This window comes from Lathamus discolor, chromosome 12, assembly GCF_037157495.1.
Source record: "Lathamus discolor isolate bLatDis1 chromosome 12, bLatDis1.hap1, whole genome shotgun sequence".
NCBI lineage: Eukaryota > Metazoa > Chordata > Aves > Psittaciformes > Psittacidae > Lathamus > Lathamus discolor.
In genome coordinates, this window is record NC_088895.1 from 4,777,995 (window position 1) to 5,011,869 (window position 233,875).

The 233,875-nt window shown below is 42.2% G+C and overlaps 3 protein-coding genes and 2 long non-coding RNA genes across 10 annotated transcripts; 4 read left to right on the plus strand and 1 right to left on the minus strand.

The window, feature by feature from the left end:
- The first annotated feature begins 5,253 nt into the window (after window positions 1-5,253).
- On the plus strand, window positions 5,254-104,944 carry BCR (BCR activator of RhoGEF and GTPase). Its single transcript, XM_065692591.1, has 23 exons — window positions 5,254-7,212; window positions 52,813-52,997; window positions 62,875-62,979; window positions 63,490-63,675; window positions 67,226-67,333; window positions 69,081-69,141; window positions 70,044-70,096; window positions 70,448-70,588; window positions 78,806-78,927; window positions 80,130-80,298; window positions 81,640-81,759; window positions 81,935-82,010; window positions 82,602-82,706; window positions 83,490-83,564; window positions 84,606-84,703; window positions 85,378-85,509; window positions 92,452-92,511; window positions 92,652-92,761; window positions 93,573-93,712; window positions 95,208-95,342; window positions 95,894-95,999; window positions 96,877-97,039; window positions 97,744-104,944. Exons 1-23 carry the CDS (start codon window positions 5,700-5,702, stop codon window positions 97,831-97,833), a joined length of 4,053 nt encoding a protein of 1,350 aa, XP_065548663.1. The 5' UTR covers window positions 5,254-5,699; the 3' UTR covers window positions 97,834-104,944.
- LOC136020932 (uncharacterized) lies at window positions 99,951-109,330 on the minus strand. Of its 2 annotated transcripts, none has more exons than XR_010615579.1 (4): window positions 109,253-109,330; window positions 105,782-106,053; window positions 105,614-105,673; window positions 99,951-100,294 (listed from the first exon to the last, which is right to left on the minus strand). It is a non-coding gene; the product is annotated as an uncharacterized LOC136020932 (long non-coding RNA). The 2 variants fall into 2 exon arrangements; XR_010615578.1 differs by lacking the exon at window positions 109,253-109,330 and adding an exon at window positions 108,235-108,520.
- On the plus strand, window positions 108,909-173,877 carry SPECC1L (sperm antigen with calponin homology and coiled-coil domains 1 like). Of its 3 annotated transcripts, XM_065692594.1 has the most exons (17): window positions 108,925-108,985; window positions 123,560-123,749; window positions 125,850-125,948; window positions 129,714-129,873; window positions 130,848-132,481; window positions 134,329-134,536; window positions 141,196-141,269; window positions 141,782-141,957; window positions 143,712-143,875; window positions 145,543-145,634; window positions 150,808-150,898; window positions 152,787-152,870; window positions 154,792-154,948; window positions 158,399-158,501; window positions 168,076-168,192; window positions 169,044-169,103; window positions 171,252-173,877. In XM_065692594.1, the coding sequence occupies exons 2-17, from the start codon at window positions 123,597-123,599 to the stop codon at window positions 171,339-171,341; spliced, it is 3,462 nt and encodes a 1,153-aa protein (XP_065548666.1). In that variant the 5' UTR covers window positions 108,925-108,985; window positions 123,560-123,596; the 3' UTR covers window positions 171,342-173,877. The 3 variants fall into 3 exon arrangements, with proteins under 3 accessions (XP_065548665.1, XP_065548666.1, XP_065548664.1); XM_065692593.1 differs by lacking the exon at window positions 125,850-125,948 and having other exon boundaries at window positions 108,909-108,985; XM_065692592.1 differs by lacking the exons at window positions 108,925-108,985; window positions 125,850-125,948 and adding an exon at window positions 122,830-122,936.
- Window positions 173,878-186,100: 12,223 nt separating this feature from the next.
- ADORA2A (adenosine A2a receptor) lies at window positions 186,101-216,035 on the plus strand. Of its 3 annotated transcripts, none has more exons than XM_065692644.1 (3): window positions 186,101-186,200; window positions 201,728-202,620; window positions 209,974-216,035. In XM_065692644.1, exons 2-3 carry the CDS (start codon window positions 202,271-202,273, stop codon window positions 210,932-210,934), a joined length of 1,311 nt encoding a protein of 436 aa, XP_065548716.1. In that variant the 5' UTR covers window positions 186,101-186,200; window positions 201,728-202,270; the 3' UTR covers window positions 210,935-216,035. The 3 variants fall into 3 exon arrangements, with proteins under 3 accessions (XP_065548716.1, XP_065548715.1, XP_065548717.1); XM_065692643.1 differs by lacking the exon at window positions 186,101-186,200 and adding an exon at window positions 186,457-186,549; XM_065692645.1 differs by lacking the exon at window positions 186,101-186,200 and adding an exon at window positions 191,729-191,915.
- Window positions 216,036-217,530: 1,495 nt separating this feature from the next.
- Window positions 217,531-220,587, plus strand: LOC136020793 (uncharacterized). Its single transcript, XR_010615484.1, has 3 exons — window positions 217,531-217,686; window positions 218,600-218,759; window positions 220,533-220,587. It is a non-coding gene; the product is annotated as an uncharacterized LOC136020793 (long non-coding RNA).
- The last annotated feature ends 13,288 nt before the right edge of the window (window positions 220,588-233,875 follow it).

Below are 233,875 nucleotides of genomic sequence, written 5' to 3' on the forward strand. Positions count from 1 at the left end.
AATCTTGTGCAATTAGTATTTAGGATTTACAGACATTGTTTAATGAAGAAATATGAGCTCTGGGTACCACTGAATTTCATTGAAGTAAAGCAGCTTTATAATGCTCTTCTGATCTTTGGGACACAATGACTGATGCCAAAAGATATTTTTGCTTTAAAAGTCATCCCTGCTGACAGATGACATTGCCAGAAATATAAATGACAAATAATGTTGTCAGTATTTGTGAAATTGTATTAGTATGATTGATTATGATAACTAGGTTTAAGATTCAGAAGTACAAAAGAAGTGAAAGGGAGATAGATACACTCTTCTCTTAATTTCCCTCTTATTTTTCCAGTAGCTCGCTGAATTTGAATATTCAGTTCTGGGTGTCTACTCAGTGATATTTTTGTAATATAGATAAGATACTGTAAATCTTTACCTTGCACTAAACCAGACACATTTATGGTCCTTAAGTTACTGTCAGCACTCATTTGAAAGAATTAGCAAAGAAATCAAAGTGAGACAACAGAAGGACTCTTTCTCTAGAAGCAGCTTATAACTCCATACCTCTAAGATTCAAATCTAGTATTGTATGCTCTGCTGGCATAAAAAAAAATGGAAAGAAGAAAACCTATGGACAGTTACATTTTCTTAAGACATTCATTCAGTCATTACAGAAATAACAGTATCTGGGAAACTGATGATGACAGGACCTTTCAGATTTGAGCTGCTGAGAAAAGACATTTGTTAATAAATCTATGCATCAAACAGAAAATATTGTAGATTCTCTGCTAGTTTCCCCCTCCCCCAGTTGTTTGATGAGAAATAGGAAGAAGTAGGGAACAGGAGACTTAAACATCCTTTTTATTACTTTTGTTTTCTTATGATGTAAGTTAGAGCAACTTTATGGAATATCACAGAATTGTGAGGCTTGGAAGGGGCCTCTGGAGATGAATAGAGATCTAGGAACTCTGTGTCTCTTTTTATTCACTTTGGCAATTGTGCCAGTTCTGCTGGCAAAGGCAGAAATGTAGCATTTGGTGGAGAAAACGAGTATGTGTATGTATGGAGCTATTTATCCAAATGTGTAATGTTTTGACCTTATGATGATCTATGTATTTGTTCATCTCCCAAACCTGTTTGACAAGGATTATGGATATACACTCCACGAGTGGGCAGCATAGGCATTGTCTTTATGTTGACTGAGTTTGAATGAGAGTAGAAGAGCTGGCTCACTGTACTGCAGCAAATCTTGTCCAGGCTAGGTGCTAGGTTTCTGTGCAGATGTGTTAGTGTTTACAGCTATAAAATGACTCAGTATCAAGTATAAGAAATTATAGGGATTCCATTTTTAGTTCCCCCCAAAATCTCTCTCCTCTTGTTTTGTTGCTGAGCTCAATACAATTGTATTGCTTGGAAAATCAGCTGGCACATTTTTTTCTAGTGATCCATTACAGGGCTTGGTGTCATTACTGGTTTGGGCCTTCTGGAGCTCCAAAAACTTCACATACAAATGCATTACTCTGTCAGTTATTAACCATCACTTGACAATAGTCTGACTCCATTTATTCTATGATGCATGCTTTGAGACTTTTTGGTTGTGGTTTTTTGGTTTGGCGTTTTTGTTGTTGTTGGTTGGTTGGTTGGTTTTGGTCTGTATTTGTAGCCTCACTGAGAATTCCCCTGCAAAGAACTCAGTATTAATAGTTGATCATCTAAAATGAAATCTTGGATCATGTTGTGAATGATGAATTGCTTAAGAAAGTACAAAGGAAACTAACTTCAGAAAAATAAACATAATCTGTCAAGTTCTTAGATGTTTCTATCTGGTCTGTGTTTTATCTATGCATGTTAATCCATTCTGTCAGCAATTTAATTGGCTTTGAAGATGCCTTAATATTGTGGGAAACAGTGCTGGAACAACTGTATTAACTCTAAACACGAGAGTAGGCTAAACTATGATTTTTGTACTAGTTGAAGACCTCACGGTGGTTGTGGCACAGTTGTAGTGCCAGCTTCCTTTTGTGGAAGTTGCAGCTGAGGAATTGGAGAAGTGAAATTTGGAGTCAGTCTGAAGCAATGTCAAAGAGCAATTGTAGTAATGAGTTTCCCAAAAGAAGTACTAATGTGCTGTTTCTTGAGCAGTAAGTAGAAGCTAATGTGTTACTGAGTTCCTGTTGAAGTATGCAGATATCTGAGCAAAACAACTGGTAATGGATCAAAAGCCATTTAAGAAAGTCACCTGATGGGCAAAATTAATTTCTTACTGCAGAAGCCTTTCCTTTTTAATGATGTTGTTTCTGCCTTTTAAGTGATTATTCAACCCTTAGCATATTAATATTTTTATTCTTACAGGTCATTTGATTCACGTCTTTCTGAATCCTATTGGTTTCCAGTTCAGGCTCATCCTGTTGTGGAATGACTGGAATCCATTCTTCATTAATAAATCTGTCCCCCTGGGTCTTTTTGGGTTTTCATCAATTAGAGGTTGGTCTATGGAGTACAATATAATGCACTGGTGAATGAATGCTATGAACTCCTCCATGTATTGCATCCTCTGAGTATATGAGTTAGAATGAAGTCTGTGGCAAGTTGAAGTTATAGCAGAATCTGCATTTGGTAGTAGAGGTGGTTGCTCAGTTTCTCATATTTTTGGCCACCAGTTTGTTTTGGCAGCAAGAGATTGCCAGTCTCTGAATTCTGAGAAGGAGAGTTCCAATTTTTCTAGGTTTATAGAATGTTATAGGTCAGATTGGACTTCCCAAGACTTACTGGCCTTATCAAACTCTACCACTTTGTGCTACAAAATGTGGTTTCTCAATTTCAGCCACAGATTAATCAGAAATTATGTTTTGTTTTTCTTTAAAAAGGCTCATCTTATGTTCTACCTTTTGGTTTTGTTTATTTTGTTTATTTTAGTTTATTACTTACAAAATCTCTGCTTCTCTTGTGTGGGAACATGCTGAAGAAAGAGTTTGTAAGTGACAGCTCGAGATTTTCAGACTCAGCCGATTGGCTCCTCTTTCCCACAAGAGGGAGCTCGATAGTCACTGGAGTACTACTTGCAATTCGACAGAGAAGGACTTTGCAATCTCTTGAAGGCCGGCAGAGGGTATGTGCTGGGCACTCTTCCTGTAGCTTAGGCTCCTCATCACAGGATTCTCAGTGTCAAATCACAGATATGTGTTTACTACCATAGTCTTAATGAAATTTTGTCTCCTATTAAAATAATACTGTGTTGAACGCATAAAGCGTTCAACAAAAATTCAGAGATCCCTTTGATTCCCTCTGGAATTTCTGATGTTGTAGTATCTCAACAGATAAAGAGGGTACAGCTGTTTAATAGTATAATTCACTAAGAGTTGTGTACACACAAATCCCTCGTCTGGCCTATCAGAATTCTTTTTCCCTCCAGAAAGGGCACAAATCTCAGAATAGTGACCCGAAATTGAAAAAAAAACCTCTATAGACATGAAAAACCACAACCGTGAGACTTCAGTAAAAGTGAGGTATGAAATCAGAACATAGCCCTGTGATATATTTGTCCTTTAGTACAGTACAATCTTAAACTTTATATTGCTGGGAATACTTTACATGTCAAAATTTGGTTGTTCAAACTGGCACTAAGGCAAACAAATAGTAGACAATATCCATGGTGAAAAGCCAATTTTACTTCTGTGAAAAACTGAATTTTCTTGAAAGATTTATAGAGGTATTTACTAAACATTTTATTATGAATTGGATTATAACCTGTTTTCCTTATAGGTCAGCCAACGCCTCTTATGTGTTAAAAGCTGAGGAATCAAGTGCAGGAAAAGAGATTAAAACCAGAAAACAAAACCCAAGAGGGATGAACCCAAGACTGAATATATGATGAGCCATTTGTGATATGTCTGAAAAAACCCAGAACTATTTTGTTTGGCATATAAAAAAGCATGAAGAGAAAAACTGATTGATGGGTTCTGAAATATTACATGTCTCAAAGGTAAGACAACTGCTCATGTGGGCTTCTGCTTTTCATTCTTACGGGATTTTATTTGTTCTTTCTGGGGCTATGTCCCACCTTCCTTTTTAGTAGCACATTCCAGAAAAGATGTACTCCACTATAGATATGAAAGAAGCAAGTTTATGGGGGATATGAGGTGTATATAGCGCACTGTCTACTATCATCCAAACAGGGAGATGGAACTTCAGGTGTGATTGTTACCACTTTTTCAGAGGTTGAATTAGTACCTGGAAAGGATGAAGGGGTGTACTGTCATTTCAGGAGTGATACTCAGCAGGCAGACTTGTTTAAATCACCTGCCACCCTTCAGCCAGAGCTGAGGGGTAGGACTCACCTCATTTGTGGGACAAATGATTTGGGCTAGGATAATATACTGGGCAAAAGTGAGAAAATGCCTGGAAAAAAGGCACAAACCAGCCTGTATTGTTGATATGGTGATTTTGGAGTACCAGTTGCCCATCTCAGACATCCAGCTGTCATTTATTGGCAAGGAAGAAAGGACTGAGAGAATGACAAGCCTGCTACTAAACAGGACTTGCATTTGTAGGGAAAACGTGACCTTTGAAGGTGAGCTGCATCAATGCCTGGGGGAGAGTGTTGCTGTGAACACAAGGCAGAGTAGAGACGTGCTGGTGTTGCACATAATATATGGATGTATGGACAAGAATGGATACTCCCCTGTGCACACATCCCTGTGTGCACGGTGTGTTCTTGCCCAGACTTAGGTATAGCTATGTGGGGATGCTCGAGCCCGCGGCCGCAAGCACAGGGACAACATGTACAGCTGTCTGCCTTTGTCTCCGCGGCGTCCGTGGGGAAGGGCGCAGGGCCGGGCCCCGCAATTCAGCGGGGTCCCGGGGGCACGGCCTCCTGCTGCCGGCCCGGGCTGCCCCTTTAAGAGGCCCCAGCGCCGTGTCAGCCGCTGCGCCGGGCTCTTTCCTCTCCTCCCCTTCCGCAGCGCTGCGATTCGGGGCGCCGCCGCCAGAGCCGGGCCGCGCAATGGGCAGCCGCGGGCAGCCGCTGTCGTGCCGCCAGCTGCCGAGCCGAGAGGGTTCTCGCGGGGCCGCGGGGCGCCCGGGCACCGAGGGGTAGCGGCGGAGTTCGCCGCGGGACGCGCCGCCGCCTCGGCGCTCTGCGCTGGGGGTTCCGGAGAGCGTGTGCGCCCCGAGCACAGCACAATAGCCGGGAGGAGGAGACAGGGAAAGGGGCAGGGGGAAAGGAGGAGAGAAAGAGAAAGCACAACACGGGGGCTGGCGAGGGGAGGACGGAGCAGAGGACTCCCCAGCGTGGCTGCGCTGAGCACCGTGCCCGGACGGCAGCGGCAGGAGGTGGGTGGGTGGCTGGGGGGAGATATTTACCTTCCTTCCCCCGCCCTGAGCCTGCTCCTTTGTCCACCCACGTTGAAGTGCTTCTGGGATCGCCGGGGTGGGAGCATTGTTGTACGTTAGCAAAGGATCAGGCATGCTGGGGAGAGAGTAGCGAGTGTACGGAGGGGCACGGGCCGGCAAAAGCTGCGAGGAGACGGGGCGAGAGACTGCTGTGAAGATTGCTGTTTGCCTCCCGGTTTCCTTGCATGGACCGTGAAAGAGACGCGTTGAGTTGACGCTGCCGGAGCTGTTTCTGCCTCTACATGTGAGATCCGGTTGGTTTGTTCTCCCTAGCTATCGCTCTAGCCTCCTTCCCGTATTCTCCACATACTCCTGTATGCAAAATGGTGGACCCTGTGGGGTTTGTGGAGGCTTGGAAAGCACAGTTTGCAGACTCTGAGCCTCCTAAAATGGAGCTGAAATCTGTGGGAGACATTGAACAGGAGCTGGAGATGTGCAAAGCATCTATCCGGAGACTGGAGATGGAGGTCAACAAGGAGAGGTTCCGCATGATTTACCTGCAGACTCTTTTGGCAAAGGAGAAAAAAAGCTATGATAGACAGAGATGGGGTTTTAAACGTGTTTCTCAGTTGCCTGAAGGGGGTGCAGAGCAGCAGATCCAAGACCTGCATCACCAGTCTGCTGACCAAGATGAATATGAAAAAAGCAAGTCACACCACGGGGAGGAAAAGTTCAAACCGAGGATACCCTCTCTGCGGAAGCTGTCTACCCAGAGTGATGGGTCAGACCTGTCGCCTTTGGACAGCCCCCATCATGTAGAGGGAGAGCAGGACAGGTGTAAGTACTATGGTGAAGAGAAACTGAAGAGAGTTGTAGAAGATATGGAGAATCGCTGTGATACAGATGGCTCTCCTTCAAAACACAGATCGGCTTCTACTCGCAGGCTAGTGGGATCTGCTGAGAAGGAGGCATCATTTGAACCTGTCTCTAAGGAGAGAGGGAACAGCACCAGTGTGGCAGCCCTAAGGTCCAATTTTGAGAGGATTAAAAAGGTCAATTCGCATTCTTCTGGAGATAACAAGGATGTTGTTGAAAAGCCCTTTTATGTAAACATGGAGTATCATCATGAGAAGGGTCTAGTAAAGGTCAACGATAAAGATGTCTCTGATAAAATAAGCTCCCTTGGTAGCCAAGCCATGCAAATGGAACGCAAAAAGTCTTTGCACTCCCTCCCTTCTAACATGGTACCCAGCTTCACCGAGTTCCAGAGGCCTGCTTATAGGGGAAGGTCCTCGGAGAGCAGCTTTGGTTATGATGGAGAATATGAGGATGCCGAACTGAACTCCAGGTTTCTCAAAGATAACTTGATTAATGCCAATGGCAGCAACCGCTCACCTTGGCAGCCCATGGACTTTCAGCCCTATCAAAGTATCTATGTTGGTGGAATGATGGCAGAAGGAGAAGGAAAAGGACCTATTCTGCGAAATCAGGGCACAACTGATCAGGAAAAACATCTCACGTGGCCCAGGAGATCTTATTCCCCCCGGAGTTTTGAAGATATTGGAGGAGGATATACTCCAGATTGTAGCTCTAATGAGAACCTCACCTCCAGTGAGGAAGACTTCTCCTCAGGGCAGTCCAGCCATGTCTCCCCAAGCCCCACCACTTATCGCATGTATCGGGACAAAAGCCGTTCCCCCTCGCAGAACTCTCAGCAGTCCTTTGACAGTAGCAGTCCCCCGACCCCCCAGTCTCAGAAACGGCACAGGCAGCAGCAGGTCATTGTGTCTGAGGCTACTATTGTGGGCGTACGAAAAACAGGACAGATCTGGCCAAGTGATGGAGATTTGCCTTCTGGGAGATGTCACCAGGACAGCTGCTTCCACGGGGATACAGGTGGGTACCAGCTTTTTGTTTAGTCTTATAAATGATTTGAAATGGAGTGGAAAACAGCGTGGTGGAGGTGAACAGGAGAGGTTTTTTGAGTGACCCTTGGTGAATTGCTCTAAGGGGCAACTGTTTAATGTGAGAAGTTTGTGTTGTGGTTGTCCTATTCTGGGAAGGTCCTGCAGAAGTACCCATCAGACTGCAGGAATGCAGATTGGATTCCCAGAAGGGCTGATTCAGGCTTCTTTGAGAGTATCAGTGGAATCCCATGTTAATCAGTTCTTTAAAGTTTCAGTGTGAACACTGAGGTAAAAAGGGCTCAGGACTGTTCAGCATCCACTACCGGATTGTTCCCTTCCTCGTATCCTTGCACTGAGTAGTTAAACTACCTCAGAGGTGACAGTGTGCCAACATGATACAACCTGAGGGTTTTGCTGGAGCTTTACCAATTATGCTTTTGTTCCCACAATCTTGTTTTTTCCTGTCTGTATTAATTGGAATGCTCATTTCTCCCTCTGTCTCATGTCATCCTTCAATTAGAGCTGATTGGAGGTAATGATTGTGCAACCCTGTTCTTGAAGCTTTCTGCTGTCACTAAGTGAAGGAAGAACTTGGAATAGCAAGAAGCCCTGGGGGAGAGCTGTAAATTTAATTTCAGCAGCGTCAAAATCTTTGTTTGGAGAAGAATGGGCAGTGTTTGAACCCATGAGCTGTGCAGGTGTGTCTGGAGAATCACAGTGGTTTATAGTTGTTGGAAGAGGCAAACAGTGAACTCTGTTGATTCAGATACATTCAGTAAATCTGTGTGGTCATCTAAATTTATTTAGCAAGGCACATAATGTAAATAGGATCTTGTGCTAGCACCAAGTATCCAATGCAGTAGAAAACGTTGTGTCTCCAATGCAATGAAAACCAATCAAATCCAGGAATGGAAAAAAAAAAAAGCGTGATTGTTTTGATAACTCACTTCTAGAAGTCTGTCTCGTAAGTTTTCTTTGTCCCTTTGAATCCGTCATTTTAATAGGGGGTTAACATGTGATTTGTCAATGTGACTGAATTCCTGAACAATAGGTGAATTGGGAGGTCTACTAGAGATGTCACTTTCTCAGGTTGTGTGAATTTAGTCTATTAGGTCTCAGAAGAGGAACTTGCTGGAAGGAGATGCCTGGTTTTACTTTCCCTGTTTGTTGTTTGTCTGTGGTTTTTTTTTTTTCCCAGCAATACTTTTGAGAGCAATGATGGAGAACTCTTCCCTGCCCCCCCTGCATCCTTACATCCCATTGTATGATTGGAAGGCTGTATAGTTACAGTGGATGTTCACTGTACATGAAACCTCAGCACCCTGTCCTCACAATGACTTCTTCCTAATCAGATTGTATATACGTAGTTGTTTTCTGTCTGGGACTGCTGCATTCCTGTTTGGTTCTGTGCATATATCTTGTGTCTTATGGGTAGTACTTGCGATGCAGAGGAGAGGCTGGATCTTGTGCTGGTTTAAACTGAGCTGCAGCCATCTGTCTCTTCTCTTGTTTACAGATGCTCTTTAGATGACTGGGAAGCCTCCTGGCAGCTGCAGTTTTTGCAGAAGGAAACAAAGGGGCAAAAATAACAAAGGTTGATAAAGCTTTGAGGATAAATTCAGCCTTCAGAAAGGCAATAGGTAATTTTTATTTTAAATAATATAGGTGGGATGCAGCTATAAAAAAAAAAAAAAAAAGCTGCTGAAAAGTCAGAACAGTTAGAATTCCTGGTTGCATTGGAAAGCTTTGTGTCTTGTTCCTAAGGATGACCACACAATTGCAGGCAGGGACAGAATGTAATTGATCCACCTTCTGCTTTCCTCAGCATAGTGGGTAAGATGGCAAGCTTAGCAGGAACTTTCACCAGATGGCTAATCATTACTGTCTTGCACATTAGCTGGTGGCAACTTTTTGCTTAACTAAAAAGACTTATGCTTTCAGGACTGTGTTTCTGATTAATTCCTACTGAGCATCATATGACATGAGTTTTATTTCTTTCCTGATTAGGAAGAAAATTTGATTTGAAACTATTTGGTAGAATCTCTTTTTCATAAAACAAGCAAAAGGCACAAGAGTTCACTATGTGATTAGCTCCTGGCTACCATTCCCAGCTAGCATGGTCTGATGTGGGCTGTTCTCCATCACCATGTGCTATGAAAGCAGTTCCCGGATCCAGACAGCTTTTCCTGCACCTGTGGTTCAGTTACTGGTCTTGCCAGGCTTCCCTCAAGTTTTGCTTGAACAAAGAGTGCAGGTTTGAATCACAGCAGGTTCTGGCCAGCCTTAATGTTAATTAGCTGCAAGTGGTGCTTGTTCAGTAGTATTGATCTTCTTTGTGCATTCAGATTTTTATATGCTGCTGGCTTTGCTTTTCATGACTCTGGCCACAGTAACACTGAGTGTGGTGTGGATGGGTGTAATATGAATTTGTCTGGATCTGCCATCCCAATGCAGCTTGAACTTGGCCAGTGGACACATGCTGTTTAGTCCAAATTCTTTCCTGAGTATAGGCAAGTGATAATTTCCTGCTTTCATATTACCAAAAAGGATTAGAGGAGGTCACTTAATACAACTGAATGGGATCAGGCCAAAAATGTGAAACTAGGTTCTTGGAGATGCGTTATCAAAAACCTTACATCAGAGTGAGGTAGCAGGCGTTCAGTTTCTTCCAAGGAGCAGAATGAGAGCTTCAGGGCTGAGATCTGGTGATAACCGTACTTTCTATTAAATGCACTTAATGGAGCCCAGTTAAAGATACCTGTTAGGATTAATTATGTATCACTAATTTCCTGTAGTGGGAATAATAATTAATAAAGATCATGTCTGACCTCTGCATGAAGCTTGAATATTTTTCCCATGGCTGTGGAGGAAGAGCAAGATTTTTTTAGATTTCTGTCAACACTGTCAACACTCTGTTCAACACTGGTTGCAGAGACAGACACTAGAGAAGCCACCTCTTGTGCATTTCTGCTTGTAATCAAGAGGAGAGATGCAGGGTGCTGTTATGCAGTGATGAGGCCTCACAATGGCCTCAGTTGGATCAGTTTTTAAACTGGTAACAGTTTGTTGGTTGATTTGCTGCTTGGAGTTGTGCATGGCCTTGTAGCTTGCTTCATAAAATCAGGGCATGCTCCCTTACACCTTTGTGTGAAATGAGTGTATCTATCTGCTAACAGCATGGAAACTCTATCAGGAGTCCACCTAGATCATGTTTACCTGCAAAGCTGCTTCCTTAAAGGTGCCCCAGTAGTCACTTCTGTTTGTTTGGGAGGACTTGATAGTGCTCTCCAGAGTTCTTTCAGGCTCTCCCTCTAGAAAACTATCAAAACCACTGTGCTTAAAGTAAGGTCAGCTTGGGATATGTGTCATTTAATTCCATAAGTTGTACTTATTTTAGCCTCTACCAAGTGTGGGAGTGCTCCCTTTTTGAAAAGCATGATGTGTTCTCTGTGTTATTGGTGAGTTTGATGTAGACAGAGGAAGGAGTACTGGAATTTATCTCTGCATGTGAACTGCAAAACTCAAAATTGTTGTTACCTCAGCTGACCAGAATGCCATTTTAAAGTGCAGACTTACTTAGAGCTATAGATTCTTCAGTTTCTGTATGGCTTAAATGCTTGACCAGATAGGCAAACAGCTGAATTTCCTGCCTTTAAGATAATCCTTGACATAAATGAATTTAAAGCCCAAGAAATCGTGCAGTACATCATCATGTAAGGACATTGTTCTGTCCCAGTTTCTGCAAGGGTCTGTTCCTGAGTTACTTGCATGCTCTGAGATCTTGGACAAGTTTCTTCATTCTGTACTTCTTTAACCCACTGTTGTATTCTGTGGATTTTACAATTTTTTACAATTTTTTGAAAAGTGCTTTGCAATGTTTCACTGGTACAAAGATAACTCATGAGGCACTATGCTAATGCTATTGCTGCTGTTTAGAAATACAGCTTTCCTTTGAGCAACTGAGGCAGATTTCAGTTCACTGTGTACTGAATCTTCCTTCTGAGGATCTGAAATGTAGGGATTTTCCTCATGTGCAGCTCACTTCTTGATTTAAGGACTGCTGGCCCCAGGTCCTGCCTTACAGGTTTGTGAATTACACTGGGGCAAGAATTTTCTCTGATGTTTGTTCATTTTGCTATTACTTCTTAAATATGTCTTAATCCTTTGCTGTGACGATCAGTGGATTTCCTGGGAGCACTGATGACAAGATGCTGTTTAAGTGCCACCCCCCTTGCTTTCCAGAGATTTAGCGTCTTTGAGATTATCAAGCTGTTTGTGCTGCCACTCACCTCTTAGTCTGGGGGGGTTAAGAGCTCACCCTCTTTCTCTGCCAGATTTCTCTTTACTTCCACCTGGGTTTAGTTGAATCTAATGGAGCTTCTGCTCTGTGGCCTCAGTGACTACAGTGTACTCTGCAGACCTGTTTGTTTTGTTCCTTCTTCTAAAAACAGTTGCTGACTTCTACCTCAGGCCCACCATAAGTAATGATATGCAGAGGGATTTTGTTTTTGCTTTTCTTAGATTCACCCTAGGTTATGGAGTTTCTGCACCCCAACATTCAGGTGCTTCTGCAATCACAAATCACCTGCCTTTGAAAAGAGAGGGTAAATCAACTTGTACTAGTTGTCTGATGCTGGCAAGTCCTGGAGAGTGCTGATGTCCCTGATCTGTGTAAAGCTCATTTTCATGGTCCACAATAGAGATCAAAGTGGGACTGGCTTTCCTATGTAATAAGTAGATAGAGAGCTGTGAATTCTGCAAGTAATGGTCTAGGTAGAAAGCTGCTTGTCATCCCTACAAGATTACCAACAGTTTAAAGAGGTCTGTCTGGCACTAGACATGAGCCCACTCTGTGCAGCTCCATTGCTGTGTGAGGGCCTACCAGGCAGGAAGTGATCTGTGGCTGGGCAGGTGAAATGTAATGCCAGTGCACACTTAAAGTTTGGGAGTCTTGTAGGAACTCAGGACTAAGACAAAACTGCAACAGAGCCATATAGATATCCATACAGCATTCATATGGTGATGATCACAGACTAGAATGCTGTTTTGTATGCCAAAACAATTTGACCTAGGTGATTTCAGCATGCTGATTTCACAGAGCCGGGGCTAGAACACATAAGCATTGCAGTGATTGCCACACCAAAATGATAATGCCTTTTGTTTGAGAAGGAAATGTGTAGGCAAGTGGAACTACAGTATTAAATCTGTGGTTCAGTGAGCTGCTCTTACAGTCCTTGCTGACTCTGTTCAAAGTACTGAAAAAGCACTGGTTTATGGCCAAAGCAGTTGAACTGACAGATGTGTATGAACTATGCATCCATTCTGCTTCATGGTTGTCAGCATCTGTCCAAATGGTTTCAGAGGAAAACCACAGAGAGGTTGCTGTTTTCACAACATTTTGGTCCTGTCCTGAGAAGTGGCAGGGGGAGTTGGGAGCATCCGTTGACTTGCTGCCTGACCCTGTGCACTGCCTCCTTGAGAGTGGTGGCTTCTTTCTAGGTGGCTGAACAAAATATAAGAGAAATAAGGAGTAGAAAAACCTTGGTAGTAGAAAAAGTCCTGGTACTTTTTGCATGGGCTTCCTCTCTGGATTAGAAAACTTTTCAGCTGTTTTTCTCTTGCAGAAGCAGAGGTGAGCGAAGGAGCAAAGAGCTGGGGATGGGGATGAGCATGGTAGAATTGATTAGGCTTTGGAACTAATGAAGGGACTGGGCTGGTGAATGAAACTAGTTGCTGTGTGAAGGAAGAGGCAAACATGGGGAGAAGATGGATGTGTCTTTAGATTGGTATAAGCACTAACCGTGGTTTAAAAACCTTCACGTATGGGTTAGGAAATGTTCATTTGAATTAGGCAGCACACTATAGGTAATGACATTGACTTAAAACAATTGTCTGGGGAGGGAAGGGTGATTTATAATTCAAATTTGTCTTTGCATCCTACCTGAAAGGCAGGCTAGCAAAGGAGATAGAAGCCTTTGAAGGTTTGGACCCCAGTGACAGCCTGGAGACAGGTCTCTATCTTCTGGTTCTAGTACATTTAGCAGTTTGCTTTCTAATGCTCTCCCTCTCTCCCCAACCTGTTACGGCTAAACAGTTAATTGTGGAGAGCAAGAGGAACCTGTATTTCAGTTTCAAGGAATTTTGGAGGTCAGTCCATAAAGGTTAATGAGGTGAGACTTGCAAGCTGTTTGAGGAGAATTGCTCTTTTTCAATTACCATAGGGAAGCATATTGCTGTTCATGAAAATCAGACTGGTGATTGGAGGCACAGATTATCTGGAGCTTGCTTTCCCCCAGAGAAACCAAAACTAGCAGGGTTTTTTGACTGTCTCCTCTTTGATTTGTTCTGTCTCCTCTTTGATTTGTTCTGCCCAGTCACATAAGCATGGAAAGAATAAGCATCCAATCCTGCTCTTTCCCTGCTGAAATGTCATTGACTTTTGTAATCTCTTGCTAGTGCACATATGAAAAGAAATGGTGTTCAGGTACAGGCTGAATGGCAACTTTGCTGTGCAGAGAGAGGGGTAGGCTACAAGTGACAACAGAAATGCTGGCATGGGTTAGTTTGGGTGAACTGCATGTGAGTGGAGTGCTTTCAAACCAACAATTTGAATGTCTTCAGTTACACAGCAGGGTTTGGCCAACTCACTGACAAGAAAATGGGCCGCTTTCCTGATCATATCTTTAAATTACACATGATGTGAAAGTAACCATAAACTGTAAGTAAATCCTTGCATGTTGGTCTGTCTTACTGCTGAGGCAGTTGTAAATCGTAACTTCTCTAAGCTTGTTTTGAGTTGTACTGTATGGGCTTTTGTCGTGGTTTAAACGAAAGTCAGCCATAAATCACGCAGTCGCTCTCTCCCTCCCTCCCCCCGCCTTCTTGCCCTCCCCCTACTCTCGGAGGGGCAGAGAGGAGAATTGAAAAGAATGCAACTCACACGGGTTGAGATAAGAACAGTTTAGTAACTAAGATATAACACAAACCACTGCTGCTACCACCAATAATAATAATGATAAAGGAAATAACAAAGGAAGAGAATACAACACCTCACCAGCAGCTGACAGATAACTCGCCCCACTCCACCCAACCGAGCACTGACCCATACCTCGTCCAACCCTGCAGTCGCTAGCCCTTCCGAGTAACTCTCCATTACATCCTGGGCATGACTTGCTGTGGTATGGAATACCTCTTTGGTCAGTTTGGGTCAGGTGTCCTGTCTCTGCTTCCTCCTGGCTTTCCCTCCTCCCAGGCAGACCATGAGGCTCAGAAAGTCCTTAGTCAGACTAAAACATTTGTGTTATCAGCTCTGTTCCCGGGCCAAAAAGTCAAAACACGGCACTGCACCAGCTACTAAGAAGGAGAAAAATGATTGCTACTGCTGAACCCAGGACAGCTTTGTACAGTAAAACTCTCCAGTGTAGGACTAGTGTGGTGTATTTCTGTCACAAAATCTGATTGTGGTTTGCAAATTTCCTGTTACTAACATAACAAAAGTATGTTTCCCTTTTGTCTTCTTCTCAACTGCCCAAGTGGTGCATCTCAGACCCTTTCTTAACCAGGTTATGGCTCATGCAGTAATTGGATTATTGCAAATGTAATTGGAATCTCTCTTTCAGAGAAAGCTCTGCCCAAACGTGGCAGCTGGAGCTGAGGTGGTTGATCATGAATACATGAGGAGTATGTGTGTGTGACTCCACAATGATTGCCCTGTAGGAAAAGTGAATTAGTAAAGTTCAGTCTGCTGGTTTATACTGTTGAATTGTTCCTTTTGGCTTGGTAGGTCTTTTCCTAGTTGTTATCTTCTGTTATTTTGTTATTTGCAGTCATTTACTAATCCTTGTCACTTTTAAGGGGTTTTTATCTGTTTTGCGGAGGGAAGAATTCTCTTCTAGGGAGAATAAATCCACCACAATCTTCCTTCTTTTAAAAATAATATATAGCCCCCCTTTCCCCCATCCTCTTTTGAAGCTTTTATACAGATTAGGTCTCATTCTGAAGTATCCCAAAGCCCCAAATTGTCTGCAGGTTGGTCTGTGAAATCTAGGGAGCCAGATTTTGCAGTAGTTACTTAACAGTAAGCAACTTGTGTGTTTGGACTTTGCAGCTACTCTGTTGTTTGTGATCTGTGCTTGATGTGTGAAGTGCACTGAGCCTTGGCTCACTATGTCTGTTTACTTCTTCTTAAAAACTTTAGAATATGTTATGCTTAACACCGAAATGCAGCTACTTCTCTGAAGGGATGTGTGCCAGCTATTATGTTATCAGAAATTATATACTCCCTTGACTGCAAAAGGAGTTCCAGTTTTGAACCCACAATCTGGGTGAGGCTGGAGCAGGCTGTAGTTGTTGGGGTAGTTTAAAAAATGAGAAAAGCCAATTCACACACAAGGCCACAAAAATCGCCATCAAAGCCCTCAGTTACCTACAGTCACATCTGTGTGTTCTTTTAAAATGGGCCAGCAGCTTCCTAGAATAATCTGTTCTGAAGAAAAATACGTCATTCCCTGGAGCATCCAGTGTGTCTGAGCTGCTAAAAAGTAAATGTGATTGGTCTGTTGTCACTAGGGAGGTGTAACATACAAACAGAGAGAACTGTATCTGCTGCAGTCTGCAATTACATAGCGCGGTATGATGTTGCCTAGGAAGATGGTAATGGCTTGTCAGCCTGGCTGGGCTCAGGGTTTCCCAAAAGAGATTAGATTATGGTGCTTAGTATGAGCCAAGGCACAGAGAAGCATGGCTCTGACTGTGAGCATCCAGCTGCTTCAGTTCATAGCAATCTTTATTTTTGCTTCTTGCAAACCTTTTTCTGCTCTTGAAATTTTTGTATAGTGGTCTGCACTGACATTGCCATGTGATGGTTCAGAAAATAACAGGCTGAGAAAGTGAGCTGATTACTGTTGGAAGACTTCTGTATGTTGCCCCCATCCTTGCCCTTCACCTCTTCTGCAAGTTGCCTCCTTTGTTTGAATCCTTCTAGTTTCAGTGTTTGAGTGTAGGAGCTCTCTTCCCTGGGTGTCTTGTGTACTTTTGCTTTGCATTCTCCTGAGGTGGTTATTGGACCTCTCCATCTGGTAAGGATGAAATCACTGTCATCATTGAGAAAACATAGTAATGCCTCAATCTGGCAATGTTCTATCGTTGTCTTTGAGGAAATCCTGGTATTGGGATTAATGTATTTGTCTTCACTAATTGTATGAATTACTTACTTGAATTTGTGGTTTAGCCAGCAGAGACCGTGCTGTAGTAAACTTATTGTAGTTCTCCTGTCTAAACCTAATTGTGTTGAATACCAAGCCCAGTGCTTACCTGTGATTAAAGGTGCCTTGTATAGGTGCATCAGTGACTGCAGTGAAGAGCAGCACATCTCAAAGTCTGTTTTTTTGCTTTACTTTTCTTGTTTTTCTTCGATAAAAAGCTGATGAGTGAAATCTGAATTGCAAGGAGGAAAAAAGCGTGACAAGGTATAGTGTTGATGAAAATACGTTCTTCAGCCTTGGGATATGCCTCACTTCTGTAGTCTAATACTGATCACCCATAGCTCCTGATATGGAGTAGAGGGGTATCAGGAGGAGAATGTTATAGCCAAGTGCAGACTATTGTCTCAAAGGCACTCTTGGCTTTCTAACATGCTGGGACAGGTATCTCTGCTCACATACACATGGTCCTTGGAGACCTTCAAGAGCTGCTTCTAACTATGACAGAAAACTGGTATATGTTAGCAATACCTTGGGGCTGACAGGTGACACCCGAATAATTGTTGGGCTTCTGTTCTCTACTTTCTTTCCTGAGGAAATTACCCATAGGAATGAAAGATGCTGTGAATCGTGTAACTGGTTTGGATGCTCCATGATCTTCTGTTGTCTTTTCTAGGAGACCTGTGATTCTAATGAGACCAAAAGCCAGATGTTGCACAGCAGAACTGCATGATGAGAATGTATCTGATCAGATAGAGGGCTCTGGTGTGAAAGAAAGCGGACTGTGTGTAGTCCTCCAGTATTTTCAGAAGTGCTCACCTCAACAGTGAGACTGGGAACCACTTGCTATCTTATACTTAAGGAACAGTTAATTTTTTCCCAGGACAACGGCCTTTGGCAGACCTGACTGATGGTCCCCATGCTTTTTTTGATTATAGGTATAAAGAAAATTCCTTGGTTTTCCTTTGGTATTTCATGTGGAGTACTGAGCTTCAGGCCTTCTTGCCTTCTGGAATTGTGTGCTGAATGACAATAATAAGAGGCTGATTGCCGTTTTGAGATTGTTTACATGGTCTGATGCTCTTCTCATTCAGATGAGGGCTGGGTTCTGCTTCATGTGCATGCAGGAGCTCTCGTATCTTATGAATTTATATCAGGGTATATTGAAGAAAATTATTTCCCACTTTCCTGTATACCTAGGTGATGTTTGAACACACAACCCAGAGAATGCAGACCTGTCACTGCAGCCATTTAGTCTTTGGAGAGGCACTTCCTCAATTTGGTGGGCTGAATTTTGTGAAGGTTGTCCTAAGCAGAGCTGAGCAGTTATACAAACCCATAAGCCTTTCCCTTTGCAGTTGTTGAGATAGCACACTGCTTTGTATAGAAATTATTTACCCACCCTTGCCATTACCAGAATGTTCCTGTATTGTTAAACCACTCAGTGCTCTCATCAGGAGTCTGGAATAACAAGGAGGGAGGGAATGAGAAATCTTAATGAATTCTGATTTTTTTTTCCTTTTTTTTTTTTTTTGGATTTTTTTTTGTGTTTCCTTTCCCTTGGATTATTATTTTCGTTTTATTTGACAGATGGGCACACCAATGGCTACTCTTGAGAGATATACAATTACCTCAGGACAGACTTGATCAGGACTTGCTGATGCCAGGAGATTTCTAGTGACTGCTGCTGTAACTGAAGCTCCACAGCACTAGCTGTATCTTTTTATGAACATACATGTTTACATGTTATGTAGGAACCAGAGTTTCCCAACATAGCTTGATTTTTGAAGTGTGGGCTTGATCTCTGACTTCAAAGGAGCTGATGGGGTTTTTGCAGGCCTAGGTTATAAATGTTTTAAAACTTCCATGCATGCAGTTCATGCTGCCCAGTTTCAGCGGCAATACTGCAGATGTGGTTGAGAGCTGTCCTTGAGTTATGCTGGGCAGGCAGTTCAAAACCAATTCTGTTTTAATGTTTCTCTTACCTTTTGGAGAACTGTGTTAGCTGCCCATATGCACCTGTCATCTGTCATGGATGGGTGCTATGGAAACAGCAATGCAGTTGGGAAAGCATTTTTGCTTTATTTAATAATTCTTTGTCACCACTCTGTCATCTTAAGAGGCAGAAAGGCAAGATAAGTGATAAAATGGTGTCTGCAGCAAAGCATCAGATACCCTTTTGTTTTTTTTTTCAGTTTGTCTAATCCTCTGAGGTAGGGTGCTGTCAAAGTGAATTTTGTTTGGGTAGAGTTTTATAGTATGCATGGAGGGAAAAATATGTCTGTTACGTTTTTAGAGTATCTGAGGCAACAGAAGAAGATGCCTTCCGTTCAGCTGGGCCATCATCTGCAACAAGCTGAAGTTCTGTTACACCACCATGGGATCTTAGCTGCTGGAATGGGACTGACCTGTTATGTTTGTATTCAGCAAACATGCCCTAGCGCTGACCTTGACTACCCCAAAGTTATTCAGGCTTGAGCACTGACCTATACATAATTTGTTGTGGTCTCACCGTCTGTGCAAACTAAAATACATACTAATGTGCTCTAAGCTCTGCTTTGTTTTGTGCTCCATATTTAAATGTAATAGAATTTATGCTTCAGGTGAAGGGTTACTCAACATAGTGCCTGTCCTCCATTTCAGTGCTCATATGAAGTCTCAGTATCTGCACTTAAAGCAAGGAAGGAGACTTGATTCTGTGTTATGTAAATGTATTCCCAATATATGTGTGCACAAGAAGAGGGAGAATTTTTGAACTTAAATCTTTCCTTCTCTATGTGGGTGTTTTAGGCTGGTTTCAGTTTATGTGCAAACGTGCACTGAGGAAAAGCTACAAGCACCCACAGAAACTTCCACCTAAACTTTTTAACAAGCCTTGTCATTAGATCAACAGCTGCTTAAGGAAGCATTCTGCTGCTGAAGCTGGTTTTCCCATTAATGAGTCCTTGCCATGTAGGGCTGATCCACATTGCAAATAGACTTGTTTAATAATATTTGATAAGTGATTGTTTTGTGGTGTGTTTTCTTTCTCTGTAAGGAGACCAGTCACTTGCAAGTTCTCTTTTCAAACATGTGTAAAGAATGAAAAGTGACCTTTAAAGGAAGACCAGCCTTGAGTTTGTATCAAGCTTTTATCTAGCAATTTGCATGAATAAATTCCCAAGTGTTTTAACGGGGGAGTATGCAGCTCAGCTTTTGGAGATGCTGAAGCTCAGGCTTCTAACTGAATGTTGGTGAGCCCTAGTATCCTGGAATCCAATTTGGTGTGTTTTTCCTGGACCACACTTCTTTTACCTAGAAAATTGATTAACATCCTCTATATGTACATGTAGAAACTCAGTTTCCCCTCTAAATAATGAAGTTTAAATTCTGGGTTACATTTGCCTACCTATGGCTGTGATTGCTTCTGCTTATGTGTTGATTTCTCTTTTTTCCTCTTTTATTTGTTTAAAAGTTGAGGCAAGGGTTGCTTTGTCTTACCACATGGGTTGGGATGTGTCTGCCAGTACTTTCATATTATGCCCCTTGAGGCTAGGTCTTGATTTAAGTTCTATTTGGCAATAATGCTTCATGCTATGGCATGCTGCCTTCTCAGTTGTGCCAGCAGCTGTTCGTTTGGAGGTTCATGCCGAGAACTGGATCAGGGAATTTATCTGTGGTGTTTGGTTGGGTGGTTTGGTTTGGGTTTGGGTGTTTTGTTTTGTTTTTGGTTTTCCCTAGTCAGGTGCTTTGTTTCTGCTTTTGTAGGGGGGACAGCATTAAGGGCTTGTTGACATTTGAAATAGTCTTTTTTTGTAGAATAAATCTAAGTGAAATGCTAGGGCTGGAAATAGGGAAAGATATTTGCATCTACTCAGGGAGACAGAGCAGATGACATCCTAGTCTGTGTGACTGACTCCACTTACAGTAGCCTATGTAAGTACTTCATGTTTTCAGTGATTACATCAGCAAATACATTGACTGTTTATGGCCAGGAGTAAATCAAAAAGATACACTTAGCCCTTTTTACTAAGGCTCAGAAAAGCCTCTAGCTTCTGCCAAAAGATTGTTTAGGTCATAAATCATCTGGAAGGAGGACTGTATAGATGTCAGGTCAGCACAGCTTTTAAAGGAGAGCAGATGACCTTAAGTAACTTGCATTCAGTTTCTAGCAGTATATGTGTACACGTTCATGGGCTAAGATTTCTATTTTTTTTTTAATGATGTAGTTACTATAATGAAACAACCACAATATTACATCTCACAACTGTATAGCATGTGCATATTTTCCCTTGATGGGTCTCTTTGGGGAAGGGGAGTTTTGGAGTTTTTTCCCAGGCCTTTTTATACTTGTTGGCTTTGAAATAGCAAATGTCATTATCCTGACCTAATAGTGCAAGTAAGACTTTGTCAAGTAGTGTGATTTGCTTAAAAAGCTTGGTCTAGAACAAAGCTTCGTCAAGGACAAGGGTCATCAGGAGAAAATAGAGGTGGCTTGCAGCAGTGAAGCATCTTTACACTTTACTCATTTCAATTTTATTTAGGATGTTTACTTGACTCCCAGATAAGACTTCTATTTTTGCCTGTGAGTGCTGGCTCTGCACAGATCTGTGAGCTGTTCTGACTTCACCCTGCTGAATTCCTGCCTGTATAGCAGTCAGGTGCTGGATTTCTGGCCTCCAGCTTCTTTTGCTCTTTCTGTTCCTGTTCAGTCCACAAACATGGAAAAAAGTGCCCCACCCTGCTGACTCATTGTGCCCAGAGCACTCCCTATATTCCTGAAATGGGATTAGTATCTGAGGCAGTTGGAACAACTCAACAGAAATGGGTCTGGTTCTCTTCTGCTGAACCTTTTAAAAGAGATGTTTTCTTCTCTTAGGCCTGTGAATCTTGTCTATGTGCTCTACAGGTTTCAGCTCCAAGGTGGTTTCCTTATCCCATACTCATTTAAAGGTCTCTTGCAACAAATACAACTGGTGTAGAAATCGGCTGATGTGTAGAATAATCCTTTCAACCAGTTTATTCTGATACCTTATTGGGTGTTTAAGTGGATTTAACTGCATCATTTAATACGTCCTTGAAGATGGTTCCAAATGAAACCTGCTGCTATCAGAATCTGTCATCTCTCTGTATGCATACCAACTGTGTCTGGGAGATGTCAGGCAGTACCCTAAGCAGTGGGGAGGGGTTGCTATTTGTAGGGGAAAATTAGGAGTAGCAAACCACTTAGGCTGTTTACTGTCATGCTGCCTACAGCTTTGTCTTTCAGATAACGCTTGGAATGTCTAGTTGCTCTGCAAGGACTTAAAAGAAGCTATTTCCCTGTTACCAGGGCAAACCGTGTTTTCTTCTCCACCTTACACAGTGTGCAACTGGCTAGTGGCTCAGCCCAGGGGCAGTTGTGCTACTCTGTGTCCCTTTAGCTTCTTTTCCTCTGGGATCAAAAGAGTCTGTGAAGGCAAGTGTCAATTATTAGTTCTTGATTTAAAAAATACACAAAGTGACACACTTTTTCTCTTGAGTGAAGTAAACAGCAGTCGTCTGCCTCCTGTCAGCGTACTGTGCAGCCTTGTCTTAATGTCTTGGATTCTGAGCTCTTGCAAAGAAGTGCATCCTGTGAAGGGCCATATTTGGCAGTGAAATAGTCAGCAAAATGCCTGGAAAAGAACATTACAACCTTGAGCACAGCCCTTTGGAATGTAGCAGGTTCCTGATAAGGCAAAAATTGGGTGGGTAAATGTTTTTCAGGGAAGCAGGCCTGTAGAGAAATAGTGCTAAAGATGTTGGGAGTCCTGTCTTTGAAAAAATCTGGGTTCTGTTTCAAGTATATTGAAATACACTTTTAATGACATTAAAGTATATGTGGAACTTGTGAGTAGGGTCAGTTATTTACTTTTAAGAGGGTAACTTGTCATTCTAACACTACAAACTGCTGTTTCAGAGGTTGGCTTATAAAATGCAGATAGGGATCCTATACCTGTGTAGGGAGTGGGGAGGAGAAAACATAATCTCTAAGACTTTCTGCACAAGAGAGGAAGGATACGAACTGTTAAAACTGGATTTTTCTTTCCAGGTCTTCTCTTGCACTATTGTAGTGCTATGGGCTTATCTGCTCTTGCGATGTGCAGGTGTGTCAGAAAAATGGATAACTCTCAATAGCCTGTTCATCCAGAGAAACTGAGGCTCTGTTAATTCCAAATGAAGTGTCCAAGATCATGTACAGATGATAGGTATGGGTCTCAACCCTGAACTTTTGTTCTTGGCTCTAGAATTTAACCACTAAAGTTGTCTTAACTAAGTACACCTCATCTCTGAAGTTAGGTAGTAACATCAATGCTAAATACATTTTATCCTGACTTGTCTCTCTCTGTGGTGGTTAGATAAGTGTGGTTTAACTTTTGTTTTCACCAGTTCTGCTTGGGCCCTGCAGTGTATAGGGCCTAAAGGGAAAAGCTATTTAAATCCATGTAACAGTCTTGTCTTTCCATTATTACTACTTTTTTTGTTGGCTTATTCCACAGTTACTTGAATGATAACCATACTGGTGACCACAGCTCTTTCACATAACCAAACAAACATCTATTTCTTAATTACTAATACATGTAAATGAACTGAAGCTGTGAAGTGGTTTTTGTCTCATTACCAGTCTCCTTACTAGGAAGCTCTCTCCGAACGTTCCTATGGCACCTAGCATAATAAAATCCAGGGGTTTCGCTTCTGTTCATGTGCTGCAACACTTCCTTTACCCATTGTTGTTGTTAACTGAATGCTACTTTGCAATACAGAAATTATGTGGCAGGAGAATATTTCAGGGAAGTCCAGTCTATTCTCCCCCTGAATTTGCTTAAGAAATCAACCCAACCTCTAGCCTGCAACAATAAAGGAGATGGGAATTAACAAAATTCCAATTTTCCTGTGCTGCAGGACTGACTTCTGGACTAACTGGCTTTTCTTATTTACATTTCTCTAAAGGCAGATCTTTATGTTGGGTTTTTCTTTGAGGGTGCTTGGTTTGTGTTTTTGGTGTGGTGTTTGTTTTTTAACTGCTTGTAAAGGTGCCTTTACAGTAAAGGTCATTTGTGTTTCAGATTGACTTTTACTAGCCAGTAAGTTCCTGCCAGAACAGTACTCCTCCTCATTAACATTCTCTTGCAAAATAAGTGAGAGAAGCTGGTGTACTTACTCAGCAAAGGAATGCAACTGTATTGGGACTGTGGTATACCAGAAGCTTAGAAGTTTTCAGTATCTTCCTTGCAGCAGCTTTGGCCAGGTTGTCACTGCCTGGTGCTCATTTATACTCTTTGTACCCGATTGTTTGGTTTCTTTGGTATTTTTTGTTTTTCCTTTTCTATATTTTATTTCCAAAGCTCCTTTACTGGGTGCTCTGCTTGTTCTACCTCTTAAGAAGAGCTTAAAAATCTGAAGTTGCTAATGCTCTGAATCAGCAGCTCCTTAAAATGGTCTTTGTGGTGAGTCTGTTTACACTGCTATCAAGAAATAAAGTGGTACTGTTCAAAGGAAAAAGAAATACCAGCCCTCAGGGAATGCATCATCTGAGTGAACACTACCTACACAGCTCTCTTGACTTGCTTCTGAATAACCCTGCAATATTAAGCCCTGAGTGTGCCTCCTGTTACTCATCCTAGACTTCTAATCAGCAGAGAACATGCACAGGCATCAGTGTGATGGACTTCCACAGTGGCACAGTTTGCTAGAGAGGCCTAAACTCCTATTTTGAGCAAGTGTTGGTAGGATTCCTGCCCTTCCTAGTGCAATGGGAGAACTTGATTTCTGTATTGGGAAATTGCTTTTGTCTTCAGGGTTGGTTATTCTCCCTTTTGCCCAGCTGTGCAGTCTGAGCCATCAGATACTGAGCCTAGGATCTTGTGATCCTCTGCTATGATTTTTAGTTGCTTTTTAGTTAATCACCAAGATATATTCACTTTGCAGTACAATAAAATTAAGCCCCATGCCTGGGAGCAGAAATATCTTCCTTAGAAGATGTTTCCTCAGTCAGCCATTCTCAGATGCTGGCTTCCCTCTTCCTTGACAGAGGTTTTGATTGTGGTGGTGTTCTCCTTTCCTAGAGTGCCTTTTACCATTCCAGTCTCTCCTGGTCTTCTGTCTGTAACATGCCATCCATGGTTCAGTTTCATATGTGATTAGGTTCCTCTTTGGTGTTGATCTATCTGTCCAGAGCTTAATTAAACCCTAATTGCTTTCTGATAGCTGAATAACGAATCCTTTCTGTGTATGATCTGCTGCTGCACAAACCCACACTTGCTTATTAGACTAGCTTATTCGAGCCGTACCCTCAGCTGTCTTCAAAAACCAAATGCATTTTGAAGTCTCTGTGTCTCAACATTTGCTTTGTTACCTTTCCTTCCATCCCCTAGCCATCATATGCTGTTGGTACAATACATTGTCACCTTTGGGGCAGTCCTGCAATGTGACTGGGAGGGAGGAGGGTGATAAGGTTGCGGCTGTCGCAGCAGTCTTGGGAAGGCTGTGCCTTATGTGAATAGGAGCCTGGGAACTGTTGGAGGGGGTAATGGGTTTGGCAGGGATGCTTCTAGCTCCACCTTTGCTAAAATGGTTCTTGTTTATCCTCCATAGACTGCACATGTGTTTTAGAGTCTCGGGTGTCCTTTTTATCTGACACTTTCCTGCACTGAGGTGGTGGGGACGCAATGTCTTCAAACCAGCAGCCTAACAAGATAAGAGTATGTGGGGTTATTGCTCTACTTTCATCTCTGGAAACTGCTGTAGCATCATTTCTGGCTACAAGATATAGGCAGGGGCTTTCCAGAACAAGTTGTTCATGATCCAAAATGGACCAGCCAGAGGGAGGGTAAATAGCTGTCACAAGCCAGGATGAATAGATTGCCTGTCTGATATGTCCTGAAATGTCTGACCTGTCAAAGCTGTCAGGATCTGGGAATATGCTGGAAGATAAGCCATATTTACATACCATCTTGGAGGGTGTGTGAGAAGTGAGGTTGAGGGGGAGGAGAGGTGACATTTAATCCTTTGCTTGCTGAACCATAAAGGTTTGCTTTGTGTTGCTTTGCTCCCCTGTGCTTCCCTCCTACTTTAATGGCTGTGATGAATGACAAATGGGGGCAGAGCAGTGAAAACAGGAAACATAATCCCTTAAAAATAAGTGGTGGGAAAGGGAGGGAAGAAACTGTAAATAAAGGAACTCCTGCTTTCATGGGCCAGCTCACAGAGCAGCTAGTGCTGTGTCAGGCAGAATGAGCTGCTATTCTCTGAGGTCACTGAGCATCATCTTGAAGTCCTGATAGGGAGGGGATGGCCTAATAGTAGGGGAGCAGTGGTCTGCCCTGTGTTGGTTTTGTTGTTTTAGTTTTGCTTCTTTTTGAAAAGAAGGTTTAGAATCGCTTGACTACAGTGTGAATTTTGGAGATGTCATTTATGTTCACATATCGTTTATAGGCTGCAGAGACCCTCAGTTCTCTCTGGCTGTGAGAAGTGAGTGTTTCTTCTGTATTGTCAGTCAGTCCTTTGAAAGCAGAAGAGGTGGAGGGGAGATGATTGCATTAGCTATGTCGGCAGTGGGACAGAGCCATTTAGAGCAGTTAGGGGCTGCTCAGGAGGTGCTGTTTTGCCTCAGCCTCCTCTCACTTTGCTACCTCTGGACCCTGGTCACTGATTGCTACTGTGTAAAATGGGATGGGACATTGAAGGATTTGCTGCACACCAGCAAAGTTAGTTTGTAGGGGGGTGGAGAGGAAGAATTGTGATGGATACAGCAAAAGCCTATCTGTCTGTGGAGCATTTTAGGAGGCATCACATTGCTGGTTGGCAAGGTTGAAGGCTCAGGGGTACTGCAGAACTCAATAAAGGGTGCCAGATAGAGACACATACTACCAGTTTGGGTGGTTTATCTAGTAATTCCTTTCATGCTGTAGTTCTCGGTGGATGTTGGATGGAGTGTCTTTAGTGGGAAGCTGTTGAGGTTGAATGACAGTGAAAAGCCAGGGAGGGGAATCTTAAGACTCCTCTTATGCCATCTGTGAATAGGTGCTTAGATGAGTATCTGTTGGATCAGTGAAGTCTACTTGCCTAGAACTGGTTAACAAGGGTCTTCTAAAGCATGCTCCAGTCCAGACTTCCTCAGCTCCTGGTCATCTTGCCGAGGACAGTCTTCTAACAGCATAAAGTCCTGTTGCACTGTAGTACAGACTGAAGTGAATGGGATTCCTTTAGTATGGCATGGTACAGTGGAAGAAAGTGGGGCCATTGAGGGGGAATATTTTGTCTCTTTGCACTTCTGTCATCTTCTCATGGAAGATGAAGATGATGATTTCCTTTGTGAATTGGTTTGAACTTTACTTAATGCAAAGGGAAACCAAATCCATGCCTAAACTGCCTGTGGGTGTGTCTGAACTCCACCCCATGGCAGAGCTCTTCATTAGGAACTGCAACGAGTACTACAGAGCTCTGGCTGGGTTCATTTCTTTCAGTTAACTTTGGTTCAGATGCCTTTCCTGAAGCATGATGGGCATGTTCGGTTGTTTGAGTATTTTGTTGGGTTTGCTTCTTTAGTTTTTGGGTTTTTTTTCAAAGCTGTAGGGGTAAGAGAGCTTCAGCAACTGTATGATATCTCCTCTGTAACAACTAGAAGGAGAAATTAAGTTACAGGGATCAGTACTTGGAGCCTTTTGTTCCGAAGTGGAGCCTGTGTTAATGGAAGAAGAGGTCTCATACCTGTGCACATGAATTGCTGGGTAAAATTTGGTAGCCAGTAGTTGCATGGAATATGGCAGTGACTGGGATGCTGCAGAGTCTGAGCCCGGTAAAGCGATATAAGAAGGGTAGGTGAAAAAATGGATGACTTCGCTACTTATTTCCTGCGTTCTTATGACTTGTGTTGGTAGAGTATTGATCTATAGCAGTGTTTATATAACTGTAAATAAATTAGTGTTAGGCGAATTTACCTGTGTGTATTTTTAGTGAGTTTCAGCCACTACTGGTATGTTTGTAAAGCTTGTAGGAGTTTGATAAATACCATTTGGTATTATAAAAAAAAATACAAGCTCTTGCGTTCTGGCCTCTCTGCTTCCAGTCTTGAGTTCCTCAGAGTACTGCTGCTTATGTATTTGTCCTGTCTAACCCCTGTTAATTCAAGAGTTTAGTGCTCAAACTTCTGCTGCCTGTTTTGCCTCTTAAGTTTGCCAGGTACCTGCAGAAAACAGCTGCCAGACCAGCTGCCAGCATTGGAAACCAGAAGGTGCTGTCAGAGATGAGCGGGTGTTAATCACCTGAGCTGTGCTGTGGAGTGGAACTCCATGCTTGCCTTGAATATTGCGGCATGGGCCTGAGTGTGATGTGTCTGCATTTGAGTTTCACTGCTTACATGAGTTTGAGAGGAATGGTGATTGCTCAGCTAGAGGAACACTGAGAACCAGAGGAAGGTGCAGAAAGCTTTTCCTTTTACTCAAATAGTAACTGTTATCTGAGCATGTTACATTGATTCTTCCATTATCCCTCCCAAGGTTACTGTGTTAGTTTTGCTTATACTTTTCTCTTAGTTTCAAGGGCTGAACTTGGAGGACTACTGAGCTGTAGCTTTTCCTGTTGTTTAGATTGACTTGCTGCTGCCTGCACCATCCTAACTTCCAGCTGGGGTCTGCTGAGAGCTTTGACCTGTTCAGCTGCTGCTCCCCTTCTGTGGCTTTTTAAGTTGGCACTGGGTGAGATCCACCTGTTGCCTGTGGTATGGAGCCTGTTGCATGACCCGCTGTGGTATCTCTTGATGATGGGGCAGGACAACAGTATGCCAGTGATCACATAGTGCTTCATGGCATTTCTGCTTTGTCCCACTCATGAGGCTGGCTGATGGAAGGTGTGGGTTACTGTGCCTGTCTGAGATGCTTTGTCACTCCTCTCCTTATCCCGGGCACAATTGTACTGTGCCTCACTTCTCTATTTTTTTCTTTCCCCACATTCTCCAGCCTTAAGCGGACTCGGAATCCCCTCAACATTCAAAATTAGCCCTCAGAATCAATAACTGCAAGCTGAAAGGAAGGTGAGGATGTCAATACACGGGCATCTGTGTGCTTGTTCCGTTACCCCCCCCATTTTCTTGAGTCCTTTTTTCCAGGCTTGCTGATGCCCTCCACTGGGAGCGTTAGAGGAGAACTCCCTCCTCCCAGCCCCCACACCTCTCCCCTGCAGCTGCCAAATGAGTGAGGCACAAAAGATGTCTGTCTTCTTGCTTGGAGGGCACAGCTGATGGCCCAGCAGTGCCTTAGAAACTTATGCTCTGCTACAGGTGCTGGGAAGGGGGGCAGTTGGGTCCGGGAGATCAGCAAACACTCTGGTGCTGTTTTCTTGGGAGCTGTGGGGAATCTCTAGATTTTTATCTGCTACAGCGAGGACCAACAGGAAGGGTTCTTTCCACCACAGACACACTACAAACCCTTTGGATGTTTGGCCCTTTTCTGTCCATTGTAGCAGAATGGGTTTTCCTCTGCCAGCTACATAGATCTGTTCGTGAAAGAACTGCAGATTGATTTTAGAGTAAAAGTGCATTTGTTGAGGTTGTTGTGTGTGTCTGAAACAAGAGTTATTTCCTTTTTAAAGGGAGGATTTGGGGGGCTGGTTTGTTTTTGGAAAGTTCTGTGCATTGTCTTGGTGATATTTTGTCATTTGTAAATACCCAGAGGCATTAGTGAAGGTAGTTGTGAGCTTTCCGTAAGAAACTTACCCTAGAAATACAAGTATTTTAATTTACACATTCTGAACAACACTGCCAATGTTCTACAGAAGGGTATTTTTCTTTTTAGATAGAAAGTGTTTGGATGCTGCAAGTTCAGCTCTGATTAACAGCCACTTGGATCAGTTTGAAATTAGTTGTGAAGTGTACACAGACTTCGTTCCTCGATATTTGTTTAGATAGGGAAGGCTGGGGGTGGTGGGAAGTAGAGAGGAGTGTGGAGGACACAATATTATTTTTGATTGTGATAGGGATGTGAAGAAGCCCTTTGTGTAAAGGCTGGGGCAAAGGAGCAATCATCTTTGATAACAGAAAGACTTTGTCTGTAGTCCTTGTGTTTAGTGACTGCAGAGTGTGCTGTGCTATCCCCAGTTACAAAGGAGTGAGCTAAGAATACCATAAGATATGATGGAGAACATCTTGCTTGTGTTTTAAGAAGAAAATGGTCACCTTATTACACAAATACAGTTTGGATTTATAAAGCTTGAGAAAATTACACCTTGGACAGACTCTCATTGAAAGCTCAGCGGATGAAACCAAACTGAATTTTTCTTTATTGTGTTTGGTTTTGCTGATAAGCTTCATGCATCATCTGCAAAGAAATTTCTGACGGCCAGGAGCAGAATGATGCCTGGCTGTCCTCTTGTGCACAGACAGCTCTGTAACTTGCACATCTGAAGCCAGTGCCACGCACGACGACACTTAATATCTGTTACTACATTTTATGGTTTTCATTTAGCTTTGTTTTGTTCTACCTGGCAAAACATGAGGTGTTCTTGCATTGGCTTGTTCCTTTCCCTCGGTTTAGTGGTAACCACACCCAGAGTTCAAGTCCCAGCACACTTTACATTCCGGAGTCTTTAGCTGCTGAAATACTGGCCAAAAGGTACCAATAAATCTGGAGAGTATTTAAGTTTTGGAGAGGTTGGCTTTTCTACCTGAGAGTTTAAAGTATCTGGGAATGTGCTGTAACCTTGGCAATTGAAATGTGTCACGTATACCTGTGAAATCATGGAGGAAAAAAAAAGAGGTTCTTCAAAGCCCTGCCTGGTATATTTGAAGCATTGTCTGGGTAAAACTCTGATTTAGAAAGTCCTTGTAGTACGAGCTCTGAAATCCTGTTCATGTTTCATGTATTGATTTGTGCATGTGAAGATAAAAATAAACACATTTTTTGCTCAAAAGAAGTTGGTCTGAAGAGTATGACACCATTTATTTAAGTCTGATTTGAGAATGCTTTAAAGCTGTATTGTTACAACTGAATCAGTATGATCCCTTATGATGGTGGTTACTTAGGGATACCTGTGGGAGCCGTGTCCTCTTTTAGCTGCAAAGATGGGTTTGTAAATGAAAATTAATGGAATAGCTTGATAGAATATCTGCGTCTTTCAGCTTACTTTTGTGACCATTCTTGGCCGGTCCAATCTTGCAGCTTAATCAAGGTCAGGCTTCATAGCGAAGCTGGAAACTGGTATGAGACAAGGGTGATTTATTAAATTAATTGACTTTAGGAAGGCCTCAGTAACAGGATTTGTTTCTGAGCAAGAGGCCAGACTCCTTGTGCTGGCACAGCAGAGTAGTGTTCCCACAGCACTATACTACCGGATCAGCAAGCTGTGACCTCTCCTGCCAGGAGCTGCTCCTTCCTGCTTTCCAGTGTCTGCTCCTCTCTGGGAATGTAAGTCTGCTGTGGTCAGAGCTAAGACTGTAGAAACACCTACGTAATTTCTCAATTCTGCATGTCAGAAAAGCAGCATGTAAAGCATATAATGTTGTTGCTTTTTTCCTGTGGTGATTTGTAACCTGTGAATATGCATGGGCCCATCATCAGGCAGGTTCTTCATTTGAACTGGCATCCATCCGTTTTGGTCTCCATTGCCTCTGGGGTAGTGATTTTCAAAACTATCTCTGTTGCCCTCGCACTCTTTAGATCTCTACTTAGAGAGACACATGGCTTGTCCATTGCCTCTTCAGCTTGATGCCCTTGCTGTCACTCTAAGGTGATGTAGAGGTAAAGAGGTTTTTTATCACTGCAGCAATCTTCAGGCAGCTGATTCTTCTGGTGGTGGAAAAACTACTTCATACTCTCCAGGAGGCTAATGCCTTCAGAATTTGTTGAATAACTGTGTTATGACTGCAGCCATAATGAGCTGTAATTGCAGACAAATGCATGTACAAGTTGGTGGCTGACACCGTTTTTGTGCATGCATAATGTCCTTATCTGTGTTCTTTTGGGTATCTGCTGCACTCTGGTTTTACTTGCTCTACTGCAGCAATGTTGAGAGTCCTCTTCTCTAGAAAATCAGGTTTTATAATGTTCTAAAAGCAAGACAGATACAGTCCTTCAGGTATGCTATAAAAGATGTAGTTCTGATGTTAGTTTGCTGTGCACATGTCATCAAAACTTTAAAATATCTTACAGAGTGTGTTAATTCCTTTGTTTTATTGTATTACCATGGGCAGAATAAGTTGTGGGTCAGTGGTAAGGCCTTTTCTCCTTGCATTTGTGCAGTGCATGAAGTGTGTATTCTTTCTAAATTCTGTTTCAGGAAAAGATACACAATTGATCCACTCACATGCTGATGTTTTGGCGTTTGTTGTTGTGCATATGCATATGATGTAAATTTGTTTAGTCAGCATAAGAGCTCTGACCCTATAAGCCTTTGGAACTACGTAAGTTTTTCCTGTTTGCAAAGTGTGCAAGGCTTGTGTGGAGTGGTTTGGTCCCCTGGAACATCACATCTTCCTGTGCCACAACTTCCCATGAAATCACTGTCTTGAAGGTGAAAGTTACCCTTACTCAGGGCAGTCTGTGCAAAGACCTAATGTATGCCTCCTCTTCCAGGCAGCGTAAGGAGGAAAGGGCTCCTGCAGAGCTTCGTGCAGGCCCTAATTTCCCTAAATATTTAATTGCATGGTGTAAATTACTCATTGATGTGTGTGTGGTGTGGTCTTCCTTATCTGTGTATGCTGCACAGAGTGTACTGCTTGTACAGCCCCTGAGTATACTGTGTAACTTGTCAAATCTAAGCCAGTTTTCAATGACTTGCCCCAGGGTTACTCCTTTTCCTCACCGAAGGGTACTTTCCTGCTTATTTTAATTATGACTGTTTCTTCATTCTACTTTAAATAAAATACTATATCTTTTTTTTCTAAATTGACAGGCACTCTTGTAGCACACTGTTGGGGGCATTGATTAAACAAAATATTTGGATTTGCTTATCTAAGTGCCTTATTTTACAGGAACATTAGAAAGAAGCAAACTAGGTCTGTAGGATCTGCAGATCCTAGCTATGCCTGCTTGTGCATACTGAGGGCATCTTGCTTTATGCCTTTGTGTTTCTGTAGGAGTTATTTTGTTGTGTTTTAATTGGATTATTTTGCAGGTTACTTTCTTGTCTTTTCAGGAGCACATGCTTCAAAACACTGGAGTTTTTGACTTTTTAGTGTTTCTTAAAGTGTTTTCAGTGTATCTTCTAACCATATGTTCTGGTGTATAATCCCACGTTCTTAAATGATCTTCAAGAATCTTTTTTTTTTTTTTTTTCAGGTAGTTATAATCTTTTTGTATTTCTTTGGCCTGGCCCACAAATATCTCAGACTTTTCACAGAGGCCAATTTTTGCAGTTTCTGAGGGAGAGACCAGACCAGTAGATTTTTAAGCCTACAGTAAATATTTCAGTGAATTATGTGTAGGAATCATTTCAGGAGTTCAGGTTAGGAATGTCTCTGAAATGTAAACTATCTGCTGAAGATCAGTGCTGACAAGCATCCACATAGGATTTGAATTAGCAAGAGAAACCAGCTTGAAAGTGGTAGCACTGAGAAAATCCACATAAAGTACTCAGCAGCATTTAGATGAACAGAGCACATTCTTCCAGTGCAGAAACATTGTCTCGGCTGTTTGAGTGAGAATTTCCAAATGTACAGAATTGCTTTCTTGTATCTCATTTCTGAGACCTTATTTCATCACAGGTCTAAAGCTGGAACTCCAGTTTTAAATTGACAATTACCATGCTGTTGGCTGCCTTTAGGAATGTGGCAACAATTTAAAAGCATTGGTGACTGAAGCACAGGAGCATAAAAGAGACGCACAGCTGCTGAAATGGGTTTAGGAGTTCAGTTATTGTGTATTTCTCAAAATGCTGTCTGTCTTTTATTCCAGGGGGCAGGTTTTTCTCTAGCAAGATCTGCAGGTGATGTGGGTACAAGATAAAAAAGAGCACATTTTGAAAGTGCGTCTCTTCCATTATATCTTAGAAGGCAAGAAATCAAGACTTGACAGTGCCATGCAGTTTGGAGTACAGTGTCTCTGCCAGTGGGCAGCAACATATGCAGCTGAGGTGCACCAAATAACTTTTCATACACCCTTCTTAAATTATACCGTTGTATTTTGGGACAAAATAAGAGGTGGGACTTTAGAATGTCCTGGCTTTTGTTGAGCACTAGAACTACAGTATTTTTTTAAGTCATCCGCCTCTTCTTTTTTGCTCAGTCCCCTCTGACACTTTTGAGTGTTGCTACCTGCAAAGGATAAGATGGCAAAGCTTCCTCATCTGTTAGACAGTAGCCTTCAAATTCCTTTGTGTTAAAGGGAATTAATATGGCTAAAGGCTGGCTTAAAAAGCTTTTCCAGTACATGTTGTTCTCTGAAGAATGGTTCTGCAGAGCAGCTATTTGCCCTCAGTTTTGCTAGGGAGGAGAACTCCTTTCCTGCGGAATTGTAAGATTTGGTTACTTCCTGAGCCTAAAATAACGTGCCCTGGTGCTTAAGCCTTGTTAGCAGCTGAGACTGGCTGAAGAAGCGTTTGCTTCTTCTACTCCTTAACCTGTCAAGTTTTCAGATTATCCTTGCTTGTGTTCTACTGGTAGAGACCAGGTGGAAAATAATAAAGCCCCTGTGCTTATCTGTGGTCAGCACTGGCTGGAAGGGAGGGCTTATCTCTTCTCCCCATGCATCCTAGAGGAAGCCAGGCTAAAGCAGTGAATCCCATTTTTTAACAACAGGAAACCCCAGAATTTGACTGAAAGGGAATGATTGACTGGGGAGAAAACCAACCAACCAATAACCTCCCCCCCCCCCCAAAAAAAAAAAAGTACCAAATAATTGGGATTGGTGTCAAGAGGCTGAAGCTGTATTTGTGATGTGCGGAGGTATGGCAGTGACCCAGCTGCCTTCCCGCTGCAAATACAGGGCTCCTGGAGCTGTGGAAACTACTCAGGCTTAACCAGCAGTCTGGTTCTGTGTGCTGGAGGTCAAAGAACATCATCCTACAGATGGATTTTCATTTATTTATTGAACTTTCATTCTGTAGAAGTGTGTGTAGCAGGTTTTGGCTCAGCGAGACTCCAGATTGTCTTTATACAGCCTGTGTGTGTGAGCGTAGGGGTAGTGGTGGGATATATACAGGAGCTGGATTAATCTTTGTCTTTGTTAAGCTTCCTCATGTTGCAGTACCTTGACAGTGGATGTGACATATTCCAGAGCATAATTTTAGGAGAAATTAAGAGGATGTGTAAGGAGGGATGTGCTCATACAGTGACCTTCCTACCTGTAAAGCTCCCAAAATAATGTGTTCAAGAAGATGCCAAGTCAGTTACTGTATAACCTTGTTCTAAGCCTGGCTGCACTGGCATCCCCAGACTTGCACTGAAGGGGGTGTATATGGTTAAAAACTATAGTCACTGGAAATTTGGAACTGATGCAGGCTTTTTCTCTATGCCCTTGCAGAAGCTTTGATTAAAGGATTGGTAGTAGGAAAGGTAAGAGAGGAATAAACTGTGGCATTTGGAAGAGCTTGATTGCAGAATAGCACATTGTGGCTTGGTGATGTTGGGGGTCTATGTAAGACTTTGAGGGTCTTGGATTCATGTTCTCATTTGAGTGTCTGCTGTGATGCCTGGTGGTGTTTTGCTTGTTTCTATAGTAACTTAAAGGTGTCTAATTTTCCTTGTCTCAGAAACCTGTTCCTGAATGAAGCTTTGGAATTTTCCCTCTTTGCAATTGAATGATTTGGTCCTTAGCCATGTAGACGATCCTGATTCACTTACCAAACCCTCCCTGCTCTGAGAATTGATTTGCTGTGTATGTGCTTTCGGGTGAGTGGCTCACCTAAGAAAGGCTGAGTTGATGTTTTCTGTAATAACTGACTTTTGCCCAGAGAAGTAAAAATATTTTGTTTTTCCAACTTTTACTTTAAAGTTCCAAGGGCAAGCAGATATTATCTTGGTTCAAAAATGGAGGAAGTCAAGACACTGCTGGCTGCTAATCTGGTTCTTCATAGAATCTAACTGTTTGCTGGCAGTACCTGGTACAAAATACCGTGATCTGCTTAGCTGTTGTCTGTCTGTCACATATCCTAATAGTAATGAACAAAATAGTAAATTTAGCACATCTGTACATTTTAGAAAGATAAAAAGTATTGGAAAAAAAACTTTGATTTTTTTGACAGACGCATTTCTAAAATACTGGGGCTCATTCCTATTACATTAAAGGAATTGCTGTCCCAGATGGTTAAACACAAAGGGATTAGTTATACAGCGGGATTCTGACTTATATTCTCTTAGTAACCATGATGCTGTGCTGTCAAGCTTTGCAGAGCTTTCCCAGGGATCGCTTTGAATCACTGTCATTTCTTTAAGTCAGACTTTGTACATATGCAAGATGCAGAGAAGGACAAGTTCACTAGGCCACATCTCATGAACTGCCCGAGTGATGCTGAAATTTGCGATAGGTGTTGCCAATTGCCAGAGCAGTCTGATTGCATTCAGAGAGCTGTGATGTTGCAAGCAATTGAATTTAAATTACTGGAGTGCTCCTGATTTCCAGCAGTCTTGGAGGTGTGGAAAGTGCTTTCTGCCTTGGATTTCCTTCATGCCAAGACTTTCTTTTGCCAGCTGTCATTCTCTGAGAAGCCACCTTCTGTTTGCCATCCTGTCTCTCTGGATTGAATTCTCTCTTTGTCACCAGTTCTACTCTTCCTCCTCAGTTTAAATTCTTGTTCCTACACTTGCAGACAGAAGCATACCTAAATTAAGCTTTAGTTCTCCTAATCTGCAGTTCTAGCTCACTCGGTGCAAAGCTATTTCCCTGTTGATTTTATCCTTTGTGGTGGAATTTTGATATAATTCTTATGTTACCAGGATCATGCATTTACTACTACCAGAAGTATTAACTCACATGCACGTATAATCTATTACACAGCTGACATTAAATGTGTTCCCCATGTAAGGAGGAAAAAGCTTTCAATTCTTCTAATGTAGTAAAAAATGTCTGGAGCTAAGAATTCCTAAGCCTTTGGATGGAATACTGAAGGAGGATTCAGAAATTATTGGGATTACTTGCTTGTGCAGAAAAAAAAGTTGTTTGATGGGTTTCTGTTTAAAGCAGCTGCTTTTTAATGACTTCTGTTTCAAGCTTTTTCTTCAATCTTCCATTTCTTCTGGACAGCACTGTAGAATGTCCATGCTCTATTTCGTGTAAGTAATGACATCCCAAGAAATGCCACTTCTTTTTCCATGTGCAAGCTCTTTTCATCCCTGAGAGCCTTGCTCTGTAGGATCACTCTCATGGGCTCTGCTATTTAAAGAATGGAAGAGGTTTTGGCATTGGATGCCATTGTGTATAATACCTCCCATGTCTGGCATGAGAACAAAGGGAAAAAACTATCATTGGGAGCAGGGAAATAGGTTTGACTAGACATGTCGTTGTGTTGTAAGTAAGTAAATACATAAAATAAGTATCTGTAGTAGTGGATTATGCTGGTTTTCAGTTACAAATGGTGAAACTAAATGGGAGCCTGTTAACATTTAAAGCAACTAAGCATGAGGGACTCGTCCAGGGTGGTTCTCTCCTTCCCTTATATCTAATTCAATAACCATGGGCAGTGAGGAGGGAGAGATATAAAATACCCAACAACTAGATTGGGAGTAACTCCTGACGTAAAGGCTTCTATTCATGGTTTCTTCCCCAACTTCTCCCTTCCCTTAAATATACATATTTTATACACAGCATTTGAGCCTATCAGTTGAGCTGGTCTTGGTAGGTTTAAAATGGGAATGTGGTGTTTTGAGGCTAGGCACTAAACCACAAAACTAGCTGAGCTGATTGCATGGTGCCTAAAGCTTCCTGGCACATGATGCAGCCTTGGCCTCCCGTTGTTTGCAGGCCTCCAGATGTGGAGGGCTGTGTACCCGACCCACGCTGTTGCATTCTTAGTATCTCTGTAATGCATGGACAGCATTCCGTAGGCAAAGTGGATTATTAATAGAATTTGAAGGAGGTGAAAATCTTACTGGATGTGTCCTCTTCAAAGTTTCTCATGAAACTCTGTAGGGCAGCCTGCTGTGTTGTAGGCCTGGCATCCTGGCATCTGTGCAGCCATAGGCCGTTTTACAGAGGTGCTTGAGACAGTGGAATAGGAATATTCACATACTAGAACTTTTCCAGCCTTGGCTTAGCAGACCTTGTGGGCTAAGCAAGAAGCGTCTGAGGTTCTTAGAGGATACCAGGCAAGAAGGTTTTACATTCTGGTCAGAGGGAAGCAATGGGGACTGGTTAGCCTGTCCTATCTAGAGGGCAGATTAGCGAGAAAATACTACTACTGGGAGAGAGGGACATCTTAATTCTGGCCTGTTTATATGCCTGAAAGGTGAGTCTGGGTTTGAATATGAAATTGTATATCCAGAGGGAAGCTCATTTTGCAATGTGCTCCTTCCAAGTTTTTGCTGAGAAGCGGGTTTTAAACACCTGCCTTTTGAACTCACAAGCTTTCTTAATGTGTGCTACTGCACGTCTCTCCACATTCCCCACTATAAGGCACAGCATGATTGCCTCCTCCCAAGTGGCAGTGGGATCTGCTGGTTGGTTACATGCACCTGGTGAAAATGGCACTGATCGATAATGTCCTCGTGAGACCAGTTCATGGGATGCCAAGGTATGTGATGATCTCTTGTAAATGCTGGCTCCACTTGTGCCATTTGCCTGGCCCCTACTGGAGGGGAGGGGAGCCTAAGCTCTGTGTTTAAGGGGTGCTCTAGGGTTAAGCTCTGTTTGGTGCACTACTAGTTAATACTGTCATTTGAGAGGACATGCTGTTGCAGTAACTACTTTTCCTTGGTTCTCAGAGGGCGTTCATCCACAGCAGTGGGCTGTTATGCCTCTTTACCTAGAGATGGTGTCATCCCCCAACACCTTCTGCTGGGAGAAGTGCCAGCCTTCTCTAAAGAGCCCCCTCTGACAGTGGCTGATAACCAGTAATCCCTTTGGAAAAGTCTGTGCACTGTGAGACTGTTGTGCTGCAGATCCCGCTGTTACTAAATTTTGCAGTTCACCTTTGGCTTTTTTTCAGATCCCGTGGGGAACTTGGTTTCCAAGAAGCAGCTACAGAAAAGGAATAGTGGCTGCTCTTTGCTAGGGACCTATCAGTCAGTGCTTATCCTTCCCTGTGGAAGGGAGGCAGCCATGGAAGGAGACTCATGTTAGGCTCAAATCCTTATAATCAAGACACCACAGCAGCAGGAGGACTTTGTGGTTCCCTATTAAAATAGTCCCTTGTGTGAGCACTACAGGTCCTGAGACTGTCACTGCCTTTGCTTCTGTGAGCCTTTGTGCCTCTTTGAGCTGATGTGCATGGTATCAAGTTAACTTCAGGTTCAGTTCAAGATTAAACCTCCAAACTTTAGAAGAGGGACCTGGCAGTTGTAAGGTCCTGTGGTGACTCGTGGAGAATAGGGATGGTGATTAATACTGAGCAACTAAGTCCTGTGGTTAACATCCAGTTTATGTGATGTCTAGGCCGCCATACACCTACCTTTTGACAAGGGTGAGATGTGCTTCCTCCCCCTCCTTGTTGTTGCCCTATTTGTCAACATCAGACACTAATTGTAATCAGAAGAGAAATTGTTGCAGTAGAGTTGGACAAAATATGGATCCTCATCTTCCTGTTGAAGAGGGACATAATGATCAAAGGCAAGAGATCTCATCCTCTTGACATAGAATTGAGGACTGAGTAATCTTTGAGTTGAGTGGTGTTTGGTGGGCACAAGGATATGCTGGCTTCACCTAGGAAGTTCTCACCTTGCTAAGAACTGAACCTAGCCTTCAGGTTCATGTAAGCTTTGTTAAGCTTCATTAATGAATTTGTTAAGATTCATTAATACATGGGGATCATCAGTGCAGGTGCTTATGGAGCTTCATGTTTTATCTTTGCTGTTACAATCAGGAGTAATTTGCAAAAGGAGTGAATTGTCTTTGTTTTGTTTCTCTTCTGTCATGCCCATCTGTTAAAATCAAACCCATAAACAAAGATGAGGCTATTCCATCATTTTTCATCTCTATTAGGCTGCTGTTAAAAGACAGCTTGCCCTTTATAAAATGGTCCTTTGATAGTGACATCCAGCTCATTTTTATTTTAGGACAGAATGGACATGTTTCCCTTCCTGTAGCTCCTTCTGTGCGTGGCCACTTGTGGTCCACAGGCCCTGTGTTACCAATGTGAAACTAACAGCTTCAACAGTTGTGATTAGTTAGAGGAAGAAAATGCCTGAGGGCATTTGTCATCTCTGTGTGAACTGTGTTTCTTCCATTACTACTTGATGTCATTCTCTGTGGCATCTTTAACACCTGCTATTTTTATAGTTTATGCTTTCTTGAACGAAAGCTTCTTGGCCAAGGATCTAGGCTAAAATTTGTTTTAGTAGCTTGGGTCTAAGTCTGATTTTCATTAATTACTCAGATATATGAGGCACTAGTGTGGTCCCTAAAATTCTCCATGTCCTGTATCAGTTGATTAATCCCTTTCTCATTCACCTTCCCAAGATACCTTCCTCCTTCTCTATTTTCAGTGGGTTTTGGTTTAGGAAGAGAAATGAGTATTTGGGACAGAAAAGGTGCCTCCTGAAAGTGGTGGTTGTTTTGTAGTAGTGATGTTCTGAACAGGATTTCCATTGCCACATACAGCCTTTGTAATAAAATGTGCCCACAGTGCTAGGTGGGTGTGGTTTAGGAACTATATAAAATCTATACTGTGGCACTTTGAAGAACTAAAACAAATCCCACGTTAAAGTGTTCTTCTTTTTTTCTGGTCTGTCTTCTGGGCAAACCCTACTCTTGGGGCAGGAACCAACTTTGTACACTGTGCGAGTAGATACCCACACAGATACCTAGTCCCATATAGCAAATTACAAGTAGTATTTATGTCTTTCTACTGTAGTAGTATTGACAGGAGTATTGTTTTGTCTTAGTAATTCTTCAGTTATCTCAAACCTATCAAAGTGTGCAGGTCTGTCAGACAGTGTAGTTGTTGTTTAAAAATGCTGCTGCAAGTTCAAGTGAAGCATTAATCCAGGAAACGTAGTGGCATGCAGAGATCCTGGAGAAAACAGTTACTGTGCTGGTGAACAGTATCTGCTCTGTGCAGCTTGCAGTCTGAAACGTCACAACTTCTATTTCAGGGCTGTGTCAAATTGCTTTAGGGCAGGACCAAGCATCAACACAACACGTCTTCCAAGTTTCTGTAGAAGTCCTAGTAAAGAGTATCTAAATATAGTGCTGATGTACAAGCGTTCCTTTATTTTTCCCTCTTGTGTTTTACTTGCTTCTGGTTGTACATTTATTCCATTTAAATAGGGTTAGGTTTTTCTCTGAAGTTTTCACTCAAAATATTTGACTACCTGCAAACGTGATGTGAAAGAAGAGATTAAAACAAACACATACATTCTCTATAAAAGGAATGAAGGTATGAAACAGCTAAGCTTTAGAGCAGCCAGCAGGCCACAGCTGTGCCGCATGGAGGAGTGCAGCCATCCTACTGGGTGTGTGCTCTGTTACTGGCACAAGCATTAGCTGTACATAGAATTTACTCAGTTTAGAATAAGTATCTGTGCCTGGTTCTTTTTTTTTCCTTTCTTTTTTTTTTTTTGGGGGGGGGGGTGGAGGGGGGTGTGGTTTTTCTTACAAAATGGTCTGGTCAAGTCAAAAACCATGGCCTGGATCCTCTCTCTCTGATAGGGGGTGGGGAGAGCATAACTGTGAGGATTCCTTCTGTTTGATCCTCTTCCAGTAAGCAGTTTACTCCACGTAAGAGATTTCTCTGCTTCTGGATATGCCTCTGGACTGTATAAAGTTGACATCATTCCTAAATCAGTTGTTTCAGGGGTAGGTGGTGCTAGCCACCTACCTATTGCATTGGCTAGCTTCCAGTGCAATACAAATTGATGTGTTAACCTTACTTGAATGAGGCCAAAGAATCATTTAGGTCTGTGTCCTTCCTAAGGTGTCTGGTCAAGATGCTGAGACCATATGAGTATTTGAAATGCATTTGGGCACAAAGTTCTATTATCTCTTGTCCCACATGAAGGGCTTTTGGAAGTTCTGTGTCTGTGTCTTGAAGATTTCTGGATTTTGTCTCAAAGAATCTTTTAAAATCTTATCCTTTTGTAGAAGCCTCTCAGGAGGAGTCTGGTGTGGATTCTTTGGGTTTGGCCTGTGTTTTGGCACAGCCGAATTCTGTTCCCAGATACTTGGGACAACTGCTCAACCTTCTGCTGCTATGGGTTGTGTGTGTGTATGTATATATGTATGTGTGCGTGTATGTACACACACTTGATGCATATATTTTGTGTATCTTGACACTTTGTGTCCAGAGCTTTTCCTTAGCAAGCTTCCTTCACTACTAGGGAAAGAGGGTGTTGTGCAGGACAGTGGGGTGTGGGTGCACCCTCCCTTGAGATTCTGTTGATTTTGTGACTTGCCTGGGAATGAGTCCTCATCATTCACAGGGAATGATGTCCTGAGCTGCATCATCTGCAGTACAGCAATAGTGCAAAGGCTTCCCTAAGGCTTTCAGCAGTTACTGCTGTTTTTACAGGTAAGTCCTTGTCCTGCTTTGCCCTCTTCTCCTGTACCAGATGATGTGAGTTACAGCTTCTGAGTGCCCTTAAAGTGTGTGTGGCAGTTCCAGCTGTCTGCACAGGCTCTGATCCTGCCCGGGTCTGTGTGCCTCTGCATATCTGCAGCTCCCCTTGAAGTCTTAGGGAGCACAAGAGCTCAGTTCTTGGCCTTAGTGCAAAGTTATTCAATGCAACTACTTTGTGACTTCCTGGGTACAAGTACTCTAATAATTTGCTTTGAGAGGTACTGCCTGAGCAGGAGCTCCGCTTTGTAGACAAAAAAGAGGAAAGAATCTGGGGGATACCATCATCTAAATAGGTTGTTTCATCTTAGTTGGGACTGTTGTGGTCCTGTTTTCGTTTGGATTAAATTAATTGGTGGTTTAGTGCTTCCCCTTGGCATGGCTTCAAAATCACTTGTTGGCTCATTCATGCTGTGGGATGGCAGGGCTTAACAAAATGGTGTTACACATCTGTGTTACCAAAATAAGATCCCTCTTATTGCATATTTTGATAAAATCTGAATGGCAATAAATCAGTCAATGATGCTGAAGTGTAAAATAGCAGTGTTGGTGTCTGATGGAGTACACCACGTGATCTGAGTCACAGGTCTTTCATCTGCTCTTCATATTCTCTGAGAACTCTGACCAGCACCACTGTGCTGCTTGTTTGTGAATCATGTTTTTCTAAGGTTATTCTTCACAATCACAACAATTGGAGGACTTCCACTTCTAGAAGCAGATTGTATAAAGAAGCACACAGTTTGGGAAGAAAGGTAGTGTCAGGTGAGAACTTACTAGCCCAGAACAAGCCTTGACCCCAGCTACCTTTGTCTTATCTAGTAGTTTCACGGGAAAAGAGATGGGGAGTAGACGGTGTTTATTAATGCTGGAAGGGAGCTGTGTGCTACCTTCAGCATCTTCAATTAAAAGTTCCTGTAACTACCTTGCCATGTTTATGAATGACAAAACTGTTGTTTTTTTCTTCTCCAGCCAGCTGACAGGAAGACACTGAGCTTGGGCAGCAGCTGTGCTTAGAAAAGGTTGTTATTGGTGTAGGCAGAGCCATCTGCATAGCAAGGGAATTAGCTTGGGTTGCTTGTTCTAGGCCAATATGGTAAATCAATAGCTTATGGTTTTGGTTGTTTGTTTTTTTTTACAGTATAGCAAGGAAGATGGTGGCTGGCTTTGTTGGCTTCTTGGTGTTCGAGTGCTCTAGCGAGAAACCAAAACAATATGGGGATAAAAGCCAGAGCAGCTCATCCTGGAAGGTCTAGAAACAGCACAGTGTTCTTATCAGACACATGCGCTGTTTTTTTTCTGAACAGACTTTGTTACCCCCCCTGCCTAGGGCTGGTCCTCCCTTCCCTTCCAACAAAACTGTCAGTTCAGTTCAACTCTTGTTTTAACAGGCGCTTTCCTCTTTGCATGGCAGGACTTTAGGTCTGCTCTAGTTAAATACAGGAAATGGTATCTATACATCATGGGTTTCGCTGTTAACAGATCGTGCTGTGACAATTGATTCATTTAGTTTCTATAAATTTCTAATTTCTTCTACTTCTCTGGAGATTCCTGTTGCCAGATGTTGTTTGAAATGGCTGCAAAACTGAGACAACTGTGGAGAACAAAATAGTAAATAGTATGCTGACTATGACTGGAGTTTTTATCCATTCACCTGACAAATGATAAACCCACACTAGGTATGAGAGAAACAGCCTAACAATGTAGTTAGTACATGCAGTTTCCTTTTAGGCTTTGTTTCTAGGGTTTGTTTTAGAAAGGAAATGAAAGCCATAGTTTGAGCACAACAGTAGTACTGACCTGAACGTTTGTTCCATGCCACCTCTGTGCTGTTATGCTGATACACTGTGTGGAGATGACAGGTAGAATGGAATAAGGAACTGCTTTGGATTATAAAATAACACCTTTTCCAGTTTTTCCTTTAGCTTAGCCAGCTCCTGGTTTGCTCTGCTGCCTGGAAACATGTCTGTTAAGGGACAGTGGGAGACATATGGATAGGAACCTAGGAAGTGAGTGGAGACTGCTTGGATCCCAAAACTTTAGCTCTCATATTGCATCCCCTGCTTTTGTTGGGAAATTGTCTAACTTCTGGGTTCTTCTCCTTATAGCTATGTGTCATTCATTGATGTTTACTTGATTGTTTTTTGTTTGGTTTTGGTTTCTAACCTTATTTTTCATGGAAACATTTTTTTCTCTTTCATTCAGCTTGCACCTCTGATCTAGTCAGTGCTAAAGCTCCTGGTGCCTCTGGTGCATAACCACATGGACTTATGAATGTATCTGCTTGTCCGTGTGCTTTTATACTGAAAGAAGTCTTTAATTAGTAACCAGGTCTAAAATTTGCTTTCTGCCTGTTAGACTTGCAGTGAATGAGAACTGCTTAACTTGGTACACAACCCTGAGAAAGGAATGGAAAGGAAAACTGAAAAGGTGTTCCAGTTTGCTCTGGGAATTATTTTGCCAAGAACATCCAGTGGCCTGACTGCCAGCACGAACTGAACATAGAAACCTTTGCAGCCTGCCTGGGAAAACAGAACAGGGGAGAAATCTAACAACACAGATCCTGAATGAAAACAGATTCACTTCCTGTTCTCTCCAAGGCAGGGGTCTAGGAGGTATTAATCTGTGTTATGGGGGCATTACATTGTGCCATATGACTTAGTGGTAAATATTTAGGAGAATGAATAAAAAGAAGAAAAAAGGCAACAGGAGTTTCACTGTTTTGGCCCTGCCCTGTCCTGTGAGTTAAGTATTCTCACGTTCTTCCTTGAATGGATAGTACCTGTATAATTCAGGCCTAACCAGAATTGCTCTGTCTTTACCTGTTGACAGCATATTTGCATCCAGTCATGCTGGGAACATACCTCATGTATGTGTGTGTTTACTCACTGATGTTTAGGGCTCTAAGTGATGGTGATTAAACCTTTTAAGTGCCTTGGAGGGCATGTAGCAGCCAGTACAGCCCAGGTCTTGTCAGCCGCCAGAGAGAAATGTGCAAGTCTTGCCTTCTGCAGTAAGTACGGGTAACTTTCTTTCCCAGCATGAGTTACATACAGCATGCTTGCAGTATATTCTGAAATTTATAAATTGCTGTGGAGACACCCTGTATTTGAAAGGCCACATCTTCTAAATATGTAACCTTTTTTATTCTTCATCACAACTGTTATCATCAGTCAAACTCTTCTGTCTAGTTTATGGTGTGCAGTGGTTGTACTTCCCTCCCAGTATTTCAGCTTGAAACTGATCCAAGTGTCAGATGTTTTAGGGAAGTGGGAATTTACACCTCTGCTACTCTTCCCTTGCTGACCTCTGTGGCATGCACTGTGTCAAAGCCTGTCTGAATGTAATGTGTGGGTGACAGCTTGGTTTACACTCCTTAGCATCTAGCACTCCATGTTTGCTAAGCCAGAGTTGTCTGAAGCAAAGATCAGCAGTGGGGAAATTGGGCTCGCTGGCAGAAGGAAAAGCTTAGAAATTTGCATGCTACAGTGCAGTCTTGTCTGCTAGAAGATGGATTCTCCTGGATGCTTCCTGACTTTTTCTCTCATGATGACAACTCTGTCAATAGTCTTAGTGAGCAGCTCTGCCTGTTCTGTGTGAGGATGCCTCAGGCTTCCCAGAGATGGAGAATGGTCTGTCTCAGTAGTTCCAGCTTTTACATCATGGCTGGATCATGGACCCTCACTCTGCATGGATATTAGATCTGTATGTATGTTAAACTGTCCCCAGGAAATGCCAGTCAAAGCAAAATGCAATAGCATGTCTTGGTAACAGACTGCTACAAACAGATCAGACCTGTCCTCTAGTCTCTGCATGGACTCTTCATGGAATATATGGGCAGATTAAAGAGCTCTGATTTTCTTTTTTAGATGTTTAATAATGTGGGTTTGACACACCTCAAAGATTAAAAGTGAACTGCAGTCCATTTGTCTCCTAAAGACTGAAGTGTGCTGTCTGCTACAAGGATAAAGCTCAACTGTGGTAGAGACAGAAGTTTCTTGGAGGTCCCTTAGGGGAGGGAGGGTGGAGAGGAACCCCCTGTTGTCTCGCTGCTTCCATATGCAAGGTACATTGCTTTCTCCTTCTGCCATCTCAAAAATAAGATGCAGTTCTCAGTCTCTGCATGCATGCAGATATGTACACTGACATGGGCACACACAAACACACCTTTACCCTTAAAAGAAAATGAAACATTGGGTAAAATTACTATGTGCCAGATACTTGTTTCTGCTACTTAACATGCTGCAGAAGGAGACCACCTGTTAAAATGGGAGAGGGGAGGATGCAAACCTGAAATAAATATGGGAAATCTGCTGAAGTTCTGGATTCACAGAAATCCTTTTTTCGTTGCTGTATAAGCTGTAGTTGTCATCCTAAATACACAGTTGGACACTCGAAACCTTCCTTCCTGGGGTACTGTTCCCCTTTTGTCCTGTTCCCTAATGAGTGCTTCATTGCAAGTTGTCAGTCTGCAGCACACTTCCAGAGCCCATTTCATGCCTGCCTGCAGAAGGGAAACAGCATCTTGGCTGCAATGCATGAAACTGCTGGTTTAACTCTGCCTTGGTTTTGTGTGCTGATGGATGCTGTCTGTGGGTGGTCTGTGTTTATATATTTCACTGCAGTTCTGCTTCTGTAACCCATGCTCCTAAAGGCCTTCTTCAGCAGTGGTGAGCAACATCATCATCTGTGGACATTTTTCTTCTATGCCAAATGATGGGGGGCCTCGTAAGAGTCTCAGCACTGATAGCTGGATTCTCTTCATGTGCTTAATGGAGAAATACCACTTGAGAACATAGGCAGGCTTAGAGCTATCTTTTGTTCCCTTTTGCCTTTCTGCTTTCATGCTCATCTAATACTAAAGAATGAATTTGTGAAGCAATGGGATTTGTTGCTGCTAAATGAATTGGGTTTGTATATGAGTGAAGACTTCAGGTTTCACTGTGCATCTTTACATGTAGATGTACTGTCTTTACATGTAGATGTACTGTCTTTACATAGAGAAGAGATGCAGAGCATGAAGGAGATGGTTTGCAATCTGTTTAGCGTTGTAGCAGAGCTTTTTCTTCATCAGTCTGAGAAGAATAAAGCCATAGGGGTATGGCATGATCTTTATTCTGGGACAGGCTCCTGATACAAGTAGACAGCATAATTATTGTTTGTGGATCTCAGTTCTGTGCAAAAGTGTAGAAGGCTTTGGTGATGATGATTCAGAAGGTATCAAGGAAGTAAACAAGATGCATAGTTTCCTGTAGTTTAACTCTCCTGTGTTTTTAGAAAGTGCTGCTGTATCCCCTAGGCAACTGCATTCACAGCCCATCCACACCGAAGTACTTCTACCTGTGCTGGGCCTGAATCCCTGGTTCCTGTTCAAGTAGCCTGGCCAGCACTAAGAAATAAATGACATGATGCTGTATTGTTTATCACTAAGCAGATAGCAGGTATGTAAAAGATGGAGCTAAGGCTGGTAAGGCATATTAGTAACTTAAAGGTTACTATAAGGATGGTGGAAAAAAAAAAAGGGAAGTGGGGATAAGTCTTGCATTTTGTTAGCTTATGCCCAAACCAATTGTGTAAATCTCAGGATTTGACTCAGCTTCAGCCTAAAGGAAACTCAAGCAGTGTTTTGCTAATATGATGTCTTCAGCACATCATATTCATTTACATCCACCCTTGAACTACTGCACATGTATCCTTTCCGTTTGGATTTCTGTGCCATGAACTAGATCAGAGAGCTGATCCAGCTTAGAAGGGAAGATATTTTTCTTTGAGCTGGCTGAGTTCTTTATCTGGACCGTAGACATCTGTGGGGTTGCAGAATAAAGGGGTAAGAGGGGAAAAGGCCATGCAGTGGTTTATGGCTTGGTGGGGGAAACCTTAAACCTTATTTCTGCCAAGACAATGCATTGTCAAACTATGGCCTCACACATTCCCTGGCATAGAAACACACAGTCTGAGGATGCAGACTGCCTTTGCTCTCTTCTGTTCTGCAGCTGCAGGAATGTTTTTGGAGTGAGTATAGACATTACAAACTTGTGCTAGCCTTGGTACCATTTACAATAAAACCACAGTGATGTGGGGCTTTGGCATGAGGTGCAACTCCCTTCCCCCTCTAGGATTGTAGATATTTACTTAGGCAGGCAGGTCTGAGCTGCTGCAGCTTCACTGCTCCTTTAGCAGGATTAGCTGAGCACAGTTAGCTTGGAAGCTTCTCTGTGTGCTGCTGTTAAGCCTCTCCAGCAGCTATGGATGTTGTGATGCTGTGAAAGTATGACACATGCATTGAACCATTGTGTGGCGCTGGATTAGACACAGCAAATCTTTCTTTTTACTTAGGAGTTAATTTCTTTTTCCCTTCCTGCTTTCAAGTTAGACGTATGACTGGATTTCATATTCCCAAATAATGAACATGGCACGCAGCAGGAAGGGTGTAGGCAAAAGGACCAGGAGCAGTGTTGGTGTGCTGTCTCCAAGTGCCGGTGAATTTGTGATGAACTGTAAATTTGTTAGATTCTTCCTTACACCCAGCCAGGTGAAATTTGAGGCAGTGAAGGAGAGAAGCAATTTAGAAGAGGGGACAAACAGGAAAATAAAGGAATACTAAGTTTGAGAAAACAGAAAGAAGATGAAAAGGGGATAGACATGAGAAAGGAGGTGAGAGGATGGAAGCAGTAACTGAGGAAGGGGATGATGGAACAGACTCATAAAAGCTGGAGCAAAGCAAGGCCAGGGAGGGTCAGAACCAAGAGTGGAAGTAAATGAGGGTTTTAGCAGAATATGTGAATTGCTGATGAACCTTTGTAGTAGCCCAGGTAGTTCATTGCACCTGAAGATTGTGCTGGTGCAGGAGAGGGGTACTGTGAGAGAATGTCAGAGGGCCAGTGGTAGAAACAGCTACTCACAGGTGCTGAGAGGGCTCATTTCTATAAGTCCCAGCTGCTGCTCTTCTCTATGGCTTGGGCTCTCCTACAGGTTGCCCAAAGACGAGGAGAAAGGGGGCCTGCTGGTGAGGAGAGAGAGGTATAACATGTTTAGTAGTGTCCTCAGTACCCCTCACTGGGGCTCTCTCAATACAGCTTATGTGAGCACATCATCCTGGCATGCCTACCTTTTGTCCTTAGTTGTCCTTGGTCAGCAGTTGTCATTCCTGTATTTCATCTTTCTCTAATTTTGATTGCTCTGTTACTGGTGATCTGCTGGCTGGCTCTAAAAGGAGTGTAAGAACCCATTGAATGCTCACCCTGCCTGAGACTCTGGCTAAGAAACCTACAGCTTTTGCTTGGGCCAGGCTGCTGTCTCCATTGCCATCTAGAATAGCAGCACCTGGAGCAGCTGGAAGTGCCTGAGCAGGTGAGCTCCTGGCTGTAATCTCTGCTTTGCTCTTTTTGCTCACAGGTAGAGCCTGATCAGCCTGTGCAGCATTGTGAGGGTTTAGGATATCTGAATAACCTAGTTTCCCTAGCAACAGTGGTCTTTCTAATCACAGAGATAAAAGTCTACCTCTGTTATTAGTGTTAAGACTTGCACAGTGTATCTGGCTACAGTAATACTTAGTTTCTGTTGGGGAAAAAAATGGTAGAATAAATGCAGGTCCTTCTGCCTTGGAGATAATTAAAATCTCCATAGGTAGATTTCAGTGCTGCATGCAGCAGTAATAGAAAGAATAGGGATTATAACGACTTCTAAGCTTTTTAATGTGTGAAGGATCCTTGGAGGATACAGAAATAAAGTTTTAAATTCTGTGTGGAGCTTTCTATGCACAGATCTCATGGGCAGGCTGTGACACTGATGGATTCATTACTTGTTGAGATGTGTTATTTTCCTTTTTATGGATAGGGAGACAGTGATTCAAAGGTAGACTGAATCTTGTTGCAGAGCTAGGAATAGATCTCCTCTTCTGAGCCTAAGTCCTCCACCTGCTCTTGCCTTCAGTTTCTCTGATAAACAGATAAAGGTTTCCCTGTGCAGTAGGAGACAGAACATGTTATGGAAGGTAGAAGTGTGAAGCCTGCTTTTTAGCAGGAGAAAGTGAGGAAAGTGAAAACACTGTGATTCACTGCAAGCCTTTCTGCTAATATATTTTAATCTACATTCACTCCCCCATTAACAGAAGTGGAGAAAATTACAAATTTTGAAAGCAAGCATTGGGAGTGAAAATAAATATTCCTGCCTTAATTTCTGCTCAGCAACATGGTCCTGTTACAGCATGTGTGCAGGAGGAGCTGGTTTGGATAAAAGTAGTTTGAAGACACTTTTGAAGGGAAACAAAACCTCTTGCTTGACCAAAGCATGAAGCCTACATAAGCACCCAGTATTGATGTTCCTCCTTGGATAATGCCAGCATTAAACTGTAAGCAATACCTTGCAGGCTTCTTGGTTTAGAAAGTTGCACCAGGCACAGCTGAATGGAAAACAGGTATCTGCACTCCTCCACCAAAGTTACATGGTCTTAGGGTTTTGTGGTGTGGGGTTCTTTTTATTGTGTGTTTTAATATGGCATAAATAGTGCAGAGATGCAATGAGACACCTAGCCTCCTTCCTCTTTATTATCTGGTTTCTGGATTCATGTAACAGACCCTTAACTGTCTGGCCAAACTAGAGACCATCCATCTTGTGTGTGAGGAGGGTACCTGTACTTGTTCTTTTCAGTGTTTCCTTCCCTGTTTGGTGGGGGCCATTTTGTCTTCTCTTCTGCGTTCTTTTACCCAAGGAGCTTTTGAAAATTCCAGCCTGAGATGTTTGGCGTGCAGGTGTAGACATTGTGCAACTTTGGGATATCTTAAAGCTCTTTTGTTTGTGACTGAGCATCCTTATTTCAGCAACTCCCTTTCAAGCCCCCGTTTACCAAATTAACTTAATAAGGTGTCTTCTGAATGGTTGGGGAGCTCTGGAAACCTCTAACATCTAGACAAAAGTGTCTTGCAGAACACTTCTCCCCTCTCCTCCCCATTCCTGTGGTCTTGCTCAATCTTATGAGCATTTTGAGGAACTCTTGAGAGCTTCTTGAGCACAAGGTAATACCACGAGTGGGTGGGTGACATAAAACTCATTGAGCTTGTTAAAATAATATTGCCATAGTCCTTCAGCAGCCTCAAGGCCTCATATATAGCTGTTCTTAGGCTGGGTGGTATTTGGTATGAATCAAGACAGAGGCTCACTTCTACAGTGGGTTTATTGTTGAATTTTCAGTATGTTTGCGTAAATTCCCTAGACCAGCTCTCCCTCCTGAATAAGCCACATGGATCAAGTTTTATTCTGTTCCACACAGAGTTCACATCCTTTACTGGAATGAGTCATGCTTTAACTGAGTTTAGTGTGAGGGAGGAAAGTGGGCTTTAAAATGTTACTCCTCCACCCTGCCTTAGTGATGTATAACACGATTATTAGTATGCTTGGCAGGGGCTGCTTAGTATGTTCACAGAACCTGGATATTTGTGAAAACAAGTAAAAATTAGTTCTACTTGTGTTTGAGTGTGAATTTAATGCATTATTTTAAACTTGTAAGACAAAAAAACCCCTTTTTTTTGTTTGTTTTTTTTTTATGTGTGACTTTGTTTTCCAGAAGGCTCCTTGCTACTGTAAAAGTGGACCTTGCTTATCTCCCTGTGGTTATTTTTTAGTCTGGGGAGAAGAGTGGTGTTTTGTGACCTGTAAGTGAAAGAAGAGGAACAACCCTACCATTTAAGTGCAGCGATGCATGGCTGTTCCTGTTACACATGGGACATGTGGGCATTGACAGGTGAAGGTGCTTCCCAGGCCCATGTAACTGATACGTAAGGTTGTCTCCAGCTTCTCTCAGGCAAGATGTGTGTGAGGCAGTGCCACTGTGCAGAAAGCAAGTTTTGGTCTTCTTGTGTACATTTCTTTGTGTAAAGAGGTAAAAGACCTTTTAACCTATGGTACAAGGATCTGCTCAGTGTGTCTTGAGCATAGAATTTGCAGAAACAGTCCCTGTATGCGACTACTAGAAATACCAGAACCAATTTTACAACTCATCTTTCCAGCAGAAGTTCATTGATAATCTCATACAGTAATGGTTAATTTGATTATTCATACCACATATTCATGATTGGTTTTGGTTGAGTGGTTTGTTTCTGTTATTTGGGGGGTGGTGATGTAGGAGGGAGCAGGGTGGTGGTTTGTTCATTTGTGTGAGGAGTTAGTCCTCAAATGGAGGAGCAGACAGCCAGTACAAGAGAGGGCCTCTTAGGATTTTATTTTTGACAGTAGGCTGGTCCACTTATCATGTAAGTCCTTTCTTTCCTGGTCCTCTTGTTCCTGAGAGGTCTGGAAAGATGTTTCTCCCCATAGCTGTGTATTATCTAGGATTGCTAAACTGGCAGGGGCATCATCTGTTCTTGTTCAGCATTAAAAACCAGGGTCTGTTACTCTTAACGCACTACATTCCTAACCCCGGACTGCGTAACGTTGTTGGAGCCTGCAAAAGGATTAATTTTTATGCTGATGCTTTTGAGGGAAAAACTTCAGGGAAAGAGCTGTAATTAAATGAACACTGATTTTAGATACTGGAAAGGACTTTACCTTTTAGGACTTAGAATGAGTGAAGTGAATGTTTGGTGCCAACTTGAGTGTAATTAAATTTACACCTCCACTTGATGTATATTTAGCTATCACTGACTCTGGGTTTGCTGATAAGTAATCATAATAGGTGGGAGGCAGGCAGTGCCTTGGTTGACCAGCCTATCTCCTGCCCAGCTTGACTCTGACCAGACAGATTTTTCTCCTGTGTTTTCCAGATGCTTCATTCAGTGGCACACCACCTAGCTATGCCTATGATGCAGACCGTGCTGAAGAACAGAGGCGACATCATGATATGATGCCCTATATTGATGACTCGCCATCATCCTCACCCCATCTCAGTTCCAAGAGTCGGGGCAGCCGAGACACCCTATCTTCAGGGTCTCTGGAATCTACAAAATCAGTGAGTTCTTTTCTGCCTTTTTTGAGTCAGCAAAGTCTTACAGGTTTGCAAGGGCTAGAGTGCTTTAACAGGGAGCAAAGACAGGGACTATCAGCACTGTAGGACAGATTACCTGGCATAATATAGCAGTGCCTGATTGATATTGTAGATTTAAAGCTAAACGAGGTATCTAGCTGATGCTGAGCCTGAACTTCAAAGATGAGTGTTGTGTGTATGCTTTTTAAGCCTCAGTTTTTCACCCTTTGTGAATTTTAGTGGAGAGAATTGGTGATTAACTGCTGTTGAGAGGGTCTCTAAATACCAAATATTTTGGAAAGCAGACTCTGAAATAAAGCATCCTACATTATGATGTTCATACATCTGTGCATGTGGGTTGTCATTGCCTTTCACAAGGAAAATAAGAGTTGTTTTCAGGTAGATTAAAGGCTTTGGTAAACCATCTAGAGTATAAGATCTGTTTCCCTCACCCTATGAAAATGGAGTAAGTGGAATTAAAACTGCCAGTTCTGGAGTATGGTTACTTTGGGTAGCAGCTGGCCACTTAAAATAAATTTGACTAATCACTAAATAGCTATCTATATAGTCTATGGTGGATAAAAAGTTCAGAAGGGACCACCTAGCCTCACCTGTGGTTTGATGTGGGCCTTCAGTATGTCCTGCCTTAGTTTTCCTTCAGGTTCAGTATCATGGAACTTAAAGAAAATTTCTGGTTTTGTTTTTACAATAGCCTTGGTAGACGCAGCTGCTTGCCTTGGTAAATAACTCTTGACTCTGCTGTTTTCAGTCAGAAACATCTTAAAAGTTTCAGCTTAAGTTAACTTGTTTGACTTTCAACCTTTGTTTCTCTTTATCCTTTTTCTGTTGTAGAGAACTCAATCCTAAGATGCTGTTTCCCTGAATATCTTTGTCATCTGCAAACTTTTGGTTTCCCCAAGTCATTCATAAAAAAGCTTAATAGCACAGGGACAACTGTCACTTCCTTCCTAACTGTATTTCTAAGAAAGCATAGCCGAACAACCTTGAATTCCCACATTGTAAATGACACTTTTAAATCTGTCAAGTGGCTTAGCTTATGTGTTTCCTTTATATTGTTCTATCCTATTAATCAAGGTGTCATGGGAGAAGATGATGGATATTTTACAGATATCGGTGTATATGTAGATCTACACCATCAGCTTTATCAGACAGGGTTTTTTTTTTTTCTCTTGCGTCAGAATGATTTCAGGAGTTGTGACAAGTTCCACAAACCATTGCTACTTGGAATTAATTATATACATCCTTCTATTACTCTTTATTGGTTAGTGCCAGATCATACGCTTCCTTACTTTTTGTAGGTTGTATGTTAGAATAAGAAGCCTACTTGAGGCAGTGTTCTTGTTCTTTTTTTTCTCATTTATAAAAATGCATTGTCAAGTTATCTTAAAGCATTAGCATGTACATATGTTACTATTTGCTTAATTTTATTTGAACATAAAGTATGGAATCTAGTTAGATTCTCATGCTTTAATCTATTAGTTCCGAGATACTATTTTTATCTCTCAAGATGAGAACTCTTATGATATGTAAGAGGCTTTTGAATGAAGAAATGGTCATTAGGAAATTCAGAAGCTCTAAGAACATTTTAATATTGGCTTGAGATTTCGAAGTTATGTTTCACGGGATGAAGGAAAAATGCTATGTGACTACATATGGCTGAGGGTTATCTGCAAAGAACCACTTGTCATAGTGCCTGTGACTGGAGGCCTGGAAGAGACACTGCCTAATATTTAATCTTGTTCTTTATTTGTTTGACTATTTTCTCATAAGCATTTAACAGTAATTAATTTCAAAGTTATGTTAATGATGTTGGAAGCCTGCCTTTTTAAAGATAGATTTTTAACATAAATGGCAGATGTTGCAGATGTTTTATGGCTTCCAGAAGAAAGGGGTGTCCTGATAGAGATTAGACTTCCAATCATGAACCTCAGCTGCTTCAGTTGATCCTGCTGTAATTAGTCCACAAATGACAATGCCACTAATGAAGGATGGTCCGTGACAAGGAGGAAGAGACTAATTTATAGATGGTTGCAGTATTTCCCAAACAAATTAAACTTTCTGTCGTCGTGAGCTGTTCGGTAGCTTGTACCGAAGGTATGTTTTTAGCTCTGATGGAAAAGACATCAGTAACAAAATTAAGTGTCAAACACTGTGCTGAGCCAAGCACATAAAAGCTTTTGGACCAGAAATACCATGTCTTTTCTATTTTCCTTTTCATTACACTCAATTAGGAAAAAACACTTTTTTGTTTATCTGTGTTTGCTTTTATAGTTGTCTCCTTGCCTTTTTCTTCTTTCTTAGGTGCCTGCAATTACTTCTGAAAATTTTCAATTATCTTTATGACCAGAGTCTAGAAATAAGGGGTTTACTGTATGTAACAACATAACACATGCAGTATATACACTGCTTTGTCACAATACTAAGATTGTGAAGCTATTCAGAAGTTAGGAAATGCCTATGGTTATCCAGCCTTGCCTTGTACCTGTAGCCTTGCCTTGAAGCTTTATGATGATTTTCAATTACACAATCAAGTCCTTCCCCCCCCCCCCCCATGGTTCTCCTGCTCTGTTCAGTGTATATAGTGAATGATACTCACCATATTCAATATTTTAACTCTAGAGTTATGTGTATACCTTACTTACAGGACACTGTGCAAACTGTACTCAATGACTACAAAAATACTCATTTCCTTTTGGCATGACCATTAACTCCAAATACAGTTGGAATGCTACACAGGTCTTAATTATCCTTGCAATGTTCCTGTGAGATAAGAGGATGGTATGTTCACTAACCACAGGTAATCAAGGCAGACAGATTATAGGAAAAGCATCTGCTAATTTTGGGTGCTTAATGTGCAATGCATAATGTTCTGCAAGACCAGGCTCTGACTTTTAATGCATTTTTCTTCACATTTAAAGTAAAATCCCTTTAATTTCACTTCCAACCAAGAGTTAACAACAGTGGAGTCAGGCACTGAGAAAATGAAAGACATTGCAAACAATGGTATTTTTTTTCCCCTTATTGTAATTCTAAGTAATTCTCTTAATGTCGCATAGGCATAGCAGCATTCTGGCTTGATCCTCATATGCCTTATCCATATTGAGGGCATTTTGCTTTGACTTATTTTGTGGGCTTACTCTGGGCTTTGTGCTTTTCTGCCAAGTGTTTGAGTATGTCCTTTCATCTCCTTATAGCAGCTTTTGGTTGGGTAATACATTAGGGTTGCACATGGTCTTCCCAGCCATGATAGAGAAAGCGTGATGTGGCAAAAGCAGTGTCTCTGTCTAAAAGAGAATGAAGGGGCACCTCTGGACTACCTGTGGAGGGGCTTCATGTTTTTCCCTCAGTGTGCAGAGTGACCAACTCTCCCAGCACGTCATGTTTTGCGCTTCAGGGAGCGAGGGCTGCAGTTGACTTCGAGAAGGTTTGTGGTGTTCTACACCTTGTCATCTGGGATCTGTTTTCTGATTCACCACCACCACCTGAATCATATAATCACATTTAAAATACACTGGCTAGTTTGTCTCCAGACTGTACCACATCAGCCACCTCTTATGTATTCATGTTCCATCTGCTATGTGTCCATTGCACAAACAATCCAAGAACAGTAACAAGAGGCACACCAGCAGTAGTTTTGTTTGTGATCCAGAGAGCACATCATCAACACGGGTGTTTGTAGAGTGGATCTCAGCATCCCTTGACTCGTCATTTTTTGTGGTAAGGAGGCCTTAACAAATGTTTCTGTTGAGCAAGCCATGTGGTACCCCTTCTTCTGGCTGTTCCAGAATGTCATGCTGAGCTGCTGGTGCATGTCCTGGCATAAATCCAGTGCTTTTGCCAGACTTTGACTGTTGCTTTGAAGCAAGCATATAGGGGAGAGAGGAAAAAGGAGAAATAGGTTCCACTGATGTTTGTTTGTTTAACTTCAGAAGTTATTTAATTTTCTGAACCTTGCTTTCTGTAACAATTGAACTGTTGTGATTGAACTTGCAAATAATTCTGGAAACCTGCCTTGACAAATGTCAGCCCAGGTGTTTGCCAAATAAGACAGTTATGGCTTCAGAAGGTTTCAGACAGTGTTTATAATAGGTACTAATAATTCAGTCCCAGAAAGAGAAAGAATGTGAATATGTCTATCTTCCCCATAAAAGAGTGGAGGAGATACCTGGGTAGAGTTTGATAAGGACAGAGGGTGAGCTTGCTACAGTATTCTTGGGGCACAGGGAAGCTGGGAAGGTAGTTGACTGACACCCTTCACTAGAGAAGAGTTATTACTGAGAGTTTGCAAGGGCATAGCTTGCAGCTTGGAGGCTAAAGAGAGGGTGGGAAGCTGCAGTCATCATGATTGTATTGCTGCTACTCATGAGGGGAGAGGTTACAGCTGTGGAAAGAGTAAAAGTAAGAAAGGCCTTTCAAGATCTTGACAGCAAAGCCAGGCTTGTGGGACTCTGGAGGTGGGCACAGGGTGGAGAGGCAAAGCTGGTTCCATCCTGTCCCCCAGAAACAAGAGGAGGAACTTTTCTGCAGTTGAGAAGATGAACTTTTTGCCAAAATAGGTCAATTCTTATTTATAATTCTTATTTATTTATTTAATAGGTCAATTCTATTTATTTAATAGGTCAATTCTATCATGCCCAGGAAGGCAGGAGTGCTAAAGCTGAGCAACTAAATCCTACTTTCTGTTCTGTCTGGAGGGGAAATTGGCTGGTACTTGGAGATTTCCATGTAGAATTTCTCTTCCCTTTTCTGCTATGCAGGCCCTGGTTAGCACAGCACTGGCCCGTGTTGCTGACCCTCAAACTAGATTTTTTTTCTTCTCAGTCTGCTAGCCATGTGGAAAGAGGGGTATGGCAGAGCAGGTTGTAGACTTTTCTTCTAGCTTGGTCCCAGGGGGGCCCAGAAAAGTTGACCTCTGAAGCTACGTCACTGAATAGGATTACTGGTCTGCTTGGTAGTTCTGTTGCTAGCTTGTCCTTCTCTCTCCAGCATTTCCAAATCTTTCTTCTTTCTTCCTCTCAGTATTAGGTTTTGTTTGGTTTGCTCTACTGTCACTTTTCCCTCACCTCCCCCAACAGATGCAACTTTTCCTTTTTATTCTCCAACTCTTTGCTCCTTAAGGGCTCTGCCTGGATGCACAGCCCTTCCTGAGGAGAACTGGCACACCAGGACTGAGGTTATAAATAATGTTGGCTTCTTTCCCTGCTCCTTCCCCTCCCTGCATGGAGCATGATTGTCTTGATTACAGAATTCACCCTGTTTAATATCACCAAGACAATGAGACACCTCCAGCTTGTTTAGCAGAAGCTTTCAAAGATATTTACACTTAAAAAATGGAAATGAATGTGTTTTCTCTTTTGTAGTCAATCAGCTTCTCTATGAGATTCTGAGCTGTCCTTATGGGAAACTTCTCCTTTGAACGTATTCACTGCACAGCATATGAACACACTGTACCACAAGAAGGTCTGAGAGTTAAAGTGCCTTTTATACGCCCACTTTGAATCCCTGATTCTCTTTACAGAGCTGTGCTGGCAGCAAGCACTGCAAACCTGATGTATTGTGGTTTCTAGATTCTTAATCTGCGTTCTTCCAACGTTTGCAGGAAAACACCACTGTTAATTTAAACAGCAACCAGAAAGCCAGAGTTCTCTAAACAGTGTCAGGAGGGGCTGAATCAGTCTAATCCTTGGAGCTAGTGAATCTCAGGCTTGCAGTAATTGAATACAACGTGCAATGCCAACCTGTTTAGTAAACTAAAGTACTTAGGCTGACAAGCTGTAAACACATTGAGAACAGCCATGGCTTGGGGCCAGTGTATCCATGTGCTCTCATATCTTCAGTGCTTCTAACCACTCTGACTGGCCTTGCTTCAGGTCGCAAGATTGCACTTATGGCTGTGACTCAATCTTTTGGGTTTTGAGTCTTTGGAATAGTAAGAAGAACCACCCAGCTGTGAAGAAAACACCAGAGTCTTATTGGCATGATATACCCATGAAACTTTATATTGCTTTCCACCTTCCCTTTTGTTTATTTTTTAATGTAGTTCATGAGGATCAGGAGCAAAGCACTGGTTGTTCAGACCTGGCTGGGAGTTGGGTCCTCACAGCTCCTATGGCAGGCAGACAGGAATGCTCTGGCTGCTGCCCTGTGATAGCCTTGTAAGACAGTTTTGGTCTGAAACATGTGTGTCGAGGTAAGCAAAAGATGGAAGGGCAATAGAGAAAGGCTAGAAATGAATGCTGGCATCAAAGAGGCAGGGACAGAGTGAGAACATGAAATACTGGTCAGACTTGTACAAGTGAAAAACAGGCTAACCAGGCTGGGTGGGAAGCATGGGGTGGACTGCTGACCACCAGGCACTCCCTGCTGAGTGGTTAGAGTTTGCCAATGCAGGCGTCTCCCACATCCTGCTGGGACCATCCCATCTGTGCTTTGGTTAATAGGTGTATTTTTCTCTAGCCAATCCCAGCTCCTCCCCTTGCTACAAGCAGCTCAAAGATTTTTTGACTGCTTCCTTCTTGCCAGGGTAGGGGAAAGGAGTTCTTGGCCTTGACAGGTCTCCCTGAACTGGTGGGAGCTTGATGCTTGTGCCCAGGATGTTGCCCCTTTGAACTGCCCTTCTGCCTGGAGTGCAGAAGCAGAGAAGTCATTGAGGCAGTTGTGGTCACAGTGTTGCTCTTTGGTTCCCTTTTTGTCAGATATGGGCAAAGCAGAAGATGCCCTTGGCAGTGGGTGCACCACATCTTGGCATGCTGTCTCAGAAAGTCAGTCTCTTTTTATCGCTGCCTGTTAATTGCTGTGTCTTGTTTTCGGTGAGCAGGTGAGCCTGTTCCCAGTTCTGTAAGTGAGGAATGTTGTAATACCAACTCATAAATTTACTCCTCTTCTTCCTGATGTTGGCACCAGCTCCCAGTGAATTTCTCAGGCCTGGAGTACATTTCATAACAAGTGTGACTTAAAAAGCACCCTGAGGCTGAAGAAGCACAGGGGCTGTTCTCCAGGTGTTCATGTAGCAGCAAGAGCTGCTGCTCAGTGCAACCCCAGATGATGTTCTCAGAAAAGGCCCCCCTCAGCAGGAAGCTCTTGTCAGGGCAGGGGCTCTCGGGAGGAAATACGGAGTGGCAGCATAATGCAGACACAGCAGCACCATGGTGTCCTATTGATCCCTGGCACAGCAGGAGCAGCAGGAGATCGTTTTTTTCATATATGAGGAATCTGTATGTAAATTTGAGGTATTGCATTGGAAACCTTGTCATGTGCTATGTGATTGTTGGATAAACTCCCCTGAGGGTTTCTCCAGCAACTGCTGTACTGTAGCTTAAAGCAGCCAGGCCCTGCCCTGTCTGGCTGCATCTGAGGCTGGTTTTTCAAGGACCAAGCTTGGAAAATGCTTCTATTAAAAAGGGTTTGGACAATACTGTGGACTTTGCAAAGTAACTTCGTGATAATGGCCAGGAAGGAAGGCCTCTAGTGTGTCCTGGGAGATGTTTGTCTCTCTGAAAGAACATCTCTTTTAAAGAGAGGAAATTAACATTCAGGCAGAAAATGCTGTCCCTGTCAGCTGACAGTGCCCAGCAAGAACTGGCTTGTAAATTAGAGCTTTCATTTGTGAAGAGGAAAACGGCTCTCAATGCCATAAGGAAAACAGTTGTTCCACTGTTGTAATGGGGAAGTTTAGATTATTTAAATAACCTGTGATTGTGTGCTGCTCTTTACAGATGTTCCAAACATATTCAGCTGGCTTTTAATTCTTCACCTCCTCCAAGAGAACCTGCTAAAGAGAATTACAGTGCTTTGTCAATATTGACCAGTTACCTCATCCTCAGCAGCGAGGACTTTGGACTCCTGTTAGTTTTTCTCAATGCTTCTTTGTGTGGCAGAGTTTTTCTTTTGTAAATGTTGTAAGAAACCTTTGGAAACCACAGAGGTATTGTGTTTTTCTTGCAGCGAAGCTGCTACATCCCTGCCTCTTTGGATGAAGGCAACCTTTGTTAAGCATCATGGGGCTGTCTGTCTGGATTATGTGTGTGTAGCCTGCCTTGCAAAATGGTCCATGAGGCAGCCGTCCAGGCACTGCTGGTACAGAAATCATAAGGAATGGTCACAACATTGTTGCACATTTCTCTTTGAGCTGTTAACAGGCAGTCACCCCAGTGCTCTGTGGATGCACAGAATCTGTTTCAGCATTCATTTTACCATGTAGTTTGTCACTGGTGTTTTCCTGAAATCTGAACATGACTGTTGAATTACAAATTCCTGGCTTCTTTGAGATGCCCTTTCAAGGTTTTAAAAGGCACTGTGGTTCTTCCTGAATGTCACTGAAGGGGTAGGAAAGAAAGACAAGTTCTTCTTTCCATCTAGTACCTGATGTGCATGTAAATTTTACTCATTTCCTTAGAACAGCTTCTGTCTGCCACTTTTATTTAAGAGATGATGGTGGGATTTGACACCTCACAAATGTTTTATAAAATCTTTTAGCCTAGAAAATAGCTTGTGAAATTTAATGAAAGTGTTCAAAAATCAGGGTGGTTATTGATGAGACTGAGTCCAGAAATATCTGAGGCTGTTTCTGGCTTCATGTGGTGCGTAGGCTCAAAGTCACACTTGGAATGTGCTACTTACTGTAAGCTTACCTATGTCCAGGATATTTTCTCTCCATAATGAACATCATATATGTACATCTGCAGGGTTCAAAGCATAGGACCTAAAGTAAACGGAGGGTTTTTTTGTCAGCTGTAGGGCTTAATGTTCTGTCAATAGAGTGGAGCATACTGCTATGTTTCCTGATCCTCTTGCTGCTGAAATCAATAGCTGAAGATTCCTCTGGGTATTAAGACGGGTAGGAAGGATGGAGCTCCAAACAACCTACCCAAAGCCCTTGAGAAGTATCCACCCTTTCAGATCCAACTACTGACTCTATTCTTAGAGACATTTAACAGCATAAAAAGGTTGCAAGAATTGGAAAAAGCTATTTCTGTGAATGACAGAAATAAAAAGAACTGGAAATAAGACTTTCTAAAAGGGAGGTGTTTCTCATGATTTATAACATCCATTGTTCAGCCACTGGGGTTTTGAGAGGTTTTTTTGTTTTTTTTTCAGAGCTTATTGAAATACTCCATTTCACTTTACCAGGTTAAACATTTTCCAGGTAACAGTTTTGGTTAAGATCTCCTTCATGGAATCCCAATAAGAAAATCAGCATGTGCCTTCCAAGCAGTGCTGATTATTCCATCCTCTGACTAAAAATAGACATTGTGCAAGCTGGCACTGAAAAATAATTTGGTGAATAGTAGAGAGTGGGAGAAAGCACAGCTATCTTAACAGCAGTGTCAGGCTGGAGCTGCTCTATATTCATGCGCATCTGTGGAGGTGCAGGAAATGATCCTGTCTGCAGAGATAAACATGGCTTGGGATTAAGATCATAGAGAACTCTTGTGGGAGGAAGGAGTGAAATGCACATAATCCAAGGGTCCCTGCAATTTGTTTAGGAGGATAAATGCTGAATTTTGAAGTTCTGTGGTTTGAACTTAGTGAAGAGGTCTCGGCACCTAGTTGAGGCACTGAAGTTATAGGACTAAAGCCAACACCTGTAAATCATCTAAGTGACATCAGTTGCTAGGAAATACAAAACTCTTTGGTTTTGTTTCCAGGTTTCTAGAAACAGGACACTGAGCTCAGGTAGGTCTTTTGCTTGGTTGGGGGTTTTAGTCTGGAAGTAAAAAGCCAAACCCAGTATGCTGTGGTCAGCTGAATGATGCCTTTAACTGTATCCTCATTCTTGGCTTTTTCCCCCTCTGCTCCACCTTTTTTTTTTTTTTTTTTTGTCTCTTTAACATCTTTGTAGAGTGAGCCAGACCTGGAGAAAGGCCTGGAGATGAGAAAATGGGTCCTATCAGGAATCCTAGCCAGTGAGGAAACCTACTTGAGCCACCTGGAGGCTCTGCTGCTGGTAAGTGCTGGTGGCAGATACCATTTCAAACACTGGTACTTGAATTTTCATAGCTGCTTCCATCTAGAGTTTCCCAGAACTTCACATATCATAGGTTACAAATTGCTGGGTGCAAAGGGAAGCTGTTACTCCTCCGATAGTGAGAGAGAGGCTTAAAGAAAGGACTGGATATGGCACAACCAGGCAGTTATTAGTGTAGTAGTATCCAGGAATCCTATCTTTAAGTATCCTGTGCTAATTATTAGATACATTTCTGTACAGTTGGATGTAGAGATGAAGGAAATTGATTGCAAAGGGATTTTAATCGCACCATTAATATCCTGGGGAAAACAAGGTGTGACTGATCCCCACGAGAGGACTTGTTAATGTCGCACTTTCAGGAGTTGTGTGAATGCAAATATCACTTATTAATAGGATGAAAATCAACTCTCTGGAGGGATGTGTTGTACTGTGGCAAGGGTGAATGTGTTTGGTTTGCATGATAATGACTTCCTTCTTTCCTCATTTCAGCCTATGAAGCCTTTGAAAGCAGCTGCCACCACCTCTCAGCCTGTGCTGACTAGTCAGCAGATTGAGACAATATTCTTTAAAGTGCCTGAGCTCTATGAGATCCACAAAGAATTCTATGATGGGCTCTTTCCCCGAGTGCAGCAGTGGAGTCACCAGCAGCGTGTAGGGGACCTCTTCCAGAAGCTGGTGAGTCAGCTGCCATCACCAAAGGTCCTGGTACCTCATTCATCTCACAGGTGCTGGTATGGTTCCCTTTGACTGTGCATAGACTGAAGGGATGAAAGCTCGTACTTCAGTGAAGGGCCTGCAGCAGAAGTAGCTGTTTCATTGCCTGTAATTAAAGACTCCAGCAAGCTTTGCTACTAATACAAATACAGTATCAGAGAAATGTTGAATCTCCAGGGTATCTGCAGTGTTTTCAAACCATTTGCTTTAGAGGAAGATGGGAGAATGGCAGTGTTTAAAAGCACACATTTTAACACCAACAGCCAAGTGTTTCTCATTCTTGCTGAAGTCCTTCACATGTACTTCCTTTCTGTGGTGCATTGCTCTGTCGTCTGCTGATTTTCTCTAGTTTCTGGTCATCACCTTTGGTTCGCTTTCCTGGCCTCTTTTCCCCTTGCTACTGTGCTGATCCAGTCAACCTGCTGCTGAGAATCCTCCAGGCAACCTCAACAGAATTCTCTTAGTGCAGAACAGTACAAAGGCATATACAGCATACTCCTGAGGCTGAATAAAAAATACCGAGTTTCTGAGCCAGATGACAAATTGTTTGCATTCTAGGAGATTCCTTTGGCCCCTTTAGCCTCTCCCCTAGCATGTGCAGAGAGCAAAGGATTAAAGAAGCTGTTTTTTTCCTTTTTAGAAAAGAATCTCTGCATTCCTGAGGTGCCTCTGATTCTCAGGGTAGGAGTGACATTCCAGTGAGGGGTTTATTGGATAGGGAGGGTGCTTTACCAGGGTCACTCAGTTGTTAGCAGCTGTGGAGCCCAGCACCAGCCCCATCTCCTATGGAGCAGGGGGAGGTGGGCCTGGAAGATGAGGTTTTCCATGCATGCCAGCAGCTCAAGATCAAAATATTGGAATCTGCTTTTCACTGCCAGCATGTTTTAGCCAGAAGGGGTCAAGTTGGTATCCTGGTGAGTAGTTCATGGTATGCAATTTGAGCAACTGGTTTAAGAAGACCAAACCACCTGCTGCTGGTTTGAGAGAGCAAAGATACAGAAGGCTGCTGAAAGTGAAAGCCTCACAGACTGCATTGGAAGTGTAGTGCAGGAATGGAGATAGCACTGACTGAGGAAGACCTCAATATATTTTTTCCCACTGCTGGCTGTTGAGCAAGCTTTGAGTTGCCATACAGCTACTTAAGCCTTTGTTGAAGACCCTTTCTTGCTGACGATCGTCACAGGTGCAGGAGTTAAGCCTTTCTGGCACTCTATTATGTTCCCCTGATTTTTCTGCATTTGTGACAGAATCATTGATTTTGTTGGATTAGTATTGGAAACAAAGGACCAAGTAGACCTAGTGCAGGAAGATTTGAGCTAGCTTAGCGGTTTCAGTTTCTGGTGCTTTAGTAGAGTATCAGTGGGAATTGTGAACTATTTGCTGGATGAAATGAAGCTAATAATTCTTGGCAGGCAATGGGTAGCAGCTAGATGAGATAGCAGGATCATCAGGCATTACAAGACATCTATACTGGATGTACATCAAATCTTTTGGAGCAGATTGTTTACTTGTAGTCATGTCATGCAATCTCATGATAAATCCTGGAATCCTTGTTATTATTCTGAAGTCCCTGGGGCCATTCATTTCCTTTAATATCATGCAAAACAAAGCTCCGAAAATTGAAGTTCTAGACAGTGCATGCGTGGAGTTTTAGAATTTCATGTGGTCTGGAGCAAAGTGCGATCCATTTGCAAGATCAGTGACTGTTATTCCACCTTTTCCCTGTTGAAACTAAAGAAAGATGCTAGGCATGTGGGTGTGAAATACACTTCACATTTTGGGGGAATATTTTGTACACATTCTTAACCTAGAACGGAAACACTTTAGAACTGTTTTTAGAAAAGAAGAAATATTTAACTACCATTATCACTGGTAGTCTTCAAAAACTGAAAAACTTTCAATCAAAGGCTGGTTATTTCTATAAAGCTGGTTTCCTTGTCAGTGTGTTCTTTTTAACTGAAAAAGAAAAAAATTAAACCAGCATGAACACGGAGCGTGAGCATTATTGCTTTGATTGGAAGCTCAGTTTATAATGAAAAAGGTGATGGCATGTTTAGAGGAGGAAGACAAAAACTTAGAATGATTGTTTCAGGTGTAGCAAAAAATGGAAGAGCCACACAGGAATTGGAGAAGCTTTACAGATCTGCTGTGTTAGCTGGCATCATCCAGACCTGAATGTCATAAGCCCTGCAAATGATCAGTAATTCTGACAGCAGCTTCTTCACTGAATTGTGCCCCATTGGCTCCACAGTCCTGGGGCTGAGGTTATCCCTGTTATAAATGAAGCCTGGTTTCCTTCAGCCATAGCTGTGTTATTTTGTATGAGGGTTGAGACTGGTTCCTAATCTTTCAGTAAAATGTGTCCCAGGAAACAGCTCGTTGTTTCTCAGCCTCCCTTGTGCAGGGAATTTCTTCTCAGAGTGGCTTTTTCTCTTCCAATGTCTCTTGCACAAAACTCCACAGAGAATAGGAAACACAATCGTTATAAGGGAGCAGGAGAGGAAAAGAGCACTGTCTGTGGAGAGTTAACTGCTCTGCCTGTTGCATTTCTTGGGCAGAAGTGTAAGGGAAGTTCCAGAAATAATAAGGTACGTGCAAGTTCTTCTGGTAACAAACTTCTCTGTAATGGAGCCTTTCAAGGCACTCCACCTGTTGGCTCACTAGTGACCATGCACTTGCAAGCATGTTCAAGCTGCTGAGGTGTTCAGAAGCAGAGCCTGTGGAGCTTTGCAACACAAAACCATCTCTGCAGTCCAGACAAGCTTGGAAGTTACCCAGGGATTTCCCAAGCTGGATCTTATGTTCTCTGGCATGAATATGGGTGTGATTCCTAAGTCTCAAGTGGAATCAGTACTAAGACTCGGTGATAATAGTGGCTTATTACTGCACTCTGAGGCCTGCTCCATCTTCCTCTGGACCAATTGCCCTTCTGCTGGAAAAACTGCCATATTCTGTCACATAGTGCTGCTGTCACTGCCTTCCAGCTTGTGCTCTGGATCTCCCTTCTATTTTCAGCACTCCATTGTCTTTATAAAGGTCTCCACTAGTGCAGATATGGGTTAATATCTGGGTTTGATTTAGTATCTCCATCATGCAAAAGCCAACAAGTAGCTTACTGGGGTCACATTTGTGCTGTTGGGCTGAATCATTCCTGTCTGATTCATATTTTATGGCAAATAGCCAGCAGTTCCAGTTACATCAAGGAGCTAAGATATTAATAAATACTAATCTGGCAGTTCAGAAAGGAAAAATTGAAGGCGATAATAAGGATGTCTCATTCTCACAGGCTTCTACATCCTTCACAAATGAACTTGTTCAGCATAGACTGAACCAAGTGCATGGGATCACCTGTACAAAGCTTACGGATCAGAGATGTCTTTTTGGGCCTGCTTAGCATACTGTGTAATTCTTTGGCATGACGGGACATAACCTGATCACTGGATACTGAGGCTGGCCGTCCCAAACTCTCTTCTTCCACAGCATTCATTTGATTTTGTTTTGCTTCCTGCAGGCCAGCCAGCTGGGAGTGTACCGGGCCTTTGTGGATAACTATGAAGTTGCTATGGAGACAGCAGAGAAATGCTGCCAAGCCAATGCTCAGTTTGCTGAAATCTCTGAGGTAATGTCACGGTGTTCAGACACACGAGCTGTCTGGATCTGACTAATACCCTGCGATGTCACTCCTGTCTGTCCTCCAAGAATCTTTGCAGCCCTGACTTCTGGAGGAGGAGTTGTGAGCTCCTCTTAGACTCAGTGCTTCAGCTCATGTTCTTACAGCCATTTATACTTCGGGGCTGCAGAGGTCGTCACATAAACAGCTTTTATGTGCTGTCCCCACCCAGGGGATTTAGTAAAAACCAGCATTGCTTTGAACTTGTCAGCTCTGTGCCACCGGCGTGCACTTCTAGAAGGGCAGGCTGTATTTGAGTTGCTAAGGTATTTCTCTTGCTAATAATGGTGCTGACTGGTGTAAAAAGCCATCCTTACTGGCTTGTATTATGGCTGTCAGTGGAATTGTAGGCTTCACTGGCATGGAGAGGAGATGGAAACTGTGTAAAAACAAAAACAAAACAAACAAAAAAAACCCCGAAACAAATAAGGCAGGCATGTAATTTGTAATCTATAGTATTATTCATTGGTCTGCTTCAGTTTCCTCCCTTTAAGATGAGTACCTTGTGCCAAAGCATTTTGAATACTTTTTCAGGCTCCCCAGGCCACCAGCTTTGCCTGCAAGGCATGGTCTCATTGATCCTTGTATTGAGGAGATTGTATCTTGAAGAACTCAGGTGCCAAGAAAAACTTGAACTTACATGTGTGTCTTTACAAACAAGCAGATAAATAATCAGAGCTTAATAATACTGGGGTGTTTATTGCTCTGAAAAACTCCTGAGTACATTCAATGCTGCATGTCCCTTTGGATTTTTATAACAAAGAGGTAAAATGTGTTCCCTCTGTGAAATGAGGCTTGCTTTTTGGGAGTTGCTGTACTACTCATCAGACTGCAGAAGTCTTCTTTCCTTTCCTGAGGATTTCCATCAGGTTCTGGTCCTTTGCCTGACTGACTGATTAGTAAAGTAGCTTCCCCTATGCTTACTTTTCTATCAGTACTAAAATGCATTTGAAAGACATACCCATTTAGTAATATGTATAAATAGTATTGTGGTAGTTCCTAGAAGACAAAATAGAGATTAAGGCCCTAGGGTCCTGGGCTCTTTGCAAATGCCTTGTTTTTGCTGTTTTCTGAATGATAACTCTGAAACTCTGCTAGTATCTACTGTATTTGGAATGATGGTGTTAATACTTCTGCATTTGTGTCTTGGTGAGGATTTCAGAGCTCAGCACATTAGTGGATGTAGCTTCATAGTCCATGTGCAAAGTGAAGTCACAGGCATTGTTCTTTTCTGCTGTGAAAGAGCTGACTTGTCCAAGGTCACCCAGCTCTGGGTACTGGTATAAGAAAGTATAACCTGGGAGTATGGAATCCTAGTCCAGTACTTTATTTATTGGTGGTGTACGCATGCTGTGACAGTGGCTGCATCTTTATGCATATGTCTTTTTCCTGCAGGTGATGTAAAAGCTCCACTAGCCTTATCACTAGTGGTGGTTCCCTGCTTAGCTGCATCTCTGTTGGCGTGCACTCTTAAGATAATTGTTTAATGTTTGAGATATGTGGATGCCTGTGACATGGCAATGGTGGCTTTACCAAGAAGAAAAGCACATTTTTCCTTCACTGACTTGCACTGTGATAGGGCTGTACTCCATTCACTCTTAGGCCCTTCCTTAGAGGAGCAGATAGTGACTTACATTCCTGTGTGATATTTCAAGGTGATTGACCATCTGCTGCATGGGTTTTCTTTTTCTTTTAGAATCTAAAGGCTAGAAGCACGAAGGAATCTAAAGATCAGACGACGAAAAATTCCTTGGAAAGTGAGTGATCCATGCAGAGGAAACTGGTTTGTCAGGACTGTTGGAGGCTGTTGCCAAACCTCCACTCTCCCTTTTTCTTTTCAAATGCTGAAAAGTTATGGAGTCTCTGCCTGGGACATCAGTTCCCTTTTGCTAAGTAGCAGAGCTTGTGCACAGTAAGCTGCATGTATGCATGGGAAAGCCCCTGTCCTGTTTAAAACCTCATCAGTCCCTTTGGGCAAAACCAGGCCAAGCAAAGGACTGCTGTGATTTTAAGAGAACACCTACTACCCAGTGATAGCAAAAACACAATCCTAGCAGTTATTGTTATATGGGCTTTGCCCTGTGGTAGCATCCAGAGAGCTTGGTCGAGATCATGTTTTGTGGTGCTTGGCTCTGTGCATAGTAGAAGATGACCCATGTTATAACAAGCTTCCATACTCACTAATATAAAAGCCAATCCCCTTCCTGTTTTGGCCTGCTGTCAGGATTTGGAAGCACTCAACATGTCATGCAGAACTCTAGAAGGAGGGATGCACTGCCGATCTTTCAGGGACCTCCTTGGCAACTTTGAGTGCAAGAACCAATTCCGATCTGTGGGACCAGGCAGACTGCCAGAGAATTATCCAAAGTGTCCCATGCTGTGTGCAGTTGTTTTGTACCACTTTGTGTGTTCCTCAGCCACTGCCTAGCAGGGCATGCTCACAAGTGGCCATGTGTTTGCTGTGGAGCATGTTTGTTTTGTCTGTGCGTTCATGTGAGTGTTATTGGCTGTGCAGCATATTAACCTTAGAGAAGGGAATTTTCCAGTAGCTCACTGGTTAATAAACCTGTGCCTTTACAATCAGTGGCAATGGACAAGTTCCTCTGTAGGGGTTATATTTAAGTACCTCTTTCTTATGTTTCTGCTTTTTTGTTCACAGCTCTATTATACAAGCCAGTCGATCGAGTGACTCGCAGTACACTTGTTCTGCATGTAAGTATCTGAAAGATGGTTTTCAAACTTTAGGCCCCTTTCTTATTTTCTTTGCCCTTTAAATTTTCTGTGGAGATAAAGGATTGCAAAAATAAACCTGTCGTGCTGCATAAGAGCCTTTTACATTTACATTAAGGGGAGGGAGTTCATTGGTATGACCCTGCTACTTCTGCAGTGGTGTTACCAAAAAGTGAAGAGTATTATTCTCTTCCTTTAGAAATGAAGCCTTGCTTTAATCCATAAGAAGAAGCTGGAGCATCTTGTCCAACACTTCTAGTTAGGGGCCTTCAGAACCTTCTGCTTTCCAGTGCTGCTCATAGCTCTGTTCTTTATTTGTGTTCCTGGTGTCAGGATTTGCTCAAGCACACTCCAGTGAGCCACCCTGATCATCCACTCCTGCAGGATGCTTTGCGGATTTCACAGAACTTCCTCTCCAGCATCAATGAGGAGATCACTCCTCGCCGGCAGTCAATGACTGTAAAGAAGGGGGAGGTGAGTCTTCTTGCTTTCATCAGTTTCTAAGAGCTGGTCCTTTTCTGTAGAGCAGACTAGGAAGTTACCCTATTAATTTGTTTGTTGCTGAGATACAGTTTATGCAGTGTCCCTGTTCCCTAAAGAATGTGGTACAGCTGCCCTTTGTTTTGTGCTCAGAAAACACTTTGGAGACCCAGAGGAGAAGTGTGATGAGTTTTGTCCTTAGCATTGTTATAATCATTTGTCTTACATAATTTCTTTGCTGGGTATTGCTGTGCATTAAATGGACTTGTATTTTACCTGCAAACTGAAACAAACAGGAAGCCTGGGACGAGAAAAAGGTGAGGAAACATCACCTAGAAGCTGTAGTACTAGGAATTCAGTGCCCTTTGTCCTGCAAGTCTTGTTTGTTGTCTCGTTTTGTCAACTGAAGAAGTCTGCAGCTGAGAAAAGGAGGGGCTGAGCAGTTGGAGGCTGAGGTAGAAGCTCAGACATCAGTCACCAGGGCCTCAGTGACAGTAGATGGCCTCATTTAAGTGCATGTTGATTGGGTCATAGAAGATACAGCAGACTAAAATGCCCCCTTGCAGGGGGAGGGAGCATTTAGTGTTCTCCGGTTGTCTGTCAGCATCTCAGTGAAGGAAGCAGGCTTGGAAATATGTCATGCAGAATCCTAATGAGTTGCCAGAGCCCAGGCAGAGGGGCAAGCTCAGGAGGATGATCCTGATGATCTCTTTTAGGAGTGATGTATTTGTCAGGTCTTAACTGGAAGGGGAGGCTTGTCAGGATTGGGCTTAGCAGGCCTGTTCACACTCTCACTGGTCCTGCTGTGACTCCATGTATGATGTGAGGAGGGAAAGAAGGGGCAAGATCCAAGGAGAGGGCTGTGGGTATGCTAGAGGAGACTGGAAAACCGTGTGCTCTCCCTTACTGCACACATCTTGCATTGAGCACAGGGAAGAAAAGGACTTGCTTTTGATGCTTCCCATAGTTTGCTTTTCACTCTGAGAATCTGATGGTGGATCCTTTCTGTAGTCATTTAGCACTAATATCCCACTTTTTTCAGAGCAGTAATACCCCAGTTGACACCACTGTTTCGAGAGAGTAGGTACCTTCACTCTCTGCATGGTAACCCAGAGACACGAGTCTGCTCCCAGCTACTCTGTGTGCATTAGTGATGGCTGCTCCTTCCTACAAGCTACTCAGCTTGGGGTCATAGCTGGGTTTTGTTTATGGCTGTAAATCTTTCCTTTTCTACTTATCCTTTCCTCCTACTCATCTTGCTGGTGCTTCCCCGAGGGTGACAGGACAGTGTGCAGTTTGCATCTCCTAATTGACTGCTCTCAATGCATAATGCATTTTTATTTTAATGAATCACCAGCTTGCTTTGATGGCTTTTTTCATTATTTGTCTTCCTCCCATTGAAATTTCCTTGGTGGAAAGGGAGGAGGGAAAACAGCCTTTTCCCCTCATGTATTGCTTAGGTGCTGATCTCAGTTATCTTTTTTCCCCAGTCCTCGCCTTTTGTGTAGAATATTTTTCTCCTTCGAGTGCATCATGGGGAGGAGTCAAATCTCCTTTGCTAGCCTCTTGCTCCAGCTCTTTTTTTCAGGATTGCTTTGAACTGGGGAAAGCAGCCAGTTGTTAATCTCCCTAGTGACAGGCTGCTGAGGAGAGGAGTGCAGGTCAGGAGAGAGTACAGGCTCATCAGCACAGAATTCCTCCCTTTAGCAGAAGTAATTCCCTGCTCTGGAAGCGTTGACTGAGTCTGACCTGCCTGCTGTCTTCCTGCATGATGTCAGGTGTCCTTCCAGCACAACACTGCCTTGGCTCTGCTTGGCTCAGGAGGCTTTTATCTAATTCTAGACTTAGGCATATAAAGTTTTCTGGTTTAATTTTCTGGGCTAAATGAGTATTTCAGGGTGTTCAAGGAGATGGGAACAAAAGGAATAAAACCAGAGGGACAGAAAGGGCCATAACAGGGAAGGCAATATTGGTGGGTTAAGCCTACAAACACATAGTTTGGTCCTTGCTGCCTGCCAGACTGACTGTAGCTTATCTTGTCTGCTTTGTGGTTTGCTGAGAGAAGCCAGGAGAGCACCTGACCCAGCCTGGCAATACAGGGGAGCCGGGAGGACTTTTGGGTCTGTTTCCCATTCAGCCTGATCTGCTGCATTCTCTTGCTCCCTCCTTTTCTTCCCATCTTCCTACTTTAGAGGTTTTACTCTTTTTTTGATGGATTATCTGCAGGTACTACTTTGTCAACCCTCTAAATAACCAAACAAATGTGTGGATGGAAAGGAGGTCTGAGTAGTACTGTGCATTCTGACTCAGAATGCAAGTGGTGGAGAATCTTCCACCCCTTAGGACCATGGAGCAGGCATCTTATTTGCTCACTGCTGCACCACTGTCCTCCTGACTTAAATGGGGAATCTGTTTAAAGTTCTCCCGGCGATGGTCCCTTGGGGCAACAGGAAAACAAACGCTTTGATGTGAAGGATGTGTCCCTATTATGTACCAGAAAGAAAGGAGCAGTAATAACCTTTCTGCATTAACAAAGCAGCTATATTGACTGCATGGGGGTTTTTCAACTAAGCCTGGATGCAGGTGACTGTCGAGCATGTGTTGTCTTCCCCTGCCAGAAGTAAAGGCTTGTGTTTCCAGCTAATTCAGCCCATTCTTGTAAAGCAGGAATTAATGAAACTGCAAAAAAATTGCAGAGTTCATTTGGGTGATAGTGCTCCACAATGCCATGGAGGACTGGAGCTGCCTAAGAAGAAGCCTTTTAGAGTTTTGGGTCACTCTGCTGGCTGAGTGGCTTAGTGTCCCATCAGTTTAGACACAAAAGGGCTGACAGGCAATTCCCTCTGGGATCAAGCCCCCTATATTACAAGTTGGATCAGCTTATGCAACTGTGCACCTTTTCCATTGCCCTGTAGAGAAGAGGCTGCTTTGCAAGCTGCTTTACTGTTTCTCAATGTGGTTTTAAGCTGCAGTCAAGAGACTGGGTATCACTGCTTTAGGCTCCTGTTTAAATTAATAGAGATCAAGTGTGCTAGGGAAGTGAAAGGACAAAGGACATTTGCAAGGGAGCAAAATTGCAAGCTAAAGCCTTTGAAAAGCTGGGTGCTAAGCTTAGACACAGGCAGCCAGGCACAGCTTGAGACTTAGTGCCTACTGCTTCTGGAGGCCTTGGGCAGATGTTGGCAATAGAGCACTCAAAAATAATCTTGGATGCTTCATACCCTGTCTTACAACTGGAGTCAGAGAGCTCCCAGTGAAAGGAGCTTTGGAAATTAAAAAAGAAAGGCTATAAAAATGCTCAAAGAGCAGCCAGTGCTGTCCTTAGGCAGAGCATCCCTTTATCCTGCAGCTCTGGTCCTGCAACACACGCGCACGCACACGAGGAATCGTTTTCTTCCTACGCTCTGCAGAAAGCCAAACCACCTCTTCCTCACTGACATATGCCAATACCCATCTCCCGCTTTTACCCTCCTCCTCCTGCATCACACATGTTCCACTCCTTCCCAGGCTCTCTCACCCACGCATGCTGCAGGCCTCTGCTGTCACCACATCGGATGAGCTCTTTCCTCAGCATACAAGGGAGGAGATGGCCTTTCGTACAGTTGTAGTGCTGGATGAGTGGTTTTTTAAGTTCCGCTCTTTGTAATGTGTCTCAGACAAGCTGGTCACACTTCCTGGAGTTAAACATGTGACAGCAGCAGGAGTTAGCATATGCAAGCAGCACAAAAACATGTAGGATGAATAGATGATGAGCATACAGGTAAGTCGTGAGGTTGGTAGCAGCGGAGGGGGAGATGCTCACTGACAGATGTAAAAGGAGGAGGAAAGCCAAAAGGAGAATGTAGTCCAAAAAGGCTATCCACACACTGAAAGATATACAGGGAGAGCTGCTTTGTCCAGAGCACAGCTTGAGAGATTAAAGATGATCCTAATTCATTCCATTATACAAATAGGATACAAATACAATAGGGTACAAAATAGGAAGCTTTCGCCAAGCCTCCTGGAACATCTCTGGAGCCAAGCTGAGCTCTGGTGCTGGACCTCTGACAGTCTTGGGGCTGTCTGTGGAGGAGAGGGGGTCACTCTGCCACAGTACTGACACTCTGATCCTAAGCTAGTGGGATGTTTATTTCGTGTTTCTGTAGTTTCTATGTCATTTCAGAGTAACTTTGAAAACAAGGTAGAGAGATGGTTTTCCACATATAGGTTATTGTATGTCACATGTGGCAGGATCAACCAGTTGGAAGACCTCATGTTTCAGGAGACCTGGTTTAACAGGAGGCTGCCAAAAGAATAGCTATTGCTGGCCCTGGGTGTGAGTAGCTGACCGAAGTGGGCTTTGGTTACCAAGCTGCTAGAGAAGGCCTGTGGAGCTGAGGTGGGATGAGCATCTGCCTGGCATGAGTCCTGTTTGAGGGGGCTGCTGGCTCCCCAGTGGGGTATGATGGGCTGAGTCATGTCGGGAGGTCCGGGAAGGTGTGCTTCCTCACTGTGGGGTTTGGCAGGGATCTGGTAAGCCAGTTGGCAGATCCTTTTATTGTTCCCTCTGACGTGCTGAGCCCTCCCAGCAAGATGAATCATGTGCAGAAGAGGATGTGACCCTTTGCTGGGAGCACTCCTCCACTGCTCCACTGATGGTGAGCAGCCTGGGGCATGCCTGTTGTGCCCAGCCCTACCCAAAGTCCTGTTTTCCAAGAGAATGTGGTAGTTAGATCTAACATCAAGCATCCACAAACACATCCACAGATGTTTTCTCCTGTCCTCTCCTCCACAGATACTTGGTCGCTTTTGTGGCAGTTTACCCCTGCCGGTTGCTGAAGGCAGACATTCTCAACTAGCTCGTGGTCATAGTCATAGCTTACTTCAGTTCCAGTCAAGTTTAGGAAATCCAGTCTTGTCATCTTCCCCCCCAGCTCTCTTTCTGGGAGATCAGACTGCCAAAGTTTACTGCCTCATGGTAACACTGTCTCATGTCAGTCAGGGTATTTTGCACCCAGAAGTGCTACCAAAATAAATACAGTGCAAATGAGTACCTCACTCCCAGATGTGAACTATGAAGGGTGTTGAATCATATTGCTGTTTTGGCATTGTATGGCTGAAATTTCTTCTTGGGCTTTGGGGAGATGTGGGACAGAGAGCATGGCTATTTGAGGGAGATCTGCTTGGGTGGTTACAGCCAAGAGTTGATTGTGCAGTGGCCATTTAGGTGAGACTTTGGAAGGCAGAAGGACGAGTGGCCTGGTTGGACCAGGCAGAACATGTGGGGAGGTCTATAGACTTGCTGCAGGGAGCACTGATGGGCTCTTTTTCTAACTTTGTGGAGGCCTGACATAAAGGTTTCCAGTCTCTAGTGTCTCTGCATGGGCCTTGCCTTCACTTGAGGACATGCTTGTCTTCAAAACGCTCTGGTCTGGAAGATGGTACCGGAACACTGCCAAAACCAGGGGGCTAATCTAGGGCTGAGCAGTAGTCCTTCACAGTCCTCCAACAGATGACATGGGCTTGTGCCCTCCATTGCCTGCGAAGAAGCACATGTTGTTGGCCTGTCTCTGCCACGAGCAGAGATGTGGTGCTCACTCTGTGCTCTGACTAGCTTGGGGTATTTTTCTGCTGGGAACACTCATCAGGGTGCTGGGGTGACATCTTGGCTGATCTCACACACTGCCAGTGCCTTGCAGATGGGGGACAGAAGGGCAGGTTAGGACACTGCCATGTCCCTGCCAAGTGGGGAAGGGACTGTGCCATATCCTGCTGGGTAGCAGAGATGAGTGAGCTGTGAGAACATCTTTACACCTATGAACAATGAGCAGAGGTTGAGCTGGCAACAAGCAGCTATTCTTATTACCCTAGAGGAGCTGAGCTGATTTGCAGCTTAATTAATATGCATCAGATCTAGAAATCTGAGATCAGGGTTTTGACTTCCTCAGAAAATATCTTTCCCTGCTTCATTGTTGTTCCAAAATGAAATTCTTTGCAGCTGTGGAGAGTGTTTTTGCTACTGACAATGTACTTTCTCCTCCTTGTTATTTATTCCTCTTCCAAGCTCCCTTTCTGGTTTCCTACCTGGGGTTAGTTTGCCATGCAGGAGGCAGAGGCATGCACAAGTGCGCATCAGCAACGGAGACATGAATGCAGGCAGCATCCTCTCCAAAACCACTGAGGAGCAGCCAGGAGGATCACACCCACCTAAAAATAAACATTAACATATGTACAGGCCTTTCTGAGCCTGAATCACTGCTGGATACCAGATCTCCACAGATTCCTGCCCGGAGATGGTGCAACAGTCTGCTAGGGAGCAGCCTTACTTTCTGGCATTATGGGAAAGGTGCAGCTTTTTGCTGCTGCTCACAGATTTTCAGGACCTTTGTGTAGTGGAAGGCAGCACCAAGATGAGCTGCTGACACTACTGTGTGTGTGTTGTTAACAGCTAGCTGTGGTACTAGTGCAGCTGCAGACAGGAAAATGCAGGCTCTTAGTCCATGTCAGGAAGTTTTGAGCGCTGTAGGACAGAGTGTGGAAACAAGAATTATGTCTGCAAGGGCATTTCTCTGCCTTGTATTCCTTGCCATGATGCCTGCTGGGCTTGGGACTGATGTGGTTTGTTTTCCTTTGGGAGAGCCAAGATGGGAAGGATGGCAGGCGGAAGGAGAGTCAGCGTGGGGGTTTGCACTCCCACACCCACTGCAGTAAATGTGTGCAGGGCTTGTTGAGTCACGCAGCAAACAGAACCCATGGGGCATAACCTGAGAAACAGAGGCATCAGCGCTGCTTTGGAAGTCCTTACCTTGCTCAGGTTAACTGCTTTCCTGTTGCTGCTGCTGCTGCACAGCTGAGCACAGCTGCCTCTTGGGCATGGATGGGGTTTGTGTATGTGGTTCCCAGTGTGGGGATCTCTCAGATACTGCAGGTCAGGAGTGAGTTGTGCTGACGCATCCAGAGCATGGGTCTGGAGAAGGCTGACAGTGAGAGACAGCAGGGGAGGTGTTGGTTAACATTGGGTAGTGTTGGCACATCTCTCCCATCCCCAGCCATGGTGCTGTATGAGCATATAGGGTATGTGTAACATGTTGCTCCTTGGTTTTCAGGGGAGCATCCCTTTAGCTGGAATAGCAAGGAAACAGTACAGGTCAGAAAAAAATACTTCAGCATACCTTAGCATGTGTGGATGAGTTGGTGGTTCCTGCTTGTACTGGCTGTGAAGCAAGGCAGCACTGCAGCTATACATACTGGTGGGAATAAAATTGGCCCAAAGTTGTATACCTCATACTTCTGTTTGAAAATCAGTGGGAGATACCTATTCCAGATGTGTACTCAGAGTCCTATTGATCCTGCCATCAGAGCAGAAGGTCTGAGCATAGAGCAGGGCTTGGAACTCCTGGCTTGGGCACTGGTAACAGCACACAGCCATCTGTCTTGGTGCTAGTGCTCCGGTCTTTTTGTCTTTTGTGTACAGAGTTCCCATAAGGGAATTAGGAAAATGATGCTTCTGCCTGCAGCTCCTTGGAACTAGAAACAGGAATAAAGGCATCAGGGTTGTGCAGCTTCATTACATCTTCTAGGTTTGGGGAATCTTCATATGATATCTAAAAGAGATTTATATAGGCAGAGTGGGGACACATCCAGATGGTCCTGTTTAAACACAGGCTGATAAGGGACTTCCTAGAAGTTTACTAGACACACATTTTGTTTTGGAATTATCCCTTAACAGCACTTGCAATAAAGAAGCAGCAATGGCATTTAGCTGTTAATGCTAACAGACTACTGTTGTGAATGGGGGGTGGAGGTGTTTGCTCCTTTTTCTCCCTGGTGGGGTGGCTTGAGCTGAGAACAGTGATGTTTGCTGCTCTCTGCTGGTTTGCGAGGGTATGATATTCTGTCAGCGGTTCTGGCCCTTGAGTGTGCAGAAACTGGGCAGTGGCTCATAGTAAATCACACTTGGGCTCAGGAACAGGTGATGAAGAGAAGCCTGAAGTCTGACCCCGAAGCAAATAGTAAGGGGATGCGTGGCCATCTTGTCCCCTGGGAGGGAGGGCAGCAGCAGGGAGAAGGGCTTACAGCAAGAAACATTTAATAGCCCTTTTTCTTTCTGAATTAGACCAAGGTAGTGAATTTGCCACTGATAGGAGTCATGTCTATGGAATGTGTTGCCCCAGTGCCAGATCTGTGGCTCACATTGCACGAACTAAACCATTGTTTCTGTTTTTTCACCAGCACCGGCAGCTGCTGAAGGACAGTTTCATGGTGGAGCTGGTTGAGGGGGCTCGCAAGCTACGTCATGTCTTCCTTTTTACTGATCTGTTCCTGTGTGCCAAGCTCAAGAAGCAGATTGGAGGGTGAGGTTTTCCTTCTGGACTATGTGCTTTGTGCCTCAGCTTCAGCAGAATCCTGGGATTAGCTGGCAATTTCAGTTGAAATTGAATACCCCAGAAGTGGGTGACCATAGTCCATAAGATGTAGCTAGCCATGATCAGCAAGGTAATACTGTCTATTATGAGACCTTGGCCAAGTCCTGATCCCTCAGGGAAGGTTCATTCCTCCTGCCACTGCCCTGAGCCTTCCTAGGAAAATAGGATGTACTGTAACTGCTGTCATTCTAGACAGATGCTATTTGTTTTTCTACTTCCCCTTTCCTTTAACAGGTGAAATTCCTCACATTCTTTTGTTACTGAGGTTATTGATTTTGCCCTTGCAGGTACAGCCAGTTAACGGTTTGTCAGAAAAATTGAGAGTACAATAAACAGGCCATGTGCCAACCCCAGGGTGCAGCTCTGCAGTCTTGTTGACATTCTTCACAAAAGCGGGGGGAGGAACCTTTATCAACATACCTGCCTCAAACAGGGCTTGTCTTCATTTGGTAAATCTTCTACTTGAAGAGACCCCTCTTGTCTTCTTGCCCTCCTCAAACAGAAAGTTGTCACTACCCTTTCTGAAGTACACACTTGTGAGGAGTGAACCATCAAAAGAGTGGGACATTCCCAAGAGTGGATGTTCCTCACAGTTGAAGTGGAGAGGGAGTGAATCATGTTAAACGTGAAAAAAGTGAATGGATTATCCTAGTGAAATTACTGGAGAATGGCAGCTAAAAGCTGTAGTTGCTCTTTTCTGGTTGGATTCCACAGAGGTTTATACATATTTGCTCATCTGGCCCTCTTAGCTCAGGCAGGAGAGAGCTGGGTTTAGAAGATAGGTAGCAGCCAGGTGAGAGGCATGGCATGGCTTCTGACCATTGCCTCTGCAGAGGTTTGAAAGGGGAGAGCGTGCAAGACTGAAAGGGTTTGCAGAAGATCACTGTAGTTTCTTAGGAGGAAAAGAAACAGACAACAAAACAAGATGCCTTGTTACATGCTGTACTGGCTATTGTCTGGTTTTGGCTTTCTTGCTGGAAAGCAGCCCTTTGCCAGACTTTTCCCACATGGGGGTCACAGTGAAGTTGTGCCCAGTTCTGTATCTTATGCAGTATAGCAGGGAAGGACTTGTGGGAAGGGGAGAGGGTGTTGCCAAACACTGTAAAAGGTTTGTATCTTCTGTCTTTCAGAAAAAGCCAACAATATGACTGCAAATGGTACATCCCCCTCACTGACCTTAGTTTCCAAATGGTGGACGAATCTGAGGCAGTGCCCAATATCCCCCTGGTACCTGATGAGGAGCTGGATGCCATGAAGATCAAGATATCCCAGATCAAGAATGACATCCAGCGTGAAAAGGTAAAAGGGGTTAAAGCTTTTTGTACAGACTCGGTGTCTCTGTGAGATGAGGTGCTGATAGAAGCAGAATTCCCAGAGCTGCACAGCATTTTTAGCAGTCACCCTAAATCAGACTGTTCAGCAGAGGCTTGTGGTGCAGCTTTGTTACCAGTGATATTCAGATATCCTGCAGCCCATCGTTGCTTGTTCTAGTGCGTTGCTTGAATGATGGTCTCCTGCGAGGAGGCAGAAACAAAAAGAACCTGTACTTGTAGTCAGTGGCTCCTCTGCTTGAGCTACCTGTGGTTGCTGTTGCTTAGCATCCATGTGGGGAGCAGGGTTCTTATGCTGTGGACTGGTAGTGTGTCATGCTGGTTTCTGGCTGTTGAAGTATGCTGCAACTGATTTTGGTCAGAAGCCATGTACTTCTGAATTTTGGAGGCTCAGTTACATATGTGAAGCTTTTTCTGACTTCACCAGTATCAAAACACCAGCAAATATACGGAGAACACCAATTATACTGATGGACAGTCTGACACAGATATGGTGTTTCTGGCCCAGGTTTCTCCTTGCTTGCAAGACATGTTTTCTCAGAGATGTTCGACTCAGCCTTCCTGGAACCTGAAAGAATAGTAAGATTTTGAACACTGAAAGCCTGCTGGTGTGTAGAACAGGATATCAGTAATATTGCTTGTACCATGAGAAGACTATCCCCTGTGCTTCCAAATAACATGCTTCTGCCTTTATTCCCTGGCTGGCTTTCAGAGAGGGCTTCCTGGAAAAAGTAAGATGTTAGCAGGAACACTGTGTGGCAGCCTGTTACTCACAAGGTGCAGGAGTCTTGAGATAAATGCTTCGGTGCATCAGTGCCAAACAATACACTTGGTTGGGTTTGAGTCTGGTTTCTATCCAAGAAAAATCTTGGGTTTAGCTGACCTCTGAAATGGATCAGTGGGTGGTGAGTGGGAGAGTTCTGGGCAGCTTATAGAGAAGTTTCTTATAGTATCCTTGAATAAGGATACTTGTGGAGGACCTGGCAGTGCTATGGCTGCCCACTGGCATGCTGCTGTTGCAGCCTCTGGAACAGAAAGAACAGCTGAGACAGTGGCCATGCACCTCTGCACCTTCATCTGGGGCAGCTGGAACTGGGGCACAGAGCCAAGTCTGAATGTAGAGATACTGCAGGTAACACTTTCCTGAGCAGCTGAGGGCCCTGTGGATCCTCCTGACAGCATTTCTCCTGCCCATTTGGTTACTCACAGAGGAAAGGGATTGTGCATCTTTAAATATCTGTCAGTATAAATAGGGGCAGATGTTGGAGAATGACGTGTCCTCTGTCTCCCTCTCTCCCCCATCCTCCAGAGGGCTAATAAAGGCAGCAAGGTTATTGAGAGGTTGAAAAAGAAGCTGTCAGAGCAGGAATCTCTCCTATTGCTGATGTCTCCCAACATGGCCTTCCGGGTACACAATCGCAATGGCAAGGTGAGTGGCTCTTCTAGTCTCCCTCAGTGTACAAGTCAGAGGTCATGGGCTGTGTATGTTTGTATACACTGTTGTACAAGGTCTTTATGCCCTGTTGTCTGGCCTGAAAGTAGGTCTGGTCTCAGTGGTCACTCAGACTAATGCATACCCCCTCTTCTTCTGTTTTCCTGGGTAGAGTTACACATTCCTCATTTCATCCGACTATGAAAGGGCAGAGTGGAGGGAGAACATCCGGGAACAGCAGAAGAAATGTGAGTGTCCTTCAGCTGGATATTGGTACAAATACTGTGATTTTAGTAGGGGGCAGCAGGCCAGAGGGTAGAGTGTGGGGCAGGGCTCCCTGCAGAAAGACAGATGTGTTCAAATCCACAGCACAACATGGATGTCTTCTGTCTCTGCACATCTGAGCCTGTCTGAAGGACTTTTGCTTGCAGAAACATGTAGGGAATGTGTAGGGAGAGCACTTGGTAAGTGTTGGAGAGATTCTCCCTATTGCCCTAGAGATTAGAGCTCTCTGCAATTCCAGGTAGAGGGATCAGCTGCACACTTTTATCTGGCTCTAGTCCAAAGAAACATTTTTGCCATGGGTGTGTTTTGGCTTTGCAAGCAAATAAGAGCACTACTGGTTCCTGTGAACCACTCTGAGACTTTTTACTCTAAAGAGACACTAAATATGCCCTCAATAGAGCTGGGCTGCAGCAGCAGTGCGGTCCTAAGCACCACAGTCCTGATGCTGAGCATTGCCCAGGGAGCAGCTGTCCCGTGTATGCCCAGATTGAGGAAGCATGCATCCAGCCTCTGCTTCAAACCTTAATTTCTCCCTCTTTGACTCTCCTTGACAGGCTTTAAAAGCTTCTCACTCACATCAGTGGAACTCCAGATGCTGACAAACTCCTGTGTGAAGCTTCAGACAGTCCACAACATTCCCCTTACTATCAATAAGGAAGGTGAGACCTTTGGTTTATTCTTTCACATGGTTCAGCTGCACTGAAAACTTGCCTCTGCCTGCCTTCATGCATTTCCACTAGCACTGCTCTTACTGTTTCTTCTTGCCAAAGGCTTCAACCTGGTGATGAGTTACAAACTGAGAGCATGTGTACCCAACTTGTGTAGCTTAGTTGAAGTAGATGATAGCGTACGAATAGAGAGCAGCAGGAACAAGGTCAGTCTGGCATCTCAATGCTACTTGCTGCAATAGTAAAAATACAAGCTCCAAATTATATGGCTATGCCTAAATTAGTAAAATGTTCCTGGACATCTTCCAATCTGTTGACTACTGAATGGTCTCTACGTACATCCATCGTGCCAGGGATTGGAGTGCCTGTTGGAGTCCTAGCCTTGGAATCCTATGGAAGAACAGTAGTTGGCCAAAATTGTGTCAGAGACCATCCTAAATTACTATTTAATCTGCTAGCATAGACTTAGTCTCTATATTTTACTGCTTTTCCTCTATATTTTACTACTTCTCCTTTGAATTTCTTCCATGTTATCTTGCTGACCAGAGAAATATCATTGTAAAAGCCTCATTGCCAGAAGGCATTACAGATGGAAGCAGCACTGAACCTGGATGAGTCTCCTCTTGCTGAAATGGCTGGATTACATGCTCCTGCCAGCCTTTGTAGGGACATCTTACCCTCTGCTCTTTAACCTGTGTAACATCAATCTCATTACTCTCTTTCACTCTTAGCTCCTCCATGAATGTAACAAAATTCCTTGGCTCTTTTGTACAGATGATGAATCCCCAGGTCTCTATGGATTCCTGAATGTTATTGTCCACTCTGCCACAGGATTCAAGCAAAGTTCAAGTGAGTTGCAGTTCTGTAATACACAGAGGTAGGGGTTAGATAATTCAGGTGCTGGGACAGCTGGGTGTGGACTGGTTTAGCATTGGGGTGATGGTGAGGAGGAGAGGTGATTTGGGGAACTGCAAGTGAAATGGGGGCTCTTGTGTGAATTTGAGGGAATTCAGGTTTTTAATGCTACTATTAGCTCTCAGAAAGATCAGTGTCGTGGTTTAAGCTCAACCCAGGACAGATCAGGATCAAAGATCAAGCACACAGTATTGATTTTTAGGCCTGGTCTATTGGTATTTTTTTAAGCAGTGTTTGCTAATTATGCAGCACTTGTAGAAATAAACCTGCTTCTGAGGCACTGATTAAGATAATCTAGACAAAGCTGGAAAGCTCACCTAGCCATGTGGCTGGGGATCCTGTGCTTATCTAAGGTGCCTGTGCAGTCTCAGGAGGGAAGGAGTGAACTGAATGTACATCCTTTCTGTCAGCCTTTCTCCTGCTGAGGCACTGACTTCCCAGAGGCCACTGACATCACTTTATCGTGTAATTCACAAATAAGGGCAGTGTCTACAGCTCATTACTAGCTCTTCAAAAACACCAGATACTACAAAATGAACCAATTTGTGAAGAGAATGAGTTTTTGATGCCTGGCCCCTAACCAGCTCTCTGAGGGGATATTATGCTGATGCTGTTCTCGGTGAAATTGGTTCTAATGTATTGATGGGGTCTAGTGTCTACCTGGGGAAGTTTCATTTCTCTTTGGTATATACCTTCTGCTCATTGTGGATTGATCTGGGAAATACTGGATAATAGCATACACCTGATTCTTGATAGCGGTGAAAGACTTGTCTGTTGTGGGGGTCATTTATGCAGCTGTGCTGGTACTTTAGCTTGATAAAGGCAACTCTGCTGGTCCAGATGATGAGGTTTGTGCTGGATGGTGTTACCAATGTTAATATAAAGAAGATGCAGATGAAAACACACCCTGAAAGTGATGAACACAAGTTAGGAGATTCTAGACATTTTTTACAAGTTTCTGTCTCTCCTCCTCAGATTTGTACTGCACGTTAGAGGTGGATTCTTTTGGGTATTTCGTGAACAAGGCTAAAACTAGAGTTTACAGGGACACTACAGAGCCCAACTGGAATGAGGTGGGTTGGATTTTTCCTAATGTGACTTGCTCCATGTGCTGAACATCAGCATATGATGGTCAGAAAACCAACAAATGGAAGAACTTGCTGCATGCTCCATACTTGTGCTGCATTTGCTGCCTGTCAGAAAACACTCTTATGCCAGGTTCATTTGGCTGTCAGGGCTTGCAGATTTTATCTTGGATTAGCTAGAGTTAAACAAACATTTCAGTACAAATGAGTCTTGTTCAGCATTTCATCATCTAAACAGAGGCATGTCTGGTTATTTTTTGAAAGACACAAGTGAAAAATACATTGAAGAAGGAGGTGGTTTTATTTATTTGTTGTGAGGGGGAAGAATTAGCTATAGACATTTTGCCTGTTTACAGCCAACTCAAACCTGCTGGGGAGCTAATTTAAATATAGGAAAGGTGGGTGAGTTTTGTTTCTTTGGATGACTCTTTGCTGAAACTCAGTGAAACCTGACTAGGGATTCAAACATCTTAGTCTCTGATTTGACCACTTGTATATACAAAATACAATTTCACTTTATTTGTAGACCAGCTCCTTTAAGGGGTGGCTTTGGTCAGTCTGTTAAGTGCTCCCTCCTGATGAGTTTTCAGAGACTATATTGATTATTCAGAGACTGGTGTCCTGCTGTGATGCATTCATTGCTCTTTCCTGGTGCCCTGCAGGAGTTTGAGATTGAGCTGGAGGGCTCACAGACTCTGCGGATTCTGTGCTATGAAAAGTGCTACAACAAAACCAAGCTTACTAAAGAGGATGGAGAGAGCACAGATCGCATAATGGGCAAAGGACAGATCCAGGTAAGACTGTGCTTAATTCGCTCTTGCTACCTTTACTGCAAAACATAACAGGACTTCTGAATCCCGGAGCACCAGGGATGCTGCTTTTCTGCCTTCTGATTGTATCAGCACTGGAGGTTTCCCTCCAGATAGGGAGGTATTCAGTGTGATTCACAGGCAGAAAGTCAGCAGCTTTTTCCCTCTTGCCTTGTCCCCTCTGCCTACATCAGTACCCTTAAGGAATAGATGCTTTTTCGTGAGAATTTACATTTTGACCTCTGATTTGCCTGTTAACTTCCAAATTCCCAGCACAGTACATAGGAACTGCACTGTCACTGATCCCTGGGCAACGCTGGGGATGCTCCATTTGTGACAAAAGAGGAGGCAATGAATGTGCTATCCCATTTGTAAGTCAAGCAGAAGAAATACTACCTTCTCTACGTGCTGGAAGGTGATTGATGTGTTAGCAAGGCCTTGAAGGACAGGCTTATTGTCCCGGTACCTGCCATGTCCAGAGTAAAGTGTCCATGACAGCAGGCTGCATCTGAGATTTCCGTTGCTGATAATCAGCATGGGACACTTTGTCTATGTGGTGAATTTGTAATACAGGAAGGGAGGTGATGAGATGATTGCAGATGAATGCTGCTCTCGGGGAGCTGCTGTATGATGAAGCTTTAAAGCTCTAGGCAGGAGAAATCAGGCCATCAGTGGAGGATGACATGATGAATATGTTCCCCATCTCCTGCCAGTTGGTTGCACTGTCTGTCCACAGCTTCAGGAGGGTGTTTAAATGCCTGCTCTGAGAGCACATTCTTTGTGCTGGACTGGCTGTTGTACAGAACAGGGACTCTGCACGGATAGCTGTTTCTTTCTGGCACGCTGACAAATGCCATCATGCTCCCCCATTTACGTTTCGCTGATCATCACTCAATGGATGACAGCTTTCTCCTGTGTTTGAGTGATGGTCATGTAGGCCCAGGCTGTTTGTGGGATTTCAGAACTGCTCTGATTGAGGGCAGCCTGCAGGATCAGATCTCACCTCTCCTCTGGAAGGGTTCATTGTCTAAATGAGTTTCTTTAGGCTTGTTCCTTTCCTTCCCTCCTCACAGCCCTGAGGCTGCCCTGCTGTTACAGGGAAGGCTTTTGTCACCGCATACATGGTAGATGTTTAAAAGAAAACCTGCATATAAATCAAGAAATGGTGGTACAGGGTGGCTCCTGTGTATGTCTCAGGCTAACCAGAAATCTGTATGTCCCTTCTGCTAACAAAAGCTTATTTTTCCATGGAGCTGAAGAAAGCTGCAAAAGAGCAGGTTTTCAGCCTTGAAATGCCCTGGAGATTTGTGTGCTGATAATGGAAACCCTGAAATCACTGAACAGCTAAAGTCTTTATTTTACATAGAATTATTAAAATCAATAAAAATATTTTAAACTTTAAACTTTTTCCTCTTTTCATAAGAGTGGGTATTTTTATGCACAGCACTTGTACCTTCTCTTAAAACACTTTATAAATAAAAATACTCTTTGGAGACACTTGACCATTAATTGCATCTTGATTCTTTTAGGGAAACCTAAACAGTAAGGAGGGGAAAAAAGAAGGGTTTTATGAATGTGCAAAAGCTGCATTCAGTTGTATCACAAAAGGCAAATGCAAAAGGTCCCTTATTTTCAGTAAATCCCCCTTGCAGTTTATAAATAAATGTGGTAAACTGCCAAAACATCCTCTTAATTCTCAGTGATTCTTTCCCACCACACAACTTTTTAACACTATGGAGTAACAGCAAAGAGAGGTCCTACGAGAATCTGTGAGATTTTGGGTTGATAAGAATTAGTAAAGGTTTTTATTTTGCTTTAGTTTTATTTTTAAAACAAATATCACGTCTCTATTAAGAAATTATCTTAATAGAAAACCAAAATCAAGCTACCACCTGTAGCTGAAGGTGAGGGGTATTGATGCTGTCAGCGTCCCTTCCAGTCCTTCTGTTTATAGTAATTTTCTGTCAGGGTTTTCCCAGGTGCTTTTGCATCAGATTTAGTTTACTTGAGCATTGCTGTTGTGTCTCGGGCTTTCTGGCTTGTTTTTGCTGCAGTGCCATTATTCAGCCACAACCTGTCTTGTGGAAAGGCTCAGTCTCCTAAGCTGGATGAGGGCTTTTTTCCTAACTTTCCTTTAGTTAAAAACTCTGGGAATGTCAAGAGTTGTGTCTGCATCCTCCTGCTGATACAAACAGGGAAATTTCTGTGCTGGCTAAATTGCAGTGTATTGTTAAGCCGGGTATTATTGTAAATCTGCAACTTCCCACTACTGGGATTTCTGACTCACCAGATTCTCTGGGCTGCAGTGATGAAGACAATGCATCAGGGGCACCGGGGCTGTTTTGGCTGTGGAGTGTTTATTAAATCTCTCCGTTAGATTATGGTGCTGGAGGAAGGAAGACTGGAAATTGGTCCATGTGATCAGAAGCTTCCAGGAATGGGCAACAATTTTAATAGCTTCCATTACTCATATTTTCTTTTCCTATGGAACATTTTATTTACCTCTTTTTATGGCCACATGCGAGAGCTTCATTGCTTGCCAAGCTGCAAGTTTTATCCCTGACAAATAAACCCACAGTGTTTTAATATGGGAGAACGTCCTGGAAATGCGGCAATACAGTCCTCATCAGACCTGGGAGTGGCAGGTGGGATGTGCAGTGTTTAACCAGCCAGCATGCGTAGCTGAGGGTTTCTGTTATATCTCAGGTGTAAGAAATACCAGGAGAAGGTGCCCTTCCTGGGTATGCTCTGAAACTGAAATTACTGGGGGCCTGGGGGAGAAAAGAATGGACATTATCTTATAGGAGGGAACATGAGACTTTGTAAGCATCAGCTGCTCTCATTTTGAACTTGTTTTTTTCCTTCTGTTGTTACCTTGCCATCCACCTTGGGCACTCGGGAGACCAGCCCTTTTGCTCTTTGAATTTTGCCCTTATGTGGCACATCTGCAAGTTTTGAGTGTTGCAGCCTTTTGTTTGGTCCTGAGACTCTGCGTCTAAGTGGCACATATGTCAGCAAAAATGGCCTCTGCCTTGGGAACAAATGACATGAGTAAACTGGTATTTCCTCTGTGATCCAGCTCTTCCAGTTGATACCTCCTAAAAATGCTGTTTCCTTTGCTTTCCTTTTTCTGCATGATCAGCTCAGGGAAACCATTTCCTTCTCCCTCACAGCAGTGCTGGAAAACCAGAGAGGATATGACCTTAGATCAGTCATTCTGTGGTAGCAGCACAACACCGTTCCTCTGTTGCCATGCAAAACAATCACTCTCTCCCTAATTATTGGGGATGTCTCATAGCCGTGCACATGGCTGTTGTCAGATACCTAGGTGGATTTCCATGTAAAACAGATTGTCAGAGGCTGTACCTCCCAAGTGTCAACTCGGAAGACCTTTTACACACTTGAGTTCATTTAAACAGTTTGCTCATGCAGAACAGTATCCCAGCAATGAAAACAGTGAAAATGAAGAAAGCAATAGGTCATGTCTAAAGGGTGATGGTGGGAAAGATTAACATGTTAGTGGGGAGCTTTGAGAAGAATGGGGTTATGGCTGGACTGGGAGTTTCCAGCAGCATTGAGACTCTGACAACTTGTATGGCACATCAGTTACAATTAAAAATTGATGGAGTGTACAGTTGCCAGGGAGATTTAATAAAGGGAGGAAGTAACGTGAATACATACCATAAAATGCTACTAACCTTAAGATTGCCTCAATGATTGCTCCCAGGCATTTCATTTCCACTGATGCTTCTTTGTCTTTTCCTCTTTCTGTATGTTTCGTTTTCTGGGGAAAACAAAACTAAATCATTGACCTCTGGGGTGGTTTCCTTAAGGCAGAGTACAGACACCCTGGTACTAGTGCTTGGCCTGCATTTATCATGGACCAGCATCCACAGTTCACCTTTTTCCATGTCCTCAGCACCCTGTGTTCTGCACACTCAGCCTCTGCTGACTGCTGTACACTGTTTGTCTGTCTTGATTCAGTCCTAAGCTGCCATAAGGGACAGAGACTTGCACTGGGAGGTCCCTGTGGTGCTGCGCTGCTTTGTTCTATTGTGGTTTGTGCAGGATAGAGAGAGGTGTTTGCTTAGTGCATTAGTGAATGTGGGGCTGTAGCTTGCCACTGCAAATGGCAGGGAGCGGGCCACAGGGGGACTGAAGGTGCTTAGGGGTAAAGACAAACTGGTTGGTTTGTATTTTCCCTGTGCAGTGTGAGCTGTGCAAACAAGCCCCTGAGATACAGTCATTGAGGGTTTTAGCAGGTCTGTCCTGTTTGCACAGGTCACGGAAACCATACCATTTTTTACAGTTTTAGTTTTAGAGGTAGGACAGGTCCTTTTGTCACTCAAACCAAACAGATGTTTGAAGGGAACGTTCAGAGGTGCAGTATATCTCCTGTCACATTAATGGAAAGCAGCCATTTCACAGTGCTCCCTGCCTGAGCTGGCAAAGCTGGCACTGCGCTTGCTTTTGGCACACTGGCTGTAGAACACATTCTTCTGCTTAGTGTTCCTCCTTCCAGATCACTGATCTCCAAATCAGGCCATAAGACAGCATGACCTCATTCATCACAGGCTCTCTCTGTGCTGGGAGCATCACACTCACTGTCTTTGTCTTCAGTCTGCTTTGTAACCTGCCTGCTCCCTGAGTTGCTCTTGCTGCCCTTGGAAGGTTGGTCATTGGTAGGGTCCAGGACTGAAACCTTGCTCGAAGTGTGAAGGACGTTCCTAGTTTCCTGTTGACTTTGTTATTTCCTGCTGCAGCTTTCTCAGACTGTTAGACCTGCTCTTCCTGTCTCTCTGTTGCTGAGAGCTTGTTTAAACTTTGCTCTTTTATTAGCATCCATCGTTCTGGTTTGCTATTTAAAAAGCACCAGGCGAGGCGGGGGGATTTCTTAATTGTTGTAGTTACTGCCAATGATTCATGCAGGTTGCCTCAGGTCAGCCAGGACCACTCCTGATGCTTGTTCTCCCTGGATGCCTCCTTTCAATACAAGCAGGAGTCAAAGAGCAGGTGGGGAGTGCAGGGTCCTGTTGGCCCTGCAGCAGGCTTCAGAAATAAGGGAGCAAGAGGCAGGAGCAAGTACACTCACAGTCCATGCTCAGTTCCAGTAGTTACCCAGCAAGGAGGAGTCTCTGTGAGCTTTGGGCTCCAGGACACTTTTTACTGTTCCTTTGCAGCCGTCCGCTCTCTCTTGAGAGAGAGCAGGACTTTTTTGGGCTCATACTTTTTAACACTTTACTTGCTTTTGTTCTGTAGGAGTTCCCTGGTCATCACTGGGATATGACCAGTAATACTTGTTAGCTTCAATAACCTGTAACTGGAGCCTGCTGGGCTCTTCCTTTAGTAGTCTTGGCACTTACCAAAACCTCTTTCCCTTTCATTCTTGAGCAGTCTCTCCCTCCTATAAATAATACAGTCTCAGTGTCTCCATTCTAAAAACATATGGAAAATTGCTTCTGAGCTGGAGGACTGGCTTGTGACTGTGTCTATCAGCAGGGCTGTTTTGGCAGCTTAGCGAGATGACTATTTAGGCAGCTGGAGATCAAGCTGTCAGGAATATTGAGCGTGGCTGCTCTTCAGAGGAAACCAGACACTTCAGAAACGGTTTCCTCTTGATTCTGGGAAAGAATGCAGTTGTTGAAAGGAACCAAACTTCCAGCACGGAAAGTCAGGGAAGAACAGCCCTGATTCTGGCTGGCTCAAGGGGCCCTTGGCCAGCAGCGCCAGTGGGGCGGATCTATTCTGCACGATTTATAAGCAACCCCTCTTGGCAAGCAGTCTGCTATTTGGGTTTGCCGAAGCACTGAAGCTAAGTGCTGCAGCCTATTGGCCTCCTGGACCTTTGTGCAGTCCCAAGATGTGGGAGATCCTGGTTACTGACTATTCCTTACAAGGAGTCTTCAGGAATTTCTGCCAGAGCTGCACCTACAGGAGCCGGTCCAACTCGACAGGGAAGCACGTGTGTGCTGGCAGCATCCCGCTGTGGGCTCACGTCCGTAACAAAGTGCTCAGGGACAAGGTTGGCCTGACTTGCTTGTCTGTTGCTTCTTGGGGGGTCTCCAGTGGGAGTAAGCAGGGGGAAACCTTTCTCTCTGCTGGTTGTGTGTTTTGGTGTGTGGGGAAGGGGGAACTTGAGTCTGTAGCTGACAGCAGCATTGGGCTGGTTTGTTGATGAGCTGAAAGAGCATGATTGCATCTAAGATCTCCCCAGATATACTGCAGTTGCCATTGTGTCAACGTCTACCTCTGTCTGTCAGAGAGCTCTGCTTCTGCATGGGGCGCTGCAAGGAAGGAGCTGGGCTGCAGAAGTGACTCTAGTTTCTGAGTGTATTTTGTTTGCTGATGACAGTAAACTCAGAACATGGAGTCTACTGCAGTTGTCTCCTCCTGGTCTTACTGTGTTTTAGTGTTTAATAGCCAAGTGTTAAAAACCATCCCAGGAGGCACCAAAGACTGCTTGCTTTGGCTGGTTCTGATCGCTGAGAGGAGTCCCCATGCACACAGCTCTCTTACCTCTTCTCCCAGTCTAGCTTGAGCTGAGTGCCACTCTTCACACGTTCAGATGTGTCTGGGCTCTCCCAGGCAGTATTGGTGTTGTTGGGGGGTGTCTGAGTACTGGTCAGCTGCTCCCCAGCCTCGCTGTCCACTCAGAAGAGATCAGGCAAAGCTGAAAATGGGAGATCAGGGCTTTGCCTCAGGACTCATTTTTGTTTCACGAATTCTTGTAATAGCAGGGCCAGGTGTACCTCCTGCCTCCATGCTCAGGAATGAATAGGAATGGGTAGCTGAAGGAGGACTACTTTCCATGATTTCTGGTCCCATTTTCTCCATTTCTCCTCTGTCACATCCTGACACAGCCCTTCCAGGCTCACTGATTTCCCTGAAGTCTGACTCTAGCTCATGCATCACTTCCATGTTTTTCAGCTGGACCCACAGGTGTTGCAGGACAAAGACTGGCAACGCACGGTCATCTCCATGAATGGAGTAAGTATGCAAGCAGAAGTTAGCACTGCTTCTGTAACTCTCGTGCTTTAATTCCTTGCTCTTCATTGCAGCATATTAAAAAGAAAATAAAACGTTTGAGAAGTAGCAGCTGTTCTCTTTCTCGTTTCTCTTCTGTCCAGGTTGAAGTGAAGCTGTCAGTGAAGTTCACCAGTCGGGAGTTTAGCCTGAAGAGGATGCCATCCCGGAAGCAGACTGGGGTTTTTGGGGTCAAGATAGCTATTGTCACCAAGTGAGCTGATGGGTTGTGTTTCTCCCTATAAGTTACCAGGCATCCACTTGGCCAGGGGCTTGCACTGAGGGGTTGGTCAGCCCAGCCTGCTCCACAGGCCAGGAGCATAGAAGGCTGTGGCTGCGAAAAGGAGATGCTCTGCATCCTCTGAGGTTCATTTTTTGCAAGGGAAAAACTAGTGTGAGCCCAGGCTTTGAAACCCAGTGTGTTTACTTACAGCATATCACTTTCCTGAGTTCCAGATGTACCCCTTGCCCCTTTACTTTGTAGTTAACCAACTTGGTCACAGATTTCCAGAGCCACCAAACAGTGGTGTTTCCGTAACCAGAAATGTTGAAGTTCTTTGGATCCTGTTGTATTATTTTAACCCCTGATCCTTTGTCATGAACCGTTTGCCAAAAGAAACCTTTTTGTTCTGTTACCCAGTTTGGGAAGTGTGGTATTTCCTCCCTATGGAATTGCATTGATTTGAAAGCACCAGTGTTGCTATGTATCCAAGGACTGCTTGGGAATCCTGTAATTACCTGAGCAGAGTCACAAGCTTTTGGGGCTCTGGGACTTGGCCAGAAGCTCAAGCACTCAGGGAAGCTGTAGAACAGCCAAAGCCAGGCTGAGACAGTCAGAAAAGCCCCTCCAGTTTTAAAAGGAGTGTTTCAGCTCAGTCTGGATTGCCTCTCAGCCTTTCTCCCACCCCATTTTCCAGACAAAGTTTGCACAACAAGCTGGTGGGGTGATGTTAGCTGGCCTGGCTGGGGTGACAGGCAAGGGAGGGCATGGGCTGCACTGAACTCTTCTGTTTGGCTCTCTTAAGGAGAGAGAGATCGAAGGTGCCTTACATAGTTCGCCAGTGTGTGGAGGAGATAGAGCGGCGAGGGATGGAGGAGGTGGGCATCTACCGTGTCTCTGGGGTGGCAACCGACATCCAAGCTCTGAAAGCCGCCTTTGATGTCAGTAAGTATTTGTGTCTGATGCTCTCCTTTGCGTTGCGTGAGCTCCCTGTCAGGTGGCGATGCTGGTTTTAGTCTTCTGTTCCCCAAGAAGCATTCAGAGGTAGAGATTCTCTAGTACAAGGAGAATCGTTTTACCCCTGGCTGCATGTTTTGTTAATGCTCTTCACTACAGATACAAGGTGTACAACGGAGTGGGTCCCTATGGTAGATAACACATTTGTTGTTCTTCCCAACAGACACGGAATGGTGGCTTTGCCTGCCTTGCCAGATCTGTGTAAATGGCAGACACCTTCCTCAGGGGAAGTGGCAGGAACCAGAAGTCATAATTTCCTCAGAGCTGTGAGGTCTCCAAGTTAATAAAAGCCCTTGAAACTAAGAATGTTTTATGGAAGGAAGCCAGCCAAAAAGAAAGATGTTCCAAGGAACATTACCCAGGAAGAGGGTTTGTGAAACTGGAGTTGGGCTGCCAGGGCTCCCGAGTCCTCTTAACTCCAGATTGATGTCTGCAGATTGTCAAATCAGATAGTTTTGACCAAGCTCTGTAAAGCTTTCTTTGATCTTGAGCATAAAAGGGCTCCTTGCTGGAGCTGTGTTTAAAAGAATGGCCTGTATGTCCCAACATGCGTCCAAGATCAGGCAGAGGAAATGCCTCCAGATCACTGAGGTACGAAAAGTGAAGTCCTGCCCTACTTCCAGCCTCCACAGGACAGTCCAAGGACTGCTCAAGCTGCATTTGAGCTCTCTTTGATCTGGGCAGCCATGAGGCCTGTGCCCAGTGCCTCAATTCACCCTCCCTGCACTTTTTCTTCCTTTACTTTGTGAAATTTCTTGCCTCTTGTATTTTGTTTTCAGTCCCCCTAAGCTACAAACCCCATTGATTCCTGAGCTGAACCTTCACTAGTGCAAGAAAGGGTTCCCATTTTGAAAGACAACCTTTTTCATTCATAATAGATGCCGGTTTACACTGAGCTTCGTGAAACCAGCGCTGCCTCCGTGGGTTGGTCTGTTTGTTTTAGGGAAGGGGGGTGGTTTTGTTGTTCTTACTAGCCACAGAACTGAAATGTGAGTAACAGAACAAAACAGTACCCTGAACTGCCTGTGCACTTTGGCTGCACTTGGTGGGGAGTCAGACAGCCCCAAAATCTCTTCTTCTAAGCTGTTAAAGGCAGGGAACTGGAATAACAGAAGTTGAAATGCATGTAAATACAGTGAAGTGGGGCTAGTTCCAGATCAGGCTGAGGTTGCTGGCACAGTGTAACTAACCCTGGGTGGTGTGAGGTTCCCTCTGCTCGATGTAAAGTATGAACTGTTTGCAGTCATTTGTGCAGTGCTGCTCAGTTGTCAGAAGTAGCTCATTAAGTCTGGAGAAACATAAACAGGAAAACTCTCAGCTGTTTGGGCAAAGACAGAGGGTAAACAAAGAGGGCCAAAGCCAGAAAAGGAGGAACGCAAGGCAAGCAGCTTCTTTACCCTGCTTCCCCTCTTCCCTCTTCCAGATAACAAAGACGTGTCAGTGATGATGAGCGAGATGGATGTTAATGCCATTGCAGGCACCTTGAAACTGTACTTCCGGGAGCTGCCTGAACCCCTCTTCACAGATGAGCTGTACCCCAACTTCGCGGAGGGCATTGGTAGGTAGTAGCAGAAATAACTCCCAATAACCAAAACTCTTCTGTACGAGGCTGCTCTTAAACCCCCATATTTATAGCATTGGACAGAAGCCTGGAACAAGCTGTTAGGGAAGTGAAATGGAGCTCAGAAGTGAGCGTTGGAACGGCATCATCCTCCTGTGAGCTTGAATACAGGCAGTTGCTGCGCTGTCTTGTAAGCTGAAAACGTGCAGGTTTCTGCAGGTGGGTTCAGAATAGAATGAGACCCTGCTTGTAGAGGGTTTGCACACCATGTCCCCCACTCAGGGAAGCCCTCTTGGGGTGGGGTTATACCTTGTCTGGGTAAAAACATCGTAGGGTGGTAAATGTGAAAGCACTTGAACTGCTTGAGAGGAAAGGATTCTCTCTGCGTCTCTGAAACAAAGAGCTCCTGTGGGGTACTGATGTGCAACTCTGACCTTCCAGCCTATGATGCAATTACAGCCCATTATACCTTCTGTATTTGCTGGTTTGGGAAGCGATGTGGTCAAACTCCCACTCATGGTGATGTTTTGTGCTTTTCTGTCCTGCAGCACTTTCGGACCCTGTTGCAAAGGAAAGCTGTATGTTGAATCTGTTGTTATCGCTTCCAGAGCCCAACCTTGTGACATTCCTTTTCCTTTTGGACCATTTAAAAAGGTAATATGTGGATACTTTATGTGTAAATCATCATTATTTTGAGAAGAGGAGCTTCTTCCTTGAGCTCATGCTGAATCACACAAAGGAAGAAGCATTTGCTGATCTACTGTGAATGCTTATCAGATAGGTGTTTTCTCATGCTCACTTAGGCACTAAATCCTGAACTCTGTCTTTACTTACGTTGAAAAGGATTAGAACTGGAGGAAAATGGTAACGAAAGTCCCTGGGCTTATCTAGTGCAAATGCTGCAATATCACTGCAAAACTGCACCTGCATCTAGATACAGAGATGAGGAAAGGTTTTAGTATAACTCACAAAGCTTTGGCCATGTTTAAGGACTTGTAAGCCCTGTCTCGAGGGGTCTGCAATTGAACAGGATGTACTTTTGAAAACTCCAGCACTTCTGCTCTCTGGACTTGTCAGTTCCCTGCTTAGATTGGTCCTTCTGCTCTCGTCTAGATCTTTGTAATATGGTTGTAACTGTGAAAAACTATTTCCGTATGGTGATATTAATGTAAGAAGCTTGCTCAGCTCCTGCAGTGTGCTAACTGACATATGTAACTTGTACATACCAGCAACTGTCACTGAGAGATGAGAGATGATTTGTGACTGAGGGCCTGGACTAAGATCCAGGAAATCTGTGTTTTACTTGTGGTTCTGCTGCAGACTTTTCTGCCCTTAGGTAAACCTTCTAACCTTTGTGCCTCAGTTTCTCATTTATAAAACTGGGACGAGAAACATTCCTTTATTCCTGAGCGTGGTTGACTGAACGTATCTAAAACGTTTTACAACAGGAATAAATACGGTTTCTTCCTTAAGGACACTTCCAAATGTGGGTATTTATAAGTCTTGCCTTTTTCGTTGTTTCTTCTCCCAGAGTTGCTGAGAGGGAAAGCATTAACAAGATGTCCCTGCATAATCTTGCAACTGTCTTTGGACCAACACTGCTCAGACCTTCAGAGAAGGACAGTAAAATCCCTGCCAACCCCACCCAGCCCATCACAATGACGGATAGTTGGTCACTAGAAGTCATGTCCCAGGTAAAGTCCTCAATGTGCTACTGCATCTTGTGCAGGCAGGACCTGGGGAACTGCAGTCCTCTGGCAAGGCCTGGGCATTTTGAGGACCACAAACACTTTCACCCCTGCACAGGCTTTTAGACTGTTTGTAGAACAGTGTTTCTTGAGACAGTTCCATTCGCATCTGTACCAACACAGCTTTCATGGAACAAAGTCAGGAGGCACATCCAGTGTGTTTGTCCGTGGTAAGGGTTTTCAAGTGCTGCCTCACAGGACCACATTGACAGCGTGGGGTTAAAGGCCATCAGTGGTTTTCCATGATGCTCCTCAACACTTAAACCTCTTTCACTGATGCACGAGAAAATTCTTTGCTAAATTCAGATTTCTTTGGCTACTGCTGCCTTCTGAAGGTGGTGCAGAGAGGCTGTTCCCTGGTCAAGGGCATTTTGTATGTTCTTGACTGAGTAATGGCAAATTATAGCTCAGATTTTTAGAGTACACTGGAACACCAACACCATTTTTACACACTGGATACACTCCTGAAAGGAGACTCTCTGAAGCTCTGTGGGTTTGAATATTCCTGCTGGTATTGTACACTGTATTAAAACAAATACATAACTGCAGGGTGTTCCTGGGTAGAGAGCTGTAGGTGTGTCTGCCAGCTATCCAGTAGCCAGGATAAGAATGAGCTAACAGGGCTTTCTGATGAGCTCTTTCTCTTTCAGGTTCAAGTTCTTCTGTACTTCCTGCAGCTAGAGACTATCCCTACCCCAGACAGCAAGAGGCAAAGCATTCTCTTTTCCACAGAGGTGTAGGTGCCTGCAGTACCAACAGGACACAAAAAACTGCTTTTGGCATAAACCTGCCACACCTGAGAAAAAGACAACTGATGTTTCTTCAGACATTGCTGGCCTGTTCCTGCCCTGGGGAACTGCAGCCCTCGGCGCTTCTGCTGTTTGTTAACCAGTGACAAGCTGAAGAGGGAGAAAAGCCTCCGCTCTGCATTGATAGGACCAGAACTGAACTGGAGATGGAGCTGTGCGGCATCTCCACTAGGAGGAGCAATAGACACTTGAACAAATGCACCACAGAGTGGCTGTTGTTCTTGTTGGGAATGTGACAGAAGGTATTCCTCATTTTATGGATTTAATTTATCAAAAAGAAACTTCAAGATTTCTACTGGACCACTTGATAGGAGACCCCTTTTTGGGTGAGGGGGAGTTAAAGAATCTATCACAACTGTGTCTTTACTAACTGCTGTTTATAAAGTACTGTTCTAGGCCACAAAAATAGTGTTGCTTTGCAAGAGGAGAGGAGAAGGGAAGGGTCTGGGATCTGAGATTCCCTCCTCGGAAACTGAAGTCTTGATCTGACCAGGGTTCTAAAGCAATTAAACAGGTTTGTGTACAACTCGAGCTGTTGGTTTGTGTGGGGTTTGGGGTTTAGTTTAGTTTATTTTTGTCTTGCTCACCCCTTTCCTTGCAAATGTTTCCACAGCTCTAGGGAGGGAGATGCCCTGCTCTTGCCCAGGCTGCACTTCTGATGGGTCTTGGGTTAAGGGAGCCAGACCTAATGATGTTACATTATAAATAACACAGCAAATTGAGCAGGCAGGGAGGATGAGTCAGTGATTCTGTTGTCTGTTTGCATATAAGAGCAGGGGCAATGTTATCCAGGCAGGATTGCTAAATTCCTTAGGCCCCACCAAACTTCATGAAAATTACTTGGGAAGGCTGCTAATTCCCAACACTCCAAAGAAAAGATCACTGCAAAAGGAATTGAAGGCTTTGTGGACAAACTAACCTGTGGCTATCAGTTTGGCTGGCTGCTTACTTCAGACTTTTCTCAGAACATCTTTTTTGGGGGGTTTGTTTTTTTTTTTTTTTGATACTTGAATTTTTGGAGGCTTTGTACATTGCTTCTACAAGAGTCTTTTTCTGATTGCTCCACTTTGATGAAACATGCCAGAATGTACTTTAGGGACAATCCAGCAAGCAGCATGCATTGTGTATTCTCCAGCAATTCCAACCCTGTTTTAAATAAGAGCAGTGAAGAGATACCAATGGAGCTACACACAGCAGTGCAGGTCAAGCCAAACACCGCCGTTGTGTTTCCCTGCTTACAGCGGTTAAAGCCACTGTGGTCGCACAGGGGTCCAGGGCAGCTTTGTCCAGGGAGCACAGGACAGTCCAACTGCTGCTGTGCAGAGCAGAGCATTCTGGCTGTGAAGCAGCTGAGCTGAACACCCTGGGGGGTGGGAGCGACTCCATTTGCATGAACTACCCCAAGCCCTTCACTCGCTACCCAGCTCTGCAGCATCCATTTAGTGGCATCTGTCCATCATCATCCTGGGGAGGAGAACAGTACAGCTGGAAGACAAGGGAAGGAATGGGCATGAGAAGGGGAGGGAGGGGATGGGTTTGGAAAGATTGGTAGAGTTAGGATGTCAACATCATCTGCGGGGAAGTATAACAAAGAAAGGAACCCCTGTTACGTGAATTTCCCATTTTCTGATGGGTGATCTGCAACCTCTCAACAAAAAAAAAATCAAAGGAATCTTTCAAACAAATGGAAAGAAAAAATAAAAAAGGGAAATGATTCTGTAGTCACTGGAATTCTGACGGCTGCGTATTAGAAATCATTGTACTGTGAAGTTGCAAATTCGAAAAGGAAGAATTATAAAGTTCAATTTTGTGAGTATATCAGTATTTTGCATGCTTTGTAAGGATTCTTATAGGAATTTACTATTGCTTAGTATCCCTCCATCCCTAGGTCTGGGAGAAAACCTTTTTGTAGTGTAATGTACAACTAGAAATTCCTTCTCTCTTGTGTGTATTTCCACTACATTCCAACTTCCAAACCTGTAAACCAGAGAAAGTGTCTATAGTAGGAGGTGCTTTTTGGGGAAGGGAGGGAATGAAGGCAAGGAAACTTGAAGGCTTAAGATTTTGATTTTTATTATTATTTGCCTTTTTGAAGGTAAAAATTAGTTACAATCCTGAAAACCATTGACTTGAGAACAGTCATGCAGTAAACCACACGCTCTGGGTTTGGTTTTCTGTATTTGTTCTCATCGTCACATAGCAGTTCCATAGCAATCCGTGTCCTGCCAGCTGCACCCCTACCTCTTCCAAGCTGTTGTTTGGGATCTTGGAGGCAGCAGCGCTGCTGATGACTTCACTTGAAAGGAGAAAAACCCCAACTGCAGCAGGTGGTTGGTGAAGGCCTTTTCCTTTTGGTGTTTGGAATCCGTGGCTGCTCTTTGCAGTGTTGAAACTGGAAAGCAATACCATAATGACTGTGCCAATTTACTTTTGCCCAACGTGTTTATTTTTATTTATATAGGAAGTTAATTTTAATATTGAATTACTGATCTATTGTATGTAACCATGAGAAAATGGCTTTTGCTTTGGTTACTGTTACAGGTTGTTGCTTTTAGTCTCTCATTACAATGCTCAGTTCTACTGTAACACTATCTAACATGCAGGCATGTGGATCAGGGAAAAGGTTAATTTAACTTAACCCGTTAATTATTTCTGTTAAGTATGAATATGTTTTCCCCAAAGCTGGTAATTTTGGGCTGGAGAAGGTAGCGCATCCTATTGCTGATGATGAAATCATGGACTGATTGGAAATAACGAGAATTGATTTCTTGAATTTCCTTTACTTTTGCAATTAAGTTTTTTCAAATAGCCTTATGTTTCCACAAGGATTTCCAAAAGATGTTGGTTGGGGTTTGGGGTTTTTTTTATACTTTATGTTTTTAATAAGCCTTATCATACTTAAACAAAAAGGGAATTGCAAAACTTGGCTTCAGAGAAGGCCTTCTGATTTCTACTCTGATCTATTCCCTTGCAAGCTCTGTCAGAAAACCTAACTCTTCCATTTCCTATATCACAAAGGTACAATATAAACAACATAAGAGCAAACTAGCAAACAAATTACCCTTTACATGGGCACTGGGAGTTTATGTTCTGTTTCTTGTGTATTGGAGAGACCTTCCTAAAATCGTAACTTTCAGTAACAGAAATCTGAAATGTCAGAACTTGAACTTAAGAAATTGGGGTGATGAGGATGCTCTGTGTATCTGCAGGTCAAGGAGAGGGAAAAGCATCAGTTTCCTGGCATTTAAAAGCTATTTTAAAGTTAGAATGGTGGGGTTTTGTTGGTTTTTTTGGGTTTTTTTTTTTTTAACACAGAAGAGTTTAGGTAAAATTTAACAAAGTAAAGCAAATTATGGGAAGAATTTTCAGAGTTGGACAAGAAATAATTTATTAGATTGGTTTCAGTTTTGTGTTTGGGTGTGCTTTGTATAGGAGGGGAGCGTCTGAAACCAAATTGAAACACATCCATTAAGATGCTGCTGGTGTTCTTTATTCTTGCACAATTTTAACAAGCGGAGGCAGCAGCTGGGCTTTTTCAGGCTGTATTTTAATGCTGCTATTTTTCAGTGGATCAGCTAAGGGCACACTAGGGCAGCGCAGTGACTGTAGTTGCTCATGCCCGCTGCCTGCCTCCATTCTGACCCTCAGTTACTTTGACGAGGCAATCGGCCGGCACCGTTTTGAGGCAAAACTGCAACTTTTTTGTTGGCCACAAGGTGGTGGAACCACAGAGTATGTTTATGGGAGATGCAGTATTTTTACACTTCATGCATTTTACCTGTTTAGAAGTCCGTTTTACGGTTGTTTATGTTAGTTTTCTATGAGTTTATTTAAACAAATGTACTGTTCTTTAAAGCATATGTGGATCTCCAAATCTGTCACACCTGTAACACTGGAAGGTATCGCAATGTGTTCATTCACCTTAATGTGCCATTCTTTCAAGTATGTATAAAATGTAAATTGACCAACACGGCTTTTACGAATGGTTAAAATCTGATGGCAAAACCCAGCCTTCTCTGATTCCTCACTGGTTAACCCCTTGGTTTCAGTGCTTGGTCATCTCCTGGGATAACATCTTCAGATGTGGGACTCTCAGGAATGAGAGAAGTTTTAAGAAAAAACTGCTGCCCTTTCTCTTTTTCCTTCAGTTCAAGAAGATGTGGACGTGTAGTAGCAAGCCACAAATAAATATGTTCATGCTGCGTGTAAGGGGTTTTTTGCTTCAGTTCCTTGAAGAAGAAAAATCTGAAAGGGCAGTTTCTAAGTTTCTAAGGGCATTCGTGTTTATGCCCTCATAAATTCGTGGTCTGGGTACATCTTTCTCTGTAAGCTTTGCTAACATTGTCATAGGACAGCTATGATAGCATTCACTTCCTTTAACACAGGCTGTGTGCGACTGAGATACTGGAGCTGTAGGTAGATCAGTATTAGCGACTCCCCGTTCTGAAGTGGAATGAAAAGAACATTCATATGTATGCTATGGATTTTCTCCTTGAATAGAATTAAATATATGCATTGCCCTTAAAAGCAACAGAAGCCCTAAAGGAAGCACTTAATGATTATTCCTTAACAGGGTTTTAGGGAGTGAAGTAATACAAAAGAGAAGCATAATTAGAAATCACTCAGATCATATTGTCTGGGACTAGAAAGAAGATCTCATTCCAAGTTCTGGAAGAAGGCTTATTCCCCAGGTAACTGGGAGCAACAGCTGTCTTGCCAGTAAATAAACGTTAATTTAGGAACACCGGAATTTAGTTACTGTAGCCTCCCAGTTCTGTGCTGCGGTCCCTCTTGCTTGCAATTGAAAATCCACAGTTCTATGCTAAGAATGCAATGCTTATCACTTGCTCTCTACATTTCCCCACACCCCTGTGGCAATAGAGAGAAGCATTAGAGTCTGTATATTACCATGGGTAAAACACCACTGCAGAGAACAAAAAAAGCTAACAGAAACAGAAAGGTAGGTTGGTTTTTAAGGTAAAAGTCTGTTTCTGGCCTGCAAAAAGGCCACCATATGCTGTAATGATGAGGTGGCTTGAAACAGTAGGACCAAAGCAAACCTGAGTGTAAATTAGATTCTCCTCCTACCTTGCTTATATCTCTAGTTTAGGCCTTCTAGGTCACACAAATACATAAATGCTATTGCCATGAATTAGAAAACTATTAAATGACCTCGTTTGCCTCCCCTGTTGATTCTGTGTGGAATTGCTGGAGATCCTTGCAGAAACACACAGGTGAACCGGTGCAAGCATTTTCCATTATTTATTTCCTTACTGCCATGTTTCACCTTGCAGTGAGAAAGACCCCTCCTTTTCCAACAGAAATCACTCCATGTCATTCTGCACTGTAAAAACTACCACGCAGGGGGGGTTCAGTCTGTAGCAGAGCTGTCCCTGAAGATAACTGAAGTATTTCCAGTATTACGGTACAGAATGGACCAGGTATTGCTAAAGCTCTGGGCTCATATATTCCTGTTTTAAATAAGATTCTATTAATTACACCTGTGCAAACATATTTGGGAATTAATACGCTTGAGTCCCCAAGGCTGTATTTGCTCTGCTGCAGTCATGTTCAAATCCTCTTGTCAAAAATGGAGAAAACTCCTCATTTTCCATTAGAGCTTTTGTTTGTGTGGCTGTTGCAGCCTTTTTCCCCAGTGACAAGATGTTCTGAGAACCAAAGACATTGTGCAGATGCACCATTTCTCTAATCTGCAGAATGACTCATATGGCAAGGCCATTTTATATCCCTGTGGGTGTACAAAAGGGCAGGCTCATGTACAGAGCGGCTTCCTGCCTGAAAGAATACAGCAGCTTTCTGCAGACGACCCAAAACAAGAATCACAACAGGCAGAGCTGACCAGTGAGCAATGGCCTTGGTCCTTAGGTGCTCACATCACTCCTGGGGCAGTTTGAGTGACGTCCAGAAGGCAGTTAGAGGAAAAAACTCATCCAGTTCCTTCTTGCTGTGCCTAACTGAATGCCAGTCTGAAAGTAGCTCAGATTTCCTCCATTTCAGTGCTATTTTGGGAGAAATTAGGACTACACTAACTAGGGATTATGCAAATAGCTGAAAACTGATTCATCTCTTTTACATCTTGCATCTATATGAAATATAGATGGTAATGTAAAAGCTGCCATAGCTAAAGGACATTTCTTCCCGTTTCTTCCCAACAGCCTCTTCTAATCCCTTATTTACTGCTTCTCAAAGCTTCAGAAAAATCTTGTTTGGGGCTTCACAGTTAAGTTATTCTGCAAAACCTGCAGAATCCTGGATAAAACTTGGGTACACAGGGACAGATGTTTCAGGAGCTGGGATATCGGTACCAAAAGTCATTACCGAGGCAGCAAAAGAGGGTAAGGAATTGTGTTGGATGACTGAGAAGCACCGCAATGAAAGTGAACTTAAAAATTATATATCTCAGCAGGACACTGTGAAATGTCCTTTCTGTGTCTGTCCAGCAAAAGAAATAAAACAAAGCCTTCTCTTGCCTCTGTAAGTTGTGTAGTTTATTCTTATCTCTAGTATTGCAAGTGTTTATAATCTGTGAAGAATTCCAAGGAAAGGAGTTACGACTATTTATTTAAATATAAATACAATTAAATTATATGATTAGTGCTAAATTATCAGGTGTAGAAGATGTACTGTTTGGATAACTTTGGGTTTCATCAGAGTTAATACTGTTGGCACTGTTTTAACACTACCATGTTAGGGAGTCAGGTTTTGATATTTTATACTGCTGTTGCTATTGCTTCAGTATCTAAAAGTGCTCTGGTTTTGGAGAAGAAAATCTAAGAACAGTTTAATACTGAAAGGTGTTGAAACTGTACTGCTAAACATCTCTCAGTTTAGGCCCAAAGAGAGAAGAAAAAGAGAAGGGGGGGTGGGGGGGGGGAACTGTCATTCTGGATGTTTTCTTCTTTTTCTGAGAAAAGTGGTATAAAAAAGGGATCCAAAAACTGTATTTGGGAAAAAAAAAAAAAGTCTAAGGCATTTGTAGCCTTTCTTTGTACACAATGTTAAATAAAATCTCCTGTATCTATGTTTGTCAGGTTCTGTTGGTCTTCTTTAACTAAAACCTGGGCCTACATGTTTGATAAGGTAAAAGCTGCATCACTTACACTCTAGAGGTTAGTACAGAATTAAACAAAACCAGCTATAATGTGAGGAAATAGTTCACATGTAAGGTACAGATGCAGCTGAGCAAACCAGTCCATTTTCAATCTGTATTAATCCCTTTGTAGCAGTATTGCTTCACAATGCAAACCATCTCAAACCTTGTAAACTCTAGCTTTGTGTGCAGAGCACTTCAGCTGTAGTTAACGTATTTGCTAAGAAGTCAGCTCTGTCCTCTAGGTTCTTCAAACATTGCATGAAATTAGTGGGGTTTGTAGGAATTGGTGTGGAAACTGAATCAGTCATTTAAATCAAGTTCTCTTGGTGCTTTATTTAAATCAAATATTTAAATTATTAATGTAATTAAAGTACATTTATGTTTTGATATAGTCCAACTCTATATAATATATAAACCTCTCTATAATAAAGATACCTGCTTGGAAGCTTTCTAGCTGATTTTCATTCAGTGTGGATCACAAAGATGACTTGTCTCAATGGTGATACCCATAGTAGAGAAAAATTTAGCTGAATAAACTATGTTCAAAACTACACTGAAATGAGATGCCGATTAAGAAAAAGAAATTATCATGCTTACCACCTGAACTGGGAAAAGAAGATCAATGACTAACACGAATACTTCCTGCCAGTGGTGTAGCTGTAAAATATGCAATAGCTTCAGAAGTTTTCAGATAGTTTCAATAGTTTTCAGATGGCATCAATGTAGAAGTCTCCAGAATTGTTCTCACTCCATTACAAAGCATACCTTTGTAGTGCGATCACATGGAACGGTATCAGGACATCCCTGAATGAGCTTGGAAGCTGCGATGTTGTATGCCATGTGTTCCGCTCACACAGCCACGTTCCTACTGCATCAACCCCTTCACTGTTCAATTCCTTCACTGCTACCAGGTCTGCCACTTCTCAGCCATTTCTCCTAGCTGCTTTCCCCCATCTGAAGACGCTGGGTGAGCAACACAGCCATGGGCTTGAAATGAATCAAGTTCAGCTGGTACACAGTTTCAGTACACTACTTCCCTGTAATGAGAAGGAACAAATGAAACTTAAGGCTGGAGCAGGATGAGAAAGAATGTATGAGTGCATAATAACCATGGATGCTCTGTGCAAACTCCTACACCGGAGCAGCTGCCTTTCATTTTCCAGGCAGCTCTCACACTGCTTCCCGAGGCTCAGACAAGCAGCCCGGAGGCAGCTGCTCACCCAGAAGCCCTGCAGGATACAGCTGTCAGTCTGAGACAGGATCAGCTGTACCTGTTCGAATCTGGAGACATTCATCTGCTCTTTGTTAGAAGCCTCCAATTACGGAGATTCTCCCGGATCATCCTCTCGGGCAATCTAATCCTGAACATAACAACAACGAGATTTTTTTCCTAGTAGACCGCTCTTGCACACATTACAGGATATAATGCTGCAGGTTTAAGCAGGGTTTTTTAGGGACCTTTAAGTTCCTGAACCAGCCATATGCACTGCCAGCTAGCAGCTTATTCATTCATTCACTAGCTGAACGAAACCCATTCTATTTCCTGCTAAAGAAGAGAAAGCAGAGCCCCTTTGTGGGCTATGGTGAGAAATACACTGTACAAAACCAAAGCAGACATTTCCACATCCTTAGTACAGCGTAATGCTGCTGATTGTCACTGAAATGCCACAATTTTACTGATAAATAACTTTAAAATCAATCTAAAGGTAGATACACAGAAGAACATTATGTTGAATCTATCATGGATCAGAAAACAGTGGAATGACATTGTACTGTTTGGAAACAAACACCAGACATATTACTCAAGTATAAAATTAGCCTTTCAATGTCAAACTGGTACACCGTGTGCTTGAATTGACTTTATAAGACACATAAATAGGAAATTTTCCCCTCAATGTAAACCAAACTGCATTGTAACATTGTCATGGTTTAAGCCCAGCCGGTAAGGCTGAACCAAGGACAAACATCCTCAGTTTTAAAGGGGATTCTGATGAAACCTACATGTCATTTACTTTGATTAACAATTAGCAAATTTTACCCAAGATCACAATGGGGCTGTAAATCAGACTTGCCCTCACAATCTGCAGGCCTATGAATTCTAGGAGCAAAAGTACCTCAGGGAGAGGCTGTGATGCAATCTTACAGAGGTGTTTCTTTCAATGGAACAGTTGAACTGTTGTTGGGACAGGGGCTTTAACCCTGAGCTAAACAGAAACCCTCATGAGGAAACTCTCACAGGAATATCAAGTAAGCACCTTTTCTTTGATTTAAAGAAATCACAGTACGCACTGTAAGTAAAGCACAGACCTTCACTGGCACCGGGAGCACATGGGGGTTCAAACCTCCATACACATCTCTAAAGCACAGTAAATTTCAGGGATTTTTATACTTTACATTCTCATCTTGATATAATTTTCTCTAAAGCATCCACAGATACAATTGGGTAAGTTGTGTAACTGTAGCCCTCTTATCCTACTGCACACTTGGGTTAGGGCTACAATGACAGTCTGAAAGTTACCTTTCAGCTTTCAGTTGCTAATACCTGCAAGCTATGTGCCTAGTTCTTTGCTGAAATTGTTATCATATCTTACTATTAGAGATGTCCCTGCTTAGAACCAATTTACAGAAGCAGACGCAAGACATCTACAGGTCCTAATTCTAATGCATTGTTTATCATGCCTCACCAGAAAGTCAGGTTCCCATCCTCAGAGGGGCACCCTGTCTAGCCAGCATTCACATTTAGGGGCTAAACCATAGTCATGCTAAAAAGCAAAGTTATTTCAGCGGAGGCCTAATGACTTGGTCTCAGTTACTGCGTTCATAGCACTTTCTAGCCAATGCTTGTAAATACAGACTCTGCTATACGTCCCACTAAAGCACCAACACTATCATTTGGGTTTATTAATTGCAGTCGCTTGTTATACGTGACAAGTCACACGCTGCACTACAAAACCCAGGTTAGTGCAGTCTCTCAGGAGCTGGAAGTCCGAAAACCTATGTTCGCACGAAATTCTTGCAAGCAAAGCTATTGTCCGCAGCACTCAAACCTTTGCTTCTTGCCCGGATGGAAACCCGTAATTCATCTAACATCGCAGCGTAGGGCACAGCCCCTCCGCCCCCACCTCGGCAGGCAGGGCCGTGCCCAGCGCTCAGAGCCGCACCGGGCGGCCTGGCCGGGCCCTGGCTGTAACGGTGACGCGAGGCCGCCACCGCCGCACCTCCACTCTGGGGCTTCATCGCACACCCGCGGGTTCCCTCCTCAAGGCTTCCTTGCAGCTTCAAACCGACGGCTTTATTCCAGGGAAAAAAAACCCAAAACACACCAAAACCTCCCAAATTAAATGATCTTTTTTTTACCACAGCGACACCCGAGCCTTGCGCCGGGCCCGCCTCAGCCGAGGGGCAGCGCAGCCCCGGGTCGCGGCCGCAGCCAGGGCGGGCAGCGCCCCCGCGCCCGCTCGCCAGCAGTTCCCCGGCGCCATCCCCGCAGGCAGCGCCCCGTTACCCGCAACCAGCCCCCGGCCCGGCCCGGCCCGCTCCGCTCCGCTCCGCTCCGTGCCCCCGGGGCCGCCCCTCGCCCTGCGGTGCGCGGCGGAGCGGCGCGAGCCGCCTCAGCCAAACCCCGCCCCGCTGCGGGCGGGGCTGCGTGCGCGGGGAGGGGCGTGCGCGACGGCGCATGCTCCGCCAATACCCGCGCGGGCTCCCCCCGCCTTGGGCGCCGGGTTGGCCTGCGCGCGGCTCGGCGCATGCGCAGTGCGGCGGCACTGCCCGCGAGGGGCGGGGCGGAGGCGGGCGGAGGGGTCCCTGCTCCCCGCGCGCCCCTCCGCGCCCCCTCCCCCTGCCGCCGGCGGAGCTCGCGGCGCGGCCCAGCCCGGCCTGACCCGTCCCGGTCCCGTCCCGGTCCCGTCCCGGTCCCGTCCCCCACCCACGGGCCGCGCCGCGAAGAAGCGGGAAGGAGGCGGCTGCCCGGTAAGCGCCGAGCGCCGGCGAGCTCAGCCGCGACCCCCGCCCGCTGAGCGGTCACCCGCGGAGGCCGCGGCGAGGCCCGTGTCCCGGGCTGCCGCCGGCCGCAGCGCCTCACCGCCGTGGGCAGCCCCCTCCCGCGCCTCCCGGGTTCGCCCTGTGCCTGACGGCCGCCGCCCCCCGCGCTCCGTGTGCCCCGAGGGGCCGCCGGCCGCGCTGTCACCCTTCAGCCGAGCCCGGCGGTGACAGCCGCCCCGCTCCCGCCGCAGTTACCTCAGCTCCCCGCGGCCGCGTCCTCCGCCCTGCCGTCGCTGGCTGAGCTCCCGCGTCGTCCCGGTCACCCATTTTGTGGCTGTCCCTGAGGCGCTGCCGGACAGAGCCGCCCCGGGGGAGCCGTGGGGTTAACGGAGGGCTTCGGGGCAAGCTTCCCTTTGCGTCCCTCGGTGAAATCATGTTTCACGCTGTGGGCTTGTTTCTGTGGAGAGGGGTGGCGGTGGTGCGTGTGGAAGCTTTCTGAAGGGAAGGGTGGATTGCTTGCACTTCAATGCCCTGTGGCTAGGTTTTGGTGTGATGGGGAGGGCCTTTGTCCTGATTTTGGTCTCATGTTTGTCTGGAGTGCCGTTTTTCTGTATTTTCGTAGCTGAAAGATGTATAAGCTCCAGTTTTGTGCCTGCTTTCTCTACTTCACAGTATTCCTTCTTGTAAGCCTTATGTGACCTGGGCTAGAATCAGAGTCATCAGCCTGCTCTAAGGGTCTTCAATGCTCGGTGTCCTCAGAGAGAAGAACAGTGCAATGCTGATGCTCAGCAAACTGCACGCTCCTCTCCACAACAGCATCTCACTCTGTGTGATTGCATGGAGTGTCTGCCTTTGCCGGGATCTGGAAAACACAGCTGTCTCATAGCAGAAAATACGGCTTGTAAATGGTTCCACTGGGTGAAAAGTGTTCTGAAGAGCCACAGGTTGTGTTGAAGGACGTAGTCTGTGCAAGCTGTGCTCACCCCAAAAGCAAACATGAATCTGTTGCTGCTTCCTGCTTAATTAGTGGTATGAACTTTGGCTGCTGAAATGTAGACAAACTAAAGCCAGTGGCTGCTTTTAACTCTCTGTGGGTCACAGTGTAGTTCTGTGGTAGCTCCGAAGCGCAGCTTCTCCTGCTCCCTCCAGCCTAGCTGGTCGTTGTTGGGTAGTTGCTAACAAAAGTGAAAAGAGCGGATCATTGTAAACAGACTGAGATTGGAGTAGTCTCCTGTATCTTGTAACACTGCCATTTAACTTTCAGTTGATGGGAAGATCAGATTCTAGGCTGGTAGGCTATGTGAAATTACAGAAAAGGAAACTTGGTTTTTCAGATGTTTCAGCATGTCTGAAGACCTCTGTCTGTTTTTCTTTCTTTACTGAATACAATACATAATTGCAGAGAACAAAACATATCAAATCTCTTTGATTTATTGTAGCATTTCTGTCAGATACAGTGCCATCTAGATTAGTACTGCAGTCCACATTTCCCAGTTATTGTATGCTCAACTGAAAGAACTCTTTATTGGCATGAGTTTTGGTGTGATCATTGATAAAGATCTCTGTACTCTCTTTAGCAGTTTAAAAGACTGCTTTATTAAAATTCGGTGATGGTGGAACATCACAGTGGGCAAACCTCTGTGCAGGATTTCCAGTGTTCATGGACTGCGATTTTACTGTGTTTTGCAGCTTACCAGCTCTGTGGTATTTTCCTTTTCCCTCCATGTTCTAAGGCAGTGTGATCTCTGTGGCCTTCTAGGCATGCTACCAAAGGCGTCTTCTGCATCAGGCTTGAGGAAAGGCCAACGAGTTTTAGAAGTTTCTGTCTATGTGCATGTTGGAATAGTTATTTTTGTGCTGCAAAGATTTCATTGTACAAAATAGATGAGGTGGTGTACAGTTACCTCCTTAGGTATGAATAAATATATGCTTCTGAGTAACTTGGTGAAGGGAAGCATGTTTGTGCTGTTTTTGCTTTATTGTTAGTATGAAAGAGGAAAATACACTCAGAAGGTAGAGGCATGTGATAGAAATTCCTAAGAGATCTTTCACTAATGTACTTCATAAGTTCTTTTTTTCTTGCCTTGATCTTGCGATGGTGGAGCCTGTCTTGCCAACTAGGATCCAGTTTTAGAAGTGTATAATGCTATTAATGTGACTGTCTCTATTGCTCAGTGGGAAAAACAGCGTAAGAAATGTTATGCTTTTACTTCCTGGCTTCAGAAATCACCCCGTTTGATCATATTTTTAGTCTTTATACTGAAAAAGGGAAAATGGGTGTTAAAGCTGAATTATATTCTTAATCGTAGCCTTAAGTGACTAGTCACAAGGAACATATTACTTGTTTCCTTTGAGCTTTTTCCAACTGAAATGATCACAGAAGCCACTTAACAGTTTAATGCAGCCTGCAAATCATCATAGGATACTATCTTTTAACATATAAATAATTCATCATTAGAGTTTTCACAGGCACATGCATTATTTTCTTTGGGAAGGAGGATTTTTTTCTTTACTGTAAAGACACTACAATTTTTGATCTTCATCTTTGTAAGTAAAATGTCTTAGGATTCCTTAATTTTGCAAAGAACTGACACTGTTGCAAAAAAGTGGCAGAACTAGTAGCTTCCCAAATTGCAGAGAAGGGTAGCACAAGAACCAGTTGTGAAGTTGGGTAGAAGGAGACTTTTTAAAGGGGATCGATCTGAAAGTTGTCAGTACAAAAAGAAAAAGATTTTAATTTAGAACTAGCCATTTGTTACGTATTAAAGGGTTGTAAAGTCACTTAAGCAAGATTCCAAGAGAGAGTAACTAATTTTTACTAAGGACTTGGTTTGATGTCTGCGAAGGAAGAGTCTTGCATGATCTTCAGTTTTTGCCAGAATGAAGCCAAGCGAATGATTGCCTGTAACTAACTGTTATATATGCAGTTTTAGTCAGGAAAATAAACGAGGCATCTAACATCCAGTATTTAAAAAGAATAATGGTAATATGGAAGTACTCAAGTGTTGTATTTGATGACATCAGCCTGAAAGTATCAGTATTTTTCTGATGCTAAAAACATTTCCTCGACTTTGGTCATTTGGCCATTGTAGGATACGTGTTCTGCGCAGGTACATGCAGTGAATAATGATTTCCTGTGGGATACACTTTTAGGGAGTGGGTGGAAAGCTTGACCAAGAGGCTGGCATTCTGAACACTCCTTGAAACTTCATGTTCTTCTTAGTCCATTTCTGTATATGTTCTTAATTAAAAGCACACGGTGGTTTTGGCAGATGAAGACTTCTCAAAACTTTGGCTGCAGAATTTCCTTGCTCTGTGAGGGTTGGTGCTAGAGAGGCTCCTTCAACAGAACGTTTCACTCTTCATCGCTAAAATGTTGGCAGTCTTCATATTGACAAGTCTTAACTGACACAGGCAAGTTATAAAAATGGCCCATTAGAGCTTGACTTTCTCTGTTTAATCATAGGATTTTTTTAATTTTAATTTTAACTGTGTTGCCAAGTTGTACTGAGCTTAAAGTTTCTTTTGTTTAGCGAGCTAAATGGCACTGAGATGTGATAAAGGGTATGCATTCAAAGTAGCGTCATGTGCAGTGAAAAATCTTTCTTTCTTTGCAAATAAGGGTTATGTCTATTTCAGTTTGCTTTTCCCTAAGAACCAGCCAGCATTATAAATAGTTAGAAGCAAATATTTCTTTCAACTCCCTGAAAAATATGGACTTTTCTGGAGAAAAATTAAGAAATAATTAAAACTGCTCTTTATAGACATAATTCCTACCACAAATCTGAGTAACTCTGCTCATTTGAAGCTCTAGTTTTACTTTTACTTCTTTCTGTGGCAGAAGAGATCTTTTCTTCCTAGAAGTGACAGAAGCATGCCCAGCCGCTATTTATCTGTACTCACTTATATCACATGGTCTCTTAAAAAGATTAATTTCTTAAATAAGTATAGTTGCTGGAAGTTGTCCTCAAATTATTCTTGACTTATGGTTTGTTAATATGAGATGCATCCTCAAATGTGGCAATGTCACTGGGTCTGGCTATACTGAGAACTTTTATTCAAGAATTAAGGTGTTAAAATTAACACTTGCTACCATAAACGTTTCACACACAATTGTTGCTGTTCTTTTTGAATAGCCTTACACAAAACTATACAAAAATATAGACCTTCAGGTTTCCTCAACCTGGAAGTCTGACTTTGAAAAAGTTTTTTTTCTCCAAAGGTTTTGATTGTTTGCTATGATAGACGTTACTGTGATTTACAGTTAAATTACAGGAAAAATATTAGAAACACTTGAAAGATTATCAGTCCAAGTTTGCACATGAGATTTCAGTCTACTTGTGTTTCACATTCAAAAGTAAAATTGCTATATAAAATGATAACAATATGCATTATAAGATTTTCTTGGCAGTTTTCTGAGAATGTTTCTGATATATACCTGTAAAATAAATAATATCTATTTCATAAAGGCTATAACTTATGGATTAGTGTTGTAAGTACAGGATATTTGAGGGAAAAATAACTAAAGACTTCAGTATTGTCTTTCTGAGTAGAAAGAACACATTTTTCTGGTGGGAATGGGAAAGCCATTCTGAGGCCTTCAGCCAAACATCAAAGGCTCACCGCAAAACCTGAAGGTGTAGGAGCTTATCAAAGAAATACAGTAGAAGTGTTTCACAATGGCAAGTGCTAAGGTGTTAGGTACTTGGCATTCCATGGCGACAGCAGCACATGAGTAGTCACATCATTTAGGGATGCTGTACTGGTTCTGGGCTTTTAATGCTTTCACAGGCTGCGTCTTACGTAGAGTTCTGCATTGCTCCAACAACCAAAGTGTCCACGGTAACAGGTACTCCATAAGCTGGTTACTGATTCACTCTTTTCCAGAAGGCATAGAATAAAAATGTGAAAGAGAAACAGTATCTTACCCTTTTTGCCAGGGGAGGAAAAAAAAAGTGGCCACAAATGGGAACCTCCCCATCCTGTCACAGAATCATAGAATGGTTGGGTTGGGAAAGACCTCAAGATCATCCAGTTCCAACCCCCCTGCCATGGGCAGAGATGCCTCACACTAGACCATGTTGCCCAGGGCTCTGTCCTGAGGACTTTTTTCCTATATGACTCAAATGTATGTCCTTGGGCTTCCACACTGGGGTAGCTCCTCCCTGATTGATACCAGGTTATTTAGGAAAGATTTGCATGCAGTTCTGTCTCTTCTCTGTCTGCCAAGCCTAAAGGATTTTAAACTAAGTAATGAGTGCGCTGCTGGTAGGTCTTGGAGGTGAAGGAAGATGTGGGTCAGAGCCATAGATAGTCTTCAGACCCCTCAGTGCCTTTTTTTGTCTTGTGTTGATTGCTTTAAAATGACACTGTTCATCACTGTTGCCTCACCTTTCATACCATGTGTCTCTACAGAATAGTGTGGCTTGGAAAATGGTAAGGTGGGAATGAGAGGTTCATTTAAATCAGGGCTGTTGCTGAATTTCCAATAGCCTGAGACTGAATTAAAACAAATTTGAGGCTACACTGTCTCTGAAAGGATGAGCCTTCCTTCTTGTTCCCAGTTCTAGGTCCCGCTGCTTCCTTTGCATAGTATCTGGCAATTAGGGTGAGTCAGATCAGGACTGATCTGACTGAAAGATCAACTCATCAAAAACCAAGCTGTGATCTCTAGAATTGAAAGTAGGGAGAGGTCTGAGGAAGGGGTGGGACAGCCTTTTTTGGTGACAGGGTACAATTAAATAATTTTCATTACTAGCTTAAGCAATCCCCAGCAGGCACTTCCCTCCTCCAGCCTTAGCAAGGCTGGCTTCTGGATGGTCCATTCCCATCCAGGCCATTCCCTTGGATCACCTGTGACCAGGATGGTCTTTCTGGGGCTGGGAATCCCAGAGCTGTAAGCACCTGAGGGCTGGGATGGTCCTCAGGGAATGTATCTCTGTATGCTTCTCCTGTTCTCTTATTTTTTTTTGTTGCAGTGCCCTCAGGAATGTTGCCGGACTGGGTCAGTGGTGAGGTGGACATAGTGAGCATGCATTCACCTCCCATTCTTCTGGTGGGAGCTAAACTACTGCTGCTTGTCTTCTTGGGAGCTTCATGCAGCAGCAGAAGCCTTTGCTGCAGTTGTTGATACAAGAGTTCAGTTGGCAGCATCTTCAGTGGGCAGAAGGGAAAAGGTCACCACTGATAATCTACTCTAGCCAACACTTTTGGGAACAGCTGTGCTAAAGACAGTACATCACACTGAAATGTCTACTGAGCTAGTCAGTTTGAAACAGGAAGCTGTTGTATTAGTTGTGCACCTCTTGTGGTATTCTGACAAATTTCCTGGTCTTAAAATTGTACATTGCTGGTTTTGAAAGTACTTCTCTGGCAGTGCAAGGAAAATTTCCATGTGTGCAGGAGAATCTGATTAAGGAATATGGTATATACTTACGTTTATATGACATTAAATACACCTTTGTAATTGGAGGGTTATTGATTTTTGTAATAACAGTTACTTTAGAACATGCTTGGAATGATGATAAACAACACTTTCAGTTAAATGGTTAACAGACCAAGTATCATTTTTTTAGACTATCTGCTTTTTCTAGTTAAAGCTGGCTAGTCCTTTAGCTGGGAAATTTATTGTGGTTCTTTTTTTTTCCCCCCAGAAAACCTACAGTGCCAAAGTAAGAGCTGGTTCTGGTTTGTTGAAATTTTAACCTAAGGGTTTTACAGAGGAGGCTGATATTTCTGCCACGTTTGTTTGAGCCTAACTCTAAAATCTAAAAAGTGTAATTAATATCCAGGACAGAGGAATATTTTACATCATCTGTTAGTGCATGGCATGAAATTTGGGTACAACTGTGAAGTTTACCAAAAGGGGTGAAAAATGACGAACCAAACCAGGTTTTAGTGTCCTTTCATGTTTATCATAATTAATATTCTACATATTGTATTTGCTCTTCTATTTCCTTTACCGTGTTCTGCTGGTTGAAGTTTATGTCAGCTTGCACTGTATGAGACACGCAGACTGCCTTCACATATAAGGTTTTTTTTCACTATGAGTATTATCTACACCAATGAAACAAAACCTGCTTAATAGTAACATGGATGGTATTGATTCGGGGAAAACTCCGGGAACAAACTCGCCAACAAAGTTTTCAAGTTGACAAGCAGTTATTCTTTATTGCGACGCTGAGAGACACAGGGGATAGCTCCACCTAACATGTGCCTCTCCAACTGCCACACAAGCCGTCCTTTTATAGTCACTGGGCATACATACATATTCATGAGGCTACGTATTTATTAAATAATTTTCCAGAAAGTTCCCCGCATGCGTACAGAATTGTGGTGGTGGTCTCTGAGGGTCGTTTACTTCTTCCAACAATCTTCATCACTTCTGGCAGCCTTTGAAGCATGCACAGTGGATGCTCATACCAGTTTAATTGGTTCATTAGCACCAGAGACTCCTATCCTCCTACTTACCCGTTAGTTTAACTGTAGCCCATCCTGGACACCTGCCGTTCCCAGGTACTCCTTATCCCTGTGTCCTGTTCTTCTAGATTGTTTTTCTTAAAGCTATGTCAACTATAACGATTTATCTCGTGTGAGAATTCTCAGTATGTTCTCTAGCTGTACTCTGTTTTTTCTCTATGTATCCTGCACCTCAGTAATTTTCCATTGCTACTGTTACAAAGCCATCAAACTTAACATTACTTAAAACTAATTCTAAAGGTTTATATATTCCATTTTGTGATTTTGTTCCTCCCTTGTCTCAAATTCCCCCCTTTTTCTGTCCTTTTGCAAATTCTTTTGCAACATTTTATATGTTACCGTTACCATCAGAAGTCTTTTTGAAATAGTTTCCCGTTTCCACTTGGTGCTTAATTTCATTCCTTTTCCAATCTTCATAATTTATCATAGATCGTTTGCAACACCAGCGGGAACATTGTATCATACTACAAGTAATCAATATTAAAATAATTAACATCAGTATTCCTGCAACCAGTTGCCTCAACCAAGAGAGATTGGGTAACCATGAAGTTAACTTTTTCCGTATCTCTTCAGAACCCCAGGAGGTGTCATCTATAGCATGAGCAGCATAGTTAATGAGCATGCCACAGGGTACTTAGCCTGCTTAGAAGATTTTTTAATCAGCTCAGGATGGATACCAATAAGGTGATTTTTTGTTCTGGTATACTAAACTGTAATTAAGAAAAAACCAAGAAACTTCTGAAGGTGCACTCAATGTAGAAATTAAGTACTGAGACCGAGCTATGGGCCGTGCTCCCCTTCCATGTGGAACAGATTCCCCATACTAGAGGAATCAGTTGGATTTAGTTGGTGAACAGTTGTTTTTTCTTTCCTCAGCAGTGGTTTGAAATAGCAGTTGTTTAAAGTATGAGCTTGAAAACAAGACTACATTATTTAATTTTGTTATGAAAAGGCTTTTAGAGCACAGTTTGTAAGTTTAGGAGTTCTGTAAATGTTCCTGTCACTTGTCTGGAATGTTAAGTATTGCAACAGTTACACATTGCTCACAGCAGTTGCAGCTCTGAAGTTTTCTCCAAAGAAGGAGTAGAGAAATTTAGGTATATAACAGCCAATTCTTGCCCAAAGCTCTGGTCTTTCCTCCCCTCGGTTTAAGAGAGAAGTAGCAATAGCAAATGTGGCTTGAAAAGAGTGGATGGAAAATGTAACTTAAAAAGGTAGAATTTCTATTGTTGTTAATTCCACAACTTGTAATGGAAAACTGTAAAAACCCTTTTGAATTTTTAAGATAGAAAGTAATAGGGAAGTCTTTCCTCTGTAAATAACTGTCTGCTTCAGTTGTTCCAAAATTGCAGCATCCATAAATCACTGACATCTGTATATTTTCCTCACTGCCCTGGCTGGTGCAGGGGTCCATCCCACCTGGTACTGGGATGTGAACAGATGCCTCAGGAAAAAAACCCAAACCCGAAGCCTTCCCTCCTGCTCTGCCTGCTTTCCCACCCTGCAATTATTTTTGGCTCAGAGGGGTTTCTGGGTCCTTTGTGCTCAGCTATTTAGCATCCATTCGGGAATTTCTATACCTTGTGCATGTCCAATCTCCTCTTCCATGCACGCTTTGTGCAGCCACAGCATTCTTTCAATCTTCATTAGAAATATGGCTCATTTTTTCTTAATTTGAACCTGGCTCTAACTTCATTTGTTGGTCTTTTAGTGAAGAGACAATTAACAGCCAGTCCCTGTCTACCTTCTCGGTATCTTCCAAGATTTGATAGGCTTTCGTTGTATTCCCTGTGAGATGTCTCATGGGAGCTATTATGCATTGTATACCTTTGATCTTATTTTTGCCCCTTGCTGAAACTCTGCCAGGTCTATAGGGAATCTTTTTTTTTTCAGGTGGAGAGACCTGAGAGAGAGCTGTGGGTAGATGGGCAAAAATTTGATTTTTTGGGTGAGATATATGTATTTTATGATTTGTTCCCTGTTCCTTTCTTTAATAATTCCTGGAATTTCTTTGCTGTTGGTTATTTGGGGTGTTTTGCCTTATTCCAGACACTGTTGGAATAAAATCTGATAGTTTAATGAAGCTGTGACTCAAAACACTGAAGTCTTGATGAACAATGTTGATGAGTTGAGAGCACATTTATATACGAAGCTTTTCCCTGAGCGTTAGATTGCTTTGTATTTATATACATTTATTTGCTGTTTTTATTGTCTAGTTAGTCTCTTCTGTGGTTCCATGCAGTTTCCTGTTATCCTTGGTATCTTAAATAACCCTCTAGCATCAGCTAACTTTCAGGTCACTAAAACTGGTGTCTTCATCTTGAGCAATAAAACAAATACACTGCTTTGGGCTTGTGGAATCTGGTGGTTAATGGATTATGTTTTTGGAACTATTGAGCAAGAGACATCATGGTGTAGTGCCTGTGCAGCTAGCAGGCTGAAAGCTTGAGCTATTGAACTTATAAATGTAGAAAACTCTGTCTCTTCCTGTGTAGCTTGTTTTATATCCACTTGGGGAAATTCTGAATCTGTGTTTCACAGGGGGTTGAAGAGGCTGTATTTCATAATCTTTTCTTCACAGTTCTACCTTTTGGGACTATGTAAGTGACCTAAAAATGTCATTCCCTTATTATCCTGGCTAATGTTGTCAGCCTAAATACATCAAATCTAAAGAACCTGTACAAATAGAGGCTGAAAGTATATTAACTCCATTGCTCTTAGACATGAATATTTCTGTTTTCCTCTGTAACTTGGCTATGTGATTTTTCAAATATGCTCAGTATAGTCAGTTTTGAGGGATCAGTTTTTTCTATTTTTCTGGAACTCCTAAAAGTTAATTGGAAGATTATTTATAATTTTAGTAATAATTCACAACTTTTAAATAGATAAAACTGCTTAGTACCTTTTGATACCTTATATTTTCAACCAAAAGCAAAAGACTAACACCTCTGAGGTGCTTGACCCTCACTCACCTTAGAGCCATAGGAAACTACTTTTTGTACTCTTTTAATTGGGCCTTACTTTTGTGACAGCAATATTGGCATAAATAGGTTTGTTAGATAATGAGTAGGATTATTTTAATCACAGTTAGAAATCGTACCCTCCCTGCTTTAGCTTTCAGGTTTCTAAAGAGTGCATAAGAGTCACCCTGAAAGCATTGCATGTTGGCTGGGTGGATGTATCATATCAGTTTCCAGTAAAGAGCAGAGCCATGCCATTGGGCAAAACACTTTTAAATTATTATTTATGGAGTTGTAGTTGCAGTTGGTATAAAATGCAGGACTGGTTTCACATGCCTCCACAGAGCAAGGAGAGCACGCTCCTCAACAAGATTCTCTTTTGTTTCCTGGACTATGTGTGCTGTGGAAAGAGAGACCTCTGGGAAAGGATACAGGTTGGAGCAAATAGTTACATTTTAGTTTAGGAATGCAGTCTTTCTATCTGATATTTTAGGCTTTGTTTTGTCATTTTTCCGTCTTGATTTAATTTATAATTGATACTGTAGTGCTGGTGTTTATCAGGTGTTTTCCAGTAGTGTCTTGTGCCTGTTGATAAATTGTTTAGTAGTGTGATAGATTAATACTTTGTTTAGTAGCGTGAGATGAGGAAACTCCAAAAGTCTCTCTTTTGACTACCTGATAGAGTTACGACTCTTAATGACACTGCAACTTCTTAGTGTTAAGCTCCTACTTAACTTTTTTGTTTTGTTTTTTGGTTTTTGGGGTTTTTTTAATTTATCTCTTGAGGTGGGAGGAATTGTGTATAAAGGGGAAGGAAATCTTCAGTAATTCCTTCTTTCTCCCTAGGGTAAAATATAAACTACAGCTTCATATGCAGTATTTGCTTTTTAAAACAATAGTGAAAGAGTATTTTAGCTCTCATTTGAATGAGAGTGTTATTTAGTGTTTTGTGTTAATCTTTAGAAAGTTTTAATTGGCTAGTGAGCATTTTTTTTCCTTATTTAAAATTGATGTTGGGCAGAGACAAGTTTATTGTTGATTCCTAATACTGTGTCTTCCTAAGGAGTGTGTTCATCTTTAGAAGCACGAAGGTCATCTTTTTCTGCAATATCTGCCTCTTAAGAAACTGGGTGAAGTAGGGATTTTTCCACTTACAGTTCAACAATATTGATGCCTTTGTTTTCAGTGCTGAAACCCCATCCTCCTTTCCCAGAGAAGGCAGGAGGAGAGAAATTTGCACAGAGAGGTCATAAATTCGTTAATGCTAATTAATGTCTTGTCCTTATTTTAAGCTAAGTGGGACTCATTTGTATCGTTTTCTCAGTTTTAAAACTATAATTACACAATCTTCTTTCAGTAAGAAAGTAACCACTAGAGCTTAGTTTGTCTGGAACAAAACCAGGACCAGCAGTACCCAAACTTCCCTGTTCTCTAAGTATCTTCGAAGTCTCTGGAAAGGTGGTTCTATCTTTGAGTTTCAGTAAATCACAAATAGTGGTTTTCAATGTAAAATTTATGGGTATTTTAAACTAGTGCTGAGCTGAAACATAAGGGTTATACTTAGTTACTTTTTTGAATTTCAGTTAGTTACATCACTTTGTAATGCCATTACTGTTATTGAAGCAAATACTATGGCATGTTTTCAGAACAAAATGTGTTTCTAAAACATGTGTTTTTAGAAAAGCCATTATGAATGAGAAACATTTGACTGCACCCAGTCTTCTGTCACTGATAACCTCTGTGATATATTTGTTGGAGTATAAATGGTTTGTACTGCAAAAGCTAATGCTAGCCTGTATTTCTCTTTGAGATTATACATCCAGTGGGTTACGTTACTGTACTACTTGCTGTAATATGTAGATCCCAAATGTATGGATCTTTTACTGTGCATGCAAAGATCATGTGTGCAGCGGGCATCTGACATGTTGTAAGGTGTGTCAGACTTGATGAGTGTGCTCTGTAGACTTGATAAATGTGTATTGCAAGTGGCCATTGCGGGATGTCTGCATGCCAGCTGGAACTACTGCTTTATCTAGATTGCCAAACAAGGTTGTCAAGCTCTGCCCAAATGTATGATAGTCATACACTAACCTTCATTGTAGCACTGTTTTTCTAGCTCTGTGAGCTGTCAGAAAGTTCTGGTTCTGATTTGCTGGATTTGTTGCAAGACAAATTGAAGTAATTTTTAAATGCAGTCAGCTTCACAAGTTGTGCAGTGGAACTTTGTCTGTTTCTCAAGTATGCTATGGGCAACTTCTTTATGTAGTCTGTAGAACATCAAAATATTCAATAGTAATGATGCCAGCTTTACTAAACAGCTCTATCCTCTTTGGTCTTTTCAGTTTTAGTTTTCAACTGCATAAGATCAAAAGCACAAGTGTTGAACTCATAAACATGAAAATGGCAAGAAATGTAAGGGTGGCAACTTGGCGCTACCTGTAAATATTAGCATCTACTTCTGGAATCTAGTAGGTAGTTGTACCACTTAAAATTCTGTGTGTATAGCAAACATATTGCCTTCATGAGGCTTTTCTGGCTTGGGTTTTGGTTTTCTTAGGAGTGTCTCATCTCAATTACCTCTCAGTTATTTAATCTTCTCTGAAGGCATTCTGATTACAAGTAGCCATGTGGCAGGACCAGTGCATTTTTGACATTCTGATGATGAAACTGCAATAGCAAACAAAGTTTTCTGTGTATGTTCTTGCCAGCTTTCAGAGCTAAAGGGAATCTGGAAACTATAAGCAAATATTTCCAGTGTCTTAAAATGCGACTTCCTGTTGCTTCTGTAAACAGCACTTGGGGGTCCGAGGAGGCAACTGGAGTTTTACTGATTACTTGTGTGCAGCTGAGGTGGTGATAGGGAAGGAGGAATGTGTGGTGGTGTATGGTGTTAATTTTGTTAACTGAAAAGAATTAGTACTCCTGATCAATGTATTTTTGTGTGGCACATCTCGTACTCAACCACCAGTCTGCTTTTTGTGCCTTTAAGAAGCTTCACTTCTTAAGATATGGAAACAACCAGATGTATTTCATGTTTCTAATCAGCTGCAGGATATTGGTTCAGATATACCTGATCACTTACTTCCACCCAGAATGTGTAAAACTGAAAGAGGAGTGGAAGTTTCCTTCTCTTAATCTTGCATCCCGAGTCTTCTGACTTGGGTGAGATGAAGAAAACAGCTGACAACTATCTCACTCTTACAAGAGAGAAGATTTCAATGTGTGTAGTTTTTCTCTTAGTCCGTGCTTCAAATTATGGCTGTCAGCTGGTCTACCCTTTCTCAGGTTGTCTTCCAGACTCAATTAGTTGTTCTTGTGATAACTGTGATGTTCGGGTCTGCTGCAGTCTCCTGGTTTGAGTAAAGTCGGCTTTGTTTCCTGGGATTTCCTTTATTTGCTCGTGGTTAGAGTGACAGTATTGACAATTGTCTGCTCTTTAAGAAACCTTGAAGACAAAGGTGAAGATACTGCAGTGTCCTGACTGTGGACCTTGGAACGTGGTGGGTTATGTACAGTTTCTTGTTAGGGATAATCCTTGGAATCGTATGACTACTACTAAATTCTGTGAAATCCCATGTGTTTGATAATGCGATTTTTAATAATAAATGGTTTCAGGGAATCTGAAATGTTTAGTTTTTATAAAATACTCTTTTCTTTGCAGCTGCTGTTTCTGTCTCAGTACTTCAGTTACCAAGCTGGCAGTAATCTCTTCTCAGATCCAGTGTTGTTGGTAGTCAGGCTGTTGCCTGAATACTCCCACAGTATTTGCCTTCCCACAGTCAGAAATAAAGAACATAGCTGCCCTAATAAGCCTTTCTTTTGCTAGCTAACAAGTGAACTCAGCAACATGGGTCACTTATAAAATATCCTCAGTTCAGTTCCATTTGTGGAAAGAGAACTGGAAAAAAAGTACTATAATTTGGAGTGGAGCTGTAGGAAGTCCTTGGTTCTTGATAAAAATTCCTTTTAAAAAGTAAAACCCCTTGATCAGTCACATGCATTCTGTTTGGCTCTAATTTGTGGTCTTTACTGTTCTGGACTTCTGGTCTTAAATAGAGCATTATAAAAACAAGGCACTGCTTTTCATTTGTATTTTATATATTAAATTTCTTTCTGCTTGTAGATTTGTTTGTAAATGCATCATAAACAGACAGCCCAGAATGAAGAAAGCAAGCAGGAGTGTTGGCTCAGTGCCCAAAGTGCCTGGAGTAAATAAAACTCAAACAACTGACAAAGCCAAACCAGAAAACGGCTCCTCAGTGTCTGCAGTAACAAAACTCTCTAAAACCGGGACATCAGCATCTCTTTTGAAGGTAAGAACCAATAGAACCGTCTGATTATTTATATTTTTTACAATAAAGCTTTAAAAAGAGTAGAATTTTAAGGTGTGTCTTTAGTGCAGCTTAGACTAGAGGTTTGCTCTGTGGGTAACTGAAGGGAATTTGAGTAGTTACACAGCACTGGGCAGGGTGTAGGATTTTGAGGGGCATTCAAGCTGTATTTTTCATATTGCAGTGTGTGGTGTGATGCAAAGCAATATACTTTGCACAACCTGGCTTTTCTGCAGAAGGAGCAGAGTGGAAGTTGCATTTTGATGAATGTTTTTAGTAGTGTATGTGTTATGCTTGAATGGTGTGTCAGTGACTAATGGGATTTGATAAGAGTTATTGATTCTGAAACAAGAACTAATGAGGTATCTAACAGGAAACTTTCTGGTGTCAGTGATCCGTATTAGGTCAGTGCAGCTGCATTCTTCTAACTAGTTTGGCCATTGCTTTCTGTGAAATACTGCTTGAGCAGAGTTTTCACAAGTTGATTCTTGCTCCTAGAACAAGTTCAAAGGTAGAGGTTTTCTCTTATTAGCAAAACAGGGCAGTAACCTTGGAAGGATATGGTTTTCAACAACCAAGAAAAATAAGACATGCTGAGCTGTGCTAGTGTGGAGTTTTCACCTGGGAGCAAACACATCTGAGTTGGATGGATGGATGGTGTGAGCCTGGGCTGCCTCCCTCTCCTGACCTGGCAACATGGCTGGACCCACCTCCTTTTGCCTTTCTGCATCTCAGTATGCAGAGCTGTGACACAGCTCTGCCCTGGAGCAGATGAACAGAACAAGAAAAAGGGCTGGTGTCTGCAACTGGAACCTGAACCACTGTCACCTCCAGGAAGCCAGATAGGCCATTTAAATAACTGACAAATAAAGACCTAAAATTAAAGAGGTGGTAAGGGCTGAGGTCTTTCTGTAATAGCTGTGCAGGATTAGTGAAATCAAAAGGTGTGTTCACTTTCTCTTTTCTTCTTGTGCTTTTTTTTTTCTATGGAAGAATGGTTAATACTTTTGTTGACAAACTTGTAAGCCAGGTTTCAGGTGGATTTTCTCCCAGTGCCCTACTGTTTCCTCTGCCACCCAGCGTATCTTGCAGTTTTCTTAACTTTAAAGAATCTTTTGATGCTTGTTGACACTACTTATTTTGTATTTCTAGAAACATTTCAAAGAATATGGAAACAAAAGTCCTTTGTAGTTTACTTACCAAGTTTCTTATGTCATACCTCTCAGTGAGATAAAGAAGGAGAATGATCTAACACTGAAGAAATTTGGCCCAATATGCTTTCACAATTTTACTTATATTAGTAACACTTCTGGCTATGTTTGGGTGTGGGATTAGAATTTATGACAATTGTATGTTTGGGGCACAATGAAAATTTTTCTCTTAATTACTCAGACTTATCTCAGCTTTATGTTACGGACAGGCTTACTCACACAGTTGGATGTCTTGTACTTGTTAAGCTGTTGTGCCAAATATGCGACTTAATAATAATGATGCATCTTCCCTTCTTTGAGCGTCCCATACTTACACAACAAAGTTAGTTGCTTGTTTTTTTTTTGTTACTGATACTGGAAAATCACATTTATAATTGCTGTCTTAAAAGGAGTATCAATAACGAGTTGTATTATTTTTAAAATAATTTTTTATATAGTTTTATATTTGATCTTGTTGATGAAGCATTTGGCACATTGTTTTCCTCTTGCTGGTTGTAGGATCTTATCTTCCCTGGGACTTGATGAAGTAGTGTGTGCATTGTGAATTCCATTTAAAATTCATTGACAAAAAACAAAAAAACCCAGAAATAAATAACTTCAATTGCAACAGCTTACTCATTTGTTCAGCCCTCAGGGAAAGTGTGTGTATTAATACAGAAACCTTTGAGCTGGATATTGAATGAAAGACCACTGTTAAAGAGAAGAAATACACATATACCCCACTATACCAGTCTTAACTCAGTGATGATGCTGCAAAATTGAAAATTACTTTGTAATTATAGGATGGGATTTTTCCTCTTCTCTTCATGATACAACCATAGAATGGTTTTCAGCTTCAGGTGGGCTTCTTTCACTATGCATTGTTCCATAGATTTGTCCTGTTTCGTGGAGTTTTCAAAGTGGGTGGACAATGAGCGCAGGAAGAAACTCTGAGACCCACCCTTCTGTACAGCTGAGCGCTGCTCCAGAGGTTGGTTTGTCCATCTGCTTCACTGTGCTTTTTGTTGGTTAATTCATACAGGTTTCTGGCTCCCACTTTGCCCAGGACTTTTGTAAATGTTCAGCACCCACTGCCACCCCACATTATTACAGCAGGAGGGTCACTGCCACCCACTTCTAGTTTTGAATTTGTCAAAAAATACTCTGCAAATAACAATGTGTTCTTATTTTAAGATCATTAATTTTACTTTTGTGTCTGATGTGCTTGTGATCATATTGACATTGAGAACTGTAATTAGACGGTGTTGTGGTTTAAGCCCAGCCGGTAACTCAGAAACACTCAGCTGCTCGCTCACTCCCCCCTGCCCCTGCTTCTTCCTCTCCCAGCTCCTGGAGGGATGGGGAGAAGAATCGAAAGAATGTGAATCCCACGGGCTGAGATAAGAACAGTCCAGTAACTAAGGTATAACACAAAACTACTACTGCTACCACCAATAAAAATAAGGATAAGGGAAATAACAAGAGGAGAGAATACAATTGCTCACCACCCTGCCGACCAATACTGAGCCCGACCTAAGCAGCTATCTGGGCCTTCCAGGTAACTCCCACCAGTTTAGATACTGGGCATAATGTGCTGTGGTATGGAATACCCCTTTGACTAGTTTGGGTGAGGTGTCCTGTCTCTGCTTCCTCCTGGCTTTCTGTGCCCCTCCTCACTGGCAGAGCATGAGACTGAAAAAAGTCCTTGATTGGAGTAAACATTATTTAGCAAGAACTAAAAACATCAGTGTGTTATCAGCACTGTTCCCAGACTAGAGTCGGAAACACAGCACTGCACCAGCTACTAAGAAGGAGAAAAACGACTGCTACTGCTGAACCCAGGACAGACGGCAGCTGTACTTCGTACAAACACATTGCAAAATCCAGTGTCCCTGAAAAGCCAGGACCTGGACACCAATATTTCAATATTCAAAATTAGAATGTGTTTTCAGTATTCGTGTGTCTAGGCTTCAGTATTGCGTTTGCAAAATGCAGTAACTTAATTACAGATTGTTGTTAAGTTTGATGTTTGAAGCACTCAAATGTAGCAACAGCAAGCTTCAAAGAAAGTTACAGGTAGGAATAATTATATATATTTTTATGTATATATAAAAAAGGATTTGAGTAAGGTGCAGTAAATAGAGTATACATGTTGAGAAACTAAGATGAAATGAATTGTAGAGGTCATTCAAGTTACATTGCACTGAAAGAAAGATGTGAGGGAAAACAGACTATGACTTGTGTAATTATAAAGTGGTTTTTCAATACAGAAAATCAAAATAGGTCTGGATGAGCATTTCTAATTCTGGTAATTTCTAATGTTTCATATTTTAATGTGGGGGTTTGAACACTAAGCAGGATTGCACTGTCCTCAGTAAACGAGGAAAAAAGCTGTTTAATAAACATGCAACATTGATTTTTCTTCCATTAAAAATATACACAACAAAAGTACTTTGTTTTTTTACAGTTAAGAATGGTTGCCATTGTGGAGCATTAAGAGAGCTGCTGATTTGTAATTTTTCCAAAGCTTTGCTAAATAGTTTTCTTTGCCAAGAGTGTAGTGTTACAGTTTGGAGAAACTGTTTACTAATTGGCTGCAGAGAAGGCAGTGCCTTCCAATCTAGACTAGAAATAGTTTATGGGTAAGTCAGAAGAAGAATTGCTGTCTTAAATTCCTTTGTTCAGCAAGGACTGGGGATGACTAATGTCAGAAAGTGTGTATTTTACTTGGCTTTTTTTTTTTCTTCAAGCTGAGTCACCTCTTGACCTATTTGGCTTGATAACATGTACTTGTACTATAAGTGTCTAAAAGCTTAATCTAATTTCCTCACTCTTTCAACAGGGTAAAAATGTTGACAGCTAATAGCCTGTTTGAACTCTCATCTTTGCTGACTGGTAGATTCAGTATCAAAATAGAAAATCACTTTCTACACTGTTTTAGAATACCTTGGTTTAGGTGATAGCTGCATCACAAAGTTGTTCCCCCCCCACCAGTAGTGGAGGATTGTCATACAGAGTAGTTTGCGCTCAGGTCTTCCCACACAAGTGGTTTGAGGTTTCTTGATTTTGTAGTTCTCCAACATTTTTATTGTCCCATTGGTACTTAGATTGCATCTGCTGGTTTGCATGGGTGTGTGACGCAGCAGATCAAGGAACTGATCTGGCTCCTGGGAGGAAGGAGCCCTTTGAAAAGGCTTCAATTTACACAGCTCAGTGTAAGCATGTGGAGAAGAGTGGGATGGAACAGTGACTTTTTTGTAGCAGAAAAGCCAGCTTTGTTGCACATCAGACAAGAGCCTCGGAGTAATGTTTTCTTCTAGCCTTCTGTAAACCTTTTTAGAAGGCTGTACCACTTTCTCCACGATTCAGTAAAAATGTTCTTGTCCTGGAGGATTTTACCCTCCCAAATATCTGTTTCTATCAGCAAATTATTTGTATTTCTAACAGCTGCTCATAGAACAAATATGTTCTCTTCCCAAACTCCTTTTGTTTTGCAGCTGCTCTTTGTAAATGGCATAAATCCCAGCATGTCCTTTCCACAGTATCATGATCAATGTTCCTAACTGCTCTGAAATTCCCACCTGAAAAAAGGAACTATATAGAATGGAGATGCAACTGCTTCTTTCTTTTTTTCAATTAAGCAAACGTACCTTCATTCTTACTATATAAACCCATGTCTGGTGTGTAGTTTTTAACATTAATATGTATGGGAGCTAGAAATTATAAACCTGCAGAATTAGAAAGTCATGAAGTAAAGCAGCTGGTTAATTCCTAAGCACTACCTCTTTGCTGGGATGCTGGTTGAGATTTCAAATGTGTTGTCCAGCTGAACAATACAGTTACTCGAGGAATGCTGCTAACACAGCTGTTTTCTTTTAATTTTTTCTTGGCCTTATAACAAGAGAAGTGTTTAGCATATTTTGATTGTTTCACCATTTGAAAAAATGCATTTTAAAGAGTTGTAAAGTCTGGCAATTAATACTTGAGAACTTAGTATTTGTAGCGTTTGCTTTAATTTGAAAGATGAATTCTTATTTGGGAATTTGGTTCTGGAGACTCCTGTGTTTACTGCCTTGTCACATTCCAGGCAGCTTTTGTGGCTAACAGTAGTTTCAGGAATGATCATACAAGGTCAGACAAAAGTACATCAAGCATATTCTGTCTCTGAGAGTGGTTAGTAAAGAGCATAACAACAAAGCAAAAATACATGGTGAGGGTGGCTCTTTCTCCCTCTAATCCTCTGAGTTCAGGTATTTTGTTAATATTGGATTTTTGTTGTTGTTGTTTTTGTTGTTTGGTTTGGTTTGTTCTTCTTGTTGTGCACTTTTCCACCAGAAAATGCTTGATCATATTCTATTGAAGGGCATTATCTAACTTCTTAGTATTTGGAGGTTTATTCTTATGCTTAAGCAAGCTTTCAGTCAAACTTGACAAGTGTTACACTGTGGTGTGTTACTGTACTTTCCTTAATTATGTTTTTTCTGTTTTTCTCTTCGGTATTGAAGCATTAACCACTTTGTTTGGGAGAGAGAAGACTCTTTTTCTATGGTCAATCATATTTAAGGAGTTGATGTTCAACTTCCAACATAGTAACCCTGCACAGTGCAGTGCATTTATACTTTTCAACATTCTTTCATAGACACATGACTAGTCAAATATGTACTTTTTAAACTCATGAAATCTTTAACAGAAGAAATGTTGGCTCTGCAGACATCTCAGCCAGCTGCCTTAAAGCTGCTTCTTCCCTTTCTTTCAGACTAAGAGCAATGATGACCTCTTAGCGGGGATGGCAGGTGGTGGTGGAGTGACAATGACCAATGGTGTCAAGGCAAAGAAGAGCACTTGTGTATCAACAGCATCTTCAGCTTCAGGGACAGCCATGAACAGTCTGGAAAATAAACCCAAAACTATTGCAGGTAAATGGGTATATTGATCCTTAAAGATGGTAATTGAGCGGCTTTTTATTTTCCTATTATGTATTGAGGTTCCAGGCTGCCTAATGAAATGTCAGTAAGGCCACACTCAAATCAAATGGCTTCTGTTCTCTTTCTATGGTTTTTAATAATGTAATTGCCTTTTTGAACAGTGTTCTTTTATTCTTTCCAGTACTGATTATGCAACTACTATATAAAACTAGATATTATAATTAATCTATAGAATCATAGGTTTGCCTAAAATAATTTGTCTTAAAAAATCCGTGCCTCAAGCTCTAAATCTTTTAAGATGAGATCACTTGTTGCAGTCAACATTTTGGACATCCTGTATTGCTTTATAAAGTAAGAGAGCTTTCAGAAACTGTTTGGAAAAGTGAAATTTAGTGTATTATCAGTGTGGTTGGAAGTATGTCTTGCCTTCTGTTGCTGTTCTTGATACAATAATGCTTGCAAAGCTGTGAAGCTTCTGGAAATAAAGTAGTGATAATCTATCCTTGTCTTTACAAAATGAGATGAAAATACAAAACCCCTTAACTTTTATTTTGGGGAATCATAATATGTAAACCATCACTTAAAAACTTGCATTCAAATCTACTCAAAAGAGAGACAAATGTGAACTTGTAGGAATAGCACTGCTGCAGTTTGTTCATAATTTATAAGAAGTTGTTGAAGAGGTAGAAAAAAAGAAACTTGCAGATGTTAAACTTTAAGGTCTTTCTCATTTCCAATATACAGGTAAAGCATAGCAGTTAGTAAAGTGTGTATCAATTAAAATATAACTACACTGATTCATGATTCAGGTTGTAGAAGTGGTTACTCTAAACATATTTTATGAAATGTGTTGACCAGTGTGATTCAGAAGATCAACTGCTGTATTGCTGATACAAAATACACAGTCGTCTGTTACAGATACTGTATTTTAAATGAACTTTCCTAACTTTCAAAAAAACATACAGGTACCAGTTCCACAACTAAGCGTAGCACTTCATCTGGAAATAAAGAGTCAAGCTCTTCTAGAGAAAGAATACGCGACCGTTCTCGTTTAAGCCAGAGCAAAAAGCTGCCTTTGACTGGCCAGGGGACCAATGATACGGTACTGGCAAAACGCTCCCGCAGTCGCACCAACCCAGAATCAGATATTCGAATGAGTAAGTCCAAATCAGACAATCAAATCAGTGACAAAGCTGCATTGGAAGCAAAGGTGAATGATCTTTTGACATTGGCAAAAACTAAAGATGTGGAAATCTTGCATCTGAGGAATGAGCTAAGGGATATGCGTGCTCAACTGGGACTTAATGAAGATCAGCTTGAAGGTGATGAAAAATCTGAGGAAAAAGAGGCCATAGTTGTCCATCAGCCAACTGATGTAGAGTCTACATTGCTACAGCTACAGGAACAAAACACTGCCATCCGAGAAGAGCTGAACCAGCTGAAGAATGAGAATCGAATGTTAAAAGACAGACTAAATGCATTAGGCTTTTCTTTGGAACAAAGGCTGGATAACTCTGAAAAACTCTTTGGCTATCAGTCCTTGAGTCCAGAGATTACAGCTGGCAACCACAGTGATGGTGGTGGTACTCTGACATCTTCAGTGGAAGGTTCTGCTCCTGGATCAATGGAAGACTTGTTAAGTCAGGATGAAAACACTTTGATGGACAACCAACATAGTAATTCCATGGATAATTTAGACAGTGAGTGCAGTGAAGTTTATCAGCCGCTGACATCAAGTGATGATGCCTTAGATGCTCCATCATCTTCGGAGTCTGAAGGTGTACCAAGTATAGAAAGATCTAGGAAGGGAAGTAGTGGCAATGCAAGTGAAGTGTCTGTAGCTTGTCTGACAGAACGGATACATCAGATGGAAGAGAATCAGCACAGTACAGCTGAAGAGCTCCAAGCCACACTTCAAGAGCTTGCAGATTTGCAACAAATAACACAAGAGCTAAACAGTGAGAATGAAAGACTTGGAGAGGAAAAAGTAATCCTCATGGAATCCTTATGCCAGCAAAGTGACAAGTTGGAACACTTCAGCCGCCAGATAGAGTATTTTCGGTCCCTTTTAGATGAACACCATATTTCATATGTAATTGATGAAGATATGAAAAGTGGTCGCTACATGGAGTTAGAGCAACGTTATATGGACCTTGCAGAGAACGCTCGGTTTGAGCGAGAGCAGCTGTTAGGTGTTCAGCAGCACTTGAGCAACACTTTGAAGATGGCAGAACAAGACAACAAGGAGGCTCAAGAAATGATAGGGGCATTAAAAGAACGAAATCACCACATGGAACGGATTATTGAGTCAGAGCAGAAAAGCAAAACAGCGATAGCATCTACCTTAGAGGAGTACAAAGCCACAGTAGCCAGTGACCAGATTGAGATGAACAGGCTGAAAGCTCAGTTAGAGCATGAGAAGCAGAAAGTGGCTGAGTTGTATTCCATACACAACTCTGGAGACAAATCAGATATACAAGATTTGCTGGAGAGTGTCAGGCTGGATAAAGAAAAAGCAGAGACCTTGGCCAGTAGTCTGCAAGAAGAACTGGCACACACCCGCAATGATGCCAACAGACTGCAGGATGCCATTGCTAAGGTACTGTTTAAAACAGTTGTATTTTAACATCCAGTATACAATATGACTTACTGTTGGTCACTGTAGTTCTTTTTGAAGTAAAGAATTACTGGTGAGGTTAATAGGACTGCATAGGTGTTAGGATTGGTTCCTTTCTCTTGATCTTTGTTATGAAAATCTCAGAGGCCTTTTTAGAAATTATATGGACACATTCAGCCACAGGGTAACTGTCATGCTGCTGTTTTTAAAATACTGGTATTTAAACTCTGCAACTTATTTCAAGCACCAAACTCAAGCAGCATTTAAGATACTGTATGAATTTTGTGCTTAAATTGCATGACTTCTGCAAGAGTTTCAAGGAGTTAGTGCTAGGGTATTGCTGAGGAAGTACTGGGAGACAAAACCTGAAGTGTTCACCAAGCTGGTGATGACTTGTGGGACCTGTCACAGGTGTGGAGAGAATATTTTGAAGTTTCAGCCTATTCAAGTTGGTCGTTATCTAATGATAAAGAAAGCAGAAAAATGTCTTCTTTCCAGTTAAGGTATGACTAACTGTGAGGTAGACAGAAATTTTACCCAACTTAATGTACTGAGTACATATTTTAGTTTTAAATCAAAAAACAAAACCAAACAAACCCCACAAACTGAAGTTTCTAATAAGCTTTTTAAAAATTATTATTAAATATGGCAAATATGCATAGGGATTTTTACTAATGATCCATCCTGCAGCTGCTTGTGTATTGACTGGGTTTTAATTTGAAATGTATATTTCTAGTTCTAGAACACCTATTTTGATCCAAATATAACTAATTTATGATAAATGCTTTTATAAGACATATTTACTAGATAATTTGATACAAAAATAAGAATCATAAAATATTCAATAACTTTCAGGGTGCATTTAAGGGTCTATCTTTCTGATGAGACAGTTTATGCCAAATGTAGTCTAAACTATATTTTAGTTGAAAATCAGCATGTTAGTCATGATCACCAGCCAGTTTAGAATCAACCTTAATTTGGGAGGAGAAAAAAAAGTGTAATTTTAATAATTACCATTGGGTAGTGCTATTGAAATAAAAAATACTGAAACAGATGATTTAAAGCAGGGCATTTTGTCTGTTAAAATTGATGCCTGTGCTGACCCACCCTAAGCCGTGACCCGATTTCTCTTGTTTTTCTGATGCCCTATTTTTGTTGTTGGGTTAGTTACAGTGCCTCTAATCTCAGCTTGTTACTTCTGTTGCAGTTTTATGAGGCAGGATGAAAATAGCCTGGCTGCTCCTGAAAGCAAGAAGTCTGCTCCTTCCTTTCCCTGGGCTTTGTTTTTTTCTGTTTTTTGTACTTCAGTTCAGTAGCTAGTATGAGTCCTCTGGGAACTACTTCAGCTCACTAACACATCTCACACACAAAAGTGAATCCTGCTAGTTGATTAAGGAAATTAATCATCTCAGAGGTCCAGCAAGCAATGAAATTGATGTACGGAAGAGAACAGGCCTTATTTGGCAAGAGAAATAAAGAGTTTCCCCCACCACCCCTTCCCTTTTCCACAGCAGCTAGATGTTAAATTGGATCAGCTGCTCATGAAACACTACAGCCTTGGTACTATGGTATTGTTGCTTCTCTTGAATACAGTCACTGCTGTTAAAGTAGCTGGGGAATGCTCATATATTCATCTTGGGAATAAAGGAGTTTAAGTCTGGCTCAGGAAAATATTTGCACTAGAACAATACATTTTTCTAAGGCTTATGCTTGACTTCTTGTCCCATACTTTCTTATGGCTGCAAAAAAGTATATTTTAAGTATGGTAGAAACTGGAAGCGTGTTTTAAAATGCAGCCAATTTAGTTACTGCAGGACATGTTTTTTCAGGTTGAAGATGAATACAGAGTGTTCCAAGAAGAAGCCAAGAAACAAATTGAGGATCTCAATGTGACTCTAGAAAAACTTCGGACAGAACTAGATGAAAAAGAGACTGAAAGAAGTGATATGAAAGAAACTATCTTTGAGTTGGAGGATGAAGTAGAGCAGCATCGTGCTGTGAAGCTTCACGACAACCTCATCATATCTGATTTGGAGAGTAAGTGTTACGAGTTTCTCTTGTGAGAGAAACGATAATTTAAGAACACTGTGATTGTGGAAATATTTTCGCTTGTCTTCTGTGTGTCTGAATTCAAATCAGACGGGCCTTTGCAGAACCCATATACAGTAAGGGGAAAAAATCAAGCTGGCTTTGTTCTTCCAGTTCAAGGAGTAGCTGGTATGGGAATTAAAACCTGTGAACTGAGAATAAATATGAAATCTGATAATGATGTTTTCAAGTTGTTTTTCAAAGTAGAACACTGTAATTACAGACTTAGCAGTGTGCTCCTTGTGCATTTTTGAGATTGGATGATTGATCTAGTGTTTTGGTGGTGTTTTTTTTTTTTTTGAAGAACTCTTTTGAGTGCCCAAATATGAGGAGTTCGCAGGTATCTTGAGCATGCGTATAATTAATCATTATTCCCACCTGAAGAAAGGTGTTTTTAGTCAGAGCTGAGTTGGCAATATGGATGTATTCTATATCTCTTTCTGTGTAGAATTGCTCAAGTCCTGAAGCTGCTCTGTGAACCTAGCAATGAATGTGACAAACTTTAAGCAAGTTATAATAAAATTTTATCTGTTGACTTTTGCCACCATACAAGAAATGCTTAGGGCTTATAATGACATTCATTGTAATATCATTACTGTGTGATTGTCTAGCTGTCTGTGCCTTAGATCTTTCTCTGTTCTCCAAGATGTGCTGAGACATTCCTACCACAGGGTGGAATTCTGCAATTAGTCTCCATCTAAATAAGATCTTGGGCAACTCTGCCCTGGCAAGCTGTCTTTACAGCGTATCTGCTGCTCTTCCGTGGCATACAAGGATTAAACAACATGGGAACAAAAGCAAAGCATGATCCCTTTTTAACAGCAAGGGAAATGTCCATAGAAAGGATTTAGATTGGTCTGCTCTCAAGAACAGGTAGTGTTTTAAGCAACCTATGTTGCTTATTCAACTGAAACTTAAGTGGTTTCAGACATGTGGCTGTCAGCTTGGTTTCCCTAAACAACATTTCTTTGTCTGGAAAAGCAGTCACTGTTTCTTTTTACAAAATTGCGTGTAAGTTTTTTATTCTGCCTTTTCTTTTTCTTTTTGTTTCTGCACCAAAACCAAAGACACACATTTACTTGGGAGCAGGAGCTCAGGCATGTGGTCGGCGGTTCTGACTTTGTTGAAGTCATTTTTGTAGCAAAGACTTAAAAAGGTTCTACACTTTTCTACTTGCATTGTTTTGTCCATTAGCTGAAAGACATTCTTACAGGAAACAGCACTGTAGGCAAGTATACATTTAGGTATCTGCCTTGTGATACCTGGTTACAAGGCGGCTCTAGTTTTTAGATGCTTTGTTGGGTGTACAAACCAGCTAGCAGGTGTTTCACGGAAACTGCTAAAATTCCAAACAGATAAACCTCTGCCTGGGCAGGAATTTTCAGCAGAAGTTATGACAGTCTTTGTTACTCATCACTCTTGACATAGTCTGGATACTTAACTGTACTAGCTGTTGGCCTGGTGTGATCCTTTAGGGAACAAAGCTGGATTTTAGCTCTAGGCACGAAGGAGAGTGGCATCTAGTGGCGGTAAGAAGGAATGGCACCCAAAACATAGTGTGAACTTTAAAAAACTTTTTTTTGTGGCCACTTTGAAACACTGTTTGTTATGGGTTCGTATTTAAACCTCATACAGGAGTTTCTTGGTGGTAGTTTCTAAGTAGTGACAGCAAAGAACAGCATCTCTGTTCTTTGTGAACACAAAATCTGTGACTTATGCTAGTACATGACAACATCTAAAAGGCAGAATTCTAAAAATCTGTATTGAAGTGACAGAAAAGCACATGCTGGTAGTAGAAGTTCTCTTATGCTGATCAGACTTTTGGTCAGTCCTGGTTTATGACAGCCAAATATATAATGTCTGTGCTTTTAAATGTGGAGAATTTAGTATAGGTTTAGGTATTATAAAGCACTAGTTAGAAGGGTGGTGTTTTTTCAGCCTGAATAACCAAGTATTGTAAAGAACAATTAAGGTTTTCTTTAGTGAACTTTTATTTTAGATTTTAATATATAAGGAAATCTAACCCATGCTTAAGGAGAGAATTTGCTGAATGGCAAAGTTACTGAGTGAAAGAAAGGGACAGCAAGACACGTGAGTAAATTACAAGTATAAGTGATGGAAAAATTATCACTTAAACAGTGATAAGTAAAAGGCATACTTTACAGTTAGAAGAAAGACGCTTTGTAGATGAGGTGATGAATGTTCATTCAATTTTATTGATTAATCAGCCTTAAATAGTAATGTAGGAATATGAAATGCTCTAGCACTGGTAATAGGGGCATGCTTCATTGTGGGCTTTCTAAACCAGAAAGAAGTGCAACAAACACACATATGAGCCTTATTCACAATCATCTGAATATTGAACAGTCACATTTTAGCTGTTAATATGTTTGCCTGTACAAACTGGGATCTCTTTGATGTGGACAGTAGGATGTAAATTGCGCTGATTAAACTGTAGCTGCTGGAGTGGAGGTGAGGGGCTGGGAGAGGCAGTGCTGGCTGGAAGTGCAGGAGAGGCGAGTGCTGCACTAGGTGGCGTGATGCCTCTGGTTTTTGTGTCTCACTGCAGAAAAACTGCAGTCAGGTAGCCAAGCTGTCACATTAGTCACGTTGAATGAAAAAAGAAACCTATTGTTCTTCCAAACAGTTAATAAGAGTTTGTGGGGGATTTTTTTCAGAGAACTTTGTCTCCTGATTTGCGGAAAGTTGCTATTTGTAGGTTAGATTATCAGTTGTCAGATGGTTCTTCTGAAGCTTGAAAATATTCATTGCATGTTCACTGAGCACAAGGTACATGTGCTAAAAACATCAGTTCTCTTAGTCTGTATTTAAGTCAGTACATTTTTTGGACAAGGGTAGGTGAGCAAGAAAGTTGATTTATCTATTGTTGAGTGAAGAAATGGTTCTTATATGGAGTTGACAGTGTTTTTAATTCTGCTATATCTCATTTTAATGAGGATCTTGACAGCAGTTGCAAAACTTAATTTCTACATTACCATATTTAGGCCTTTTCTACCCTAGTGTTGGAAAAGACAATTGGATGCTCATTTTCTAATTGTTAGGGTTGTGGGTTTTTTTTTGGGGGGGTGCTAATGTTGGACCCTTTAAAAATTCAGCTTTCTTCCTATATTAGATGTATTATCTGACAGTGATGAGCTCAAGAGCAAGACTGATGTGCAAATGGCATGAGCTTTGGCATATTTCTAACTAGCACCTCTTCCTTATATAAGGAAGGTATGATTCTTAAGTGTACTGTGATGCTGGTGCTACTCTGCAGATGAGATTATACTGACATAGCCACTTCTATGCTAACAAAAATTGAAATGCTATCCTAGTATAAGGCAAACCAATGGAACTAGTGCAAAAACTGTGAGAATGCCCATTGTAGGCTTGCCCTAGTCATGTTTACTTGCACTGGTGTTGCTTACCAGGAATTACAGGAATATTGTAAGTGCTTTTTCCATTTTTTTCCCCTTCTTTTTTTTTCCCCAAGACTTTTGAAATTAATCAGCTGATCATTGATACTTAATTTTTATTTTGTAGTGATAAATTCTAACGGCTGATTATAATTAGTGAGAGGTCCAGATACAGAATACAGTGATACTTTTTCTCTGGCAGCCTTACAACATTCAGATGACATCTTAGTTTTTTCCTCCCACCTCCAGCCCTAGTTGCAATGTTTTTCTTTATCATTTGCAGTATGTTTTTCCCATAATTTGTTTTTCTACATTTTAAAAAGCAAGGCCTTGTTAAACTGTGATTTAAATCAGTATCATTTGGTAAAATGTGGACATAATTGGATGCTGCAGTAAAATACAAGCAGCTGCTGAGCTGCCAGTTTTGATTAGCCTGTTCATTCATCAGAACGGTCTCCTTGCTCTTCACATACCCTAAACAATAGCTACTTTTACTTTTATCTCAATCCTCTTTCTTGTCTGTGCTCCTTAAATGGAGACCAGATAATGGTAGAAGAAAAGTACCTGTCCTACAAATTACAGCACATACAAGTGGAAAGGTTTAGTGTGTTCTAGAGAAGAATTGTGGAGGTTGTGAGGATGCAGAAAGGAAGGATACTGCAAGGCAGCTCTATGGGGAGTTGCTGCCTGTGTACCCAGTTTGACTACTTGAATTTTCAGGCTATAATTGGTGACACAATGTGAAGAATAGAGTTCGGACTGTCAGAGATGAAATTGCTTATCTTAGTCTTAATTTCTCACTATGTTTCAAGTGCAGCTGCAATTTGGTAGGGGTTTTTTGGGGGTTTGTCTGTTTGTTTGTTTGTTTTGTTTTGAAATCTCTTGGGTGAATTGAGGGATAAGACTGTTTCCAACAACTGCTGTGAAGTGCTCTGTATTGTTTATAGTAACTGCAAAATATTCAGACCATTGTGTTTTACTTCAAAGCATAAATATACTAAAACCTAATGGTGCGTTTCATATCTCACAAGAGCTCAAAACAATGGCATTACACAAGCTTTAATTCTGGATGCATTTATAGTTTCTGGTTTGTGGTTATTTTTAGATGAACTGTAGCTTGATTTTAGTAGTAAAACAGATTCTGTTTTTGAAAAACACATTTTCTTTGAACTTTAAAAGAGAATATGGTCATTTTGTTTCAGAATGCTACTGAAAGCTCTTTAGGGCATGTTGACTTGCTGTCACTGTTGAAAGTTATCTAATTTGCAGTTGAGTTTTTTAGCATGTGCTTAAAGGAAACTAGGATGGGGAGAGGGAGTGACTTTTATAACTTGGACCTAAAGCTGGCATCTCAGTGCTGATTTTAACTCAAACAAATTGTGTATAGAGACAAGCTAAAAATTGGAGGACTACCAGGGTAGCATGACATTGGAGTGGCCTGTTAGGCTTACCTTCAAAGCTTAGAGATCAGTTGGATGCATCTTAAAATGTGCAGTCTTATAGTGAGTTGGTAAATACGGAAGTAGCTGTCTAATTTCAGTGTTTCAACTTTTCCAAACCTGAAAGATTTTCATGTTTTCAGGAAAACTGTGGTTTATATAATTCTTGTAAAAAAAAAAAAAAAAAAAAGAAGTAAATTAGCTGTGGCATTAACAACCACTTGGTACAGTGGAGGCAAGACTCAAGAATTTCTCCTGGTGAAGAAACCAAAAGGGTTTTTATAGCTGAAAAGTTGAAATGAGCATAGTTAAGGCTCCTGAATGTACACAGCGGCATAAATTAGCTTAGATCCTAGAATCGTAGAATGGTTAGGATTGGAAAGAACCTTAAAGATCATCTAGTTTCAACATAGCATCTGACTTAAACATTTTTAAAATGCTTACTGTTTTCTATTTGGCTGGCCATAGCCTCATTTTTATTGTTAAGCCCTTTGATGAAAGACCGGGAATACTGAAGATACAGGCTTACTTGGGAGGGCATTGCTAGGTATTGATAGACGAACAGAATAAACTGGTTTAATGGTTTTCTTGAGTCCTGATACCCAAATCAAAGCACTGGAAAGTGTTTTCATATTGAAAGTGAGAGCCACAAAACTTTACTGTGTCAGTCTGTATGAACATACATACCCATCTTCTGACTATTCAAACATTTCTTATGCAGTAAGATTTGACAAGGTTTTGTATTTTGAACACTTTGAATGCATGGGCACCTTTCATCTTTTTGTGAAAAGAGCATTGCTACAATACAGGAAAAATGTTTCCAGCAGGTCTTGGGACAATGAACCTGAACAAAAAAAAAGGCATTCAGTCAAGTGATCCATCATTTTTACAATTTGAAAATTGCTACATGATGCTGTATAAAGCATCCTACAATCCAAGGATCAGTGAAGGGCTATGCTAATTAGAAATCTATGCTGTACTTTTCTTCATTTGTTACTTAGTTATAAGAAAGGAGTAATCAATCACATTGTCACTGTGTATTGAATAAAGGAGCAAATGAATAATTGCAGTAGCCAGTCAGCCAGACGCCATGTGAGGAGCTGGTGGCCATCAAGCTGCATATCCTTTTGTGTGGCTGCTGACAGATTTAGAGGGCCATCTCTTTCATAACATAATCTTATCAACAGTTTGTCCCTTTGCTGTAAATATAGCTTGCTTTGACTTCAAATAGTAGCTTGAGAGACAAGAATGTAAGATTCTTGAGGACAGGAGTGGAATTTTATCCCCGCTGAGGGCATGGCTCTTAGTGTTATGTCAGCTGCTTTGTGGCAGGGAGTAAATTGTGAATCAAAAGGCTTCATGTAGCTGTAGCTTATGTTTGAAGAGATAAACCCCCCAGACTTCCATGTTTTAAGGATCCTTCCATGTTAGATTACCTACCTGGTTTATTTGTTCTTTATTATTGCTTTGTCATTTTAATACTGTGAAGGATAGAAGAGAAACTGGGATTTATGTAAGAATTGAATTTGCTTATGCTGTTCCCCTCACCAGTCATAGAGAAGTTGTACCTGTTGACACTTTCTTTAAAATTACTTCTCATTTTTCTCCAGATGGCCTTGCCTACAAAAAAATACATTTTCTGAGTAAGTTTTCAAAAGCATCTGCAAGGTTTTGTGTGTTTTTTTCAGTTACTCTTTTTAAAGTAAATAGATCCCTGATTAAGATATTACAGAGAATTTGACTTTCTTTCCAGATACAGTTAAAAAACTTCAGGACCAAAAGCATGACATGGAAAGAGAGATAAAGAATCTCCACAGGAGACTCCGGGTAGGTTAAAACCTAAAAACTCAATAAACTGTGAACTTGGAAAGTCACAAGACCTGCATATGCAATTGCAAAAAGATAATATTATTAGATGTAATGCCATTAAAATAATTATTTCTGAGAGATGGGCATCATATAGAAAAATATTTACTAACCTACAGACACTAAAGAATTCTGGAACATTCCCAGTATCACAAAGATACAGTGTTGGGCGTAGGAGAAAATGTTCCTGTGCCTTCTGATGCATAGTTTAATTTTGATATCCCCCCCCCCCCCCCCGGCCCTGAACATTTTCTTTGTTTCTAGAAAAGAAATTCATGACCTAGAAAGTCTAATTATTTCCAGCAAAACTTCTTCAGTTTAACCTGTAAGTTAGGTTGTATCTAATGCCAGAGATGAGTGCCTTTGCCACTCTTGTAACAGCGTAGGGAAACTATGAATAATAAAGGTAACTTTTATTTTTAGATTCAGAATTCTTGCTGCAGCTTTTAATTTAGTGTTTTATTTATTTACAGGAGGAGTCAGCAGAATGGCGTCAGTTCCAGGCTGATCTACAGACTGCAGTGGTTATAGCAAATGATATCAAGTCTGAGGCCCAGGAAGAGATAGGAGACCTGAAGCGTAGATTACATGAAGCTCAGGAGAAAAATGAGAAGCTCACTAAAGAGCTGGAAGAAATCAAGTCACGCAAGTATGTAAAGACAGTAGGGATAACGCTTCTTTTGTAGGGGGGTACAACTTTGGAAATCCAGTATCTTGTCTATTACTGAGACTCTGGAAGTTCATAAATCCTCTCACTGTGGCTATCTGTATTTCCACAATGCAGCTTTCAGGGATCAAAATAACTTTAAGAACAGTATTTGTTTCTTTATACTATGTGTTTCATCCATCCAAAAATATTCAGTTTGCAAAACTAGGTTAGGTGGGGGATTTTCCCCATTTAACAGATGGGCATTTTCCTCAGTGTGGAAAAACAAGGAGCACTGGCCTTTCTGTGCCATCATTAGTATTTCTTATTAGCAGCCAAGGCTTTTGGTATGGTTAAAATACAACTAGATTTTTACCTGAGAAGAAACCCTCATCTAATTCTGCATATATCCTGTGCTGTTTTCTTTCCACTGATAATTGTTTCTGGGAATAGAGATGCTTTGTTATAAAGACATTTTTAGTAGAACAATTCAAACTGTAATGTATTATTACTTGAATTAGGTGCTACAGTTATTTAGAAACTGACTTTTACATCCTTCAGAAGTATTAAAATACTCATAGAATAGGAACATCTTAGCATCATTTAAATCTGACTACATTGTCTCTAGGGATTGAATATATCTATGTATAGCTTACAATTACGGTAATGATGCTTGTATTATATTTTGTGTATATATTAAACAATGTGTATATATTAAACAATTTTTTCCATGTGGACAGGCATTTTATAGTATACATTACACTTAACCCAGCGTCCAGTAGGTTATGAAATAATGCAGGCTGTGGAGCTTGTGTAAAAATGGTAGGAAAAGTAGACTGGTTACACTGAAAATGGAAAATTATCTGGGTGGATGACTGGTGGGCATAAGGCATCTTATCTGAAGTAAGATCACCAAACTAAGACATACAAACAGTTCTTACTAATACATCTCAGCCAGAATTGTAATTGTTCAGTTACTGCCTGCAAGTGAACCTCTGGGATTACCGGTGCACTTTTGAAGGTGGAACTGGCTTGCTGATTCCATATTATCCGCAAGCATTCTATGACTTATTGATGCACTGCAGAAAAGAGGCAACTGAAGCAGATTCCTTGGAAGTGATACTGGTATTGTATTAGAGAGAAGGTATTAGGAAAGTCTGAAGCAAAAAAAATCAGTCAACGCTTAATTATTCCAGGCTGTAGAAGATAATGTTGCTTCAAACAATTCTTGTGACCCTGAATAAAATAACTACCATAACTGTTCTGTACTAAAAATCAAAGTAGTTGTTTTGTTAAACTGATTCAAATGCTGCCTAAAGATGTATGCCAGAAATGTGTTCTTACCTCCTTAGTAAATTGTTTTCTATTTATGCAGGTGGAAGAAAAAAATTCTGCCCTCTGAGATTGTTATTTTCATGAGAAATAGTGAAATTCTTAAGTCTCAATTTTTTTCCATCCATTTTTACATGTGTGTGTGGGAGAGATATGAGCAGGAATTAAGCCTTAAACCAAGTATTGATTTGATAGACTTTTCAGCTGGTGCTGAAGTTCTCTTGCTAACAAATAGTAGGAACTTACAGTGATAATTTAGGTTGGTAATCTATTTCTAAATTACAGTGGAAAGAAAACTAGGTTGATGTAATGGCCAATTTGGACCATAGATTTTAATTTGGCTTCAAATTTTGCTTTGGTTTTTCGAGACTTTGCATGTTAAAATGTTATTTAAACACCTTAAATGGGATGCATGTTGATTTCAGGCAGGAAGAGGAACGTGGTCGAGTGTACAATTACATGAATGCTGTCGAGAGAGACTTGGCAGCTCTGAGACAAGGAATGGGCCTGAGTCGCAGATCATCCACCTCCTCAGAGCCAACTCCTACAGTAAAAACACTCATCAAGTCATTTGACAGTGCCTCCCAAGGTAATTATTTTCAACCAGTGTCGTAGCTGTACCAAGGTATGATTTTTGCATATGTTGGCAGGGACACTTCTAATGGCTTAGGTAACGCACAGGTAAATTATTTAACTGTACTGTCATGACCTGTAAGTGATGGCTGAAACAAACCAACCTAAACTAGACTGCACAACAGATTGCTTGCTGCTGTTATGTGCAGGCATCCTTTTCTTGTCTTTATTTTCATTGTTGCATTGCCAATGACTCATATGCTAGATGCTTTGATTCAGTGCTCCTGTATATTAGAAATACATAAACACATATTACGCACATAATTATAGCTAGAAGCACAGCTGATTTCAGGATGACTATTAAAATGTGAACTTAATGTGCCAAATTAAGCATTTTGAAAGCCATGCAATAGCTAGAGCTGAGTTTGTTTCTTTTAATGACTTATATTCTTATAACCAAAGTGCTGATGAAAATTAAAAGTAAGGTCCATCTAGTATCACCTATTAAAAGATAGAGGGAATATTTTCTAAAATGAAAGGAATCTCACTGTTGAGACAGTATTCACTGTAATTCTGATTGTGAAAACAGGTGCTGTTGTCCTTCTCTGTAGATGAACAGAATAAAGAATCCAAGTAGCTACCTTGAAAGGAGAAAAGAGAACTGCTTCGGGTTTAGCTTTGTTTGCATGTAAGGCCCTCTATGGATTAAAATATTTCCCCTGTCAGGTCTTTGGGGTTTAAATTTCACTTACAGTAATGTCGCTGTGAGTCTTATGTAAAAAGGCTTGGCCTGAAGTAGACTGTCTTACCAGAGGGACTTACAGCACTGTACTGTGCATGGCAAATCTACTTTTAATTGCGTATAACCTGAACATTGGTTAAGGTATAGAGGCATCTTGGTATTATTTGGTGATTCTGTGCATGTTTCTATTTCTACGCTTGTTCTCTTTCTTCATAGGCATTTACAGTTTTTCACGTTGCTAGTGTTAATTTAGAAGGGTTTTTTCAATCTGCTGTTGGATAAAGGTGCTTTCCTGCCAGAGTTAGATGGTAAAATGATAAATCCCTTCTTCCTTCTTTTGAATCTTTTATTTCAAGCTAGTGTCTGCCTTATTCCTCAGCTTTCATGTCTAAACATGCTGTTAAATAATCAGATGACTGATTCACCGATTTAGTATTTATCTGTTTTCATGCATTTCTAAATTTGTTATTTCTTTAATCCCAAAATTTCAGGGATATAATATCTAGTACCTGTGACCTTTGATTGGAAACCAGAAAGGAAAAGCAGGTGATACAGGTTCTTTCTTGTCTTACTGGCAGACCCAGGAACTTGATACCATTTCTTTAATTATCTGAAGATCAGAGAACTAATGATGCCATCATTTACATCTGCCAGGGTAATAATATCCTTCACCTTAGCCTTGTCCACCCCCAGTAAACTTATGCTTTAACTGTGGGTGATATATTCAAGACAGAAAATGAATGTAATTACAGAGGAGTAAATGTGTAGGCATACATTTAAATGATTTTGCAGTCAGTTACTAATTGAAATTCTGAAAAATGTCATCTGGTATAACTAGTAATGTAAAGTACAAAGTGAGAGTTCACTATAACAGCCAATCTCCTGTTTCACTGCAAAACAGCGCAATGCTCATGGTGGCTTCCTTTCTGTGTTCATACTAGTTCCAAGCCCTGCTACTGCCACAATTCCTCGCACTCCCCTGAGCCCAAGTCCCATGAAAACTCCCCCAGCTGCTGCTGTATCCCCTATGCAGGTATGTGTTTTATGACTGCACTTAATCCTTCTTTGTAAAGAAGAGCATGCGAAACTGTGAGTGGTAGTATACAAATATCGGGGAAATGTTGCCTCGAGGAAGTAGTTACTAAAATGTTCGGTCTAACAGGAGTGTTTCACTGAGAAAACTGTTGTAAATAGAAGATTTGGCATAATTTGAAAGTTTTGTTAAATATTCCCAACCATCACTATTGTGTGCTACTGAGAAGCATGGGAGGAAAACTTTATCTGCATTCCTTAGTTTTAGAGTTGCTATTTGTCAGTTCTTAGTCCTGCGCCTGGCACGGAAACAGCAGTAATCCCCCTTCAGGCAATGGACTGAGATCTGCACAGAATCTGTCACCAATCATCAGTATAAATGTATCCCATGTTGCATGTGCTTTCAATATCAGACCTGACCAGAGAGGAATGAAATAACTGTGAATTAATTGTCTTTGTTCATTTTGTACTGAGTGAAGTTTGTGAAGTTGGTGATTGTACTGTGTATTTTGTCCTGTCCCCTCTATAGCTTTGTCCATTTGTTCAGCTGCTAAAGGAGCTTACGTACACTAAGACTGCATCATCAGCACTATCATGCTCAGCTTTATAAATCGTTGCTGGTTTTATTATCTCACTATCTGCATGAAGGGAGATTTGGCAAAAGCCAGCAAGTTTCAGGACAAAGCAGATGGGGCCAGATTCACAAAGAAAAAAAATCAAAGAACCTACTATGTATTTTATTCTTTTAATATCAATAATTCCCCTGTTGCTTTCAAGATACTGCTAACAAGAAGTACCAGAACTTAATTTTTACTGTAGGCTAGTGTAATGTTTTGGTAGTAAATCCTCTCTGTGTGAACCAAGTAATTTACATCCATGTAAGCTTTTAGTATACCTGGAACAGACTGGCTGTTCTCCTGTGCTCAGACTAGTGCAGCTTTTATTAATTTGAGAGTGAATTCAATGAAACAAATTGATAGCCTCAAAACAGAGAAAAAATTAAATGTTTTTGTGAGAGCTTCTGGTACTTCTGTGGCTCAGTCGCTCTTGACAGCAGTTTTCTAAAGTAGTTAAATGTGACAAGTTCTCTGACAGATTCTTTGTTCCTACTGATCTGTCTTTATATTTCTATTTATTTCTGTGCTCTTGTAGGAAGAGGCAGACTTAATCTCATGTACTAAAAGGCTAGGCCAGAGCTTTGGCAGACAAAAGACTTTTTGATGAAGCCTAAGGCTTATTTTCACTTTATTTACCTGTAAGTTAACCATGATCCAAAATAATCCTTTAGAATACTGCAAACCTGCTCAAGTTTACAGCTCTTTGATGTTCTTGCTCTGCCAGAATTACTTGAACGTTGAATTGAACTTCTGATATTGAACCAAGTCATTAACAGCTGGATACTCATTAGTGGCAAACATTGCCTGAAAAACAAAGGGGAGGGCCTGTAAATGAAAGTAGCTTCTATTGTCTTTTTGAAGATAGGTGGTTTTCTTGGAAGTATTTGTAATTATCCAGAAGGCAAATAGGTTTAGTGACCTCAATTATGTAAATTGATTTAAAGAATATTTCCTGTTCAACAGAGAAGGGTTTTGGTTAGAACCAATTTTCATTATCTTTTTCTTTGTTTTCATATTACTACCTTGGGGGTTTTGTGTTCTATGTAATTTTTCATCTGTTGTTTTTTGCTGCTTTGCAATTGAAAAGCAAGACTTTGCTAAGTCATCGCTGTGTGAGGTTTTTTTTACAGTAATATGTGTATGTTTACGGAGATACATTCTAGTAGACATTTTTGCAATTGAAGACCAGCAAACAAACAAAACCGTTTCTGGCTTCAGGTCCAAGCCCACAGTGGAACATAGCTGTTATTTACCACAGCGTTTAGCAATGCTGCAAAACAGTTTAGGAAGACAGGTATGAAGAGAATGCTCTTCAGACTATAAAAACAACCCTGCTAGGTTAGCCCAAAGCTTAGCTGGTCTGGTATGCCACTGAGAGTGACCAAAGCAGATGCCTGGAGAGGAATGTAAGGACAAGGAAGCATATCTGTTGTTATCCCTAAGTACTTTTTTTTTCCTGTTTTGTAGCTGGAGGACCCTCAGAAGTAGGCGTGGTTTCAGATTTACTCATCATCCCTGAATGTTCTGCTTTGCTTTGAGCATATAAACTTTCAGACTCCGAGCAGTTTGGTGTCAAAGGTTTCCACATCTTCACTATTTAATATGTGAAGAACCGTGTTTGTTCTGAAATTGCCATGTGTGAGTGCAATAGCATGAAGTACTTACTGAAGTACATACTGAAGCACAAAGTGATGGGGAATAGGACAGGGGTTGAAGGTCATGTTTCCTTCCATAGCCAATGAGAGACACAACAATTAAGAGTGAGAAGCAAAATACTTGTAGTTTAAGGGGCTAGTTCATCCTGCCGTAGTTCGGTTTCAGATTTGAAGTGTCAGGTGTTTGTTCTCCATTGTCTCACCTGTGTGCTGGTTCCTTTTCTAGAGTTGTACACACAAAAAAATATAATCTGGAAAGTCATAAGTAGTTAGCAGAAAGTTTGTCTTCAAAGTAGGAATGGCTGTGAGAAAGTAACTGTTGGTTATCTTAGCATCTTTATCTATTACTGTAATTGCATTATACAAAGACTGCTGTGTGGAAACATTTTATTTAACTGTGATGTGTGAAGAAAATTGTTCACATCAAAACTGGTTCATAAATTTTCTAGCATTTTCTTCTGCTAGACTTCAATGTAGGATGAACAAGAGGATCACAGATTGCAGGGCATCTTTAGTAATTTCTATGCGATGAGTAGCCTCAAAAGCATGTTATTCCTCCAAGCTTTTGATTCTTTTATTTAGTGCTGAGGAGTTTGAGTGCTAGTGTAAGAGGACAAATGGTATTTAGCAGCTAATTGAGATTTAGAACATATTTCTAGTTGAAGGAGAAAAGGTATTTATAAAGGGATTGGTAGGATCCATACTTGTTCAATTACATCTCAGGTGTGGTTTGTTTTGTAGGTGAAATGAGGAATGGCTAATCTGCAAATTCACCAAAAGCTCAGTCAAGCAGAAGAGTTTTTAACATTTGTATGTTTCAGGGAAAATTATTCTCCCAAGAGACTTGTGCTTTATTACCAGATAGGTGATGCCCAGTGGAACTAGATAAGCATTAGTTGGTTCATTTTCCTCTAATTTGCGGTGTATTAGTCATGATGTTACTACTGGTAGTTGTAAGATATGTAATAAGGAACTAGCAGTAGTGAAAGTAAGCTCTGTCTGCCATGTCAGCAGTAGCAAAAGGGCAAACAGTTTGTTTTATAACAGGGAAACAAGACAAGACCTATACACAGCAAGTTATCAGTTGAGCAGTATGACCACTTTCTGACAATATCTATAAAGGATGTTTGTTTTCAAGTGATATCTGGAAACTGATCTGAGTGATAAAGATATATGGCTGGCCAGCACTGTCACTGCTCTGTTGTACACACCTTTGGGTCCTGGCTAAAGTTCTGTACTGCCTTGTCTTTGTAATGACAATTCCAAAGCTAACCAAAATGAAATCTTTTTCTTTTAATCTCATTATCTACCTGCTGTTTCCTTGAGGAGCTGGAACAAAATGGCTCTCATTTTGGTACAATCCTTGTCCTTTATTCAGAATCCCAAGTGGGTAAAGTGAACTTTAAAGGTATAATGCAAGTTCGAAATACCATCTCCTATGGGAAGCTGCTGTTGTAGACACTTCTGTGCATGTCTCACAATCCAGTCACTTTAGCCTGCACATTTATAGATATATAAAGCGAGGAAATTCCTCATGCTATATGTTGGCAGTTGTTTTCTTGATTTGATTTCTATCACAAAAGCATAACTCTAGTTCAACTGTATATAATGAATAAGTAGTCCTGTAATCCTGCTCGTGCTACATGAAACTATTCTATGATTCTATGATTCTATGCTGCAAAGTATATACTGCTAACATTTTTTTAGTCACAATTTTGAATTTGTCTGTCTTGCCTACATGATTCGGTGTGAGAAACATCTGACCTTTATTATCTAATGAAGATAAGGCTCATTTAAACGTCTCATTTAATCCTTGAGCAGATGGAAAGCAGAAAGAGTTTTCAGGATAAACAAATTACTGAGCTGATTTTGGTTAAATATTGGAACCTAATAGAAAGGACAGGGTATGAATGTACTGTAATTTGCAATAAGCTCTTCCCAGATGGTCTTCCCAGAGTCTTCAGCAAGTGCCTATGAGTTTCAGTAACTGTAAGGGTAATTACTGCATTCTATAGTTAATTTGTGTGACACAAATGCTTATTTCAGTGCTGTCCAGGGGTTATTAAATTTTTGTGTGCAAGATTTAACACATCTGTGATCAGGTCCTTGCACTTTAACCTGCCAGAAGCCATGCATTGCTAAGTATTTTACATAAAACTTGAGAAGACAAAATTCGATTTGTAGCCTGTGTAGAAAAGAACAGAAATTAAAGTGACCTGGGAAAGAAAAACTAGTTATATTTGTATTTTCTTACATATTCGACAAATGCTTCACAAAATGTCTCTCTCCAGTTGTTCACAGAGCATCTCACATAGGTGGTAACAAAAGCTGTTTATGTTCTAATCAGTCAAATAATAGTAAATAGTAAAAATAACTTCAAAAATACTTTTTTCACCAGGGTTTTTCTTAGCAAAGGGGACTTTGGTGTACACCTAACACACCATTATCCTAATTTTCTGGGAAATGGCACAAAGTAAAGGTTTAAGTTAGTAACAGAAATCAGACACTAAAATCTTGGGTGCATTATAGGGGTTGGATTAGTTTGAACATACCGGGTTTAACTAGAACAGGTTTGCACAAACGAAACATAAATGAAGGTGAAAATTAACACAAAAACTACAAGAGAATTTGCAACCTTAATTTGCAACATTGGTTTGAAGAACGGGTTTCAGTTTAAAAAAAGGAAATGTTACAGTGTCAATGCACAGTGAGCGTATGGCAAAAGCAACTGGTAAAGAGGACACATCCTTATTTACTAAGTTCTTTTTAAAGGTTCTTTATTATTATAGGTCTTTTAATTCACTAATAATGTCATATTTGATTTCTGAAACTGATTCTGCAATTCCATATTTGCTTTTTTTACCTTCAAATTATGTTTGACACAAGTGTTTTTCCATTTCAGAGGCATTCTATAAGTGGACCAATCTCAGCTTCAAAACCCCTTGCTACGCTGACAGACAAAAGACCAAGCTATGCTGAAATACCTGTTCAAGGTATTTATCCAAGTTCGTTTCAGCTTTGCTCTTAACAATGCTATTAATATTTATTTTATATTGTTTATTATCTAAAGCATTATCATACGCTTTTTAGTACCAAAATATTTTCATAGAATATCTCACATTCAAGTTATTATTTGTGTTTCATCACACATGGCGGCGTATCATAAAGATGCTTTTATGAGTTTTCAACAAAGCCATGATTGCATGCTGGTAATTCGGCATCATTCTGACAGTTTTTAATGTGTGCATAAACTGAAATCACTTGCAAAATCAAGATAAGGTGATCTCAGGGACATGTCTTGCAGCTGTCTTCCAGTTATTAAAAATACACACTTTGGGGCTACATTATGTATTGTGTGGTTGTGGGGGTTTGTGTTTGGGTTTTCTTTCCCCCAGGAATGAAACAAGGATGATGGTTGGCATTGCATGTGAATAACGAAGTATAAACTTATTAAGTATTGAATCTTCACAAGCCAGATGAAAAATTGAATGGAATTGAGTGTTGATTTATCTGTTTCCCAATATTTCCCTGTTCTGCAAACTTTGTTTTGTCTCTCATAACACTGTTCACAATGTGCTCTTCCTGTGAGAATGAATGGCTATCATCTGTTGGGTGCAGCTCTCTGATTTATGCCTGCTTTAGGGGTGGGTTTTTTTCATGTAGATGTTTCTCAAGATAATCCCCATATGACTCCAGGCTGAATATTTCCTCTCAGTTTGGTATTCCCGGGGTCTGATGCTTTCTAAAGGGTTGGGTGTTTTGTTTTTGGTTTGGTTTTTTTTTGTGTAGCACTTCATAATAGTCTGTATGTGCCAGATTTCCTTCTTGCTTTTGTTAAATGCATATTGAGGTTATTTGTACAATGCAGCTGGAGTTTTAATTTTAGAAACTTGGATATTTTTAGGAATATTGAAATGCCTTTCCAAGAAGATAGTTTAGGGTTCTTTAACTGTTACAGAGTTCATGGGTAGGTATCAGCTTAGACAAAATGAGTGGTATGCTTTACATAGTAGCTGTGTTTCCATTATAGTCAGTTAATGCAGGAGCAGGACTGCATTCCAGTACACTTTGCCAGGCAGAATTTCTGTTTACAACAGTATATACTTTTAAAGCATCTTTGTATCAAGGTATTTTGTATCTTTTTATGTCAAATTTTCAACTATTGAATGGGGCTTCGCTATTTTTTAATCCTCATTCTGCATTTTTATGAGTTTTTTTCTGTATTTAGATTACTGCCTTCCAAGTGTTTCTACATAGGAGTACATAGACTTTTTGTTTACAATCTAAAGGTTTTATTTGATGGAATATTTCTTCAATAATAGGAAATAGCTTTGATTTAATACTACAGAAATGAATTTTGTTATAGTTTGGTTTTACTTATTGGCGATAGGCAGAACTCGTCTTTCCCTATGGTATTTAAAGGTATCTTTTAGACTCCAATGCTTGCAGGAAAAGAAGAAAAAAAAGGACATAATTTTATTTAAAAAAAAAACTCCAATACCCCCAAACCAACTTTCAACAAACCAAAGGGAAAAGATCCACATGGGGTACAATCCTCATTGGCATATTGAATATTTTTGGCCATGTACTAAATGGGGATTCCTTGCTCAGCCTTTTGGTTTAGCAATTAATTTTTCATAGACCAGGGCAAGTGGATTATTAAGAGGCCTTAGGGAAAAAGGATTAAGAAGGGATGTATTCATAGTGAGCTTCATTGGTAATGAGCAAATTTTAGGCCTTCTCTTTCATACAGATATAATCAGTTGCTTTCAGTAAAAGAGCCAAGCTCGGGAACTGGTAGACAGTATTAATGACTCATACCTAAAAGTCTTAAATTTAACTGGAGTCTTTGTTAATGCTGTTTTCTTCTTCTTTGTCCAGAACATTTGCTGAGAACATCTTCTACCAGCAGGCCAGCATCTTTGCCAAGAGTACCTGCTATGGAAAGTGCCAAATCTATTTCTGGTAATATCACGTTTTTTAGATGAATAGTAAAATTAGGAACTCTTATTTCAAAATACACTTTAAGATCTACTTTACTTTGTCAAGAGAGAGCTTTGGTCTTCACACTATCAAGCTCTTGTCAAGAAAACTCTATTTGAGTTTATGGAATAGCTTATTTTTCAGTGTTCAAGTTCTCAATTGAAGTATTCGAGGAAAGAAACTGAAGTCCGCTGGTAAAATAATATGTTGTTTTATTGCATCAGGTGGAACTGAAGAGAATTTTAGTTGCTCATCTAGTGTACTTACTGTTGCATATACAGACGTCCACCATCATACCAGATGTATGCATGCATGTATGAATCATGCATGTAACGGTTGATTTCTGTGTCATCTTTCTTTGTATTACAGACAGTTTAGGTGTACAAGGTATATGTGAGGAAAGAAACTGTTCCTGGCTGTTGCTTTTCTTTGCTTGGATGCAGCATTTTTTTTTTCATTGAGTGAGACAAAGAAGCATGTTACCCTTCTCCAATTAGGCCATTCTTTTTTTATTTGTGGAAAAAAATATTGTCAGTGGCTTAAAATAGGAGGATTGTTCTTTCTAGGTAGCAGATATGTCATTCCACATTATCTAATGTATAGAAATGGTTTTGCATATTACTTAGCAGAAATAGTACCCATTGCAGTGAATCATTTTAAAATAGTCCATTTTGTGACTGGCATCATCCACCAATATCCTTCAGTATTACTCAGAGTGGTTGCTGCACATTTGATGTTAACTTTGGGTTTTTAAAATACAGACTTGCTAATTAGAAGTTTATGTACAGTGTTAGTTTACTATCAAACTGGCGTCTTGGTATCAGCAGGGACTTTTAAAAACAGATCTGTGAGATTTATAGCACAAATAGTGTGATACTGTGAAAATGACACTTTTAAAGAACTAGGCAGAAGCAACTGGAGATAAATACTTCTTAAAAAACCCTATATTTGTGCAAATGGTTTCAAGAAGAAAATGCGTTTACATTTATTTTGATTTGTCCTAAAAATGTGTCCTAAAAAAAAAAAATCCACCCAAAAGTGTTTTTTTCTCCATCTTCTTGTGTCTGGTATTAATAAATTAATTACTTGCCCTAAGTAATTAGAAAATAAATCTTTCAGATATATACATACACACACACACATACATACATATGCGCGCACACACACACACATATATATGTATATATATGGAGAATTGTATTTTAGATTTGCCCAAGTATAAACAGTGGTGACTGTTTAGGTATAAAAGGCAAAGCTCATACTTTTAACTGGAAACTCTTCCATCTAGAAAAAATACAACCTTTCCAAAATCCATTTTGCAAAGTGTAATGCTTGTGCTTTCATACAAAAGAAATCTTGTTTGTTCTTTGAAATGAAGCAAGCTCTGTAGAATGTGGCTGAGTAGTCTCAGGCCAGTCTTTTATATGCTCATGGATGATGTTTAATTAATGTCCAAAGCATCACATACATGCCAGTTCCTGATTAAAATGAAGTGGAAATAGCTCAGCTGTCTTTTCTCAAATGTTTTGCTTTGGGGTTTCTTTTTTTTTTAACTAGTTGAAGCTCAGTAACATAAACACATGGACTAGAGAAAGTCAAATAGTTTGGTGTTAAAATTCCTTCTTATTCATAAAAGCCTTCAAATGGAATTAGCAATATTCTATTAAGATGCATTCATCAGATTGTCTTTGCTTCAAGATACAGGCCTGCTCATAGCTGTTGGTAGCACCATCTAAACCCTTGATATTTCTGAAGTGGAAAGTACCCGGAAAAACGTTGAAGCATAGTATTGGATTTAGGTTTCTATGCATCAGTTTTGAACTGATGCTTGTCAGAGTGTGAGAATTTGTTTGAAAGTTTTAACATCCGCATATGATAAATCTATGGGCATTTTCCCACTTAGTCTCTCGAAGAAGTAGTGAAGAAATCAAGCGGGATATCAGTGCACCTGATGGAGCATCTCCAGCATCTCTCATGGCAATGGGTACCACCTCACCACAACTGTCACTCTCATCTTCTCCTACAGCATCAGTCACCCCTACTACCAGAAGTCGAATAAGGTAAGAACCGCTTTTTGTGGTGCACTGAAATGTTAATTTCACAGCTATCTCTCTGATTAGGTGTAGTATATAATATTGGCACTAGGACTGCAGACTTTACTGCCATCCCTACAATAATGATCTTCAGTAATTCTGAGAGCTTCAGAAGGTGTTTTCTGCAGCTCAGTGTATGTTTTAAAATTTAGACCAGAAGTTAGGCGTTATAGAACTTCCGAGTTTAATACCAAAACTTTATGCTGCACTAGAAAACCAAGGTAAGGCGTGTCGCTTATCAGTTCAAAAATACCATGGGGCCAAATTCAAGAAATAAGCTTACAGCGTGTTGAACAAATGTTTCAGAGTGGCATGAACCCAGGGAGACCCCATGATAAACCTTACCTCTTGTAATCACAGCTGAAGACAGCAAGTAGCATGACTAGGTCTCAATTCCAGACACCAGAAACACTGATCTTCAAAATAGCCAGGAGTGAATGGCTCTGGTTTATTTGTCTCACAGATGACATCATAATGCAGGTGTAAGTAACAAATGGCCAGGCAACCCCCTTTCATTAATAAGATAAAAAGATACGTCTATGATAAATTTAAAACTTTTCCTATCTGTAGTCTTATCAGTCAAAGGACTTCAAAGTATTTAAGCCTCCCTGTTATGCAAGTGACGTATGTAGTTAGCCCTGCTTCGTAGATAGGGAAACTGGCAGACCAAAGTTAAATTACTTTCTCAAGACCATTTCACACAGAGCTTCCTGACAAAGCTTGTGTACAGCAGAAATATTAAACCCTTAATGTTCTGAGACATTTGCAATATGCAATAATTAGATTATACAATTGTAAAGTTATTTACAGCTGTGCATGCTGTTGAAAACAATTTCCCTGAAATGAGCTGAGACATGTCTCAGTGCTGCTTTCTTTTCACTGGGCACAAATTGAATTGAGTTTGGATCTGTGGCTACTTCACCAGCAGCAATTAATCTTGTGTGGTAGCACCTAAATTTAGTCTGAGTACGTCTATAAATGGAAAAAAAAAAGACTAAACTACCTGTATATGACGCTGAACTTATAATGTATAAAATTGCGTTGATGGCAGTCTGCAGACTGTAGCAAATAGTGTGGCATTTCATGGCAAAATTATACAGTTATAATTATGATATTGTTACTAAGCTGCTCAACATTGGCTGCCATCCTAAGCACTGCAAGAAGCCTTAGCAGAGGAATCTGCAGCAGTGGGTGTGCAGTGATGCCCACACACTCTATGTAACCGTCCTTAGAATGTCTCTGTTGGACTTTGATGTGTTATGTGATCTTCTCTTTTTCCCCCCTGCCTTTTTCTGAAAGATGCTGTAAATTAAACTGTTATTGCAATAGTTCACTAAAACAAATGCTTGCAGTTTACTGTTCCCTGTTCTACTTGAAATGTCATTGGCTCTTTGATTTGGAATGCAGTTGACCTAATACACTAACTTGTAAGATTTATATGTCAAACCATTTCTCATTATCTCCATACAACTTATATTAGTTTATTTTTCTCAGCAGTGTTTTCATAACTGTAAGAACCTGATATAAACCATGTGCTCTTACTGGAATTTGAGAACAGGCTGTACAGCTCCATCATGTCTAAACAGTATGTTTAGCATAGAGAGGGAGCTTTTAATTTAGGTTCTCCTATGTTGTCCTCAATCTCTGTTCTAAAGTTCTCATAGTGTTGGATAATCTTCATTGTAGATTGAATATGGGATCTCATTTTTTTTCAGTCACCAATGAAAAAAATACACATTTGGGTTGTTGAAAAATATGCTGATTTAAGAACTGAAATACAGAATTTCTTGAAGCATTATTCTAGCTGTGTGGTAGATACAGTAACCTATGCAGATAATTTATTTCGCATTTAAAATACACAATTAGCAACTTCCTTGTCATGTTAACTCTCTCTGAGATTAGCAGTTAGGTTTGAAGGCTCATACTGCTGTCTTACATGCTGAAAGGCACTTACTGTTTCCTGTTTATTGTTCTGCTGTGCATATATTTTCATGGATGTTTCAAATGTTATCTCTAATCAACTTTGAGATGTTGCCATCTGTATTTCAAGGAAGAAAGCTAAACAAATTGCAATACATATACTTAAGATTAGTGCCTTATAATGTTTTGTTGTATGTTAGTACATGTTCTCTTCCTTTATGCATAGTAACAGATGCTGATAAGTAGAACAGTCTCTGGTGTTCTGCTAGCAGCACACATGCATGAAGAAATCCACATTCCGTGGATGCTTTCTTTTTCCCTAGCAGGACCCAGAGAATTGCAACCTCTAAATCTACAGCAGAGAATCCACTGAATAGACTATGTATTTCCACATTCCAGCCGTCTTTCCAGTCACCAAGTGGGTTATAAAGAACAAAGAGTTGAAGATTTAAGAGTGAATGTATATACTCTGTATATCCTTTTGGAAATAGTCAAAAGGAGTAGCATAGGGTATCATCTTTGTGGATGTTGTGAGATTCTCACATCTGCATGGAGCTCTTTAGAAGATGGCAGGAAGTCTTTGCAGTATGGATTCACTGACGGCTGTCTCATTTGAATTTTCCAAATGGAACTTACTAAAAATAAGGACAAATTCTGGCACACTTTATGCCCTGTAACTGAGCTTCATAGCAGTGTAATACCTAGTCTTTTTGTTAAAGACTGTTCAGTAGAGTATAGAAATACTAAATCATGTGACTAGGCCACTACAAAAGTAATAATTTTTTATAATATGTATTTTTTAATCTAAGCACTTATTTCTGAAGCCTGGTAAAGAGATGCTTATATTGGAAGATTCGTGTTTAAAAATTGCCAAATCAGGTACGATTGTTCTTTTCTTCCCCAGTTTTTCCTTAGAGAAAAAATTACTTAAGATAGCTTGACAGACTGGAAGTGAAATGAACTGATAGCTTTTATTGTGCTGGGATAGCAAATGGCAGATCAGCCTAGTCAGATCTCTCCCCTCTTTTTGGAGAACTCCAGATCGCAGGCAAATGTTCTGTTAACACTATGCTGCTAATATGCAAACTTGTTTCAAGGTGACATTTGTAGTCAGCCATAATATGCAAAAGAGATAGCATCAGTTTATTCTCTTTCTAAATACAAAATAAAGTCACTTGAGTTAGCTTAATGGTTCAAGCTGGAACTTACTATGTTGTGAGATTCATTTTCTGGACTCTTAGAAGAAATATCGTTGGGGTTGAAACACTTAGGAAAAAATGCTTAAAGGGAAAAGAAACATAATTTGCTAGAGGATTACTCCAAAATAACTCTCAAGTCTGCAGGTGTTCCTGTGTATTCGGTTTTTCAGTCAGTAATGTACTCTGCTACTTTCACTGTGACAGTAATTTGTCCTCTTTTTTTAAGCTTTTAGAATATATATTTCTGTTGCAAAAGATACGGTACAAGCTCTAAGTTGCACTTCTGCCTTGTTCCTAGGGAAGAGAGGAAAGATCCCTTGTCTGCCCTAGCAAGGGAATATGGAGGATCCAAGAGAAACGCCTTGCTGAAGTGGTGCCAGAAAAAAACAGAAGGGTATCAGGTAACTGTAGAGCTGTTTAATGTAGCATACTTGTAGCTGCAACACATTAGAATCTGCCAATGGCATAAACCTGGCTGCTCCACAGTTGACTGCATAGATTGCAGTGGCACTGGTATGTACTGTACTCTCTTCTCGGAACACATGCTACGAGTCCTAACCTAACTAACATTAATAGCTCTTTAGTCACTTTGCTCCAGTTGATAATAGCTTTTTTCTTAAGGGGGCAGCTGACCTCTTACTGAGGAACTTTAAACCAGCCTTTTACAGATTGCATTTTTCAAACTGTAACTGAACCTTTAGCAACTCAAGGTTTAAATTAGTGTCTCCCACATGCAGTTAGAGTACCACTGCTTGGATTTCAGAGGTATTTTTTTACAGCTTGGGTTTTTTTTAATCTTTCAGTGTGCTCCCATTTAGCCTCTATTTAGGGACAGTTTGTTTCCTGATGGTTTTATTGTCTTGCATTTTGAACTTGGCTTTCTACTGTAGTTATCAGAAGCCAGAAGAACTACCAAGATAACTATCCAGAGCTCTCCTGATTACATTATTTTTTCGAAAGAATAGTGGCTTCAGTGAACTAAACCAGGATGTTAATAGTCTGACCATGATGTATTTGTTTGGTTAACTTGTATTGAAAGTGTTTGGAGTTCCCAACACAATCCTCAGTTTAAGAACTTTACTCTTTCCATGACTCGAGACTCACAATGCAGGAGGAAGTGGAAAGCCACATAACAGGATGATCGTCCATCCATAGGAAAAGTCGTCTTTCAGTACAATGGACAGGCTTCTGATATAAGCCCTCCCCCCTCTTCCTGTGGCACGTCTAGCTCTAAACTGTGCTATTTCTGAGGATAAGCTTCTTTGTGGAAAGTGCCTTTCTCCTTCCCCACATTTTAAGAAAGGCAGGATGTTATATTTCTTTATAAATCCTCTAAAACTAAATGCAAAAATATTTTCCCATATTGTCTTGAAACGAAAGATGACTTTGACAGCTTCCTTATCTCTAAAAGAAAGTATTCCAGACTTTTCACTCTGTAGTTGTGTGTACATGCAAGAGCATGCTTTTGTTTCTATAGATTGCTGCTTCTAATTACTTGAGTTTTACAAACACTTAATAGACGAATAGGTTTTGAGGCTTACTTTACTTGCTTCAACAGCTGCAATATGGTTCTCTGCTTGTGTTGCTACTGAGAAACCATATCATACAGCATCTGTAGAAGCCAATGCATGCCTTCTTTTGAAAGAGTAAGATAATATCAGCAGGTTATATGAAGTTAATTTTTGGAGAAGAATGTTTTTTGCTTTACGCACAGTCGCTTTTTATCATTTCTGTGTTGTACTGAATTTGATTATTTTCAGCATCCCCCGAAATTCAGTTCTGGCTGAAGACCATGTTAGTGGTGTTTGAATGTTTCAAACATTTCCAGTATTGCATTCTTTGTGAATAGTGCTTATCCAGCTTTCTGGCATCTCAGCAATATTATCAATACCAGATAAGGATTAACTTTTTTTTTTTTTAATGGAAACTTCACTTAGTTTCAATTTTATTTTAAAACTACATGGATTCAAACCCAACAAGCAGTGAGCAAGCATCAGAATAATGAATATCTCCCTCATTAATTCTACTTAAGGGACTCAAGCTCTCTTCCTCCTTCCCTGTCACCCAGATATTGACAGGGTACCTTTTCTTACCTCCAGCTCTTCCTCGTTTCTTAGACTTTGTCACAGTTTCCTTTTATTCCCAGCGTTTCCCATCATTATAACTTCTGTTTTTCTTTATACCAATGTTCACTTGTGTTTGCCTTAGCCCAGAGCTAACACATGCCTTTCAGACCTACTTGCATGCTGACTGACCAGCTGTCTTCTGAGCTGCTGTATGAGCCACACAGAACAGATAAGTCCTAAATATCCTAGCCTTTTTCTCTGTAGGAATAGTAGTAGGTCCAGTTTCTATCTAGTCACCAGTTTCTGTCCTGTTACCAATTTAAATCAGTTTTACTTATTTACTTATAAATGTAACAGGTTAAAGGAAAAATACTTGCAAATTGAGTCTGTAACAAGTTATAAAATGACCTAGAAAAGTTTAACCATAGCTTGGAAACAATAAAAAGAAAAGGGAAGTCTTAGGAGGGTTTTGTTTGAGAATAGTGCTTTTGTTAATTGTGTCTATTCGTATTTCCATCTCTGACAAATACATAGTTAAACACAGCACAATTTTTAAAGGTGTCTTAAGACTTTCTCTTTTGTGAAGGCATTATGATAAACAAGCTAATATATAATCCTGTTGAAAAAAAATATAATGAATGACTTCTTTGTGCAGTTTACTTGATTTATTTAGGCAAATTTGGAAGGAAATAAATGGCCAGATTTTTTGAAATGTAGTTGTTAAACAATATTCAACTGTGTTCCAAATCTGATATTTTTTAAAGAGTACCTCAATAAAAGAATAAGGTTAAAATAGCCCATGAAAACAAGAGAAATTCTTCCTGATGTAAAAAACTGTATGGCTTTTACTAATTGTTGCTTTCAGTAGACCTGCTGTCTGCATGTTGTTTTCAAGCAGAATTTCTCCTTGAAGCTTAGGGCAGAGAATGGTGATCTGCAGAAGGTCATTAAAGAACTAATAGCAGGCAGGTTCTGTATTAACTTTCATTTAGAGCCTGTTCAGTCTAGGCAGTCTTGCAGTCACTAAGTTACTGAGTGTAATTATGTTCAGGGCTGAACAGATCCCTCAGCCGTGAAAGAGGAGAGTTGCTCTCTTAAGATAAGGGTGGAGTTTTTAAGCATTTAGATAAAGGAGGAGTCACCTTTAGCGTTCAGATGAACAGGCACAAAACACTTGTAATCTGTTAATGTGTTAGCTTTGTTCAGGGTCTGACATACTGATTCAGAGCACAGTGCCAAGTGCTGCGTTTTCCAGAGAGAATAGAATCCTCCTGGCTCTCTATGTGCAGTGTCATAAAATGATCATAAATTCCAGATGTCTTCAAAGCATAAAGTAATTCCATGTAGCTGTTATGGAGCGTTTACCCTAGCTGGAATTCAGCTACTTTCATTTTGACTATGCAACTAATAAAAATATGAAAAAGGATGTGAGCATGCATGTTGCATGTTACGAAGGGGACTAATAAACAAGATATGCACATCCTTATCCATTCTTATCTATAGCAGTATTTCAATTTAGTTTCCATCTTTTGTCGGCATTCTGAGAGATAATTCACTTCCAAAATTCTGAAACCAAAAATCAATTGTTCCAAGATAGCAGCAAGAATAGACTAAATTAGGGGGGTTTTAACCTTTCTCTACACTTTCCATGCTTCCTAATTACAGATACACTGGAAGACCTTGTGGTACCTGTCCTCTAATTCATGCAATGCTGCTTTTTTTCCGGAAAGACCACCTAAGTTTTACCTCATGTACCTCCAAAGCTACATGTTTTACTTCAACTTTAAAACTTGTTATCTACATGGCAACAATAAACAATAAAATTGTTAGTGACTGAGCAATGTGATTGGGTAGGAATGTATGTATACCTAATGCTATGCTGAACGCACCTTGAAATCAGGCAATGGTTTCATTTGTACTCAGGTAATAAATGTAGAATAACAATGCTAAAGTTAAAAGATAGTTTGGGTTGCCTTTTTTTAAGCCTGTTCTTACATACACGTGTTTCTAACAACACTGAGCAAGATTGTATTCTACTCCAAGTATTATATTGTTTTTCTTAAAAAGCACTAAAAGAGGCCAAGAGTGTGTGCTTATGTCAGCCTGTGTTCAAATAATGACTCCATGGTGTGCGTGATGTCCCTGGTGCTGTCTGGTAGATTCATCAAAGTAGTCAGGCTGCCAAAACACTTCTCTCCTTGGTTTAAGCTCTGATGCTTTAGCCAAAAATTGTTGAGTTAAGGAAGGACATGCTTCCTTTTTCTGTTTGGATTGAATTCTAATACAAGAGAAATGTCAACTAGCTAGACTTAATTATGATAATATTTAGAATAAATTATGAGGCTGTCTGTGTTTCTGTAAGTGCTTCACATGTTAATGTCTGAAGCTATTATTGTGGTCTTTCGAGTATGACCACTCCTTTTATTGTCGGGTTTTTTTGTGCCAACACTGAGAAGTAACATGTCTTTGGGATGGAAAGCAGCTTGAACAGTCAATATTTAAGGGTTTTGATAGTTTGTATTTGCCATTTGCTGCCTTTTCAAAAGCTAGGATTGAAGATGCAGTAGTTGGGACTGCGTTTTAATCTATTGCAGAAATACTTCTACATTCTTGCCTACTGCCAGAAGTACTGATAGCCTCGACTTATATCCATGATTTGAGAATCATTGAATCCTGATTCAATGGAATGTGGATAGCAGTTATTTTGCAGTTTTAGTTTTGTAATTTTTTAAATGGATACTCTTGTGTGTGTGTATATGTCTTTAAAAGCTTTTTAGCAGTAATTTTCTGCCATGCAAAGAAACCTGCCAAGGTCTGTACAATTACACCTCAAATCTTGTTTTAATATATTATAGTACCGAATCATATCAATGCTTTTGCTTCCTCAGCCTGGTTATCTTGTTAACCAATACAACAGAGACATAGACACATGTTTTTATTTTCTCCATGTCCTAGCTCATTTCTGAGCCAAACTGAATTAAGATGTGGGAACCTCTCCTCCTTGTGCAGAGCAAGGGATGGACAAATAGCTGCTATGCAGTATGTGCCTCTGCTCAGATTGTAATATATATAGTTCAGGGAAATTGAAGACAGCTGTGGCTGTCTGCTGAAGTGATAGTTCACATAGTTTTGTTCTTCGTTTGGAACTGTAAGTTAGAAACCACATTTTCTGTAGTTGGGGTTTTTGATGTTTGCAGGATTTAGCTGTGGAGTTTTCGAGTCGGAGCAAGAGTTGATTCACTGGGTTACAACAGTTAATAGTTGTTTCTTGCTTTTTTTCTTTTTTTTTTTTTTTTTTTTTTTAAATAAGGGGTATTTTCGCTGACTGTAGAAGACCCTCAGTTAATTCAGGATTATTGCAAAAAGCAAGAGGAAACAATTTCAAAATTAGCACTACACTGGTTAAAAACACTTTAAAATTATGAATTCTAGAAAAGGCATAAGTTGGGAGAGACCTTGGGTTGATGTTATACAGAGCCCTGTTAAGCAGTCTAGAATGTTTCTACTGCGGGAGATTCTTCCACTCTCTGGGCAAACTATTACAATGTTTTATTGTTTCACAGTGAAGACTTTTTTATTATATGTGGACAGAAATTCCAGAATTTCACAGGAAAAAAATTATTCCTGTTGCATCTTGTCACCATGTGTCCTCGTGAAGAGAGTACCTCCACCTTCTCTATAACTGCCTTTTAGGCATTGGAATACTCTGATTACAACTCTCCTAAATCTTCTTTAGGCTGAATAAACCAAATTCCATCACCCTTTCTTCATTTGTTGAGTTCTCTAACCATCTAATCATCTTGGTAACTCTCTGCTAGACCCATTTTTTTATTCTTCAGTGACTATTTTAAACTGGGGGGACCAAAGCTCTGTACGGTATTTGAGGTGTAGGCTGACCAGGGTCCAGTAAAATGTAAGAATCTCAGCCCTCCTTCTGCTGGCTGTACTTTTAGTGATGCCCCCAGGGTACAGTTTGCCTTCTTTACTGCAAGATGCACTTCTGATTCATGTTCAAATCCAGTTCATTTACTGTTTAACTACTACTGCATTTCAGCCTACCCTGATAGATTAATTTTTTTCAGTTGTTGTTCCCATTACATTTCAGCCTTGTTTCAGAAAGAATCTTCTTACTCTTTCTTAATATGTAGCTTAAGGGGCTACTCATTTTGTGGTGACTGCTCCTACTCTGCACTTCGCAATTTAATAGGAGCTTGAGTCATGCTTGAAACGTTTGTTGGTTGTGGATCCACCAGGGTGTTGCCTACCATCTTTTTCTCTCCTCTTTGTCATAGCTGTAGAATGGACTACAGCATTTGGTCTGTTTGGCTATGTAAAATGTTATCTTATCCTCTTGCCTCTAGAACTGAAGTCTTACAAATGTTTGACTCTGTTTTTTATTCCTTATTGGAAAGTGTCTTCCACAGATCTTCTTGTGACAACAGCCACTCGCTCAACTCCTTTTGTTAGAATTGCCTTTTTAAAAACAATCTCTCCCATGTACAAGAAGTGACTTCACTCTCCTCTGAAGTATTAAACATTGACAAGGATTGATAACTCTCCTTGCAGTTCACCTATCTCTAGAAAGGCTTATTCGTCATTTGACAATTTATCTGAGAGTATGTCCTTCCATTGCTTTAATACTTTGTGGTCTGAAATGGCTTGAAGAAAAAATCCAGATTAGATTCCAGCAGAATTCTCTTAATAGAGCCAATTACTTAATAAAAGCAGTAAAGAAGAAATTATGTCAGAGATTTTAGGCTGATGTTCTGTTTACCGTCAATTCTTTGAGAAATAAGAGCTTAATGCAAGATTGATTTCATTATACTGCCCAGGCTTTTTCAGAAAACCACAAGTAGTTAAAAGCATTTGGGAAATGAAATTGTGCTGTATTTAAATGTGCCAGTTTTGTGCTCAAAGCCCTCCTTAAAAAAAATAAATTTTCAGTTTAAATTACAATCTGTCCAGTTTCTAGATTTGTTTGTTAGTGTCTGACCAATATTATACTTTTTTTAGTCTGAGAGGTAATAATAATTCATAATGCTCAGAGCAATTGGAAACAGAAACCAGTCCCTTTTAATTGTTTCCTTCCGTTGTATTTAATTCGGCTTCTCTGAATACATTAAGCTTCTTGGATGATGGGTTTGTTTTCTGCTTGTTGTCTTAATAATAAAAGCTGGACCCTCCAAGAAGATTTAGAAAAATAGGGTATTCCAAGCTCTTTTTGAGAAACAATCAAGTTTGTAGGTTAACTTCATAAAGTGGCCCTTTTCCCCAGTGCTTATATTCAAAATTCAACATTGTATGGATACTACTACTATTTGAAGTGGTTTTGGGGTTTTTCTTGGGTTTTTTTACTTTTTTTAGTTTATGCAACCATAATGTTTGAGGGAAGATGACTTCCTCTTGGTTTAGTTTAATCTGTCATTTTTATCACAACTTTATCCTGGTTTTCTTGCTCATGTGTAAGGATGAGGGAATATACTTACAGAAATATTAAAAAGTCTCTAGATTTTAGAGGTAAGCAATCCTTCTGGTTTTTACATCAAGTGAAGAGTTGTCTTCAGCCCAAGTAGTTCTGTAGGTCTATTTTTTAGTGCACCCAGACTGTTTTGATACCTTGCAATGATTTTCTTCATATATTCTGAGCACAAGTCTTCCTTCTTCATCCACAGTGTCAAACCTCAGGTATAGTCTGGTGATCTCACACACATCATTGCAGCATCCTGTTTTCTAATTTTGATGATTGCGTTCTTACCTGTTGATGTCCATCCTGACAGTTCCAAAGATCACTATTCCAGCTCATTGCTTTAAGAGCATTGCTTTGGTTGCTTCTCCTTTCTTTGTGCTCATTTCCAATAGAAGCTATTGTTCTCATGTTGCAGCTGTGTGCCCTTCCGTCCCTCTTTCTGTACCAAGTTCTCATCTGTGCTTCAGTGATGCTGGTGTTTAGGTTCAAGCTGTTACTGAAGTTTCCAATAAATAAATAACCTGGGAGAGAAAAAAACCATTGTAACCTTTGTGAGACAAGGTACTACCAAGCTTCATTGTATTTGTAGTGACTGGTGACTGGCTTTAATGGACTCATGGTCTATGGTAAATAGAATATATGCTGCAATAATACCAATTCAACAGGTACTTGTTGAAGCAATATCCAACATTAATTCACTAGATTGGAAATTGGTGGGTTAAAAACTGTTAACCAGATTCACCAGTGCTTCAGCATTCCTCCTTACTGTAATAAGGAATGTCATATATATCCTTGTAGTCTTGAGACTTAAAAATTTGCTGATGCTCTCCAGTAGCTTTAACTAGTATGATTTTAGGGTTTCTTTGGCTCAAAGTTCTTTAGTTGGCTCAAAGCATGCATTTACATCTGAGGAGATCTGTGTTTAATTTAGCTGTGACAATGCCAACGGACATCTTTTTCCTCCCTTTTCCACATCACTTGCCCATCCTGGGGAAAGAGGGAGACTCTCAGCCAAGGGGTGAAAGCCAGGATTGAAGTTCTTTCTCCCTCGGTAGGTTGGGTAGCAAAGGATACATGGCCATTCACATTTGATTTCTTTCTAACTAGCTTGCCACAGATGACTGTGACAAGAAAAAGCCCCTCTCCCTGCCTTTATCCATCCTAGTGGTCCAGATGTGATCTCAGGCATTATTGGTTACAGACTAGGGAGAGAGAATTTTCTGAGAAGTTACTTTGTAAACAGGCACAAGTAGGAATTTACTGGCTCTAAAAATTTAGTATTTTTCCCCTTTTTTCCTTAAAGCCTTGTACCGTGTTGCATTAATTTAAACCCAATTTCCTGTCTCTCTTGAGGAGAAAGGAGAGAGAGCTGCTTTTTTTTTTTTTCCTTTTGCTGTTACATTTTCCCATCCCAGTGGCTGGAGGAAGCTGTGTGAAGAACACATTCCCACAGACTGGGGGTCTCCAACAATGACATTTCCGTCTGCAGGCAGGCAGCGGCACGGCCAGCAAGGCTCAGACCACTGCCCTGGGCATTGTGAGCCTCAGCACGTACGCTTGAACCTGTGTTTGGTGGACTTTGTATAAAAAGTGCTAAAGCTGAGCAGGAAATGGAGACATTCTTGAGTTTTGTTTTTTCCCTCTGTTGTTTTCCATTTGTAATCCAAATCATTGCTTTGACAAGAAATACAACTGCCTTGGTTCTCAGCCAGCATGGCACAGTAACACCAACTCTGGGTGGAGTTTTCTGCATTAGGCGTGAGGAGTTCTAGTGTCTTGTCAAAGGCAGGTGATGATTAAATGGCTCTCAGATGAATGGTTGACTTGTGTCATTGTGTTTCTGCAGTTCTCTGGCTGGAGGTTGCAGTTCCTGGCACATGAAAAAATGAATAGGGGAGCTGGTTAGTGTCTGCTTAAGCCCAGCCAAGTTAGATGTTGAAAGAATAGTTATATTTCTCCATAAAAGTCTGAAAGGTAAACTGTGAGTTATTATTACTGGTTGTTTCTCAGTTAAACAGACTGCTGTCCACCTAGCCTCTGTACCACTGACTGCCAGCAGCCAAGCATACAGTAACTTAGCAGGTCACAGAGGCATCTTCTTCAGAACTCTTCTGGACTGGGATGACTTTTTACAGTCATGAACACAGTCTCGGGAGGTGTGTTTTACCAGTGCCACTGAGTTTTCTACTGGAACTGAATAATCAAGAGTGCAAGATTGCAGTAACTAACTTCCTTATCACTACATTTTTTTTCTGTTGATCTCTGTAATAGTGCATTTTGGTTTCTTACCACAGTATTAGATTGTTTGCTTTCTCTGCTGATTTCTTCAAAGGTATTTAAAAAAACCAAGCAACCAAACAAACCTCACAACTGTTGGATTGGTAGAACTAACACTTGCTAGGTTATGATTTTAATGTTGTTTATATTTTTTTCCCCTTCAAGAATATCGACATAACGAACTTCAGCAGTAGCTGGAATGATGGTTTGGCTTTCTGTGCAGTCCTCCATACTTACCTCCCAGCCCATATTCCTTATCAAGAACTAAATAGCCAGGACAAGGTAAGATATTAAAAATCCAATTGCTGGGACTGTGAAACTATATCATTAATGGGAGTTAATAAAGAAGACTGACCAAATTTAAGTTTTCAAAAAAACAATGTTACTAGGGTTCATAATTGAAACACTTCAAACTACCTTGATGCTATTCTTGTTATAAGCTTTTAATATTATTAGAACATTGGTTTAAACAAAACTTTGGAACAGGTATAACAAACAAACAAACATAAAAAGTTCATAAATTTAAGTCTGAGGCATTTTATTTAACCCAAACATTTGGAAAGCGTTTTCAGGTCAGGTTTTTGAAGCAAGGAGTGCCTAAGCTTAAAGATTTTAAATCCATCAAATTTGATTCTTGACATGTTTTGTTCATCTCTTTCAATATCAAAAGGATGTTGTTTCATCCTACTTTCTCATACTCATAAGTGAATGTAATACTCTTCTCAAGTGATAGTATCAAATAAAGGTAAACTAGAAGATGTCAAGACTGCAGTTGGCTGTATGTATTCTTAGTGTTACAGTTAGTACCTAATGGTGTGTTACCTGGAGATGTATTATTAATGCATCCTAAAAAAATACAAGAATACTTTACTTTACTAGCACATGAGAATATTTATGCTTTTTAAAGAATAAATACTCTCTTCTTTAGAATTTTTAACTCATTCTTCACTGACAGTGATTTTTCAGCACTATCTTCTGAATGAGGAATTAATACAAATTTTCCATTTTCAAACAACAAACTCCATTTGAAGCAAAAGTAGCAGCATTACTATGAACGTTCATAGCACCACTTTATTATGCTTTAAGGAATACTTCCTTGGCTTCTAACATGTTTTTATGTTATGTTCTAACAGAGAAGAAATTTCACTTTGGCTTTTCAGGCAGCTGAAAGTGTTGGCATCAAATCTACTCTGGTAAGTTTTAAATGCATACTGAATGAAGGATGACCCATTTATAGAAATCAAATTATTCTATTTTGTACTTTTGAAACATTATATTGCTTTATACTTAAGAATAGCAGCAGATGAGCTTAGCTAGTTGCTATTGCCTCTGTGTCATACTTGAGTGAAAAACATAAAAGATACTCCCTATCCCAGTGGCTTTGTTTAATAAACCCACGGTCATCAATAACTTAAGCTTTACACGGGTTTTGCATTAAATAGTGGCTGAGATACAGACCTGTAGTCCAGCACCAGCTGCAGCAAAAGCAGCTAATAGCTGATAGCAAGAAAAGCTGATAGCCTATAGCATATAAACTCTTGAGGTATAAAAGGAAGATTCACCAAAACTCATCTCTCAGTATCATAAGAAATAATACTAAAGGCAATGTATTTGAGAAATAGTTATATGATACAGTCTTCAAGAATTCATTAATTCTCTCCTGTCTCTGACCTACTTTCAAATTATTTGGCTTTTTTGGGATTCTGGAGGTAGAAATCAAGCTATGTAATTTGTTCTTTTAGTCAGTGTAATATGAAAGTCAGAATCTACTTGTCAAGTTTAGACTTTTAATTTGTCATCATTGTAAATAATTGTAAGCTTTTGTAAAAATTATTGTTTATAATAAGCTTTCTTATACAAATTGAAGCTTAAAAGAATTAGTTTTCAACAGGGTAGTACTAGACAGTACTAGACTTCAACAGTACTAGAAAAGGAAGCTACCTGAAGGTGTGGAATTGGGAGCCTCCCAGCTAAAATTGCCAGTATCAGAAATGATACTGAACTGATACTTCTGTAACCTAATTTCTAACAGAGCTGCCATAGTTGGCAACTAATAATACAACAGAGTCACACATCTTTAAAGATAACACTTGCCTTGATCCTTATCAGCGCTTTTGTCCCCCAAGATTATATTTGCTGACAATGGCAGTGCAACCGTTGGGCTTTCGTACTTAGGCATTGTCAGTGACTTGAAACATGGAAGTTTCTTACCAAGTGCTGATGTAAGAACTAGATTGTGGAAAATAACTGCCGCAGTTCTTGCATAATTCATCTTCAGTCTAAATGTTTACTGTCTGTCCTTTCATTTTGTCATGTACATAATTACAGATGCTCTAAAAAGGCAAAGTGAATAGAACTAAATCTTCTAAGCGCAAATTATATCCATCATAAGGATTTAGTTTCCTTTTAATACCTACGTATGCAGTGTGTACCATGTATATTTGTGGATTTTTTATTTTTCTTTGTTGATGGGTGAAAGGTGAAAAAGGGTGTGAAAACTCCTGTATCTATATAGTAATGGTAATGTAAGGGGAAGTTATTTGCTTCCTGAGTAAGAAAGCGTTTAGCTACTTCCTTGTGGAAAATAATATAACTGCTTTCTCTTTGTGAGCTCTGGAGGTTCCTGGACCCAAAGGTAACAAACCAGAACCTTACAGTAAACAAAAATTGTTAGAAACTACATCATTCTGTTTTCCCTTGTACATGTGCTGAAAAGGATAGGTCAGGCTTTGTTTATGCTGCTTATTCACTGACAGTCTGGTGGACTATTACTATGAAACGTGTGAACTGGCTGATCAGTTTGACACAAACCCATATGTCTTGGATAGACCCATATTGGTAGGAAACTTTCTTCTTATTTGCATCTTTACTCAAAAATACATCTAAAGTAATCAAAAGTTCAGTAGTCTGCTGTAAAAAGGGATTCAGTTCTTTATTGGAGACTCTTACCCTGATAGGAGCTTTTGTTTCAGTTAATATCTGAGCCTTGATTCTGTGCTCACAGTTTCTACATAGGTTGCATTCACTCGGAGGCTGGTGGAGGGGGTATGTGAACACTGAAGTCTTGTCTGCTGTATTGTACGAAGTGGGGGACAACTCCTGCATGCACAGCATTAGACATTTCAATCTTAAGTCAACAAAATACGTATTTACAGATACACTATTCATCGCTGTTTACCTTTTTTTAGCAATACAAAGATATATGGAAGAAAACAGAGCTTTCTTCATCAGTGCTTTAAATTGTGAGACAGATTTACCATTCGCAGGAATTTGTAAAAACACTACCACATAACTGACAAGGTTGTCATTCCTGGTTTTGACCAATCTGTTTTCTGTGACAGGACATCAATGAAATGGTGCGAACTGAGCGTCCGGACTGGCAGAATGTCATGCTGTATGTTACAGCAATTTACAAATACTTTGAAACCTGAAACCCTAATAATTCAACAGATCCATGGGATAAAAACAACATGAGTTACCAGATGGAAACCTTACTGAATGCTAATCCCTGTTTCACTGAAAACTGGCAACATTTGAGTCCCCTCAAACTTCAGTGACGCTATCCTGGATTGCCTCAGAATGCTTCAGCTACTAAGCCTGGAAATAGGTGTTTAAAAGCAAGAACTTGTTGCCACAGTGCTTGGAATAACCCGAGTTGTTAAGCTATTCACATTAATTATGTAGCCTAAAGAGCCTGGACTACTTATGTGCTGCCTTTCCAGCCAGACTTCCTGGAGCTTTCTTTCCTAGGAGAGTGAGATGAATGGATCCTATAGCATATAGCAAAGATAAAGCTTTGAGAAGGAAAAGGATAACATGGCATCATATTACTGAACTTTCTGTAGCATCTTGATACCGCAGAGTCTGAATATTCTATCCACAGATATAGCACCCCAATACAGTAGAGTTCTTGATGGCAATTTAATTATTGCCTTTACAGCTATTTTCCCTCCTTTTAAATGTGCACAATAGTCTAGGAAAACAAGCTTTTATTCCTAATGACAAATTGAGTGGAAAAGTGCTCTCAATACCTCGAAAAATTTGGCACAGAACTCTTCATTCTAAAGCTTCATTATAAGCCTACCTCTGTCACAGCTATGTGGCTTCCAACTTTATGGATTATAAGGACTAGCACACACAGCTCCTGGTTTTCCGGGTATGCTGTATTTCAAGGAATCTTTCCAAACTCCCTGTGCTTCCATTGTAACAGAAATGAAACAATAATTAACCCTTGCATGGCTTGTTCTTTCCACTGTTTCTCCTTTGTCTGTGTAGCACACACAGCTACCCCAGGCTTTACAGCAATATGATCATGCGTCATGGATTTCTGTGATAGAATTTTGGAACTGGGATAGCATTTCTCCGAAGAGAAGATATTTTCAATAAGATGTAATAATGAAGTAGTTTGTCTCAAAATCCATCTTTGCCATGTTTTCTGTGTGTTTTTCGTTGATCTTGCACATCCTCATCTGTCTGACAGAAGGTGAGACATTCTCTGACAAGAACTATGGAGGAACTGATGTAATGTGTATACACCCAGTAGTCTTGAATATTGCGTGGAAATGACTCACTGTCACAAGGAAGGAACTGAGAAACTTTCGTCTGCTCAACTTCTGTTTTCCTAAAATGTACCTGAATTCATGTAACAGTTCTCGGGCAAAAGAGTTCAAGTAAGTGCCTTAGTGATCATTGAATTGATAAATCCTGGCACTTCAGGGCCTTGTGTGGAATGTTAATAGCTCAGAATGATTTCATATATCCATTTGTAATAAGCTGTTTGTTGTAATCTTGTTTGTCAAATCAAGGGAAGACTTCACTCTGTCATTGCTTCTGCCTCTTATTTTTCTGAATACGTATCAGCAATTAATCCACAGTTGAACATCTCTCATTAATATTGAGCAGAAGCCTACTTTAGAAGTGAGTTCTGTAACAACCGCTATTTATAAGCACATGCTCTTTCAACACAGTAACCCTGTTACAAAGAAAATGACTCTGCCATTCCTGTGGTGCTCTTATGACTGTTAAGGATGTTAGTGCAGTGAATGCAACTGTGCTTGGCATCTGTGAAACTTCATCATGGTATAAAAGCACAGATTTAACTGAATATTATTGCCAAATCCAAAAATCTATCATCGAAGAACAGCCCATGTGAAGAGTAACAATTCAGCATGTCTCTAGCAGCTAGCATTGTGTAAAAATATGTGCTTACACTGATATGTGCCTGTGAAAATTATGAAAAGCTGCAACATAACTACTTAATCCATGCTGAAGGACTTGGGAGAAGTTTTCAGAGCAGCAGGGTCTCACGCACTTACAGTTCTTTAGTACCCTAAGAGTAGCTAGATACCCAGAGGTGATTCATTAGTGCATTTCAAGAGCAAATGTAATATAAAGTCAATTGTTGCAAGAGAGGCTTCAAGAGAAGAATCTTCATTAACAGATTTTAATAAAAGTCTGAAAAACAAATTCCTCTCCCATATATGTCTTCAAAAATTGTTACTTAATTTCTTCCAGTAAGTTTCAATAAGAGTAGCCTTATTGGAAATGCGTATTATTGCTGTCTCACAGTCCATCTCCTACTAATAAATTCTAGGGTTTGCCCATTTGTGTTCAAAAAACTTTCTATTCATCCTCTGGACAGACTTCCTTATCTGTGATTGTCTTATTCGTTGCTTTTGATTTGAAGAAAATATTTTTCTAATGAAAAAGGAGAGCATTTCTTGGTCTAAATTCACTCATGACCTGTTTTCTTAAGGTAATTGGAGCTTTAAGCTGATTTTTTCCTGTCTAATGGTCAACTTCATTTACCTGGTACGCTTTATTAGTCCTTAACTGAAACAACACTAATAGTATCACCATTTGTAAAAGGGGTAATCACATTTCCCAGATACTTTCTGTTAAAAAGATGAATTGCTAGTCTTCGTAGGGAGAGAGGGAAAAGAATTAAAAACATTACCTTGTTTTCTACTTCAAAGCTCTGTAAACTTCTTCTTGGTGTGATTTGTCTGATAAGCCTCTGTAAATGAATATTGGGCTTCATGAAGAGTGTTTCCTATAATGATATATCTGAGCCTTTACATAGAAGGTGCTGCACAGCTGCTGTCCAAGTGGAAGTAATGAAGCAATGGGAGATCCAAAACAAGCATTCTGCTGCACTCTACAGCATTGTTTTTCTGAAGGCCCAAACTGCATTCAATTTTTCAAGAGGCAGAATAGCTGTAGTCCTTCTGGACACGATGGTACTGTTCTGTTTGGTTCCTATTCACAGTTAATCCTGAAACAGCATGGGGTTTTTTGTACATCTGAAGTGTAAGTTTATGCTGATTTACTTTCCTTTCTTTCTAATCCAGAAAATATTTCTGAATGTACTAAAAAAAGGACAAGTATTTTATCATCAATTTATGTTATTGCATTTTAATACGTGCCTTGCAAATGCCTGTGCTGTAGCATATCAGGGTTACTCATTGCCAGCTGTAGGGGTGGGGTGGGCAACAAAATGGAGCATATTGCTGCAGATACAGCTATATCATCTTTTGATCCTATTTACTGAAACACTTCCATAGACCAGAGAGGTCAGTTCACAGACAAATGTGGATTTGGTTTGGCTAGTTGTCATCCTCATGCAAGATTATTAGGAACGAACTGAAGGAACATTTGTGGGATTTTCTTTACCAATGAAGAATGGGTGGGAGGAAAAACTTAAATTTGGTTATTCAGGAAAATTCTGTTGGAGTTTTGATATGGAATATCTAACAGCGACAGAACTGGTATGACTTCAGAGTGGATTACATTTGATTTGGTTTTCAGTTGGTTTTGTTTGATCCAGTTTGATCTGGTTGTCTATTTAAATAGAAACACTAGTTTAGTATCTCTGGTGTGACTCTCTGGCCCTCATAAAGACCTCTCATTCTCACACCTCTGAAAAATGGTGAGTGAAATTTTCCCTTTGAAAATTGTGTTTCTGGATTGTTATCCAGAATATTGTATTCAGTTACAGCATATTCTGATTTAAAAGTAATTTTTTTTCTCTTCTGCATAGACTATATTCCTGAATTTACATGTAGCATTTCTGATAATTTATCTCCAATTTTATAAAATGCTTCCACTGTTTGTGTTTTTCTGTAAAGCCCATCATCATGCCAGAGCTAAATGAACTCAGCTTTAATGTGTTGGTGTAAACTCACATTAATAGCATTGGCAGCGGTCACATTCTGGGTTTACATGCCTAAGGACAAATCACTTTGGCCATTGCTGGCAGCACAGTAGTTTGAAGTGCTGAGGACCTGCCTTAAGAATTTTGTAGCTGTGACAAAAAGTTCTCATTGGCATCTCATTTCTGTTAATGATACCAATGTTGAGTTTTTACCTATTCTTTTTTCAGTTCCCTGATTTAACACTTGAGACATTTGGATTCTGTTGCATCTTTTGCATCATCGAAAAATTGCTTGTACTCAGTTCTCTCTGCTGCACAGTTGTGGTCCAGTGTACAAATTTCATTATAGCTTTGTTTTAAACAAAATTATTTGGGAACTTATAGGTGTTTTTCTTACTTTCTGTATTCTGTTTGTGACTGGTTTGGAAATGCTGTCTGGTTTCAGGTGGTACATGACTGTATCTTCCAAAGTTGCCCCCTCTGGACAGCTGGTGTGAAGCTATGCACAGGCTAAAGTTAAGCCTTTAAAACTGTGTTCATGTGATTCATGTGAGGACTTCTTATTTGCCTCTTGCAACTAATACAATCACAGCTTAATTGCAGGCTGCATCAAGCAAGAGCTGATAAGGGGCTGAATTCTTCTGGGAAGGAATCCAGTTGTACACCTTTACACTATATTTTTGCCTACTGTGAGTACTGCTCTTGCTTAGGTGGCCTAAGAGAGAGGATTTCAAAATACTAGTGTCCATGTACAGGCTGATTTGCGTACATACTTTGGTTGTGGTCCTTCCCTTGACTTGGTAAATACTTATTCCTGGTTTATTTTCATGTTCTGCCAAGCTCTATTTCTGGAATTCCTTCCATTAAGCTAGCATTAGTGTCTGAATGCTCAGTAACATTAATCACTTTGAAAAATGATGTGGAGAGAACTGGTATTGAAGTGTAGTTGCCATCCACAAGTTCTGGACATGCCATTGTGCCTTCCCAAGTGTAAAGTGTGTTTCTGTTGTGTTGGTTGGCAAAATGTGTTAGAGCTGCTCAACTCTCCCATGACTTCTTTATCTCCCATACAGCCTACATCATTCCAGGCTGTCCATCAGGTGTTCTTGCCAGCAGGTTATCAACTCCTTAGATGAGTTAAGACTTTACAGACATCTCTAATGTATGTTTGATTGTCCTTGTTTAGAAAGGTGGCTCTCACAGTGTTTCTGCCTTCAAAGGAGAGTGGCTGGATGGGTTTTAAATTCCTGTCTGGCCTGCTGAGCATTCCCAGTCCTTCATTCATGTATGTTTTTCTGTTGTATTCCCTGATTTCGATATCAGTGTTGTAGTACTCTTAATTGTCAAAGCCAAGATGTTAAGCATCTGGAATATGTAGCAACTATGCTTTTGGTAATTAATGTAAAGTAACTTAAAAGATCGAGGTTTGTACAGTTATGATTTCTGTTAACATGTTGATACAAGTGTCCTTTTTTCCTTATGTATTTGTGCTTGCCAGTTGTTGGGATGCAGCACCCTTGAACTCAGTTCGACGAGGCCTCTGTCCTTGTCTCCTTCAATTCATTCATTCTGAAATAATAAGAGTTATTTCCTCTACTCTGAAACTTCAGTAAAACCTATGAGTACAAGATGACTTCTTCCAACTGAAATTAGCTTAGCTTTTACTTTGAATATTCTTTACCCTTATGCCACTGTCTGCCACAGAGTTGCCTATAAAGTTCCAGTCAGTTCCAGCAGGAGTTGTGGATGCAAAACAGTAGGGTAAACTTTTGGCAGAGTGTTATGGGAGCCTGGTGCAGTTAAGCTGGTTTCATTTTAATCCCCTATTTTCAGGGGGTTTCAGTTTAGCCAAAATCCCTTACTCAAAGCTGAAATGTGGCACATTTGCTCTCCACTGGGGAAGTATGCTTCTGTTTAATAATATTTTTATGAGATTGTATTTATGGAAGTGGACAGAAAAATGTCATGAAGCTAGTTTTGTTGCACTTTTCTAAGGCTTTTGTATTTTGCATAGATTTCCAGAATATGAACAAGGTGTTTGGAGAAGTTAAGGCTTAAAACCTACTTTGCCCCATTATATTACGTCCAGTTTCATTCTAGTGATATGTGTATTATTTTAATTGCATGTAAGTAGTGTATTTATATGGTAGTTAGGAAGCCCAGTGGACATTTCCTGCTGCAGAGGAGCCATTAGCAGTCCTGGTTCCACAGTTCATGAACTGACCTGTTTTGACAGTAGACTGCATTTGCAATAATGGAATAGTCATTTTTGTTTCTGGACTCTGTTTCAACAGCTGGGGAGAAAGAGGATGCTCTTTTTTTTTTGCCCCATTGTTGAAATTTCTCTGGAGGCTTTTGCTGGTTTCCAATTATTGCGTATGTTCCATTAGGATGATTACTTGGGAAACAGCTCAGTAAAGAGGGCACAAGTACATGTAACATACTTGAGTAATTAATCCTTGTAACTTACAACATTTCAGTTTGTTAGAAACTTTTCTTTTTCTGTGTATTGTAAGGTCAATTTTACTGTTTTTAAGTAGCACTTTTAAACGTATCTGAAGGGTTATTTTGAACAGAAATGTTTTTCCTGCATTTATCTAATGGCAAGAAAGTATAACACTACTAAACAAAGCATAGACTAATTAGCCTCCAGACTGTAAGTTCACTTTAGGTCAGTAATGATCAAGAGTTGTTCTATGTAGATGAAATGTATCAGTGATCTCATTTAATGTTGGACAACTCTCCAGATCAAAGACAGCAGGGCATTAATAGGTACCCTCCAACCCTTGGGTGAGGGTCCTTTCAGTTCAGGTGTGAGGCAGAATTAGCAGAACAGTGTGATTAATTTGGACTTCATGAAAGAACAGAATTTTATTGATATCTCAGTCTAACTTCACATCATTATGTTGGATAAGAACTAAGGACTAACCTTCTTTGAGATGACACTGCAGCCAGCAATAGTATCTCTCAAATAGCTAATTTAGAGCTCATTTTCAGTGGCGTTTAAAGGTGATGTAGAACACAGTGAATCTTAAAAACTCTTCTCATCCATCCAGCTTTTCTGATTTGTATTGGCTTTATAGTCCCTTGAAACACAACTGTAGACTTACCTAACAGTACATGTATGGGTTTAGTAATTCTTGTTCTGGACAACAGGCGCTTTTTTCCAGAGCCCTTTCAAATGTTTTACACACACATTGGCATATATGGACATCTTACATCTATAGAGAGGTTTTGCATAGATATATATATATATCGACGTACATGTATACACATTATACATGTATGTACATCTACAGGTTCTTAATAAAACTGAACATGTTTCAAGAAGTGCTTGCATCTTGAATACTTAGGGTGGTGTATTAGTGTGTATATATAAGAAGTAAGGAATAAAAAACCAATATTTTGTTTGCTTCTAGTTAGAGCTGAGAAATACAGGTCTGAGGAAAATTTGGAAGTATGTACAAACTGTATTTCACCCTGCTTCTGGTTTGAAAGGCACAAGCTGTTCATCATTGGAACTTAAAAGGTCAGCAAGCATATTTTAAGCTAAACCTTTTGGAGGACCTAATATGCTTTTAGTTTGCAAGGACCACTAAAGATCTGGGCATTTACTTTCTCCATAATGTATTCTGTATAAGTATTTAGTATGTATGCCTTCAATTTGCCAATGTTGCCATGTTCTCTTCTTAATTATTCATGAAATAAAGATTGCAAATAGCAAAATGTGTGTTCATGTTTTCTTGAGTGGAGCTGCTACAAAAGGGCATATTTTAAGACTATTTCTGACACCATATTTTTTCAAGGGTAAATCTTACGGGAAGTAGTTTGTGGAGGTTTATACGCTATGGATGAGAAGTGCATGTGAATGATTTGTATGCCCATAACATCATGGTTTTTTGGAAGTCATGTCTTTCTTGGTATGCCAGCATACTCTACAGTATCTGCTCCCAAAGGGTTTTAAATGATAAGCTGGTGAATACCCTACATAAGAGGTACATACTTAAGGCATCTACATAGCCGGTGTTGACCTAGTCTTGAACATGAGTAGCAGAGAAAGGAATTGCAGAGAATATGTTCTATTTAGGCAACTTGTGTAATGCATTACAAGATTAGAATTAATGTTACTTAACCCAACCCACATAAAGCAGTGCATGTGTGTGTGCTCGCACTCTCCCTCTCTAAAGCAATTGGGCTGGGGAGGAATTGGGGACTTAATCTCTAGAACAGTTCAAAGTGTGATGCCTAAAAATAAAATTTCCAGGTGAAAATAAAGACTCGAACACCTCAAACCTTGTTTCGTCTCCATCGTCCTCGATGGTAACTGTTTTCAAATCCTGATTTAGAGCTTTAATTTCAAGTGCTCTGGAATAAACTGCGTCCAGAGCTTTGGAATGAGCTATTTATTGCGAATGTTCTGAAATGGACTGGCTTTTTTTTTAGCTTGTGTGGTGCTTTATGACTGTTCAGCAATCTTCGTCCAAGTAATGTTATTCTGCAAGAAAGCTTCTCCTTTCCTGAGGTGAAATATTCTCCCTGAATTTGAGGGGATTAAGAAAACTCTTCCTTTAGTTCTCAAAATGGATTTCTATCCTGATTTTAAGTATGGATCATCAGTTTTCATACTTGTTTGGGAGGGGTTAAATGTTTTAAAAGTGTAGTGTAGTAAACTCATGTCAGAAAACAGATGTTTTTCTTTTCTGTAGCAAGTGCATGGCAGCATTGTAGAAGTGACCTGTACACTTGCAGCTGGCACTCTGAAGGTCAAGACAACAGCAGTGAGCCGGACACAGGCGAGGCCTGAGGTACCCTAAACCAGTAGTGTCTGCACAGACTGTACAGCCACAACTCTTCTTTCCCATATCCACTAAAATAATGCTCCCTAACCAAAGCTGGATTGGTTTTTTTCATGCATTGTCTTCCAAGCTCCATAAGTGTGTGGAATATAATGAAATCAGTTAAATAACTTTTGTATGTCTTACTAAAATGAAAATCTGCAGCTATAGGGAATAGTAAAATAAAAACCTCTGAAGTAGCAGCAATATAACATTCATTGTGTTAAACAAAAGCTTATATTTGTTGTTTTGCAGTTAAATGATGTATAAGAACTAGGTTAGCATTACAGAACTTTCAGCTAAACTTATCATAAAGGGTTTCACAGTTGGTTTGATCAATGGAAGATACTTGGATTGTATCATCTGTGTTGCCAAAGGCTCTTTGTCATTCCACAATGCACATAGACAGGAGCGGCCGAGGAAGATGTAAGTTCTTTCCACACAAAATTCTTTCATAACAGAGACACTAACTTATCATTAAAAGTGAACTCCCTTCTCCAGATGGGAAGTTATTAACAGCCAGCACCTACTGTTGAATTTGCTCAAAAAGTAGGGATTATATTGTGGAAAGCTCCAATACCTTCCATATGAATTACTGCTTGATGCTGCAACCATTACCTGGAATGGCGAAGTTTGCTTGTTAATGTCTATTCTTGGCAGCTCAGGATTAGAAGAGTATTATGTCTAATTAAATGTTTGTTGGTTTTCTTTTTTTTCTATTGGGTTAATTTCTGTTAGAAAAATTGCTTTGAAACTTCTCCCATGCAGGAATTTTTTAGAAAAAAATGTTGTCTCTGAATTTTAAAAATGTAGATAAGGAGTGATGCCATCAATCCTAATCCAAGTTTAGGTTTTTATTAGCCTTTATGCCTGCCATTGCCTTCTGTATCACCATGGTTTCACTGAACTCTGTAGAACTGAATTTCTATATATGAAATGCCCTGTTGGAAAAATATGTCAACTTTTCTTACATGTTCTTTGCCCTTCAGGATTTTCAGCTCTTTGGAACCTCTTTAACAGCATTATGAAAACAGGGTTGAACACAATGGTGTCTTATCATAGTATTTTTACTGCTAGATGTTTGCATTGATTCTATCGTGTGAGGAAATATTTGTTCTTCTCTCCAGTGCTGTTCATAGCTCACTCTCTTGTTTATGCTTCCTTTTCCTAGGCAATTTTAGGCTCTTTCCTCACACCAGAAGCCTAAAAGTTAAGCTCTTAAAAATGAAAGAAACTTGAGAAGGAGACATAACAGTCTGGAGAGAGCTTCATAGAGCTGCAGACTATATCATGGCTGTCATAAATAAATGTCCCCCAGAGCACCAAAATGCCAGTTAACACTGTGTCTCTGGGTGGCCACATTTAGAGTCCGTCAGTTGCAATGGAGTAAAGCTTATGGTGAAGTATGTGGTGCTTATAACCAGAACTATCTTTTGAAAAAAATCACAACTTTGGGGAATGTTTGGTCTTTGCAAAAAATCTTTCTTCAAAATGGCCAGTCTAACAAAATTATATAGCTGGACTATTATCCCAATAGAGAAGAAACGTGAAGGGATGTCATTAACTTATACAGGCATTGGAACAAGATACTGAAACACTAACTTAACTTCATAAACCTATGAAGTTCCACCATTTTGCACCATTTCCAAGACTCACTATTGCCTAGCAGGAACAGGGCTAGTAGCTAGTTTTTCATCTCCAATTTCTGTTGTGCCAGAGCTTGGTTATACACAATGTGTATTTTGACAAGTTACATAAGGGTTGCCCTTTCATTGCTCCTTAGAATAAAATGAGAATAGTGTTAAGTGAAGAAGAATCATCTGACTTCCTCTGCTGGGCCTTGCAACTCCAACAGTTCATTTATTGTACAAAGGTAACATATATATAATAGCTGTTGCTCTGCAGCTCCCACATGATGATTCATGCTACCAGTTTTTCTGCTATTAATAGTCTACAGAGAATGCTTAAATTTAGATTGAACTCCATCTCCTAGTCTGTCATGCTGAATAGTGTTTAGAGGAATGAAGCCACAGTCTGTTTGGACAGTGCCTTTTACAGAGAACAGTCCAACCCTTAACATTAAATTACTGAAAATCCTCCTTTTGTTCCTGACCTAAGTGCAAATGGCAGGATTTAAACAGTGTTGGAGATAGGGTTCACATTTCCCTTTGAGCACAAATCTTGCTTTGACTTTAGCTTGTTTTCCTTAAGCCTAGGTAAAAGCTGAATCCTCCTATGCTGGAATTGAGTGGTTTGTGAGGAGGCTTTGCTCTTTGACACCAAGTAGTGCCCTTCATTAAGTTGTTAGCAGTGGGCATTTCCAGCAGAATTTTGCATGCGTAATTTGGTTAAAGGACATTCTCTTCACAAAATCTAGCTGCTGCCTTTTCTTTTTGTTTTCCAACGTTGATTTTAAAATTACTAACATTTATTGTTGACCAATGTGAGCAAAAATAATTGCTTATATATACACACATAAGGATTTTTTTATCTAAGTATATCTGTCATGGGGAAGAATTTGCTAGTGTTTCCAAAAGACCTCAAGTAACCCTGCCTCCATCCCTTCTCTTAGACTAACACAAGTGCCCTTCACTGCTTTTAAGGAGATGCAAGGCAGTGTTTGTGGGAATGGGGTTATGTACAAATTGGAATACATCATTTTAAGTGTCCTGTTGAACAACACTGTGTATATGTGCTAATGCAATAGTCAGTTTGATGATGCTTTGCAAAATACGTATCCCTTAAATGTAATTTTGCGTATATCAGATGATTCAGTTTGGTTATAAAGAAAAGCTTTACCAGAGAGAAGAGCTCCAAAGCTGACAGAAAGTAATCTCAGACAGAAATAATTTCTCTATTCTATTAATTGTTCCATATTCTATTTTAGACAAACTGATGATCATCTTCAGTCCTTCACAGTAAGCCTCAATAAACAGGTATGACTTTCCTACTGCTTACCAGAGTGGCAGCCTGATTTTGGCTATAGTCATTGCAGGAGTCTGCTTTGTGTTTACAGTGGCATCACTGACGCGCCCAAGCAGACTGTCACTCAGAGAGTATCGGCAAAGAGAGGGGTGAGTTTCATGACAGGTCTCAAGTGTGAAGTTTCTATTTACTTTGCTCTCATCTTTTTGAAGGAAGCATTTCACAGTTTATTCTAGAGAGTCCTTCTAGAGTTTACTACTTGAGCTCAGTTGCCAAGTCTGAGAAGTGCAAATAATCTTGTATCACTGCTTTTCAGCTGCCCAATATTCAGGAGTTTGGCTTGTTCAGTTAGGATGTAGTGTACAGTATGCTACAGCAACTCCACTTTTCAGGAGTGAAAAAGCCTTTCTTGGCTGTACACAGGAGAATCAGAAACTTAATTTCTTTCCTTGCAGTCCTGGACTTCTTTCAGCTCGCAGCCTGAGCCACCTCTGAGCGTGTGGCAGTACCTTCCCCATGGCTGCTGGAGGCTCTTTACTTTCCAGGTAGTTTCAGCCTACTTCTTCATGTAGTCCCTTCTCTAAGTGTATATGGCCACAGCAATCACAGTAATGCTGTTTTTTCCTTTATGAGTGACTAAAGAGGGAAAGGAAGTTAGCACTCTCTTGTACTGATATCCCTTCATATATTATAAAAACAAAGTAAAAATATAAGAGATTATTGTATTCCTTACTGCCAATTTACTGTAGGTATTGGCCACTTGTAAAGGAGAGCATAAGTAGAAACATCTACAGGTAAGAACAATACACATTGAATGTGTAGAAGAAGAAATGATCTGGAAAACAGTGCAGTTCTGATACTTAGCAGGCATAATATAAAAATAATAAAACCCAATTAATTTCTTAATTCAAATGAAAGGCAACAGATGTGTTCAGATCTTAGTGTAGTAATCAAGGCTATCCTATCCTGCTAAATAGGATATAAAGCAGCAGCTGCTCGTTACAAACACATTTACTTGTGCAGAAGTGAGAAATGAGCATGGAAAAGTAACAGAGGATCTCAGTTGCTCTGGGAGGTGTTGATACTGATATTTAACATCTTGAAACACTGCAGGCTTCCCAGCTGCACAGAGAAAATCAGTAGGTGACAATGGTGACCTGATACGCCACCCAAGCCGGAATGGCCACTGAGGGAAGGAACCAGTGGTTTTGGTTCCTTCCAAAAGGAAGGTAATAGGCTTTGGTAGTTGTGTCAGAATGCTTTAATGGAATAAAAGAAAAATAACTTCTAAGAAACATTAGAGGCTTGTCACGGTGCCATTATCAGCCAGCCCTGTGAAAGCGCTTGGATATTTGCTTTGGATCTTGTATGATTTGATGATTTAAAAGAAAATCAACATAGTCTACATCAAATCTTAAAACTGATTAGCTGCGAAAATCAAAAAAGAGTTATAACTGGGAGAAGAAACATATAATGAAGCATTTATGGGGTCCTTCAAAGATAGGTTGATCAGCATCTGTGGCTCAGGAAACCTGTAAGATGATGTGCTGAGGATGGGATGGTTGGAAGAAAACAGCCTGACAGCTTAATAAAGGGAGCTGACTGCAGCAACTTTGATTTTAATGTATTCAGGAGGAAAATCAGATTTAGAAACTGCATCCCTGCTCCTTGAAAGTATTTTGATTCCCGGCTTTCAATGATTTCAGTGGGAGAGAGTCATTTGGATGACTTTGAGGATCTGGGCCAGAGATGTGAGGCAACCTCTACCATATAGGAAACACTACCCTGGGAAGGAGCAATGCTGAATAGGAGCAGCAAATTGTGGCAAACAGGTAATGCTACAGCATGGCACTTCCCCATCTAGTTCAAATACAATTGCACAGCATAAAATTTCATGGAGCATCATCAAGGAGTGGGAAAATACTGCCTCTTGTAATGGTCTCGGTTTTGCCATGTACACCAGCAGCGCCCAGTTCTAGGGTCAGAGTTTCTCAAAAAGCCCTGGCAAAATTCATGTGGGCAGGCAGCATTTCTAAATTCACCATTATTGGAGCATGTTTTGATGAGGCTCCTAAATGTCTCGTAGTCTCACCCACTTCTCTTTTTTTCTTGACTTGGCTAGTCAATATATGTTGTTCTTAAAATCTTTACGTGTTACTGTGTGGGAGATTACTCCAGCTTTTTCTGTAACTTCTGGGGAAAATTACTTTTTTCCTCCCTAGAGGATTCCTATTGTGTGTGGAGCAGTGCTCTGGCCTCACTCTGTAACTCAGAGCCGCATGGCAAGGCAGCCTGCGTGCCACCCATCTGGGGTAAGAGGGGAGCCCAACACAGCACATGGGTTGGGTGCTAAGTTGCTAATGCTTAGATGTCCATAGGTTTTGAGGGTGTTGTGAAGTGGTTGGTTCCAGTTCTGCTGCTGTGGGTGAAAGTGTGGCAGATGTGGCATGAGCCATCTCTGGAGTTGGGAATCCCAGAATAATAACTTCAGTTGCATGGCACAAGCCTCCAAGCTGCAGCAGGCGCCTGCAGAGAAGGGCCTGGGCTGCCTGACATTGCAATGAATCGGGTTTCTCATAGGTGGGATTTGCCATGGGGTTGGTGAGAAGTGTGGAGTTGTGCTGATGTTTTTTCCTGTTTGTAACATCCAGCCACTAGGAACGTGTAGATAAAGGACTTGCTAAGATGTGAAGTTGAAAAACAGAAATAATAAAAACCTTAGAAGAGATCCACAAAGAGGCAGCGGGTTCGAATTCTTGAGAGGTTCTCTCCCCGCTTCAGAATTGCTGTGAGATGAGTCATGGCTGTTCCCCAAGTCTGCTCATGCTGCGTATCAAGGGATGGCTGGGGACAGGCACACCCCCGAGGGCCAGGAAACACTGCGTGCACACTGGTGGGACCTACTCGATGGGAAATGGGAAACTTGTGTAAAAGATTTCATATCTTCACTGAGAACTCTTAAACACTTCCAGAGTAGTAAATAGTAATGCACAGGGTTTCCTTTCCATTGATAGTAAAGGACAGTTAAGCAGAAAAGAGAAGAAAGTGCAAGTTTCTCTGCTTGTGCAGTCTTTCCAGATACCTCTGCATTGCACTGCCCTGTGCCAGTTGGTATAGCTGTGGGCTTAAACTCACTGGATGGGCTTTCAAGCCTGGAAAGAAGTAGATGCTTAATAGAATGTATGGAGGAAGCCCTTCTCTCCTAGTTCTCCTCTCCTTGCCTCCTTTCATTGTATGCAGATCAAGCCCGTTTCTGGCCCTTGCAGGTCCCTGAAGACAAGCGCTGGACTTCTTGAAATAAGTGGCAGTCTCCTTCAGCCGCTCCTCGAGGTGTTGCTCCGGGCTGCCCCCGTCGGTGCGGAGCCCCCCGGTGCCAGGTAAAGCAGCGGGGCTGCCCTGCGCCGCTCGCTCCGCTGTGGGGAGCTGCTCTGCGGCCACGGCACCCTGCGGGGCCGGGGCAGAGGCAGGGGCTGGGGCTGGGGCTGGGGCTGGGGCTGGGGCCGGGCTCGTCCCCGCCGCCTCTCCCGCCCGGCGCCGCCCGCGCCGCCCTCCAGGGGGAGTCGGTGCTGCCGGCTCCTCGCCGCCGGGGCTGCCGCGTCCTGCGGCGGAGGGCGCCGCAGGGCGGGAGCGGGAGCGGGGCCGGGGCAGCGCCCGGCGGGCCGGCAGCGCCGCACGCCTCTCGGGCGCGGCCGGAGCGGCGCGGAGTGGAGCGGCGCCCCGGGGCAGGTGAGTGATGCCGGCACCGCCGCGGCGAGGGGGGCGGGTGCCGGTGAGCGAGCTGCCGGGGCGCAGCGGGACCACGCGGATGGGGCTGCCTGCGGGTCGCGCCCCGCTGCCCCCCCCCCCCCCGGTCCGCGCGGTGCGGGTGGCCCCAGCACGAGCATCCCGAGCACGGCGGGCAGCGGTCCCGGGACTGGCGGCGGGCGGCTCAACTTCTCTCGCGTCCCCCGCCGTGTCCCCGGCCCCGCTCCTGCCTCCGCCGCGACTTTTAAAAGTGGCCGCCGCTGCCCGCTCGGTGCTGCCGAATCCCCCCCCAGGACGGCGGCGAGGTTTCCTTGACACCACTTTCCCCTGCCCGGCTCTGGTGGGTTTTGCACCGTGGAGCCGGTGCAGCCAACTGTCAGTCCCTCGACACACCCCCACGCTCCGGGATGTTTCCTCCTCGGATCTTCTTCAGATATCAGTGCTGGACTTTGCCCCCCTGCGCCCTGCCCTCCTTCTGCCCCTTCAGCTGATATTTGTGCTTGTGCTTTATCATAAAGTAGTGATTCTGCAGGAGCACCCTGCATCCTATAAACTTCTCCATCGTGTTTAGCGAAGGAGATCATGCACTTTGCAATCACGCTAAGGGAAAAAGGGCAGGGACTGAATAAATGGCATTAAACCTGCACGCACACTTATCCCTTCCTTGTCCCCATCCCACTTCATCTGTGTCAGGCGACTGAAACAGTTTTTAGCGGTGTCTTTCTGCCACCCTTGGGAGCTCTCTAAGCCTGGGGACCCAGCAGGTGTGTTAGTGGAGCTGCCACACACAGAGGGGCCTCATATCTCTGTACTGGGGGCGAGAAGGCAGATGACGAGGAGCAGGGTGCAGGGTGTTGGTTGTCTCCAGAGCTGTTGGGAGGATGTGTGAGGTGGCTTTCTGCCATGACAGGCAGCACTCAGGGTGTCCTGCCCTCACCAAGGTGCAGGAGCCCATCCTGGAGCAGTGCATTAGGCAGCAGGTATGTTCTGCTGTGTTTGGTACGTTCTGTGTTCAGCTGGTGTGTTCTGGGCTGCTATGTGGTACCTTCACAGGGAATGCTCCTGGGAGGAGAATCTTCTGCATGTTTGTTTGTGTGGTCTAAATGTCGCCCAGAAGTTTCTTTAATGCTCTTTTACGCCCTGGTGCAGTATGAGCTTGGGGTGGGTTTTGAGTGAAGAGGTATTGCAGACTTTGCTAGAGCTTGAAAGTGATAAAGATGGTCAAGCATCCTCTTCAAAACTGCCTTGGGCAGAGGGCCCAGGGCCCACTAAAGAGACTCTGTTAACTTAGGGTTAACTTAAAGAGCAACATGACTCACATAGTAAACAGCAGTTAATAGAATTGCCCTAACTACTTAAAATTATTTTCCCAAGCAGATGGCCAGCTATTAGATAAAGCATTGGATGTATTTATTTTCAGGTTTCTTATGAGGCTCATGAGTCTCAGACCTGTGTAACTCAAGAACTGTAGCAACTGATGAATTCATTCTTCCGCAGGGGAGAAAGGAAGCACGGCCAGGTCCTGCGCTTAGAGACACCCCAGAACACACTACCCAAGTGAAATACAAAGGGTATAGTGTGAACACTATCGAGTGAACAATGGGGATGTGAGAAATATTTCAATTTAATTAGATCTGTGGAAGAAATACCTTATTTCGAATTGCAATTAAAAGGTCAATACAAATGCAATCATATGTCACAAAAATACTATGGAAATGATATCCCATCTAATGTGGCAAATGGATTTAATCCGGAATTAACCAGGAAAGCTACGAGCCATCGAATTTGTAGAGAAAACACATGGGTACAAACTGTAAACACGTGTGTGTGTGCATAAAATAAAAATGACCTGTTCCTGGGTGTGAAAAACTAAAAAAGGCAAGCAGGTCCATTTTAATGCCACTCATGCGTAAGGCTGGAATTCACACACACAGGTAATCTGTCTCACTTGCATGTGTATTTTTATACATAAAACCCAGAATCAGCATCAGCCTGTGCCAGGTCGGGAGATGTCAGCACGGTGATGGTGATGTTTGTCCTTCTGTCAGTTGGTGCAAAAGGCACTAGAGATCTGAGCTGAGAAGCCTCCTGCAAGGTCTCCTCTGTTTGCATTTCTGTTTTTGCTGATATTTTAATAGGATGTTTCCATAAGGGCTGCTGGCATTATTGAGTTTGGATGTAATCAACTTTTGAAAGCTATTCATCTTTTCTGTTTAATCTTCATTGATAGATTTTATGTACAGCCGTGTGGTTAAGCCCTCTTAAGGACTACTGGGAAAAGCTCAGTACAGCAGGAGTTTTGGAGGGACTGTTCTGAATTTTCACCCTTCCTTTCAGTTGTGTTTCTCTGAAGGGTCCTGGAAGGCTGGCTGGGTCCATCCCCTTTTGTCTTGAGGCTGGCAGCTTTTCCCTCTGGTGTGGAGGGAAACCTCTCCCCCTTTACCACTTCTCTTCTGCCTGGGTGACTGATGGCTGTACAATTTCTCATCTGTACAGGATGCTTAAGGCTTCACAGATTTTCCACCAAGGCACTTATTTTCACTATGCTTCAGCTCTTCGCTTTGGTTTGACATTTCCACCCACGTTTTACACGTGAGATGGGACGAGGCATAATGTGGTGAAGCTTTCTCTAAGAGTTCTGTGCATCTGTGAGCGAGGTGTTTTCCATCCAAAGGCTGATATCGGCATTATCAGCATCTCTGTTGGTGTCCTGCAAAGCTTGTCCTTGTCTTCGGCTTGAACAGATTTCAGCTCTTGTTCATTCTCTCCATCTGATCTGGATGGTGAATAACTGCCCAGGTCATTCTTTATTGTGTGCTTTCCATCTGAAAATGGAGGTGGGATATTAAAGCTTTCTTCTTTGTTGAACTCGAAATTAAAAACCAAGAGATCCTGAACTTTGTGTCAATGAATCAGGGAGGACTCTCACGAGTCAGTGGAGACTTACTCCCTTTCACCAGGGTCTGGTACTTATGGCCAGAAGTCTTGGTTGCCTCATGGATCATGTGCAGGTTTGGATCAGCATGGATCAGTACACCTCAACGGCCTTGATGAAGCTACTTCACCACAACAGCACCAGTTCCTCACGTCTCTGCCCATTTTAAAAAGGCAAAGAAAGTTACCTACTTAGTGAGATGCTCATCTAGCTGAATGTTGAGGGTTGGTCTGTTACGGGGAAAGAACTGACAGCATCCTGCTTTGGGAGGGCAAAAGGATCTCAGCAGATTACACAGAGGTGGTTCAACCTCTGAAGGCTTCAGTGGCCTCTACAGAGTTGGGAGGTGCCTCCCCCCTCCCAATGGCTGCATCTGTGTCAGGAATAATTATTGGTTGTATTACACTTTTTGTTCCTCTTTAAGTAAATCTCTGTTGATCAGAATGGACAGATGGCACATACCACTCTCAGTTACAGAAAATATCCTCAGGAGGTACTTTGAGGTCATCTGCCCAAAGGCAAATTCAGCTATGCTTTTGCCATTCCTTACATCTATTTCTTGACCCTGCTCTGAAAGACCTACAGTGGAGACTCCTTACTTTCCTGATGTGCAGGGAACATCCTGATGTCCAACTTAAACTTCCTTTGATGTAAGTCACGCCTCATCCTGAACACAGTGGGCAACCCACAGAGAGAGTCTCAGCAGAGTATTTAGAAGTGCTTTAGCAAACGGAATTATTTGGTAACTCTGGGTGTATGAAGGTATGATCTCTGTCTTCAATCTGTGTTCTGTAAGGGGTAAATCACACAAAACATGGCTACCCTGTGCCTGGTGTGGCTGGAGATAAGCAGTAGCATGGGAGGGATGGGGTAGATAGGCTAGGCTACAGCTCCTTGTGATGATGCAACAGCAAAGTTAGAATCAAGTCATTTGGATAAACACACAGCAATGAGGTCAGGAAAAGAGCTGAAGAGCCACTAAGTGCTTAGGAGAATTCAGAGAGAAGCCAAATGCAACAAATGGCTTCTGTAAAGCTTGCATTTCAGGGCAATCACTGCTGTCAGGTGAAAGTGTTAACAGTGCTGCTGTGTGTGTTTCGAGTGCAAGCGTTGTCCCTTCCTGTTCAGGATGCCTGGGGCTTGATATGGGTGCTATAAACAGACCTCTAGTGCCATGTGAGACGTCCCAGTGGGGCTGGCAGAGAATAGGATAGGACCTGAGGGAGATGCATGCCTTTCTAAAGTGACAGCAGAGGCTCAGGTGATAGCTTAGAGCACTTTAGACCTCACTATTCACTTACATGTAAGCAACTAACACAAACCTTATCAGTATATTTTATTACTTGTTCTGGAGAAAGCATTTCATCATCTAGATGAAAGCTTTTCATCCCTGGGCATGTTGGTTGGTTATTGAAACGAAAAATTACCAGGTAGCATAAAATACAATGTACAATATATGCAAATGCCATTGTCGAAGATACACCAGAGCAATACAAGAGCCTCTTTGCCCATGAATTAGCAATAAATTTAATGCCAGGAGGGCCATGCTTGAAATTTTTTGTATGTTTTGGGGCTCTTGATGGTGGGTTTTGTTGGTTGGTTGGTTTTTCAAATTGAATTCTTTTAGAAAGTTACATAATTCAAACCCAAATAAAATAAGTTATTTGTTACAATTGCAAATGCAGCGGTGGAAGGCATGGTTTGAAAAGAAATGACAGCTCCAAGACAAATTGTATTTATCTTAGATGATAAGTCAGGGGTTGTGTGCAGTAGGTTTATCACTATCTGACAGGTGAAAGAGAAAGATAAAGTCCAGGTGTTACACAGGGAGGTGGAAAGACCTGAAACAGGAATAAAGAATACTTTACACAACATTTTTAGGGAACATTTGCAAACAATGCATCTGAGACAATGGAGAAGTTAGCGGGGAGTGAAACTTCTTGCAAGGGATGATCTGAGCCAGGGACAGGGGGAGGGAAACGCATACAGAGGATGAGGGAATCTTCCTGTCCTTCTTTGCTATGAGAGGAAAGGGGGGTTTTCCTGAAGCTTTGGAGACGTGACGAATGACATGCTGGGCTCCTGTCTCTCTGTTGATTAGCATTTGTGATTGCACTCAAATCCAGGCTGGAAGGCACTCAGGCATTCTCAGGAGGCCTCTAGTACTTGCAGATTGGGACTGTTTTATCTGCCGGCTAGCAGAGATACAGCATTCTGTCTCCCTGTCCCCTGCCTCTGTCCCAGGTGACGCTCACAGGCACAGTTGTGGCTCCTTGTTCAGCAGCTCTTCAAGGAGGGCATGAGAGGGATCGTTCACTGGTGGAGCCATTGGAAGCTGAGCTGAAGCTGAGCCAGCATCAGCTGGGGGTCACGTCTGCGTATGTCCCTGGGCAGAGCCCCTGGTGCGTTTTGAGTGAGTAATACTGTTGAACAGAGGGAAGTGCAATTTAGTCTCATTCTGGTCTTTTAATGCGTCCCTTTGGGAGTGGTGAGGTCTGCACTATTTTCCCTATTAGAAGTTTCTTTCCTCATTTAGTATTCAGACCTCAGAGTCTCTCCCATTTTTCTCCTGGTTTTGCTTCTTTGGAGCTATTTCGGTTTTAGACTGTTGTGTTCTCCTCTCACTTCTTGTCTTCCCCCGTTTTTTTTTTCTTACTGGGGGAGCATAACTGTTTCTGCTCCCTTTGCATGTGCTGTAATGTTGGCCTGTTACCTACATCCCCGTTCTTGCACTGGGAAAGTCCTCTACAAACTGACCTATCATTTTGGTTATTGAGGTTTCCCATAATAGGATTATCAGATTCTGGTATGAATCAATTGTTGAGGTTGAGGAATTAAGGGAAGTAGACTATTATACATAATATTCTGTGGTGATAACAACTTTGATATCAGTATAATATCCATATACCTGGGCGCAGACTGGGATTTTCCATAGGAAATATTTCCCAGGATAAAAGACACTCAAGAGCTATGTGGGGTTTTAATACAATCTTCAGAAGAGAGGCACATGATTGAAATCGATTTGAATAATTACAGTTTCCACATACGTCTGATCCACAGATCAGTGCCCAGGTTCAATGGGACAATGGAAAATAACATCAGACTGACTTGGGCTGGCACCAGCACCATTACAGTTCCTGGAGCATGTGTGGGGAAGCACATTGGCTTTAAAAAAGTTTCTTAAATGTTCTGCAGACCTGGATTTTTGGCCAAAAAAGCAAGTGACCTGTGCTAATGGCTGCCAGTCAGGGATTCCTTAAAATACCCTGATTCCAAACAGTGCTTTTCCTCCCAGAATAAAGGCATCTGTAGCTGGACCTGTTAGAACTGTTTTGTCAAACACCTAAAAAACATCAGTCTTGTTTTATGTCATCCTTTGCATTGCTAAATGCTGAGCCGGACTCTGCTTGACCATTGTGATTCATTTAGGGCTATAACATGGGTAGACACAGAGGATTGTGGTGGATTTGTAGTTACGTGATTCTTTTTCTCTGGTACATGTGTACGGTGTAAGCTCTTGCAGGATACAGAAAGCTAAGAAGCTGTATTTGTGGGCTGAAGTGCGGAATTCACTGATGGTTTTTATTGTCTTTCCTACCTGTTCCTGAAAGGAAATCTTCCTCCATGGAGCCACAGTACAGCCTAGTTATATGATTACAGCAGGCAAGAGATGAACACAATTCACCCGGGAGAAACCATCCTCAAGTCTTGGGCATGTCTGTTGTGGGCACCTCCCTGGGATCCACCTTTGAGTACAACTCCCATGGTTGGACTCAAATGCCACAGTCCCTAAAGAATTTGCCTTGGGAGTCTTTGGTTTATCCTTGTTCAGCCAGGTGTGAGGGTCTTGATTGTCATGGATCTGAGGAGTGATTGCAGGGTTTCTTTGCAGCTGGAGCTTTTTATGCTCTCCTACTGCGCAGAAACTGTGAAATATTTTAAGTTTTCATAGGAGACAAGGGCTGCTTCCCAAGTGTGGTAGAGGTGTGTCTACTGTAGCAGGGTACTTGCAGTTGCTCTTCTTGCCTTTCTAGACAAGCACTCTAACTCATAAACAGCTAGCAAGTCCAGTAAAACCATTTCTAAAATGATTTATTAATGGCTACTCCAGTGCAGTGGTCTGATGCAGGAGGAGAGAAACGGATGACTAGAAATGATATTTCGCCAGCAGGTGCATGTTTTCTCCACCCCAGAACATCAGTGTCTCTGGCCTGAGCAGCAAGAGGAGGAAGTGGGCAGAGGTAGCAGACTGTTACTTGTAATTGAATGTGCTTTTACCACAGGACAAGGACTAAGGAAATGAAGAAAGGATTTTGGTAGAGTCCGCAGAGCACCAGCTAAACACTGAGACCTCGGTATCAGTAAGCAGTGACACCGGAGAGTTCTAAATATATCGGATTATAACCAAATACTTGGGGGAAAAAAGTCTGTCATTTTGAGTACCTCTAAGAAAGGTTTGCTCTGACGTGCCTGACTGTAACAGTGAAAATGCAAGTCACTTTGCAAGAGCAGCAGAAGTATGGTGCAAGTCAGAGATAGCAAAGACAAGAGGGAGGGACAAAGTAAGGGCGTGTGGCCTCATCGGAGCGTATCCTCCTTATCCACAGAGGGTGGCAGAGTCCTAAAAATGTCTTGAATAGCTTTGAGACCGAGACAGAAACGCTAACGGGGGATGATGAGGTGTGCCACAGAGCAAACAGGCATTAGCAGCTTAGGGTAAGTACCTTAAAAAATGGAAGAAGGAAAGTTGCTGGAAACAAGCCAAGAGGGCAGGAAATTTGTTACTGTGGCTTTTGCCTGCTTTTGGGATGAACACCACCAGCACTGTCACTCTGTCTAGATGCCTTTTCACTAGCAGCTGATTGACAAGCCGAGGTGAAATGAGTTGGGTAATAAACTGGTACACGGGCTGCGATGCAGGGGGCCAGCACACACCCTGGGGCATGGGAACAGATAGGGTTTCTTGTGTAGCCAAAACTCAGCAGGTATTGCAAGGTCCAGGGAGCATGTGGTCAATCTCTGTGACTGAGCCAGCAGTGAAGAGCCCATGTAGAGCAAACAGCAAGCAGTGAGCAGTGTGCAGTGGCAGAGGATTGGGGAGCTTTTGGGGATGTTTGGCTGTGAGGCAGGCTCTGTGCTGTTGCTGTGTCACTGCTTAAACTAAGATAAGAGAAGGGAGCAGGGAGAAGTTGGGGAGGAAGGATGTGATGAGCTGGGTTAGCAGCCCTATGGAGGCTTGAGTGCTTTTCATCCTGTGGGTGGATATGAGTCAAACCACTTTGGTGGTAATGGGAGCTTCATGGTGAGTCCTCAGTAATAACCCTTCCTCAGAGGGGTCAGCTGTGGATGAGCTAATGGAGTGAGACAGCTTTGCTTTGGCTTGGAGACAGGTAGAATTTACTCATCTCTGTTCAAGTTGCACAGTACCTTCATCAGGATAGGGAAGGACCAGCTTCCAAGGGGAATAATCGTAAGTTACATGTAGAGAGTTGGAAGGAGTTACGTTCCTTCTGTTGTAGAAGATACGATGTTGGCTGAGCTGGTACAACAGCACTCCTTGCTCTGGAGTAGATTGGAGTGGGTTTTATTTCACAGGCACAGCTTCCACAAATACTGCTTGCAACCTGTAAAAGGAAGGGGCTTGGAGGAGTGGAAGCAACGATCGCAAGGCCTGGTAGAGAGCAAGCCTGTAGCTGGAGAAGGGAAACAGAGTTTGGGAACAACTGGATAAAAATGCAGGGAAACAAACAGATGTACCCAATTCTCAACTGCCTGTCTGGCAACTTCATGTAGAAAAGAGAAGTGAAGTCACATCTGGAGAGAAGTCTGCTCCATTATTTTACAATACACCAGAATGGATGCATTAGCAATATGATAAATATTTTCAGAGCAGATTCCTCCCTTGCCTGTATTCCTCAGTGGGTCACCTCTTCTTGGTATCTTGTTTCCTCATTTCTCTTATTTTGCTCTTGAAGGAAATGTTCTTTATGTAGAACACAGCTGGCTTTAGCAGGGCTGTGGGGAGGCAGAATTGGCTTTTAAGTTCTTCACTCACACAGGAAGGGAAAACTGGCTCCTCAGAGACATTGTGGATGATCTTGGCAGTAGTAACTTGTTTCTGGCCATGGTACATGGTTTTAATTATGCATTTTACACGTCTATCTTATGAAAGCTTATTCAAATGCTCTGTTTTCTATTTTTGGAAATGCCACTGTAGGTAAATCATCATCATCATCAATCCTGGATACAAATGGTTTCATCAAAAATCCAACATGTTTCTGTGCCTTTTGGAAGTATATCAAGAAGCCTGCTGCCCAGTGAGACTTTAGTGAGCACAGGGGAACCTTTTCCCTTTTGTTTGTTTGTTTGATCTGGCTTATTTAACTGCTGGTCATTCAGCCTTACTTAGTTTTGCCCTCCCTGGCTTTCTGGGACCATTAGAACGGGAATAATTACTGTGAGGGGTTTTTTCTTGCTTTGAAACATTTATAACATTCGCTTAGGAAAAAGAAATGATGAAACGCGCTCTGCTCTAGTCTTCTCTTCCACTACTGCAATAAAAATTAATCCACTTCTGGCATTTGGAGGGCAGGAAGGCAACACTGAGATATTGGTTTTGAATTGGATATTCCTATTAGCCAGCCCATCTGTGTTATGACCTTTGCTTGTTGTCCAGTGAGGTTTCACTTTTGGGGTATTTTTGTTTTGCAGTTTTTATATGGGGTATAAACAGGAGAAGAGAGACACGGGACAGGCTTGAAGGGTATGGTTTTATTATGCTGTTCTTGCTGTCGCTGTTGCAGCAGTATGGGTGTATCGAGTAATCCCCTAGTTAATAAGGACTTCAGATCAGATAATGTTTTGGATAAAGTCTGAAACAATCCTTTGGAAGGGTCAGACTGCCATGTGGAGCCCACAGGTAGTTGTGCAGGACATTGTGGTATCTCTAACTCCAGGGAATGCTGAAGGAAACTGCAAGTGCTCTAGGTACATGAAAACCAAGAGCATGGTGTGCTGATAATTTTGCATGCTTTGTTTCACTTGTATCCTTTGTTAACAAAGAGCAGTCTAGAGGGAAATAGTCTATTAATATTTAATTTTCTCCTATTACTGTAAGCAGATGACCTAAAAGAGCATTTAGCGAGCAGCCAATAGTAAAGCAAATAGGGGGACCAGAAGTACATCTTACTTAGACGGGTGATGCCTCCTCCCTCCTCTCTTTCCTGCCCCACCCAGCCACATCTCTTCACCCCTGGGTAGGAGGCAGGAGTGAGGATGCTTTCTGACACTTCCAAGTACACTGGCTTTGTGTGAGCAGTCAGGGACACGGGGAAGCCAAACTATGTACAGTATTCATAAAATACCAAACTTTAGAAATGAAACCATTGAGCAATGCAGAAAACGGCTACTGCAGCCTTCCAGCTGTTTTCGTTGTGTTTTACAGCTCGAGTTGTTTTGCAAATCTGTGCTGCCTGTGAGCACATTGGCTTATTTATTGTGACTTGATCCCCCAAAGGGGGAGAGACAAGATTTCTTAGAGTCTTTGATTTTAAAGATAGGGATTTCAAAGAGAGGATGAAAACTGACAAGCATCTCCGCCTCCAGGCTTTGGAAAGTAGGAAACAAATGATTTAGCAGCACCAACTTTTCTGCTTATGGCCATGTGTAAATTCAAGGGTTTTCCCTGAGGGAGTTAGGTAATCCGTTTGTGGCTTGTACCTGGAAAGGGTCATGTTGTCAAAAGGAGATACTAGATTGTGATCTGTGGAATGAGCCTTGATGAAGATTCCCCAATGGACTCGTGAGCTGCCTGCTGCACCTGTCCTGAAGCAGCCACAGAGAAAACAGCCCTCTCTGGGTTACAGGGAAGCTGCAGCCCATCACCTATGTGCTCCTTGACTGCGTTGGGTGCCCTGAAGGCTGCTGGTCCCCTGGAGATTTTGCTCATGTCTGAGAGTAGCTGTCAGACTGAAGTGTCACAGGCATTGTCACAATATCAGCCTGGCACACGGAGCAGAGTGTGCAAGAGTGTGGGCGTCCAAACTAGGGTGCCTGAACTCAGACTGAAGAGGCCGAGAACAGGAAATGAACTTGTTTGAGGTGAGTAATTTCCACCAAGCAGTGGCCAAGGGCTTACCTCGATGCTTTTGGTGCTCAGGAGAGAGAAAAGGCAACACATCAGTCCAAAGCCAACTGGAGATGGCCAAACAAAAGCTTGCTTAGACTCCAGCGGTGAAGTGCTTCATGTGAACGTGCTGTTCAGATGCTTTACTGAATTTTCAATGAGAGTTTTTCATTGGGGCTGAAATATGAGAGAGAACAGAATGTTCCAAGTCACTAAAAACGAACGCAGCAACAGCTTTACAGGTTTGTGAGTGGCTAAAAAGGTTTATTTAATAATGGGAGAAAGGCTGAACATAGCCCAGGGTATCAAGAAGGAATTAAGCCAATTAGCAACATAAAACATGGGCTTAAGGAGAAATATTAATTGTAACTGTCCAGCAGGTTGTGTAATGCAGGTTATTTTTCTTAAGTTTCAAGAAGCTTGCAATATTGATCCCTCGAGGGCCTGAGATGTTAAATATACACTCCCCCAGTGAGTAAAGCAGATTGTTAATTACTTTTGTCTTTTCAGACCTCGTTGCAGAGCCTTTGGGTCTTGCATGAAGTAGATGAATCTGATAATACATTTTGTATTGCCTCTGGATATATGTCTTCTTCTCTAGGTGGTCTGTATTTCATTTCTGTCCCTGTGCATCAGATTCTTAGCCATATAAGCAGAATGTCTGAGCCTGTGCCTTTTCTAAAGCAAGTTGCAAATAATTCTACAGTTAGAGTTGTTACCATGTTTTGTGAAAGCTGTAACAGGCTGACATTGCAAGAGATGAATGAGATGAGATGGGTGAGTTCAGGTTGATTATGGGAACCTCCTGGGTTGTGGCACCTTCTGTAGGTAGCAGGTGAGGCCTCTGATGTGCTGGGGTTCTGTGGCTAATAATTACTTGTTCTAATGCCGGTGGTTACTGCAGCAGCACTGGCGCTGAAGCAGGCACAAGCTGTTGTTGTGTTGTGGCTGGGACACCTGCTCAGCTCCAGTCATTTCTCTTCTGAGATGTGCTGGCTCTGCAGAACTCTTGTTTTCCAGCCCATCTGAGAGCAGGGCGTGGAAGGACATGTTGTCCTCTTCTGGACATCGCATCTCACAGATTGCTTCAAGAATAAACGGCTAGGGCTTGATTTGAAGAATCAGGCCACTGTTTGTGAAGGCAAGGGGGGCAACAGAGGGAAGGGACAAAGCAAATTCAGAGGCAAATTCAAATTTAACATCAGGCCATGAAACAAACAGTTGAAGTGTAAGGTTAAAAGCTCTGCTGAGTTAGAAAACAGTATGTGACGTGGTCATTGAACTTCAGATTGCAGCGTTGCGCTTCAGCAGGATGCACGCAGAGCTTTAGGCAGTTCCAGCTTTGTGCTGAACAATTAGTGTGTGGTGGATCTCCACAGCATAGGTTTGTTACTTCCCTCCACGTCCTGTTGGAAAATGGGTTTGAGTTGAGCCACTGAAAGAGTCAGGTTAAACAAAATGCATCTGGGATCAATATGGATTCATAATCCTACCAAAGGAAGCCCTGAAATGGGTAAGAGTATCCCAGTAATTTCACTGAGGTGTATGTGGTATGAATATGAGGTGCAAGAGCAACATAGCAGGACTTCAAGTAAATCCTCTTAGCATCAGGATTAAAGTGACCAGGTCTTAGGTCCTTTCGAGAAGTGGTTTGTTCAGTTCTTTTGACTTCATCTCAGTAGCTTGTGGAGGTGTTTGTGGTGGGTTTACTTTACACAGCAGTGGGTTTGGCCCCAGTATGTCACAGTAATTTGTTAATTTTAATTAAGCTTGTTCTGACACTGGAGTTTGGTCATGAGCTTGACCTGCATGGAAACGTGAGCATGTTGGGAAGCGGAGGAGTGTCCACTCCCTGCTCCACTGCGGAGCAGTGTCTGCTGGACATTACCCTGTTGCTGTCTCTGCTGCCATGATGCCAAGGGACATGGGACACCTTCCGTTGTTTGTTGGGGTTTTGTTCTCCTAACAGCTTTTTCCTGTCTTTTTCTTCCCCTTTTTTTGTGCACACACATGCACAAAACATTGTTTATTTTTCATCTTGCCCTTTCCTTTTTCTCTCCCTCCAGCTTTTTTCTTTATTTCTATCTTACATTAATTCTAATCCCCTTCCCTGGAAATCAGGCGCTTGGGGAGTTTTTCACTATCTCTGCCTTGAAACAAACCTATTGGGATTTATAATGGACATTTTCATGCTTGCAGAGTAGGAGCGTATCACTGACACCCCTGAAATTCAGGAAAGTATAAGTAATCTTTAGGAGATCAGTGGAAAACCGGAGGTTTTGCTACAGGAAGATAGGCAATAGAGAGGGTTGGTTGGTTTGGGGGTTTTGGGGTTGGGTTTTTTTTTTCTTTGGGAAGGATTAAACAGACGATCTTTATCCTCTTACTAGCCAGATCACAACTCTTCTGTCGATTTCTTCTACACAAACCAAACAAGGGACATAAACAAGATTGCTGAAGGTGGAGGAAAGGCTAAGGTTTTGAAGCACACCCAAACCGCCAAGAATTTTCCTTTCAAATGCAGCATTAGCAATAGAGCTCTAAATCAATGAAAGGTCTAAAATTAGGTTATATTCCTGAGATCAGATGTGAATCACAAGTTAATCATATTTTCTTTTATTATCACTCTCTTTACCCTTTTATTTTCTCCTGACAAATTAGGTTTCTGACTCAAAACCAGAGTGAACTGTGAAGGCATGAAACCCTGCTGGGTTAGACCACACCAGATCACCTGTGGTTGGGGTCCTGAAAACCTTTTGGTTTGGAGGTTCATGTTGCATCTGAAACTGAGCTTGAGTGATTTATGGGTTAGTGCTGTATCCTTCTCTCTCCCAGCTCTCTGACGTTTCAAGTAGCTGTGGGTTTTTAAATTAATGAGAAAATATTACTGCTAAAGCTTTCTAAATAAGGTTTAGAACCCACTCAGGAAGTGACAGGGTAGGACAGCATATAATTATCTCTTGATTGTGGCACAAAGCTGAGGGAACTGTATTCTCCATCGCTATACTTTTAGCTGAAACTGGTGAAATGCATCTGTATCTGAAAGCAGAGGGATGAGGTGACCTGCAAGATAAGTGTGTAAGATGTTCAAGCATGTAGGTAATGTCTATCTGTTCCTATGAAATGGCAGCTCTAGAGACTGTGTTTTCTTGAAGCAGCAACAGCTTTAATCCCAGATTTGTGTGTATGGTGCTGCAGGAACATGAATGTATACTTGAGAGATGATGTTGGCATTGTGCCTATGCGTGTTTCTGGGAGAAGTGTGTCTTGGTGGGTGTGCTTCTGGCTGGTTGTAGGTGCTGACTTGAATCTGTGGATGCAACAAACACTATGGACAATGCAGGTATAATGAATAAAGGTTTCCTCATAGAATAAAGATTTATTTGAACAAAAACGATGGCATTGCAGGAGGGGAACCCGCAGAGACCCTTGCAGAGAGCGTGCGTGCTCAGCAGAAAAGTCCTCAGAGGAGTCACCATCTGACATACCTCGAACTATTCTCCCTGGTGCTGATCACATTCCAGTGTCCTTCCTGCACTTGGAGGAGAGATTGGGTATGGCAACAGAATGGTGACCACACATGCCAGTAACATAGCCCCCTTACGAATGAAGGTTTGTGTCACCACAGAGCAGTGTGCTTTTAGGGCAGAGCACGTGAGGGTGGGCAGCACGTGATGGCTCAGGTCTTTGTGTTGGATCAGAGGAGGCAGGTGTGCGTGAGAAGGCTCCTCCACCTTTCCTTCATACAGCCACAGCACTTGCCAAGGCATCATTAGTGGGGCTCTCATGTTTCAGGGCAGACTCTTGAGCAGCTGCTCAAGTGCCAGCTCACTTGGTAGCCTCGAAAACAAAACGTCCCTTGTTTCTCATCAGCACTGTGAATGACTTACTGCCTTCCTGAACCTTGGGTTTGGCCCTGCAGCTTTCAGGAGAGACAAGAATGTGAGATTTTTGCCAATGATGTATTCTTCTAGGTCTGTTTTATATCCGTTATCAATTTAATGTGCCACTTTAATGAGATTTTGCTTTTTCCATCTCCTCCATAGAGCTGATTACTTAGCGTGTGTGGTTGCTCTTTGTGTTTTTTTTCTTTTTTAAAGGAAACTACAAGTGAAGAAGTTGAATGTTTCCTTCAGCTGAAGAGAATATTTCCCAGGTCCCAGTGGGAAAAGGTGAAAAAGGGAGCCAGAGGATGTTGCTAGTAGGTATGTTCATGACAGGAAGCCATGACTAGCAGTGTGATTGTCAACAGGAAACAAAAAGCCATAGCTGATGGGATGCTGCCATACAATACACTTTCTGTGTCTTGTTGCCTGCTGGACTGTGTGGCCTGGGAACCAGCGTATGTCTACGTGAGATATTCTCCTCTCCATTCATCTGCTGGAGTTTGAATTGTTCTGCATCTGGCTAATCCACTTTGCTGGAGCTGGCAAACCCTGGGATTTTTTCTTGACACCTGCTACTGTAAAGAACTTCAAAAGCTATGGGGAGAAAAGGGATGTGTGAGCAACCTTCACTAGCTGGCAGCTGAGCGCTCTTCAGACCCGAAGGCACCTTTGAGGTATCTCTGCTGTTCAGTGCTCTGCAGATATGAACGCTGAGCTTTTCTGGCACGTTCTCACATTGGCCTGGTCGTTCTCACCATGCTAGTACATGGGAAAGAAGACTTCCTCTCAGACATAGCTTATATCATCCTGGAACTGATCATTGCAGTGTTGGCCATCCTGGGGAACATCCTGGTCTGCTGGGCAGTCTATTTGAATAGCAACTTGCAGAACGTCACCAACTATTTTGTGGTGTCCCTGGCTGCTGCTGACATTGCCGTGGGTGTGCTGGCAATCCCCTTTGCCATCACGATCAGCACTGGCTTCTGTGCCTTCTTCTATGGCTGCCTTTTCATTGCCTGCTTCGTCCTGGTCTTGACACAGAGTTCAATCTTCAGCCTCCTTGCTATTGCCATTGACAGAATCATTGCGATTCGCATTCCCCTCAGGTAAGCACGGTTTGGGCTGGTGGGGCTGGGGTGGTGAAGGATGAACACAGTAATAACAAATGTGGAGATGAACAGGGAAGGAAAAGTTAAATGAGGATCAGCACATTTTCTCTTGTACTTTGAAAGAAAAACCCCACTTTTCTAGGTCTTGAAGGCTGCCTTGGTTGTTGGATTTTCTGGTTGCTTCTTTTTCCAGTTCTTCTCTGCTCTCATATGGTGTATGCTCATGGCATTGCATGGCACTGCCTAGGAGTTGCCATTCCCAATTTAAACAGGATCGTGCAGTAACCTCAGCCTGTGCTCTGAGCTGCAGCCAACAGCACCAGAAGGATCCCTGTGGGAAAGCGGAGCTAAAGCAGTGCATGGTGGGGGCAGAAAGGGGGTGAGGGCAACTCTTCTCCTTCCCCATGGGGAGAGCGGGACTCTGCCTGCAGCCATAGCAGCAGGTTGTGGAGAGTGTGGATGGGGTTTTGTTAAATGTGAAGGGAGGAGAAGCAGCAGGTGATGAAGAAATGGATCTTAGGAGGATTTGAAATAGCTTAAGCACTGCCTCTGGAAACAAGCGTTGTTAGGTCAAGGCAGAGGCTTGTCCCTAACCAGACCTGCAGATGGTTATTCTGTGGTGTCTACTCTGGCATTTAAAGGAAGAAAAGCACATTCCAGTATTAGAGCTTGGAAACTGAATATGACTAGCTGCTGCTTTGTGTGCAGCCAGGGACAAGGGGAAGTTTTGCCACACGCACAGGGGCTGATACTCAGTTCAGTGTTCCAGAAGCACATTGCTGTGATGGGATATATCTGACTGTGGGTGTGAAGTAGCATTTAATTTTGTGGGCTGGGTTTGAATGCTGTGTGACAGTGCTTCCAAGTCATTCAGTAAGCTTGAAAGATGCAGAGGAAGCCCCGGGAGAGGCTGGTGTAGGCACAGTGTAGGAGTCTCCTTCCTTCCTGTTTTGCCCTTAGGAGGATGCAGCCCACTGTCAAGGATGGATAGACATGCTTCCTATCCTTAACAACAAACGTGGCTGCAAAAATGGAACCGGTTTCTGATTATTGTGCTCTCAAGTTTGAGTTTTTGGATATCCTCACTCCTGTTGAGTTTAATTCACTTGTGCTGACCTCTGCAATTTAGTTTTGTCTCTTGTGAATACTTTGGTCACCCAGCACTTATGTCAATTAACACAAACCCTCCATTCCAAACCAGAAAGCACTCTTTTCCCTAAAGCTGCAGAAATTACCTTTCCATGTGGATCAGTGCAGTGTAGCCTTTCCTGAAGTGTGGCCTTAGCAAGCTTGGGCTGCTGGAATATTACCATGAATTGTCAGGTTCCAAACCTGGAGCTGTACCTGTCACAGCCTCTGTCTTTGCTGTAGTTGTCAGGAATGACCATTCCATTGCAGAGAAAACTATTGATATTAGTTACCTATAAATCAAACTATCTCTGCTTTTCTATGGTTTCAGTTTATAAACAAAACTATTGATCAACGGTACAAATAACCGTATAACCGTATGTAGAGTAGCTCTTGGGAGCTTGCCTCTGAAATGGTTTTGAGAAGGGCTGATGTCTTTAATACCTCTCCCATGAGCTAACCCCGAGGGCTTTTGCGGACAGTTTAAGCGCTCTTATTGCTAGAGGATGACTTACCAGGAAAAGGATTTTAAACTCTGGATTTCTGCCCATTTTTGGCCGTATCACTGTAATGATCTTGTCTTGAAATTTAATTTCCTGGAATAGCCAAGGTGAAGAGGCCTTTAGAAAAACCAGACTCGATCAGTGCTGGGCACCCTACTGGGTTTGCTGTTTTGTTTTTGACATAACAGAACACACCCTCCTCTGCCGCGGAACAGTGGAGCTGACGATGCAGAAACCCGCAGGTACATCCATGGGTTCCTCTCCTCCTTGTCCTCCACGGGTTTCTCCTTTTACAGTAGGAGTGGAGAACTCGTCAATTGTGTTTCCCCTGAAGGCTTTATGGATGAATAAGCATTAAATGTATAGCCTCAGACATGCTGAGCAAGTGAAAGCTGGTTAGCTGAAGAGGGAGATGTGGGATGACTTAGATTGCTCACGTCCTTTATCCGGTTGTCTCAGAAATGTGTCAAACCAGTGGAAGGAAAGTCCTGCCACTAAAGATGGAACGTTTTCACTCCGTCATTTAATGCCTGGGAAAGCCTCTTCTCTCGCCTTCAGAGGACAAGAAAGGTAACACCAGGCATTCCTAATATTCATTAGATGAACGCTCCTAAGAAAATGATAAAACAGACTTCCTTCACTCTAGTGAAACCAGAAAAGGACAAACCTATATTTTCTTGTTCTTCCTAATTGTTTCATGTTTGATTTGTCCTAAGGAAGCTAATCGCATGTCTCTCGATACATCTGTGGATGTGTATTCCCACACAAATAATCTGTCAGCGTTAAGGAGGCAGAAGTGTGGGATTTATGATTCTGCTTGGGTTTTTGGACACCTCAGTACATAATTAGTTACCTTTGGAATGATTTTTCTGTGGATAAAAGGCCTTCTCCCCAAAAACTGCAGTGAGAAAAGACATCTATATGTAAACTTTAACAATAAGTTCAATCTAATTTGTGCAAGTCTCATGTTCTGCCTTTCAAATGATTCAAGTGTAGAATTCCATAACCTTTCCGAAAGTTCTCAAACCCTTTGCTGAATCTGCCATGTTTCATACGAATGTAACACTCTGCACGTGCCAATAAAGCACTGCCAAGGAAGTGAGTCTGTGCCCTTGCTGGGTCTGGGATAAGATCTGAAATGTCTCTAACATGGCAGGTACCTGAAATCTGTGCTCACTGATAGAAACCCCCTGGGTGCTCTGAACAAAACTGGCTGCAAGTCTGAGCTGCAGGATGAAGTCATAGGCCACAAACAATTGCCACTTCCCAGGCTCTTTGGTACCAGCAAAGGCTTCATGGGCACAGTGCCCAGCCACGTGTTCTGGTGTAGGCTTCTATGGTAAGGATACTCCTGTGGTGAAGGACAGGTAGCTCCAGTGCACTGGGGAGAGGGGAGGTGTTTTTCTTCCTACAGCCAAACGGAAAAGTTTTCTCAGGTTACTGCCTGCTCAGTGTGCTGGATTCAGGTGTTGTGGCCTAAATACTGATGCAGGTCTTACAGTGCCAACTACAGTAACTTGCTGAAGTGCAGACCTTTTCCTCTGATAAGCGGCTTTGGAGATGACTGCCTAAGCTGCCGGGATGCTTCTCTAGGAAAGCATTACTAAGGTGCAGCTCCCTGTCATTTGGAACATTGGGACAGATTTATCCCATGTAGTGGTGATTGAAACTGCAGCTCTGAGGGGGCATTGGAATGTTTTCTGCCAGAGGCTAGGGGTGATGGACATGAAGAACTAGCTTGTCCGGGTCTGGGGTACGTAGAATAGGGGAGATGAACACAAACCCTGAATAAAGTATAGGACGTGGAAAGGACCTTTGTGGCGACAACAGTCTGTTTCAGCAGTTGCTTTAATTCTCTAGGGTTGCCTTCTCAAATGCTCATATATTAACATCTGAATCAGTGAATCAGGGATTTAAAGTTTTATTATCTCTTTGAGCCATATCTGGACTTATTTCTTTCCCTGCTCAACCTTTTGACTTTATGACAAGCATTTCCTTTTTTCGTTCATGTCAAATAGATCATGGGCAGATTCAGCCTAATATGAAAGAAGAATAATTCACTTCTTCCTTTGAACAAGCACGGGCATGGCTTTGAAAGCACTGCCAGTTGTCTGCGGCTTCATGGGCCACAGTGGAACTTGCTGTTTCCAGGCTTTTAGTCTGGAAACTGATCGTGCCTTGGGCAAAAGAATGGAGCCTGCCCACAGTTACTGCTTCTGGAGTTTACAGCCCTATGCCCCCCTTTGGGATCCAACCCTACACTGTCTTCATAGCCTAGACAAGCACTAGTATCAGCACCTGGTAATACAGGAAGAAGTTTCTTGAGTGAGACTTTTGCAAAAAGATTGTTTAGGTGATGCATGGGAAGGTGTGGGTTTAGCTTCTTGCTCTGCCACAAGATTTCCCGGACAGTGCTGGGGTTGTCAGTGTCTGTCATTTCCAGATGCATGTAATAGGGATAGAATACCCTCCTGTTGTCTTGCCCCTATGAGTGCAGCTCCCAAGGTGTGGGCTGGTGAGTGGATGCATCCCGGGAATGGTGTTTTGTAGTGATTTCTTAAAACCCATTGAGCACTGCTGGGGTTCAGATCAAAGCCCAGTGCCCACAGTGCTGAGCACAGGCTTTCTGGTGTGGTGTGCTGATGGTGGCTGTAACATGCTCCATGCATGTCAGAGCTGTCTGGCCAAGATGTGCAGTGCTGTCAGCCAGAGCTGGGTTTGAAGACAAGCAGCTGGCTGGTTGGATGCCTTGACAAAGAGTTAGGCCAGTTACATATCGTGCAATGTATGGAAAGATTTTAACTCCTACCTGAGTTAACTGTGGGTTCTTATACCAGCTCTGCCTTCCACCCAGCTTCATAGTTCATTAATCGGACTGGCGAGGTGCTACACTTTGTGAAGGAATCCTGGTGACAAGGACCCAGCAGCATCACATCCTCAGCTGAGTTACTCTAGGCAGCACTGATGAGTTGTTCGTGCACCAAGGGCAGCTGTGCTCCTGGAGGCAGTTTGCCAGGCTGATGGCTGGAAGAGCAGCAGGGCAGGTGAAATTATTTTGGGGAAAACATCCACAATTTAATGTGTTTGCAGAAGTGGGGTTTGTTTTCCAGAGGAGTCAGGTGACCCATTCCCACACCCAGCTCCACTGTGAGCATCCCTGTGCTCTGCACTAGTGTTCTTTGTGTCTGGAATTTCACGAGGATAAGTCATTGTTTGCATAGGGAGTCCAATATTTCCAGGAAGCACCAGAACTGCTTGTGCACGGACAATCCAGTGCTGTCTGGACACATCAGACACACTACAAAGTCACCTGCCAGCTATGCAGAACATGGGCTGTAGGTGTGACCAGCTCCTTGCAGCAGGCTGTCTCCTGCTTAGGTGCCAGCAACTCACAGTGTATGTGATGCTTCCTGAAAGCCCTGAACTTGCCATGTAGAGCTGTACAGCACTGAGCTTACAGAGACAAGCTGTGAGCCTAGAAAGATGCCGAGATAGGTACATGAACTCTCCAGTGTCTCTTAGACATCTCTAACTGGACAAAAGGAATGAGTCCAGGGAAGTCTGCCTGGACAATAACCCTCCCTCAGTCAGCCAGAGGTGTCCCTGCGCATCCTAGAAATTAAGCTTTCCCAAACACATTAACATCTCTCAGTAGGTTCCTGTCCAATATAGTGCTACATCATGAGATGCTGTGAGCTTTCTCTCTTAACCCTTGGAGATACTGAGCAGGGCGTTGTGGAAATGCACTCTCCAGTAGGCTGGCAATTGCCACAGCCAACAGAATACACTGCAGCTGGAAAGCAGGCGGCTGCTTGGGATAAGTGCTGTTCCTAAGCCTTGTAAAGTTTGTTGCATGGGATTCCCTAGAGGGGAAGAGGGAGGGAGAAGTTGGGGGGGTGCTTGCCTGGAGCAGTAATGAATGTATTTTTAGTGGAAGGGAAGGGACATCTCTAGTCGTGGGATAACAGCTGCACAATTTCAAAATTCCTCTGACAAGATGCAGCCAATTCCAGGGCTTTGGGGTTTTGAGGTTTTTTGGTTTGGTTTTTTCCAAGCTTCAAGTGCCTTCAGCCAAGCTCTTGCTCCCTGAGTGTACTTTTCAAAGCGCAGATGCTGTTCTGCTGCGTTGCTGAGGTCTGAATGTGATCAGCCCCCTGCTACCGTCCATGCTGTGCCCTTAGCATCCCCTAGACATTGAGCAGAAGCCACTGTTTGCTGGAGAAAGCTTTTTATCTCTCAGAATCAGCTGAAATTCCTCCCTCATTTATGGAAGAGGGATTTCAGTATTTTTGGATACTGGGAATTGTGTGGTTGGCTCCATCACCCACTCCTTTTTCTGATTTTGAAATGCAACCGAGGAAGGGAGACTCAAGCCTGCCAGGCTTTGTGTGGAGACTGGTTCTCCCCCAAGGCCCATCGGCAGGGATTTAAAGCACATGAAGGATCTCCTTTCTGTACTGTGTCCAGCAAAAGCAGCCTCTCTCCTCCCCTGTCTTGAACTTTCATTGGGGTAGGAGCATGAACCTGTGGGAGTGAGTGTTTCATTGAGAGATGGAAAGTTTTCTGTGGCTTATTGGATTATTTTATTTTTAATGTTTGTTTGCTGAGAGAATTCTGGGGACAGAGGGAGAAGGAGCACTGGGTAAACACTGGGAGCCCTGCACTACTGTTGTCCGATCACAGGCACATGGGGTCAAGTACAGTGTGGGACCCATCTACTTTCCATGTTAAGCATTACCAAGGGAAGGAAAGTGCATTGAAATAAACTGTTGCCCTGATTTACATTTTCAGAGAGAAGAACTGGTAGAGTCAGCTCAGGACTCGCAGTAACCTGTGAGGCCTTGGGAGCTGGCTGATACTGCAAACAAACCAAGGTCCCTGCCTGTACTGTCAGATTCTTGCCATGTTGCTTATTGCCTCTTTCAACAGATCAATACCTCCACCACTGAAGTCTCCTTTGGTGTGTGCAGTGCAGCCCACAGAACACCTGCAGTCAGAGCACTCAGCTTCAGTCCTCTCTGAGAAATGCCTGGGGTCCTGTTAGCTGGGCTGATGAGGAAACTGCTGACCTGTCTCAGTTGTGTCAGGAAGGTTGGTGGTGCTGGCCTTCCTGAAAGTGCCGTTGTGGAGCAGAGTGAGGTGCTGTGAGAGGCAATGCCAGCCTGGCTTCTGCTGCTGAGTCAGCAGAATTTCCCTGGAGCACACCTGACCATGGACATGGGGCCAGTGGCACTGTGCCTCCAGGTTCTTTTGTGCTGTTTGGCTTGCAGATCTACTGCAAGACAGGCGTAGCAATTCTACACTAAAAGGCTGCTCCTTTGCCAGAAAGGAGGAACTATCTCAGACTTTGGCAAGACGGCCATGGTGGCCTTCATCACTAAGGGTCAGAACAGTGCTGTTGATTGTTCAGGCTGCAAGATGTATGTTGATCAAGTGGGCTGGTAAAGGAACACAGATGAAAACTGTATTAATTTTCCTGTTTTTCTGTCACATATTGACTGCCTAAAGGAAAGGGGAGGGAAGTAGGTGGCATACAACATCACCATGGAGTCTTTGCTGTGCTCTGCTGCGTGGGTTCTCCATGGCAGTCTGAGGGCCCATCTGAAGAAGCAGGTGCCTTTCTTGCTGTCTTGTGTCTTCTGGGCCATTGGGAAATTGTATGAGTGTCAGAGGCTTGTTGAATTGTACTGATGTAACTTCCATTTCCTCTGCTTTATAGGTACAATGGCTTGGTGACTGGCTCTCGAGCTAAAGGTATCATTGCCATCTGCTGGGTATTATCTTTCATCATCGGCTTGACACCAATGCTAGGGTGGCACAATCGTGCCCAGATCGAAGAGCTGGGTTCCAACAAGTCCTCTCCCATCAACTGCAGCAACAGTATGGTGGCATGTCTCTTTGAGGCTGTGGTCACCATGGAGTACATGGTCTACTACAACTTCTTTGCCTGTGTGCTCTTGCCCCTACTCATCATGTTTGGTATCTACTTGAAAATCTTCATGGCAGCCCGGCGACAGCTCAAGCAGATGGAGAACAAGATGGTACATGGGGAACGTTCTCGCTCCACTTTGCAGAAGGAAGTCCATGCAGCCAAGTCTTTAGCCATCATTGTTGGGTTGTTTGCAGTCTGCTGGCTTCCACTGCATATTATTAACTGCTTTACCCTATTTTGCCCAAATTGTGCCCATGCTCCCCTCTGGCTGATGTATCTGGCTATTATCCTGTCTCATGCCAACTCGGTTGTAAATCCTCTAATTTATGCCTACCGAATCAGGGAGTTCCGATACACCTTCCGTAAAATCATCAGCCAGCACATCCTGGGCAGGAAGGAGCCATTCAAGGCAGGAACAGCCAGCTCCAGGACTTCCACTCATGGTGGGGACGCAGAGAACGCCAGCATACGAATCAGTGAGTATGCATTAGAGGTATACACCAATGGAGAGATCCACAGGGATCCTGAAAAGCAGGACCTAAACAAATGCAAAGCTGGCTTGGATTGGCACCAGAATGGAAATGCTTTGGACATGGAGACAAATGGTCATCTGCTACATTCCTGCAAAAATGGGATTCTTTCAGATGTGTGCGTGAGCAGGGAGCTGCACAGTGAAGAGCTGCTTGGTGCCCAGGTGTCTTACTCAGATCTGGAAAGAGCAGCCTTGGCAGCAGCCGATGTTTCCTGATGAGACTTGCAAAGTCTTCCTGGTAGAATGATTTTTTTTTTTCCCCATTGGTGACCTCTGCCATGGCAGAAAGGGAGGTTGGGGGGCGGGGGGAGCGGTGTGCATCTCTGTTGCTGTGGAGAAAGGGGTCCCTCCCCAGGACTGTTGGGATGATCCTTAAATACTAGACTGGAGAAAAGCCAAGATACCACTGAAATGGACTAAGGAAGGAGGGACACGTTACCCATCAATGACCTGTCGCCAAGAGCAGTGCCGAGGTCAAAGATGACATTCCGAGTTCAGCACTGGGAGACCCTGCTGATGCAGGGCATATCATGACATTATGCTGTACTGTGTACCTGTGGTTGTATGTCGGTTTTGCTGGCTTTACCAGCAGGAATAAAAGTGTGCCTGGAAGTATTCACTGGACTACGAAGAGCAGCAGGGAAGGGGCCGTTCAGTACTTTGGCCCTGCAACAAACACAAGGGGGATAGCAACATCTGTCAGTCAGGAAGGATGCCAGCAGCTGCTTGGAGAGGGAAGGAATTTACCTGATGGGAACTTTGGATACCTTCAACCATGGCATTTTGTCCTTCAGTTCATGTTTTTAAAGCTTATACTGCAACAGGTTGCTCGAATATTTTTTTTCTTGTCTTGATAAGATTACTTCTATGTTAAGTTATAAAAGATGGGCCAGAACTCATATCCATTCCCTGAGTGCTCGACGTTCCAGATGCACAAGGCAAATAAACTCACAGCTCTCTACTTTGTTTAGCAAATAATGAAAATGGAGCCTGTAATATGGATTCCCTTAGCAAAAGGGCTGTTAGCAGGACTTGGTGCTGCAGACAGCAGGCAAACAGGCCAGGTTGTGGTCTGTGTCACCAGGGTGGTCATGCCTTGGGGTGTGTGAGCTGTCTGTAGGCTGGTGGGCACTGTCTGCTTCTTCCCACTCCGCCGCTGTGTTTGACCTCCTGAGCTCCTAGAATGCACATTCTTTCCATGGCTCCAGATGTGTGTGAGGGGAGCTAGTTTTCCATATTTTGTTCATTTTCACCCTCACTCAAAAGGCTGTGTGATCTTCTTTATTGGGGTGGGGAGGAACATGCACACATACTAATGCTTACTTTTTGAATTCCAATGAGCTCTATTTAAACACCTTTTCTCCTGTGATTTCAGTTTTTTCCTCAAGTGCTTTACTGTGAAGCCTGATGTGTCCCTGTGGTGCAGAGGCCAACAGAAGTGGGTCTGTTTGGTTAGAAGATGCTTCTACTCTGAGAAGCTGAAAGACATTGGTAGTAGAGGAAACCAGCTTAGGAACTGCAGTCTCCTGTGTAAGAGAACAGGCAAATTCGTGGTGTGGCAAATGTATGCACTGGTGTGGTTGGTGTGGAACTATTTCACAGCAGGTTGATAATTTTCTGGATCATTTATGAAGCTTTGTAGCTCAAGGACAGCAGAATGCTACGTTCAGCTTGAATTCTACCTAAAGATTGTCTCGGTTTTGTTCTCCAGACAAATAATTCACATCTAATACCACCAGCCTTCTGCAGAGACGGGCGGTAATGGTCCTACTGGAAAACTAAAAGTCTGCTAATTCCAGGGATCTGAAGCTTATTCCCTGGCTGAAAACATCAGAAATATCATCCCCCCCAAACCTGGCTCCTCCTCACGTGTGTCAACTAACATTTCAGAAGCCAAATAATCGCTTTTGCAGAAAGGGTAGGGGAGCTGGATTTTGATATTTGAGGAAGAGCAGGTTAGGTCTGTGTGTTCTTATTCTATGTTTATTTTATATATTGCGAACTATTAAAATGAAAAGTCAGTTTTATTTGAGGATAATTTTCTTTTTGCCAGTGTCCCTACATGAAGGTGGAGAATAGTTTATAGTGCTAAATGTGCTCAAGTACGTAACTGCTCCAGGGTAGCACAAGAGATGGACAAAAAGATGTGGTTGCCACCACAACCCTTAGCAGAAGGACAGGTAAATTTGTAGAACAATTGACTTTACAGTTTAATTGAATTGCTGCTTTCTTGGCACGGCTCTTCTACGTAGTCTGACGTCAGAGGAGTGGATTATCACTCCAGCACCATTAACGCACACGAAGCCGTTTCCCCAGGACTGACACTGTAGGTAGTTCCTCTGTAGGGTGACCTGGGATCTTGTTACTCTTGGTGTTTCTGGATAGGGTATTTCTGTAGGTTATTTGTGGGATGGCTCCTCTGACCTCCTGTGTAAGAGTGGCAGAGGAACTCAGTCAGGAAAATGGGGGTCTGATCTCTTCAGGCCTCAGTTGGGAGCTGAAATGTTTCTAAGAATAACACAAGATTACATCCGGTATTCATGTCAATAACAATTAGGTCCACAAAGAAGCAGAGCAGGAAAGGAAGTGTGGGAAAATACCAGCATCACTTATGTGCTGGAACACACACGAGTGCAGAAGTGTCTCCTATTGAGCTTTAGTTGCCATTGTGATGAGATGTTTCATGCCACATTGCATCAGACTTTCAACAGCTGATGTGGGTTGCTGGCTTTCTATTGTTTCTTGAGCTTCTTCACACTCAATTATGGCAGTTTCTTGCTTTGTGGCCACGAGAATCAAGTTGATCTATGTTGATGTGACAAATTTAGGATTGTCACTCTGGAAAGCTTGCCTGCCCAACCAGATTGCCGTGTAAGCTTACTGAATTTCCAGATGTCTTGAAATTAGCTTTTCTGTTGTTGTATGAGATGCCCCCGAGTGTGTCCAATCCCTTCCAATATTAGTGATCCAGATTTGACAGGAATAGAGTGTGTGAAGGGGCCAGGGGATGTGTGCAGGAGGAAGTGCAGTGGGGGTAAGGAGGCAGCATGTTATATATAGCATTGGGAGTCTGCAGTCACAGGAAGGAAGGGATGGCAATTGCACCACAGGCTGTGTGGGCCTTCTGGCAAATGTATGTCTGAGATGGACCTTCAGAAGATGTCTCAGTCGTTGTGGGGAGCTCAACAGGCTCATGCCTTTTGAACAGAATTTTGGGCTTCTTATTTCTCGTTTCCCAGGGATCACCATTGCAAGGCCTGCTTTCTTGGGTTCTGTTGTTTAGTTGGGTTTTAAGGGAAAAAAGGAAAAAGAGCTGTACGGTCCCATCAATGAAATGTGCTCTTCTGCCAGCGTTCTCCACTCTTGGAAAGTACCTGTCTTCCAAACTGCACAGGGATCATTAGAAAAATCCCCATTCTCGTTCCAGCTGGAGAATGTTTAGCTGATGAACTACAGCTCTTCTGGATAAACAAAGATGGTACCAAGACAAAGGGAAGAGTGAGGTGGCTTATAAGGAAAGGCTGGAGAAGGCCTCCTTGGGAGTCCAAGGTTCAGTGGGTCCAGAGACTAAGAGCTGGGGTAAGAAGAAACTGATTTCATTCAACTGGAGCTTCTTACTAAAAGTGGCTGAAGATCCATAGAGATGTGATGCTTCATTTGATGTGAGGGAATCCATGAATTTCACCATTCCCTGAAGACTTTTTGGCTTCAGGGTTCATTTGTTTTACAGGGTTTCAGAGAAAGTAAAGTTTGATCAATTGCCAGGAGTAATTTTATCGAGAGTTCTTCCTGGGGCCCCCTCTTCAGTAAGGCACTGGGTTTTGTGCGTGCAAATAAGTGCACTTATAGCTTTGTCCTGCAGGGTTTCATTTGGATCAGTGGTATTTCAGAGCTCTGTGTAAGCTTGAACTGCAGCTCTTGAACAGAGAAACAGTTCAGCATGGTGAGACAGCTGGGGTTAGTGTAGAGAGAAAAGGTTTGCCACTGGTCCCAGTTGGTGCTAAGGAGCTTATTGTGCAGATGGACTTGGGAGTTACATGGGGCAGAGTCTGAATCTTTGGTTGTTCTTTGAGAAGAGGCTCCAGGAGATGCTGGTGGATATAGAAAAGTCTCTAAGGTGTGGGGGCAGAATGGAGGGCCAGAGTGGATGGGAAATCTTGGTGGTGAAGGAAGATTTGTAGGGGAGGTGTTTGGGAGGATTTCAGGGGAGCAGGAATGTGCTGGGAGGTGCTGTGGATGGCCCAGATGGCACTGGCGTGAGACCAAGGTGGGACTTGCTGAGGAAGGACTCCGGAAAGGATGTACAGTCTTAGAGCTCTCTGGGGGTCACTAAAGAGAGTCAGCCTTACCTGGTGCATGTGAAGGGTTCAATTCATAAGGTCTGTTAGTGACCAAGGTAGAGACAGTTCTTGTGGATTATCTCCCTTTCAGATACACTGTCATGTTTCATGGCTGCGTCTGGGTGCAACAAAAGCCCTTCTGCTTCATGAACATGAGCCCTACCTAAAACCAAATCAATCCAGCTGTGTTCTGTGGGGAGGACAAGCCTGCTGTAACAGTGCTGTGATGCATTAGAGCTGTCGAATACCCTTTAGTGGTCTGTGCTATGTTTAGCTGCCTCATAGTCAGTTCTCTCCCAATTTGTTTTGGGACTCGCACTGCACTGAGTCACCCCAGAGTTTTGTCTTTCTAGGCCTGAGCTTTTGGCCTTCTTTACAGTAAAACACATCAGAAAAAGTAAAATCACACCAGTTCCTTATCTGCATGAGAGGTGCCTAACCCTGACAGACCGAGAATCCCCAAACTGGAGCAGTGTTGTGTGTAACTCCCTGTCTTATTTGTCTGCTGGAACTGTTCACACAAGGATGTGTTAAAATCAAGACTGGAACCTGTTGATCTGAGTCCATCCTTTGCTTCTCCCACTCTGTCTCAGGAGCTGGTGTTTGTTCCTGCCCTCATCCTGTGGAGCGGTTGTCTCTGTGGTCTGCAAACCAAGACCCTACGAACACCCTGCTGCACACGCTGTCACTATAAAACAATTACTCTTTTAATTTAAATGGTTTATGAATATAGTTGTTGTTTTCCCTCTGTTTGTCAGTTACCAGTGGGAGGGGAGGGAAGGGGGTGGGAGAATCTCTGCATGCAAATGTATTTAAAGTGCGTTGACCAAAAGGGGTTTTTTTGTCAATCTGTGAAGTTTTCATATCTGTGAAGTCGTCAGACTGCTGGGCAGTGAGGAGCCGCCGGTGCTGCTGAGTCTGTCTTGGTTACATTTCTTAATAAGCATTCAAATAATAAAATATATTTGTAAAAGAGAGTGTGAGTGCCTTTGTCTCAGGAAGACCCGGCTGGGCCGCCCTGTTTTGTGCAAGTGTTTTCTTATCCTTTTATTAGCTTTTCCCATAGATTGACCTTTCCGGAGAGCTCCCTTCTTGCTGCTGCCTACTCTGTTGCAGAACGTACTAGCATGGACTGAGGTGGCAGACCCAGATGGATCAGAAGACCCCTCACAGCCCTGACATCTTGGGATCTGTCATCTTGGCAGTGAGAGCAAATGTTTACAGCTACATACTGAACACAAGGTAGAGCACTGCATTTGCCCAAACCCCTGCAGTATCATGAACAATGCATTGCATAGCAGGACCTGAAGGGTACATCATTGGACCCTGAAACAACTTTGCAGCTGTGAGAGGGGCATCCCAGCCTGATGGCTCTCCTTCCACATGGCCCTGCCAGTGCACTTCAGACCTCTTTGTAAGGCCCTTACAATTTCAGACCTCTCTCCTGTTGTGCTGTGCCATTGAGGCTGAGATAGCCTCATCAGCCTCATTAGAGTGGAAATGGAGGCAGTGAATCTAAGGGCCATTTCTGAGCAATGCCGAAGGATGAAGCAGGAATAATTTCCAGCTTTTTCCAGCTGGCAGCTACTAAATATGTGTGTGAGGAGGTTCGTGAAAGTCTACAATCCATGAGCATTCGGAATTGGGAAGTAATGAAATGAAAGTTCACCAAATAACCATCAATGACTGGTCATTCCCTCTCTTGGTTCACTTTGCAGATGGGTTAGAGGCCTTGCTGGAGGCCCCGGTTTGTGGAGCAGTGCAGGCTCCCTGGTGCTCTGTGGCCAGCTGTGCCCAAGTTGTTCAACCAACTGTGTAATTGAAAAGGTTTTTGGTTTTTGCCTCCTTTCACAAACACTGTGCGTTTTGTTCTGCAGCATCAAAGGCCGGGAGCTCGGAAGAACAATGGGCGTCTGCAGGAGCCCAGGGGAACAATGGCCCTACCTGGACCCGGGAAGAAAGCAAGTACATGAAAGAACAGAGAGAGCTCCCAGTTTAACAGCACAATTGGCCTGATCTGGAAACCTCTGCTCAGCAGTTTTTGGCTTAATCAGCCGGAGAAACTGGGCTTTGCAGAGCATTTGCTGTAGGCTAAGGCTGTTTGAGGATAATACAGCTCAACAAGTGTAATATTTACTGCAGCACTGGGGAACCGATGACATTTCTGAGTGGTGAACTAGGATAGGGCTGTGGAGGATGGTGTTTTCCCTACTAATGGGTGGATAATGGTTTTGGCTAAAAAACTTTCACAGTATTTGAAGCAGCAGGATCTTCCTTGTTACTTCTGCCCCCAGACAGGAAGCCTTTGCTGCTAAGAATAGTACCTAGGTACCTGCTGTGCTCTTGGCCATCATGTGCTTCAAGGAGAAGTTTTGGGGAATTAAAAGCTCTGAGCACCTTCTTTGAGGTCCTGTGCACCTCACAATTTACTTTCACAGGAAGGATGCACTTGCATTTGACTGAAGTGACCAAGTGAGGAGTGAGAGTCCCTGTGTATTCATTCAGGGGAGGGAGACAGACTTCTGCCAGCTTGGAGTGAGCCTGTGAGGAATACACCTCTCTGATCCCACAAATAAGCACCTCAGGTTAGATGATGTGATTCACTGCAGGTTGGGATCTCGCTCAATGGTAAGTGGAGCTGTATTCCTCCCTGACTTCTCAATCTCCTCCTCAGTGCTGCTCTGAGAACAAAGGGGGGCTTGAGTATTGGTGTTGTTTCCTCAGAACTGACCAAGTGGATGGGACTGTTGGAGGGGTTTTGGCTGTAAGATGTGCTACTTTTAGAAGCACAATCACTTCTCTGCTGTGTGACTGCAGTAGTCACTGCTGAGATCCTGCAGGGTGACAGGAAAGCACTACCCATATCTCAGAAAATCAGAAATTCATTTCAAGGATGGGAGTCCTTGCAGCACATCAGAGAAAAAGAACTAAGCCAAGTTTAGGCCTCAGAGTAGAACGGTGACTTTTCAGCAAGTGAAAGGCGAGGACTGGGTGAAGAGCTTCCAGTCTGATGGTTCAGAATGAACTGTGTACAAATGAGGTTATTTGGAGTGCAGAGCCATATTGTGTGGTCTGAGCCTGTTGCACTGAACTCCACAGCTGGGACTGTGGGTTTTGGGAGTGTCCAGCTGCAATCCAGAGAGGTGACTGCAACTTCTACAGAGCCCAGTGCAGTCCTTAAACCTGCAAGCTTGGACACTGACAGCACTGGAGCTGCAAACACTCAGGCTTTGTTTGCCAAGGATTTACCCAAAGCCCTGCGCAGCTCTCATTTTTTGCCTTACCTACAACGAGATTAGATAACAGTTCATAATGACAGTGAAGAAAATCCATGTGTGGGGGTATCTTGCTGCCTCAGCTGTTGATGAGGTCATGGGGATGTCTTTTTGGGCTTGTATAGGTCTAGGATGTTACTTCTAAATAGGAGTTATGCATATCTCAGTTGGATACTTCGTGTTGCTGGAGAACTTGCAGCTGCATCATTTGGGCATTTGGCATCGTTTGCGCCTTGAAAGCTTGTGCCTGTGCTTTGGGGTTCCAGGGATGCAAGGAGGCTGTTGTGCATTGTGGCGATTGCATCCAGGGAAGAAAAAGCCAAGCCAAAACAACGAAAACAACCACCAGAAAAGTCCTAATAAAGAGAATTGAGCAGCCTGGATCAGATCTACAAAGAATGCAAAACAAGCCTGGGCCATCTCAGGGTAAGCTGCAGTCATGGTACCTCTTGAACCCATGTCCTGTTATTGTTGGTGTGGAACGTGAGGGTCCAGGCCAATGAAAATAAGGAAGGTGGCTTGACAGACACAGATTTTATCTTCTAAGATTCGTCATGACCTTTCTAGTGTATAATAAATAAAGTTGACTCAGGAATTGGCAAGTGCCCTATAACATGCAGTCCTGGTGCCGGGACTCGGCAGAATGTTCTGCTTAGTAATGCACTCTGTTAGCTTTGTTTGCAAAGCTCCTATTTTGGAGGTGTGCTGAAGGGCTGAATAGTGGCAGATGCTGAAGCATTCTGCAGGGCAGGTGCACTGGACCCAGCATCTCTGACCATGCTGATCCAGGCTGGATGAAGGTCATTTTGAATCCACGCTGATAAAACTTTTTAGCACTGGGCCATAAAGGAAAGTAGTGTCGTGCAAAGGAAGAATGCTTTTGCAGTGGTATGAACCTTGGGGCAAAGAGGACTCTCATCCTTTCATTTACTATGAACTGTCAAGCATTTAAGTCTGTATTGAGCAGTACTGCTTCCAGTATTAATGTCTTTGGAGCAGCTTTGCCATGCACGCTGGATCCTGTGATATTAAACAATTCCATCATACAGAGGATGTGGCCAGTTTTGCGTGTGACAGGAATGGTAGCTCTGAGACTTGCCTGCTGCCGAGCAAATTCCTGCCCCATCGTCTCCTCTGTTAACCATGATTGTGAGCAATCACAGGTTTTCTGAGCTAGCCCTGGTGGCAGGGGCTGTGATATACAGGGCTCATGTGCTGCTAAACTGAAGCTGTTGAGTGATGGTAACACATCAGATTGCGAAGTTATTCTGCAGAGGCAAAAGATGCTGGGGAGAAGAGGGCCAATGTTTGCATTCCCCGTCCCAGAGAGCCTACAGGGGGAGAGCTGCAGTTCATTCACAAAGATTTTGGCTGATGCAAAGGCAGTCTCAAGAGGAGAGCACCCACCACTGGCACCAGGGTGCTGGGCTACATGAACACCCAGCACCTTAAAGCAAAGGGCAACTGGCTGCCTAATTTCTGAGGCACCTACCATCTGGGAGCAGTGCAGTATTCCAAGGGCTTCCTGCCTTTCTTTATATTCATGCCAAAAGAACTAAAAGAATAGGGTGGAGACAAAAACTCACAGACCCTCCTCAAGATCTTCCTCTAATTCCAGAAGGATCAAAATGCTAAAGGTTGCATTGGGAAAACAGAAATAGTCTTTTCTCCCACCATTGGTAACTCAATGCCACAGCTAAAGCTGAGAGTCAGCTGCTTGTCCTACAGCTGCGTTCTTTCTGAATTCATGAGAAATAGCATTTTGATTTCCTTCCAGAAGAAATATACAGTAACATCCCTCACTTGCACCGAGGCCTTCCAGTCTGCAGAACTAAGCCATGTAATGTTCATCTGCCACTAAATTAAACCAAATTCCTTGTGGATTGAGCCAATGCTTGGGAATCAAGGTTTTAATCAGAAACCTTTATAGCTTGCTTTCTCTGAGCACTTGCTTCCCATGCAAGTTCCCTCCCATCCTAATTTCTGCCTTTGCAGATGAGCCTCCTTTCCTGCAGTATGCCAGGCCCAGGAAGCACAAGAGGTTTATCTGAGATGAAGCGGCTGGTGGTCCCCTTCCCTGGGGCAGCAATACCTGGACTTTCAAAAGAACTGTAGCAACAACCTTCCTGTAGACTTCCAGTGTGTGGCTGGAGGGAGGGACGTGCTCTCTATGTTAACTGTAGTCTGATTGCCTTACAGGAGGACCTTCCAATTTGGAAGCGCTGTGTGGGACGTATGATCCTCCCAGGGAGAGCACAATGGTTTTTTCCCATCAAAAGCACAAGGTTGCATCCTGGGGTCAGGATGTCAGTGACGTGTGGATGACACTGAATGCTGAAGCCTGTGTGTCAGTCAGGTCTTGGAAGAGGCTGCATTCTCTCTGCTGCACAGACACATTCACTGTCTCTGAAGAGAGGTCCTTGTGGATGTAGCCATGGATTTGGTGTTTTCTAAGTGGCTGGAAATCCGAGTGCTATAAAATACATGTCCCTGTTCTGCTTCCTAAGGAGATGCATCTGCTAATGTCAGCTTCCAGGTAAGACACACAGGAACCTGCTCTCTCTCAGCATCTGTGGCCTTTGGCCCCTGCTGGTAGTCAGGCATCCTAAGGAAATTAGAGTGACCTAAGCCTATTATTTTTTGTTAATCCTTGGTCAGTGTTGCAGATGGAGAAGTAATGGCACTTTTCCAGCAGGTGAGACCCTCCAGGCCAGCTAGACAGGCAAGAAAAATAAACACAGGAAATAACATCCGTGTGGTAAGATAACAGACAGGAGAGGCTGGGACAGCTTTCTGCTGCATGTCAGGGGGGAGGACAAAGCTTGGAGCTCTCTCTAACAGGAGCAAGCAGATGTTGAACCTTAGCACAAAGGAAGGGGTTACTGCCTGAGCAGAGAGAAAAGTAGAGAAAAGGAGGCTTCTGCTTTGTCCAGAGGAGTTGCTCTCTAGGGTAAAGGGTCTGTGGAGTGAAGATCTTTAGTTTAGATGTGGGGTGAGTTAGTGCTTTGCCCAGGGCAAAGACTCTCAAGCTAACGAGCTAATAAACTGGTTGGTTTTGTGTCTCCAAAGCAGTTCTGAGGGTCTCTGTGTTGCTGGAAGCTCTACTCTGTCTCACCTGTGAATCCCACCCCCTGAACTCCTCTTGGCCTCTGCTTTGTGTCCCTTCCTCCCAGATCCTGTGGGCCTGTCCGAGGCCCCACAATGCTCAGAGTTCATCCCTCGTGGTGTGGCTGGGTGATACTGTGGAGAGGCCTCTCCTGACTCCATCCTTGTGCTCAGCAAGATGGAGAAGCCACCTGTGGTGCCCAAAATAGCCTCAGCCTGGTCAATCCGATCCAAATGGTGTTGATAGTGGAGGGAATTCCCATGCTTCATGAAGAGGCTTTTTGTTGGGAGGATCTAAGCTGAGCTCCAGGCCTTGCCAGCTGTGGAGAGGAGCAGATGGAGCTGCAGGATATAAATAGACTGAAGCAGACTTGTTCTGCCTCTTTTCTTCACCAGCCCAAAGTATGGTCCCAGTGGTGCCTGGTCAGCAGCACCAGAGCAGAGAAGTGGGTGCTTTGCAGCTGCCAGTCTGCCTGGAGCCCATTAGCTATTGTCAGAGACAAGAATTTATCTCTCTCCAGCCCCGTTTGCCTTACAGCTGCCGTGTGGACAATTTTGTTTGCTCACAGCTGTTGGCAGCGTGTTACATCCCACTTCCCTGGGGCAGCACGAGCAGGAGAATGGGACATTTCTGTGAGACACCATGTTCCTATACCCTGCTATACTCAAGAAGCAGAGGTACTAATCCGTGGCTTTGTCCTTTTGGATGAGATCTGTGTACAGCACCTAAGGAAATGTGCTGAAGACATGCACCAGTGTGTCACAGGCAGTTTCAACCAGTTGGTTGGTAGATTTTGCAGCAGTCAAGATCTCTGTATTTATTGCACATGGAAATCTCACCTTTCCCCAATCCCAGCTACATGGGGAACATTTTGGAGTGCTGTGATCTCTCTTGTTGCTCCAAGTGACTTGGCTGCTTGTTGCAGTGCCTTAAGTGCGTATCAAAGCTGTAAGGTTACAACACCGCCCAAAGACATCTGAGGCTGATTGCCCTTTGTGTCTCATGTAACTGAAAATGGGGTGACCCCTGTGGATACCTCTTGGCCCAGTTGTTCATCCCAGCGCTTTCCATCTAGGATTAGAAATTTTGCAACTCTAAAATACGATGGGTTTGGCAAAACAAAAGCAACTGCAAGGCTGCATCAGTACTTGGAACAGAGCAGGCAGGATGTGGTCCCTCTGCGTTGTGCCTGCAGAGCACTGCTATCCCATCAGTCCTAAGACATGTGTTTGCATAAAACCACCTTGTCAGTTGACATCCCCACTCCATCCCCTCCTGCTAACTGAATAAGAATCATAGATGTTTCCTGAACGGGCTTTCATAAGGCACTAATTTGATCCACTCAGGGCATCTTCCTGTAATGAATATTCCTGAGGTAAGGTAATTGAAGGTGAATTTGTATGGGTGGGTGGGGGAACAGGGCAGAACTGCTGGCAGAGATCACAGGAGGAATAGAAGAAAACCCTTTTGTTCCTTGGACAAGCCAGTATGGCCTCTCGCTTCATGTTTATGAGGCCTTCTTTTGCTTTTGGAGGGTTTTCCCCTTTGTTTGCTTGCTTTCTGTTTGTTCCCCCAATTCCCTCTCTATGCAGACCACGTTCTGGAATTGTGCTCGGGAAGATGTTCCTGTGTTTCTCAGCTGTAGCATAATTGACCCTTTGTTAAGGTATTTCAGTTGGGTGCCCCTGGAGGGTGAGCAGCTCTGGTCAGGAGCAACAAGACTTTCTCGCTCTGAGTGTTCACTGGACTGACAACTCATTAAAGTGCTATTTTCCCTCAGCTCAGTTAACCTGCTAACATGTCCCAGCATGCACAAGACACAATAAGCCCAAAGGGCTCCTTGTTAAACAAGGTAAGTCATGCTAAGAGGCTGGGCTTTAGATGGTTTTCAATGCTTCCCTCTGTTGTTTGTCAAGGATCAGACAGAGAGGTGATGTGGCAGAACTGTCCATAGCATGAATGGAAAACACTGTGTTCAAGTTCTCTGTAAAGGCCCAAGAATAGCCGCCTTGGTGCTTCCTGTGTCTGGTTGATGGTAAACCATCAGAGACACTTTCTGTGGGTTAAATTGAGGTCTCTACGTTTAAGAAGGGAAACAATCTTCTTAAATATTTCTTTTGCTGTTAAGCTTGGCCCTTGCTTTGCTAGCAGTTGTACACATTGAACAAGCTAAAAAAGAACACAGTGTAGAAAAATCAGACATAGAAATAAGACAGAGTAACAGAAACCAATTTGATCATGTGTGTGATCTCATCCAGACCATATGGGAGCTGTGAATTTTAAGCAAGCAGCTAAGAGACAAAATGGTACTCAGTTTAGAAGCTCTGCTTGAGTGTATGAAAGTAAGTGAGAACATACTTACAGGTCAAGCGCACATGGGTGAAGGAAGCTGAATAACTGGCAAATCAGAAGCAGGAGGAAAGAGTGGGATGGGGAGATCTGAACTGGGAAGGATTATTGCTTGGGACATGGATATTTTGTCTAATGCATAAGGAGATGGAAAGGTGAAGAAAGGCCACGGGCATAGTAATTATTTGCAAATTGCACTGTGTCATCTTTCTGATTTTAGCAATTGTTTGGTGCAGGCAGCAATATATCTGCGTGCTACATCCATCCATCTTCATGAGAGCTGGGTTAAATTGCACAATCATTATGAATACCATCTGCAGGCAACTCTTACTGCTGCTCCCAGCTTCTGTCTGGTAATCTGTGGCTCCAGGGTCTAGGCACCAACATTCTGGAACTGTGATCATTTGGATGGTGTTTTTATGCTGCTGCTTCTCTCACCTTTTTATTCCATCATTCTGCTAAATCACTGTAAGTAAACATTCCTCTAGGACTGGTAATTCAAGATCTTCTGATTCAACATGACTAGAGTTCTTTGTACCTCTAAGAAGTGAGGAATCCTTCCACTAACATTTTGCTTCTAGCCTTGGGAGAACTTCTGCACCGAAGACGACAGCTTTGTGTAGACAAAGCTCCCCAGGTAGTCTGGTAGTGGTTTCTAAAGAGGGCTTGGTTGTGTTGCAGAATTACACTATGTTAGAAGGATGCTTTGAAGACCTGTAAATTTAACATGAAATTAAGCACATCTCTTGAACAGAGAAGTGTGGACCAGCAGGTGTGATAGTCAGTGTATCATTTTTGTACCTGGAATGCAAGGTCCAAGCGAACCTCAGAAGTGTTGCAATTCCTCAGGATCACAGCCTAACTTTGTGTTGGTTTGCAGCCCTTTGGTGTAATTGCTTCTTCCCTCCGAAAGCCTGAACAGTTGGATTTATGGTGACAAAAGCAATCCAGCGAGGAAGGAAATGAAAAATGGTACCCCTGTGTATTAGAAAAGAGGCTGGGTCAGATCTGAGTCACAGCACACATAGGAGCCACTCTGGCATCACCCAACTGTCCCATCCCACAATAACAGTACCACTGCTGCTCTCCTCTGTTGGGAACTGCTGCTCACAGCAACTGCTTCCAAGCATAAACATCTTTAAAAGCCTCTCTGCCATCATCTGTAAACGGTGATCCCCCAGCCACTCTCAATGGGAACTACTGGTATTAACCTCTCCATTCTGCCTGAGTATCAGCTTGTTTGTTAGCTTGCTATGGTTTAACTGTATGCCTGTTAATTTTCACCTACCACTGCCCAGCTCTCTGGGGAGAACATACAACCGTAGTGTTACAGGATCATAAAAATCTACAGCTGGAGGGGATGCAGCAGTAATGGAGATGAATGCTCTCTTCCTGGGTCAATTACAAATTTTGGTGCATTTTGAAGGGGCCATAAGGACCCTACTCACACATCATCACCTCTGCTTGAAATGCCTGATAATGCTCTGCTGAGTCAGGGTGAGGAGGGGAAGATGAATGGGTAGGTAAGCACACATGTGCTCTGCATTAATTTTTCTGGTTAACACAGGAGGAGGAGGCTGTGTTAAAGGGGCACCCCTGGGCACAGCCTCGCTTGATGGAGGCTTTTAAACATGATTTTCTTTTATTCAGTTCCTGGAACTGAGCTGATGCTGGTGGTTGTCATTATGCTGGAACCAGGAGGAACTGAACTGAGCATCAACAGGTTTGTGAGTGATGTGGTTGACTGCTTTCCGTTGTGGAACAAAAGATGTAAAAGCATAGTATGCAGGTACTAAAACATAGATATGAAGACTTTGCAAGCTCCCTTTTTCTCTGGAGACTGAATCAAGTAGAAAGTGTGTTGCAGGAAGATGTGCTGTAGCTTTGCCTTTCTCTGCTGTCACTGATAAAGGAAAACAATGCTCCTTTTTTGTCACTGAGTGCTGTGAATATCCTGTCAGATCAGTAAGAGAGTTGATATGTTAAGGAGGCACTGGGCTAGCTGTTTATGGGACAATGCTCTATCCCTTTTTTTTTTCCCTGCATGCCCCAGTTATCCATCCCACAACCCTGCCACACTCACTCATTTCCTGCACTCCCCTACATCTGTGGGTGGACCATGTCTTGCAGATGATCTATCCAGGGAGCATGTGTTACATTTGCCTCCTGTTCCTGTGGCTCTGGGGATGTTTGTTCCCTCATCAGTTATTTCTGAGATTCTGTGAAAGTGTAGGGTGTGAGGTAAGTGGAGATCTTTAGGCATGCAAATAAAGGACAGGGCTATGTATTGTTTCAAAACCATTTACTTCTGGTGTGTAAAAAGAAGGGTCCCGTGCTCAGGGACTTTCTCAACCAGAGTTGCTTCTTGGAGCAAAGCAAGAGCTAGTGCTCCTATTGTTAAGTATTCCCCCAGGGGTTCCTACATATCTTTGATGTAGGCTCATTTGTTTGTGTGCTGGCTGTCTCCATCTCTCTCCTCTTCTTTCCTCCCTCCCTTTCTCCTTCCCTCTCCCTCCCATTGCCTTCTACCCACAGCAACTTTAAACAGCATCTTTTGAATAATCTGTGTTGACACAAGCGGTTTTAGTTGTAGTTGCTGCAGGGGTTGGGAAGGCTCCTCAAGCAAGGAATGTTCAGTCCTTGGGGTCATGGAAACCAGCCAGGAATTTCTGCTCTCCCATTCCCAGGGGCACGAGGATCCTGCAGAGAAGAACCAAAGGTGACCATTTCCTCAGTTTAAATGTCATTGACCTGAGTTGGAGATGTTTTCCAAGACTTTTTAAGATCAAGAGACCAGTTTTGGAAATATGACTAATATCTTGATGGAGGAGGAGAAGTGATAATTTGAAATTATAGAGCCCTATAATATGATAGAGAAAATTGTCATATGGAAAAAGGAAAGCACTAGGCACTGTCTCTTTCAAGCCTTCAAAGCTTTTTCTTTCCCCCACTTGATACATGTGTGTGGTTTTGCTCAGGGCAGAGCTGGATATTAAATGGCCAAGGATCATTTCTTGCATATGTGAACACAAAATATCAAGATATTCTAAGAGTTTAGCTATATTCCATATGATCACTGGGGACAGTGTGTTACTCAGAAGGAAAGAGGAGGTGACAGTGGGACTAAAGCTGTCTCTTCAAGACTGATATCTTAACAGCTCTCATGGGAGGAAGGACATGTTCAACCTATTAGGATAATGGAATAATATGTTGAACATATCGGCTTTGACACAGAGCAGCTGGTGGCTGTAGACACAAATAACCTAAGGAAAACAAATTGAAATGTTTCAGGAAATGGCTATATGCATGCAGTGCCGGGGGGGGCAGGAGGGTGCCCTGTGTGTAAAAGAAGAATGATAAAAGCCCCTCTCTTTGGCTGTGGGAGGAGTGTCTCGCTCATTACTGGAAAGGACTACATTCCATCCTGAATAGTAGATGATGGCTATAAATTTAGTACTGTCTTCTCTTCTGGACCCACTTAACTCTGAACTGTGAGCTTGGACCAAAGGTCCATGTGGGGTCTAGTCTTTTCGTCTTTGTCCAACCAGTTTAAATTCTAGTCTCATACACTGCTGTCCACCAATGAAATGGTTAATACAGACTTTTTATTTCTGTGTTTGCATAAAGCCGGTCTTTGTATTTTGGATCCCAGTGAGATACCTGGTAGAAGGCAATTACTCTTCTCGGAGCTTTGATTTCAGGCTGCCTGCAGACTTCAGCAGATGCTATTTCAGCTGCTCTATTCACGCGTGAATTTTTTTCCTTTAAACTGTGAAAGACAGAAATATACTTTTCTTTCTAGATTAAAGCTCAGATCCCGAACTGTAGCATGTCAGGCAAACCTCAGCCAGTTGGTGGATGAATGCATAACCATATAGGTAGTACAATTCTTTCAGTGCCTCTCTCAGGTCAAGAGTTACGTATTGTCTACAGGCAACATGCAAGCCTGTTCTGTGCTTAGAACCCAGCTGGCTGGTCGTCAGTATGTTGTGTGACCACCATACCAGCTGACTCCAGGGGTTCAGTCTGCTGTGGCTAGGAGCAACATGATACAAAAGACAGCATCAGTGATGTAAACTGCTAACAAGCCTTTGAAAGAAGCCGAAGACACCCAAGGTCTTGAGGAGGCTAGTCAGTCCTCCCCTTCTCCCCTTGGTCGCTGTAGATCCACTCTTGCCCTGGTGCACACACTCTGCTCTGTGTCTTCAGCTCATGCCATTATGAGTCAGCAAGCATGTGTATGTGCTCAAGCAGAAGGAGAGTAGAATGTGTTACACTCTTCATAAATGCAGCTGCCTTCTTCCTTGTTTGCCAGCAGCATCTTGGCAGCAACTATCACTTTTTTGCAAGAATGCATTTGGTAAAAGGTACACTATTGACATATACTCCATTGACGAGTTATTTCTGGCACAGACAGAGCTGGAAGGAAGTCAGCATTACACACAGACACTCTTTGGCCTGGGAAGGTCTGAGAACCCTTTAAATACTTGGCTCAGAAATTGCTCTTTTCCTTTTATCTAGGCGATTTTTCCTTTCCTGTTAAGTTAATTAAACTTGTGTTTTGTCTTCCTCATGCCCTTTTGCCAACATCTAGCCTTTTCATGAAGACACTAGTTCAATAACCATCATTTATAGTGTCAAGCTTAGGTTACTACTGTTTGTTCGCCAAGTGCAGCTGCAACCATCTGCCCAATTTCACATGCTGCTGTGAGCCAGAGATACTGGGCTTCACTGCACAAATGTGCTGTTGAGGCCTCACAGTGTCCCTTCCATGAGCTGTCCTTAAAAGATCTGTTCTCTTCCCACTTGTTTCCCCTGGACAACTGATTTGGATTGTGGTGGAGTCTGCAGTTCAAGTGAAATATTACTTCTGGTTAGCACCTTTGATATTTTCACTTTGGAATAAGAGTATGTTGCTCAGAAATAAATTATAAAGCAGATCAAATTATTTTGAAGCAGAAGTTTCCAGGCTGGGTGTCAGTGTAAGTCCCTGTGTACAAACCTCCTGAATGCCTGAAATCTTGACAGACTGTGCTCCTCAGTGCCAGGGGCTATCATCAGTTCATTGGACAAATCCAACTGAAGGGTTAAAGCCACCTGCTCCACTTCTTAGCACAAACCCGTGCTCCTATGTCATGTTGCAGCAGTGTGAGCCCTCAGATGCTCCCTTTTTTCTTCTGTTCCCTGCCACCCAAATCACACTGCAGCCCTAGTTACCTCTGCTCCGTGGGAACTGTGAGTTGGATAGCTATGGTAGGAGACTAATGGGGAAGCATCTGAGTATGGAGAATGTTCTGTCTTTGGGCCAGTCCATGCAATCTGCACTGGAGGTCCTTTTTTTAGTGCCTGTATGTATGCCTAACAGGTTTTCCTTAATAATCATAATGAGGTAGGAAGGGTCTCATGCTTTGTGAGAGGCAGGCCTTATTCTAATTTCATGGCTGACAGCTTGAATGCCTTCCCAGGATGCAAGACGTTGACTGTTAGTGGGTGTTATTGTTCCTTTTGTGCTGCCAAGTGTGAAACTAAAGATTAATGTAGCCCTTTATTGACTGCTGTGTGCAGGCTTTGACCTGCCTGAAGAATATTCAGTGCCTATCCTAAAAGTTATGTGTTAGGCTTTCAGTTCAGCGGGCAGGAGGTAGAAACAAACCCCTTCAACCTCCTTGTTGAGTTGCTTTGAGTAACATCAAACTCAAACCCATTCAACATTATGTTTTAACTTGGATGGCTCTGAGGTAGCTTTTGGGGATTACTTTACACTCAGACGCTTTATAGAGGGCTAAATGACTGAAAATTGTCCTTTTCAGAATCTCAAATAAGTCCCCATTATTTTTATATGTCATCCCTATCAACACTATCAAATGCTTTTTAGAATTTTAATTTTAGCAATTTCTGAAGTTAAATTTCAGAAGTTTCTAGAATTCAAATACAGCTTCCCCTCAGAGAGGAGCTCCTTGAGGATTTGAAGTTAGGCACACTTGAAGACCATCTTCCTCAAAATCAGGTTATTCAATCCCAAATTAGATGTTTGCTGGTTCCATGCTCTAACAATACCAGGAATCTGGCAGTACACACACATCGTGTTCCAGACTCTGCCTCATCTCTCCTGCTCTTGCACTTTGAAATACTTTATTTCTGCAAGGATTGAAACAAAAGCTCTTTCTCCTAATATGAGGGGAGGACATCTTCCTCTTCCCAGATTATACCTAAAATTCATTCACTTTGGTATAGACTACTACCCGCTTTGATGAAGGATTAAACACTCTATTTATAGTAGGTGCTTGAAGACCGGGCTTCCTGAACCCTTGGAAAACAAATGTGCCAGATTTTATTCTTTTGTTCTTTTAATAAACTGTCCATGAGATTCTTCCCCTCCCCTCCTTTCCTGCTGGTTTACTTACATATGTTCAGTGTTTTTCTCTTCTGTCTTTGTTCCAGTTTATCAGCAATTTACACACAGTTGTTTCCCAGACTCCACGATTTCAACAGCAAAAAATAACGCTGACCTTTTGAGCCCATGAGCAATCTTCTTGGTGGTAATTTAGCAGAAAGTTACAGTAATGAACAAGAATGCTGCTCTTAAATGTTAGATCATTAAATGTGTTTTATGAGTGTACTATTTCTTTAATGCCCTTCCTGTGCACCAGGGAGATAGCCATATTCCAGGGAAGAATGAAGTTTTTAATTGGGAAAAGTGGTCAATTTGTGAGTCTGTTCTGGTTTAAAGATTACATTTCCAGGTGTGATTTAGTCAGAGCAAGCAAGGAGAATATTTCTAGCTAGAACAACAACAGCACTAACAACAGAAGGACTCTACCAAAGGTACTTTAACTTTGAAAACTGTGAGCTGAACTTTTCCTGTGGGAGGGAGAAGAAGGTGACTGAAAACTTGTATTTCACCCCCAGCCTTGGGGCTGGTTAGGAACTGCTCTGGTCCCAGGCATGCCTGAGAGCAGGCGAAACGTATTGTCAACAATAAACTTCCTTAGGTTTCAGCCACTTCCCCTCACCCAGCCTTCAGAATAGCAGGAAGCCCAAAGCAGATGACACAAAGCCAACTGTATGAGGTTTATAATTTGGCTCTCCCACCCGATAGGTGATTGCACCTGTGGTTTTTTTGCAGAGCCCAGGGGAAAGGCAGCAAATCAAATTGTAGACCAGAATTTTCCACCCATATCAAAATTCTCGACTTTGCTTTGGCTTAAGTTTATGTACAGACCCATTCTAAAACTGGTAAGAATACTTGTAAAGATTTAAGTAGAGTCAGAGAAAGAGCTCTGTGTCTGGAACCAGTGTAAATGAAAAAAAACCCAAACAGAGCCACAACAAAACCAATAACAAAAAAACCCAAACTCAAAAAACCCAGCCAAAGTTAAGTGTTATTAAAAAGAGGCTGTGGTACAAAGGAGTGACTTTACAACAGAGTATGTTGGTTTTCCTTAAAGCTCATTTGGCTCAACATATAAACCAAAGCAGGACAGAAAGGAAGTTTAGCAACTTTCTCCCTTCTTTTAGCTGACTGTGTTTGAATCGGGTGTGTTCCAAGAGAATTGTTTTGTATCTCCATATGAAGCAAGTGAACCTGTATTTGAGTGAAGCAATGTAAGGATCAGTTTCAGTAATCTATTTTGCAGAACAACTCATACTTTATTTTGTGGCCACTGGAAAAGGCCAGTGTAGAAGGTCATTTGAAGGGTGTTGCAGCATCTAGAAAGCAGGCTCAGACAGAACATCAATATCATGTGGCCTTGCAGGACACATCTGGGTCCACATCCACTTAAATCCCTTGACAGGTGTCAACAACAACCAGCATGATCTGAATGGGTGGGTGATCTCGAGCAGTTACAGCATTAGGGACATGAGTTACTAATTTATTTAGCTGCTCTGGGGAACTCTGTGTGACCCATTTCAAGGAATGACAGGAGAAGAAAGTGTCTGGAAACATGATTCGCATGATAGTAGCAGGGTTTGAAAGATGCTGGGTGTTTCAGAGGGAGTGTATGTACATACTACTAACTTAGGAAGGAAAGACAGAAATGCTGCCTGCAGTCCTGCCTACTAGCTCTGTATGTGATGCTGTTCAGCCTTTGCTCCTATCTTGGGTTACAGTGGAAAGACTTTGTTTGTTTGCTTAAATCTTTGCTTGGGTCTTTCCCAATTTTAGCCTGAACTCTAGATATTTGGCCCTTAACTTCATTCTCCAGGGTGCTTCTGACTAATGCCAGGGTGCTATTGTGGGGTTTTACAGGAACCCTTGGGAACAGTCTTGCAGCACAGAGTGTGTGGACCAGAATTATCAAAACCCAGTTTTAGCTCTGAGATGGTACCTCTGTAACACAGGGTTTCAACACAGAAGTGCCAAGAACTGCTTTTTGTACAGATTACACTGTGTGGTCCCAACTTCCACATCTGACTTCCTGGACCACCCTGACTGAGGGCAATAGAGATGAAAACTTCAGAAATGTTTTGTAGGAATTTTCCCTTGCTTCAAAGAACTTTTGTTCTTTGTAAGTAGACTTAATTCCCTCTAAACAGGTTATTACAGCCTGTGTTCATCCCAAAAGGTTCAGCTATTTCCCAAAATAATTTCTTGGTCCGGGTAGTGCAGAAGCGGGAAGAAGATTAAATACAGACATGTGAAAAAGTTGGAAACAGAACTAGGAGCTGAATTCCAGAATCAGACTTAATAGATAATTGCAACGACTGAGGTGGAACATTCAGACTTAAAACTAAGCTCTCTAATATGCTTTGTCTGGGATGTGGAAGGCATCTTCCTTTATTAGGTTACTTCCCTGCTCAACATTAACATTTCATGCTTTGAAGGTTTATTGTGTTGGCTCGAGTTATACTTTTATATAGGCGCAGTCCCTATGGAATAGCCTGATCTCCTTTGATCGTTATTAGCCTTGCCATTTCCTATTCACGCAGTCTGGACCTCACTGCGTTGTTGCAGGATGGTTGATATGGGGCACAGGAAATGTACTGTTTTTTCAGATCTCCACTGTTCGTGAGTATTCTTTTAAGGGGCTTCAGTTTTATTGCCATGAAGTCCATTTCCTACATGTAGTACAATTTACTAAATTACAAATAAACAAGGCACCAATAGAGAAGTCAGTGAAAGTTCACACTAAGAATAGAAGCCTGAAGAGAAAAGTTCAGTTATGTGACCTTCTTCAGGAGCTGGATACAAAATAGACCTGCTGTTTTTCCTTTTAATTTGCAGTCCAGGCAGAAAAGAACTTCAGCAGTTCCCAGAGAAACCCAGGCCCTTCTGTTTGTTTCTACAAATGCTCCAGAAATGCTTTTTCTTTTGGCATCCTGGGTTTGCTGATATGGAAAGGAACTTACTTGGTCTCCTGATTTCCCTCCTGTATTGTCAGCTGATTTTATAGAATAGTTCGGGTTGGAAAGGACCTTAAGATCATCCAGTTCCAGCCCCCCTGCCATGGGCAGGGACACCTCACAGTAAGCCGTGACGCCCAAGGCTCTGTCCAGCCTGGCCTTGAACACTGCCAGGGATGGAGCACTCACAACCTCCCTGGGCAACCCATTCCAGTGCCTCACCACCCTCACAGTAAAGAATTTCCTCCTTATATCCAATCTAAACTTCCCCCGTTTCAGTTTTACCCCATTACACCTTGTCCTGTCACTACAGTCCCTGATGAAGAGTCCCTCCCCAGCATCCCTATAGGCCCCCTTCAGATACTGGAAGGCTGCTCTGAGGTCTCCACACAGCCTTCTCTTCTCCAGGCTGAGCAGCCCCAACTTCCTCAGCCTGTCTTCATAGGGGAGGTGCTCCAGTCCCCTGATCATCCTCATGGCCCTTCTTTGGACTTGTTCCAACAGTTCCATGTCCTTTTTATGTTGAGGACACCAGAACTGCACACAATGCTCCAGGTGAGGTCTCACAAGAGCAGAGCAGAGGGGCAGGATCACCTCCTTCGACCTGCTGGTCATGCTGCTTTTGATTTTTTACATTGATCTCGCATTCTGCAATGTTTAAAGATCTGCCAGCCATGAATGGATCAAAGTGTTACCTTTACGTACTTTTAAAATTGGCCATTCAAACAAATTAGGATCATCA

Bases quoted from the DNA above. Each gene is read 5' to 3' on its own strand.
- BCR (XM_065692591.1), top strand. From the start codon at position 5,700: ATGGTGGACCCTGTGGGGTTTGTGGAGGCTTGGAAAGCACAGTTTGCA. The intron at 81,760-81,934 runs GTGAGTGGCTCT...TTTCCTGGGTAG, and splicing joins TACACAATCGCAATGGCAAG to AGTTACACATTCCTCATTTC. The intron at 95,343-95,893 runs GTAGGTAGTAGC...TCTGTCCTGCAG, and splicing joins CAACTTCGCGGAGGGCATTG to CACTTTCGGACCCTGTTGCA.
- SPECC1L (XM_065692594.1), top strand. From the start codon at position 123,597: ATGAAGAAAGCAAGCAGGAGTGTTGGCTCAGTGCCCAAAGTGCCTGGA. The intron at 141,270-141,781 runs GTAGGTTAAAAC...ATTTATTTACAG, and splicing joins ATCTCCACAGGAGACTCCGG to GAGGAGTCAGCAGAATGGCG. The intron at 168,193-169,043 runs GTAAGATATTAA...ATGTTCTAACAG, and splicing joins AACTAAATAGCCAGGACAAG to AGAAGAAATTTCACTTTGGC.
- ADORA2A (XM_065692644.1), top strand. From the start codon at position 202,271: ATGCTAGTACATGGGAAAGAAGACTTCCTCTCAGACATAGCTTATATC. The intron at 202,621-209,973 runs GTAAGCACGGTT...TCTGCTTTATAG, and splicing joins GCGATTCGCATTCCCCTCAG to GTACAATGGCTTGGTGACTG.